This window comes from Aotus nancymaae, unplaced genomic scaffold (genome assembly GCF_030222135.1).
Source record: "Aotus nancymaae isolate 86718 unplaced genomic scaffold, 86718_ANA_hifiasm-v0.15.2.pri h1tg000069l, whole genome shotgun sequence".
Taxonomy (NCBI): domain Eukaryota; kingdom Metazoa; phylum Chordata; class Mammalia; order Primates; family Aotidae; genus Aotus; species Aotus nancymaae.
In genome coordinates this window covers 248,694-481,301 of record NW_026988484.1, presented here as the reverse complement: position 1 = coordinate 481,301, position 232,608 = coordinate 248,694, and the positions used below count along the sequence as shown (strand labels likewise).

Below are 232,608 nucleotides of genomic sequence, written 5' to 3'. Positions count from 1 at the left end.
ATCTCAAAAAAAAAGGAAAAGAAACAGGGTCTCACTCTATTGCTGACACTGGAGTGCAGTGGCACCATCACAGCTCACTGCAGCTTCAACCTCTTGACATCCTGGACTGAAGCTGTCTTGGTGCTTCAACCTCCTGAGTAGCTGGGACTACAGGTAACTACCACCATGTTTGGCTGATTTTTAAAGTATAGATGAGATCTCACTATGTTGCCCAGGCTGGTCTCATCCTGGCCTCCAGTGATCCTCCCACATTGACCTCCCAGAGTGCTGGGATTACAGGCATGAGCCACTGCAGCCAGCCACTTTAATATTCTTGATCTATAAATGTGACTTTTTTAGGGTTGGGGAGGGTTCTCTTATGAGCTAGTTTTAACACGTCACCAATTTTTCGCATTAATGAGTTAAGTAAACTCTTCAAGCTGTGTTTTTTGCCTATTAGAGTGCCTTGCAATTTTTCTGATAGCTGAATGTGTTGTACTTGCTAAAATGAGCTGCATGACAGGTCTTTAGTGACATGGTGTAAGGTATGGTTGCGAGAGGGGAAGCGTTCTATAGTCTGCAAATAATATGTAAACTTAGGCACATTAAAATTTTAAAGAGTTTATTTAAGCAGACAGCAGTTCATTAAAAGGGCATTGCCAGACCACATGCAGCTTAGGCCCTCTCTGAAGAGGCATGAAGGAAAGGCTTTTACGGGCTGAACTCAGAAACAAAGCAAATAAAATACTTGATTTGTTAGAGTAGAGCCTTATTGGAAAGTCAATAGTTAGAGGTTGATTGGTGGTTTCGGATTGGTTAAGACCAGTCACACTGAGTTGGGTTTGGGTTTGCTTAGGTTGAGAATCCAGGGTACTGGAGCCACCTCAGCCTAATGGCTTCCCAATTAATTGTTTCAACAAGTCTTATAGTAAGGTTTCAGTCTCTTAGCCTGTGCCCAGGGACTATGAATTTCACAAGTGCTTCTCAGTAAACCCCTCCCTCCTCTTAAGTAGGACAGGAGGGCAAGATGGGACCAGACTTGTTTATTTTCCTTCCTCCAGGTCATTTGGACTCTAATAAAATCCCAAGAGCTTAGGCTCTGGTAAAATGGTTTCTCTCCAGAGCATTGAACAGAATGCTCTGTTATATTTCAAAATGGCTACTCTTCCTCTTCTTCTGCCAGAACCAGCTGGGGACTTTTCTCAGATCTTCACTGTGGGAACCTGCTAGAGTCCTTGGAGATAAAACTCAGGAAAGTATAAAGAAACCATTATGGCAGGGTCTCCTTGTATTTTTTTTTTTTTTTTTTTTTTTTTTGAGACGGAGTTTCGCTCTTGTTACCCAGGCTGGAGTGCAATGGCGCGATCTCAGCTCACCGCAACCTCCGCCTCCTGAGTTCAGGCAATTCTCCTGCCTCAGTAGCTGGGATTACAGGCACGCGCCACCACGCCCAGCTAATTTTTGTATTTTTTAGTAGAGACGGCGTTTCACCTTGTTGACCAGGATGGTCTCGATCTCTTGACCTCGTGATCCACCCGCCTCAGCCTCCCAAAGTGCTGGGATTACAGGTGTGAGCCACCGCGCCCGGCTTTTTTTTTTTTTTTTTTTTTTTTTAACTCTCAGACTTAACCACATTCAGCCTCCCAATTCATCAATTACAGTTCAGGTTTTCCTAGCCTTGTTCTGGTTCCTGAGAGGCACAAAGATTTCTGCTTTTGAGTTTCTGCTCTGGTAAGTTGTGATTCTCTGTGTCTGCCTGACTGTCTCCAACTTTGGAGGCAGTAGCTTATCTTGTGACCTCACTTATTTGACAGATCTAAAAAGAATTGCCGATTTTTCAGTTTGTTCAGCTTTTTATTTGCTGTTAAGATGGAGTAAGGACTTCCAGCTCCTTGCTGGATCAGAATCGAAATCTCAGTAGTATCTTTAAACATGTTCACTTTTGTATCCATGTGAAATTCATTTTTTAATCTTTCATACAGAAAGTTTTCCAACTACTTGCCTAAAGGGTCAGACAGACATCATATTCTCAAAATAAAAATAGGGTATAAATGGTGCTTTGAAGTATTGTTGGGAAGAGCCTGAAAAACCATTAAAAAATATTTATTCCATCCAGTAGTCCTCCCCAGTGGAATCTAAAGAACTGTTACTGGATTCCAAGCCGAAACTATGCTTTGTTGAAACATTTTGATCATGGAGGAGTTTTCTAGGCAGAGGATGATGAAGCCTGTTCTTTTCAGAAGAACGAATGTATGGAATAGCCTAAGGGAGTGGGAAAATGTAGGGTTCTTAGGGGAATCATAAATGCTTTAATATGGACAGGCAATGAGATGAGAGTGAAGGTGTATGGGTAAGGAGATGTGGTGAAAGGATAGAAAGCAGGAAAATATGGAGCTTGAGAACCCTTAGGTTCCGTGCCAAGGAGCTCAACTCGATCGCATGGTGCAAATAATTCATACCATGTTTTCTGAAACTCTGGGATCTTTTAGGGATTCAACAACAGTTGGCTTTGATGTTCATTTCAAAAAAGAACCTGTTTTTAAAAGCTGTAATTAAATAGAGTGTATACACTACAATTTTTATATTCACTGAGTGCACATACCATCCTTTTGCATGGTTTTCATGCTGAACTTGGAAGAATCTCTACTAACTCTACAATTGGTGGAGATCACAGGCAAGCTGTTAGATAACTGTTATAATTATGATGAATCTCTATGGGTTAAAAATTTTTAGCATATTACATAATCAAAAGGAACTACAGAAAGAAATGGGGTAAAAAAAGCCAGTGTAAGACAGGATTCCATGTAAAATTTCATGATAACTGTTGTGGTTTTATTTTCTTTTAAAGTTTGAAAACCACTGTAATAGTTGTTGAGGTTTCACTGCTGGGTTTTAAGCTAGAGTAGGGCATGGGGCACATGACTAAGTGTACATTTTTTACAAAGAGAACTGGAGTTGTTGGGAATAGGGTGGAAGGCAGGAATCCTATGAGAGGCTAGGGAGAAGGCTCTTTGTAGCCATTAAGGGAAGAGAAATCTCACATCTGTCTTTAGTACTTCCTCTTCATCTCCCAGACTATAGTCTTGTCCAGGCTACAGTCACCTCGTGGAAACTGAGTAGCTTCTTAATTGGCCTCTGCACTTTAGTCTAGATCACTGGGACATGTCCCTCTTCTACTGACAGCCTTTCCGTGACTTCCCATGGCTCTTAGGTTGGGGTCTAAAATGCCTGCTGTGGTTTTCCAGGTTAGTTGGGGTCTAAAATGCCTGCTGTGGTCTGCTTGTGCATATCAGTCACACTCCTCCCACAGAGCTCTCCCACTTCCTCCTTCTTCACCAGCCTCCATCCTTCTTTCTGACTGCAAGCATGTCTAGACCTCCATCCACCACAAGGCCTTTGTACAAACTAGTTCTTTGACCTGGAGTCTCTTCATTTGTTTTCTGTCTGGCTGACTACCTCTCATTCTGCAGGACTTTGATTCAATGTCAGTTTCCCAAAAAGTCTTTTTTCATTGCCCAAGAATCCAGGGTAGAATTTTTCAGTTTTGTTTCTCAGAACATCTGTGTTTTTCTCTGTATCTCTGAGTATCACCTGCAATCATCTATTTCTTTCTCCTCATGATGGTTTCAATTACATGGTAAGTACACTGAATGTTACTAATGGTAAATTTTAGTTTGTGTGTATTTTGCCACAATTTCTAAAAACCCAAAATAAAATCTGTTGAGCAAATTCATAAATAATTTCCTCCTTCTCTGCATGTCTCCATCATGTGCAGTGTGCACCTGTGGCCACATCAGAAACTGGGGACTTTTCATGTAATTCTGCAATTCTGTGATTGCAGCTTCTAAACCCACCTGATTTCCTACTTCAAACACCAAGTAATTGATATAAACATCCTGTGCCTCACCACAGAAGTCTACCAAACCTCTTTTCCCTGCTGAAGTGTACCTGATACCCACGTCTGGGTTACATATGTGGTAGTATTGCTTTGGAGCTTAATGAAGACATGAACCCTTGATCTAAGAAAGAAACAGTAGAGGTGAGGCAAGTGAATCCCTTCTCTTCATTTTTCCCAATTCCTTTCTCCCTTCTTCCCTCCCCTCCGTCTCTACTTCTTCCCTGTTGTTGTGACATCCTGTGGTTCTAGACTTTGCCTCATATTCCAGCCATTTCTCCTCATCCCAACAAGCAGCACAATCCCCTAAGTTGCAGTTTCTCAGCCTCAGACTCCTGACATTTTGACCTGGATTAATTTTTGTCATGGTGAGCTGTCCTGGGCAGTGTAGGATGTTGAGTGGCATTAGTGACCTTATTCCACCAGATACCAATAGTACTACTCCAGTTGTGACAACCATACATGTCTCCAGACACTTGATTGTCCCCTGTCTAGCGAAGTCACCCCCATGTGAGCACCAATAACCAAGGGCTCAAGATGAGGTCTGGAGCTCAACTTCTTGGTCTCTCTGTTTCTTTGAGAGCTTGCCAGGGGCTGTCAAAGGGACAACACCAATGCTGTTGTCCTCATTGCTATCTGGCTGGAAAGTGGCCGCATTCCAGAATCGTATCCTTAGAGTTTGATTAATTCCTAGGATGGCTTATGCCATCCATTATCTTGAGTTGGGTTTCTTAGAAAAAAATTGAAATGGGTATTTTTGTAGAAGTGACTTAGAGAATGAGTGTGTTTTGGAGGAAGGAAGTGAGGACAGCAAGATAGGGCAGAGTGAAAGAAACTACATATGGATGTGACTTGGGCTGAAGAGTTTCATCTTGGTCTCAGTGAGGGTTTGGGAGATAAATGATACCACAAATCTGCCCCATTCATGGGTTGAAGTGTTAATCTCTAGTACTTTTATAAAGTCATTCATTGGCTGCTGGGATGTCTTGAGGTAGACATAGTCTTCCAGGAAGGATGTGTTCTGATTGGTTCACAGCAATTTTGTAGAGAAGAGGAAACACCTGAGCAATTAGCAGCCTCACTCACAGTCATTGGAACATAGGTGCACATGTGTGGTGGTCTTGACAAGAAATCAAGAGCATCTGCTATAGAAATATACACACTGACCTTCGAATAGTTATTAATTATGGGATGCTAAAAACACAGAAATATGATTGGAGATGTTTCAGAGACAGTGATATATGTGTATGTAATGTTTCCGCTCATACTTAAATATGCAAGTCACAAATATGGCAGAGCATTTTTATTTTATACCTGGTTAAAATTCACATGAGTTTTGTTTTGTTTACTAAAGATGGCATCTTTCTGTGTTTCCCAGACTTGTCTTGAACTACTGTGTTCGAGCCATCATTCTGCCCTGGCCTCCCATACTGCTGGGATTACAAGTGTGAGCCACCGTACCCAGCCAATGTAAATGTTAAAATACTGTTTTCTTGTTTATAATTTTATTTTTAATTGACAAGTAATAATTACATACATTTAAGCAGTAGAATGTCATGTTTGATATATATTTACAATGTGAAATGACTAAATTAGACTAATTAAAAAATCCATTGCCTCACAGATCATTTTTTTGGGCGTAAAACATTTAAAATCTACTTTTTTCCACAATTTTGAAGTATATAATGCATTTTTATTCATTATAGTCAACATTGTGCACAATAGATCACTAAAGCTGATCAAACAGTACAAAGTTTCAGTTGGACAGAAAGTATTGTTTTGTTTACTGCTTTGTATCTGTGAAATATTCAATATCTCTTTGAAGCTGCCGTGGTGTAAAGTTCAGAAACTTGGTTATATTCAAGCATTTAGTGTGTAACTGAATGGTAAGATTAAAGTATGCTTCATGTGAGCATGCTTGAATGCAAGAACAACGAGAGAATCAGCATTTGTGTCATATTTTAAGATTCGAGGCCACTATTCCCATGGGAAAAGCTGTTCAGGAAGTCCAGCCATCTTCTCTTGATAGATTTTATCAAATACTTCACTCTGAGCCACTGTGAAGTGATTTTTCCAATCCCCAGTGATTCAGGTTTATAAGCAGAGTCTCAAGATTTCATTTCTTTCTTGTGTGTGTCCCTATGCTGATCTGTCATGAACACTGAACTGGAAATTGCAGGCACCATTGTGACTGGTTAAATGTTTCCCGTCTGGAGTCAGTTGCTTTTAGTTTTTATCCCAGACCACTATAATATTTTAGTCTCAAGTTTGCCATCTCTTAAATGGGACTATCTGTAGTATGTGCCTCTTAATGATACTGTGATGACTAGAAAACAACAGTAATGATACTTACCACGCACTGAGTTTTTCTTATATGCTAGTCATTGTATTAGGATATCATACTTCTTTTAATATTCACATCTTTTGTGGAAAGGAAGTTCTCCCAGATTTTTCCCAGGTTATTTAGGTGAAAGTGAGATTTTTTCCTATTAATTTTTGCTTTTCATGCATGCTTTTGCCATTACTTAACTCTCATCCTTTGACCTAAAACCATGGTCATGACTGCACACACCTGAGTGTTTTACTTTGCTTGCTTTTTTTCCCCAAAAAGCTGAAGGCCGTGGTAGTTGAAGGTTCACAACGAAACCCTGAAACGTAAGCTTCACTGGCTACTGTATAGGTAACATTTGTCAGTCACCGTGGTAATGGTGCTTCTGTTGTCTTTGAACTTGAGCCAGCTCGCATCCTATTGAGACCACCACCGTTCAACTAGGCCTCTGCAAAACACCTGAGAGATGGTGTTTTGATGTCAGAGGGCCAAAATCCCCTATTCAGATCATGCTAGCAATGCCATTTTGCATACATATGTCCTATAAAACGCCATGAACCCCAACTATGCGCAGTATGAACCAGTTACTTCATTTTGGACCACTGTCTATTCCCTTTTCTTGTGCCTTAAATATCTCTAAGCCTGATCTTGAGGGAGGTAGATTTGAGAGCGGTTCTTTCACCTCTTCCCTTGGTGCTCTTGCAAATATTTTCCCTTCTGCAAAACCCATGTCACAGTTATTGAGTTACTGCAGGTGAACCGACTGGACCTGGACCTAACTGGTAACAGACACTTATATGACACAACTAAACTATCCTGTATGTCTTCTTACTGTCACTTTCTACTGACCCTTAGGTTACATCCCCAATCCATGATGCTTATAGTTCATGTGTCACTGGAGCTGTCTCTCAGATACAATTACCAAAGTTAATATAATCTTATAATAATCATATGATAATCTTTCTAATACTCTGCTGGCTTGGTTCTTACCCTTTTTTAAGCACTTGTTTTATTTTATTTATAATTGACATATAATGAATGTATATATTTATGGAGTATAATGTAATGTTTCATTGCATCTATAGATTTTACAATGACCAAATCACTGTAATTAGCATATCCATCACGTTAAGCATTAACCATCTTTTTCTAAAACTTAAAGTCAACTTTCCTGGTTACCTTGACATATGTAAGACATTATTATTAGATATTGTCACCCTACTGTATAACAGACCACTGGAGTTTATTCTCACTTTACATTTGTGTGTGTTAAACAACTTCTTCTCATCTCATCCCTTTACTATTTCTAGTCTCTGGTAATTACCATTCTTCTCTCTACTTCTATGAGATCAGCTTTTTACATTGTACATGTGAGTGACATGTGGTAGTTATCTTTTTGTTCCTGGCTTGTTTCACTTAACATAACGTCCTCTGGGTTCATCCATGCTGCTGCAAATGAAAGGATTTCATTCTGCTTTATGGCTGAATAGTGTTCGTGCGTGCATGTGTGTGTATACATATACATATATTCCACATTTTCTTTATCCATTTATTCATAGTTGGGAACTTAGGTTGATTTAGCATCTTGGCTATTGGAATAGTAGTATGATAGATATGGTAGTGAAGATAGTTCTTTGACATACTGATTCATTTCATTTGGATATATGCCCAGTAATGAGATTGCTAGATCATATGGTCAACTTATTTGTACTATTTTTGAGGAATCTCCATACTATTTTCCATAATGGCTAAACTAATTTACATTTCCACCAATATAGGAGTTTCCCTTTCTCCACATCCTTGCCAACACTTGGTATTTGTTTTGTTTTGTTTTGAGACGGAGTTTCGCTCTTGTTACCCAGGCTGGAGTGCAATGGCGCGATCTCGGCTCACCGCAACCTCCGCCTCCTGGGTTCAGGCAATTCTCCTGCCTCAGCCTCCCGAGTAGCTGGGACTACAGGCGTGCGCCACCATGCCCAGCTAATTTTTGTATTTTTTAGTAGAGACGGCGTTTCACCTTGTTGACCAGGATGGTCTCGATCTCTTGACCTCATGATCCACCCGCCTCGGCCTCCCAAAGTGCTGGGATTACAGGCGTGAGCCACCGCGCCCGGCCCGGTATTTGTTTTTATATAATAGCCCTTCTAACTGGGGTAAGGTAATATCTCACTGTGGCTTTGATATGCAGTTCCCTGATGATTAATGATGTTGAGCATTTTGTTTCCATATAGTTGTTGGCCATTTGTACGTGTTCAATGTCTGTCAGGGCTCTTGCCCATTTTTAATGGATTACTTTTTTGCTATTGAATTCCTTATATATTCTGAAAGTTAACCCCTGGTGAGATGCATAGTTTCCAAATACTTTGTCACATTCTGTTGGTTGTCTCTTCACTCCTCCAAGGCCCGAGACTATAGCCTGCCTGCCATTGAACTTTTTGGGAGTGAAGGTCAATTTAGTCAGGCCGGTGTGAAATGGCCTGAGACTTGCATCCTTCCTAAGAGGGTGACGATTCCCTTCTGGCACAGGGCAGGTCAAGAATCTCTTTCCATGGCCACAAGCCAATAATCAGTGGCCATGGGGTTCTGCCAAGTGCTGTGTTTTACTGTGGTTTGGCCACTACTGGTGTCCGAGTCAAAATCTTATGCAACTTTTTTCTCTGTCTCCGAGGTCTTTCTGCTGTATGGCCTGCGGTCGGAAGACGGGTGGTGGGGGTGGTGGGAGATTGTTCTTCTTACCTACTCCAGTGCATTTTCCTGGTTCTTATGCTAAAACTAGGCACTGGGATCTCTCATCTGGTTTCCTTAGCTCTTGGGAAAGTACTTTCTTGCATAGACAGTTGTTCAAATTCCTGTTCCCATTATGGGGTAGTTACTGTGGTTTTCTACTCTGCCACTTGGCTCCACCTCTCTGTTCCTTGACTCTTTCCAGTGACCATGTCTTCTCCTCCATCACCCTCTGAGCTGGAACACCTCTAGTTTTCCAGTACTTAACTCAATTGAGAATTACAGTTTTTGCATCCTACCATCTCACCATCCATCCCCTCTGATCAACAAATAAACTTTGTAGTCCACATGCAGATGACAGAGTTGATTATTACAGTGACTTCTTTGCAGTTTTAGCTAGAGAAAATTTATTTGATCAACAGTAAGTTAAGATAAAGTCAACTTTGAATATTATATGAGATGAAACAAGAAAAAATTTCAAATTAATCTTTTTTTAACTTTATATCCACTTACAACAAGACCTGTTGGTATAGGAAAAATCATACTTTCTTTTATCGCTTTTCCTTTAATACTTTTTCCCAATCTCTTTGATTTGTGGACCTCAACGGACATTTAATTGGTAAACCAGAATCAGAAAGAAGTTCCTTAATTTTCTAAAGAAAAAGCCACCCACATACATCTAGATATGCCCCTACTTATTACTGTGGATGAGCTGTTTCTGTGCCTCCTGAAAGCCAGTGACTCATCTGAGCCTTGCTTACTTTTCTCAGTGATTTGCTCACTGACTCATGATGTTGCTTCAACAATTATGGGCATTGTTTGTGTAATTTTCTACTCTATTAAAGCATTTTCTACTCCATGTAATTTTCCACTCTATTACACCATTTTAGTGTGGTAAAAATATTCTTGAATTTTCTCAAAGTTTAACTCTGTTACTCTTAAGTAGTTTCTCCATTTCTCTAGTCTTTCTTTCTTTCCTTCCTTCCTTCCTCCCTCTCTTCCCTTCTCTTCTCTTTCTCTTTCTCTTTTCTCTTCTCCATGATACTAAATTAAATGGTCAGTTAGTTCTTTATCCACTTTAATCTTTAGCAAGATGTGACATAATTGATGAGCTTCTCATCTTTGAACGTCTTTTATATTTGACCTTTAGGACACCAATATTTTCCACATGGATTTTTGTAAGACCCGGCTAACTCATTCTGATGCTTTTGTGTAGTCATGCTTACAATGTATTCTCAACACAACAGGTAGATTAATTTCATTATAACATAAGTCAGTTTCCACTTCACACAGAGTAGAATTGAAATTCCTCATAATGGACTAGACAACCCTAATGAAACCCCACACTGTGATCTCTCGGAAACCACCTTAGTGTTCTTCCAGTGTTCTTCCTCAATCGTGGCTGGCATGCCTCCACATTAGGGTTTTGTAAGTTTCTGTTCTCTCTACCTGGAATGCTCTTTGCGCAAATGTCATCTTCTTTTTGAGGTCTTCTCAACCACTTTATTGTAGAGTGCAAGTTGAAAATAAGATTATCCTACCCTATAAAGTCAACAACCCAACCTTATTCTTTCCAGTGCCCACTGTCTGGGGAACATGTCCCGTTTTTATTATAGGGTCTCAGGTGAAGGTCTCACCTGGAGTAAGTCACATGTCTTTATTCTTACTGTTTTCCTCCACGTGGGTTTTATTCACCCTCCTCTTTCGGTGGAATTGACATTCCCTATTGTCAGTATTTGTGAAGAAGGACTCACTCTACAGGGCTAGGGCCTAGACCAGCACTGTGAGCAGAAGAAACTCTCTAGGAAGAAAGGCTGAGAGTGCTCTCCATGATGAACAATATCTGGAAAATGGGGGTGGCCAGATAGTTCCCCAGGAGATACACTGTTCATTAATAATGCTGCATTTTCAGAATTCTTCTCTGTAACCTAAAAATACAGGAAATCATTTCTTAATCTTTCAAAGTCAGGTGCCACTTGCATATTTTATACCATCAAATATTTTTTGTCCCCTTTCTTAGTGTATTATACAAGATGGAGGATTTATTCTTAATTTCTTTTACCTCCTAATATTAGAACTCTTACCTTTTCTCAAGAAGCATCCTTTACTGTGATCTATTACCCTATCAGGTGCTAGGGAATAGTTTCTGACTTTATCTTTCACAGTCTGGAAAGATATGTGCTTGATGACTAACTTCACTTCTTCTGGGCTTAGCTTCTTCCCCAAGAATTGGCTGATCCTCTCTACACTGGCCCATATGTCCTAGAATGAGAACCACAAGAGTGAGTACGTGAGGATAAATACACTTAAGGAAAAGAAGAAAACAGACAGAGGCAGCAGAGAATGAAGATCAGGAGAAGAGAAAAATGAGAAATAGGAAGAGAATGAGTTCATTTTGCTTATCTGGCAAATTTGTAATCTAAGTGATAGAGTATTTCTAAGAGAATGCTCTTTAGAGACAAATACACTGTTTAAAATCCATTAGATCTGTGTGTTCTTGTCACATTCTTCATCTGAAAACTAGAGAAATATGGGCAGATAATCACTGAAATATGTAAACAGCAAGGAACATTAAAAATACAGAGGTACAGGAGGGTGCGGTGGCTCACGCCTGTAATCCCAGCACTTTGAGAGGCTGAGGTGGGCAAATCACAAGGTCAGGAGATCAAGACCATCCTGGCCAACATGGTGAAACCCCGTCTCTGCTAAAAATACAAAAAAATTAGCTGGGTGTGGTGACGCACACCTGTAATCCCAGCTACTCAGGAGGCTGAGGCAGGAGAATTGTTTGAACCCAGGAGGCAGAGATTGCAGTGAGCTGAGATCACACCACTACACTATAGCCTGGGTGACAGTGTGAGACTCCATCTCAAAAAAAAAAAAAAAATACAGAGGTACTGAGAGTTTCAGGAATATATAACTTTCAGACATAAATCATTTTAGAAAATGCTTTTATGAAGTAGTAAATTTTTTCTTTTTTTCTTGAGTAGTTGTATTTTAAAATACATTTGGATACTAAAAATTTGTAAAAATGGTACAAGCAGTTCCCATATACATGTTCTTCAGTGTTGGCTAATGATACCTTTTTAATTTAATTTTATTCTTTTGAGATGGAACCTAACTCTGTCATTTTGTCATGCAATCTCGACTCACTGCAACATCTGCCTTTTGGGTTCAAGTGACTCTGCTGCCTCAGCCTCTCAAGCTGGCATTACCAGCACATGTTACCATGCCCAACCAATTTTTTGCACTTTTATAGAGATGGGGTCTCCCCATGTTGGCCAGACTGGTCTCAAACTCCTGACCTCTGGTAATCTGCCTGCCTCAGCCTCCCAAAGTGCTGGGATTACAGGCACAAGTCACTGTGCTCGGCCTAATGTTACTTTCATACATAACCATGGTACATCTGTGAGCCTTAAAAATTCACATGGGCATAATATTTATTAAAGAAATTAGAGACACTCAGAGTTTCCGTGGGTTTTTAAATTTTTGTTTTTTTAAATCTTTTTTTTTCAAGTCTCTAAATCTCTGAAAATATTTCTTTTCATAAAACTGATGCTCTTGAAATCCTGAAAGAATAAAAAGAAATAACATGCAGTATTCTGCCCTCACTAATCTCCTAATGATTTCTCCCTACTTAACCCCTCAAGCAGTAGTAAGAAAATAGCCTGTCTGCTTCTTGTTGACAGAGAGGCTGGCGTCAGACTAAGCTTCCTGATATAAAAATCAATAAACCCACATGAATCGTATCAGGCAACATTTTCAGCCAGTAAGAAAGGGTCGTGCAAGACTGATACTCACATGAGTAGGGCATGCAGCAAGTAGAGCCCCGTGGTCTCCCTATTCTCTGCCTGGGAATAATTCCTCTAATGCAGTGGACTGAGCTGGAATCAGGGCCGAGCAGAGCGGTCTTGCTGAGCTGAGGAGGCAGAGGTGGGGGATTCTGGTAGCTGAAGTGAATGGAATTAACAGACGGAGTCATCGGGAAGGAAGGCAGTCTTTGGGAAGGATGCCTCAGAAGTCTGTTCTGTAAACACAAATGTGTCTTTGATACACTCGTTTTCTTTCTTTTGGATACATACTCAACAGTGGGATTGCTGGATCATATGCTAATTCTGTTTTTAGTTTTTCAAGGAAGAACCACACTGTTTTCCATAGTGGTTGTACTAATTTATATTACACTAATAGTGTAGGAGAGTTTCTCATTCTCCACATCCTCGCCAGCATTTTAACTGGGATGGGATAATACCTTATTGTGCTTTTAATTTGCATTTCCCTGATGATCAGTGATGTTTAACGGTTTTTGGTGTACCTCTTGGCTATTTGATGAGGACAATGTAGCACATACAATGGAATATTTTCAAAACAGATGACATCATGTCATTTGTCGCAACATGGATGGAACTTTGGGGCATTATATTATGTGAAATAAGCCAGGGACTGAAAGACAAATATTACATGTTCTCATATGTGAGAGCTAAAAATGTGGATGTCACGGAGGTAGAGAATTGACTGGTGGCTTCCAGAGGCTGGGAAGGAATAGGGGGAGAAAAGAAGTTCTCAGGCAGAAAAATACAATTGGACAGAAGGAAGAAGATCTAGTGTTTAATAGTACAGTACAGCGACTGTAGCTAACAGTGTTCGACAGTACAGTAGAGCGACTGTAGCTAACAGCGTTCGACAGTACCGTAGGGCGACTGTAGCTGACAGCGTTCCACAGTACCGTAGGGCGACTGTAGCTGACAACGTTCGACAGTACCGTAGGGCGACTGTAGCTGACAGCGTTCGACAGTACCGTAGGGCGACTGTAGCTGACAGCGTTCGACAGTACCGTAGGGCGACTGTAGCTGACAGCGTTCCACAGTACCGTAGGGCGACTGTAGCTGACAGCGTTCCACAGTACCGTAGGGCGACTGTAGCTGACAGCGTTCCACAGTACCGTAGGGCGACTGTAGCTGACAGCGTTCGACAGTACCGTAGGGCGACTGTAGCTGACAGCGTTCGACAGTACCGTAGGGCGACTGTAGCTGACAGCGTTCCACAGTACCGTAGGGCGACTGTAGCTGACAGCGTTCCACAGTACCGTAGGGCGACTGTAGCTGACAGCGTTCCACAGTACCGTAGGGCGACTGTAGCTGACAGCGTTCCACAGTACCGTAGGGCGACTGTAGCTGACAGCGTTCCACAGTACCGTAGGGCGACTGTAGCTGACAGCGTTCCACAGTACCGTAGGGCGACTGTAGCTGACAGCGTTCCACAGTACCGTAGGGCGACTGTAGCTGACAGCGTTCCACAGTACCGTAGGGCGACTGTAGCTGACAGCGTTCCACAGTACCGTAGGGCGACTGTAGCTGACAGCGTTCCACAGTACCGTAGGGCGACTGTAGCTGACAGCGTTCCACAGTACCGTAGGGCGACTAGCTAACAGCGTTCAACAGTACCGTAGGGCGACTGTAGCTAACAGCGTTCCACAGTACCGTAGGGCGACTGTAGCTAACAGCGTTCCACAGTACCGTAGGGCGACTGTAGCTAACAGCGTTCCACAGTACCGTAGGGCGACTGTAGCTAACAGCGTTCCACAGTACCGTAGGGCGACTGTAGCTAACAGCGCTAACAGCGTTCGATAGTACAGTAGAGCGACTGTAGCTAACAGTGTTTGACAGTACAGTAGAGCGACTATAGCTAACAGTATATTGTGGTATAGTTTTAAATTGCTGGAGGAGAGAAATTGGAACGTTCTCAACATAAAGAAGAGTGAATGTTTGGGGTGACAGAATCCCAATTGTTCAGGTTTATTGTTACACATTTTATGCATGTATCAAAATACTGCATGTACTCCCCAAATGTGTGTAAGTATTATGTAATGATAAAGTGTGTGAGGATTCTCTGTACACTTATGGCTGAGGGCTGGAGGGCTGGGCTATGTATGCATGAGGCAAGATCTTGAGACATTTACCAAATAGCAGTGACTGTGCCTGATTATTCCTCACTCTCCAAACTTGTTAACAAATATACTGTGTGACAGTGAACCATTTCTTAACACGCTTGGCATCTAGCTGCGTCATTGAACGGGACCAGACAAAAACAGACACATTACAGATAGTGGAGATAGAAGAGAAAAAGGAACCCTGACTTCGCCTCAAAAATATGAAAGCCTAACACAGATGGAAAATTGTCTTTAAAGTGTGAAGAAAAAAAAAAAAACTTCATGCTATATCCTATGAAAGTATCCTTCAAATATGAGAATGAAAATCAAGGTAATTTTAGAAACATGCAAAGCTATGAGAATGTATTGCCCACAACCTACATGACAACCAATTCTAAAGGAACCCCTTCAGTCTGGAGAAATCACAGTGCAGGTCCTGGGGTGAACTTGAGAAACCGTAAAGGAGTATATATAAAACACATTTTCTTTCCTGATGTAATTGCTGTAAAACACTACTGACTCTTTAAAGAAAATAACCCCATAGGCAGTTTTTATAATGTAGGCAACAGTAAAAATTATAAGAAGAATTGCACAGAGAAATATGTGGGGTAAACAGATTTTCTTTTAGAGAAAATCTAGAGCGTACAACTGATTCCGTTATCAAATCCTCCATCTGCATAACTCCGTCAGCAAACTCTGCATTTATCTTCTGGGACAATTCAGTACTTTACGTTATTTCTCTGTCTCACCCTTTCATCTATTTGTCACGTATCCTGTAATAGATGTTTTCACTAAGTACTCACTGGCACCTGGTAGTAACGAGACTGTCAGTAAACAATATTGGCACCACAGAAAGTAAGCGTAGGTCTATTCTCTGTCTTTTCCCAAATATAAATCTGTAAACGTCTTTAGGCTGTGGCTTGAGGTCATCTTAATCATCACCATTTTCCCAATCCTGACTCAAACCCTGACACATAATATAATACCTAAACATATGAAGAAATAAAGCATGGATGCATGTCTAAGTTAATAAATAATCAGGAACAAATACATGGAAGGATCAGTACTGCCAGTTTAAACACACAGAAGCTGTGCTTGAAACATCTGGCACTAAGTGCTAATACACACAGTCTGGAGCCAAAGTTCAAGTTGGAATTTGCTCTTTTTTTTTTTTTTTTTTTGAGACAGAGTTTGAAATACAGGTGCTGGAGTGCAGTGGCACGATCTCGGCTCACCGCAACCTCCACCTCCTGGGTTCAAGCAATTCTCCTGCCTCAGCCTCCCGAGCAGCTGGGACTACAGGTGCGCGCCACCATGCCCAGCTAATTTTTGTATTTTTTTTTTTTTAGTAGAGACGGGGTTTCACCATGCTGGTCAGGATGGTCTCGATCTCTTGACCTTATGATCCGCCCGCCTCAGCCTCCCAAAGTGCTGGGATTACAGGCATGAGCCACCATGCCCGGCCCTGGAATTTGCTGTTATACAGTCACAATTGTTTTACAGAGCTTGGTTTTGGGCAGTTTTTGTTACTTTATTTTTTAATTTATTTTTTCCAGTGTTTTCTTGTATCTCTACAATGTTTTAAGCACCAACCAAGTCAGTATAAAACAATAAAAACTGGAAAAAAATTGACATGATCTTCAAAATCATGGAGTATACAGTAAAATAAATGAACCTGACAGTAAATAAGCAGATAGAAATATAGCACAGTATTAATGCAACGTGGCAGTGTAGTATTAGAACATTTTGATAATACTGTGACTACCACATCACCTGAGATATGTGGAAGAAGTTTTATACAGTTTTGATAGTTTTGGTAAGTGTTGATTTAAGCAATAATCTATAATGAGGAAAAAGTTCCCATTTATTGCCCAGGGTTATTCAATCCTAGAAGCTTCATGTAGAGCTTCTGAAATTATGTATGGGAGGCCTGTGGAGCTGTCAATTGGCAAAGAAACGCCCCATCTCATGATTAATATCATAATTAGAAAAACCACGTTGGGTTTCAAATACGAGTGTCACACCCATATTTCCTCTGAAATACAGGTGCTGGTTTACAATAAGGTGCTTTCCACATGAGCATATCAGTGTTGGGGGCCTCAGTTTTGGGGGGAGCCAAGACTTACTTAACTAAAGGCTGAGAATTTTCTGGGGAAATAACAGAAACACTGTCTTGTATATGACACAGTAGACTGGAACAAGGTTTTCTAATATGCATAGTTTAGGGAATCACATTTTAACTCTGTCCCTAAAGCACAGTCATTAGAAAAGTCAATAAGATGACTTACTGACTTTTCCAGGGGCCTCCCGTGCATCATTTACTCCTTATCCACAGGCCTCCCATAATTTCAGAAGCCTCTAGGATTGAGTAACCCTGGGCACTAAATGTGAACTTTTTTCTCATTTATTGAAAAAAATAAGGTGCACCGTCATTCCATTATTAACTCACCTTGACCTTGAGATTGAAGAATAACTTGGGGAAGAGCTGAATGGGAAGGTGCGAGGTGTAGAAGTGTGGGCCTTTCTGACTCTGTAAACGTTCTTTCTTATGTTTGACTTCTATCCCTGTGAACGATACCAGGGAACAACAGATTGAACCCAACTAGGATCTCCCTTGGAGTGAATCAGACTGATGATCTCCAACATCCGAGTGGTTCCTGAATACAAAAGAGGGTGTCACCTTTTTCAATGGGACATTGACCCCACCATTAAATATTAAAGATACTGTGTTATTTCAGCAGTACTCCTCTGTTCTCCAATCCAACTGGTGTTTTCTTTCCTCATCTTATTTTGTTTGTCTTAAGTGCATTCAGCTGATGCTTTGTTCCAGCGATATTCTGTTCCTTTCAGTTATACGAGGCATCTTTACCTTGTTTTGTTCTAGTATTCTTTTAAAAAATGATCTTGTTAAATATTAAATTGCAGCAAAATACACTAAATATAAATTGACTGGCTTAACCATTTTTTAGTGTACAGTTCAGTAGTGTAAATACGCACATTATTGTGCAACCATCACCACCATCCATCTCCAGAACTTTGTTCTCTGCAAAATTGAAACTCTGTAAACATTAAAAAGCAACTCTGGATATTGTCTCTCCACCAGCCCCTTGGAACCACCACACTTCTTTCCCTCTCTCTAAATGTATAAATTTTTCTACGCCAGGTACATCCTATCACTGGATCATACAGTATTTACCATTTTATGCCTGGCTTATTTCACTCAGCATCATGCCCTCAGGGTCCATCCGTGTGGTACCGTGTGTTAGAACATCCTCTCTTTTAAGGCTGACTACTATTCCATTGTACGTATGGAGCAGAGCACATTCTGTTTATCTGCTCCTCCGTCCATGGACACCTGGGCTGCTTCCACCTTTGGGCTGTTGGATGCCCCAATACTCTTGATCCCACTGCTCAAATAATCTTTTATAAAATGAAACTGTCATGTGCAGCCAATGTGAAGGGAACTGGAAGAAATTCAGCAAAATAACCCAGGCCCACTAAAACAAGGGCACCAATTAGTCTTAAGCAGCACACAGAATACACCATTAAACCACTGCACACATGCACTTGCTAAATATTTTTCACTCCCATTTCTCACCTCTCATATTCTTCCTATATTCACGCTGTAGTATCTCTTACACTTGATAACCCCAGCTTCCCTGTCTATGCGTCTCCACCAGCTCTCTCTGCCTCGATGCATGACGCCAACACATGCCTACTTTTCTTTGCCTGAAACCTCAGGAATATGTATGTGCCTTCTTCCTCATCCATGCCTAACACAAGGGTTCTTACCTGGGGTAAACTGCCCACCTCAAGGGGAAATGAGCAGTGACTGCAGACATTTCGAGTTGTCACACTTGAGTATGCTACTGACTCCAGTGGGCAGGGGCCACGGCTGCTGCTAAACACCCTACAATGCACAGGACAGCCGTCTTCCCTCGGAAAATTTAGTATGTGGCCCACAGTGTCTGTAGTGTAATAGATGAAAACACTGCCATCTGGCAAAGACCCTCTCCTTGGCCGGACTTGACTTAGGCTTGGCTGAGCCCTCTTCTTGACCAGGCCTGGACTTTGGACATCTGTGTCTGTCCTTGCTACACCCAGTTTTTACAAGAATCCTAAGTCAGTGGAATGAGAATCTCCCCATCCTTGATACCTGATCAGGTTTCTTAGCTTCCACTCTTAATGTCTAAGTCTTTGGTCTGCCTTTAGAAAGGATTCTACTCTTGATACCGAATCAAGTTGCTCTTTGTAATTTCCCACCCACTGTCCCCCTTTCTCTGATAATTGGCTACAAAAAATCCAACTATCATTGCTATATTCAGAGTTGTGTTTGGTCTCTTCTGTTGAAATTTTCTTGAATAGTCATCATTTACCCGAGCGTCAGAATATTTGTTCTTCTACATCTAACAATCTCACATGCTCAGCATCTAAGGATAAATGTTTATTTTTTCCCAGAAATTCTTCAATAATCAGTCCCCTCTAACCATCCCGCATGATCACTTAAATCTGCCTTAGCTTCTGTCAGATCTCATGTCTCTGTGTCTCTACAGTGCCCCAGTAATCACATTCATTTGCATTATGTTTAATTGTCTGGCTTATTCCATCTATCTGAGTAGAAGTTTCATTAAAACACCACAATATTGTGGCTCATGCCTGTAATCCCAGCACTTTGGGAGGCCGAGGCAGGCGGATCGCCTGAAGTCAGGAGTTTGAGACCAGCCTGACCAACAAGGTGAAACCCAGTCTTAAAAACAAAACAAAAAAACCACCACAATATCTATCAAAACATAGCCAAGCACAGGGCATAAAGAAGGCACTCAGCTGGTATCTTCATTCCATCCCTTCCTCAGTTTCAAGTCTCACTTCCTTACGTGACTTTGGGTGAGAAAGTGTAATGACATCTTCATCCCCTCAACACAAATTCATCTTGGAAGTGTCTCAGGTCTCTAATAGTAATGTTGAGAAAAGGAATCCCTTCAATCCAGATATAGTCACCAGCCATCTAAAAAAACACAGTAGTCTTCCCAGCTTGGTATTCGTTGTACCTGTGCAATCTTAGAGGCACAGCTCTTCCTGTACTGTGACGGGTTAAGATGCAAAGGATAGAGAGATTGGGCCAGAGCAGTCCTACTGCTGTGATTACTAGAGGAACACCAGGCTTCCTGTTCTGCTGTTGATAGGGTTAGTGGCACAGACACACGTGGAGTGGTTTTAAGGAGTGAAAAGTTTAATAGGCAAGAAGGAAGAAGAGAGCAGCTCCCCGGTACTGTAGACCCCGCGTGCACAGAAAGGCAGTCTCTTATACTGGGAGACTGGAGGAGGTGGTGTCTGGTTTGCATAGGGCCCAAAGGATTGGTTTGACTAGGTGTGTAATTCATGTAGCCTGGGAAAAACCAGGCCCTCCCACCTTAGTCCTTTAATATGCAAATGTAGGTCACCGTGATGTTTTGAACACATTGGTTTTTTGGAGGTGGCCAGCACACTTTGCACAGGTGGTGACAAGGAGAAGGCGGTGAGAATCACCATCTTAAGTGCACCCAGTTTCTCGTGGCCAGCATTTGCATATCAAAGCTTGTCAGCCCAGCCTTTGCAGCCACCTTTTCTGTTAGAAAACAGATTAGGGGTTATTTCTTATTACAGGAAAATTTCCGCCAAGAACCTTTACCCTTACTGTATGCCTACAGTGATTTTTAAATAACTCCTGTAATATCCCCCCCGAAAGAGAAGTAAAGCTAACTGCCATTGGGGTGTTGGACGATGCGTGTGTGGGAGAACGGCAGCTGGGCCTTCTCCTGACGTCGATCTAAGGGTCTCAGGAATGGCATGTCTATATGTGGCCCTGCTCGCAGCACCGTGAAAGTTTACTTGCTTCTAGGTGAAAAGAGATACATTTTACAGGAAGGTTTAAAATATAGGGTTACGATCCGAGTATTAAGATTATCACCATTAGTGGCGCCCTATAGACCGTAACTGACAGTGGAGTTCGACACTGGCCTGCAAGGCTGGTTTGCCTCCACGAGATGTTGGTTTATATTACCATAAACGTTAATATAAAAGTAACTTTGTCCTCGAGAAAAGCATACATTGCCCCCTTAACTTGCCGTTAGAGAATAACTTTAAGCTTAGGCCATTTCTACAACTTGCAATACGATTGGGAGAAATACGTCACTGGGTGGCTAAAATAACTTTAGCGTTAATTGTGACAATTCCTTTAATTATTAAATTCTTTTATGACTTTTATACACCTTCTTACAACATATTTAAACTTTTTGACTTGTCCTAAACATTCTTTCTTTAAACGACCAGTTTTGTTTTTTTTTTTAGGGCCAGAAATTTAGCATACAAAATCCTTTCTTTTATGAAGTACCTTCCTTTAAAACTTTCTTTTCTTTGCTTAAGGTGCATCATGTAAACAGTGATATCAAACTTAATTATAGTGTCACTTTCGTGCTTATTTCATATCTATAACTGTTAATCCTGCTATAAGCAAAACAACCTTGACTAAATTTTTCCTGCAGTTATTAATCCTGTTACAAGTTTGATAATCAGGCACAATATTACAGCAATTAGAATTTTACAACTGGAGTTCCACATTGTGGGTACCACAGTGTATAGTTCTATTGCAAATAGTAGCGTGACTATAACAATTTTCACAAGAGTGGCATAGTAAGTAATTTTCTTTTTTTTGACGGAGTTTTGCTCTTGTTACCCAGGCTGGAGTGCAATGGCGTGATCTCGGCTCACCGCAACCTCCGCCTCCTGGGTTCAGGCAATTCTCCTGCCTCAGCCTCCTGAGTAGCTGGGATTACAGGCACGCGCCACCACGCCCAGCTAATTTTTTGTATTTTTAGTAGAGACGGTGTTTCACCATGTTGACCAGGATGGTCTCGATCTCTTGACCTCGTGATCCACCCGCCTCGGCCTCCCAAAGTGCTGGGATTACAGGCGTGAGCCACCGCGCCCGGCCCGATCTTCTAGTTCTTTACACTGATATTGAGGACATTCCTCTGGACTGTCAGGGGTTCCTTCCTCAGCTTGGGGCTTTGACTTGATTGTGATGTATTCCGAAGTTGATTCCTGTAAACTTCCTGCCAAGGAGGATGGAAGAACAATAGTGTAGGGCCCTTCCCAGCTTGGCTTAGGGAAGGAGACAGAAGTGAGAGCTTTACTAATACCAAATTTTCTGGGTTAAATAGACATGGTTCCTATTGGAAGTGAGCTAGAGAGGTTACATGCTTAACCAATTTAGAGGTTTCCTGCCTGAAAACAATTTCTGAGCGTATTGGTAAGCCAGATTTTCCACTGGCTGGAGGCTGGCAAATATTTGCCATCTTGACTGTATGCATCCTGAGGGCTGAAAAGTACGCCTTCGAGAAGTGGCCTATTCTCTTTTTGTAGGGGAATACTGAGGTTTAATTTCTCTTATGGAGCCTTTCTAGATTAAAAGGGTCTTGAAGTGCGTTAATGACTTGAAGCTTTCATGCCTTTGACTTAGCTGCCTGATCAGGTGATTTATTTCCTTTGGCTACCTTTTTTCCTTTTGATGTTCCTTAAAATGCATCCCTGCTATTTTTTTGTGGAAGATCAACTGAGGATAATACCCTGCTAATTTTCTGGGGATATTTTATAGGAGATCCATTAGTGGTAAGAAAATGTCTTTTCTTTCAAATGGCAGCATGAACATGGAAAGCTAAGAAAGCATACTTGGGCTGGGCGCGGTGGCTCACGCCTGTAATCCCAGCACTTTGGGAGGCCGAGGCGGGTGGATCACGAGGTCAAGAGATCGAGACCATCCTGGTCAACATGGTGAAACCCCGTCTCTACTAAAAATACAAAAAATTAGCTGGGCATGGTGGCGCGTGCCTGTAGTCCCAGCTACTCAGGAGGCTGAGGCAGGAGAATTGCCTGAACCCGGGAGGTGGAGGTTGCAGTGAGCCGAGATCATGCCATTGCACTCCAGCCTGGGTAACAAGAGCGAAACTCCGTCTCAAAAAAAAAAAAAGAAAGAAAAAGAAAGCATACTTGGTGTCAGTATAAATGTTAGCTGCCTTTCCCTTGCTTAATTGGGTGTCGTGTAAGAGCCGTTAGCTCAGCTAATTGAGTGTTTGTTCCCAGGGAGAGTGACTGCTGCTTATCCTGCCTTATGTGCTTCTTGCTCTACTGGCTGTCAGCTAAGAGCTCCCCCTAGAGGACAGAGATCCTGCCATGTTATGTGGGCTGTAAACTGTTAAATTATTTCCTCGGTTTAAACTTGGAGGCTTTTCTGACTAATAGAGCTATCATGACAATGGCTTGGAAGCATGTGTCAACTAAGATTGAGAAAAATGTTGGATTAGATTGCTTCAAAGCATGTGGCAATATATAATATATATTTTGGGTTAGACTCTTTCCTGAGATGCCCCTTACAGTCGTGTCTGGGAAGAGGGAGGTCTGGATTAGAGAGGAGAAAAGAGAGAGAGACTGGCTCTATTGTTTAGAAGGTGGTTTACTTTTTTTTTTTTTTTTAATTTTTGGAATCATTTCAGGCTCCTCTGCTATAATGGCAGTTTGAACCATTGGAGCTGAGATTTCAGCCCAGGGAACAATCAGTCCTTCTAGACCGTCTGTGAGACTGGTCCTGAACCCAGTAACCTCCACCTCTGGGGACAATTCCATCTCTGGTGGTTTTTGCCACAGGCTAGAAAGGGTCGAGGCTGCTTAGTCTTGCCGTCAGGCGATCCATAAATGCCCTGGCCAGCCACATCAGTAGCAACTAGCAGACACACCTTGGGGATTCTGGGTGTTGCAAGCCTGCAAAGCTGCTGCTAGAGCCTCTGTCATTCTCCTGAGCTTTCTCTCTTTCTTTTGGGCCTCTCCTCCCCCTGGTTCCTATCATTAAAGACAGAAGTGGCCACTTTCAGGAGGTTCTCTAAGGTGCTCTCTGGTCCTACGCCTTGCTTTTGTAGATTCCTTCTAATAACGGGAGCTTGTCTTTCAGAATGAGCTGTCTTTCTACTGAATTAGGGGATAAGGAGATGGACTCTGTTAGTGTGTCTCTTGGCCTTTCCATAAAGCCTACAGGATTCTTATCTGGCTTTTGGCCCATTATACACAGCTTAGAGTAATTGAGATGTTTGGCCCTGGTTTTCTGTGGGTCTTCTAAAATGCATATTAAAAAGTGCTTTCTTTTCCATTTATCCTCCTGAGTTAATGGGGTTCCAATCAGGGTTGTTTAGGAAAACTGTCTACCTTTCAATTGGGGATGGTCTTTCTTCACTTTTCCTATCTACTTTCCTCCTTTTTGGGTGTATTATAGGAGATATATTATAGCTCATCTCCAAAATTCTCTGCTGCTTGCAGAGCTTCTTGCTTTTTAGCTGCTATTAGGGTCTGGTTTAGGAGCAACATAACATCGCTCCATGTGAGGTCAAACCCCTGAGTTGAATCTTGGAAAGCTCCTATTAGGGTTTTTAGAAAATCAGCCTATGTTTCCCATTATTTGCCTAAGATCCTGTAATGAGAAGGAAACTTGAGGGGACCCCAAGTAAAGGTAATCCTCAGATGCTTCCCCTCAAATTTGCTTTTCTAATTTTGGGAAACTATTTTCCCTGGGCCTGACTGATATCATGGCCAAAAGAGCTGGGTTGATCTTACAGTGTTTGCAAAGCTTTGGTATAAATGTCATGCCTTTGAGCAAAAGAAAATTAGTTGCTTTTCTTTTCAAAGTTCTGAGTTTAAGAAAGTTTCAGAGTTTCAGAGTGCACTCCAAAGGGGTGCAAGTGGAAGATAATTTATTACACATCTAGAAAAAAGAAGCAAGAATAAAAGCATCCTCTTAGTTTCCTTCCTTTCCATATGACCCAGAGTGGAGGAGAAGACACGGAGCATCCTTCGACCGTCTCCCCTCCCTGGTTTCTGAATCCTGACACCATGTTTAATATTGCCCATGGTTGTAGGTGTGGTCCTCCAAGCTGTGCAACCAGATGAACTAAGTGATTAGTTTAACCACGCTTACCCACACAACCTTAGCTTATATGCCTTGTGTGACTTCACTTGGACTTCCTAAACATGTGTGATTTGCCTGGCTTCCTGAAAAACGGATCTCCGTAGACACTGTGTCATCTTTGGGCAAGGCTCCTTTAATGGAGGCAGTGTGCTAGATGACCTGCTATTGTGGCCTGTGCTAAAGCATTTACCCTTAAAAAAATGGTTCCAGTTAACTTCTGAACGTAACACCCCCTTACTAATTAACTACTGTCTTAATCAGAGACCAAATAGGTGCCTTAAGAAAACATAGAAACCACATGGCCATTTTCCTGTGGGACAGTATTGGGACTAAAATCTGGCTGTGGAAGACATGGTACCTCTAACTATTGAAAGCAGAACTCTCCCGTCAACAGAAGTAGCGGTAAAAAAAGCACAAAATATAAAAGTTGTGAGGCTGCAATGTACTGCAGAGAACCAGCAATGTATCTGATGAAGAGGATTCCTATTTCCACTAGGTGGCGATGTTGGCTTAGAAATACCGTGTGCTTGTTAGGCGTTGGCAAGGGGAGGTTACACAAGCTAATCATGGTAAATCCGTAAATACAACTTAGCTGTGACTTATTTTATTGAAGAAACCCAACTCCATAATAAGCAGAAGCCCAGAAACTTAAAAAAACCCTTGGGAGTCTCTCTTCACAATATCTCCACATTCACATATTTCCTCCAAAATATCCCCTAAATCAGTTCCTACTTCATCTTTGTAATGGCTTTCACCTTAGATAATCTATGTGTCTTGCATTTACTGTTTAAAAAGCTTGATTACAAGTCAAGAGAGCTGAGAATAATTCTTTGCTCTGTGTGTTTGTGTGGCGGGGGAGTGTTCTGCACAGGAAAATGTTTAGCAGCATCACTGGCCTCTAGAGGCCAGTCACAAATCCTGCCGTCTGGCAGAGATCCTCTCCTTAACTTGATTTTACTTATGCATCCCTGAGCCTTCTTTTCTTTTTTCTTTTTTTTTCTTTGAGACGGAGTTTCGCTCTTGTTACCCAGGCTGGAGGGCTGGAGTGCAATGGCGCGATCTCGGCTCACCGCAACCTCCGCCTCCTGGGTTCAGGCAATTCTCCTGCCTCGGCCTCCTGAGTAGCTGGAACTACAGGCACGCGCCACCGTGCCCAGCTAATTTTTTGTATTTTTAGTAGAGACGGGGTTTCACCATGTTGACCAGGATGGTCTCGATCTCTTGACCTCATGATCCACCCACCTCGGCCTCCCAAAGTGCTGGGATTACAGGCACTCACCACCACAAAATTGAAAACCTAACTTAGGAGTAGGCACCTGTAACAGCCGAGTCTTGGCCAATCTCAGCAGCCATACTTCAATCATTCATTCAAACTGCTGAGTGTTTGAACTGTGTTTAAATAAGGCAAATGCCAACCCTGGAACTAATCTAGCTGTTCTGTCCTTCACTTCTGATTTCTGTATGTCATTTCCTTTTCTTTTTCTTTTCTTTTTTTTTTTTTTGTCTATAAAGCTCCTTCCACCACGTGGCTGCACAAGAGTCTGAATCTGCTGTGATTCTGTGGGCTGCCCGTGAATCTTTTATTGTTCAATTAAACTCCTTTAAATTTAATTCAGCTGAAAATGTTCTTTTCTCATACCCTTAATGTTTAAGTCCTTGGTCTGCTTTTGTCAGGAGTCTACGCTTGCTACCTAATCGGGTTTCTGTTTGCGGTTTCCCACCCACTGATCCCCTTACTCTGAGAGTTGAATACAGTCCTTGCTATGTTGGGAAGTTAAGGTCAGTCTCTCTCCTCCATTGCAATTGTCTTGAACAGTATTACCATTTGCGGAGTGTCTGAATATTTTTTTCTTTTACACCTAACAATCTCACATTCACTTTTGACATCTTAGAAGAAATTTTCTTTTTTTCCTTCAGAATTTCTTCAGTAATCTGTCCCCTCCAAACATCCTGAATGGTTACATATGTCTTAGATTCTGTCATATGTCCTATCTCTCCACATCTCTGCAATGCTTGAGTAGTCACAACCTTTTAAATTATATATAATTGCTGTCTTAATTCCTCTTTCTGAATAGAAGCTCTAGTAAGACACCACACTGTCCATGAAAGCACAGCCAAGTGCAGGGCGTAGAGAAGACATTCAATTGGTGACCTGTTTCCACTTGCTTCCTAACTTTTAGAACTGGTTTTCCTACCTGACTTTGGGTAAGAAAGTATGACATTTTCATGCTTGACCACAGATTTATCTTGCAAATGTCTCAGGTATGTAATTGTATTGCTGGGAAAAGAAATCTCTTCAAAACATATATTCACCAGCCATCATAAAAACCACCACGGCTTTTCCAGCTTGGTCTTTATTGTTCCTGCTGTGAAAGGAAAATAAATCTTGGGGCCCCTAAACCACTAAGCTAAAAGGAAAAGTCAAGCTGGGAACTGCATACAGTCAACCTGCCTCGCATTCTAATTAAAGTTACCAATCTGCTCACTGAGATAAATGCGTATGTGATTGCCTCTTTTGGAGAGGCTAATCAGAAACTTTAAAGAATGCAACCATTTGTCTCTTAATCTGCCTATGACCGGGAAGCCCCCTGTTTGCTTCGAGTTGTTCCATCTTTCCAAACCAAACTACTAATGTTCATCTTGTATATGCTGACTGATGATGTCTCACGTCTCCCTAGAATGAATAAAACAAAACTGCCCTGACCACCTTAAGCACATGTCATCAGGACCTTCTGAGGTTGTGTCATGGGCATGCCTCCTCAGTTGTGGTAAAAATAAACATTCTAAATTGACTAGACCTGTGTCAGATTTTCAGGGTTCACATTTTGGTAACCACAAAGAGATTCTAAGTATCAGTACCTGACCTTTGCCAAATCTTGTATCAGAGCATGGAATCAGCTAAAGCTATCTTCATGGCTCAAACAAATAGGACAATTTGTGGCCTGGAATACCCCCTCCAGAGAATCACTGATTTTGCAAAATTCAGTTGATACCAAAAGTTTATTTTGCTGTACAACTCTGTCTTTTGTTTGTTTATTTAGAGTTTTACTTGCTTCTAACACACACAAAAAGGCCAGGTTTTCCTTCTTCCATAACAGTAGAAGAAGGCAACTCCTTTCTAGAGTTTGAGCTTGCTTCCAGCAGGAAAGATCAAGTTTTTTTCCTTGCTCCCCTAATGGTGGCGAGCAGTCTTCAACCTGTGACCCATCCCTAGATAATTAACTGAGTTGGGGATTGTCTTGGCTACAGATGAGAGTAACAGCCGGCTGGTCTAGCTTTCTCCTTACCGGTAGAGCACTCTGCCGTCATTTCAGCTGTGTGAGCGTTTGTTGCTTAACTGGTTTTTTTATTGTTGGTTTCTGTTTTTGATGTTGTTTCGCTTTATTTCCCATTGGGTTTTACCAACTCTACCTTGTTTTGTTTTTTATGTTGAGCAAAAGTTTTTTGTTGTCAGCTGACTGGAGTTTTCTTCATTTACTTCTGCCGTCTCTCCTTTCTCTTACACCCTCTGCTGCATGACAGACAAAACATCCTGTGTAATAGTCTGGGGTTCCTTAAAGAAAATGGAGAAGGTGCAACTCCCTTGTGGGAGAAACATGCTTTTCCTTATCAAACCCCAAGTCTGTAAACAGAAAAGTTCATCTCAGCTCTTAAAGTGCTTGCTTTTGTGTTGTGTTACCCGATTTGTTGACTAAAATAGTTATTGCAACAGATGCTACTCTTCGGGTTTTAAAGAACAGTATAGTTTAGGCAGTTAGAAATGTCATTGTTTAAAAAAATTTTTTTTTTTCCTAAGTGCACTGTAAAAACATCACACGGTCTAGCCTCATAATAATTCTCCCTTTTTGAATACCCAGCATTTAATGTGGGTTTCTGCCCAGAGCTCAGAGAGCCACTTAAAGGGTACGTAGTCCCTATCGAAATAAAATTGGTCTCCTTATACAATCCTATGATAGATTTTTAGAATTCTATATTTGAGGCCGGGCGCGGTGGCTCACGCCTGTAATGCCAGCACTTTGGGAGGCTGAGGCGGGCGGATCACGAGGTCAAGAGATCGAGACCATCCTGGTCAACATGGTGAAACCCCGTCTCTACTAAAAATACAAAAAATTAGCTGGGCGCGGTGGTGCGTGCCTGTAATCCCAGCTACTCAGGAGGCTGAGGCAGGAGAATTGCCTGAACCCAGGAGGCGGAGGTTGCGGTGAGCCGAGATCGCGCCATTGCACTCCAGCCTGGGTAACAAGAGCGAAACTCCGTCTTAAAAAAAAAGAATTCTATATTTGATTTGGCATCCCTCTTTAATCTTCTAGCATGCCAGACTTTTTCTCCTCATACTTTTATGATGCAAATTTTTCTATTTGATGTCCATCTGAGTTGTGTTTCCTTTAATATGCAAATTTAAGGCTATTTAGCTGACAACTCCCTAGAGCTGTGAAACAGGTTACCAAGAATCTGAAAGTGTATGATAGGAAAAAAGAATGCTTTTTGTGAATCAGTAAGATGTGCTTCTATTGGCATGTCTAATACATCTGTGTATTTATGTTATGTACACAATGTTTCACTACTGAAAATATATTTTAAAAAGCTCTAATTAATTGGCTTAAAGAAAAATAGCATGTACATCAAATAGTTTATCAGGAAAAAGAAAGACTACTCAAATGCTTTTTCAAGTTTATGTGACTTAAGTAAAATCTTAATAAGCTAGGTTTAAAATTATTAGTAAAGTAATATTAGAAATGTCTTAAGAATTGCCAGCATACGTTTTTATTTGCATTTATTGATCAAACAATTTCATAGTTATCCCTGCCAAATACTATAAGGTGTCAACATTTGACATAGGAGTTGCAAAAATATAAACACAGACAAAACAGAATGACTTTTGCTTGTATAATCTTTGATAAATAAAAAGCTCTATCTTGAATTTAGTCAAATTATCGTAAGTTCTGATCTTGTGGCTTTAGGCAGTCTAGTCCACAGGCTCTAAGGAGGTTTGTTTGGGAAAGTACTCTTATCTTTTTGTTTCAGAGCTGAACTATAAAGTGAGTTCCTCTGACAGGAATGAGCAAGGACAGTTTGGAGATTAGAAGCAACATGGAGTCAGGTTAGATCTTTTTTACTGTCTCAGTTATGGTGGTTTCATAATTTTAAACAATGCCTATCAAAGTTTCGATCTCTTGACCTCGTGATCCGCCTGTCTCAGCCTCCCGAAGTGCTGCGATTACAGGCGTGAGCCACCGCGCGTCTGGCTTTCACAGTTTCATAAACAATGTAGGTAAGTGATTAACACAAGATAATTAGGTGGATGTACTGGGATGAATACATGTAGACAAAGTTGTCATAATTTCAAATCTAAATATTAAATAGTAGATATTTTATTATTTGGGTTTTTTCAACAAAACATATTGTAAAACAATTCTTAAAAAAAGGTGTGTTCTTTTTAAAAAGACATACACTCTTTTGTCTAATTCAAAGCTTATGTAAAGGTTTTATATAAAACAAGATAAAAGAAACCAGGATACTTGAATTGAATCTTAGAAAGACTGGAAAAAAAAAAAAAAGAAACCAGGAAATAAGAGAGATGTAAAGGAAGTTAAATAAAGAGGTTTTCTCCCCAGTGCGGTGAACGTCCAGCCTCTGGAGGTTGGGCAACTTACATTTTGATTTTTTTGTATCGTGGCTTTGGCTCACAAATTGCTGCACGGCACTTACATTCTCGGAAAATGCTCTAAGCCAACTACTGCCTTGCATTCATTTTTGAGTATTCACTTTGCAGAATATCCCAGTAGTCTTCAAAAACCAGTGACTTCTCTTGGCAAAAGCCTCCTCACAGCGGAAGACTGAAGGGGGTTTGCAAGGACATCACCAGAAAGAAGTTGCTTTACATGTAACTTCTTCTGAGGAGAAGCCTGAAGTTGTTAGTTTCGATAAAGCAATTAAAGATAAAATAAAAGACCATTTTAGGCATTTGAAGGATGAAATTGTGAATCATTGGATAGGACCGGAAAGCTGCCCTCTGCATGCAATCTTGCTGGAATAAGCCAAGGTTGTCTGGCAGTTCCAGGGGAAACAAGATTTGGATAAGTGGATTGTGACTTCTGATAAGACGATTGTAGGCAGACGTGAAGTCTTCTTGAAAATGCGCAAGAATACCAAAGTGCACTGCTCTATGGAACTCTGAGCTCTGAGGTGCCTCAAGACGGGGAGACTACCCAAAGTGGGTACTGTGCAATGATACTTAGAATTCAGAGGGGTGCTTTTGAGAGGAAGATGTCTTACAATCGGTCCCAGTTCAGTACTCTGTGTCTCCATGTACATGGGGATGATTGGCCTTGGATGGTGAATATCAGGGAGGACACAGATATAATCCGGAGGAAGAGTCAGATGTATAGTTACTTCATGTTCACCTGTCAGGGGCCCTACTGGCAGGAGGTCAAGATCCTTTTTCCAACCTTTTTTTCTCTAATCAAGGAAGAATCCGGGATGTTCAGAGTCAGCTTCTGCTTGACAAGATCTCTTCTATAGATTTACTTGCTGCTAAAGTAGATGGACCATTCTTCCTGGAGATAGATTTTAGTGGAATGTTTACTGATCCAGCCTACGCAGAAGAATTTGCCTATGAAATTTCTCCAGGGCTTAACCCAAGACTTTTTATTTTTTTTTAATCTTTAAATTCTGGGGTACAAGTGAAGAATGTCTAGGTTTGTTACATAGGTATACACGTGCCATGGTGGTTTGCTGCACCCATCAACCCCTCATCTACATTAGGTGTGTCTCCCAATGCTATCCCTCCCTCAGTCCCCCACCCCCTGACAGGCCTGGATGTGTGATGTTCCTCTCCCTGTGTCCATGTGTTCTCACTGTTCAACTCCCACCAGTGAGTGAAAACATGTGGTGTGTGGTTTTCTGTTCTTGTGTTAGTTTGCTGAGAATTATGGTTTCCAGCTTTATCCATGTCCCTGCAAAGGACATGAGCTCATCCATTTTATGGCTGCATAGTATTCCATGGTGTATGTGCCACATTTTCTTTATCCAGTCTATTATTGATGGGCATTTGGGTTGGTTCCAAGTCTTTGTTATTGTGAACAGTGCCACAGTAAACATACATGTGCATGTGTCTTTATAGTAGAATGATTTACAATCTTTTGAGTATATGCCCAGTAATGGGATAGCTGGGTCAAATGGTATTTCTAGTTCTAGATCCTTGAGGAATTGCCACACTGTCTTACACACAGTAAGGCCACTGCTCTATAGGGTCATGGGTGTCCCCTATCGCTGTGCTAAGGCACAGGATTTGAGAAACAGAGACGGACACAGAAGGACTGGAAAAGAGCAGCTGGGCTCGGGGGGCCACGCCACCTATGAGCAGAGACAGGCAAGGCCTTGAACATCCAGGAGCATCTGTATTTATTGGGTACAAGACAGGGGGAAGGGTAGTGAGTGAGATTATCTTAAGGACAGTGATAGGGTCAAGACAATCACGTGCACAATAAACAAAGGATCCACCCGCGTTAGGTCACCCAGGCTAGGAGGTAGGTCGTGCGCAGTGAAGAGTGCAGTGCACAATATCTCTTGTCTGGGGCAGGCTACTTCTAAGGAATTCTATAGGAGGATGCTATTGAGTCAGCATAGTAGCAGAGCTGACCAGGTCTACGGCCACCTGCTGACAGCTTCCAGTGATTTCTATAGGAGGATGCTCTGAGCAGCATAGTAGCTAGAGAGCTGACAAGTTACACAGTCACGAAGGCGCGATTATACTGGAGGAGTCTTAAGCCCTCAGAGGCTCGTGGGATCGCTGATCTGAGGGCAGCCTTCCACAAGAACTGGATGCAAGGTACTACAACTCCTTTTTCAGGAGGAGAGGCTCTTGCTCCAAGCCTGCCATGCAGTGGGTATCTTTACAATACTGAATGCTGCCACCTGGGCCATATTCTTGTCCTGGTATAACTGTTTTTCCCTTAAATCATGCTCTGTACCGTGTCTGCTCTAGACATTCCTCCAACTATAAGCAAGATATGCTTATATATGTAAAAGCTGTGTATCCCTTAATTTATGCTCCGTACTATGTCTGTTCTAGGCATTCCTCAACTATGAACTAAGATATAATTGTATATATGATGTATATGTGTGTGTGTGTGTATATATATATATGGCAATAACTGAGTAGTAGGATATTCTTTAGGCACTAATTCTATAAACTAATATATGATTATATATAAGGGATTATATAAAGGAAATAACTGAGTAATAACACTATAAACTAAGATATTCTTCAGGCACTAATTGTGCTGGGGATCTGCTTAGCTCTTCTTCCTCGGTGCCCAGATTGGGGGTTACCCACAGTCTTCCACAATGGTTGAACTAATTTACACTCCCACCAACAGTGTAAAGTGTTCCTATTTCTCCACATCCTCTCCAGCATCTGTTGTCTCCTGATTTTTTTAATGATTGCCATTCTAACTGGCGTGAAATGCTATCTCAATGTAGTTTTGATTTGCATTTCTCTAATGACCAGTGATGATGAGCATTTTTTCATATGTTTGTTGGCCACATAAATATCTTCTTTTGAAAAGTGTCTGTTCATATCCTTTGCCCATTTTTGAATGGGTTTGTTTTTTCCTTGTAAATCTGTTTTTTGTAGATTCCGGATATTAGCTGGTTCTTTGTAGATTCTGGATATTAGCCCTTTGTCAGATGGGTAGATTGCAAAAATTTTTTCCCATTCTGTTGGTTGCCAGTTCGCTCTAATGTTTGTTTCTTTTGCTGTACAGAAGCTCTGGAGTTTAATTAAATCCCATTTGTCTATTTTGGCTTGTGTTGCCATTGCTTTTGTTGTTTTAGCCATGAAGTCCTTGCCTATGCCTATGTCCTGAATGGTTTTGCCTAGGTTTTCTTCTAGGGTTTTTATGGTGTTAGGTCTTATGTTTAGATTTTTAATACATTTGGAGTTAAATTTAGTGTAAGGTATCAGGAAGAGATCTAGTTTCTGCTTTCTGCACATTGCTAGCCTGTTTTCCCAACACCACTTATTAAACAGGGAATCCTTTCCCCATTGCTTGTTTTTGTCAGGTTTGTCAAAGATCAGAAGATTGTAGATGTGTGGTGTTGCTTCTGAGGCCACTGTTCTGTTCCTTTGGTCTATGTCTCTGTTTTGGTACCAGTACCATGCTGTTTTGATTACTGTGCTCTTGTAGTATAGTTTGAAGTCAGGCAGCATGATGCCTCCAGCATTTTTTCTATTTGCTTAGGATTGTTTTGGCTATGCGGGCTCTCTTTTGGTTCCACATGAAGTGCGAAGTGGTTTTTTCCAGATCTGTGAAGAAGGTCATTGGTAGCTTGATTGGGATAATGTTGAATCTATAAATTACTTTGGGCAGTATGGCCATTTTCACGATACTGATTCTTCCCAACCATGAGCATGGAATGTTTTTCCATCTGTTTGTGTCCTCTCTTATTTCGTTGAGCAGTGGTTTGTAGTTCTCCTTGAAGAGGTCCTTTACATCCTTTGTTAGTTGTATTCCTAGGTATTTTATTTTCTTTATAGCAATTGTGAATGGGAGTTCACTTTTGATTTGGCTCTCTGTTTGTCTGTTATTTGTGTATAGGAATGCTTGTAAGACAAGATTTTTAAATAAAGATCATGTGGTAGTTTTGTTTTATTAAACTAAGGGTACTAGCATCTACAATAATACAGACAAAATAAAATATTTCTTTAATGGCATCCAAGAAAAAAAAGACAAGAAATAGAGTTTTTTTGTAAGACAGCTTAAAGAGAAATAATATGAGAAAGAATCTTGTATAATAAATTTAGTCCTAGAATAAAATGACTAGTTGTTTAAGAAAGAGTGAAGTTTAGGATAAACTAGGAAGTCAAATCATGTCATAAGTTGTCTGTATAAGTCACTGTAGGAAGATTATTAAACAAATAAAACAATTTTTTATATAATCAAGTTGTCTATAAAGAGAAATGATAATAGTCTTTCTGTAGATTGGGTTTGATGTAAAAAACACTATACCATAAATAATTGGTTAGAAAAACAAATATTTAAGGAATAGATTTATTCAATAAATTATAAGAGATTTTATTTATTAAAGTTTAACCCCAAATTCGATTTTTATTTCATTTCACTAGTTTTGGTTTTCGCTCCCTTTTTGAAAGGCACAAAATAGTAACACCTCCCTTCACTCATTTTCAAGTCATATAAGTTTGTTATCCTTGGGTTCCAGGTTTTTTGTTTGTTTGTTTGTTCTGGTTGTCTGATGCTAGCAATGTTTTCTTAAAGGCCTAAAGGAAATGTTTTCTTTGAACATAATATTCTGTGCACTGCAGAAGGTTTTGTTGTTTGTTTTTTGCCTTTTGGTAACCTGCCTAGAAGATTTTATGTTTCATTGCTTAGAAAAAACTGAGATTAAAAAAATTTTCAATGAAGGTTATTATATTTATCTTCTTGTATGTGCAAAATTAAAGTCCTTGTGACATTGAGTAACAGGGCTTTGACTCCTGGGTCTACAAATAATACTAAGCCCTACAAAATCTTAAATACTGACTGCTTATATTGCATTTATTGCCCATCATATATGCAGTCTTTGAGACACCACATTTCTGATTCTGAGATCTTAGAAATAATAGAGATAGAAACAGAGCAATGTAACTTTCTTGGGGACAACTATAGAAACAGGGTAACAGTTAACTTGATTAATGGTTAGCTAACTCAGAGTACTTCCTGAGGTTGCATGGATGAATTCTATTGAAGGTAGACCCAGATTTGTTTTTAAAGAGAAATTCAGAAGGATTTATTTACTTAAATAGTGAGCCAAAGAAATGTGGATGACCATTGCTGTGAAGGCTATGATATGAGGGCGAGCCTGGTGCTAACCCACGTTGAGGATGGATCTTCCCCATGCAGGCCAGTGACTCACAAGCCAGGCTCCTCTGGGAACACCCTGAAGACACAGCCAGAAGTAATTTTTACCAGTTATGTAGGTGTTCCTTAATTTAGTCAAGTTATTACCTGGAATTAACCATAACCCATGTGCAAAGTTGTATATGCAATATTTCAATTTACACAAGAAAACTGCAGGCTCAGACAGGCTTATCACTTTCCAAATTGACCCAGTAATCGAGTGAAACATGTTGAAGCAAGGACATATTGATGCATGCTATAACTAGATGCGCCTGGAGGACATTATGCTAAGTATAACAGATCAGACACAAGAGCACACATATTGTGATCCTGTTTGTATGAAATTTCCCAAGTAGGCAAATACGTAAAAAAGAGGAATTAAAGCCTCATCTTCAGGCCCATTAGAATATGCCAATCAGAATAAACTGCATTCCTCAGACCCAGAGCCAGAAATTTAAAACTATTCAACTCTTCAATGTCCAGGGACTATTGTGGAAGAGTTGGGTGTGTGAGATTGTAAAGGCCATTTTTGAGAGTTAAAATAACTTCAATTTTTCTATAAATTAACCATTAATGTCAAAGGCACACTGATGCAAGACCAGAATATGGGCCCGTGTCAGATTAACAAAGTTTCTTTTTTTTTTTTTTTTTTTTTTTTTTTGAGACGGAGTTTTCGCTCTTGATACCCAGGCTGGAGTGCAATGGCGCGATCTCGGCTCACCGCAACCTCCGCCTCCTGGGTTCAGGCAATTCTCCTGCCTCAGCCTCCTGAGTAGCTGGGATTACAGGCACGCGCCACCGTGCCCAGCTAATTTTTTTGTATTAGTAGAGACGGGGTTTCACCATGTTGACCAGGATGGTCTCGATCTCTTGACCTCGTGATCCACCCGCCTCGGCCTCCCAAAGTGCTGGGATTACAGGCTTGAGCCACCGCGCCCGGCCAACAAAGTTTCTTAAAGCATTAACTGACTCCTTAATAAAGGTTATAAAGGAAGTTGTATCTTATGAACCAGATTAAAATTTCATAGAATGTTCATAAAATTTTGAAAAACTAATTTTATTAGGCTACTTGTTTGGAAAATTAAGTCACCTCCCTTTATGAAGATTCTTACCTTTATTATAATCCTTTATTATAAAGATTATTACCTTTATTTATAATCCTTGAGTTATCACTTTGGTTAAATGAATGACTTAATTTATGATGGCCTCTGATCTTATTTTGTGATATAAAGTGTTTTAAACTTTGATATTTGACAAACTTTCCAAAATGACATTATAAACTATGTCTTTTTCTGACCTAACTAAACCTTTAAGCTATTAGGTTCCCTAAAGTCCTAAAATGACATGTTTAGTCTACTAAGTATAAAAATTATACAGGAAGCATTGTCAGATATAAAATAGTGTTTTATTTCTTAGGGCTGTATTTGTATAAATATGTTATTGGGATGTGTTCCAAAATTATGGGAAATGCCTGTAATTGTCATATGATTTAATGTACATCATCAATTATGATTATAATTGTTATTTTTAATTACTTTGTGCCACAGAGGTAAGCAAATTTCCTTGTCAATTGTGTCTTTGATTATGGCTGCCCCAAAACATTTTGTCATCCACAAACAATTGTTGTTTTTGTTTTGGTCTTCTTTAGAAGGTGGTTTTCTCATCAGCTGTAAAACTTTTAACATTTGCTCTTGAGTGCAGGTTTCTTTTTTTTTTTGAGACAGGGTCTCATTCCCTTTCCTGGGAAGGAGTGCAGTGGTGTGATTTCAGCTCACTGTAGCGTCTGCCTCCTGAGCTCAAGTGATTCTCGTTCCTCAGCCTTTCAAGTAGCTGGGATAACAAATGCCTGTCACCATGCCCAGCTAATTTTTGCATTTTTAGTACACATACGTGTTTCACCATGTTGTCCAGGACCAGGTGGATTCACAACTGAATTCTACTAAATGTACAAGGGAGAGCTGGTACCAATAGGACCAACTTTACTTTAGTTTTCTCTTAAAACTCTTCAAAAGATAGAGGAGGAGAGATTCCTCCCTAACTCACCCTATGAAGCTAGAATCACCCTGATACCAAAACCTGTTAAAGACACAATGAGAAAATAAAACTATAGGTCAATATTCCTTATGAGCATAGGTGCAAAAAATCCTCAAGAAAATACTAGCAAACTGAATCCAGCAGCACATCAGAAACTCAATTAACCATAACCAAGTTGGCTGCATTCCTGGGATACAAAGTTGGTTTAACATATGCAAATCAGTAAATGTGATTCACATCATCAACAGAATTTAAAGCAAAAGCCATATGATCATCTCAATCAGTGCAGAAAAATCTTTTGATAAAATCCAACATCTCTCTATGATAAAAAAAAAAAAACTTTCTATAAACTAATCATCAAAGGAACACACCTCAAAATAGTAAGAGCCATCTTTGCCAAAACCACAGCCAACATCACATTGAATGGGCAAAACCTGGAAGCATTCCCCTTGAGAAGTGGAACAAGAGAGGGACGCCCACTCTCATCACTCCTATTCAACAACGTACTGGAAGGCCTTGCCAGAGCAATCAGACAAAAGAAAGAAAGAAAGGCATCCAGATAAGAAAAGAAGTCAAATAATTTCTCTTTACTGATGCTATAATTCCATACCTAGAAAACCCTAATGACTACCAAAAAGCTCCTGGAACTGATAAATGAGTCCAGTAAGCTTTCAGGATACAAAATCAATGTATGAAATTCAGTAGGATTTCCATACACCAATAACTAAGCTTTCAGGATACAAAATTAATGTACAAAATTCAATAGGATTTCCATACACCAATAAATTTATAGCGGAGAGCCAAATCAAGAATGCAATTCCATTTACAATAGCTGTAAAAGAAAAGGAAAGAAAAGGAAAGAAAAGAAAAAACCCTGAAATACATATAACCAAGAAGGTGAACTACATCTCTACCAGGGGAACTACAAAACACTGCTGAAAAAATAAACATAGATGACAAAATTAATGGAAAAGTATTCCATGCTCATGAATTGGAAGAATCAATATTGTTTAAATGGCCATACTTCTCAAAGCAATCTATATATTCAAAACTAATCCTATCAAGCTACTAACATCTTTTTTCACAGAACTAGAAAAACAGAACCCAGAATTAAGCCACACACCTATAGCCACCTGACCTTAGCAAGTCAACAACAAGAAAGCAATGATGAAGAACTCTCTATTCCATAAAAGGTGCTGAGATTGCTTATTACACACCATCCAGTTCCTTCAGAAGAAGATATTGACTTCATTTTGAATGAAGCACGTAATTACCTTAGCTGAGATGTTGAAGTGAGAAGAGGGGACATCCTGGCAGCGTGGAATGGTATCTGTCCCCTTGTTACAGATCCCAAATCTGCAGATACTCAGTCTAGCTCCTGAAATCATGTTGTCAATATCAGTGAGAGTGGTCTTATTGCTACAGCAGGTGGAAAGTGGATAACATACTGGTCTATTGCGGAACATACCATAAATGCTACTAGGAACACTCACAATTTGAAAGCAGGACCAAGTAGAACAGCTGGGCTTTTCCTTCAGGGGGATAAAGATTGGAGCCCCACACTCTACATTAGGCTTACCCAGGATTATGGACTTGAAAGCGAGGTGGCACCGCATCTTGCTGCCACCTATGGTGATAAGGCTTTTGAGGTGGCCAAAATGGCAAATGTGAATGGCCAAAGGTGGCCTATTGTTGGAGTACATCTTGTGTCAGAATTTCCATATATTGAGGTGAAACATGGGATTAAGAAGTATGCCCGCACCACTGTGGATGTGACTTCACATCATACTTGCCTGACCTTTCTAAATGTCCAGGCAGCAGAGGAAGCTCTACACAGGATTGTTGAACTGATGGACAGAGAACTGAATTGAGACAATTATAAGAGGAACAACTTGAAACAGCCAGGAAGTTTCTATCTTATGAAATGGACTATAAATCTCGATCAGTAACAGTCAACAGATCACTCTGAAATTAGCCTATTGCCTTCAGACATTGACAGGTATAAGAGATTTTCTAAGTTTGATGCAGACCAGAAAGGCTTTATTACCATTATTTGTGTTCCATGTGTATTAGAGAGTATCAATGCCCAGATGGATGAAAATACACTCCATGAAATTCTAAGTGAAGTCAACTGGAATAAAAATGGACAGGTTGAACTCAATGAATTTTTGCAGTTGACTGCTGTTTAAAAAGGGTGTCTGGAAGCCAGCTTGCTATACTAATGAAAACTGCAGAAGAGAACCTAGACAAAAGAGTTCCAATTCCAGTGGACCACAGTTACAGCAGGGACCAGGCTTAGAATGTGACTGACCTATGCAGATCTGTGTTTGTTAAACAGGCCTTGTTTCTGCATGCTTTGCTATGAATGAAGTTCCTTTAAGGACAAAGAAAAGCACACTTTTCTTCTTTTGAGCATATTTGCTCTTACTTAAAATCTGCTAAATTCTAAAACATACAGTCCTTCACCAATCTCAGAGACTCATTTGGAAATAAACTGATTTCAAGCTGTTATAAAGAACCCCAGCATTTTGTATAAGTTCTTAATTAAACCTATACAGCTTCCTTACCTGACTTAAGAAAGGGGGACAAGAAACAGGGGGGAATGAGCTTCTTTGAAATTCATTCCAAACACAAAAGGAAAGGTTTCCCTTTGCATATAAACTTGACATTAGTTGATTCTGTTGGGGTCCGGGTGGGTATGCAAGGACTGCCTTTTATTATCAAGTGATTTATTTCAAGAGCCTTTAAGGGGATTCAGATGAAGTAACCCCCATCTGTGCTGGAGAGTTGGATACTCCTTTAAATAGCTCTCACCACAGTCATAACGATAATGATAATGCTGGATTATTTGTTACGCCAAGATTGTCTGCCTCATATCCATCATACTGTCTGCAGTATTCTTGCTTTCAGTCAATATAAACTGAGTGTAACTTTAGGATTTCTGCTATTAAACGCATGATCCCTCTTCTGCTTCAGTTTCTGGCTTTGCTTCTTTCTGTTTCAAAATACATAGCTTCCTCTTTCGTATAACAATAAACTCATTCTCACTTTTGCTAAATATACTGTAAGAGTTATCATGGATTTTATTTTTCTTTCTTATGCATCTGCAAAGATTTTTGGCATATGAATGTAATACTGAAGTTAATGATGCTATAACTTGCAATGTTTGCTTCATGTCAGCCTTTTTTAAGGAGAAAGCCCTGCTGTTTTTAAAGAATAGCAAGTGTAAGCTCAGCACTAGGTGAATATACACACTGCACGTGTGCGTATGTGGTACTTTTATGTATTGTGTTGGGTTATTCTAGATTGGACTGTTAAATACTACGTGTGAGGTTGGGTTGCCATTTTTATAACTGTCTTGGTGTTTTATGGCCATTATTTATTACTTTTGATGTTCAGAATGAGCTACATGCATTTATAGACCCAAAAGAGGATGTATTTAATGTGCTTTGTTTTTAACTGAATAAGAACTGGAAGCATGAATCAATAAAACTGATTAAAATGGTCAAAAAAGCAGCTGGCGAAGTGTTAATGTTTTTCCTTAAAACACATGCAGCACACACACACACTCACACACACACCAGCCAAATGGTGTATCTAAATGGAGCTGTGGTGGTGAGAACTCTGGGCAATGGAATCTTACCCCAAATGTGCAGTGCTCTGTTTTGGAGATAGTGATGCCCTTTTTGTTTGTTTCAGATATAAAACAATGCAGGCTTTGTCCTGAAAATCATTAGCCAAACAAGAAAAAGGAACACTGCCTTCCCAAACAGGAGACCTTCCTGGCCTATGATGAACCTTTGGGCCTGTCTCTGGCATGCACAGCTTGTCCTACTCTGCCCTCTGTTCTGATCCTTGTGGTGTTTGTGTGGCACTGAAACACTCCTCGGAGCTGCACCCTCCTTGTCTTCTTCATGTTATGCTTTTTCTCTTCCTTGCTCTTCATTGGCCGCCCCGCCCCTGCCACCTGCCTCCTCCGACAGACCACCTTTGCAGTTATGTTCACAGTGGCTGTGTCTTCTGTTTTGGTGAAAACCATCACTGTGGTCATAGCCTTTCAGGCTAAAAGGCCAGCAAGCAGGATCTGAAAGTGGATGAGTCCCCAGAAATTCTGTTGTCTTCCTTTGCTCCTTTATCCAAGTGACCCCCTGTGGAATCTGGCTGCGGGCATATCCTCCCTTCATAGACAAGGACCCTCAGTCCACGCCTGGCTACATCATCATCCAGTGTAATGAGGTCTCTGTCACTGCCTTCTATTCTATATTGGGCTATTTGGGCTTCTTAATTTTGGGGACCCTTGCTGTAGCCTTTCTGGCAAGGAACTTGGCTAATGCCTTCCATGAAGCCAAGTTCCTCACCTTCAGCATGCTGGTGTCTTGCAGTGTCTGGGAGGCCTTCCTCCCACGTGACCACAGCAACCAGGGCAAGGCCACAGTGGCCGTGAGATCTTCTCCATCATGGACTCCAGCGCTGGGTTACCTGGCTGCATCTCTGCTCCCAAGTGCTATGTGATCCTCCTTCATCCAAAAAGGAACACTCTTCAATGTTTAAATGAGAAGCCTAGGCCAGGCGTGGTGGCTCACGCCTGTAATCCCAGCACTTTGGAGGCTAAAGTGGCTAGATCGCTTGAGCCCAGGAGTTTGAGACCAGCCTGGGCAATGTGGCAAAACCCATCTCTACAAAATATACAGAAATTAGCTGCAGGTGGTGACATGTGCCTGTAGTCCCAGCTACTCAGGAGGCTGAAATGGGAGGTCAAGGCTACAGGGAGCCGAGATCACACCACTGCACTCCAGCCTGGAAGACAGAGTGTGACTTGGTCTCAATAAATAAATAAATAAGAAGTCCAAAAAAACTAGAAACAGACCAAACAATACACAGACTGAGAAGGACTGTAATGGTCGTTAGTGGTAAAGAATTTGAAACCTAACTGAAGAAAGCGTACCTGAAAATTAATAAAGATTGAACAACTTGAAAAAAATGGCAATGAAAGATAGGAAATTTACAGAGGCAAAACCTGAATATCCAGTGAATAATAAAAAGATTCTGTCTGGCTCAAAGGTAGTGAGTTTTACCAACTGATTGTCCACAGTCAGTCACAGACCAAATTCCTTGTTTTACTCTTTCACCCCTCCGCACTAATGCACTTGACTAGTCATTAATGAAGAAAAAAAAGATGCTAAGCCTAATTGCTAGTCAAAAATTCAAATTTTAAAAAACAAAATAGTTAATTACTTCTCACTACAATGACAAAAATTACAAATCTGTAATCACTAAGTGTTGATTGGGATGTGGAGCATGAAGAGAGGTCTGTGAAGGTGCTGGAACTACTGACTGGGATTTTAGCAGCGAAATCAACCTCAAAGTTCAATTGTGCACCCTTTAGTTACGTTACAGATGGTGCCATGCTGGGCCGCAGAGCTTGCCCCAGGTCCCGAAGCAAAGTGGCACTGCCTGGACTAGAAGTTCATCCCCATCAATTTTCACTTACGGAATCTCAGGGCTCAGTAAAGAAGAATGATTGACGGAGTCACACAGCAACTGGTGTGACAGGGACAGGTTTCCAGAATTCCAGTGTCTTAATACCAAGCCCTTGTAGCATTTCTCAGAGAGAACAAAACCACTGGTCTTGTGTGCTCAGAAGAAAGCTTAGTGGTCATAAAATCCGATACATACAACTTGCAGATCAACACACCAAGACCTTGGAGGAAGTGAGGGCAGTAACTTGTCCAAATCTCCAAAGAAAAGGTAAGAATGGTGATCATCAAAGCTGCTGCCAGGCGCGGTGGCTCAAGCCTGTAATCCCAGCACTTTGGGAGGCCGAGGCGGGTGGATCACCAGGTCAAGAGATCGAGAGCATCCTGGTCAACACGGTGAAACCCCGTGTCTACTAATACAAAAAAAAAAAAAAAAATTAGCTGGGCATGGTGGCACGTGCCTGTAATCCCAGCTACTCAGGAGGCTGAGGCAGGAGAATTGCCTGAACCCAGGAGGCGGAGGTTGCGGTGAGCGGAGGTTGCGGTGAGCCGAGATCGCGCCATTGCACTCCAGCCTGGGTAACAAGAGCGAAACTCCGTCTCAAAAAAAAAAAAAAAAAAAAAAAAAAAATGCTGCTGACACTTAAGTGGTCACTGTGTGCCGGCTATTGCTCTGAGGTTCTCTTAATTCTCACAACGACCCCTACATTTTAACATCAAATTCTAACATCATCCTCACTTTACCTATGGGGAAACTGAGGCACAGGGTGTGTCTCTCTCTCTCTCTCTCTCTTGCCTGAGGCCCGAATAGTAAGGGAGCAGAGGAGGGGCTCCAGACACTATTTCACAAAAAGGGAAACCGAGGCCCAGAGAGGGTGAAAAGTCACCGGCTCACCCTCTCCGGAACGAGTGGTACTGGGTAGGTGGCCTCAGACATAGCTTGACTCAGAACCCACAGCCCCTTCAACTCAGCTTTCTCCCCTCCCATGGGCGGCTGTGAAGTCACAGGGGAACTGGGAGGGGCCGTAACCATGGAGACTGGCCCATTCAGAAACAGGGTGGAAACTGGGAGTTGCCCTCATGTCCCGGGCCACCACTTTGGAGCCAGCATTTTTGGTCTCGGAAATGAGACCCAGAGCGCCTCGCGCGAGCACCCCCAACTTCTCCGCAGACGACATGCGGCACCGCCCGGGTGACAGCAGCACCCGGACCCCTAGACTTCACAGACGCAGAATGAGGGCCGAGCCGCCGCAATGCGCGTGTGCAACTCTGTCCCGGCCTTGTGGCATCTCCACCAATCGGAATCCTGCTTTTTGCCTGGCCCCGCCTTATTCTCAGACTTCCGGTGTCTCGCTGGCTCCAAAACCTTAAAACTGGAGGACTCGGCGACTTCCAGAGACTTCTGGGTATTGTAGTCTCAAAGGTGCAGAGCAACAGGAGGAGCACGTTTTAGTAAAAAGAAACTTGGAATACAAATGCCTACACCAGTGATGGTTTGGCGGGTTGGAAACGCTTGTTAGGTTCTTTCACCCGCTGTTATTTGTGGGGAAAGCAGGAAGGGAGGAGAAGGGAGGCGGCCGCAGAGGCTTCTGGGAGTTCAGGTTCAGCCGACGGAGCAAGGGCTGGGAGCTGCGACCCCCGCCCCGGATCCGGAAGTGGTCTCCGAGGCCTCCTAGCAGCCAATGTGAATGCGAGAAGCCCCCGATCCAGGCGTCCCGCTCTCCCCGGCCCCGCTCTCCAGGTCCTACCACGATGACTGACTCGTTTGCGGCTTTAGGACCGGTTGTAGGGGGCTTGACCGTCACTAGTAGACGTTTCTGATTGTGTCGCGGTCACCATGGTAACGACTTTCGCTTCCCTTCCGCCCTCTTTGGTGACGTCATTGGAGGAGGCCGGGCTGGGGTGGGTTGGGGACAGGGAGTGCGCATGCGCCTGGGGCGAGGGGGCGGGAGGAGGCGAGATCCGTGGGAGGACCGAGCTCAGGGGTGGGATTGGAGGAGTTCCCGTGACCTTCCGGGTTGTTTGTGCGGAGGGGCAGCTTTATTTAAATAATAATATACGTGCAGGCGACCTGTATGATTTCTGGCGGCGTGCTTTCTAGTAAGTGCGCAGAGACTTTTCGCAAGAATTGATTCACTCTTTTCCCCTTCCTTCCCGATTTTTGGTTGGAAACCCAGACTTTCTTTCACGCCTGTCGCCAGGTTAACTAGGTCACTGTTTGCTCTCAGGAGCAACCCTTCCTCCTGCAGTTCGCTTGGTCCTTGATTACAGGTTCGTGCTGTGCATTCATTCATTCAGTGAGTGCCGAATAAGTGCTAGTGGCCAAGGATACAGCGGCGAGCTCGACAGCTGAATGGCCTCAGACCTTAGCAGTTTCTCAATACCAGGGTTATTAACACTGGGGGCTGACATTGCTTTGTTGTGGGGGGCTGGCTGCCCGGTGCGTTGTAGGATGTCCAGGATCTTCCCTGACCTCCACCCACTGGATGCCAGGAAAAATCCTCTCCAGCCTCCAGCTCCCTGGTTGTGACAACCGAAAGTGTCTCCAGACATTGCCGAATGTCCTCTGGGGGCTGAAGTCAGCCTACTGAGAACTATTGCCCAAATGGTTTTCCTGAACACTCTTCTATACCTTTCTTATAACTTGGTCACCCAGTAAACTCTCACCAGCTGGTTGAAATTTCATATGGATGTCTGGACATGATCTGACATATTAATTTCATTTTAAATCAAATTTAAAAGCATACCCACCATCAAAGGGAAAGGATGTTTAAATGTACAAAGGCCATTAATGGTATGCGGGAGAAGTTACAAAAAACTAACATCAAGCACCTGGGCATATAATCATCTGGTTAGCATATAAAACCTTCTAATGATAAATGAATTTATAAAGCTAGTTTAAAAATTAGTTACTCCTGGGTTCCACCAAAATAAAATACGTCGTTTTTGCCTAAGTTATCTATGGAGGGATTGGCATTCTCTTCTGATATGGTTTGGCTGTGTCCTCACCCAAATCTTATCTTGAATTCCCACATGTGGGAGGGACCCCTGGGAGGTAATTGAATCATGGGGGCAGGTCTTTCCCATGCTGTTCTTGTGATAGTGAATAAGTCTCACGAGATCTGATGGTTTTTTATAAAGGGGAGGTTCACTGCACAAGCTCTCTTCTCTTGTCTGCCGCCATGTGAGACGTGCCTTTGACCTTCTGCCATGATTGTGAGGCCTCCCCAGCCACGTGAAACTGTAAGTCCGTTAAACCTTTCTTTTGTAAATTGCCCAGTCTTGGGTATGTTTTATCAGCAGTATGAAAACAGACTAATACATCTTACATCTGTCTGTCATCAACTTACTGGGTGGTTTCCGTGGCTTTTAGCAGTTTCTTTATTACATTTTAAAGGATCGTTTGCACATGAATTGCTATAAGAAAAGACAAGAGCTTCCTATGAGCTGTTATGCAAACACAGCCATATCAACTCAGTCAGAATGTTACAAATAAAAGCTCATAATCGTAGCAGCAGTAGTAACAGTAACTGGTGCTAGCAGGCATGGTGTGCTGACAATGCCTGAGCTATGCTTGCAGGATTTCTGTGGAAACACTGTCTTTAACTCCCACAATGACCGTATGAAATAGGTGCAGTGTGCATCCCCATTTAGCAGAGGAGGACATGGAGACACAAGTAAAATAAGTGCAGCTGAAGAGTGGAGTATTTTTTATTTTACATTTTTAATTTTGAGATAATTTTGTATTTACAGAGAAGTTGCAATGATATAGTACAGAGGTTCTCACGTATCCCTTCCGCGCTTCCTCTACTGTTAACGTCTTATGTAATCCTGGTAGATGTGTCAAAACTGTAACATTGCTACAGTGCTGTTAACTCCAGACTTGATTCACATCTCCCCAGTGTTTCCTCTAAAGTCCTCTTCCTGTTCTGGGGTCACGTGTGGGACACCACATGACGTTTAGTTGCCATGTCTTCCTGCCCTCCTCTGATCCGCGGCAGTGTCTCTGGCTCTCCTTGTTTTTGATGACCTTGACAGTTTTGAGGAGTACCGACCGGGTGTTCTGTAAAATGTGTCTCCATTTGGAATTGTCTGAGGCTTGCTCATGACTAGACTTGGGTTATGGGGAAGGACTGACTTTAAAATTTTTTAAAATTTTCATTAAAAATTTTAAATTGATACTCGGTTCAATTATTAGACAATCTTTAACCCATGTTTGGAAAAACCTGGATATGTGAATCTCCTTTTTAACTATAAATGTTAGAAAATGTAATTGCAGATCAATTTTAACATTCAAATTGAGATGTGCCATAAGTGAAAAATACACAATGGATTTCAAAGACTTCATACAAAAAGGAGGATATAAGTGATCTCATTAACAATTGCTTCTATTGATTACTTGTTAGAATGTATCTTGAGTATATTGAATTAAATTGTACATATTGTTCAAATTGATTTTACTGGTTTCTGGGCTAGCAGGAAGTGTGAAATAAATGTGGCTCACAGATTTTTACTGGGTAACACTGCCCTAAATAGTAGCAATACATTAATTGAGAAATATGTGCCAGGCAGTGTGTTTTAGAAATATTATCTCATTTAGAACACATGGACACAGAGAGGGGAGCAACACACACTGGGGCCTGTTGGGGTGTGGGGTTGCGGGGAGGGAGAGCATTGGGAAAAATAGCTAATGCATGCTGGGCTGAATACCTGCGTGATGGATAGATAGGGGCAGCAGACCACCATGGCACGTATTTACCTATGTCACGAAACTGCACAGCCTGCACATGAACCCTGGAACTTAAAAATGTAAAAAAAAAAAAAAAATTATCTCATTTAAACTTTATGAGGCAAGCTCAGTAGACTGTTTCTTAAACTCCACTTTTGAATGTTCTCTGGGGTAAAAGAAGACTCCATCCCTCTATGCAATATACCAACCGATGCTTCAGGCTCACCGAACGCCCCTGGCTAGTACAGTGCCTTCTAATACGCCTTCGTTCTTCTCTGTAGGTTCAGTTGCGTGATTACCAAGAGCTGGTTGTATTTATTCTAAACCTTTTCATACACAATTACATTTAACATAAATGAGGAAAATAAGAGTACGTAGGCAAAGAATATTTTCCATCAGAACAATAATTCAGTGGGAAGGGTGATAAAGGCTGATTGTTAATAAGAGCAACAACAAAAAATATGTGAAGTTGGAATGGGCAGGATGGTACTGGGATAATCTTTTTCTTTTTTTTTAAAGTAGTGAGGATTTTGCTTCAATACCTTTGGAAGCATGCCTGTGTCTCTACTGACCTTTTAAGGTACAAACTGGAAATTGTAGGTCCATAGACAGGTCCAATAATAACAGCAACAAAAAACCCTGGTATTGTATCAAAAGATTGGCAAATGAGTGTACAGTTTTATATTTTAAAACAAAATGCTGAAAGTATTTTTAATTATCTGTTGGAACCAACTTATTTGATGAAGCAACCAGTGATGGTTCTGATCATGATGATAAGAGGACTTCTACCCTGCTGTTACTATCCCCATTGTACAGATGGTAGAATAAGGCATTAAGACACAATAACCTCCTCAAGGCTGCATATCCAGTAAGGGGTGGAGCTGGGATTCGAACCCAAGACACCTGTCTCCAGGGACCAAGCTCTCAACCAGGACATGGAACTTCCTCCAGAATAGGCGAGAAACACGCAGGCTGGAGAGCTGGACACGGCTGTCTCCTGGAGCAGCCACATCCTCACATCTGCATTTCCTCGGTGGGGGAGTCCCAAGTCTTCACACAAAAGAATACGGAATTTGGAATGAGTCAGACTGGCTCAAATCTCAGCTCTGTAGCTTAGTGTGATGTTGGGCGAGCTGTCAGTCCCTCTAAGCTGTAGTTTCTTCACCTGTCAAGTACACAATTAGCTGGTATTGTTTATGATTCTTGGTGAACCACCAGCATACCTGTTAATTCTCAATGTTGGGTGAATGGAATAACCAAACCTTCTCAGCCATTTCAACAAGTATATGTTTTATTATGGAAGTAGTGGGGAAAGTTTGAGAATGATCTGGAGGAGAGATTTTAGGAAAAACCCCTGCAGATGCATCTCAGCCGCTCTGGGTGCATCCTCCCCAGGCACGGCTCCCCAGGTACAGACACCTTCCGGCCATGCCTCTGGGCACCCAGTTGCCATTCCTCAAAGGACCCAATTCATTACCCTCCACACAGAGAGCTTTCTTCAGAGGTGAGAATGCCTGGGAGATGGAGGCCTTGTGAAGGCTGAGCTGAGATGGAGCAGGCTCACTAGAAAGAACAGCAGGGATCATCCCTAAGAAAGGAAAGAAAAGAGAGAGAAATCTGTGCATTGGTTTTCATCATGCATTCTCAAACTCCTTGCCTGGTGCTCTCTCCATCCTCCCCTACAGGAATCTTTGTGACCCGCCTGAAGCCCACCTCCCCCCTCCATCAGCCTAGTCCACTCTCCCCCGTCACTAGGTTCCACCCACTTTGTCCCTACACCCACCAGGCTGTTCCAGCAGCTGGAACACGCTTCCCTCAGATCTCATGAACCCTAGCTTAGCCCAATCACCAGGGCAACTGTCTCCTCCTCAGAGCAGGGCTCTTTTAGAGACCAGCCAGCGGAAGGAACCGCCCCCTCCAGTTCCTCACCGTCCCAGCGCCGGGCTGGAGCGCGTGCTGCTGCCCCACCTCCTGCTAGAGGGCGAGCCCCACGGGAGCAGGGACCGCCCAGGCCTGCCTGCACTGCACCCTCAGCCTGGTGCCCTGGAGTCGCCGCAGGGTTGCAGGAAGAGAACCTTAAAGTTTGCTAATGGGGGCTGGAGTTCCAGGGATGGATCAGGGGTATTTCTTGCTCCCAGAGGGGCTCACACGTCTGTGTGAGCTGGGGCCCTCAAACTGTGTTCCACAGGGCCAACTGCAACTGCATCCCTTTCAATAAAGTTTGTTTTTGTAATTGAGGTAAAATGCCCATAACATAAAATTCACCATTCTAACCATTTTGAAAGTGCACAATTTAGTGGCTTTTGCTAAATCTATGCACAAATAGATGTGCCTTTTTCACCTCTAAGAGGAACATTTTCATCAACCCAAAAAAGAAATCTATTAAGCAGTCACTCCCCTCACCCTTCTTCCCCTCAGCCCCTGGAAACTACTAACTGACCTTCTCCCAATCTGTATATGTAACATACGTGGCATCATATACTGTGCGGGCTTTTGCATCTGCTTCTTTTACTCAGCACAGTGTTTCCAAGGTTCAGCCGTGTTGCTGCACATGCCAGGACCTCATTCCTTTTTTTAGGGCTGAATAATAATCCGTTGTATGATTGTACCATGTTTTGTTTATCCGATCGTAGGTAGTTGGGCACAGTCACAGCCATCAGTGTATTCTCTGTGATCGCTTTGACCTCCAACAGCAGAGGAGAATAGTTGCAACAGACCCCGTATGCCCGAAAAGCCAACACTTGCTATTTGGCCCTTCACAGGGAAAGTTTGCCAACCTCTTGGCTGATGGGTTGGAGGCACACTGTTATACGAAAATAACTATATGGTTTGACTGGTACTTCAATGTTTGGTTAAAGAGAGCCTGAAAAACCAGTCAGCACCATTCATTTCCCTCAGCAGTCCTCCTCAGTGAAATCTGAAGGGTTGCTGAACCAAAGCATTGCTTAGGTGAATCTTGAGGATTTTTCTAGTTAGACACAGATCAAGGGATCAATGTGTGTAGTGGCATATGGAGTGGGGAGAAAATACGATATTTTCAGGGGAATCCGAAGTGCTTTAATAGAAGGCAGATATGGTGGCTTATGTCTATAATCCCAGCACTTTGAGAGGCCGAGGCGGGTGGATCACCTCAGGACGGGCGTTCCAGACCAGCCTGGCCAACATGGTGAAACCATGTCTCCACTAAAAATACAAAAATTAGCTGGGCATGGTGGCATTCGCCTGTAGTCTCAGCTACGTGGGAGGCTGAGGCAGGAGAATCACTTGAACCTGGGAGGCCAAGGTTGCACTGAGCCGAGAGCCTGGGCAACAAGAGCGAAACTCCGTCTCAAAAAAAAAAAAAAAGTTTAATAGGGACAGGACGGAATGTGGGACAAAGAGAAGTGAAGATTGTAGAGAAGCAGGAAAAGTCTGGAGTCTGAGAACCATTGGGTACCATGGCAGGAAGCTGAACTTGATCAATGGGGCAGAGGCTTCCTGCCATGTTCCCTGAAAACTTGGGATGTGTACCTAAAATACAGCACATCGACTAAAATTTTTATTCACTGGAGAGCCACACCCACCTGTTGCAAGCTTTACATATAGACCTTGGAAAAAAAATTTTTATTAACTGAAGGGCATGTAGAATTTACAAGGCAAACTGTTAGATAACTGTTACCATTTGAGTGACTTATCTCTGTGGGTTAAGATTTTTTCTCCACATGAACAATTGAAAGGAAATACTGAAAGATATGGGATAATACAGAGAAGCGTAAGACTGCAAAGGCCTCAGCAGATGAGAATAGTTAGGAGGTAAAAAAGAAAGAAAGAAAGAAAGAAAAAGACTGCAAAGGCCTTCAGAGTAAGACGTGAGACCGCAAAGGCCTTCAGAGTAAGACGTGAGACCGCAAAGGCCTTCTGTACCCGGTGCTTGCAAATCTTATCACCTGACTTCATAATAAGTAAATGCCACATAGTTAACCTGACGAAAAGTATTTCTGATAATGAAAAGCAACTTTGAATTTTTTATAGATTGGGATTCCATGTAAGATTTCAGTAGAAACGTGTTTCTACTTTCTTTTAAAGTGTGAAAGACGCTGGTAGTAGTTGATGAGCTTCCACTGGTGGATTTAAGCTGGAGTGTCGCAGCGGGTGGAGGTATATCGTATCACGCCACTGCCTCACGTGATATAATTTACATTTTTTAATGTAAAGAGAGCACTGGGGATGCCAGGGAGAAGATGAAAGGCGGGCAACGTAAGAGAGGCTCTTTGTAGCTGTCAAGGGAAGAGAAATCTCCCACCTGTCTTTAGTACTTTCTCTCCATGCCTTGGACCGTATCCTTGACCAGGGTACCATCATCACATGGAAACTGAATAGCCTCTCAGCTGGCCTCTGTACTTCATGTCACTGAGACATGTCCCTTTCCCTCCGACAGCCTTTCTGTGGCTTCCCGTGACTCAGGATTGGGTCTAAGTACTTGCTCTAATCTTGTAGGTCTGGGTGGTCTGCTGAGCATGCCACCTACACTCCTCCCACAGCGCTCTCCCACTCCCTCCCCTTCTTCTGCCCCCATTTTTCTTTCTGACTCCAGGCACGTCTAGGCCACTCTCCACCCCAGGGCCTTTTTACAAGCCAGTTCCTTCACCTGGAGTCTCTTTCACGTGTTTTCTCTCTGACTGACAACCCCTCATTCTACAGGCCTTTAATTCAATGTCACTTTCCCAAAGAGCCTTTCCTTCATCACCCAACTATCCAGGGTCAGGTTCTTCAGTTTTTTTTTCATAATATGCTGTGCTTTTTCTCTGTAGCTCTAAGCATCACCTGTAATCATCTAATTGTTTTCTCGTGAGCACAGGAATCTTGTCTGCCCTGTTCACCACTGCATCCAGGACACATCAATGAGTAGATGTAAACGCAGAATTATCATATGACCCAGCAATTCCACTCCTAGGTATACACCCCAGAAGATTTTAAAACAGATATTCCAACAAAACATGTTTATAAATGCTCATAGCACCACTACTTTAAAAGGTAGAAATGACCCAGTGCACTTTGCCTGATGGTGGAGAAACAGAATGTGGTGTCTCCACGCAGTGGAGTACTCAGCGGAAATGAATACAGTACTGATACAGGGTAGAACTTGATGAACCTTGGAAATACTATACTAAACGAATGAGGCCAGACAGAGGGCCACGTAGTGTGTGATTCCACGGGTATGAAGTGTCCAGAACAGGTAAGTTCTCCGAGACAGAGAGCAGACTAGTGGTTGCCAGGAGCTGGGGGAGTGACGATGTCATCGGTACCGAGTTTCCTTTTAGGATGATGGGAGGATTCTGCAAACAGTGGTGATGGTTGCCCAACATTGTGAGTGTACCGAATGTCACTAATGGTTCATTTTATGTTGTGTGTGTTTGGCCACAAGTCCTGAGACTTGCGGAAAAATGATAGAGTTCATAAAGCAGCTCCTCCTGCCTGAGATGTCCCTGTCATTTACACTGTGTTTTCCGGCCCATGTCAGGCAGTGGCTTGCATTTAAGGGTGACAAACTTGGGACTTCTCATGCATTTCTGAGTTTCTATGATCGTGGCTTCCAAATCCACCTGTGTTCCTTACCTCAAATGCCAGGCAGTTGGGATGAACCTCCCCCACCCCTCCTCAGCAGTGGGAAAAGCCCACTTCCGTGCTGTCACATGCCTGATGTCCAGTTCCAAGTTACAGTAGTGGCAGTAACACTTGGGAGGAAAAAGTGAACCGGGAACAGAGAAGGAAACAGTTGGGGCGAGGCGAGTGAATTCCTTCCCTCCCTCCCTTTCTCCCCATCTCCCCTCCCTTCTTTCCTGCCCTCCCCCTCTGCTCTTTCCCTCTGGTTGTGACATCCTGTGGGGTCTTGCTGCTGCATTCAGCCCCGCCTCTCACCACTCCCACCTTTTTCCCCATCTTCCAGCCAGTCCTCCTCCCCAGAAGCAGCACAATCTCCTAAGCTGGGGTTTCTCAGCCTCAGATTCCCGCCATGTTGACCTGGGTTCTGTCGTGGCGAGCTGTCCTGGGCCAGGTAGGATGTTGAGTGGCATCCCTGGCCTCCACCCTCTAGATGCCGCCAGTGCTCCCTCTGCCAGTTGTCACAACCAATCACGTGGTCCAGACACTGCTGAGTGTGCCGTGGGTGGCAACGTCAGCCCAGTTTGAGAACCACTAGCCTGTTGCTGTCTCGGGCTCATCTCCCTGGCTGCTGTGTTCACTCCTCACACTCGGTGCAGCGCAGTTCTCACCTCCACAGGCAGCACCGTATTTCCTGCCCTGGCACGTGGCTCCTCCTCTCCGTCTCTCCGCTTCAACTCTCGCCTGATTCTGATTCCACTCTCCACAGGCAGCACCGAGAGGGACCCTTTCATAACTCAGAAGCGATCTCACTGGTGGCTGTCCACAGGTTTAGAACACACGCTTCCTTCTCATGTGGTCTCTCAGAACCTTGCATGACCGGGACCCCCCTGCCCCTCTCAGGTCACATAGATTTTCCTTTGGTTCCTCGAAGGCACTCAGCGTGTTCTTTTCCCGGGGTCAGCTGCGTGGCCTGCTCTGCTCACGGTGGTTGCCCCCAAGTTACTCTGAAGGCAGGATCCTTCCCGTCTGTCATCTCTATGTCCCGACGCCACCTGCCCGGGGAAGCGGCCCATGGCCCTGCTCACTCTGTGGTCTCACCCCGATTTACTTCATGTTTTCTGGAGCTGGCTGCTTGTTTCTCTGCGGTTCTCCTGCTGTCAGTCACTGTCAATCATGCGAGCTCCGGGGACTCTAGGACCTTATGGGCTCTGTCCTCCTCTGAGTCCCCAGCAGCTAGGATGGGTCCTCTACACACATGAATATCTGAACACTGAATGAATGGATGAATGATGACTTGTCGCTTCTTTCTTTCCTTCCTTCTTTTTTCCTTTCCTTGCCCTTTCCCTTTCTCCCTTTCTTTTCTTTCCTTTAATTTTTTGAGGCAGGATCTCACTCTACCACCCAGGCTGAAGTGCAGTGGTGTGATCTTGGCTCACTGCACCCTCCACCTCCCGGGTTCAAACGATTCTTCTGCCTCAGCCTCTCAAGTAGCTGCAGTTACAGGCGCCTGTCACTACGCCTGGCTACTTTTTGTATTTTTAGTAGAGACAGAGTTTCACCATGCTGGCCAGGCTGGTCTCGAACTCCTGGCCTCAAGTGATCTGCCCGCCTCGGCCTCCCAGAGTGCTGGGATTACAGGCGAGAGCCACCACGCCGGCCTGGCTTGTGGTTTCTTGCACCCTGCCTTATTTTCACATCTCTGAGTCCTGCACATGGTGTTTAATCTTCTGGGAGGCTTCCCCGGCTTCTCTTCAATTGGCTGATTCCGTCCTGTCCTTAACCCACAGCGGAGGGGTCACCTCCCGTGGAAAGCCTTTCATGAGCCCATGCTTCCCCTAGGCCGCAGTAAGTGCCACTGCCTCCTGTGCTGGCACGTGCTCACGAAGTGCTACCACTCAGTGATCTGCTCTCTCTGTGGATGCCTGCCTCCCTTGCAATATTAGGACCTGCTCGAAGGTAGCTCAACCATCAGTCCCCAGCAACCAGTAAAAGGCTTGGTCCTTATGAACGTCCCTTAGAAAGGGCAAGAGACAGTGACAGAGACAGAGGCAGAATGAGTGTATGTATTTCAGAGGAACCCCTGGAGCTGTGTTAGTGCAGAAGGGAGTGGCTTGTATCCTAGTCAAGCGGTGGAAGGGAGGGAGGAAGGAGAGAGAGGGTATTTCAGAGGAACCCCTGGAGCTGTGTTAGTGCAGAGGGGAGTAGCTTTTATCCTCATCTAGCGGTGGAAGGGAGGGAGGAAGGAGAGGAGGGAAGGAGGGAGGGAAGAAGAGGGGGAAGAAGAAAAGGAAGGGAGGAGGAGGAAGGAGGAGGACAGAAGGGCAGGAGGGAAGAAGGATGGGGAAGGAAGAAGGGAAGGAGGAAGAAAGAATGGGAGAAAGGCATGAAGGGAGAAGAAGGAAAGAACAGAGGGGAAGGAGAGGGAGGGAGGTGGGAAGAAGGAAGGGAAGAAAAGAGAGGAAGGAAGAATGAAATGAGAGTGGAGGGAGGGAGGGAGGAAGAGAGGAAGGAGAGGAAGGAGGGTGTTTCACAGAACGGCTCTCCCACCATCTCCTGCTTGGCACCTCTGAGGCTCCCGCTGTCCCTTCCTCTGTGCCCCCACTTCCCCCCTCTTTCCTCCTCCTCTCTCCTCCCTCCTTCCTCTCTTCACCCTCCTCCCCTCCGTGCTGGCTGCTTCTTACCCAGTCCGCTTTGTTGTAGGTCATGAAGAGGTGGGTTATCACCACGTAGGCGCATTTCAGGAAGTTCCATCTGTTCCTCCTCTTGAGGGGTGGTTTCCTGGATGGGGTGGTGGCTGAGAGAGGCTTAACTGAAGAGAACCGTGGAGATGAGTTATGCCGATGGCCTTCACTTCCTGCCACTGCTGTATCTCCATTCTGATCTCCAGACGCACATCTCTGCCTGCCTCCCGAGTTGGAATTTCGGTCCACACGCACACCATTGCCAGCTTGCCCCTTCTTGGTTACCCCCATGCCCCAGACAAACAGTCAGGAATGCCTTTTGGCTGTCTCACACCTCACATCCAAGACATCACAAGTCTGACCCTGTCTTGCCCAGATTTCTCACCAAACTGTCAGAGGGGTTTGAACCAGAGCGGCTCCGTCTTGAATCGGGGCTGGGCTGCGTTCTCAGGAGGTTCAGATAGTCTTAGTCACAGGATGAGAATAGGAGGTCGGCACAAGATACAGGTCACAAGGACCCTGCTGATAGAACAGGTTGCAGTGAAGAAGCTGCCACAACCCACCAAAACCCAGATGGCGATCAAAGCGACCTCTGGCGGTCCCCACGGCTCATTGTGTACCCGTTACAATGCGTTGGCATTGAAGGAGATGCCCACAGCGCCGTGACGGTTCACAAAGCCATGGCAACGTCAGGAAGTTACCCTGCTTGGCCTAAAAAGAGGAGGAAGCCTCAGTTCCAGGAAATCTCCGCTCCTCCACGCCTTGTCTATCACAGACTCAGGAGATAACTGTAACCGCACTCCGTACGGCAGCGTTTGCTGTCGGCCTATGCAGTATAGCCATTCCTTTACTCCTTTTTTTTTTTTTGAGACGGAGTTTCACTCTCGTTACCCAGGCTGGAGTGCAATGGCGCGATCTCGGCTCACCGCAACCTCCGCCTCCTGGGTTCAGGCGATTCTCCTGCCTCAGCTTCCTGAGTAGCTGGGATTACAGGCACACGCCACCATGCCCAGCTAATTTTTTTTGTATTAGTAGAGACGGGGTTTCACAATGTTGACCAGGATGGTCTCGATCTCTTGACCTCGTGATCCACCCGCCTCGGCCTCCCAAAGTGCTGGGATTACAGGCTTGAGCCACCGCGCCCGGCCTCCTTTACTCCTTGACTTAATGAACTTGCTCTCACTTTATGGACTTGCCTCAAGTTCTTTCCTGCATGAGGCTCAGGAACCCTCTCGGCGTCTTGACTGGGGCCCCTTCACCTGTCCCCCGTCCCGGTCTCAGGCTCTGCGCTGGCCGGCCGCCTCTGCCCCGTGTACCATACTTTCTCTTTCTCCTGAGCCCTAGCAGGATCGCTCTAGCACCAGATCAGACCACGTCGCTTTCTCATTCCAGACCTCGTGCTGCACGAGCGTTTCTTTTCCCTGCGTGACATTTCCTCTGTCTTTTTATTCTGAAAGTATTACATTCGAAAATCTGTTTTTTACAGGTAGACCTGTCTGTCTAAAGAGATTTTAAGTAAAAAATAAAACATTATCAGTGTAAAGGCAAATGCAAATCAAAAAAGAAAAAAAGTTATTTCTCCCTGTTGACAGTTCAGGAAGCGATTCCTCCCTTTCCCCTTTGCTTCAAACATTTACTTTAGAAAACATGTCACTGCAAGTCTCTGGCTGTCTCTTCAAAGTGTACACATGTCTTTTTCAAAGCTGAGTAAGCCTGCTGCCAGCACGATGACCCAGGCAGGTGTTTTCAACGACCTCGAAACCATCCCTTGGAAATGTAAACCTCGAGGAAGGTAGTACCCACTTCTCCCCAGCTTCTTGTTGGGAAAGATGGAGCCTAACTTTGGTGGGCACCTCACTGCAAGTAGCAAATTTGTCTCCTGTGAGAAACAGAAGTTTATTTTTGGGCCGGGCGCAGTGGCTCACGCCTGTAATCCCAGCACTTTGGGAGGCTGAGGCGGGCAGATAACAAGGTCAAGAGATCGAGACCAGCCTGGCCAAAATGGTGAAACCCCGTCTCTACTGAAAATACAAAAAATTAGCTGAGCGTGGTGGCACGTGCCTGTAATCCCAGCTACTCAGGAGGCTGAGGCAGGAGAATCGCTTGAACCCGGGAGGTGGAGGTGGCAGTGAACCGAGATCGTGTCATTGCACTCCAGCCTGGGCGACAGAACAAGACTCCCTCTCAAAAAAAAAAAAAAAAGAGATTTATTTTTCCCTTAGGTTAAGCCAATTAACAAACACAGATGGCTGCCTCAATAACCAGGTTAATTTCAGATGAACCATGAACAGCAAGTAGAGATGCCGGGTCCTCTTCCTGGAGGACTAGCTGCTGTTTATCTTGAGAGCAGGTATGTAATAAGTTGTATCTGTTTGGCTGTATCAAAGGGTGAACATCTTTTTTCTGTCTTTGCAATCTCTTCAAATATCATGTTCTGGGTTTAATACTTACCCATTAATAAGACTGTGTTCTTTCTCTTCTACCTGTGTGGAGATCTCTGGGTCTGGAGGATATTTTGTGTTTAATTATATGTCACCAACACCAGCCTATCCCAGGCCTCTCAGATATACCCTCCCAATCAAAGGTACACAATCACATCTATTAAAAAAAAATGAAGCTCTTCTTTCTTTCTTTGCAATCCTTTTGCCTATTCTTCCCTTTCCCTCGCCTGGCTGGGACTTGCACTGGATAGAATGCAAGCGGTGATAGCAAGAACGCCTCATCTGTGACCTCAGAGGGGACGTGCCCTACCCGTCAGCCCTCTGTGTCGCTGGATTCCACGTCTGAGGACTCGGCCAATAACTGGCCAAAAACACTTCTAAAAATCCCAGTGAAAATAATACAAAAATGTAACAGTACAATCACTGTTTAAGGAGCATTTACATTGTATTAAGCCTTACGAGTAATCTAGAGATGATTTCCAGGGTGCAGGCGGCAGGCGGCTGTGCAGAGGTTAAATGCAAGCACTGGGCTATTTTATATCCTGGACTTGAGCATCAGTGAATTTTGTTATCTGCAGAGAGGTCCTGGACCCAGCCCCTGAGGATACTGAGGGTTTTACCTTAAACAGCTTGTTCCTTGTAAGTTTTTGGTAGTTATTACTTATTATATTAAGATGTTCCCTTCTACTCCTAGCTAGCTGAGGTTTTTTGTTTTGTTTTTTTGTTTGTTTGTTTGTTTGCATGCATGTTTTATCACGAGTAAGGCAGGGCATGGTGGCTCACGTCTGTAATTCTACCACTTTGGGAGGCTGAGGCAAGAGGCTCACTTGAGCCCAGGAATTTGAGACCAGCCTGGGCAACACAGGGAGACCCCCAACTCTACCAAAAATTTAATATATTAGCTGGGTGTGGTGTCACATGCCTGTGGTCCCAGCTACTCAGAAGCTGTAGGGGGAAGATCACTTGAGCCCAGGAGTTTGGGGTTGTAGTCAGCTGTGATCATCACAGCACTCCAGCCTGGGCAACGAAGCTAGACCCTGTCTCAAAAAAAAAATAATGAATAACTGTAAAATCGTATCATATTCTTTTTCTGTAGCTACTGAAATAATGTGCTTTTTTATGTTAATGAGGTGGTAATACCATATGTTGGTTTTTATCTATTAAACCATTGTTGCATTATTGGAATAAAGGGAATTTGGTCATGATTATTTAAACTATCTTGCCAAATTGGATTTGATAATATTTAGGATTTTGCATCTATGTTTGTAGGAAAGAATGGCCTGAAATTTTCCTTTTTCATATTTGTCAGATCTTTTATCAAGGTTACTCTGTCCAAAACTGAGTTGGGAAATGACCGTTTTTAATGTTCTAGAAGATTTCATGTAAGATCAGTGTGAGTTCTTCCTTAAGTGTTTGGAAGAATTCACCATTAATGCTGTCTTGAACCTGGAAGACACTTTTGTGTGGGGAAAGGCTATTTAATTACAGATGACATTTCTTTAATAGATAGAGGATTGTTCAGATTTTTTATATCATTTCATTTGTTTTGGTAATTTGTGGTTTTCTAGGATTTTGTCCATTTTATCTAAACTTTCAATTTTATTGGCATAAAGTTTCTGCAGTTAACTCCTTATTATTTTATTTATGATGTTCTCGTCTTCCTTCCGAATATTGACAGTTTGTTTTTTCTTATCAGTAATGCCAAAGGATTAAATTTCTATTGAAAGAACCAACCATTAGTGTTGTTCTGTTTTTTTTTTTTTTATTTGAGGCTTCCTCAGTTACCCAGGCTGGATACAGTGGCACAATCACGGCTCACTGCAGCCTCCACCTCCCCAGCTCAAGTAATCCTCCCGCGTCAGCCTCCCAGGGAGCTGGGACCACAGGCGCTGCCACCATGCCCAGCTCTACCTATTTTAAAGCGCTCATCTCCACCATCTGGGTCACTTGGAGGCTTGCTGCTGTTATCTGGTTTTCCGCCCCACAGTCCTGTCACCCAGGACTTAACCTGGTAATTTCTAGGGGGGAAGAGAGGACTCAACAGTCCCCAGAAGAAGCAGCTGGGATAAAAATGCCTCCCACTCACATCTGAGTATGTTGGGTGGGCAGTGTAAAAGGGGCAGGTGGCTTGCAGACTTTGGATACCCTCAGGGAAGGCAGCCTCTCAGGTACCAAAGCCCCTGGCCTTATTACCTGAAATCTTCTAAGGCTCAATCCTAGCCCAGACTGAAGGGACGCGCTGTCCTGTTGATGAGGAGTGGTGTATCTCCATGCACTCACCTTCCTCCTTGCAGTCACTTGTTTCTTCTGAAAACAAAGAGGAGGAGGAGAAGGAGAAGGAGGAAAAGGAAAGAAAGAAAGGGGACGAGAGAAGGAGGGAGGAAGAGGAGGAGGAGGAGGAGAAAAAGGAAAAGAAAAGAAACCATCAGGTGAATGATGAGGATGGAGCCCAAACTCGAAACGACTCTGGGTGCCTCGAATGAGAGAAGAGAGTGCAGTTAGCTTCCTGCGTGTCCCTGGATCTCAGGAACTCTCCCGCCTCAGGACCTTTGTGCAGGACTGTCGGCCCCACAGGGTCGTGAGGTGTCCCTTGTGCTGTGCTGAGATGCAGGATCCGAGAAGTAAAGAGACAGGACACTGAAGAACTGGAGATGAGCAGCTGGACTCCGGGGGCCACGCCACCTGTGAGCGGAGACAGGCGAGGCTTCGAACACCCAGAAGTGTCCGTATTTATTAGGTACAGGCAGGGGGAAGGGTCGTAACTGAGGTCGTCATCTATAGGCTTAGTGATAGGGCATGCATAATCATGTGAGTGACAAGCGAGGGGGCCACCCCATTATGTCACCTGGGCAGAGAGGTGGGCCGTGCGCAGTAGGGGGCAGTGCCGTGCGCAGTAGTAGAGGGTCGTGTACAGAAAAGGGGTCCACCCCCATTAGGTCACCGTGGCAAGGAGGTGGGCTGTGTGCAGCAGGTGTCAGGTGCAACACTTCTTATCTGGGGGCTGGAGACTTCAAAGGATTTCTAATAGAAGGATACTGTAAGCCAGTGCAGTGGGAGCTGACAGACTTGTGCTCTTCTCTGAGATATTTATGGGAGGATTCTTTGAGCTAGCGCAGAAGCGAGAAACGACTGACAGGGTGTACAGGCGCCGTGACTGGTCACACCAGAGGGGTTCTTCTTCCTCGGTTATTTGCAGGATCTCAGGCCTGAGCCCTACTTTCCACAGGAACTGGATGCAAGGCACTACAACTCCTTTTTCAGGAGGAGTGATAGGGCATACATAATCATGTGAGTCACAAGCAAGGGGGCCACCCCATTATGTCACCTGGGCAGAGAGGTGGGCCGTGTGCAGTAGGGGGCAGTGCCGTGCGCAGTAGTAGAGGCTCTTGTTCCAAGCCTGCCCTGCAGCATGTGCCCTTTCAGGAAGGGATGCCACCGCCTGGGTCTTGGTTCTTGTCCTGGTCTGGCTGTTTTCCCATGTACTGCTTCTGTTCTGCAACTGCTCTAGGCAGTCCTCCTACTACAAACAACTATGTAGTTATATAGAAAGATTATATAAATCAGCACTAAATGTGTTGGTACAGCTCTGACTACAATACCTGTATGATTATATAGAATATATATATGATTATATAGACTACAATATTTATATGACTATATAGAAAGATTATGTGGAACTAAGTATGCTAGATATAAGTACTAAGTATTATTATATAAGCTAGATAGATGTAAGCAGTAAGTTATACTTCAGGCACTAATTCTGTAAACTAATATAAGATTATATATAAAGGATTATATAAAGGAAATAGCTGAGTAATAACACTATAAGATGTTCTTCAGGCTCTAATCATGCCTGGGGTTTGCACAGCTCTCCTTCCTCGGTGCCCATGTGGGGGTTACCCACAGCTTTGCACATGCTGTTCTATCTTCCTGGAATGCCCTTCCCCCAGCTACGTCTGCCTCACCTGCCCATCTTCTTCAAGCCTTTGCTCAAATGTCATGTTCCCCTGACTGCCCTTTAAAAACTTTTTTTTTGAGACAGAGTTTCGCTCTTGTCGCCCAGGCTGGAGTACAATGACGTGATATCTGTCACTGCGATCTCCACCTCCCGGGTTCGAGCGATTCTCCTGCCTCCATCTCCTGAGTAGCTGGAATTACAGGTGTGCACCACCACGCCTGACTAATCTTTTGTATTTTTAGTAGAGACAGAGTTTCACCATGTTGGCCAGGCTGGTCTCGAACTCCTGACCTCAAGTGATCCACCTGCCTGGGCCTCCCAAAGTGCCAGGATTACAGGCATGAGCCAGCGCTCCCGGCCAAAAAATGTAACTTCTCCCACACTGCGTTTCCGTCTCCATTAGTCTGTTGTCTTCATGGGACGCAGCAGCATCCGACAGACCTGTAACCTACGTCTTTATACGTGTCCTCCTCTGGTTGGAACACAGGTTCCACTTGGTCCCAGACTCGTTTTCTGTTCTGTTCTCTGCTGTATCTCCAACACCTAGAATAAGATTTTGTATAGGATAGCTACATCAATTCATATTTGTTGGACAAATAAAAACGTGCTGAACATTTGTGATGCAGATAATGATGTGGATAAAAAGTGTAAGGTCTGATGCTATTTAAGGCTCCTCCACCATAGTAAAAAGCCAGGACCTGTACATTTGTGTGCACAGGAGTGAACGCAAAATCGCACAGTCAGCAGACTTACCACGCAGTACCTGGAGGCTCAGCAAACCTAATAAGGAAGACAGGGGCATACAATGCAAATCAGAGGGAGCAGCATGAGAAATACTTCCAGACCAACAGGCCCAGCAAGCTCGCCCCAAGCACTCCTCCTCCAAGAAGCCCTGCCGGATTCCCTCATCGTCCCCTTTCACACTGTCCCCACTGCCGCCTCCTCCTGGCTGTAATGTAACTGCCTGTGGCTTGTCCATCTTCCCACCTCCAATAGACTGTCAGTTGGTGTGAGGGTGTGAGCATGTCAGATCCGTCTTTCAGCTTTCCATCACCCCATACGGCCCCGCCTAGTATTCATACCTAATACTAGGTATTATAAAACATTCTTCCCAAACCAGCTTCCTACAAAGTCCGGGGGCATGCACGGAGTGAAGCCTAGGATCTCTGACATGGTCCATCTGGAAGGAAATGGGGTGCAGGAAGCAAGACATAGGTCAGGGGAGCAGACAGGGCCCAGAGTGTGGAGTTCCAAGGAGCCACGTAGGAGGCGGCCGCATGTGGGGAAAACCCGCAGCATCAGAAGACGGAGAGGTGGCCGGGCGTGGTGGCTCACGCCTGTAATCCCAGCACTTTGGGAGGCCGAGGCGGGTGGATCACGAGGTCAAGAGATCGAGACCATCCTGGTCAACATGGTGAAACCCCGTCTCTACTAAAAATACAAAAAATTAGCTGGGCACGGTGGTGCGTGCCTGTAATCACAGCTACTCAGGAGGCTGAGGCAGGAGAATTGCCTGAACCCAGGAGCGGAGGTTGCAGTGAGCCGAGATCGCGCCATTGCACTCCAGCCTGGGTAACAAAAGTGAAACTCCGTCTCCAAAAAAAAAAAAAAAAAAAAAAGACGGAGAGGTGAGCCCTGGGTGGGTCGTGGTGGGTGGCCGGGACGTGCAGCAGTTAACGAGGCAGACAGTTGAAGGCCGCGTGGTGGGTCAGAGGCGATGGCAGTGCTCTGCAGGACCCTCGTGGCAGCCAGGTTGGGCTGGGAGGGAAGCTGCCACACCGTTCCCATCTTTTCTGTCTGGAGGCGGAGTCTCGTTCTGTCGCCCAGGCTGGAGTGCGGTGGTGCAGTCTCAGGTCACTGCAACCTCTGCCTCCCAGGTTCAAGCGAACTTCCCGCCTCAGCCTCCCGAGTAGCTGGGGTTCGCCCAGGTAATTGTAGTTTTGTAGAGATGGGGTTTTGCCATATTGGCCAGGCAGGTCTCGAACTCCTGACCTCAGGTGATCCACCTGCCTTAGCCTCCCAAAGTGCTGGGATTACAGGCGAGAGCCACTGCGCCCAGCCTTTCTTCTGTATATTTCGTGTCCCTCTAATGTAGGTACCTACATATGGCACATTCCGTCCCTCCTGCTGCTGTTTTCTGAACTTGTTTTCTTAGTAACAACTTGGTTGGTATATTAATATAATTCACGTAACTTATGAGTCACCCATTAAGGGTACAAGATAGTATTTTTTAGTACATTTACAAAGCTGTGCATCCATCACCACAATCAATTTTAGAACATTTTCATCACTCGAAAAAGAAACCATGTACCCATTGGCCATTGCCCCCAAACCTGGTGCCGCTGCACAGTCACTCCCCGTTCATTTCTCTGGCCTCACACTCCTCTCCCGTGGTCCTGGGCAACCACTAAACTGCTGTTTCTACCTGTGGACTTGCTTCCTGTGGACATTTCGTAGAGCTCGAGTCATATCCTCTGTGCTTTCGTGTCTGGCTTCTTTCACTGGGCACTATGTTTTCAGGGCTCATTCATGTTGTCTCCTGTGTCAGCACTTTCTTTGTGGCTGAATAACATTCCATTGTGTGAATAGACACATTCATCGGTGGGTGGACATCCTGACACCTGCTTTTGGAGATAAAGCTTTATTGGAACACAGCCATGCCCATTCACAGTGTGTTGGCTACTACTTTTGTAAATAAAGTTTTATTGGAACACAGCCATGCCCATTCACAGTGTGTTGGCTACTACTTTTGGAGATAAAGTTTTATTGGAACACAGCCATGCCCATTCACAGTGTGTTGGCTACTACTTTTGTAAATAAAGTTTTATTGGAACACAGCCATGCACATTCTCTATGTGTTGTCTGTGGCTGCTTTCAGGCCACAAAGGCAGCATTGAGTAGCGAGTGCCTGCAGAGACCACCTGGCCCTCAAAGCCTAAGATATTTACGATCTGGCGCTTTACAGTAAAGAAAAAAAATTGCTGATTCATCCCTGCTTTATATCATTGAATTCTCAAACAAAAAATATTATCTCCATTAATCGAGTAGGAAAACAGAACCTAAGGAAGTTTGAGTAAGTTATACCCAAATGACAGATGATGGGATTAGAGTTCCCACCCAGGTCTGTTTGCCCTAAAACTTGGGCTGTCTCGGCTGAACCACACGCATCCTGGGCGAATGTGCGGGTCGGGGAGAAAGCCCCTGTGCACCGCCGAGCACAGAGCTTGGCACCTGGTGGGCCCTTAGGCAGGTATTTGGGATTTTCTTGTTAGGTTTGGGTTTCACTTGTTACTGGAGCAGGGCTGGGTCCGCTTTTCGTTTGCAAGGTGCTGTGGGTGCAGCCTGAGAAAAGGAGCAGAAGGAGCAGGGCAGAGGTGCCTCCCGCAGACGTGGGGCCTTCCGAACAAACGCAAATGAGGCAGTTTGATCAGAGCCCCGGCTGATCTCTTATCCCATGCCAGACACCTTACTCAGCGGGGGGTTCTTGACCTCCAGACGAGTGACATTTGGGGCTGGATAGTTAAGTTGTGGGGGGGCGGGGTGTCTTGTGCATTGTAGGATGTTTAAGAACATCTCGAGACTCCCCCCATTAGGTGCCATTAGCCTCCCCCACCACCTCCGTGAGTCCTGACAACCAAAAATAGCTCTAGGCGTTGCCAGGCGTCCCCTGAGGGGCCACATCTCCCCAGGTGAGAGTCATCCTGCTCACAGCACGATCCTGTTTACTCCTCACAACCTTGTGAGGCTGGAACTATTATGTGTGTTGTATAGACCACGGGGCTGTGCCTTTCAGGAGGTGAGGGTCCGAAGCCCACAGAACTAGAAAGTGGTGCCATCAGGACCTGCACCCACAGCGCACACTCTGCCAGTTCTGCTTCCCTTTCTTAGCTTAATTTTATCATTTTTACAACACACACAACATAAAATAATAATAATACTTCCAGTGTAGGGATGCGGCAGGGACCTGGTTAGTCTGAGCTGCTTTAAACATGTTCTAGTTTGCACTGTTTAATAGTGCCGTTTGGGGATCGGATTGGGCTTAAGTTCTTCTCTGCACCTTACTGGCTGTGAGCATGAGCAAGCTACTCGCCTTCTCTCACCACCATGTTTTCAGTTGTAAAACGAGGATGATGGCTTGGGGACTGTCAACGAGTCAAGCACTTACAACTGTGCCTGGTACCTGGAATGTGCTTTTGAGCTGCAGGAGACCCTTTTTCAGTTTGTTTTTTCATATCAGGATGTCTCGGGTTTCATTGAGGCTCCAGCTGCATAGAAGTCGGGTCTGGAGGTAGGCGTGAGGCATGGACAGGATGATGTCTCAGACTGGGTTTTAGATGGCTTTGAATGTGGACCAAAAGAGAAGAGTGTGTCCTCAGCCAAAAGGCAGAATCAACCCGAAAGTCTATCAGTGGATGATTGAATTAAAAGTGCAATCTGTCCATATAATGGAGTATGACTCAGCCATAAAAAGGAATGCAGCATTGACACAGGCCACAGTCTGGATGAACCCTGAGGACGCTACGCTGAGTGAACGAAGCCGGACACAAAAGACCACACGGTGTGTGATTCCACGTCTGTGAGGTACCCAGAATCCTCAAATTCATAGAAAGGGAAGTGGTGGTTGCCGGGCCTGGCTAAGAGTGGACCTCCCTCGGCAGAGATGAGAACAGGAGCAAAATAGAAGGGGTCAAATGTGAGACAAGACTTACGTTTTAATACTGTTGAGATGCCAGGAGCAGAAGATCCAGTGGGCATCGTTGGGCACCAGTGGAGGCACCGAGAGGAGAGGAAAGGAAAGAAGTTAATAACGCCTCCTTCCAGCTCCTCCTTCCAGCTCCTCCCACCCTGCTGGTTCTCAAAACAGACCTTCCCAAAAATGAGAAATAAAGTATCTTCCAGATTCAAGGGATTAGGCTGGGGCCCATGGTGGATGACTTGAGATGCTTTCTTGAGACTTTACTCCTTTATAGATGCATTAATCCAGGTGGACAGAGCCCCAAGTATCCAGTTTCCATGGGGATTAATCTTCCAGAGATTGAGAAGACACTAGAGCGTCCCTTGGAGTCTCCCGGGTTCTCTCTCGTTTCTCCCCTGAGGGTCAGGACGGGGAGAGCCTGAGGAAGGAGCAGGCACTCCTCTCTTCTCAGTCACCCTCCCAACAAATAGTACAACTCAATACTTTCTTGTCTTCTGGGGCGATGGTCCTGTGAGCTTAGGGACGTGATATGCTCAGGGCTCACACACTCAGTCCTGCATGTAGCCCCAGACCCACCCATACCCCAGACATACCCTCACGGCTCTCCGCACAATCTGGGGCCTGCTGTCCACCCTGAAACTCCGTCAGAGAGGCGGGCAGCTGATGGAGGATCTCTCTCAACTTGTGTTCTACGTTGAGAAGAACTATCCGAAGATTCCCTTCTTTTTCTTGTTGCCTCTTCTTCCCAGCACCTGAAAATAACTTACTTTTTACTGGAGGAAGTAGCAGAACCAGCATTCAGGGAGTCAGTATGGAAAAGAGTGAGCAAGAGAATAGAATCAGCAGAGATGACATTCAATTATTCCTCCATCCAGTATTTTAAACTCTTTATGTGTTAATCTTCAATAGAGAAGGGGTCTCCCTACGTTGCCCAGGCTGGTCTTAAACTCCTGGGCTCAAGCCGTCCTCCCACCTCAGCCTCCCGAAGTGCTGGGATTACAGGCATGAGCCGCCGCGTCTGGCCCAAAGAATCACCATCTGGGAGGCTAACGCAAGAGCTTAGAATTCCATCACAGACATCCTCCTCCTTTGATGTGAAGTAGGGTCCTAGACCTTGATTTTAAACAAAGACCCTGAGAAGCACTGCTCTAGCTCAGACCTCAACAAATGTTTTCTCTAAAGGGTCTGACAGTAAATAGTGTAGGCTTTGCAGGCTACGTGGTCCTAGTCACAGCTAGGCAACTCTCATTAGACCACAAAGACAACTACAAATAATACCTAAATGAATGGGTGTGACTGTGTGTCAATAAAACTTTATTTATAAAAGCAAGCAGTGGGCCTGTCTGGAGTTTGCTAAGTCCTGCTTTATCTCAGTAGTTCTCAAACCATCTGAGCCAAATCATCACCTGGGAAACCTTTTGAAAGAACAGATTCCTGGGTCCCACCCCTTGGTATTCTCATGCAGAAGGCCCAGATGGAACACAGAAATCTGTCTTTTTGAAAAGGTTTCAGATAATCAGTTTGGGGAAACTTCCCTTTATAACTTGTGTTCCATTTGACCAGTGCTCTTACAAGAATTCGGTAATATACTAGAGGCAGGTTCTCCAGTATTAGTTTTCTTCAACTCCTTCTAATGAGCAAAAATAACGTGAATAAGAGGTACAAGAAACGTGTGAGGGCCAGAAGTGGTGGCTCATGCCTGTAATTCCCCTACTTTGGCAGGCCGAGCCAGGAAAATCACTTGAGCCCAAGAGTTCGAGATCAGCCTGGGCAACATGGTGAGACCCCGTCTCTACAAAAAAAGAAAATATCAGCCGGGTATCGTGGTGTGCACCTGTAGTCTCAGCTGTTCAGGAGGCTGAGGCAGGAGGATCGCTTGAGCCTGGCGGGGGGCTAGGCTGCAGTGAGCTATGATTGCAACAGAGTGAGAACCCATCCCAAAAAAGAAACAAAAAACCACCCCACACAAGAGAAACATTTGTGTAGTCCAACTATGTGCCATGCGGTTTTCTAGGACGTGTACTAAAAGATGGACAGATCTTTGATCTTAAGGATCAGTACTCATGAGAAGAGGGACCGCGTTGCATCTTACCCAAACTAGATAGAGTATAAATATGTCTGTCTTCACAAGAGGCTGCTCCACCATCTTTCTCCCTTGAAGTTTCCCCTGATTCCTCTCCCCCAGACTATCACTTTTCCTTTGGAAGACGAATGGGGTAAGCTGCCTCGCATGGGAGCAATTTCTACGCCAAATAAAAAAGACGTAGCTTACACTTAGTGAGGTGCTGGAGATGGTTTACGAGAGACAGTGACTAAAATTCAGGAATTGTACAAGGCAGCTGTTAGACCCTTCGTAGCCTGAAATCAGGCATGGTCAGAGTATTTACACCATGGGAAATGGCAGTCACTACAAATCAGGGCTTCCTTTTCCACTGTCCTTGTGCAGAGGTGTTGTTAGACATTTACCAGCATAGCATAGCTTAGATTCTTCAGCAGAACCTGTACTGATGATGCTCCTGATGCCAGGCCAATGGCTAAACACTGGGGCCTGGACCAACCCTTCCATGACATTTTTTTAAACAGTTTGAAAGCCCAGAGTGGGGTTACAAGAATCTAATTTCAGAGACAAAGACTGTCACAATAGTTACTTTCTTCTTCTGTCCTATCTGCAGGCGACAGGGTGGGCAGCCCAGGTTCCAGTGGAGGTGCAGAGTAGAGAGAGAAATCAACATTAAGACATGGGTCTCAGACACCACCAACTAAGCGTCCCTGACCAGTCAGGACAGCAGAGGCAGAGACGAGGCAACCCAGCTCACTCATTTTCTGGGTAAAGACACAGACTCAACTGCTCAGTCACGCCTTCTAACAAATGCTTATGAGGCACCCCTGTGTGCTGGGCATCACACGAGGTATGGAGGATGCAGTGGAAAGCGAAGCAGGCCTGGCCCAGATGCCCAGGGAGCTCACAGACTAGTCAGAGAAGCAGGCAGCAGAAAGTGGGGCGAGTATTTTGGGTAGACCTGCTGGGTTCCGTGGGAACCTGTAAGGAGTGATGGCTGCTGAGCTTGTGGGGACGCCAGGGAGGCTTCTTGAGGGAAGTTAGGATGTGTCTGAGACCTGGAAGATGAGCAGGGCTTAGCTGGGGGAAGAAATTTGGCAGAGGAGGGAGGAAAGGGTCACAGACAGAGGGGACGATGTGGGCATCTTCCTGGGCAGGTCGGAGCCCGCAGGTGCGGGAGGATTGAAGGAGGCCCACCGTCAGGGGTCTGCTCACCTGCTGGCGTTCCTCACCACGAGGTGCTCTATTGTGAGGAAAGTCGGCAGGTTGACAGACCCCCAACAGTGATACCCAACGTGGGGCGATCCCGACAGCAGCCCACCTCAGGGGCACGATGGTGGAAGGTGACCGTGGCACGAGGCATGGCTGGGGAGTATCTGGAGCTCAGTGATGCTGCGCCCTGGGAGTCAGCTTAAGGGCCTCAGCCTTCACCCTGAGAACAGCAGAGTGCCACCTGTTAGGGCCTGTGCTTCAGTCCTGGCTCTGCCACCCCAGCCTCATGACCACCAGCAACTCACTCCATCTCCCTGTGCCTCAGTCTCCTCATCGGAAAAGTGGAGTCATAATTAACAGACCAACCATCCTGGTTTGCCCAGAATGGAAGGGGTTCCCAGGATGCAAGGGTTTCGGAGCTAGCACTGGAGATGTCCTGGGGCGAGCTGGTCACTCTAGACGTTGTGGCGTTTACACCTCTTAGAGTTAGAAGGACTAAAAGAATCAGTGCATATGAATACTTGGAAATTCACTGGCTCATTTAAGGTGCTGAATGAGTCTACTCTTAGTGGCTACCTTGCCTCTGATGCTCTGCCTCCTTCCAGGCCTCAGTTTCCCCAGCTGTTTAGTGAATCAGATGATTTCCAGCCCTGTGAGTCTGTGACTCCCGCCACATCCGCCTCGACTCCCCGCCGTTGTTATATCTGACAGTGACTACATTAGATTGGTACTTGGTTTCATGGCAGGCACTTCACATGTGGAATAAGAACATTTTGCTTTTTATAAAGTCCAGCTGTTAGCCGGGTGCAGTGGCTCACGCCTGTAATCCCAGCACTTTGAAAGGCTGAGGCGGGCAGATCATGGGGTCAGGAGTTTGAGGCCAGCCTGACCAACATGGTGAAACCCCGTCTCTACTAAAAATAAAAAATTAGCTGGGCGTGGTGGCGCACGCCTGTAATACCAGCTGCTTGGAGGCTGAGGCAGGAGAATCGCTTGAACCCGGGAGGCGAAGGTGGTAGTGAGCCGAGATCCCGCCACTGCACTCCAGCCTGGATGGCAGAGCAAGACTCCATCTCAAGAAAGTAATAATAATAAAATAAAAAAATAAAGTTCAGCTGCACTCCAAGGAGGAAGGTTCTGGCACACGGAGGGCTGGTACGTATGGGTTGGGTGGATTCTGGGGGACAGGAGTGGGGAGAATGGAATTATTGAGCTTGTTTAAAGGAGAAGGCTGCGGCTCCACTGGAAGGTTCTGGCACACAGAGGGCTGGTATTTATGGGTTGGGTGGATTCTGGGGGACAGGAGTGGGGAGAATGGAATTACTGAGCTTGTTTAAAGGAGAAGGCTGTGGCTCCACAGACAGTGTGGGAGGGACAAAAGGCGGGAGGAGAGGTGAGGAGAGGCGAGCAGAGCTGCTAAGGCGAGGGAACCATGTGCTCAAGGCTCGGGTATTCCTGACGCTCTCGCCTTCATCAAAACTCAGTGATTCTAGGTTTCTGTAAGATTTTTCCCACAACACATTTCTGGGGGGAACCCATGGAGGAGAGTCCTACTTCCAGGTTGATGGGCAAACAGAGAAAGCGCATGGTTGTTTAGCCACCTAAGATGGACAGAGCTCAGAAACTGTCATCACAGGAGTAACAGAAGCCACGAGGAGGGCTTTGGAGTCCAGAACCCGTGGAACGGCGGGGGTGGCGGGGAGCCGAGTGCACTTTCACCGGCGCCCTCACATCCGAGTGTTTCCGACGTTGTATCATAATCTCACAACCACAGCGCAGTGTGTGCTGCTAATGCCGGTCTACCGGGAAGCAGACGGACTTGGCCTGGGTGGTGTGTGCGGGCAAATGATGGAGCCAGCTGGCACTCTGGATGCGGATGTTTGGGGAAGTCTGGTAGCATTCCCTCTGCTGGGCATCTCCAGCAGTGAGAGATGAAGGCTTAGTGACGCTGAGGAGAGCTCGGGGGACACAGATTTCGCTCTCACTGCTTGGGTGCCACGTGGTGAGAGTTTTTCTCCTTCCGGTTCTCTTCCAACCAGAGGGAGATTCTCAAAATGGCGCCAACTCATCTTTCGCTCTTAACACTTGATAGTCTTCTTTCTACCAAAGAGTGAGAACAACCTTCACGTAACGGGCCTTGGCAGAAAACAGTGTCGAGTTACAGTTGAATGACGTTGTGTTTTCATATTTATCTTCATAGTTGGCTCCTTACGACAAGCAGTAACGCTGGCTGACCCCTTACTCAAGCAGTGTAGAGTCCTTTTCAAGTTTATTTACTTAAGGAAAAAGCTGTGTGTCCATTTAAAGAATGGTGGACATGGGGGTTCTGGTAGTGCATAGATGCAGCAGGAAATCTTGATCACGTTCTGTCTATCCGTGAGAAAAATACTGGGGGGGCAGCTTTTTTTAGCCATCACATTGTCGAAAGTAAAAAGTGAGATAATATGCCATGTTGCTGAAGGTGTGGGGAAACAGGCATCCCCGCAGGCTGAATGTGAGCGTGCAAATGTGTTCAACACCTGTCCACGTTTAAAAGGCAGATACCCTTTGACCCAGCCATTTCCCTTTTAGGAAATTAACAGGTACAAATTTGCAAAACTAAAAACGCCATGACCGTATAAGGATTTCCATCATACCGCTGTTTGTAATAACAGCAAAACAAAATAAAACTGAAATGAAAACATGTTAGGAATCCTAGTCAACAGCATGGAAGGAAACTAAAACCAAAATCATATATTAGGAAAAAAACTAAATGCACGTGAACCAGAGGTCACTAAATTCTGGGAGTCTACAGGAAGATTTTTCAGGTATCTGAAACAGGTAAAGTCATATTGCTAAAACACATGATACTTTTAGCTTGAAGAGTTAAGGATGTACATATGTGTGTGTGTGACTGTTTCTTGGGAGATGACACGTGAAACTAGAAATGGTGCTTGCTTCTAGAGAGCAGAGCCGGGAGTGTGGTGGGGAGAATGATTCTGACTTCATTTTATATTCCCTCAATATTTTCCCATGTGCATATGCTATTCATAAAACTTTAAAACTCCACAGCATAGTAATTATTAGGCAAAATTTTGGCTGTAACCTTATTTAGTGACAAATATTTTTATTACATCAAAGCTCAAACAAAACATGTGATTGGATAATGCCTGAAATGTTCTATAGACTCTTCATAAAAGCATAAATGACTCAATAAGTCTGCATTATCCCTCTTGCAGACAAGAGAAAAGAAAGATGAGGTCCAAAGGACATGATCCCAACACTTACCACCTGGTGACAGTCTGCTCATCAGACCTGAGGAGGAAGACATAACAAATGATGTGCAAATGCAACAGAAGGAAATATTAATAGATTTCCCCCAGTTCAACAGCGTTAACAGACTGTCTTCTTCAGGAAGTGTGGCTATAATGCCTCAGTCCTGCCTCATCATTCCCACTTCATCCCTGTTCCTGCCACTATCAATCATAGTAAGGCCAGGCGCAGTGGCTCAGGCCTGTTATCCCAACACTTTGCAGGGCTCAGGCAGGTGGATCGCTGAGGTCAGGAGTTCAAGACCAACCTGCCCAACATGACAAAACCCTGTCTCTACTAAAAATACAAAAATTAGCTGGGCATGGTGCTGGTCGCCTGTAATCCCAGCTGCTCGGAAGCTGAGGTGGCAGAATCGCTTGAACCCAGGAAGCAGAGTCTGCAGTGACCCTAGATTGCGCCACTGCACTCCAGCCTGAGCGACAGAGTGAAACACAAGCATCACTTGTCTCTAATGTGATTTCCGTTTACTCGTCTCTGTTTCCCATCAGACTCAGTTTTTACAGAATGAGCATATCAGATCCACCTCTGGGCTTCCATGCCCAAGCGTGAGTCCAGGTACATACTAGATACTCAGAAGTCCTTGCTGAAAATTTCCCACCAAAGTGCACAGTCCAGGGGCGTTGCGAAGTGGCAAGGTATTTACCTACGGTCCCTGATGGCAGCCCATCCAGGAGAGTCGGCATGGTGGCCAGGGTTACATGCGTGGTGCAGAACGTTGTGCCCGAGAGGTCGCAAAGGGGAAGCCATAATCAGAACACAAAAAGAAGGTCAGATGCCGGGGGCTGGGAACAGATTGGGAAGTAGAATCCACGAGGGGTCATGCATGGTGAGCGGTCGGGGACTGGGACTCAGAACGCTGTGAGGTGACGAGGGGTCATGCATGGTGAGCAGTCGGGGACTGGGACTCAGAACGCTGTGAGGTGACGAGGGGTCATGCATGGTGAGCGGTCGGGGACTGGGACTCAGAACGCTGTGAGATGACGAGGGGTCATGCATGGTGAGCGGTCGGGGACTGGGACTCAGAACGCTGTGAGATGACTGAGGACCCCTGTGCATTTGGTGCAGGGAAGAGCTTCCAAAGTAGGAAAACAGACGGGGACAACAATCGTGAACCGTTCTCCGTTCATGCTAGGAACGGAAGAAAAGATGAGCCTCGATTGCCTCTAGAAAGAGGAGCCAAGCTCTGTGCTTGTATTTACCCCACACCAACCCTCTGCGCTCAGATACTGTCCCCATGTTGCCGATGAGGACAGGTGAACCTCCAAAGAATTATGTGATTTGCAAAGACCTGCGCAGCCAGTGAGCGAAAAAGCTGGAACTCAAACTCAGATCTCTCTGACTTCTATGAATCTCCATTTCCTCATCTACAAAACGGGAATGTTAACTGGGGCAAGGCATCTTACGTGTTGAAGAATCCCACGGAGTTTGCTAGCAGAAAGTGCTGTATTTATGTAGCTCACAGCACCATTCTCCGTATCCCTTAAATTCACTGGTAGATAATGCCTAATGTTGGGAATATTGAACGGTTGATATCCAGGTGATACATTTTACTAAGTGGTTGGCCTTGGGATGGTCAGTGAATTCTCTGTACTCCGCCAAATGGAGATGTTATTTCCTGTTTGGAGCTATGTCGATAAAGAAGGAAGATAATGCAGATTGAGTACTTAGTGTAGCTCCTGGCTCAAGGTCACAGTTAGTAAAGTTAGACATAGTACCATGAGGTAGGTAATAATGACGATGGGGATAATATTGCAGTCTTACGTAAGGGTGTGCCCGTGTGTGCGTAGTGGGGCAGTGATGTGGACTTAGAAGGAGGTAGTGATGGGGATAATAATATTGAGTCGTACGTAAGGGTGTGCCCGTGTGTGCATAGTGGGGCAGCGAGATGGACTCAGAAGGAGGTAGTGATGGGGACAATAATATTGCAGTCGTATGTAAGGGTGTGCCCGTGTGTGCGTAGTGGGGCAGTGAGATGGACTCAGAAGGAGGTAGTGATGGGGACAATAATATTGCAGTCATATGTAAGGGTGTGCCCGTGTGTGCGTAGTGGGGCAGTGAGATGGACTCAGAAGGAGGTAGTGATGGGGACGATAATATTGCAGTCGTATGTAAGGGTGTGCCCGTGTGTGCGTAGTGGGGCAGCGAGATGGACTCAGAAGGAGGTAGTGATGGGGATGATAATATTGAGTCGTACGTAAGGGTGTGCCCGTGTGTGCGTAGTGGGGCAGCGAGATGGACTCAGAAGGAGGTAGTGATGGGGACAATAATATTGCAGTCGTATGTAAGGGTGTGCCCGTGTGTGCGTAGTGGGGCAGTGAGATGGACTCAGAAGGAGGTAGTGATGGGGACAATAATATTGCAGTCGTATGTAAGGGTGTGCCCGTGTGTGCGTAGTGGGGCAGTGAGATGGACTCAGAAGGAGGTAGTGATGGGGACAATAATATTGCAGTCGTATGTAAGGGTGTGCCCGTGTGTGCGTAGTGGGGCAGTGAGATGGACTCAGAAGGAGGTAGTGATGGGGACAATAATATTGCAGTCGTATGTAAGGGTGTGCCCGTGTGTGCGTAGTGGGGCAGTGAGATGGACTCAGAAGGAGGTAGTGATGGGGATGATAATATTGCAGTCGTATGTAAGGGTGTGCCCGTGCGTGCGTAGTGGGGCAGCGAGATGGACTCAGAAGGAGGTAGTGATGGGGACAATAATATTGCAGTCGTATGTAAGGGTGTGCCCGTGTGTGCGTAGTGGGGCAGTGAGATGGACTCAGAAGGAGGTAGTGATGGGGACAATAATATTGCAGTCGTACGTAAGGGTGTGCCCATGTGTGCATAGTGGGGCAGCGAGATGGACTCAGAAGGAGGTAGTGATGGGGATAATAATATTGAGTCGTACGTAAGGGTGTGCCTGTGTGTGCGTAGTGGGGCAGCAAGATGGACTCAGAAGGAGGTAGTGATGGGGACAATAATATTGCAGTCATATGTAAGGGTGTGCCCGTGTGTGCGTAGTAGGGCAGCGACGTGGACTCAGAAGGAGGTAGTGATGGGGATGATAATATTGCAGTCGTATGTAAGGGTGTGCCCGTGTGTGCGTAGTGGGGCAGCGAGATGGACTCAGAAGGAGGTAGTGATGGGGATGATAATATTGCAGTCGTATGTAAGGGTGTGCCTGTGTGTGCGTAGTGGGGCAGCGAGATGGACTCAGAAGGAGGTAGTGATGGGGATGATAATATTGCAGTCGTATGTAAGGGTGTGCCCGTGTGTGCGTAGTGGGGCAGCGACGTGGACTCAGAAGGAGGTAGTGATGAGGATAATAATATTGCAATCGTACGTAAGGGTGTGCCTGTGTGTGCGTAGTGGGGCAGCGAGATGGACTCAGAAGGAGGTAGTGATGAGGATGATAATATTGCAGTCGTATGTAAGGGTGTGCCCGTGTGTGCGTAGTGGGGCAGCGAGATGGACTCAGAAGGAGGTAGTGATGAGGATGATAATATTGCAGTCATATGTAAGGGTGTGCCCGTGTGTGCGTAGTGGGGCAGCGAGATGGACTCAGAAGGAGGTAGTGATGAGGATGATAATATTGCAGTCGTACGTAAGGGTGTGCCTGTGTGTGCGTAGTGGGGCAGCGAGATGGACTCAGAAGGAGGTAGTGATGGGGACGATAATATTGCAGTCGTATGTAAGGGTGTGCCCGTGTGTGCGTAGTGGGGCAGCGAGATGGACTCAGAAGGAGGTAGTGATGGGGACGATAATATTGCAGTCGTACGTAAGGGTGTGCCTGTGTGTGCGTAGTGGGGCAGCGAGATGGACTCAGAAGGAGGTAGTGATGAGGATGATAATATTGCAGTCGTATGTAAGGGTGTGCCCGTGTGTGCGTAGTGGGGCAGCGAGATGGACTCAGAAGGAGGTAGTGATGAGGATGATAATATTGCAGTCGTATGTAAGGGTGTGCCCGTGTGTGCGTAGTGGGGCAGCGAGATGGACTCAGAAGGAGGTAGTGATGAGGATGATAATATTGCAGTCGTACGTAAGGGTGTGCCTGTGTGTGCGTAGTGGGGCAGCGAGATGGACTCAGAAGGAGGTAGTGATGAGGATGATAATATTGCAGTCGTACGTAAGGGTGTGCCTGTGTGTGCGTAGTGGGGCAGCGAGATGGACTCAGAAGGAGGTAGTGATGGGGATGATAATATTGCAGTTGTATGTAAGGGTGTGCCTGTGTGTGCGTAGTGGGGCAGCGACGTGGACTCAGAAGGAGGTAGTGATGAGGATGATAATATTGCAGTCGTATGTAAGGGTGTGCCCGTGTGTGCGTAGTGGGGCAGCGAGATGGACTCAGAAGGAGGTAGTGATGAGGATGATAATATTGCAGTTGTACGTAAGGGTGTGCCTGTGTGTGCGTAGTGGGGCAGCGACGTGGACTCAGAAGGAGGTAGTGATGGGGATGATAATATTGCAGTCGTATGTAAGGGTGTGCCTGTGTGTGCGTAGTGGGGCAGCGACGTGGACTCAGAAGGAGGTAGTGATGGGGATGATAATATTGCAGTTGTACGTAAGGGTGTGCCCGTGTGTGCGTAGTGGGGCAGCAAGATGGACTCAGAAGGAGGTAGTGATGGGGACAATAATATTGCAGTCGTACGTAAGGATGTGCCCGTGTGTGCGTAGTGGCGCAGCGAGATGGACTCAGAAGGAGGTAGTGAAGCCTGAGTTGAAAATGTTTTGCAACCGTAACTTCGTTTAGCTTTGCAAAGCAGGCACAGAGAGGTGCAGTGACTTCTCTAAGGTGGCCCCACCTAGGAAGGAGGAGAAGTATGCTCTGAATGCAAAGGTGCATAATGTGGACCCTGCCACCTTAACTGCCAGTCATCACCTCACTTTCTGACCTAGCCTCCTGCCTCCTGATCTTGTAAATGCAATTAAAAGCCATGGTTTCACTCCACCTAGTTTGTTCCAGATGGCTATCTCTAGGAATTATTAAAAAGACAGAGATGATGGTGGCTTTTAGTACCTGACCTCAGAAAGCAAAGATGTAAGTCAGTGTGTCTCACCAAACTTTATTATAGACGTCAGGTAGACCTGAATTTAGCTCGCAGACCCGACAGCTTTCCTTGAGCCACGTGTGGACCTTCCTGAAGTTTGGACCATGAAAGAGTGCTCAATTTCTGGGCAACTGGCTTTTCGGGAGGTGGGGGCAAGTAGTGAAAGGGTTTGTTGTTGCTGTTGTTCATCAAAGGAGAATTCCAGCACTTAGTTTTACTAGTTCCTCTATTAGAAGCTAAGCTGTGAACAGACCAGAGAAGAAACAGAAGTTGAAGTTCAGCAGCAATGATCCCTTTGGGACAAAGGCAAATCGAACCCAAAGGGCAAGAGGTGGAATGAGAGTCTTCCTTTCAGCACTGTTGGCAGGCGAGCAGCAGGAAGGGCAGGTCCTGTGGTAGCCAGTGAGAGCCACATTGCCAGTAAAGCTTCAGAGAGAACATGAAACGAATTAAGTCATCCTTGCTACCTCATTGTACCCCATCGGTCCTGAGATGGGTTAGGGAACCAGAATGGGGAGCTGCAATCCATTCTAAGTGGATTGGACCCCTTTGGAGGCACGTTTGTCCTGAAGTCAGAAATTTCAGGGGTACCAGTAGCCTGGGGAATCCAAACCCTCCTTTCTCCACCTGGATTTCTAGCATAAGGAGGGTCTCCATGGTAACCAAGCGTCATCTCCACTTCTCAGCTGGAGACCTGCATGTTCATCCTGGGAAAGGAAGAAGTCTCACCCACCCTGGACCATAGTTTTCTCATCTAAAACCCACCAGCAAATACACAGTCTAATCCAGGTGTACGTTCTAGAGCAAAGGCTCCTAGATTGTGTTAGGTCACTGGTCCTAGAGCAAAGGTTCCTAGATTGTGTTAGGTCACTGGTCCTAGAGCAAAGGCTCCTAGATTGTGTTAGGTCACTGGTCCTAGAGCAAAGGCTCCTAGATTGTGTTAGGTCATTGGTCCTTCTGAAAATCTGACCAAAGCTCTATTCCGAGAACACCACATGGGCTCTCTTTCTCTCTGACAGCACACCCAGTTTTAGACCTGACGACCAAGGCTTCTTGGCCTCCTGGAAGTCCTTCCAGTTGCACCCTTCCTACCGACTGCAACTTGCAGATTCTGGAGGAAGAGGCCGTGTTTGCATTGAGGGCATCAGAATCTGCCCAGGTTGAATGTGATAATCAGCAGTCGTGCCTCTCGCTTTCATTCCCTTCTTTCCCTAGGTCGAAGGGCTCCCCGTTTGTGTAGGGAGAAGGAGACGGGACTACAGTTGACTGGAAAGGGCTGCAGAGCCAGGAGCCAGTGAATCAGCATGGAAAATGCCAGGAAGAGAGTAGAGTTCATACTAATATCATCCATCCCTGTTAATTTTCACATGCATTTCTTTATTCCTTCACGGAACATTTATTTGCCCGTCGTTATACGAAGGGGAATCTTTATATGGGACACTACTTTTATGTAGTTTGTCATTTAAATTTGACAAAGGTCAATAGAGCAATAGCATTGTAGTGGCATGAGTGTTGGAAACCCTTCTTTAACTTTGCAGTTTCAGAAATTAATCTTACAAATATATTTGTAAGATTAATTTCTGAAACTGCAAAGTTTCATCTCAAATATATATATATTTGAGATGGAGTTTCACTCTTGTTACCCAGGCTGGAGTGCAGTGACGCGATCTCGGCTCACTGCAACCTCCGCCTCCTGGGTTCGGGCAATTCTCCTGCCTCAGCCTCCTGAGTAGCTGATATTACAGGCACGCGCCACCATGCCCAGCTAATTTTTGTATTTTTAGTAGAGACGGGGTTTCACCTTGTTGACCAGGATGGTCTCCATCTCTTGACCTCGTGATCCACCCGCATCGGCCTCCCAAAGTGCTGGGATTACAGGCGTGAGCCACCGCGCCCAGCCCACAAATAGATATTTATATAGACACATACACTTGTATGTGTATACGCGCACACACGCAGTTGACCCTTGAACAACACAGGTTTGAACTGCATGGTTACGCTTAGGCTTATCCACTCATATGTGAATTTTCTTCTGCCTCTGCCACCGCTGAGACAGAAGGACCAGCCCCTGCCCTTCCTTCTCCTGCTCAGCCTACTCAGTGTGAAGATGACAAGGATGAAGACCTTTATGATGGTCCACTTCCACTTAATGAGGAGTAAACATGTTTTCTCTTTCCTTTTTTTTTTTTTTTTTGAGACGGAGTTTCGCTCTTGTTACCCAGGCTGGAGTGCAATGGTGCGATCTCGGCTCACCGCAACCTCCGCCTCCTGGGTTCAGGCAATTCTCCTGCCTCAGCCTCCTGAGTAGCTGGGATTACAGGCACGCACCACCATGCCCAGCTAATTTTTTGTATTTTTAGTAGAGACGGGGTTTCACCATGTTGACCAGGATGGTCTCGATCTCTTGACCTCGTGATCCGCCCGCCTCGGCCTCCCAAAGTGCTGGGATTACAGGTGTGAGCCACCGCGCCCGGCTGTTTTCTCTTTCTTAATAACAGTTTCTTTTCTCTAGCTTACTTTATTATAAGAATTAGCGTGTACTATATGTAACATACAAAATATGTGTTAATCTCCTGTTGATGTCATTGGCAAGTCTTCTGGTCAGCAGTAGGCTGTTCGTAACTAAGTTCTGGGGAAGTCAGAAGTTACACGTGAATTTTCAGCTGTGCTGGAGCTTGGTGCCCCTCACTCTCACACTGATCAAGGGTCAAATGTGTATGAGTTATGGTTTGAGCGCGTCCCCCACGTAGCGTGTGCTGGACACTTCATCCCAAATGCAGCAGTGTTGGGAGGTGGGGCCTAATCACGAGGGCTCGACTTTGAGGGGCAGATTAGTGCTGATTATAAAGAGGCTTGAAGCTTTGAACTCGCCTGTGAGCTCGCTCTGTCTGTGTCCTTCCGTCACAGGATGACACAGAAGGCTCTCACGAGATGCCAACGCCTCAGTCTTGGATTTCCCAGCCTCCAGAACATGAGCCAGTCAATTTCTATTCATTATAAATTATCCAGTCTCAGGTTGTTATGGCAGCCCAAAACGGACTAAGACAGTAGTTATATATAGATGATAAATATGTATCTACGTGGAGATCTAATTCTACGTATATCCATATATAATCCTACAGATACAAGTATATAGATCTACGTTGATATATATCCCATATGTCTAATTTCACGTAAGCTGAATTTTTCTTTGAAGTATTGTTTAAAAGAGCAAACTACCGGAAACAACCTGAGTGGCCATTAGTATGTGACTGGACAAAAAATTACGGACTTCCATACAATAAATATTATGCAGCCAAAAACATATAAATAGGATTTGAGGATGCTCCTTATGAACTGACATAGAGTCATCTTCAGGAAGTATTATTAGGAGGAAAAAGGAAGGTGCATACAGAACAGGGTGTGTAATGCGCTGTCTTTTTTGTAAAAATAGGAACAAGAAGACTTTGAACATGTAAATACATATTTGTTTCTACTTGCATAAAATATCTCTGGAAGGATCTGGAAGAAATAGTTAATATCAGATTTTTTGGGAGAAGGGAAATGAGTGAATAGGTTGGGAAGGAATTTTTTTCCAGTATAACCTTGAGAACTTCTTGAATTCTGAACCCTGGAAATCTTATTTTAAATGAAAATAACATGATGTTTTAAATCAAATATTTAATTAGTAATTTAAATGTAATGTTTATGTAAATACTATTTTAATTGTTAATTTAAATATTAATAAAATAATAATTTAACATAAAACAAAACATTTAAATTAAAACAGCATAATATTTTTAATTGAAACAAAAACAACGTGTGGATCATGAGATGTTTGCATTTGTCTAGGTTTAGAAAGTTCAGCTTTCGAAGACAGGAAGGAACTCACATAGGCTAGCTTTTTAGGTATAAAAAACCCAAAATCTGATCTGCAGGCATTTTAGCTCACCAGGTCTGGTGTGGGGATTACATATTTTTAAACTTTCCAAAGTGATTCTCGTGATGATGGTTCTGTGAGGATTCAGAGCTTTGGAAACCTCGGACCCAATGTGGGACACTTACTATTTGAAAATTAAATTGCATGACATATTTTAAATTCTCAGTGCATGCTAGATGCTTAATTAATTCATGTTGGTTACTTGTATCTCCTTTCGATCTGAAATAATAGCACTAACTTATGTTTTCACAGTGCTTTCCATTTCGCAAACCTCTTTGCATTTATTTATTCCTGCTGAGTGCTAGGAATTTTGCTAGGCTATAGAAATAAACAGAGGAGTAAAGTACGGCCCCTGCCCTTTAGGAACTTAGGGTCCTGCAGTCTCGTCAGGGTGAAAAAAAGAGATCTTTTTCCCTTCCATATGACTTGGAGCAGAAATTCTCAGAGTATCGTCCAAGGACCACTTGGTGGGGGTGCGGGATGGTCCCTGAGACCCTTTCTGGGGATGTGATGGTTGATCTGGGGAGTCAACTTGACTCAGAGGTACTCACAGAGCTGGTAAGACATTTGTTTTTTTCTTGGCTACTATAACAAAATATACATATTTATTCTCAGTGCTTCAGTAGACACAGGGTCCATCCATCTGCTGAAAGGGAAGCCCAAGTGGTCTGGATTTATTCTCAGTGCTTCAGTAGGCACAGGGTCCATCCATCTGCTGAAAGGGAAGCCCGAGTGGTCTGGATTTATTCTCAGTGCTTCAGTAGACACAGGGTCCATCCATCTGCTGAAAGGGAAGCCCGAGTGGTCTGGATTTATTCTCAGTGCTTCAGTAGACACAGGGTCCATCCACCTGCTGAAAGGGAAGCCCGAGTGGTCTGGATTTATTCTCAGTGCTTCAGTAGGCACAGGGTCCATCCATCTGCTGAAAGGGAAGCCCGAGTGGTCTGGCAGTTGATGAGAGTGATTGGGCTGCCCCGGGTGTGTCTGTGAAGGTGTTTCTGGAGGATGTTGGTGTGTGAGTTGGAAGACTGGGTGGGGAAGATCCACCCCCTTGGTGGGTGAGCACCATCCAATTGAATGGAGGCCCAGATGAAGCAAAGGGGTGGAGTAAGGGTTGATTCTTGCTCTCCTTTCTGCAGCTGGGACGCCCTTCTCCTGGCCTTGGACGTCAGAACTCCAGATATTCCAGCTTTTGGGATTCTAGGACTTGAGCGAGCAGCCCCCCTGAGCTCCCAGGCCATTGGCCTCAGAATGAGAGTTAGACCATCCAGCAGCTTCCTTGGTTCTGAGGCCTTCAGACTTGGACCGAGCCACCCAACCGGCTCTTCTGGTTCTCCAGTTTGCAGACCCCACAACTGCATGTGCTAATTCCCCTAAAAAATCCATCCTCAAATATCAACATCTATATCTGTATGTATCTCTACATCTTCATGATTCTGTTTCTGGAGAACTCTGCCTGAAACAGGGGTCTGCATGATCTTCCCTTTTCCAACTCCTTATCTGCGTGAGATTAGATTTTCATTTGCTTCAACCAAAATAGCATGTTGTGGCAGGGCGGGGCACTCCCACCTGTAATCTCAGCACTTTGGGAGGCTGAGGCGGGCAGATCACTTGAGGTCAGGAGTTCAAAACCAGCCTGGCCAACATGGTGAAACCTTGTCTCTCCTAAATATACAAAAATTAGCCAGGCCTGGTGGCATGCACCTGTAATCCAGCTACGTGGGAGGCTGAGGCAAGATAATTGTTTGAACACAGGAGGCAGATGTCGCGGTGAGCCAAGACTGTGCCACTACGCTCCAGCCTTGGTGACAGAGCAAGACTGTGTCTCCAAAATAAACAAATACATAACAATATTTTTAAATATAGCACACTGTGACAGACTGCAGCAGAAATGAGAAGTCAGCTGTTTTCTATGAAGCTAGACATGAAAGAGGTTTGCAAAAATGTAAAATAATACCTTTCTTCTCACTAAACTTTTTCAGTTTGGAAACAAATAGCCATTTCACTAAAACATTTTATTTATGTCAATACGTGTATTTATTATCTTTATTTTTAAAATATTTTTAATTTCCTGGCCGGGTACATTGGTTCACACCTGTAATCCCAGCACTTTAGGAGGCCGAGGCAGGCAGATCATCTGAAGTCAAGAGATCGAGACCATCCTGGCCAACATAGTGAAACCCTGTCTCTACTAAAAATACAAAAATTAGCCGGGTGTGGTGATGCGTGCCTGTAATACCAGCTACTCAGGAGGCTGAGGCAGGAGAATCGCTTGAACCTGGGAGGTGGCGGTTGCTGTGAGCTGAGATTGCACCTCAGCACTTCAGCCTGGGTGAAGTGAGACTTTGTGTCAAAAAGAAATTAATTTCGATAGCTTTAGGGGTACACGTGTTTTTGGTGACGTGGCTGAGCTGTGTAGTGGTGAAGTCTGGGATTTTAGTGCACCATCACCTGCGTTAGGTACATTGTAGCCAATAGGTAGTTTTCATCCCTCACCTCCCTGCCACCCTCCTTCCTTCTGAGTCTCTATTATCCTTATTTTTTAATGAAGTAATAAGTATTTTAATAATAGCTTTACTGATATATAATTCACATACCATGCAGTTCACCCATTTCAGTGGTTTGTAGCATACTGAGACTTGTGCACCCATCACTACACCAAATTTAGAGCTTTTAATCACCCCAAAATAAACCCTGCACCCCTTAGTCTTCATCCGTAAATTCCCCCACCCCTCACCCCCTGGAAATCACTAACAGACATCGTGTCTCTGTGGATTTTTCCTATCTTGAATATTTCATATACGGTAAACGGAATCAGGTAATATGTGATCTTTTATCACTGGCATCTTTCACTTAGAATAATGTTTTCAGGCTCACACATGTTGTTGAATGCATCAGAACCTTGTTTCTTTTTATGGATGAATAACATTCCATGGTATGCACAGACCACGTTTTGTTTATCCATTCATTAATTGACGCACACCGGGGTTATTTCCACGTTCCAGATCTTATGAATAGTGCTGCTACGCGCATTTGCGCACAGGCTTTTGTGCAGACTTACGTTTCATTTATCTTGGGCGCATACCGAGAGTGGAATTGCTGAGTCACTCAGTGTTTAACATTTTCAGGAACCGCCAGACTGTTTTCCAAGCAGCTATATCGTTCCACATTCCCACCAGCAGCATATGAGGTTTCTAATTTCTCCGCCCTAGTAAGTGTGACGTGGTACCTCACTGTGGCTTCGGCTTCCGTTTTCCTGATGGCTAATGATGTGGAGCATCTTTTTATGTACTTATTGGCCATTTGTATGTATAAATATTTTTAAGTTAAAAATCTTGAATTTATAATAAGGTAAATATCAATAAAGGAAACCCTCACTGGAAAAAAAAAAGAGCTCTTTGGATCCTTAATAAGTTTTTAGCCTGTTCAGAGGCCCTAAGACCATAAAGTTTGCAAACCACCAGCTGGTGTTAAATATAAGTCAAGGTGTTATTCTAATGGCGATCTGCCTGACACTTCTCTTCCCTGATGAGTGCTCTGCATTTTCCTAGTGAGCCTCTTCCCCAGACCAAGGAATGAAGGAGGGCTGCCCTTTTAGTTGTAAGACAATAGAAAGGCGGTTTGCTTTCCTGAGTCGTGCCCAGACCCCATGGCACGTCCGTGCCCCAGATCCAAGTCCCCCCCTTCCCCAGAATTGCCAGAGAGATTGCAAGATCCAAAACAGTTTTAGGGGAGATAGCTATGAAAATACAGACTTGGGGGGTTCCACATTTCTTACTTGTTTCTTTCGTTGCAACTGGAGACGAAAGCATCAGCCAGCCGGTTCACAACAGGATCAGGGAGCAGGGAGCAGAGAGAGATGTCAGCGTTAGACTCAGATCACTGCAGGAACCAAGGAGACCAGAGACAGGCGTGTCCCTGGAGACCAGCTGACCCACCCACTGCTATCCATAAGGCTACTCGGGCCCATCTGGCAACCCATGCATCCATCTATACATCCATTCATTCATCCTGCATCCGACCAACATTCACGTGCTACACACTCTCAGCATTGGCCTGTGTTTGTTGCTGGAGACACGGCCCCTGCTGTGTAGGTGTTTGCAAGGCTGACTGGAAAGAGAAGTTCTGGTATAAGAGTACACTAGACATCGCAAACTGTATTCTCATGGAACTTGCTATCTATGGATGTCCCAAACAAGCTTAACCTGTTCAAAACAGAATCTGCGGTCATCACACTCCTGTCTATCAAAAAATCATCTGTTAATACAATACTTTTTATTCTTATTTATTTATTTTTTGCAGAGATGAGTGTCACTGTGTTGCCCAGGCTGGTCCCAACTTCCTGGCCTCAAGTGATCCTCCTGCCTTGGTCTCCCACAGTACTGGAATTAAAGGCTTGAGCCACTGCTCCCAGCCAATAAATATCCCTGAGTTTACACTGATATAAACAAATACAATACTTGAATAAATAAATGGGAAGAAAAGACAGCTTTTCCTTATGGAGAAATTCCACTGAATCTATGTAGAAGGAACAAGGGGTATAGAAAATCACCATTAGAAAAACGCTATAGCAATCATTTCTGCGAGCAGGATCCACAGATGGATGCCAGGGTTAATGGGCAAACATTGGAGGGGAAACAGCGTGTTTGCATGACCTCGAAATTTCTCCCCCAGCACATTTAGTAACTACAAAGGGGGAAATAATAACAGTGGAGAAACCAGGCAGACACCACCTTGGCCGAGTGACTAAAGTTAACACCGTGGGTAATCAGACACATCAGCATCATGCGATGCCTGACAGAATTCCCCGGAAAGGGTGTGAGACCACTTCTGCGGCGTTCCCGCCCCAAATGCATCATGAGAAAGCCTCAGACAAACCCAAACTGACAGACATTCTGCAAAACAACTGATCAGATCTCTTCAAATGTTTCAAGGTCATGAAAGACAAAGAAAGATTGAGGAGGTTCAACCACACATTGTAAGGACACATCCCCAGACCAAAGGAGATGGGATAACAAAATGCCCCATGGTTGAGCAAGAGCTGGATTTCATGCAAAAAAAAAAAAAAAAAAGTAATCGAAAATATGAGCTGGGATTCTGGATTGGATCCTCAAATAGAATGGTGTTTCTATTCGTAGAAAAATTAGTAAAATTTGAATAGGTCTGTAATTTCTTTGTTGTGTTCTGGTGTTAGGTCTCGGTTTTGAGCGTCGTGCTTCGGTTAGGTTAGATGTTAACAGCTGAGATGACTGGGTGAAGAATATTCAGAAAGTCAATTTTTGTGACTTTTCTATAAGTCTAAAGTGATTTCAAAATAAAAATTTTTTTAAATGTGTTGCTCTACAGAGTTTTGTTTTCTTTTGAGTCTCGCTCTGTCGCCCAGGCTGGAGTGCGGTGGTGTGATCTCGGCTCACTGCAACCTCCACCTCCTGAGTTCAAGTGATTCTCCTGCCTCAGCCTCCCTGAGCAGCTGAGACTACAGGCACCCACCACCACACCTGGCTAATTTTTGTATTTTTAGTGGAGACGAGGTTTTGCCATGTTGACCAGGCTGGTCTTGAACTCCTGACCTCAGGTGATCTGCCTGCCTCAGCCTTCCAAAGTGCTGAGATGACAGGCGCGAGCCACTGCGCCTGGCCTCTACAGAGTTTTCTCATCTCAGTTAAGGGCAGCCCCAATTACCCAGCTGCAAATACATTTATGTATAGAGAGAGCCTTTCTGCATACTTCCCTTTCTCTACTGCCAGCATCTGACCCATCACTGAATCCTGTAAGCTCTTTCTTCAATGTCGCATGACCTCCCACTCATCCCCATCTTCACCCTGATGACCGAAACATTTTCTAACTTGTGTGTTTGCCCCACTCTGATTCCTACCAACTCCATCCTTTCCTGACGGGCAAGACAGATTATTTAAACACACACACACATACACACACACACACACACACACACACACGCAGACACTCTTAAATATGACACTCCTTTGCTGAAAACCTTTTAACAGCTTCCTTTTCCCTTCAGATAACACCCAGAATCATTCATGTGACCCACATGCTTCTGTCTATTCTGTTTCCTGCCTCCTCTCTCTTCCCTGTAACAATCCTGCCGCCATGCCCCTCCCTCTGTCTACCATGTTCCTGACACACCATCTTCTCTCTGATGAAAGGACTCGGTGTCTTCTGCCCCAGGACCTTTGCATGTGCAAGTCTCCCTGCCTGGAATAGTCTCTTCTAACTCTTCAGCTAGCCAGCTCCTATTCCTCACCCCAGATGTAACTTTTCTAGAGAGGCCTTCTCTGACTCCCCACCCTAGAATGTGTTTGTTTAGGGTGGGAGTTCCATGAAGACAGAAGTATTTCTGTCTTTCTCATCCCTGTATTCCCAGCATCAAGCTCGTGGAAAGAACCAGGAGTAAACATTTGTGGATCAAATGAGGAACGAGGAACTCAGTGTTGTGACAAGACTCAAGTCCTCTTCCCAGGCCGGGCGTGGTGCTCATGCCTGTAATCCCAGCACTTTGGGAGGCTGAGGTGGGTGGATCACCCGAGGTCAGGAGTTCAAGACCAGCCTGGCCATCATGGTGAAACCCCATCTTCAAAAAAAAAAAAAAAAAAAAGTCCTCTTCCCAGTATACTCATTAACGTTGCAGAGGTCTGGAGTCTCACTAGAACTATCTAACCACAGTGAGGTTAACTTCCAGACACTGCACAACATGAGCTCATCAGTGACGTGCAACAGTCCTGTGGACTGGGGGTTCTTGTGGGCCCCATTGGTCAGATGAGGACAGCGAGGCTTGCAGAAGCAATGTCCCTCCAAAGTCAAAGAATGGGTGAATAAAAACCAGGATGCAGACACAAGTCTATTTCCAAGGACAGGGGCTAGCAACCCAGACTCATTCACCCCGCCATGTCCGTCAGGGGAAATGTGAGTGTCTAAATACAGAAGCAAGAAGAAGTCTGTTAGACTTCAGGAGATTCTGTCTGAATCCAGCCCATGAGAGCCTCCCCAGTTGTAGGAAAATACACAGGGGAGACACAGCGTGGCTGAAAGTATTACCTTCATGAGGATTACAGGCTTCTGCCAATCCCGGGAAAAGCAGAATCAGCAGCGACATTTTTAGAAATGGCTCTGATCTGCGCATAATGGGGCTGGAATTTGGGCTGAATGTTCTCCTCTCAGGATAGACAGGACTCTCTGCTCACCCAGTGTCTTCCCAGACTCCAGGGACAAAATGAACTGCCCACACCTGCCCTCTAGCCTGCCTGGAGGCTGGCAGGTCTCCAGACCTGTGCCCACGCCACCAGCTGCTGACCAAAGAACCATATCTGCTTTTTCATCTTAAAGCAACATTTTAGAACGGTTTCATGCTGAACGTGATGCGTGTCATCCTGTGATCTGCAGGCCAAATCCTGCCCTCCTCCTGTTTTTATAGGGCCTATGAGCTAAAAGCAATTGTTATATTTTTTTTTGCTATTTTCTTTTTTTTTTAAGAGACTTTCAAAGCTACTGCAAATCAATTGTTACATTTTTTAATGGTTGGAGGGGAAAGACAAAAGGAAACATTTCATGACATGAAAATCATAGAGAATGTGAATTTCAGCGTCCATGAATAAAGTGTTATTGGAACACAACCATGCCACTTCCCTGGGTATTGTCTACAGCCGCTTTCAGCCAGGAGGCTGAGCTTCGTAATTGTGACAGGGACCATCTGGCTGAAAAGGCTAAAGTATTTACTGTCTGGCCCTTTATAGAAAAAGTTTGCAGGCCCTTGTCCTAGACATACTATAAATTTCAGAAAAACAACAAAGCAGGCAGACAGCAGCTATCGTATTTCTACCCAGAGCTAAGTAGTATTTGTACATTTTTGTGTATTTCCTTCCCAAAGCTGTCTGTATTTCTGCTTATCTCTAGCACTTACTAGTTGTGCGCCCTGAGCATGTTACTTAACCACTGTGTGCCTCCTTTTCTTCATGTGTGAAACTGGGATAATGGTATTTCCAATTTCATAGGGTTGTTGGAAAATTGATTTCAGATATTTCAGATATTTGTATCTGTAAAGCACGTTGAACAAAATGCATATTATCTCTGTGTGTGTATCTATATTAAGAATACAGGCCAGGTACAGGGGCTCATGCCTATAATCCCAGTGCTTTGGGAGGCTGAGGCAGGAGGATTGCTTAAGCCCAGAAGTTCAAGGCTGCAGTGAGCTATGATTGCAACACTGCACCCCAGCCCAGGTGACAGAGCGAGACCCTGTCTCAAATAAAACCAAACGAACAAAAACAGCCAGGACTGATGTCTTATCCCTGTAATCCCAGCATTTTGGAAGTCCAAAGCAGGAAAATCACCTGAGGCCAGGAGTTTGAGACCAGCCCAGGCAATACAGTGAGACCCTATCTCTACAAGAAATTAAACATTAGCTGGGCATGATGGCATGCACCTGTTGTCACAGCTAATCGGGAGGCTGAGGTGGGAGGATTGCTTGAGACCAGGAATTGGAGGCCACAGTGAGCTATGATCACACCACTGCACTCCAGCTTTGGTGACAGAGTGAGACCCTGTCTCTAAAAGAAATTTAATTTTTAATTTTTAAAAAAGAATACAATGTACAGTATGCACATATCACATATATACCTATGCCTAGTATATGCATATATGTGAGACCTAATAAATGAATGCATATCTTAAGGCATGATTATTTCATGCATAAAGAATTTAGGCTGCTTTATTTTTATTTTTAATTTCTTTATTTTTCAGGAGCAGAAAAAAATAGACAAATAAAAAATAAAGACAAATGCTTTATTATTTATGCATGGTATGTGCTAAACATTTCTCCAAGGCTTCAAATGTTTGTTGACTACAAAGTTAATAAACTGTATGATCAAAGAGATCATACAGTGTGTGGTAATTTTGAAACTGGCTTTTTCCATCAGCATAATGCCATTCAGATCTGTCCAAGCAGTGTGTGTTTAAATGCTTGTTCCTTTTTATTGATGAGTATTCCATGGCGTGGATATATCACAATTAGTTTGATCCTCTGCCTATTGAGGGGCATTCTGATTGTTTCCAGATTTTGGCTGTTGTCAATAAACGAGACCACTAATATAATCACTGATATGCTCAAGTTTGCGGCTACCACTTTGTATTTTATTTTCTGCTTCATTCTTCTGTTTTTCCTGTCTTCTTGTGAGATTTTTAGAATTCTATATTTATCCATAGTGATTTTGAGTTTATTAGAGATTTTTAGTGGTCGCTCTCAGTATTAAGTTATGAATACACAACTTACCATAGTTAAACTGACTCATTTTAAAAACTTAACTAGATCCATGTCATAGGAGGCAGAAGAAAGACCTCCTAAAGATGTCCATATCCCAACACCCAGAACATATGAGTATAGTACCTTACATGGCAAAAAGGACTTTGCTTATGAGTCAATTAGGGATTCTGAGATGGGGATATTATCCTGAATTATCCTGTTGGATCCAATGTAATCATGAGAGTCCTTATAAGAAAAATAGAAACAAACACAGTCGAATCAGAGAACATGTGATGACAAGCAGAATCAGAGAGAGAGACAGAGAGAGAAAAATTAGCCGGGCTTGGTGGCAGGTGCCCATAATGCCAGCTACTCAGGGGGCTGAGGCAGGATAATTGCTCAAACCCAGGAGGCGGAGGTTGCAGTGGCCCGAGATTGCAACACTGCACTCCAGCCTGGGTAACACAGCCAGACTCCAACTCAAGAAAAAAAGAGAGAGAGAGAGATTTGAAAATGCTACATGACTGACTTTGAAGATGGAGGAAGGAGCCATAAGCAGAATGCAGACAGCCTCTAGAAGCTGGAAATGGCAAGGAAATGAATTATCCCCGAAAATGTCCAGAAGGAGCACAGCCCTGCTGATGCCTTGACTAGGAGACTTCCGACCACTACAGCCATATGATAGTAAATTTGTATTGCTGTAAGCCATAAGTTTGTAATAATTTTTCATAGCAGCCACAGGGAATTAATTCTTTCCACTGGTAATTCTTAGAAATTGCTTAGACAGTCAAGAGCTTTGGCTGTCTGGAGATAAGACCCAGTATCCTTCTGGACTTCGGGAATAAAGGCAGAGTGTAGTGACCGCTGGTCTGTCTCAGCTCTGAAGGCTTTTCTTTTTTTCTTTTTTCTTTTTTGAGCCAGAGTCTCGCTCTGTCACCCAGACTGGAGTGCAATGGTGCAATCTTGGCTCATTGCAAACTCTGCCTCCCAGGTTCAAGCAATTCTCCTGCCTCAGCCTCCCTAGTAGCTGGGACCACAGGTATTTTTAGTAGACAGGATTTCACCGTGTTAGCCAGGATGGGCTCCATCTCCTGACTTCATGATTCGCCCACTTCGGCCTCCAAAGTGCTGGGATTATAGGTGTGAACCACCACGCCCAGCCCTGAAGGAGTCTATGTACTTCCTTCAAGCCTGATAGAAACAGAGAATTGTGTGTGGTCTCCTGGAAGGAAAGAGTTCCAGGCGTGGAGGGATGTCCACTCTTGCAGGGGACTCTCCTGCTGCCATCTCTCTGGTGCTGTCTATGTTTCAATCCCGAGTATGAGCTGAACCATCTCATGTACATTGGGGATACCTAAGCCGTCCCTCAGACTAGGCTGGATGGAAGAGTTCTTCCTGGCCATTTGCCGAATTCCAGAGCTCCCCTCCTTTGTGAGCACATCACTAGGAACTCATCATCACTGGGAAAACATGGTACCGCAGGATTCATTGTAACAAGAAGAAACAAGGGCGTGCAACACGTGAAGGGCTTTTCACGTCCTTTGCTCTGCTGAAATCAACAAAGACCACCCGGTGAAAACAAGCAAAGCCTGTTAATTCAGAGCTTGCTCTAACAAGGGAGTCAACCCACACCGTTTGCGTTTGGCACAGACTCAAAAGCAGGCAGGGTAGTGGGAAAGCTTTTAGTGAAAGCAAGGGAAGGCTTCAGGAGTGCCTGATTGGAGGCCGTTGGCGTACGGAGCAGTGGCTGGTCAGAGGCTGTTGTGGTTGGTTGGGGGAACATATTTGGATTTTTCTGCTTAGTCTTACATTTCGATTTTCCATCCTTCCTTAGCAGCCTGGTTACCAGCACGGCTGTTTCTTTGCTTCATCTAATATAATAACAGTCCCTAACTCATAACACTAGGGTTTAAATGCCGCAAATGCCTGGGAGGTGGAACAAAATTAATATTCTTTAGTATTATCCACTCTGTCAGACTGTGATTTGGGGACAGAGATGAATGAATCAGATACTGGCCTTGCTCATGAAGAACTCACGCTTTAGGAAAGATCAGGATTTCTCAACACTGGCACAGCTGACATTTAGGACCAGATCATGTTTGTGGTGGGGGCTGTCGCCATGCTTCGTAGGCTGTTTAGCGATACCTCTGGTCCCTAGCCACCACGCAGTAGCACCCACCCCACACCAACCACCAACTCCACCGTGTTTTGGGAGCCACAACTAAGAAGTGATGAGCTTTTAGTGCTGTTTTTTTTTTTTTTTTTTGTGAGACGGAGTCTCACTTTGTTGCCAGGCTGGAGTGCAGTGGCGCAATCTCAGTTCACTGCAGCCTCCACCTCCTGGGTTCAAGTGATTCTTCTGCCGCAGCCTCAGCCCATGCAACGACGCCTGGCTAATTTTTTTGTATTTTTAGTAGAGATGGGGTTTCCCCATGTTGGCCAGGATGGTCTCGATCTCTTGACTTAGTGATCTACCCGCCTTAGCCTTCCAAAGTGCTGGGATTACACGCGTGAGCCACTGCTCCCGGCCCTACTTTATTTTAATTATACTTACTTAAGTTCAAGCTTATACAATTTAGTTTTGAGTACTGGGCTATGTTTAGCAAACAGCTAAGTTGAGGAAGTTTACCTCAACGTAAGCAGTTTTTAAATGTTGAAAACCAAAAACTTAATGGACCCTTGTGATAAACTGGCCCCAATACACCTGTGTAATATGATTTTGTGTGTTTTTACATTTCTTCTAAATGATATTTTACTGAATCTTTCTTGCATAACTTGCTTTTTTTTTTTTTTAACCCGACGTGATGTTTGTGAGATCCACTCATGTCTATGTGGAGCAGGGAGGTGGTGTTAGACCTGGAGATGGCAGAAAACCTGGTGGTTATAATCACAGACACGGAGGTCGATCAGATGTGGATGCCAGTCCCTGCCCCACAGCACTGCGGCTGGCAGGAGTTTCTTCTTGCTACCATAACGAATTGCCATAAATTGTGTGACTTAAAACAGCATGGATTTGTTACCATCCAGCTCTGGGATTCAGAAGTCTGAAATGGGCTGACTGAGCGAAACGTGTGGGTAAAGCTCTGTTCCTTCTGCAGGCTCTAGGAGGAATGTGTTCCCTTGCCTTCCGCAGCTGCTGCAGGCTGCCTGCATTCCTGACTCCTGGTCGGCTTCTTTCATCTCGCGAGCCCACAGTATAGCATCTTCAAATCTCTCCTCGACCACCTCCCACTTTCAGGCCAGCCTCTCAGTACCTTGCTCTGACTCTCTGCGTTCATCATGACTTCCCTCCCTCTTTCACTTACGAGATCCTTTGTGATGACATTAGACCTACCCCAGTAATCCAAAATAATCTCCCCACAAGGTCAGCGGATTAACATCTGCAAGTGTCCTTTTGCCATGCAAAGTAACATACTCCCAGGTTCCAGGAGTTAGATGTGGATACCTTCAGGGACAATTATTCTGCCTGCCACACAGCTGCATGAACTTGCTCAACTGACTATATTCCTGAGCCTCACTGACTATATCCCTCATATTAATGATAGCAACGATTATTCTCATTAATTATTATATTATTATGCCATATCGTTGTGGATTTTTTAAAGTATATTGAGAGGATGTGGAGAAATTGAAACTCTTACACATTGCTGGTGGAAATGTAAATTGGTATAGCCACTGTGGAAAATAGTTTGGGAGTTTCTCAAAAAGTTAACTCTAGGGCTACCATATAATCCTCAAAGTCCTCTCCTAGGTGTGTACCCAAAAGAATTGAAAACAGGCGACCAGGCGCGGTGGCTCACGCCTGTAATCCCAGCACTTTGGGAGGCTGAGGCGGGTGGATCACAAGGTCAAGAGATCAAGACCATCCTGGCCAACGTGGTGAAACCCCATCTCTTCTAAAAATACAAAAATTAGCTAGGCGTGGTGGTGCGTGCCTGTAGTCCCAGCTACTCAGGAGGCTGAGGCAGGAGAGTTGCTTGAACCTGGGAGGCGGAGGTTGCAGTGAGCTGAGATTTTGCCACTGTACTCCAGCCGGGCAACAGAGCGAGACTGTCTCAAAAAAAAAAGGAAAGAAAAAATTGAAAATAGGTAATTAAATATTTATACATGAATGTTCACAGCAACACTATTCACTGTAGTCAGAATATGGAAATGAATGTCCATCAACAGATTAATGGGTAAAATGTGGTATATCCATATAAAAAGATATGGTTCAAATGTACAAAGAAATGAAGTACTGATGCATGCTAGAACACGGGTGAGCCTTGGAAACATTCTGCTAAGTAAAAGCAGCCAGACTCCAAAGAGCAGAGTGTCTGATTCCGTTCGTATGTGATACCCAGGACAGGTAGATCCTTAGAGACAGAAAGGACATCAGTGGTTGCCAGGACTAGAATCAGGGGGAAGAGGAAGGATAGCTGAGTGAGATGCGGAGACGGGGATGAAAATGTCTTAGAACTAGATACGGGTGATGGCTGAACAGCGTGGAGAATGCACTTAAAATGCTTCATTTTATGTCATACGAATTTTACCGTAATTTAAAATTTTTTAATGTAGAAAATATGTTAAAAGCTCTAAAAATAGCAGTTTAAAAATCTCATATTACCAAAACAAAAGAAAAACCAGTACAGGCATAGGGACTGTGCATATTAGGAGTAACTAAATTTAATAACCAGCAGCAGCATCTGAGCCTTCTACAGGGAAATTAGTGGAAATAGCTCAGTCTGTCTGTGCAGTTCCTGGGGCAGTCCCAGAGCTGGATCAGGTGGGAGGGAGGAGCATTCTGTCCCTGCCACAGGGGCCATTACACCCACGAGGCAGCAGCACCCACGCAAGGGGTCCCGGCTGCAGCTGGTGTGACCTGCCCAGCCACACCAGTGCTTCTCTGTCCTGGACAGTCTGGCTTCCCAACCTCCAAGGAGTCCCAAGGCCCTGGCTAGGTCGTAGAATAGACAACCCGCGTCCCGGGCTCTGGCTGCCTCTCCGGTCCGTTACTTAACATCTGTCCTGGATAGGGGACCCCTTGGAGTCTTCTGGCCCCCACTGAACAGATAAGAGAGCAGTAGGTCAGAAGTTTAAGGGATTTTCTCAGAAGGGACCCGAAAAGTGTAATCAGATTTAGCCAGGCTGAGAGATCATAAAGCTGTGGTATCAAACCTCAGCTCCCTCCACCTCCTGGTTCTGGGAAGTAGGACAAGGATTTCTCCCCTCAGCTCCCTCCACCTCCTGGCTCTGGGAACTAGGACAAGGATTTCTCCTCTTCGAACCTCAGTTTCTCAAGGAGTAAACATGGAGGCGTCATAGCAACAGCGGATACTTTTTCTACCGTTGACTACATCCCAGATGCTCTTCTAAGTGGCTTTGCCTGTAATAACTCCTGTAGCATTATGCGATGGGAACTGTTATTAGCTTCATTTTATAGAGGAAAAAAGTGAGATCTAAAAGCATAAGGTCAACTCAGAATCACACCACCAGTAATTGGCAGGACTGGGATTCGAAGCTGAGCTATGAAGCTGCAGTGCCTGCTCGAAACCAGCCCTGTCCAGTAGAACTTTCTGCAGTGATAGGCGTGTCCTCTATCTGGGCTACCCAGAGTGGTAGCCACTAGCCACATGTGGCTGCGGAGCACTTGAGGTGACAGTAATGCAACCAAGGAAATGAAGTTTGAATTTTATTTAATTATAATGCATGTACATCTACATAGCCGCATGTGCTGGTGGCCACCGTATCGGACAGCACCGCTCTAAATCATGACACTAAGCTACCTCTCAGCCTTATCCGACTCTGTACCTAACAGGGTTGCTATGAGATGTGTTGCAGAACCATATATGTGAAAGCTCCCTCTGTGAACCAGGCAGTCTCGGTGTTGGGGATGCACTTTCTCTAACCCTATGGCGTTTATAGTCTGATGTAGGAAGACAGACAACAATATTGACTACATATATAGTTTCATGCGTTGGTCACTGCTGCAAAGAAACTAAAATAGGGCCCTGTGTGGCCAGATGCGGTGGCTCACTCCTGTGATCTCAGCCTTTGGGAGGGTGAGGTGGGCAGATCATCTGAGGTCGGGAGTTCAAGACCAGCCTGACCAACATGGAGAAACCTCATCTCTACAAAAAATTGGCTGGGTGTGGCGGCACATGCCTGTGATCCCAGCTACTCAGGAGACTGAGGCAGGAGAATCGCTTGAACCCGGGAGGCGGAGGTTGCGGTGAGCTGAGATCGCGCCACTGCACTCCAGCCTGGGGGACAGAGTGAGACTCCATTCCGTCCCCCCCCAAAAAACAGAGCCATGTGTTAGAGAGTGATGGTGTTGAGATGCTGCCGTACGTAGAGTTGTCAGCAGAGACCTCACTGAGATGGTCACATTTGAGTTTAGATATGAATGAAGATCTGGGGCAAGCGTAGCTTAGACAGAGGGAACAGCTTGTGCAGAGACCCTGAGGCAGAAAAAAGCAGAAGGAATTTGACAGGCAGAAAGGTCACTGTGGATGGAGCAGGGTGAGCTCGTGGGAATGTGGGGGGAGGAGAGGTTAGAGTGGTAGGCAGGGGCCAGATCGTCAGCAAACGTGAGTGTGCTCTGCCACGGAATGAGAGTCGGCACAAGCCGCCAGCATTCCTCTTTGCTCTCCCTGGCCCTCTCACACCCACTTGGTTCGCTGTTAAATATGGCATCTCCCAAGCGGAAAGCAAAGCCTACTCACTTCTTTGGGAAGAGAGGAAGGAAGTCCTGGACACTAATTGAGCATCCTCGTTGGGCACCTGCCCCAACAGCTTCACACACGTCATCATCTCATTTGACTGAGGTTGGATCTGCAAAGGCAGCTTGGCTTGGCAGAAGGAGTGGGAGCTTTGGAATGAAGGCCTAGATCTCACCATGGCTCTACCACTTGGGTGTTATTTTTAGCAAGCATGCAGTAATAATCGTAATACTCTTGCCTGGGCGCAGTGGCTCACGCCTGTAATCCTAGCACTTTGGGAGGCCGAGGTGAGCGGATCACAGGTCAGGAGTTCAAGACCAGCCTGACCAATATGGTGAACCCCCCATCTCTACTAAAAATACAAAAAAAAAAAGAAATTAGCTGGACGTGGTGGCACGCACCTGTAGTCCCAGTTACTGAGGAGGCTGAGGCAGGAGAATCGCTTGAACCCAGGAGACAGAGGTTGCAGTGAGCTGAGGTCGTGCCACTGCACTCCAGCCTGGGGGACAGAGCAAGACTCCGTCTCAAAAAAAAAAAAAAGAACTCTTAGCAGGTAAGCTTAATTGGGCGCTTATGATGTGCCAGACATGGTTCTAAGCACTTGACGCCTACTAACTCATAATTTTAAGAGTTGGGAATTACTGTTATTTACTCTTTGCAGTTGAGGTAACTTTGCCCAAAGTCACAAAGCCAATAATTGGAAGAGGTAGGATGTGAATCTATACAGGCATGACTGATGTTTGTGAACTTAGTGAGCCGCTAAGTCTCTATGCCCCGATTTCCTTTTGAAGAATTACCTCTGCTCCATAGTGTGTGGTCCTGGTGGGATAGTTAATGCACGTGCCCGTTTTCTCATAACAAAAAGCAAGCAGGGTCCCTCAAAGCTCCTTGCACCAGATCCTTATTTGTACACTAAAGCCAACCAAACCTGTGTCCTAAGCCAAGCTAATCAGATTGCTTACCTGGCACCTTAAATCTTGAGTAAAGCAAGATTGGAAGAAGCAGATTTAATGCTTTTCAGATGAGAGAGTGTTGAGTGGTTCATGATACAGAAACCTCTTGGTTTCCCAGACTTCACTCTGTCCCAAACCCTCTCCTCAGCCTTCACTTTAATCCTCTGAACTCCACCCCTCTGCCAAATCTAGTGATTTCTCCTTTGAGCTAGCCAAAGTTCATTTCTGCGACTGGAACCCAAAACACCTGGTGGTTGATGCAGGGGGTTCAGCTCTGTTTGAGCTGTAAGGCGACCTCTGGCCGCCGTCCTTCGGGACATGTCTTCCTACCGACGTGTCTCCCGAGAGAAGCTCACTTCCTCAGTTTACTTTCTGCCAGCTTTGAGTTTCAAGACTTACTGCTTGCTTACCGCTTTAACCACTTACATAGAGCGTAAGTGCATACTAGATGCTCAATTAACGTTTGTTGAAATGGTATTCAAGGCGAATGACTGAGAATGGAAGACGGTTTAGGATTTTGTTGTTGTAGATGGCTTTCTGTGCTGGGATGGATCTGAGAATGATTTTTGTAATTCTGAAATAAGCCCATGTGTCTCCCCTACTCCAAATCCTTTTATGGCTCAACATCGCATACAGGATAAGCATTTATTTTATTTATTTATTTATTTTTGAGACAGAGTCTCACTGTCGCCCAAGCTGGAGTACAGTAGTACGATCTTGGCTCACTGCAACCTCCACCTCCCGGGTTCAAGCGATTCTCCTGCCTCAGCCTCCCGAGTACCTGGGATTACAGGTGCATGCCACCACACCTGGCTAATTTTTGTATTTTTAGTAGAGACGGGGTTTCACCATGTTGGCCAGGCTGGACTCAAACTCCTGACCTCAAATGATCCTCTTGCCTTGGCCTCCCAAATGCTGGGATTACAGGCATGAGCCACCGTGCCCAGCCCTAGGATAGATTTATAACTAAAAGCTTTATTGGGACCTTGATCAAGGATAGGAAAACTCTTTCTGTCAAGAGCAAGATAGTAGGTGCTTTTGTCTTTGTTAGCCACATGATCCCTGTTGCAGTTGCTCAACTCTGCCATTGTAATGAGAAAGCCCCCATAGACAATAAATAAACAAGGGAAGCTAGCTATGTCCCAATAAAACTTTATTTATAAAAACAAATGGTGAACTGTAGTTTGCCAGCCTTGGACATAGACTCTTCTTACTTTAGTCCAATCTCCCGACACTTCCTCATCTTACCTTAATTTTCTACCAAATGAAACTTTCACTTCAGGATTCAGTCTGATGTCACTTCCATAACGCATCTTTCTTGGAATGTACCACATCATTCCTGGAACATGGAAGGTCTCAGTTAACAGGAAAACCTGAAGAAATACGTCATTTTCTGCAGTGGAATGAGCATGAGCTTGAGAGTCAGATCCAGGTCCAAATCCCAGCCCTGCTACTCACTTGCCCTGAAATACTGTCCAAAAAGTCTTTCTCGGGCTGGGCGTGGTGGCTCACGCCTGTAAACTCAGCACTTTGGCAGGCCGAGGTGGGCAAATCACTTAAAGTCAGGAGTTCGAGACCATCCTGGCCAACATAGTGAAACCCAGTCTCTACTAAAAATACAAAAAATTTAGCTGGGCAGAGTAGCAGGCACTTGCAATCCCAGCTACTTGGGAGGCAGAGGCAGAAGAATCGCTTGAACCTGGGAAGCAGAGGTTGCAGTGAGCCAAGATCACGCCGTTGCATTCCAGCCTGGGTGACAGAACGAGACTCCATCTCAAAAAAAAAGTTTTTCTTGAAGTTAAATTTTTCTCTTCCATAAAATCAGACTTTTAGGGGAAATAAATGAATGAGGTGAAGGTTGTAAAACACTTAGCAATGTGTGTAGCACATAATATTTATGTGGCTCATAGAAGCATAATACTATTATAATTATTGTTATTCTATGTTATTGTCATGCATTACCATCATCTTAGAGGTTCTTATGAAATGTATACTTTCTTTAAAGTATACCTGTAGCAATTTTTAGGTGATCTTTAGCAATTCCTGGTCTTTGTTTAAATGCGTAATTCTCTTCTCTCATGCCTCCCTTCTTTCAGATGCTTTAGGTAGAAGTAGAAAGAGGAAAATATTAAAGTTTCTTCCAGAGACAGGGGGAGATGTTCTGGTTGCCTCGTTTAGAACATCCAGGGTCTAAAGTTGCCGTTTTTCTGGGTTAAGGCACTGGTGAAGCTCTCAGAACATTTTCTCTATCAAACAAAGCCGCTTGGGACTGGTAGGTCCTGATAGCATAGATGCAGGATTTCTCATCTGAATGCGCTTTGGAACCCCATCCCTGTAAATCCAGTGAGCCTCCTTCTGGCTTGGAGATGAAGATCAATAAGATGAGTCTTATTAGATCTGGGATCCCAAAGCTCTGGCTTTTGGAAAAGTGCCCTCCAGAGGGCACATAACACGTTCCTGGCTCATTGAAGGGCTACTCCTCATAAGCTGGAGCTCAGCGCTAGCCCTTAAAATGCACCTCACCCAACCCTCTCAGGAAGGTCAAAGCTGGAAAAACATTAGATATCACTGCATTCCAGCGGCCCGATGCTAAATGTTGAAAGTGTGGGCATTCTTCTTGGAAGAAAAGTCGAAGCTATTATCAAGTCACTCACCAGTCCCAAGGCATCATTCAGATGTGTGTGTGAGGGTCTCCACCACGTTCTCTATGTTCAGTAATGTAAGGAATTTATAATCTACTGAATTTGTTTTTTAAAAATATTGTTTCTACCAAAAGACATATGCAAAAAGACTTAGAGCATAATTATACATATAGATAAACATTGGAAATAATCCCAGTGTCCGTCAACAATAGAATGGATAAATAAATCAAGGTCTGTTCCTGCAATGGAATATTGCATAGCAATAAAAATGATGAACTATTGATACATACAACAGCATGGATGACCTTCATAAATATAATGTTGAATGAAAATCAGGGCTGGGCACAGTGGCTCCTGCCTGTAATCCCAGCACTTTGGGAGGCCCAGGCGGGTGGATCACTTGAGGCCATGAGTTCTAGACCAACCTGGCCAACGTGGTGAAATCCCCATCTCTACTAAAAATACAAAAACTAACTGATCATGGTGACACGTGCCTGTAACCCCAGCTACTCAAGAGGCTGAGTCGGGAGGAGCACTTGAACCTGGGGGTGGCGGCGGGGACAGGAGGCGGAGGTTGCACTAAGCTGAGATCGCACTACTGCACTCCACCTGGGCAACAGAGTGAGACTTCATCTCAAAAAAAAAACTAAAGTTAGAAAAGTGGTTACCTGTGGGTAGGCACAGATTGGAGGGGCAAGAGGGAGACTTCTGAGGTAATGGCAATATTCTGTCTCCTTATCTGGGTCATAGTTATATGAATCTATCCATCTAGCCATGTGTAAAAGTTTATGAAACTGTAACCTTAAGAATTGTACATTCACTATATGTAAGTTATACCTCAATAAAGAAGACTTGTGTAGCCAAACTTTCAGACTTGCATTGTTATTTAAGCTCTTCATGGTGCATGTGAAGTTTTCAATCATAGCTTTTCATGTTCCTGAACAGGATATTAGTCTGAAAAAGTCTCTTTTTCTCCCCTGCACTTTTCAGTTTTATTTTGATCCTGTCTTTCTCTCTTTCTCTGAATTTGCTCATGGACCTGATCCAGTTCTGAAAGACACTTTCAAGTCAGGCAGCTGTCTGTGCGTTATCCAGCCTCTTCCAGGGAATACTGGACAGGTAACAGGGTTGTCTCTAAAGAAAATTAGGTTTCATTCACCAGTGGGGGCTGTTCTTAGGAGAAAGATAGAGATGTGCCTGAGCTAGGGGAAGGTCTCAGCTCAGATGCCACCTCCTTCAGGAAGTCCTCCATGATTAATGAAGGCACATTACATGCCTGCTCTAGGAATGTCACAGCCCTCAAGCTGCCAGCAGGAGATCAGTACCATATCCTATAGACAGCATCAACTTGGCCATCAGCCAGGCTTTGGACTTAATTCCTGTCTCTGTCACTTAAGCTCCCAACATTTTCTTTTTTTTTTTTCTGAGACAGAGTCTTGCTCTGTCACCCAGGCTGAAGTGCAGTGAAACTATATAGGCTCACTGCAACCTCCGCCTCCCAGGCTCAAGCGATTCTCCCACCTCAGCCTCCCGAGTAGCTGCATAGATTTCAAAAGTGCTTCTCGAAAACAAAGGGGCAGAGAGGACAGAAAGGATAAATGAGAGGCGTGAACAGGAACCAAACCCCAAAGAAAAGGCTGACTGAATTCTAGAGACTGAGATCCCAGGGAAATGGTACGAGGGTCCAGGTGAGGAGAGGTTAAGGTCAGAATTATAGGGTGGAGCCGGGCGCGGTGGCTCGCACCTGTCATCCAGGCGCTTTGGGAGGCCGGGGCTGGTGGACTGCTTGAGCTCAGAAGTTGATGGCTCTGCCATGTTGCTCAGACCAGCCTGGGCAACATGGTGAGACTTCATCTCCATTAAAAACAAATTAATAAAATAATGAAGTACAGGGTGGGAGGACACGGTGCCGTTTCAGTTATCTGCAGCTGTAACATCACCCCAAAACTCATGACTCAGAACGACGGCAGTGGTTTTAGTGTCTCTGTGGGTCAGGAAATGGTGGTGGGCTCAGCGGGGTGGTTATGGTTCAGGGTGTCTTTCGTGCTGAGTAGAGCTGGATCTCCAGGCGACTGGAGCAGCGGGGCCCACTCAGCACCTCTCTCTTTCCATGCTGTCTCAGGCCCTCTCCGTGTGCAGTGGGCTGCTTGGGGCTCCCTCACAACATGGCAGCCTCTGGACAATGGGACAACTGAGGCTGCCCGTGCAAATAGCGGGTAGGTTGTATTGCGTTTTCTGGCCTAGCCTCAGGAGTCATGCAGTGTCCCTTCAGCCACTTTCTATTGGAGACAAGTGAGTCACAGCCCTGCCCAGACGTAAGGGAAGGAAATGCAACTCCGCCTTTAGAGGAGGGCCTGACACATTTGAACAGATCAGGTGGGAGAGTGTTGTGATCATCTTCAAACACCACAGCAAGTGTGTTTGTGTGTCTGTCACCCACACTGGAAGGTGAGACCTTCAGGGGCAAGGTCTCCAATTCCTCTCGGCAACCCTCGTGCCCACATGAGACCTCATCATAGTCAGTGCTCAGTATTTATGGAAGACTCTATAGGTGGCCCGAAAAAGGCTCACAGAAAAGATAAGGTTGATTGTGCTGAAACCACACCCCCTTACTGCCCTGGGATAGCAGAGAGGCAGGTGGGAGCTGAGCCCCGGGAACCTTCGAAAGGCTTGCAGAGCCCCCTGCGCGTGTGTCTAAGAAGATGGTGCAGGGGTGGGAAGAAAGAGCCAGGTGTGAACGGGGGCCAGCTCTTCAGCCAGGTCACAACAGTGGGCACCTAGTCCCCACATACCAGCGATGTTTGGTACTGGAGGGACGCTGCGGCCCGTATCCCTGGACAAGTGTTCTGTATCCTCCCCTGACATCTCTTGAGCACGTGGAGATCAGCCCTTGGGTTCATCTCCGCCTGCCTCCCTGTGTCCTCCCAGCCCTGATCAGTCACCTGGCTCCAGGGATTCCAGCTTCTAACTCTCACTCTAATCTCTCCTTTTGTGTCCATTCACGTTGCCTCTGCCTGAACTCGGGATGCCCCTGGTTCCCCGCTCCCCTGCCATTACTCATTCTGCAGACTCGCCCCTCTCAGACCTAAGACTGACATGCAGCGCTTCTGTCCACTCTCTCTCAGCTTTTGAGGGGCTGTCTAATCCCTCTGGAAGTGATGGCCAAGTCAGGTGTCTATTCCAGAGCCCTTACCCAGGTATTACACTCACTGCAAATACACCGCTGGACATCCCACGTGTTAAATTAAATGAGCATTTAATTTCCCCTCCCCCGCAGCTCTTCATCTGGGGTTTCCCTTTTAGGGGAACCCCAAAGCCACCTGTTTGCTTTTTTCTTTTCACCGCTATCCGCAGCAGACAATCCATCTCAAAACACGTGCTTCCCGATTTTCTCAGTGCCTCTCAAACGTTTCTTCTGCTTCGTCAACAGCACTTGCCTTAACTCAGGACACAACCATCACATGCCTAGGTGTCCGAGATCGAGTCCTGGGTGACCTGCCGACTGGTCCCTGCCACCAGGGGCTGCCCCTATATCTGTCTCCACACTAACTGCCAGAATGATGTGAAATTTAGATCATGCCACGCCCATGTTTAAATCTCTTCAATGTCTACCCCAGTTTTTCTGCATCTTAAAATATACGTATGTGGATATGTGCACGTACACATATATAATGTATATATGTATATATGTATATATGTATACATGCACACACCTGAAAAATATAAGGACATGCACTACGTATTAAAGATCTAGGCTGGGCACAGTGGCTCACTCCTGTAATCAGCACTTTAGGTTGGGAGGCCAAGGTGGGAGGATCGCTTGAGCTCAGGAGTTCAAGACCAGCCTGGGCAACATGACAAAACTCTGTCTCTACAGAAAAACACAAAAATTAGCCAGGTGTGGTGGTGCACACCATAATCCCAGCTACTCAGGAGGCCAAGGCGGGAGGATTGCTTGAACTCAGGAGGTTAAGGCTGCAGTGAGTTGTGATCGCACCACGGCACTCCAGCCTGGGCAACAGAGTAAGACCCTGTCTCAAACAAAAACCAAAACCAAAAAACCAGAAGTTATAAAGTCATCTCTGTGGTGGGATACGGATGCCGTGGATTCTCCGTTATCCTTTTTTCTGTATTTTAGGGCATTGCTTTCTGATCGTTCATTCTTTTAATTGTTTGTTTTTGAGTGTGTGTGCATTTTCTCTTCTGAACTTTCCCAGCTCCTTAACAAGTTCTATTCAAATAGCTCATTAAAAGTTCCACTGGAATACAATTTCCAAATGTATTCGCTACATGCATGCATATTACCTTCAGGATAAGAAACAGGCAATAATTACTGCTTTTTAAATAAGCCCTAAGGTAAATCAAGTCTCCCTCGAGGCCAGCAGTTAACACATCATGTTTTCTGCCTCAGAGTTAACTTTTTGATGCCAGTTTAGCGGCTCAATGGGCAGAAACAGAGCCTCGTGCCTTGGGACTCATTAAAACGCCCTAACAGCCCTGTCAAGGATCCTGAGAGTAGAGGCACCTGTGTTTCTCATCCATCCAAGCAGGCTGCGTAATTATGATCAATTTATTCAACCCGTCTCGGGGCTGGCAGGAAAAACAGCTTCTTTGAGGGAGGAAAAAAAAAAGCCAAAAGGAAAAACCACCTGGGTCACAGGCAAGAGGGGTTTGGGGATTAATCACGTGGACCCGTTCGAGGCAGTGAAAACAGAAATGGCCGGAGGAGAGTGGCACGGGCCTGTCAGCTGCAGAGAGTCGGCCTCTGAGCACTGAGGCAGGCTTTGGTTTCTTGTTTTTCTGTTTGCTCACAGCGGTCGGCAGACTTTCTAATCCTCTGTGGCCGACTGGGCAAAGTCTTCCCCAGCACGGGCACATCCGCAGCTCCCCTCCCCACGCCCACCTCGTGCACTCAGCCGGCTACTGCCCACGCTTTGCTCAGTACTGACGCTCTTGGAACTGTAGATTATCAGATATAACTGTGTATTTTTTGGACTATCTAAATATTATTCAAAAGCTTTGCTAACTAAAGTGGAAGTTCCTTTCCTGTTTCCAATGGGAGCTGCTTTAAACATGCAGAGAAAGCCCACACCTCCCCGAAGATTCCTCTCCCCCAATTTTCTCCTCCTCATTGTAATCTTCTCTACAGCCTAGTGTTGATCTTTACATGCGTGCATGGACATGCATACCGACACTCACACGCCTGCAGTCACGTGTCTGCATGCATGCACCTGCACTCATGCACCTGCACTCACACTCCTGCATGAACGCACCTGCATGAATGCACCTGCATTCACACACCTGCACTCACACGCCTGTACTCACACACCTGCACTCACACGCCTGTACTCACACACCTGCACTCACACACCTGCACTCATGCACCTGCACTCACACGCCTGCACTCACGCACCTGCACTCACACACCTGCACTCACGCACCTGCACTCACACACTTGGACTCACACACCTGCACTCACACGCCTGCACTCACACACCTGCATGAATGCACCTGCACTCACACACCTGCACTCACATGCCTGCACTCACGCACCTGCACTCACACGCCTGCACTCACACCTGCACTCACACGCCTGCACTCACGCACCTGCACTCACACACCTGCATGAATGCACCTGCACTCATACACCTGCACTCACAAACCTGCACTCACGTGCCTGCACTCACACGCCTGCACTCACACCCCTGCTTGAATGCACCTGCACTCACACCTGCACTCACACACCTGCACTCACACGCCTGCACTCACGCATGTGCACTCACACACCTGCACTCACATGCCTGCACTCACACACCTGCATGAACACTTGCACTCACGCACCTGCATGAATGCACCTGCACTCATACACCTGCACTCACACACCTGCACTCACGCACCTGCATGAATACACCTGCACTCACACGCCTGCACTGACATGCCTGCATGAATGCACCTGCACTCACACACCTGCACTCACACACTTGCACTCACACCTGCACTCACGCACCTGCATGAATACACCTGCACTCACACCTGCACTCACACACCTGCACTCACGCACCTGCATGAATACACCGGCACTCACACGCCTGCACTGACATGCCTGCATGAATGCACCTGCACTCACACACCTGCACTCACACACTTGCACTCACATGCCTGCACTCACACACCTACATGAATGCACCTGCACTCACGCGCCCGCACTCACACGTCTGCACTCACATGCACCTGATTTGCAAATGGGACCACATCATGCTTACGGTTAAGTAACCCGGTTTTTCTATTCCTTTATTATCAATTAGTTGTGGACATTTTTCCAGAAAAGTAGATGTCTGTATTCTACCGTATTCTTTCTCCATGGGTATATACTCCTCCCTTCTGTGAATACACCACACAGGTATTCATTCAGTCTTTCAGCAAATACTTTGGGGGCATATGCCATATGCAAAGTACTGTGCAATACAGTGGTGAAGAAAAAGTCAACAATCCATTCCTGGAGATATGGTTGTAAACAGAAAGTGATACAAGATATATTCTGCCTCCTCAAAGTCTGGGTATTTGGTAAAAATGAAAGAAAAAAAGATATATTCCAGTGGAACTTTTAATGGGATATTTTCATAGAATGTGTTAAGTAGCTTCTAAAGTTCAAAAAAGAAAATGCACACACCTCAAAAAATAAAAATAAAAATAAATAAACTAGAAATAAAAAGAAAAACAGGAGAAAAATGCTTTAAGACGGCAGTGATTAAAACGATGTTTTACTTGAGCAAGGACACATAAGTTAGAACAGGGAAAAAAAGTCTGAAAACACACCCACATATACAGGAAGATTTTGCACATAATAAAAAGTTACATTTTACAGCTCGTGTCCGTTAACAGATAAAGAGATAAATGATGTGTCATGTTTATCCAACTGAATAATAACAAGAAAATACACGAATTATTGAAACAGAGGATACTAGGGGTGAATCTCAAAATTGGAATTATCAGTGAAAGAATCCACACCGAGAGAGGACACACTGAGTGTACAATTAGATTTATTTACAATTCTAGCCGGGCACGGTGGCTCACGCCTGTAATCCCAGCACTTTGGGAGGCCAAGGTGGGTGGATCACCTGAGGTCAGGAGTTCGAAAACAGCCTGACCAACATGCGAAATCCCGTCTCTACTAAACCCAAAATTAGCCAGGTGTGGTGGCACATGCCTGTAATCCCAGCTACTTGGGAGGCTGAAGCAGGGGAATCGCTTGAACCCGGGAGGCGGAGGTGGCAGTGAGCCAAGATCGTGTCATTGCATTCCAGCCTGGCAATAAGAGTGAGACTCCGTCTCAAAAAACAAAACAAAGAAAAGTTTTAAACAGTGCAACTAGCCTATAACAGCAGAAAGCTGGTTAGTGACTGCCTGGATGTGAGGAAGGGGTGGGTTGCAGGGACCCACGTGGAAACTTTTGGGATGGATGGGACTCGTTATGTTCACTCTGACAATGGTTTCACAAGTTTACATAGATGTCAAAACACAACGCATCATAAACTGATAACGTGCTGTTTACTGTACCTCAATTATACCTAAATAAAATTGTAGTAAGGATATGTATTTTGAGACAGAGTTTTGCTCTTGTTGCCCAGGCTGGAGTGCAGTGGCGTGATGTCAGCTCACTGCAACATCTGCCTCCTGTGTTCAAGTGAGTCTCCTGCCTCAGTCTCCCAAGTAGCTGGGATTACAGGCGTCCACCAGCACACCCGGTGAATTTTTGTATTTTTAGCAGAGACGGGGTTTCTCCATGCTTGTCAAGCTAGTCTTGAACTCCTGTCCTCAGGTGATCTGCCCGCCTCAGCCTCCCAAAATGCAGGGATTACAGACTTGAGTCACCATGCCCGGCCAAGAAAATATATATTTTAAAACTCACAGTTTTTGCCTCAAAGGTCACAATCAACAGAGTGACAGCCACCTGTGGAATAGGATACCATGTTTGCACATCATATATCTGAAAAGAGGTTCATATCCAGAGTATACAAAGAACTATCGTAACTCAACAACAAACACTAATAACATGATTTTTAAATGGGCAAAGAACTTAAACATTTCTCCAAAGCAGATATACTGATGGCCAACAGACACATGAAAAGGCACTCCACATCACCAATAATTGGGGAAATGTAAATCAAAACCACACCATCGCTATCAAAAAACACAAAGTAACACATTTTCTCAAGGATATGGAGAAATGGGAACCCTTGTGCACTGTTAATACACAAGGAAAACCGCATGGCAGTCCCCCCCAAAAATCAGACATAGAATTACGATACGATCCAGGAATGCCACTTCTGGACGCATTCCTAAAAACATTGGAAGCAGGAACTTATACCCCACGTTCACTGCAGCATTACTCACAATAGCTCAAAAGTAGAAGCTACCCAAGTGTTCATTGAAGAGGGAATGGGTAAACAAAATAGGGTCCATCTGTACAGTGGGATATTATTCACCTTTCCAAAGGAAGGACATTGCGGCACATGCTACAAAGACCTCACTTGACACTAGAAAAAAATAATTTAATCATGTTAGCAGTTTATCCTAGAATCTGTTACAACTCATAGGTAAAATGATGGAAACAGGGATCTCATAAAATTGTATAATAGATAAAATGGGCTATACACTAATCAGAATATAATTATATATAGGGATCACAATTTATGTAATACTTTGGGACTAACAACAGTGATTTGTATAATAATAAAATATTCCATGATAAAATTTGAATATACCGTTCTAGTAGAGTACAAGAAAAAATGTCAGATAGTGCGAACTGTCATATGAACCACCAAATTTATCCTCACACTAACAGGAGAAAGGCTTATTTAAAAAAAAAAAAAAAAAAGATACTCATTTGAAAAAAGATGTATATCAGTTAGATAAACTTCTTTTGTTTGAGGCATCGGTTATGTGTAATGTCAAACAGAAGCAGAGCCATTGAGCTCTACCTGTTAGAACAAGATCTTTTCTGCCATCTGCTGGACGTTTGTCATAACTATACAAATTAGCTATAAAACATTCTAACTTTATTTTTAACGTGTGTATGATGCTAGCGGCACCGGCGTAGACACAGCCACCTTGCCCTGTGAAAACCGGAACTGACAGACACCGCTTTCTCCAGTTCTCATCCACTCTTCAGATCTTAAACTTCTCATTGTAAGAAAAAAAGAATTATTTAGTGTCTATAGCACAGAATAACTTCTCCCCATGAGTCCTCATTCTGCTGACGTTCCAACATTCAAAACTGTTCACCTCAGTCCTTCTTAATATCACAACCCTCACCCCAACCAGTGCGCATCTTCCCGACACGCTAACCTGAAATGGAGATGGAAGGAAAGTCGTTTCACTGGGGTACGCAGACTGCCACCCAGGTGTTCAGCTTTCTGGAATTTTCCTGTTACTTACATGCTTTATTTGGTGCACAGGATTCTTTTACAAGTTCTGTCATCCTGTGGACAAGAAAGTACCAAGCCACCACTTCCATTTCAAGTTTTCCAACCTTTCTAGGTGAGCTATATTCTTGGGGTCCACAAATTTCTCTCTCCGTCTTTTTTTCTCTCCCCCATTCTGCCCCGCCCACCTTCTGTTCTCCCTTCCTCTATCCTCTCCTAACCATCCAGAGGAATTTTTTTTTTTGAGACAGTCTCACTCTGTCACCCAGATTGGAGTGCAGTGGCACAATCACAGCTCACTGCAGCCTCAACTTCCCAGGCTCAGGTGACCCTCCCTCCTCAGCCTCTGGAGTAACTGAAACTATGGGCTCACACCACCATGCCTGGCTAATTTTTCATTTTCTTGTAGAGACAGGGGTCTCTCTGTGTTGCGCAGGCTGGTCTTGAATTCCTGGTCTCAAGTGATCTGCCCACCTCAGCCTCCCAAAGTGCTGGGATTACGGGTATGAGCCACTGTGACTGGTCTGGAGGCATTTTTTTAAAAGTAACTCTTTGGCCAGGCACAGTGGCTCACGCCTGTAAGCCCAGCACTTTGGGAGGCCAATGTGGGTGGATCACGAGGTCAGGACTTAAAGACCAGCCTGACCAATATGGTGAAATCCCATCTCTACTAAAAAAATACAAAAATTAGGCAGGTGTGGTGGCATGCACCTGTAGTCTCAGCTACGCGGGAGGCTGAAGCAGGAGAATCGCTTGAACCCAGGAGGTGGAGGTTGCAGTGAGCCCGATCACACCACTGCACTCCAGCCTGGGTGACAGAGACTCTATCTCCAAAAAAAAAAAAATAAACTTTATTTTTAATTTTTATGGGTACATGGTAGGTGTAAAGTGTATGAGTTACATGAAATATTTTGATATAAACATGCAATGCCTAATAGTCACATCAGGGCAAATATCCATCACCTTAAGCATTTAGCCTTGTGTTACAGAAAATCCAATTTACTGTTTTAGTACCATTGAATTATTTTTGACTGTAGTCACCCTGCTGTGCTAGCAAATACTGCTTTATATATTCTTTCTATTTTTGTACCCATTAATCATTCCCACCTCCGCACAACCACTGCCTATCCCAGCCTCTGGTAACCATCCGTCTAGTCTCTATGTCCGTGAGTTAAATTGATATAATTTTTAGATCCCACAAGTAAGTGAGAACATGTGAAATGTGTCTTCCTGTGCCTGGCTTACATCACTTAACAGCATCACCTGCTGAAAGCATTTTTAATGCTGTTTCCTCATTGCTTGATCAACTATTTCCAGGCATTTAGACATAGATTCAGTCATCCTAAAGCACTTTTGGTGAGGGTCATTATTGAAATCTTTGCTCTTAATAGTTTATTTATTTATTAGGCGGCTATACCACCTAATACTTAAAAATGCATTTTTCTTAACAGTGGGCCCCTGGTTCTCTCTCACCTTCATTATTTAAAGACTAGAGATTAGGGCATTATGGACTTCATACAGAACCCAGGAGTAGAAAGACACCCTGTCACTAGCAGGCCCCAGGCAGTTTTGGGTCAGGCCACCTTGCAAAATGCTTAGTAGAACAGAACTCACTCCCTCTGGGCAGACTCTCTGCAAGGGAAAGGGGCAGGGCTTCTGTGTCAAGTTACCAGTCTATTGCTTCCCAGCTTCTAAGTCCACCAGTTCAGTGCTGGCTCAAAAATAACGGCTGTCCTGGCTCCTTTGCAGCTGGCGCAGTTCTACGCTCAGCCACGAGAGGGGGCACGAGGGCTATCCCAGGAGGAAGAGGCTCCACTGTGCCGCCATCTTGGCTTTCTTCTTGCTCCTGTTATGGCCTGTCAGTCCCGCAAGAATGGGGCCCCCTGGCGTGTTTGCGGCCCCAGCTCCTGCCTGTGACTGCCTCACCACAGCCCTCTCCATACCCCGGCCACCAGCCTTGGCCCCTGCACCCCAGGGGGCTGTCTCCTACTTCCCTGGTGACCGTGATCCAGCCCTGGAACAACCAGAGGCCTCAACCGGACCCCCCAGTGAGGTTCATGCCTCCGCTCTTGACATGCTCCTGCCTTGGCATAATTAAAAGTCTGGCCGCTTTTTGATGTTGGTTTCTTATCACCTCGCAGCTGGACAAACTGATAAGCCTGGGTGCTCCCTCTTCTAGTGCCAGAGTTCAAACTCTGTGCTGTCGCCCTGGCTGTGGAAACCCCCAACCAGCCTCCTTTCTCTGCCCTCTCAAGGTACATTCAGACCATTTTGGGAAAGCCCAGTCTGCTCTCTTTAGAAATCCTGTTATGTAATAAGCTTCATACCCTCTTAGAGAGTGTGTGTGTATATGGGTATGTGTGTGTCATCAGTCTGAACATTTGAACTCAATTTTGGGTGATGTAATCCTTTTTCTCCAGGGCGGTCCCAACGTTTGCATTGTTACAGCCTCGCACCTGCTCAAGCCAGGATTGGGTAGGTGCACCTGAAATCCATCAGTTCTCCTTTTTCTCTCCAGAAAACCGTAAGAGAATCTTGATTTCTCCCATATCCTCCTTTACCCAGCACCCTCCAATCCATTTTCACTTGACAGGCATGCTGAGCTTAAGTTAGGTAAACCTAATTGTACCGTTACAGTCTTTAAAATTTGCCAGCGGATTCCCATTCCTCTGAGAAACTTTCCTCCCTAGGTGTCCTCCTTCAGAGGTCTTTTTTCTTTATATTAGGCCCATGTTGTGGTTAATAATTATTTCGGAGGTCAGAAAGCTTTTCTCCATAAAGGAGCAGAGAATATATATTTTGTGTTTTGCAGGCTGCTTGGTCTCTGTTGGATATTCTTCTCTGGTTTGCTCATATTACAACTCTTAACATAATAAACAATTCTTGTCCAGGTGTGCTGATTCACACCTATAATTGCAGCACTTTGGAAGGCCAAGGGAGGAAGATCACTTGAGCTCAGGACTTTGTGACTAGCCTGGGCAACATAGTGAGACCCTGTTTCTCCAAAAAAACTGAAAAATTAGCCAGGCTGACCGGGCAGGATCGCTTGGACTGGCTTATTTCACTCAACATAATTACCTGCTGGAAGCTCGGCCCAGGAAGTCAAGGCCTCAGTAAGCTATGATCATGCCACTGCACTCTTATCGTGAGAGGCAGAATAAGACCCTGTCAGAGAAAAAAAAATCCTATTTTCTAGCTTGTGGGCTATTGAAAAACTAGGTAGTAGGTCACTGTGTGCCAGTCGCTGCTTCATATTAAGTGCTTCTTGTGCAAATTGCTGTGGGCTTTTTCTCTTGATTGGACCCTGACTGATAAGCTTCTCAGTGCAGCTTCTCCTCCAAAACTCCCCAATCATTTTTCCCCAGAGAAAGAATGCGTTAGAAAGTGGATAAAGGCCGAAAGTCCAAAACTAGCGCCTCTCCAACTACACAGAAAAGCACCAAGAGTGGGCCCTACACACCCCCATTCAACAAAATTAAACATCATGGAGGAAGGCACCCCTCAATCAGTCTCTGAACTCAGAATGGTCTTCCTGAAGTACGGAGAGTAACAGGGACTGACAGTCACAAGGGTCGTCAGTGGTCATTTACTAAAATGAAGTCATTTTGTAACGCACACTCTCAGGTCACACCCCCACTCTACTAAATCAGCAGCTCTGAGTTTGGGGCCCGCCCATCTGTGGATTAACAAAGCCGTCATGGGATGGTAATATCGCTAAGACCAGCTAGTCACCAGAGACTCCGAATGCCTCTGTAGTTTAAGAGTCAAATCAAGAATTTAGAGGTTGCCAAATTTTAGGCCAAAAAATCCACCATTGGGGCAGGGAGGTAAATAGGCAGAGCAGAGAGGATTCGGGGCAGTGAAGATACCCCCATGACACTCCAGGGATGGATACTCATCATTAGGCCTTTGTCCAAACCCACAGGACGTGCGACACCGAGAGCGAGCCCTAATGGACACCACGGAGTCTGGGTGGTGAGGCCGTGTCCAGGCGGGCTCGCTGACGGAACAAGCGCCCCACTCTGCTGGGGATGCCGGTGGGGACAGGCTGTGCTGTGTGGGGAGGGCCTCTAGGGGAACTCTGTGCTGTCCACTGAATTTCCCTGTGAACCTGTAACAGCTCTGAAAAATAAATGTCTAAAGCCAGGCATGGTGGCTCACACGCATTTTCCAGCACTTCTGGAGGCCAAGGTGGAAGGACTGCTGGAGGCCAGGACAGATCCCATCACTACAAAAAATTATTTCAAAAATTTTGAATAAAATAATACCGATAAAGCCTAATACAATCAATACGGGACACAGTGGCTCACACCTGTGATAGCACTCCGGGAGGCCAAGGCAGGCAGATCACTTGAACTCAGGAGTTCAAGACCAGGCTGGGCAAGGTGGCAAAACTCATGTCTACAAAAAATACAAAAGTCAGCTGACGTGGTGTGGTGCGCTCTTCAATCCCAGCTACTCCAGTGGCCAAGACGGCAGAATTGCTTGAGCCTGGGAGGTCAAGGCTGCAGCGAGCTGTGATCATGCCAGTGCACTCCAGCCTGGGTGAAAGAGTGACACCCCATTTAAAAAAAAAAAGAAAAGAAAAACCGATACAGGATGCCCAATAGAAGCTGAGTTTCAGATAAATAAGAAGTAATTTACAACATGCTCATACTTAAAACATGGTTTGTTTGAAACACATGTCCCCAGGCATTGTGTATTTAATCTGGACACCCTACTTTGACAATTTTACTTTACAGCAAGACAGTGGGTAACAGCATGTCAATCAGAAGCCTTAGTTGTTTGTTACAAGATGTTTGATTTTTGAAAGAACACAAACCAAAATAACCCTGTAAGAAAACAGCAGACAAAGTGTAACAGAAAACACAAGTCAGCGTGGAGAGTAAATATTTCCTCAGACATCCTGGTGAATCCTATCTAGGGCCCCCCACTGTGTGTCAGGCCCTTGCATGTGCTCTATGTGTCCTATGTCATTTCATAACAACTGTGAAAAATCATCCTTCACCTAGGATATGAAGACAGAGACCTGATTATGGAATCACCAGGAAGTGATTTTGCAATGTATTTTGCAAATGTATTTTCTGGTGACGTTTTAACGTTTCAGGCCGACCGAAGGCTCTTGGACATTTGGAGCATGTATAGGGTTTCTCTCCAGAGTGGACGTGCTGGTGCTGTTTCAAGTTCTTCCTGTAGGTGAAAACCTTCCTGCAGACTTTACATTCGTAGGGCTTCTCCCCTGTGTGGCTCCTCTTGTGACATTTCAAGGAGAATGTCCTGGTGAACCGCTTCTGGCAGACGTCACACGTGTAGGGCTTCTCGCCAGTGTGGATTCGCTGGTGAACTCGGAGGTCTGAGAGCCGCATGAAGCGCTTCCCACAGAGATGACACTGAAAGCGTCTCTCTCCTGTGTGTGATCTCTTGTGGATGACCAGCTTGCCGTAATACTTAAAGCTCTTACTGCACGCGTCACATGCAAAGGGCGGCAGTGCCATGGCTTCTTGGCCATCGGGGTGACTGCCTGCATCCGCAGGGCCTGGGGAATGAACTGGATTCATCCCAGCTGGTCCCGGGGATGCTCTGTTGCCTACAGGTGTGGCTCCTCCTTGAGGCTCTTCTTGGGAGATGGAGGTGGCATCTGGTTTGCTTCTTTTGGGACCTCTCGGATTCACAGAGTCTCTGTCCTCGCTGTGAGTCGAAGCTTCTGTCTCCACCGCGCAGGCAGAAGCTGTGTCAGCATCCACCTTCTCCACAGACGCTCTTTTCTGGGGATCCTTCCCATCCTTTGCCCTCACCAGATCTGCTGTAAAAAGGGATCCACATAAAACAGTGAATAAGGTGCATTTCAATTCACCAAACTCATTGCAAGCAAACGCTGAAGTTGGCTGAGACCTTCCCCTCCACCTCAAGCCTAAGACATGGGACCGTAGGTCTCTGGAGAGTGGGGGATGGAGAAGCTTTGGCAGCTGAGCCCCAACCCCCGCCAGGAGATGACAATGCTGGCCCAGCCCCCCACCCCAGAAGAGAGGGGCTAATCCCTGTGGATCCAAGTCTCCATACTCACTGGGACCCTGTGGAAGCTGAGGCTCTGGGGATGCGAGTCCTGGGTTCTCTGTGCTGTTTTCCTTCAGCTCCTTCTCCAGGTTCTGCTTGGGTCTCAGAACCTTTGGGTCACCTTTCATGACAACACTCTTTTGTAGCGGGAAGTCCTCTCCCTGACATGAAAAATCAAGAGCAATGACTGCTGGGTCTAAACTGTGGAAGCACAAACATCTCCGGCCCTTTCTGATTGGATGCACCAACTTTCCTAATGACACAGGTGTGGAAACACGTGCAGACTTCCTCTGGGCCACCCCATCACCCCAAGTCACCATCACCACCTCATTTCTGAGTCTGTCCCTAATCCATACCCTCCATATTCTAAATCAGCTCCTGTGCCTGGTGGTTTTCAACTCTTTGGTTCTCTGAGCCTATTTCTCCCAGTCATGCCACCATCTCCCTGCCCCTGACTCTGGAAGGACCTAGGTCAGGGTCCCTCACCCGTGGCACCACTGGCACAGGGGCTGCATCACCCTCCTGGTGGGGACGCTCCTGTGCAGTGCGGAGACCCCACCTCCACCCTTTAGATGCTGTGAACACCCCACCACCCCCTACAATGACACACAAAAACATCTCCACACATGGCAACTGGGTCCTGAAAGCCAAAACCACCCCAGTTGAGAAACACTCCTCAAATTAAAAAATAGACGATTTGTAGAAAATGGGTTCCTGGCTGAATGATTTCATGAAATGTCTTTGAGGAAACTGGCCTTGGGAAGGGACCTTCAGTTGATTCATCTGTGCCAACTGCCTCCCTCACTTCACTGACACCGTTTCTTTTCTTCTCTTTTTTTTTTTTTTTTTTTGAGATGGAGTCTCGCTCTGTCAACCAGGCTACAGTGCAGTGCCATGGTCTCAGCTCACTGCAACCCCTGCCTCCCAGGTTCCAGCAAGTCTCCTGCCTCAGCCTCCCAAGTAGCTGGGATTACAGGCGTGCACCACCACACCCGGCTACTTTTATATTTTTAGTAGAGATGGGGTTTCACCATGTTGGCCAGGCTGGTCTTAAACTCCTGACCTGGTGATCTGCCCGCCTCAGCCTCCCACAGTGCTGGGATAACAGGCGTGAGCCACCACGCCTGGCCCACTGAGACCATTTCTTACCCCCGACCCTAAATGCTAAAAGCTTCCAAAATGTAGATAAAGCTTCACTCTCTGTGATGGCTCAGCAATGTCTGGGGATGTAACACATCCATGAAAAATGAATCTAATTTTGTCCTGTGTCAAACCTCTCAATCAGTCCAGCAGCCACACAATTTCCTCCTGTTCCTTCTCCCACCTCTGCCCAGACACCAGGGCCTCACACACTCACCTGCCCCCTGGACAGTGCGGGGACCCTGGGCAGGGTCTGCAGCTGTCGGCTGGCCTGGCCTTCCCCCAAGTACGTGCTGTTCACAGAGGAGGCCTGCTGGCTGGACACGTCTCTCAGATCATCCCTGACGCTGGCGGGGGCTTCGGCCATCTCAGCATCTGAGTTCAGCATAAGATATTCCTTGCCAAGCAAGTTGACCACAGACTGTAGAGAAAAAAGACAATCAGACTCACTGTGAGAACCTGAAAGTAGCTCTCACATTCCCTGGGTCCTGCCATCAGGCTCACACTTTGCTGTAATTAATGTTCAAATCTGCGTTCCTGATGCAGAATCAGCTCTGTGGACACAGCAGTCCTGTCTGAATTTTTTTTCTCTAGATAAGTATATAAATATGGGTCCTTTAAATGAAAGTGTTTCTAAATCAAAGAGAAGAGAAGGAGAAATATTCTCGGTGAATCCAGCTCAATTTGCCAATGGCAGCTCACCTTGTTTTGGAACTTAGGGGCTCCTGTGGGGACCTGGAGAGAGATGCCTGGATCTCTGATGCCAACCACTTCCCTGCCTCAGGTGGGGACTTCTGGACCCCCTTCAGTTCACTCTAATGCCTCCTTCCCTACGTTCCATCAGGCGTAATATTTTGCCAATGTCTTTCTTTCATGTTGGCCTCACACAGGGGTGGGCGCCTGTATCCCCTCTGCCTGTCCATCTCCTAGACCAGGGATGTGCCATCTCAGCACAGCTGATATTTGAAGCTGGATGAGTATTTGTCATGGTGGGTTGTCCTCAGCATTGGAGAATGTCTAGCTTGTGACAACCAAAAAATGTCCCCAGACACTGCCATGTGTCCCTGCTGGGCAAACTCTCCTCTACTTGGAAGCCCTGACCTAGAGCAGCCCCTCGTGTCCTCTCGAGTCCAGCTGCACCTTGCAGCCCCCAGCCCAGCTCCCCTTCCCTGCAGCAACCACGAGGGTCCTACTCACCCATTTCTTGGGCCTTCTGTTATTCTGTAGCAGGTCCTCCAGCTCTTTGCAGCTCCGCACACCGTTCATCATGACTAAGACCTGGAGCTCCTGGGGCATGGAGATCATGAACTGCTCCATCACCAGCATGTCCAGGATCTGCTCTTTGGTGTGGAGGTCGGGCCTCAGCCACAGATGGCACAGCTCAGTGAGTTTCCTCAGAGCCTGGATGGGGTCCGACTGCTCCGGGCAGCTGAACATCCTGAAGTTCATGTGCCACGTCTCAGGGTCCCGGTCATGATTTCCAAGTGGAGTTTCTGGGGATGCCACAGACCGTGGCGGGTCTGACCCAGGACTGTTGCAGGCTTCTCCCTGTCCCCATGAGGGTGTGCAGTTTGCAGCCATACCTACTGGAGAATATTTCAGCCAGTGTCTTAGCAAGCTGTGCAGTAGGCGGTGTCTAACTGAGACCTGTGTACACAGCTCTTTGGTTTTCCTCAGTTATCGATTCACTGTTCACTCAGAAGTCTGCAAAGAAAAACATGAACGCAATCAGTTTAAGTTTCTACGCCATCCGCCCCTCCCTTCTAAATCCTTCATCCCAATCCTGGATGCGGCTTCTCCACGGCATCAGACTCGGCACCGTGGAAATCAGTCCACTCACATTCTTCCAGTGTCTACACCTGACTGCATGTTCTGGCTTAAAATCTGAATCCTCGCCTGGATTCTGATCTCTAGGAAGTCATTGTGCAAAGGTTGACTCCGTTTTCCTTTCAATTGGAACAACATGGTTTTCAACTGTACATTAAATAGGACAGTTAGGTGCGGCTCCTAAAATCTGATGCAACAATCATGTCAGTTCATGTTTTCCCGTGCACACAAGATTCAAGGCAAAGTCCTTAATCATCATTATGCAGAAAGATAGAGAAAAATACTTATAACCTACCGTTTTCCCCCAACACATTTCCTTGTTAAACTCAGAACATTTATTTGCTCCAGGGAAGGGAGAGCATTAAGTAATCCTATGAGAATTAAGCTCCTACACAGATGTTCTTATTTTGGGTAAAATGGACATTCATAAATTTCATCATTTTTACCCCCTGTAAGTGCACAATTTCATGGCACTAAGACACGCACTGTGTTGTGCAAACATCACCACAAGTCTATTTCCACAATTACCTCGTCACCCCAAAAAACCCCATCCCCATCAGTAGTCACCCCTGCCCACCCACGCCAGCCCCTGGCAATCACTAATCTGCTTTCTGTCTCTAAAGGTCTCTCTATTCCTAATCTCATCTCAGAAAATAGATTTAAAGTCTAGTGCTTAATGAAATTTTCAGGAAGTGGGATCAGACAATAGGACATTTTTAAGGCTAGGCGCCGTGGCTCACGCCTGTAATCCTAACACTTTGGGAGGCTGAAACAGGAGGATCACTTGAGGTCAGGAGTTCAAGACCAGCCTGACCAACATGGTGAAACCTCATCTCTACTAAAAAGACAAAAACTAGCTGGGTATGGTGGCACATGCCTGTAATCGCAGCTACTTGAAAGGCTGAGGCAGGAAACTCACTTGAATCCAGGAGGTGGAGGTTGCAGTGAGCCAAAATCATGGCATTGCGCTCCAGCCTGGCCAACAAGAGTGACACTGTCTCAAAAAAAAAAAAAAAAAAAAAAAAAAGAAAATATTTTTTGAGATGTGGTTCCAACTGTAGTTTCTTTAGACAAGAACCACTATGTGATACTCTCCAGGCATCCATTGTTCTCCAAGTTCAACAGCCATGAGAACACGGCTCTGCCTTCCCAGCCACAAGTGGGGGATGCTTTCTGAAGCTCTTCAGAAAGAAGAAAGAACTGGCAGGAGGGTCTCGGGACAGGTCCCTGGAAGCCTGGAGGATGGAAACCCCGCACCTCCTGGAAGGAATCTGAGCGAGTGCAGAGCAGACGGCCAGCCAGGGGAGCGTCGGCAGAGCGGGGAGACGGCCCAGAGGAGGAGACGGTATTTACACACCACGCCTCTCACACGGGCTCCTGTGCAAAGCACAAGCAACTCAAACTACTCCACAGCGAGAAAACACAGAACCCACTAGAAGGGGGCAAGGCGCCTGTGTGGACATCTCAGATGAGACCTGTGAGTGGCCAGCAGGTCTAGGAAAAGGTGCTCATCATCACTCATCTTCAGGACATGCAAATCCAAACCACGGGACACCCCTCGGGCCGCCTAGAGCGGCTGTTCCCAAAAAGACCCGTGGCGAGGGTGTTGGAGAGGATTCGAAGGACAGGGAGCCTCGGCGCCCCGTGCTGGGAATGGAAATCAGTGCAGCCGATATGGGAGACGGTGTAGAAGCTCCCAGAACATTAAAAGTGGAACAATGGCATGACCCGGCCGTCCCGCTCCTGGGCGTGTACAGAGGAAAGGAAATTGGGACGTGGACTCCAACCAGTGAACGCTGGGAGGCACAGAGGGAGCGAAGGTTGAAAAACCACCTACTGGGTGCTGTCCTCAGGTCCTGGGTGACGGGTTTAGTCACACCCCAAACCTCAGCATCGCTCAGTATATTCATGTGACAATTCTGCACAAGTACATGGCAAATTTAAAATAAAACTTAAAATTATAAAGTAATTTTAAAAATAAAAGAAGTGAATACTGTAAATAATAATTAAAACCCAGTGGACTCACAGTAGCAGTGAGTAGAATGGTGGTTACCGGGGCTGGGGTGGGCGTTGGGGAAATGTAGGTCAAAGGGCACGAGTCTCAGTTGAAGAAATCAACTCAGGAGAGCAATTGTCCAACGTGGTGACGTCAGCTCACAACAATGTATTGTACACCTGGAAATTGCTTAAAGAGTAGATTTCAAATATTCTCATGACCAAAGATGATTAGAACATGAAGTAGGGCATAGGAATATTAGCTCAATTTAGCCCTTTTACAAGTTTTATATCCTGCAAAGCACATTATGCTGTACACCACAGATATGTACAATTTTTAATTTTCAATTGGAAGCAAATTAATTTTTTGTTGAAAAAGCCTAGAGATATGAGAGAGAAAAGGCAGCCTGAAATTCTGCATTAAAAGTGATTTTGCCACAGGGAGCCCGCTGCTGCGCAGGAGGCCGAGGCGGGAGGATCACTCGAGCCCAGAAGTTTGATAACAGCCTGGGCAGCATAGTGAGAGGCTGTCTCTTAAAAAATTGATTTCATGGTCCTAGAAATCACCTTGTATTTGCTCTCACTTCTTTTCACATTAAAGCAAGCAGTGGGACACGGGAGAAAATAAATGTAGGTACAGGGGTCAGTGTTCAGTTCTGGGAGTAGACAGCACGCAGGACACCCAGGTAGGACACTTAGCTCAGATTCTCACTGGCCTAGTAGGTTGATGCTCATTCATTAGTGGCTTGATTTTATACCCTGTGGAAAGAGAAATTCCAGTGACGCTTTTTAACAAGTGTGTGGGCAGCAAGGTGGCTCGTGCCTGTAATTCCAACACTTTGGAAGACCGAGTTGGGAGCATGCTTGAGCCCAGGAGTTCGGGACCAGCCGCGGCAATGTACTGAGAACCCATCTCTACAGCAAAGTAGCTGGGTGTGTTGGCATGTGCCTGTAGTCCTAGCTACTGGGGAAGTGTCCGCCGATGGCTTGAGACCAGAAATTGCAAGCCAGCCTGGGCAATGAGTGAGACCCTGTCCCAAAAATGTAACCTAACCGGGGCCGGTCATGGCCGCTCACGCTTGTAATCCAAGCACTTTGGAGGCCAAGGCAGGGGATCACCTGAGGTCGGGAGTTCAAGACCAGCCTGACCAACATGGTGAAACCCCATCTTTAAAAATAAAAAAAAAAATTAAAAAAAAGAAAAAAAATGTAACCTATCCATGATGAAAAAGTTAATATCATTCCTATGCAGAAGAGGTACATAACAAACCAGAGTTAATAATGGGGTGCAATACAGACCCGCTGCCTTCACAATGTCTGTGAGCAAATGCATGAGAAAATAAACCCAAATCTTTCTGAAACCAACCCTCCCCGGCACGCCGGCTCCTAAACCCCATATGCATCCCCACTGGACACTCACCGCCTTCCCGCCTTCTGCCTCCGACCTCCTCGCGTCTGGGATGCACTCTCCAGCCGGCCGGGAGCTGAACTGCTCTATTTATACAGAAGCCAAGGGACTCCAGGCCCCTTTTCTGGTTCCCTGCGCTGCCCCATGATTGGTTTAGGGCCATAGAATCCATTTTAGGTGATTGACGTTGATTGCGTTTCCCAATGAAACCCCACCCACAGGAAATTAAAGTATTAAACATGCCTACTGTGCAAATAACATTGGTTTTTCCATTCTACTGAATTGTCATATTTCTGAAGTATTTTGAGGCCTTAGAAAATATAGATCCGTAAGTTTTAATCACTTTGGGTTTCTTCATGCCACACAGACAGTAATATCCTAATAAGTAAAGGACGTGTTCACAGTTGGTGGGGGCAGGGCACAGTGGCTCATGCATGTAATCCCAGCACTTTGGGAGGCCGAGGTGGATGGATCATCTGTCAGGAGTTCCAGACCAGCCTGACCACCATGGCGAAACCCTGTCTCTACCGAAAATACAAAAATTAGCCGGGCGTGGTGGTGGGCGCCTGTAATCCCAGCTACTTGGGAGGCTGAGGCGGGAGAATTGCTTGAACCAGGGAGGTGGAGGTTGCAGTGAGCTGAGATTGCACCATTCTGTTCCAGCCTGGGCGACAGAATGAGACTTCATCTCAAAAAAAAAAAAAAAAAGAGGAGTTGGTGGATTAACATCAAACCAGTGATTTAATCCAGTTTAAGCAAAGTCTTCACATGTGAATGTCAAGATATTGAAAAATAAAGGTAGTTAGTACTGATATGTAATGATATTAGTGATAATTCTTCACTTTTTCAAACTGTTGGAATTGACCTCGGAAAGCTTTGCTTGAACTAGACTAAATCATTAGTTTGATATCAGCCAAACTACCCTTATATAAAAACAGTGGGAACCAGAGAAAGGCACATGGTCACCACTCTGCATTCATTCCAGGATGGTGGGGGGGTGGTTTATAGATCCACTGAGGGTCCTAAAGGGTTCCCTAGTTCTCAACCCCCTCAGGGCCCTCGAGCATGAAAAGCCTTAACGATGGGTGTGAATTTTACTGCCTGGATCATGGAGTCATTGTGGAATGACAACTAAGTGCTAGGCATAATTAAATTACAATTTGGAAAGTTCACAGGATCAACTGACTTACTCACAAATCGAATTGTGACTCATTCTTTTTTGTTTTTTTTGAGTCTCGCTCTGTCACCCAGGCTGGAGTGCAATGGCGCCATCTCGGCTCACTGCAACCTCCACCTCCTGGGTTCAAGCAATTCTCCTGCCTCAGCCTCCTGAGTAGCTGGGATTACAGGCGCCCGCCACCACACCCTGCTGATTTTTGTATTTTTAGTAGACACGGGGTTTCATCATGTTGGTCAGGCTGGTCTTGAACTCCTGATCTCATGATCTGCCCACCTTGGCCTCTCAAAGTTCTGGGATTACAGGTGAGAGCCACCGCACCCAGCAAACTCATTCATTTTTAATTCAGAGTAAACTTTCTCATCTAACATTTAAGATAAGTTGGAGGGCTGTTAATTTTATACTGATTCTGGTTGCAATCTTTGGGAAATCTTAAGGAAGCCACTGAATTTTGGGAACTTCAAACTCCCTGTGACTAGAACCAGAGAATTATTATCTTCTTGATGTGTTGTTTTTAAGATAAATAAGATTATGTGAGTAAAGTGCCTGATACAAGGTCATTTTGCCAAAAATTTCTGACACTTACTTTCTGATGCATTTTCTCATATTTTGTGATATTTTTCTTGTTAACAACTGAGGTGTTGATAGTGAGACAGAATGGAGTTATTAACTGGAATGAACTGGAGTCTGCCTAAAACCACCATCTACCTACCCAATTCCCTCAAATCCTCTCCTCTTGAAACATGACATCTGTTTTCATGAAGAATGTACTTGGCATCTTGGTAAAGATTGTGTTGGATCTGAAGATCTCTATTAATAGTATTGGTCGTTTTCACAATATGAATCCTTCCAATCCATGAACATGGAATATCTTTCCATTTTTCTGCCCTCTTCATTTTCTCTCATCAGTATTTTATAATTTTTCTTGTAAAGATCTCCTACCTCTGTTGGTAAATTTATTTATGTATTTATTTTTAGAGCCAAGGTCTTACTCTGTCACCTTGGCTGGGTGCAATGGAGCACTCATAGCTCACTGCAGCCTCGAATTCCTGGGCTCAAGAGATCCTCCAGCTTCAGCCTCCTGAGTAGCTGGAATTACAGGCAAGCACCACCACATTTGGCTAATTTTAAACGAATTTTTTGTAAAGATTGGGTATCATTACGTTGCTCAGGCTGCTCTCCAATTCCTGGGCTCTGTCTGTCCTTGGTGACTAAGGTCACCATGCTGATGTTTACATATCCCTATACAGGGCGCAGTTATCACTGCAGTCAAGCTAATTAATGTGTTCACCAACTCACATAGTTACTATTTTCTTTTCATTAGTTATTTATTTGTGTAATTCTTGGGTCAAGCAATCCTCCTGCCTCAGTTTCCCCAGTAGCAGGGACAAAGAACATGTGCCATGACACCTGGCTTGCTTTTTGTTTTTTTGGTGTGTGTCAGGGGGGCAGGGGGTGAAACAGTTATGATCTATCATTTTTATTTTTTTACTTATTTGAGACAGAACCTCACTCTGTCACCCCAGCTGGAGTACAATGTCACGATCTTGGGTCATTACAACCTCTGCCTCCCGGGCTCAAATGATCCTACTGCCTCATCTTCCCACGTAGCTGGGAATACAGACACCAACATGCCCGGCTAAGTTTTATAATTTTTGTAGAGATGGGGTTTTGCCATGTTACCCAGGCTGATCTCGAACTCCTGGTCTCAAGCAATCCGCTCGTCTCAGCTTCCCAAATTGATGGAATTACAGGCATGAGCCACCAAGCCTGGCCCATAATCTATCTTTTTAGCAAGTTTCAAGTGTACAATACAGTATGGATTGTACACTTACAATAAGGTAATAATATCCTGATAAAGCCAGTGTAAACCGAAAATGTAGAAAATAAAATTGCATTCAATATTAGGTCACCTACGGAACATCCTAGCTTAGCCTAGCCTACCCTAAAATCTGCTCCAAACACTGCATTCCCCTACAGTTGGGTAAAAGTGTCCACCAGGAAGTTTATTTTATAATGAAGTGTTGACTATCTCATGTAGTTTATTGAATACTGAACTGAAAGTGACAATCAGAATGGCGGTGCGGATCCCCCTCAGCAGTGTACACAGCTGAAAGCAGCACCGTAAGGGAAAAAAATTGTAAGTGGAGCTGTCGCCGGATGGAGTCGTCCACGTTCTAGGCGTGTTGAACAAAAAATTGGACGAAACGCACAAAGTCACAAAAGGACAAAGCAACGAAAGACAAAGACACAAAAAATGCAGTAAGGAAAGCATGGATTTATTGACGACGACTCACAAACGGGGAACGAGACTCCAGCAAGAGGCTCAAGAGCCTCCTCAATTGGGTTTTTATTAACCTAAATGAACCCAGTAATACCCGCAGTGCTAGAGGCTTCCCATTGGCTGCACCTAAATGAACCCAGTAATACCCACAGTGCGTGAGGCCTCCCATTGGCTGCACCTAAATGAACCCAGTAATACCCGCGGTGCGTGAGGCCTCCCATTGGCTGCACCTAAATGAACCCAGTAATACCCGCAGTGCTAGAGGCTTCCCATTGGCTGCACCTAAATGAACCCAGTAATACCCACAGTGCGTGAGGCCTCCCATTGGCTGCACCTAAATGAACCCAGTAATACCCGCGGTGCGTGAGGCCTCCCATTGGCTGCACCTAAATGAACCCAGTAATACCCGCAGTGCGTGAGGCCTCCCATTGGCTGCACCTAAATGAACCCAGTAATACCCGCAGTGCGTCAGGCCTCCCATTGGCTGCACCTAAATGAACCCAGTAATACCCGCAGTGCATGAGGCCTCCCATTGGCTGCACCTAAATGAACCCAGTAATACCCGCAAGTGTGAGAGGCCTCCCATTGGCTGCACCCCATGGAGGATTGACCTGCGACCAATCAGAGGCTGAAGGGGAGGCTTGTCTTGTTATCACAGGAGTGAGGATGTAGCCTGTGTGCTGCCTAATTCTACCTAGAACTGGCTGCACCTGCTCTTCTTTTGCTTCTGCCTTAACCCCCGGTTACCGTAATTCCCTATTCTGCCTCGGAGCCATCAGAAGTCGGAGACGGTCTCTAACATTGACTACAGTCCCTAGACCGTATAATGCATCTTCAGACCTTGTTCATCCTGCATGCCGCAAAATTTTCTCTTTTTTTTCTTTTTATGAAACTGAACCTGGGAATGCAGTAATTTTTGTAATCTTCAAGAGAACGCTTTACTCCTCAGTGGCTTCTTCCACCTCCCTTTGTGAACCAGGAAGACATGGAAAGTGGGAACATGGTTCCTATTTTCACTTTGCTTCTTTTTACCAATTTCTCTGCCTCATTCACTGAGGAACTGGCTGCTAGCCCACACACCTCCTCTCCTACCCGTATTCTGAAATCTTTGTGACTTCAGCATCCAGGCACACATCTCTTAAGTTACTTGTAGAGGCAGGTCTCACTGTGTTGCCCTGGCTGGTCTCAAACTCTTTGTCTCAAGAAATCCTCCTGTGTCAGCCTCCCAGAGTGCTGAGAGAGCAGATGTGAGTCACCGTGGATGCTCACAGTGACTTTTCTGCCAGCCTGGAAGGGCAACCCCGTGACTAAACGTGATTCTGAGGATGGCCCGGCAGTGAGATCCTTGTTACAGTGCATCCATCTGAAACACTGCACATCTGAACTGGGACTGTTAACACTCCTGCCAATGCAGTGTGGGATGTCAAGAAGAGTCTGCTGATATTTCTGGGGGAAAAAAATCTGTTTTGTTTACTTACTGTATTAAAAGAAAGTCTGGGGTGAACAGTAGCTTTTTCTATTTAATCAGCTGTGAAAAAAAGTTGCAGATCTGCAAAAAAAAAAAAAAAAAAAGAGATAGGAGGGCTATTTCATAGAAAAGTGGAGGGATTCAGTGTGGGTGAGGTTGCTTCAGATTCCTTATCTGTTTAGCAGTGACCGATTCACCCACCGCCGGGATGCCTCATCAAGCAATGGAACGATTCACCTTTATGGTGCACAGCTGTAGCAGCCAATCATCTCCAGGTGCCACGCATGTCCTCATTTCATTTCAACACAATAACAGGGGGAGAGGGTTTTGAAAGACCATTGAAAGACAGAAAGTGGATGCAGTTTTAACAGACGATGATGTTTGAACTAAATGAACGAATGAATGACATGACTTTCTCAAGAGTCTGAAGCTAAACAGAAACAAGCAGAAGTCTCATCTCCAGCCTGCCAGGCCCCATTCTTTGAGCACAGGTGAAACGTGGAAAGTCGACCTATTGTACTAGGAGGTGGAGCTGCCACTATTTGAGTCATTGAATAGGGTTGAGACAGAATTGGGTTGACACTGCCGACTCCTAAAATTAGATCTAGACATTGTAGGTACATCACTGAATGCTCGGACAAATGCCTCTGCCTTCATAGAGTAGCTTTCTGACTTCTGTTTAGCATTTTTTTTCAGAATAAGGTCTTGAAAATGGCCCATATAGCCGGATGTGATGGCTGATGCCTGTAATCCTAGCACTTTAAGAAGCTGAGGCAGGTGGATTGCTTGGGCTCAGGAGTTAAAGACCAGCCTCGGCAACATGACGAAACTCCATGTCTACAAAAACATACAAAACAATTAGCCAGGCCTGGTGATGCACACCTGTGGTCGCAGCTACTGGATAAGCTGAGGTGGGAGGCTTGCTTGAACCAGAGAGGGTGAGGCTGCAGTGAGTTATGATTGTGCAACTGTACTTCAGCCTGGGCAACAGAGCAAGACCCTATCTGAAAAAAAGGAAAAAAGAAAAAGAAATTAGTCCATATTGGGGAAGAGGAAGGACAAAGAGCTCAGTCACAATAACGCCAGAGTCACCCGGGTTGGTGGCTGCAGCTTGCGCATGTGTACTGGTAGCTGAGATGAGGAGAACTGGTCAAATTCTGAACTCGTTTTCAAGTTTTAAGAGGATCTCCTTTTTTTCCCTTCATAGTCTTATTGAGGTATAGTTGACATACAATAAATCACACGTATCCAAAGCGCCCAATTTAATAAAGTTTGGAATACTACTTAGCAGTAAAACCAAGGACACGGATGAATCTCAAAATAATGCTGAAGATGAAAGGGGACAGACAGAAAAAAAAGTGCATCTGGCATGATTCTATTAATATAAAATTCTGAAAATTTCTATCACTAGGCTGGGCACAGTGGCTGACACACGTAATCTCAGCACTTTGGTAGGCAAAAGCAGGTGGATTGCTTGAGCCAAGGAGTTCAAGATCAGCCTAGGCGATATAGTGAGACCCCATCTCTACAAAAAATAGGAAAAACTAGCGGGACATTGCGGTCCCAGCTACTTGGGAGGCTGAGGTAGGAGGATCACTTAAGCCCGAGAAGTCAAGGGTGCAGTGAGCCGTGATCAAACCACTGCGATCCTACCACTGCAGCCTGGGCAACAGAGCAAGACCCTGTCTCAAAAAAAAAGGAAGGAAAAGAAAATCCTGTCACTGATCTGTGATGACGCAGAGAACATCAGTGGTGGTCCCGAGCTGTGGGAGGGAGAGATGCTGAAGAGCCTGGGAAACGTTGGAGGCTGGTGGGAACGCTCACTTCTTTGATTACAGTAATGACTTCGTGAGTACGTACAAATGTCAGAACTTGTACTCTGGACATGCAGGCACAGGAACTAGCTACAGGAGCCGCTGCACAATGGCATGAATATACCAAATGCCACTAAACCGTACAGATAAAACAGTTAATTTTATTTTTTGTGAAATTTGTGTCAATAAATAAATTAATAAGGTATAGGATTTGTTGAGAGAGTAAATTTGCCATGTGAAGGAAACGTAGGAATCAAGGATAACCCTACAAATCTTCTGGATTGCACACCCAGGGGGCTGGAGCCGCCTTTACCTGAGATGGGGAGAGATGTGGGCGGTTTGAGATGACTGGTGATTGACAGGTCTGATAGGCACCCAAGGCGAGGGAAACTCCACATTCACATGAGGGAAGGATTGTGGTTGGTTGTACATTCTTAGAGAGGCTTTATTTTCTTTTTGTTATTATTATTATTAACTTTATAAATTTACAGATAAAACTGGTACATACTTACGGTGTACAACATGATGTTTTGATATATGTGTACAAACTGCAATGGCTAAGTCAAATAATTTGACATGGGTGACCTTGCATACTTAGCTTTTTTATGTGAGGAGAACATTCATTCATTCATTTATTTTTTGAGACAGGGTCTGGGTCTGTTGCCCAGGCTGGAGTGCAGTGGCGTGATCGCAGCTCATTGCAGCCTTGACCACGAGGCTCAAGCAATTCTTCTGCCTCAGACTCCCAGGTAGCTGGGACTACAGGCTTGCACCATAATGCCCAGCAGACTGCCGTGTTTTCTGTACAGATGGGGTTTTGCCATGTTGCCAGGCTGATGTCAAAATTCTGCTTTCAGCTGTGTCCATTACTGAGGAGCAGCCACACACCATTCTGATTGTCACTTTCAGTACAATATTTAATAAACTACACGAGGTAGTCAACACTTTATTATAAAATAGGTTCCCTGTGGATGATGTTGCCCAGCTGCAGGGGAATGGAAATGTTCTGAGCAGGTTTCAGGTAGACTAGGCTGAGCGATGGTGTTCAGTAAGTGACCTAATATCAAATGCATTTTTATTTTCTATATTTTACATTCACAATGCGTTTATCAGGCTCTAACTTCATTGGAAGTCGAGGAGTATCTGTACTGTATCATACACTTGAAATTTGCTAAGAGGGTTTAGCTTAAATGTTTCCAATACACACATACACACACACATATCAAGAAATAAAAAGAAAGCCAGATGGGACTCGTGCCTGTAGTCCCAGCTGCTAGGGAGGCTGAGGCAGGATTGCTTGAGCCAGAGTTGAGAAATAAATAAACACATAAAAAGGAGGAAAGCACCTGGTAACTGTGTGCAGTGACGGAGACGTTGACTTGCTGGGTCCTGGCGATGGCATCACAGTGTGTACCTGTTTCCAAACTTCAGCCTGGTGACCTTCGTTAATAACAATGTGTTCAGGCCGGGCGCAGTGGCTCACGCCTGTAATCCCAGCACTTTGGGAGGCCGAGGCACGTGGATCACGAGGTCAGGAGTTCAAGACCAGTCTGGCCAAGGTGGCGAAACCTCATCTCTACCAAAAATACAAAAATTAGCCAGGTGTGGTGGCAAGCACCTGTCATTCCAGCTACTCGGGAGGCTGAGGCATAGAACTGCTTGAACCCAGGAGGCAGAGCTTGCAGTGAGCCGAGATCTCGCCACAACACTCTAGCCTGGGCGACAGAGGGAGACTCTGTCTCAAAATAATTATTATGTGTTGGGAAAGTCTGAGGCAGGGCAAGAAATAAAGGACATCCAAATTCAGAAGGAGGCAGTTGAATTGTCTCTCTTTGCAAACGACATGATGTCACCTGTAAAAACTCCTGAAACTTCCATCAGTAAAACTGAGAACTGATAAAGGAGTTCGGTAAAGCTGCAGGATACAAAGTCAGTAGTGTTTTTACACACCAACGACAAACTAGTGGGACAAAAATCAAGAAAGCAATCTCATTTGCAATAGCAAAAGAACCCCCCAAAACCTGGGAATAAATTTAACCAGAGAGGTGAAAGATTTCCACAAGAAAAACTAGTAAGCGCTAATGAAAGAAACTGAAAAAGACCACCAAAAAATGCAAACCTCTGTTCACAGAATGGAAGAACTGATATCGTGACAAAGACCATGCTCTTAATAGACATGGACAGATTCGATGCAATCCATTCCAGAATACCAGCGACATCCACAGAAATAGACTGAGTTTCCAGAGGGGAAGATTTGGGGGAATTGGTTAGGCAGATGGTAGTTTAGACAGCTCCCAGGTAATTCCAGTGAATAATTCTGTTCTTAACTCTAACTCATTGTCAACACCTCAGTGGTAACCAGAAAAAATATGACAAAATATGACAACATGCATCAGAGAATAATTGTTACAACTTCTTGGCAAAATGACCTTGTACAGAGTACTTTACTGGCATAGTCTTATTTCATCTTCAAAACAACACATCAAGAACGTTGTACTCCCCAGAAGTTTGAAGTTTCCAGAGTGAAGGGGCATAAGATTTTCCAAGGATTTAAACCAGAATTAGTGTAAAACCAATAGCCCTCCAATTTATTCAAAAGATTAGATGAGAAGGTTTCCTCTGAAATTTAAATGAGTAAGTCACTATTTGAACGGGTTTGTGAGTCAAAATTATAATCTAATCCTTCATAGCACTTAATTTTCATTCCACGTGGACTCCATGATCCACACAGTAAAATTCCCACCCACCATTAAGGCTTTCCGTGCTTGAGAGCCCCAGCTGAGGGGGTTGAGAACTAGGGAACCCTGTCGGACCCTCAGTGGATCTGTAAACCATCCTCCCACCGTCCTGGAGTGAATGCAGGGTAGGGACCATGTACCTTTCTCTGGTTCCCACTGTTTTTATATAAGGATAGGTTGGCTGATATCAAACCAGTGATTTAATCTAGTTCGAGCAAAGCTTTCTCATGTCAATTCCAAGTTTTTTTTTTACGTAAAAAGTTATCACCAGTATTCATTATGTGTCAACAATGACTGTCCCTGTTTTCAACATCCTGACATTCACATGTGAAAGCTTTCCTTGAAGTAGATCTAATCACTGATTTGATATTAATCCACCAGCTCTTAACATGTCTTTTATTTGTTATGATACTACTGTCTGTGGCATGAGGGGACCCAAAGTGGTTAAAACTTGTGGATCTGTATTTTCCGAGGCCTCCAAATATTCAGAAATACGACAAATAACTCAGTAGAGCGGGACAACAAATGTTATTTGCTCAGTAGGCGTGTTTAATACTTTAATTTCCTGTAGGTGGGGTTCATTGGGAAATGCAATCAATCACCTAAAATGGATTCTAAGGCCCTAAACCAATCGCCAATCACTTGAAATGGATTCTAAGGCCCTAAACCAATCATGGGGCGGGACAGGGAACCAGAAAAGGGATCTGGAGTCCCTTGGCTTCTGTATAAATAGAGCAGTTCGGCTCCCGGCCGGCTGGAGAGCGCGTCCCACACCGAGGAGGTCGGAGGCGGAAGCCAGGAAGGAGGTGAGTGTCCAGTGGGGGTGTCTATGGGGTTTAGGCGTCGGCGTGCGGGGAGGGGTTGGGATCAGAAAGATTTGGGTTTCTTTTCTCATGCATCTGCTCGGAGACCTTGTGAAGGCAGCGGGTCTCCTTTGCATCTCGTTATGAACTCTGACTCGGTATGTAACGCTTCTGTGAAATAGCCATCCGCCCGCCTCTGCCTCCTGAGTAGGTGGGACTGCAGACAAGCCACAACGACCAGATACATTTTTTAATTTGTTCTGTAGAGGTGAAGTCTCTGTGTGTTGCACAGGCTGGTCCTGAACTCCCAGCCTCAAGCGTACCTCCCATATGAGACTTCCAAGGTGTTGGAATTACAGGTGTGAGCCACCTTGCCTGCCACGCACCCTTCTTAAAAAGCATTGCTGGGCTGGGCGCAGTGGCTCACGCCTGTAATCCCAGCACTTTGGGAGGCCGAGGCGGGTAGATCACGAGGTCAAGAGATCGAGACCATCCTGGTCAACATGGTGAAACCCCGTCTCTACTAAAAATACAAAAAATTAGCTGGGCATGGTGGCGCGTGCCTGTAATCCCAGCTACTCAGGAGGCTGAGGCAGGAGAATTGCCTGAACCCAGGAGGCGGAGGTTGCGGTGAGCCGAGATCGTGCCATTGCACTCCAGCCTGGGTAACAAGAGTGAAACTCCGTCTCAAAAAAAAAAAGCATTTCTGGATTTTCCCTTTCCACAGAGTAAAATCAAGCCATTAATGAATGAGCATCAACCTACTAGGCCAGTGAGAATCTGAGCTAAGTGTCCTACCTGGGCGTCCTGTGTGCTGTCTACTCCCAGAACTGAACACTTCCCTGTGTCTTGTTAATAGCTTTAATGGGAAATGTATTGAGATCAAATACAAAGTGGTTCCTAGGAACATGAAGCGACTTTTTTTTTTTAAAGACAGGCTCTCATTATGCTGCCCAGGCTGTTATCAAACACTTGGGCTCGAGTGATCCTCCCGCCTCGGCCTCCTGAGCAGCAGCGGGCTCCCTGTGGCAAAGCCACTTTTAATTCAGAATTTCAGGCTGCCTTTTCGCTCTCGTATCTCTAGGCTTTTTCAACAAAAAATTAATTTGCTTCTAATTGAAAACTAAAAATTGTACATATTTATGTCATACAGCATAATGTGCGTTGTAGGATATGAACATTGTAAAATGGCTAAATTGAGCTAATATTCATTTGCCCTACTTCATGTACTAATCATCTTTGGTCATGAGAATATTTGAAATCTACTCTTTAAGCAATTTCCAGGTGTACAATACATTGTTGTGAGCTGACGTCACCACGTTGGACAATTGCTCTCCTGAGTTGATTTCTTCAACTGAGACTCGTGCCCTTTGACCTACATTTCCCCAACGCCCACCCCAGCCCCGGTAACCACCATTCCACTCACTGCTACTGTGAGTCCACTGGGTTTTAATTATTATTTATGTCATTTACTTCCTTTGTTTAAATTTTTTCATAACTTGAACTTGTATTTTAGATTCGGTGGGTACCTGTGCAGATGTGTTGCAGGAGTGTATTGAGCGATGCTGAGGTTGGGGTGTGACTAAACCCGTCACCCAGGACCTGAGGACAGCACCCAGTAGGTGGTTTTTCAACCTTCCCTCCCTCTGTGCCTCCCAGCGTTCACTGGTTGGAGTCCACGTCCCGATTTCCTTTCCTCTGTACACGCCCAGGAGCGGGACGGCCGGGTCATGCCGTTGTTCCACTTTTAATGTTCTGGGAGCTTCTACACCGTCTCCCATATCGGCTGCACTGATTTCCATTCCCCGCACGGGGCGCCGAGGCTCCCTGTCCTTCGAATCCTCTCCAACACCCTCGCCACGGGTCTTTTTGGGAACAGCCGCTCTAGGCGGCCCGAGGGGTGTCCCGTGGTTTGGATTTGCATGTCCTGAAGATGAGTGATGATGAGCACCTTTTCCTAGACCTGCTGGCCACTCACAGGTCTCATCTGAGATGCCCACACAGGCGCCATGCCCCCTTCTAATGGGTTCTGTGTTTTCTCGCTGTGGACTAGTTTGAGTTGCTTGTGCTTTGCACAGGAGCCCGTGTGAGAGGCGTGGTGTGTAAATACCGTCTCCTCCTCTGGGCCGTCTCCCCGCTCTGCCGACGCTCCCCTGGCTGGCCGTCTGCTCTGCACCCGCTCAGATTCCTTCCAGGAGGTGCGGGGTTTCCATCCTCCAGGCTTCCAGGGACCTGTCCCGAGACCCTCCTGCCAGTTCTTTCTCCTCTCTGCAGACCTTGAGGCGGCTCCCCCGCCTGTGGCTGGGAAGGCAGGGCTGCGTTCCCATAGCTGTTAGCCTTGCGGGGTGACTAGCGCCTGGAGAGTATCACACAGTGGCTCCTGCCTGATGAAGCTACATTTAGAACCAGATTTCACAACATTTTTCTATTGTCGGATCCCACTTCCTGAAAGTTTCATAGAGCACTGGACTTGAAATGCATGTTCTGAGATGAGGCTAAGAGTAGAGAAACCGTTAGAGGCAGAAAGCAGATTAGGGATTGCCAGGGGCCGGCGTGGGCGGGCAGGGGGGATTCCTGATGGGGCGGGACTTTTTGGGGGGTGATGAGGTAATTGTGGAACTAGACAGTGGTGACGTTTGCACAACACGGTGCATGTCTTAGCGCCATGAAATTGTGCTCTTGAGGAGGGTAAAAATGGTGAAATTTCTGAAGGTACATTTTACCAAAATAACAAAAATATCTGTGTGGGAGCTTAATTCTCAGAGGATTCTTTTTTTTTTTTTTTTTTTTTTTTTTAAAGACGGGGTTTCACCATGTTGGTCAAGGTGGTCTTGAACTCCCGACCTCAGGTGATCCTCCCATCTTGGCCTCTAAAGTGCTTGGATTACAGGCGTGAGCCACCGCGCCCGGCCCTCACAGGATTATTTAATGCACTCCCTTCCCTGGAGCAAGCAAATGTTCTGGGATTAACACACATATATGTTGGGGGAAAAATGTTCCATTCTAACTCTTTTTCTCTGTCTTTTTGCATAATTATGATGAAGGGCTTTGCTTTGGATCTTGATGGGAAAGCATAAAGAGTTTATCCTATTGTTACATCAGATTTTAGGAGCTTCACATAACTATCCTATTTAATTTTAGTCGAGAATAATGTTGTGTTGGCCAGGTGCAGTGGCTCATGCCTGTAATCCCAGCACTTTGGGAGGCCGAGGTAGGGGGATCATGAGGTCATGAGTTCGAGACCAGCCTGGCCAACACAGTGAAACCTTGTCTCTAATACAAATGCAAAAATTAGCTGGGCATGGTGGCGCATGCCTGTAGTCCCATCTACTCAGGAGCCTGACACAGGAGAATTGCTTGAACCCAGGAGGTGGAGGTTGTGAATGGAGATCGCGCCACCGGACTCCAGCCTGGGAGACAGAGCAAGACTCCATCTCCAAAAACAACAAAGTGTAATGTTGTTCCAATTGAAAGGAAAATGGATTCCATCTCTGCACAGTGATTTCCTAGACATCGGAATCCAGGGCAGCATTTAGATTTGAAACCGGAGCATGCAGTCTGGTGTAGACACTGGAAGAATAAGAGTGGATTGATTTCCATGGTGCTGAGTCTGATGCTGCTGAAGAGCTAGCGTCCAAGATGAGGGATTTTGAGAGGGGGGCGGATGGTAGAAACTTAAACTGATCAGGCTCATGCTTTTTTCCCCCCAGACTTCTGAACAAACAGTGACTTCATTACTGAGGAAGGCCAGGGGAAGCCTGTGTGGAAGGAGAGAGCCCAGGACTTACATCCACGTATCTGCATACCTATCCTGTATAGACAGGTATCAGTTAGACACCAGCTCCTGGAAGAGCTTTCTCAGAGACGGATCACAAAAGTCTCCATTAGATATGGCTGCAAACTGCACACCCTCATGGGGTCAGGGAGAAGCCTGCAACAGCCGTGGGTCAGAGCTGCCACGGTCTATGGCATCCTCAGAAACTCCACTTGGAAATCATGACCGGGACCCTGAGACGTGGCACATGAACTTCAGGATGTTCAGCTGCCCGGAGCAGTCGGACCCCATCCAGGCTCTGAGGAAACTCACTGAGCTGTGCCATCTGTGGCTGAGGCCCGACCTCCACACCAAAGAGCAGATCCTGGACATGCTGGTGATGGAGCAGTTCATGATCTCCATGCCCCAGGAGCTCCAGGTCTTAGTCATGATGAACGGTGTGCGGAGCTGCAAAGAGCTGGAGGACCTGCTACGGAATAACAGAAGGCCCAAGAAATGGGTGAGTAGGACCCTCGTGGTTGCTGCAGGGAAGGGGAGCTGGGCTGGGGGCTGCAAGGTACAGCTGGACTCGAGAGGACACGAGGGGCTGCTCTAGGTCAGGGCTTCCAAGTAGAGGAGAGTTTGCCCAGCAGGGACACATGGCAGTGTCTGGGGACCTTTTTTGGTTGTCACAAGCTAGACATTCTCCAATGCTGAGGACAACCCACCATGACAAATACTCATCCAGCTTCAAATATCAGCTGTGCTGAGATGGCACATCCCTGGTCTAGGAGATGGACAGGCAGAGGGGATACAGGCGCCCACACCTGTGTGAGGCCAACATGAAAGAAAGACATTGGCAAAATATTACGCCTGATGGAACGTAGGGAAGGAGGCATTAGAGTGAACTGAAGGGGGTCCAGAAGTCCCCACCTGAGGCAGGGAAGTGGTTGGCATCAGAGATCCAGGCATCTCTCTCCAGGTCCCCACAGGAGCCCCTAAGTTCCAACACAAGGTGAGCTGCCATCGGCAAATTGAGCTGGATTCACCCAGAATATTTCTCCTTCTCTTCTTTTTGGCTTACAGTCCCTTTCATCAAAAGGACCCATATTTATGTTCTTATCTAGAATATTCCAGGTGCAGGCAGATGCTGGAGTCTAGAGAGGAAGAAATTCAGACAGGGCTGCTCCGTCCACAGAGCTGACCGTGCATTGGGAAGGCGATTTTGAATATTAATTACAGTGAAGTGTGAGCCTGATGGCAGGACCCAGGGAATGTGAGAGCTACTTTCAGGTTCTCACGGTGAGTCTGATTGTCTTTTTTCTCTACAGTCTGTGGTCACCTTTCAGGGAAAGGAATATATTGTGCAGGACTCAGATGCTGAGATGGCCGAAGCCCCCGCCAGCATCAGGGATGATCTGAGAGACGTGTCCAGCCAGCGGGCCTCCTCTGTGAACATGCACTTGGGGGAAGTCCAGGCCAGCCGAGAGCTGCAGACCCTGCCCAGGGTCCCCACACTGTCCAGGGGGCAGGTGAGTGTGAGGCCCTGGTGTCTGGGCAGAGGTGGGAGAAGGAATAGGAGGAAATTGTGTGGCTGCTGGACTGATTGAGAGGTTTGGCACAGGACAAAATGAGAGCCATTCTCCATGGACATGGTACATCCCCAGACATTCCTGAGCCATCACAGAGAGTGAAGCCTCGTCTACTTTTCCATGAAAACTTTTAGCATTTAGGGTGGGGGTAAGAAACGGTGTCAGTGAAGTGAGGGAGGCAGTTGGCACAGATGAATCAACTGAAGGTCCCTTCCCAAGGCCAGTTTCCTCAAAGACATTTCATGAAACCATTCAGCCAGGAACCCATTTTCTACAAATTGTCTATTTTTTAATTTGAGGAGTGTTTCTCAACTGGGGTGGTTTTGGCTTTCAGGACCCAGTTGCCATGTGTGGAGATGTTTTTGTGTGTCATTGTAGGGGGTGGTGGGGTGTTCACAGCATCTAAAGGGTGGAGGTGGGGTCTCCGCACTGCACAGGAGCGTCCCGACCAGGAGGGTGATGCAGCCCCTGTGCCAGTGGTGCCACGGGTGAGGGACCCTGACCTAGGTCCTTCCAGAGTCAGGGGCAGGGAGATGGTGGCATGACTGGGAGAAATAGGCTCAGAGAACCAAAGAGTTGAAAACCACCAGGCACAGGAGCTGATTTAGAATGTGGAGGGTACGGATTAGGGACAGACTCAGAAATGAGGTGGTGATGGTGACTTGGGGTGATGGGGTGGCCCAGAGGAAGTCTGCACATGTTTCCACACCTGTGTCATTAGGAAAGTTGGTGCATCCAATCAGAAAGGGCCGGAGATGTTTGTGCTTCCACAGTTTAGACCCAGCAGTCATTGCTCTTGATTTTTCATGTCAGGGAGAGGACTTCCCGCTACAAAAGAGTGTTGTCATGAAAGGTGACCCAAAGGTTCTGAGACCCAAGCAGAACCTGGAGAAGGATCTGAAGGAAAACAGCACAGAGAACCCAAGACTCGCATCCCCAGAGCCTCAGCTTCCACAGGGTCCCAGTGAGTATGGAGACTTGGATCCACAGGGATTAGCCCCTCTCTTCTGGGGTGGGGGCCTGGGCCAGCATTGTCATCTCCTGGGGGGGGTTGGGGCTCAGCTGCCAAAGCCTCTCCATCCCCCACTCTCCAGAGACCTACGGTCCCATGTCTTAGGCTTGAGGTGGAGGGGAAGTTCTCAGCCAACTTCAGCGTTTGCTTGCAATGAGTTTGGTGAATTGAAATGCACTTTATTCACTGTTTTATGTGGATCCCTTTTTACAGCAGATCTGGTGAGGGCAAAGGATGGGAAGGATCCCCAGAAAAGAGCCTCTGTGGAGAAGGTGGATGCTGACACAGCTTCTGCCTGCGCGGTGGAGACAGAAGCTTCGACTCACAGCGAGGACAGAGACTCTCTCAATCCGAGAGGTCCCAAAAGAAGCAAACCAGATGCCACCTCCATCTCCCAAGAAGAGCCTCAAGGAGGAGCCACACCTGTGGGCAACAGAGCATCCCCAGGACCAGCTGGGATGAATCCAGGTCATTCCCCAGGCCCTGCGGATGCAGGCAGTCACCCCGATGGCCAAGAAGCCGTGGCATTGCCACCCTTTGCATGTGACGTGTGCAGTAAAAGCTTTACATGCAATTCCAAGCTAGTCATCCACAAGAGATCACACACAGGAGAGAGACTCTTTCAGTGTAATCTCTGTGGCAAGCGCTTCATGCAGCTCATTAGCCTCCAGTTTCACCAGCGAACCCACACTGGTGAGAGGCCCTACACGTGTGACGTCTGCCAGAAGCGGTTCACCCAGAAGTCCTACTTGAAGTGTCACCAGAGAAGCCACACAGGGGAGAAGCCCTACGAATGTAAAGTCTGCAAGAAAGTTTTCACCTACAGAGGGAGCCTGAAGGAGCACCAGCGCGTCCACTCTGGAGAGAAACCCTATACATGCTCCAAGTGTCCGAGAGCCTTCAGCCGGCTGAAATTGTTAAGACGCCACCAGAAGACACATCCAGAAACCACTTCTCAGTGATCCCATAATCAGGTCTATGTCTTCTGCACCAAGAAGAAGTGAATGATGATTTTCTCCAGTGTTGTCAGATGACATGTGACAGGGGCAGGGGTGCCTGACACACGGGGGGTGCCCCAGATATGAATTCCCAGGATGTTTGAGTAAATACGTATCCTCCCCAGCGAGTTTTGTTTTCTGTTTCATTATGTCTGTTGTTTTCTTACAGGGTTGTTTTGGTTTGTATTGCTGGTCTTTCAATAAATGATTGTCTTATTAGTTTTCAGTATTTGTATCACGAAAAACTGAGTCTCCTGATTGACATGCTGTTACCCACTATTTTGCTGTAAAGTACAATGGTCCAAGGAGGGTGGAAAGATTAAATACACGATGCCTGGGGAAATCTGAGTTTAAGATGAACAATTTTTTTTTTTTTTTTTTTTTTGAGACGGAGTTTCGCTCTCGTTACCCAGGCTGGAGTGCAATGGCGCGATCTCGGCTCACCGCAACCTCCGCCTCCTGGGTTCAGGCAATTCTCCTGCCTCAGCCTCCCGAGTAGCTGGGATTACAGGCACGCGCCACCATGCCCAGCTAATTTTTTTTTGTATTAGTAGAGACGGGGTTTCACCATGTTGACCGGGATGGTCTCGATCTCTTGACCTCGTGATCCACCCGCCTCGGCCTCCCAAAGTGCTGGGATTACAGGCTTGAGCCACCGTGCCCGGCCCGAGATGAACAAATTTTTTTAGTATCAGCATGTTCTAAATGATTATTTAACTGAAACTCAGCTTTAATTGGTTATCCTGGAGAGTCTTTCTTTCTCTTTCTTTCTTTCTCTCTTTCCTCTCTCTCTTTCTTTCTTTTCTTTCTTCACTGGCACCATCACCGCTCACTGCAGCCGCCACCTTCCAGGCTCCAGCAATCCTCCCTTCTAGGCCTACTGAGCCGCTGGGACTACAGGACCACGCCACCAAGTTGGCTAATTTTTGTGGATTTTGTAGAGGTGGGGTTTCTTCGTGTTGCCCAGGCTGGTCTTGAGCTCCTAAGCACAAGTGATCCGCCTGCCTCAGCCTCCTTAAGTGCTGGCGTGACAGGCATGAGCCACTCCAGCCTGTATTGTTTGTATTAGATTTTATTATAATTATAATACTAGAAGTTTTTGCAATAATTTTTAGTAGTGATGAGATCTGGCTGCGTTGCCCAGGCTGATACGGTATAAGCCACCGTGCCTGGCTTTAGACATTTATTTTTCAGAGCTGTTGCAGGTTCACAGGGAAATTCAGTGGACAGCACAGAGTTCCCCTAGAGGCCCTCCCCACACAGCACAGCCTGTCCCCACCAGCATCCCCAGCAGAGTGGGGCGCTTGTTCCGTCAGCGAGCCCGCCTGGACACGGCCTCACCACCCAGACTCCGTGGTGTCCATTAGGGCTCGCTCTCGGTGTCGCACGTCCTGTGGGTTTGGACAAAGGCCTAATGATGAGTATCCATCCCTGGAGTGTCATGGGGGTATCTTCACTGCCCCGAATCCTCTCTGCTCTGCCTATTTACCTCCCTGCCCCAATGGTGGATTTTTTGGCCTAAAATTTGGCAACCTCTAAATTCCCGATTTGACTCTTGAACTACAGAGGCATTCGGAGTCTCTGGTGACTAGCTGGTCTTAGCGATATTACCATCCCATGACGGCTTTGTTAATCCATAGATGGGTGGGCCCCAAACTCAGAGCTTCCGATTTAGTAGATCAGGGCTGGGGCCTGAGCATGTGCATTTAAAAATAGAATTCGTTTTAGAATAACTTTCTAAAGTCCGTTGAGCTCCCTAATGTCGCACGCCCTTGGCCCCAGTGTTAACGTGGTTCATTAGTATTGTACATTTGCCGCAAGGGATAAACTGATGAAAATACTGCCGTGAACTGAGGCCCTACCTTACTGAGACCTCCGTGTTTACTCAGTGCCCCCCTCCTCCCCCCTCCCCATCCAGGACGCCACATTGCCTTCAGCTGTCACGGCTCCCTAGGCTCCTCTTGGTGACACTTTCTCAGATTTTACTTGATTGGAATCACCTGAGAATCTGCATGTTGGGCCATGCTGACGCTGCTCTTCTTGGGGGGCATTTTATGGGTGGCTGGTTGAGCTCACAGGCAGAGGCCGGCAATTCGCAGAGGTCTGGAAAGGTCACTCCCCGAATAGGTTGGATTCGTTTATTAAGTTGGCTGTTGTGACGCGTCAGTTCTTGTCTTCTTAATTTAAAGGAATTTAATCGAGACACACAGCAAAAGAGATGCAGCATAGAGTGACTGATGGCACAGAAATCTAATATTTTGGAGGTTAAGTGCAGAATAGACAGGACACCCTGAGAGAGAGGATTCGGGGCGGGCTGCTCCTAAGGATGAGATGGCAGAGACCTGCTCCAGGGAGACGCCGTTTATGGGAGTGTCGGCAGTAGCTGTGCACGTCTCTTCAGCATCTTAAATCTCCACCTACTGGCGTGTTTTTTGCTGTCATAAAAAGCGAAGTGTCAGTGTGTGGATGAGTAAGATCAAAGTGTGCGTGCTCTCCACAGGAGAAGTTCCCTACTGGAGATGGCTTTGCTTGAATGAACTCAGTTGCAGTGTGAATGCTGAGGCTTATCGTGTTGACTGTGCAGTCACCACGCGTGCAAAATCCCAAGCATGTGGTCACTTCCCTGGCTACCTATGCTGCCTCACCCAGGTCCCTTTTGGAGCAGAATTCTTTGAGGCAGGTGCCTGGAATCCACTACAGAACGTACATCGACTTCACTTTCCTTCAAGAAGTGGACGTAGGGGTGGATGGTGGTTCTCTGTTTCGGTGATCGCGTCCAGCCCTCTTCACCAGACCTAGAAAACGTTTCGATGATACCACCTGCCCATTTAATTTCAATCACGGTGCTCTGTGATCCATTAATGACATCCAGTGTTTCTTTAGACCTTCATTTTCTAATTTGGCTACATGTTCCAGTGACTTGAGGAGTTTTTAATACTTTTTTTTTTTAAAAGTAATGCCTGGGCTCCAGCCTAGAGATAATGACATGACTGGTGTAGGATGTGGCCCCTGTGTTGAGCTTATAAAACTCCCCAGGTGATCTAGCATGTGGCTAAATCTGGCAGGTCGGTTTTCTGATTGCCCGGTCACTCCAATTCCTGTCCTCTCGTGGACATCAGTGAGTTCATTTTCATGTCAGAATCATGCACCTCCCTTCCCAGTCTACAGAAGGCAGACTCCACTGCTGGCTCCTGCCCACCCTGGAGAGGGGTCCCTCCTGCTATAGCCGGCTGCACGCACCACTCCAGGGACTGCCCCTCATGGCTCAGGGCGCACCTGGCACTGGGGGGCCTTTGCACCGCTGCTCCTCAGCCGCCTACGTGCTCTGAGCCAAGAGCCTGATTTACCTGATGCCCTGAATGACGATAAAAACAAGACACCCACTGTAACCCCATAAACCCAGTGCTGGAAATGGCTTTGAAGTGAATTTAGAAGGTGCACTTTTTGACAGAGAAGCAACAACCCAGCATTGCTTGACCTACCCAAGCTGGAGCCAAATCTGCACCCACCAACCTGGCCCACATGGTGGCTTTTTAGACACTGACCTTACTCATGGGACATGAGGTGGGCAAGGAGGTGGTAGCACCGACATGGGAAGAAGAGGGAAGAGATCGGCTCCCCTGGCATGACCCCTGGGGTCTTGGAGGCTGGGCGGGTAAACATGTCTGGAATTGTTTCTAGCTTTCTGGCTTCCCAGAAAAAGGAGCTGGGAAGACAGGCTCAAGGGATTCTCCTGCCTCAGCCTCCCGAGTAGCTGGGACTACAGGTGTGCGCCACCACATCCAGCTAATTTTTAAATTATTTATAGAGATGGGGCCTCACTATGTTGCCCAGGCTGGTCTTCAACTCCTGGGCTTAAGCAATCCTCCTGCCTCAGCCTCCCAAAGGGCTGGATTACAAGTGTGAGTCACTGCACCTGCTCATGGAGCTTGGCCCAGGGTCTTTTTCTGCCAGCTTGGAAGGGCAGCCCCATGACTGAATGTGATTATGAGGATGGCTATGCAGTTCCCTCTCACCTTCATTGCTTGGACAGACTAAAGGCTAGAGATGAGGGCACCATGGACTGCTTCATACGGAACCCCAGGAGTAGAAAGACACCCTGTCACTCACAGGCCGCAGACAGTGTTGGGTCAGGCCCCCTCGCAAAAATGCTGAGCAGAACAGGACTCACTTGCCTCGGGCAGACCCTCTACAGGGGGAAGGAACAGGGCTTCTGTGTCGGTTACCAGTCTATTGCCTCCCAGCTTTAAGTCCACCAGTTCAGTGCCCCCGCTCGGCAATGATGGAGCTGTTGCCCTTCCTTTGCAGCAAGCGCGGTTCTACGCTCAGCCACGAGAGGGGGCACGAGGGCCATCCCAGGAGGAAGAGGCTCCACTGTGCCGCCATCTTGGCTTTCTTCTTGCTCCTGTTATGGCCTGTCAGTCCCGCAAGAATGGGGCCCCCTGGCGTGTTTGCGGCCCCAGCTCCTGCCTGTGACTGCCTCACCACAGCCCTCTCCATACCCCGGCCACCAGCCTTGGCCCCTGCACCCCAGGGGGCTGTCTCCTACTTCCCTGGTGACCGTGATCCAGCCCTGGAACAACCAGAGGCCTCAACCGGACCCCCCAGTGAGGTTCATGCCTCCGCTCTTGACATGCTCCTGCCTTGGCATAATTAAAAGTCTGGCCGCTTTTTGATATTTGTTTCTTATCACCTCGCAGCTGGACAAACTGATAAGCCTGGGTGCTCCCTCTTCTAGTGCCAGAGTTCAAACTCTGTGCTGTCGCCCTGGCTGTGGCCCCACCCCCTAAGCACCATAAAACCCTAAATCAACCTCCTTTCTCTGCCCTCTCAAGCCACATTCAGACCGGCTTGGGAAAGCCCAGTCTGCTCAATTCAGAAATCGGATTATGTAATAAACCGCATATGCTCTTGGAGCATGTGTGTGAATGCACGTACATGGAGGCCATCCATCTTAACGTTCAAACCCAGTTTGGGGTGGGTGTAATCCTGTTTCTGCAGGGTGGCCCCCACGTTTGCATTTTTCCAGCCTCTCACCTGCTTAAGCCAGGATGGGGTAGGTGCACCCTACCTCAAGCCAGGTAACAGGCCGTTGTGTGCCAATGGGGTAGGTGCACCCTACCTCAAGCCAGGTAACAGGCTGTTGTGTGCCAATGGGGTAGGTGCACCCTACCTCAAGCCAGGTAACAGGCCGTTGTGTGCCAGCCCCTGCTTTACATTAAATGCTGTTTGTGCTAATCGTTGTGCGTTTCTTTCTCCTAATTGGACCCGGACTGATACAGCTTCTCAATGCAGTTTCTTCTTTGTAACTCTCCAATCATTCTTCCCCAGCAAAAGAATGAGTGAGAAGGTGAATAAAAGCCAGGAGTCCTAAGCTAGTACATTTCCAGCAACACAGAAAAGCATCGACAGTGGCCGTAGACATCCCCTATTCAGCAAAACTAAACATCATGCAGGAAGGCGCCCCAATCGGGCAGTGAACACGGGGGTGTTCCTGAAGTACAGAGAGTAACAGAGACTGACAGTCATGTAGGTCACCAGCGGTCACTTAGTTGAATAGTATAGGCCACATAAAGCACTTGGTCCTCTCACTTATAAGAATGGGAGTCCACTGAAGAAATGTAAAGACTGTAGCAGCAGGATTAGATCTGTGCCCTTTCATGGTCAAAATGGCTGCCACGTGAAAATGGGTTAGGGCGTTGGCTGGGAGTGGATGTGGCAGAAATCAAACCCCTAGTATAGAATTCCACGTGAGAAACAGGAAAACTGATGATTTCACATGCACTTTCGGACGCTGGACTCAAAATGCTGATTTGAACAGTAAGAGACTGTAACGTTGCTCAGTTGGTGAAAACCTGGAACCAAGGGGAGTCCCCCTCCCCACTTGGTGGTCTGTGGCCCAGCAGCATCTGCCTCACTTGGGAGCCTGCCAGGAACTCAGGAGCTTGGTTTCACCTCAGACCTGCTGAATCAGACCCTGCATTTTAACAAGACCTGAGGGGGAATTACATGCCTGTTAAAATTTGAGGGCAATGAGATCATACTAAATGAAGTGGGATGCTAGAATTTCTTTTTGTAACATACACCGGTGGTTCACACACTTCAAGGCACGTTAGAACCAACTGGGAAAAAGTTTTATTTTTATTTATTTTATTTTATTTTTTGAGATGGAGTTTCACTCTTGTTGCCCAGACCGGAGTGCAATGGCACAATCTCAGCTCACTGCAACCTCCGCCTCCCAGGTTCAAACAATTCTCCTGCCTCAGCCTCCCAAGTAGCTGGAACAGGCACCTACCACCACGCCTGGCTAATTTTTGTATTTTTAGTAGAAATGGGGTTTCACCATGCTGACCAGGCTGGTCTTAAACTCTCAGTCTCGGGTGATTTGCCTACCTTGGCCTCCCAAAGTGCTGGGATTACAGGTGTGAGCCACCATACCTGGCAAAAAAAGTTTTAAATCCTGATTTCTGGGCCGGGCGTGGTGGCTCACACCTGTAATCCCAACACTTTGGGAAGCCCAGGTGGGCAGATTATCCAAGGTCAGAAGTTTGAGACCAGCCTGGCCAACATAGTGAAACCCCATCTCAACTAAAAATATGAAAATTAGTTGGGTGTGGTGACATTTGCCTTTAATCCCAGCTACTTAGGAGCCTCAGGCACAAGAATTGCTTGAACCAGGAGGTAGAGGTTGCAGTGACCCGAGATTGTGCCATTGCACTCCAGCCTGGGTGACAGAGTGAGGTTCTGTCTCAAAAGTAGAAAATACCAAAAATGATAGATCCTAAGTATTTCGCCACACACGCATGGATATACACACACACACACAGACACAAACACACGTCAAGAAAACAAAAACCAAGCCAGGTATCATGGCACATTCTCTTAGTCCCTACTACTGGGGAGGCTGAGGCAGGAGGATTGCTTCACCCAGGAATTAACAAATAAATAATGAAAAGACAATAGTAACTATGTGAGTTGGTGAATACATTAATTAGCTTGATTGTAGTGCTAACTACACCCCATATAGGGATGTGTAAACATCAGCATGGTGACCTTAGTCACTAAGGACAGATAGAGGTCCAGCCTGGGCAACACAGCGATACCCCCATCTTTACAAAAAAATCTTTTTTAATTAGCCACGTGTGGTGGTGCTTGCCTGTAACTGCAGCTACTCAGGATGTTGGAGCAGGAGGATTTCTTGAGCCCAGGAGTTAGAGGCTGCAGTGAGCTATGAATGTTCCATTGCACCCAGCCAAGGTGACACAGTGAAACGTTGTCTCTAAAAATAAATAAATAAACAAACAAATTTATCCACAGAGGTAGGAAGTCGCTACAAAAAAACAAAAAACAAATAAACTATATGGCTGGGCTCAGTGGCTCAGGCCTGTAAAGTGGGCAGATCACAAAGTCAGGAGTTCAAGACCAGCCTGGCCAATATGTTGAAACTCCATGTCTACTAAAAATATAAAAATTAGCTGGGTGTGGTGGCAAGTGCCTGAAGTAGCTGCTTGGGAGGCCGAAGCAGGAGAATCACTTGAACCTGGGACACAGAGGTTGTAGTGAGCCGAGATCATGCCATTGCACTCCAACCTGGGAGACAGAGCAAGACTCTGTCTCAAAAAAAAAAAAAAAAACCTATAAAATACTGATGAGAGAAAATGAAGAGGGCAGAAAAATGGAAAGATATTCCATGTTCATGGATTGGAAGGATTCATATTGTGAAAATGACCAATACTATTAATAGAGATCTACAGATCCAGAACAGTCCCTACCAAGATGCCAAGGACATTCTTCATGAAAACAGATGTCATGTTTCAAGAGGAGAGGATTTGAGGGAATTGGGTAGGTAGATGGTGGTTTTAGGCAGAATCCAGTTCATTCCAGTTAATAACTCCATTCTGTCTCACTATCAACACCTCAGTTGTTAACAAGAAAAATATCACAAAGTATGAGAAAATGCATCAGAAAATAAGTGTCAGAAATTTTTGGCAAAATGACCTTGTTTCGAGAACTTTACTGTCGTAATCTTATTTCATCTTCAAAACAACACGTCAGGAAGGTAATAATTCCCTGTTTCTTTTCACAGGGAATTTGAAGTTCTCAAAATTCAGTGGCTTGCTTAAGATTTCCCAAAGATTGAAACCAGAATCAGTATAAAATTAACAGCCCTCCAATTTATCTTAAATGTTAGATGAGAAAGTTTACTCTAAATTTAAAATGAATGAATAACAATTTGAATGGAGTTGTGGGTCATTCGGTCATTCACTGATGCTGTAAGCTTCCAAAATGTTAATGCCTAGCACTTAATTATCATTCCACAGGGGCTCCATGATCCACAGAGCCAAATTCACACCCACCATTAAGGCTTTTTGTGCTTGAGATGCCTGAGGGAGTTGAGAACTAGGGAGTCCTCAGTGGATCTGTAAACCACCTCCCGCCATCCTGGAGTGAATGCAGAGTGGAGACCATGTGCCTTTCTCTGGTTCCCACTGTTTTTATATAAGGGTAGGTTGGCTGATATCAAACCAATGATTTACTTTAGTTCAAGCAAAGCTTTCCCATGTCAATTCCCAGATTTTTTAAAGTAAAAAATTGTCACTAATATCCATTATGTATCAACAATGACTGTCCCTTTTTTTCAATATCTTGACATTCACATGTGAAACTTTCCTCAAACTAGAGCAGATCACTGGTTTAATATTAATCAACCGACTCTTTTTTTTTTTTTTTTTGAGACGGAGTTTCGCTCTTGTTACCCAGGCTGGAGTGCAATGGCGCGATCTCGGCTCACCGCAACCTCCACCTCCTGGGTTCAGGCAATTCTCCTGCCTCAGCCTCCGGAGTAGCTGGGATTACAGGCACTCGCCACCATGCCCAGCTAATTTTTTGTATTTTTAGTAGAGACGGGGTTTCACCATGTTGACCAGGATGGTCTCGATCTCTTGACCTCATGATCCACCCGCCTCAGCCTCCCAAAGTGCTGGGATTACAGGCGTGAGCCACCTCACCCAGCCTCAACCGACTCTTAACATGTCCTTCACTTTACTCATTAGTATATTGCTATCTATGGCATGAAGGGACCCAAAGTGGTTAAAACTTGGAGATCTATATTCCCTGAAGCCTCCAAATGCTTCAGAAATATGAAAAGTAATTTAGTAGAGCTGGACAACCAAATATATTTGCACAGTAGGCATATTTAATGCATGAATATCCTGTGGGTGGGGTTTCACTGGGAAATGTAATCAACACCAATCACCTAAATTGGATTCTATGGCCCTAAACCAATCACGGGGACTCCAGGAGAGGCCTGGAGTCCCTGAGGTTCTCTATAAGTAGACCAAGTTCAGCTCCAGACCAGGTGGAGAGTGCTTCCCAGAGGAGAGAAGGTGGGAGGCAGAAGTCGGGAAGGAGGTAAGTGTCAGTGGGGATGTCTGTAGGGTTTAGGAATTGACCTTCGGGGGTTGGTTTCAGAAAGATTTGGGTTTATTTTCTCAGGCATTTGCCTGGAGGCCTTGTGAAAGCAGCTGGTCTCCTTTGCACCCCATTATTTACTCTGACTTGTTATATAAATCTTTTGTAAAATAGGAATAATATTAACTTTCTCATCATGGTTAGGTTACATTTTATTTTAATTTTTAGAGATGAGCTCTCCCTCACTGCCCAGACTGGCCTGGAGGTCCTGGGCTCGAACGATACGCCTGACTCCGCCTCCTGAGTAGCAGAGACTGCAGGCTTATGCCACTAGGCCTGAATAAATGTTTAATTTTTCTGTAGAGATGGGGTCTCGGTGCATTGCCTAGGCTGGTTCTGAACTCGTGGGCTCAAGCATGCTCCTGTCTCATTCTTCCAAATTGTTGGAATTACCGGAGGGATCCACCTTGCTGGCCACTCACCACTTGTTAAAAAGCATTGCTGTGCAATTTTATCAGAGAACAGGAACCAGAAAAGGGGAAAAAAAAAAAAAGCATTGCTGGATTTTCCCTTTCCACGGGGTGTAAAATCAAGCCATTAATGAATCAGCTTCAATCTACTAGGCCCATGAGAAAGCTAAGTGTCCCTACCTGGGTGACCCGTGTGGCTGCCTCTATTTTCTCCCATGTCCCATTGCTTTCTTTAATGGGAAATGAACTGACACAGAATACAAAGCGGTTTCTGGGAACGTGAAAATGCTTTTTTTAGAGACAGGATCTCACTATGTTGTCCAAGCTGTTATCAAACTCCTGGGCTCGAGTGATCTCCCGTCCCAGCCTCATGAGCCGCAGCGGGCTCCCTGTGGCTAAGCCATTGTAATTCCAGAATTTCAGGCTGCCTTTTCTCTCTCATATCTGTATACTTTTTCAAAAAAAATTAATCTACTTTTAAATTGAAAAATAAAAATGATACATATTTGTGGTGTACAGCACTTGTAAAATGGCTAAATTGAGCTAATATTCATTTGCCCTACTTCATGTACTAATCGTCTTTGGTCATGAGAATATTTGAAATCTACTCTTTAAGCAATTTCCAGGTGTACAATACATTGTTGTGAGCTGACGTCACCACGTTGGACAATTGCTCTCCTGAGTTGATTTCTTCAACTGAGACTCGTGCCCTTTGACCTACATTTCCCCAACCCCCACCCCAGCCCCGGTAACCACCATTCCACTCACTGCTACTGTGAGTCCACTGGGTTTTAATTATTATTTATGTCATTTACTTCCTTTGTTTAAATTTTTTCATAACTTGAACTTGTATTTTAGATTCGGTGGGTACCTGTGCAGATGTGTTGCAGGAGTGTATTGAGCGATGCTGAGGTTGGGGTGTGACTAAACCCGTCACCCAGGACCTGAGGACAGCACCCAGTAGGTGGTTTTTCAACCTTCCCTCCCTCTGTGCCTCCCAGCGTTCACTGGTTGGAGTCCACGTCCCGATTTCCTTTCCTCTGTACGCGCCCAGGAGCGGGACGGCCGGGTCATGCCGTTGTTCCACTTTTAATGTTCTGGGAGCTTCTACACCGTCTCCCATATCGGCTGCACTGATTTCCATTCCCCGCACGGGGCGCCGAGGCTCCCTGTCCTCCGAATCCTCTCCAACACCCTCGCCACGGGTCTTTTTGGGAACAGCCGCTCTAGGCGGCCCGAGGGGTGTCCCGTGGTTTGGATTTGCACGTCCTGAAGATGAGTGATGATGAGCACCTTTTCCTAGACCTGCTGGCCACTCACAGGTCTCATCTAAGATGCCCACACAGGCGCCTTGCCCCCTTCTAGTGGGTTCTGTGTTTTCTCGCTGTGGAGTAGTTTGAGTTGCTTGTGCTTTGCACAGGAGCCCGTGTGAGAGGCGTGGTGTGTAAATACCGTCTCCTCCTCTGGGCCGTCTCCCCGCTCTGCCGACGCTCCCCTGGCTGGCCGTCTGCTCTGCACCCGCTCAGATTCCTTCCAGGAGGTGCGGGGTTTCCATCCTCCAGGCTTCCAGGGACCTGTCCCGAGACCCTCCTGCCAGTTCTTTCTCCTCTCTGCAGACCTTGAGGCGGCTCCCCCGCCTGTGGCTGGGAAGGCAGGGCTGCGTTCCCATAGCTGTTAGCCTTGGGGGGTGACTAGCGCCTGGAGAGTATCACACAGTGGCTCCTGCCTGATGAAGCTAGGTTTAGGACTTAATTTTTAAAATCTTATTATTGTATGAACCCACTTCTTTAAAATTTCATAGACCGCTAGACTTGAAATCCATGTTCTGAGATGAGGCTAAGAGTAGAGAAACCCTTAGACACAGAAAGCAGATTAGGGGTTGCCAGGGGCCGGCGTGGGTGGGCAGGGGGGATTCCTGATGGGGCGGGGCTTTTTGGGGATGATGAGATAATTCTGGATCTAGACAGTGGTGACGTTTGCACATGTCTTAGTGCCTTGAAATTGTGCTCTTGAAGCAGGTAAAAATGATGAAATTTATGAATGTGCATTTCACCAAAATAACAAAGTATCTGTGTAGGAACTTAATCCTCATAGGGTTCTCTAGTGCTCTCCCTTCACTGGGCAAATAGTTCTGGGGTTAACAGGAAAGTTTGTTGGGGACAATCATATGTCGTAACTAATTGCCTTTGTCTTATCGCATAATTATGACGAAGGATTTGCCTTGGATCTTATCTTGATGGGAAAACGTGAAGAACTTACATTATTGTTACATCAGATCTTAGGAACTGCACATACCTATCCCATTTAATTTACAGTCAAACAATGTTCAATGCCCAGGAAAACCGATTTGGCCTCCTCACAATGAACCCCTAGAGATCAGAATTCAGGGGAGGATTCAGATTTTACACCACAACATGCAGTCAGGTATAGACAGTGGATGAATAAGAGAGTGGATTGATTTCCACGGTGCTGAGTCTGATGCTAGAGGGGAAGAGGGATCCAGGACTGGGATGAGGGATTTGGAAGGGCGGGGTGGGTGGAGTCAAAATTAAACTAATTGAGATCCTGCTTTGTTCCCCTGCAGATTCTGAACAGTGAATCAATTACTGAGAAAAACCAGAAGCGGTCTGTGTAGACAGGTCTCAATCAGACACCAGCCACTGGAAGAGCTTTCTCAGAGACTGCTTGAAAATTCTCCAGTAGATATGGCTGCAAATTGCACATCCTCATGGCCTCAGGGAGAAGCCTGCAACAGTCCTGGGTCAGACCCGCCACGGTCCATGGTGACCCCAGGAACTCAACTTGGACATCAAGACTGTGATCCTGAGACGTGGCACATGAACTTCAGGATGTTCAGCTGCCCGGAGCAGTCGGACCCCATCCAGGCTCTGAGGAAACTCACTGAGCTGTGCCATCTGTGGCTGAGGCCCGACCTCCACACCAAAGAGCAGATCCTGGACATGCTGGTGATGGAGCAGTTCATGATCTCCATGCCCCAGGAGCTCCAGGTCTTAGTCATGATGAACGGTGTGCGGAGCTGCAAAGAGCTGGAGGACCTGCTACGGAATAACAGAAGGCCCAAGAAATGGGTGAGTAGGACCCTCGTGGTTGCTGCAGGGAAGGGGAGCTGGGCTGGGGGCTGCAAGGTGCAGCTGGACTCGAGAGGACACGAGGGGCTGCTCTAGGTCAGGGCTTCCAAGTAGAGGAGAGTTTGCCCAGCAGGGACACATGGCAGTGTCTGGGGACATTTTTTGGTTGTCACAAGCTAGACATTCTCCAATGCTGAGGACAACCCACCATGACAAATACTCATCTAGCGTCAAATATCAGCTGTGCTGAGATGGCACATCCCTGGTCTAGGGGATGGACAGGCAGAGGGGATACAGGCGCCCACCCCTGTGTGAGGCCAACACGAAAGAAAGACATTGGCAAAATATTACGCCTGATGGAACGTAGGGAAGGAGGCATTAGAGTGAACTGAAGGGGGTCCAGAAGTCCCCACCTGAGGCAGGGAAGTGGTTGGCATCAGAGATCCAGGCATCTCTCTCCAGGTCCCCACAGGAGCCCCTAAGTTCCAACACAAGGTGAGCTGCCGTCGGCAAATTGAGCTGGATTCACCCAGAATATTTCTCCTTCTCTTCTTTTTGGCTTACAGTCCCTTTCATCAAAAGGACCCATATTTATGTTCTTATCTAGAATATTCCAGGTGCAGGCAGGTGCAGGAGTCTAGAGAGGAAGAAATTCAGACAGGGCTGCTCCGTCCACAGAGCTGACCGTGCATTGGGAAGGCGATTTTGAACATTAATTACAGTGAAGTTGAGCCTGATGGCAGGACCCAGGGAATGTGAGAGCTACTTTCAGGTTCTCACGGTGAGTCTGATTGTCTTTTTTCTCTACAGTCTGTAGTCACCTTTCAGGGAAAACAATATATGGTACAGGACTCAGATGCTGAGATGGCCGAAGCCCCCGCCAGCGTCAGGGATGATCTGAGAGACGTGTCCAGCCAGCGGGCCTCCTCTGTGAACAGCACGCACTTGGGGGAAGTCCAGGCCAGCCGAGAGCTGCAGACCCTGCCCAGGGTCCCCGCACTGTCCAGGGGGCAGGTGAGTGTGTGAGGCCCTGGTGTCTGGGCAGAGGTGGGAGAAGGAACAGGAGGAAATTGTGTGGCTGCTGGACTGATTGAGAGGTTTGGCACAGGACAAAATGAGAGCCATTCCCCATGGACGTGTCGCCTACCCTGACATTCCTGAGCCATCATAGAGAGTGAAGCCTCATCTACTTTTCCATGAAAACTTTTAACATTTAGGGTGGGGGTAAGAAATGGTGTCAGTGAAGTGAGGGAGGCAGTTGGCACAGATGAATCAACTGAAGGTCCCCTCCCAAGGCCAGTTTCCTCAGACATTTCATTCAGCAAGGAACACACTTTCTACAGATTATTGATTTCTTAATTTGTGGCAAGTTTCTCAACTGGGGTGATTCTGGCTTTCAGGACCCATTTGGCCATGTGGGGTGTTCACAGCATCTAGAGGGCGGGGTCTCTGCACTGCACAGGAGCGCCCCCAATGCCAGTGGTGCCATGGATGAGGGACCTCGTCCTAGAGTCCTGCTCCTTCCAGTGTCAGGGGCAGGGAGACGGTGGCATGGCTGGGAGAAGTATGCTCAGAGAACCAGAGTGAAAACCACCACCCCTGTGTCATTAGAAAAGTTTGTGTATCCAATCGTGGAAAAGGCAGAGATGTCCATGCTTCAGCCATTTAGACCCGGCAGTCATTTCTCTTGGTTTTCCGTTGTCAGGGGCAGGAATTTCCTCTGCCAGAGACTACTGACATAAAAGATGACCAAAAGGTTCTGAGACCCAAGCAGAACCTGGAGAAGGATCTGAAGGAAAACAGCAAAGAGAACCCAGGACTCGCATCCCCAGAGCCTCAGCTTCCACAGGGTCCCAGTGAGTATGGAGACTTGGATCCACAGGGATTAGCCCCTCTCTTCTGGGGTGGGGGGCTGGGCCAGCATTGTCATCTCCTGGGGGAGTTGGGGCTCAGCTGCCAAAGCCTCTCCATCCCCCACTCTCCAGAGACCTACGGTCCCATGTCTTGGGCTTGAGGTGGAGGGGAAGGTCTCAGCCAACTTCAGCGTTTGCTTGCAATGAGTTTGGTGAATTGAAATGCACTTTATTCACTGTTTTATGTGGATCCCTTTTTACAGCAGATCTGGTGAGGGCAAAGGATGGGAAGGATCCCCAGAAAAGAGCCTCTGTGGAGAAGGTGGATGCTGACACAGCTTCTGCCTGCGCGGTGGAGACAGAAGCTTCGACTCACAGCGAGGACAGAGACTCTCTGAATCCGAGAGGTCCCAAAAGAAGCAAACCAGACGCCACCTCCATCTCCCAAGAAGAACCTCAAGGAGGAGCCACACCTGTGGGCAACAGAGCATCCCCGGGACCAGCTGGGATGAATCCAGTTCATTCCCCAGGCCCTGCGGATGCAGGCAGTCACCCCGATGGCCAAGAAGCTGTGGCACTGCTGCCCTTTGCATGTGACGTGTGCAGTAAGAGGTTTAAGTATTACGGCAAGCTGGTCATCCACAAGAGATCACACACAGGAGAGAGACGCTTTCAGTGTCATCTCTGTGGCAAGCGCTTCATGCAGCGCATAGGCCTCCAACTTCACCAGCGAACCCACACTGGCGAGAAGCCCTACACGTGTGACATCTGCCAGAAGCGGTTCACCCAGAAGTCCTACTTGAAGTGTCACAAGAGAAGCCACACAGGGGAGAAGCCCTACGAATGTAAAGTCTGCAGGAAGGTTTTCACCTACACGGGGAGCCTGAAGGAGCACCTGCGTGTCCACTCCGGAGAGAAACCCTATACATGCTCCAAGTGTCTGAGAGCCTTCGGTCGGCCTGCAACCTTAAGACGCCACCAGAAAACACATCGCGAAAGCACTTCGCAGTGATCCCATCATCGAGTCTGTGTCTTCTGCACCAAGACAATGTGAATGATGATTTTCACCGATGTTATCAGATGACATTTTACACACGAAAGGAGCCTGGCCGCACACAGTGGGTGCCTCCAATATGAATCCCCTGGATGTTTCTTTAAATCCTTTTCCTCCCCTATGAGTTTCGTGTTTTGTTTCATTATGTCTGTTGTTATCTTATGGGTTTATCTTGGTTCGTGTGGCTGTTCTTTCAATAAACAAACATCTTGTTAGTTTTCAGTATTGTATAACGGAAAACTGAGTCTCCTGATTAACATGCTGTTAACCATTTTTGCTGTAGAGTACAAGTGTCCAAGGAGGATGGCCAGATTAAATACACGATGCCTAGGAGAGTCTGAGTTTCAGATAAACATTTTTATTAGTATCAGCATGTTCTACATTATTCATTATTTATCTGAAACTCAGCTTTTATTGGGTATCCTAAATAGTTTTTTATTTTTTTAATATGGAACGCTAAAATAAAAAATATTTTTTATTTTTGAGATGGAGTCTCTCTCTGTCAACAAGGCTGGATTGCAGTGGCAGGATCATTGCTGACTGCAGCCGCGACCTTCCAGGCTCAAGCAATCCTCCCGTCTAAGCGTCCCGAGTATCTGGGACTACAGGATCATACCACCACTCTGGCTAGTTTTTGTAGAGATGGGATTTCGCCATGTTGCCCAGGCTAGTCTTGAACTCCTGGGTACCAGTGATCCACCTGCCTCAGCCTCCTTAAGTGCTAGCATTACAGGCATGAGCCACTGCACCCTGTATTGTTTTGTTAGACTTATCATAATTATTATATTCAAATGTTTTGAAATAATTTTTGTAGGGATGGGGTCTAGCTCTGTTGCCCGGGCTGGTCTGGAGCTCCTGGCCTCAGGCGATGGTTCCACCTTGGCCTCCAGAAGTGCTGGAAAATGCGTGTGAGCCACCATGCCTGGCTTTAGACATTTATTTTTCAGAGCTGTTGCAGGTTCACAGGGAAATTCAGTGGACAGCACAGAGTTCCCCTAGAGGCCCTCCCCACACAGCACAGCCTGTCCCCACCGGCATCCTCAGCAGAGTGGGGTGCTTGTTCCGTCAGTGAGCCCACCTGGACACAGCCTCACCACCCAGACTCCGTGGTGTCCATTAGGGCTCGCTCTCGGTGTCGCACATCCTGTGGGTTTGGACAAAGGCCTAATGATGAGTATCCATCCCTGGAGTGTCATGGGGGTATCTTCACTGCCCCCCAAATGCTCTCTGCTCTGCCTATTTACCTGCCTGCCCCAATGGTGGATTTTTTGGCCTAAAATTTGGCAACCCCTAAATTCCCGATTTGACTCTTGAACTACAGAGGCATTCGGAGTCTCTGGTGACTAGCTGGTCTTAGTGATATTACCATCTCCTGAAGGCTTTGTTAATCCATAGATGGGTGGGCCCCAAACTCAGAGCTGCTGATTTAGTAGACTGGGGGTGGGGCCTGAGAGTGTGCGTTAAAAAATAGAATTCACTTGAGAAGAGCTTTCCAAAATCCACTGAGCTCCCTATTGTCCCCACACCATTTCCCCTGTTTTTTTTTGTTTTCTCTTTTCTTTTTCTTTTTGAGATGGAGTCTCATTCTGTTACCCAGGCTGGAGTGCAGTGGTTCGATCTCAACTCACTGCAACCTCCACCTCCTGGGTTCAAGCGATTCTCCTGCCTCAGCCTCCCACATACTGGGACTACAGGCATGTACCACCACACCCAGCTAATTTTTGTATTTTTTTGTTGTTGTTGCTCTAGGAAAAGTCTTTTGCTTTTTCACAGTATAGTGAGTCATAAGTGAGTTCTGTTGAAAAATACTTGAAATATTCTCTTAGGGGGAGAAAGCAGTTCTTCAGCAGCTTGGTGGGCCGCTGGGCGGGGAGCTGAGAGCTCTGTGTGTTCTGAGCCAGCATGGACAATTCTTCTTCAGCAGGCAGGGCCAAGTGCCTGCTCCTTACGGCTGGGATGCTGCTCCGCACGCGGACAGCATTCTGTAGGGCTCAGCCGCGGACAGCCGGGATGGTGGCCGGCTCCACGTCCAGGAAGCAACACACCACGTCCTAGTGTTCTCCGTTGAGCACCAGATGGTCCACGGACATCCAGAAGAAGGGCCTGGGGCTGCCCGTGGGCCATGCGTACTGCAGGAGCACGTGGAACTGGAACAGGTGCCAGGCGGGAGGAGGGTCGCAGGCGTGGCCGGGGGTGGGGGGGGTGGCGCCGCACAGGAGACCGAACGGGCCCCGCCCTTCCACGTCCTGCCTATGTCTGTGGCATTATCCAAATGCTTCAGTTGTTCCCGGTCAGAACCGATTTCCAAAAAGCCCAAACGCGTCAGCTCTTTCTTGGTGTCCCCAGAAAGGGACAGCACCCGCACCGGCTGTCCCCTCCACACAGGCACGGTTTGGAACACCTCGAGGGGACTCTTCTACTCTTGGTCGTACAAGGCCTTGAGGCGGCCGCGCCACTTCCTCCGCCGCGGGAGGAAGGCAGGTGCAGGCAGCACGCCCAGTTGCTCGTGGCTGCGGCTGCCCCAGGTCCCCGGGGCCGACCAGGATATCCACACGCTCCAAGCAGTAGCACCAGGTGCAACCGGGCTTTTCGCAGAGGAGCGGCGTCCCTCCCGAGCGGTAGATGGAGCAGTAGCATCGGGTGCAATTGGGGTTTGTTAAATGAGCAGCAGATGGAGCCTCAGGTGGTGCAATAGCATCCGGTGTAATCCGGGTTTTCACAAATGAGCAGCAGATGGACCAGCACGTGGAGCAGTAGCATCCGGTGCAATCAGGGTTTGCGCAGATGAGCAGCAGATGGACCAGCACGTGGAGCTGTAGCATCGGGTGCAGTCGGGGTTTGTGCGGATGAGCAGCAGATGGACCAGCACGTGGAGCAGTAGCATCCGGTGCAATCAGGGTTTGCGCAGATGAGCAGCAGATGGAGCAGCACGTGGAGCAGTAGCATCGGGTGCAGTCGGGGTTTGTGTAGATGAGCAGCGTCCCTCCCGAGCAGTAGATGGAGCAGTAGCATCGGGTGCAATTGGAATTTGTTAAATGAGCAGCAGATGGAGCAGCACGTGGAGCTGTAGCATCGGGTGCAGTCGGGGTTTGTGTAGATGAGCAGCGTCCCTCCCGAGCAGCAGATGGAGCAGTAGCATCGGGTGCAATTGGGATTTGTTAAATGAGCAGCAGATGGAGCAGCACGTGGAGCTGTAGCATCGGGTGCAGTCGGGGTTTTCGCAGAGGAGCGGCGTCCCTCCGGAGCAGCAGGTGGAGCGATAGGATTGGTACCCGTCATCGTCGTAGGAAGAGGGCATCCAGGAACTTGTCCTTACATCGGGCACACATCCCTCCCTCAAACAGAGGGTGCTGCGTGTGTGAACCTGGAAACTTCCGCAGCAGAGGCAAATCTCTTCTGTGTTTCGCTGGTTAACCTTGACTTCATAGGTAATAAGACCTCTGCCTGCCTCCGGGGGAACCGGGCTTGAGAGCTCACTGGATCCCACCAAGATCACATCCATGCTCGCTCGGCCTCCAGGTCCAGGGCTAGGGTGGCGATTTCACAGGGCTGCTGCCATGGCTCCGGGTAGAGGCAGCAGGCAGGTTCAAGGTTACACCGGTCCGGGTCTTCCAGGCTGAGGGTCCCAGGGGAGGACTGGGCCGTGTAACCAGGGACCGTGCAGGGAAACAATCTTTTTTTTTTTTTTTTTTTTTTTTGAGATCTGTCACCCAGGCTGGAGTGCAGTGGTACAGTCTCTGCTCACTGCATCCTCTGCTTCTCAGGTTCAAGGGATTCTCCTGCCTCAGCCTCCCGAGTACCTGGGACTACAGGTACGCACCACCACACCCAGCTAATTTTTGTATGTTTAGTAGAGATGGGGTTTCACCATATTGGCCAGGCTGGTGTTGAACTCCTGACTTCGTGATCCACCTGCCTCGGCCTCCCAAAGTGCTGGGATTTCAGGCATGAGCCACTGTGACTAGCCTCCACCGTTGTTAATATGGTTCGTTAGTGTGGCACATTTGCCACAAGTAATGAACTGACGGGATACATTGCCATGAACTGAGGCCCCTACCTTATTGAGACCTCCTTCGTGTTTATTCAGTGCGCTCCTCCTCCTCCTCCCCGCTCCCCATCCAGGACGCCACATTGCCTTCAGCTGTCACGGCTCCCTAGGCTCCTCTTGGTGACACTTTCTCAGATTTTACTTGATTGGAATCACCTGAGAATCTGCATGTTGGGCCATGCTGACGCTGCTCTTCTTGGGGGGCATTTTATGGGTGGCTGGTTGAGCTCACAGGCAGAGGCCGGCAATTCGCAGAGGTCTGGAAAGGTCATTTCCCGAATAGGTTGGATTCGTTTATTAAGTTGGCTGTTGTGACACTTCAGTTCTTGTCTTCTTAATTTAAAGGAATTTAATCGAGACACACAGCAAAAGAGATGCAGCATAGAGTGACTGATGGCACAGAAATCTAATATTTTGGAGGTTAAGTGCAGAATAGACAGGACACCCTGAGAGAGAGGATTCGGGGCGGGCTGCTCCTAAGGATGAGACGGCAGAGACCCGCTTCAGGGAGACTCACTTTGTGGGAGCGTCGGACGATTGCACGTAAGTGGGTGGGAAGGGAAGTTACTAGTGAGCATGTTCTGGGTGGTTCTCTGGGTGCACACAGGCAGTGGCTGTGCAGACATCTCTTTAGCATCTTGAGTCTTTACCCAGGGGTGTGTTTTTTACTATTATAAAGAGCAAAGGGTCAGTTGTGAACAGGTAAAATCAAAGCGCTCATGCTCTTTACAGGGAAAAGTCCCTTTTGTAGATGGCTTTGCTTGAATGAACTCAATTAGAAGGTGAAGGCTGGGGCTTATTGTTTTGACTGTACGGTCACCACAGCTACTGTGTTTAGAGGACATGGTCACCTTCTTAACTACCTATCCTGCCTCACCTAGGTCCCTTTAGGAGAAAGATTCCTTGAGGTAGAAACCTGAATCCACCATCACATGTACACAGACTCCCGTTTAATTCATTCTCCATTTAGATGACTGGGTTCAGCATCCTTCACCAGACCCAGAAAATGGTTTGCTGATGCAACCTGCCCGCTTAATTTAGATCATGGTGCTCTGTGATCCATGAACGACATCCAGTGTTTCTTTAGACCTTCATTTTCTAATTTGGCTACATGTTCGAGTCACTTGAGGAGTTTTTAGGTTTTTTTTTATTGTTTTTTTGAGATGGAGTCTCACTCTGTAGCCCAGGCTGGAGTGCAGTGGCGCGACCTCTGCTCACTACCACCTCCGCCTCCCGGGTTCAAGTGACCCTCCTGCCTCAGCCTCCCGAGTAGTTGCGACTACAGGCACGCGCCACCACGCCCGGCTAACTTTTTGTATTTCTTGTAGGGACGGGGTTTCACCATGTTAGCCAGGAAGGTCTTGATCTCCTGACCTCGTGATCTGCCTGCTTCAGCCTCCCAAAGTGCTGGGATTACAGGTATGATCCCAGCCTTGAATATTTTTTTAAAAAGCAATGTCAGCAGTCCAACCCTGAGGTAATGATGTGATTGGTATAGGATGTGGCCCCTGTGTTGAGCTTATAAAACTCCCCAGGTGATCTAGCATGTGGCTAAATCTGGCAGGTCGGTTTTCTGATTGCCCGGTCACTCCAATTCCTGTCCCCTCGTGGACATCAGTGAGTTCATTTTCATGTCAGGATCATGCACCTCCCTTCCCAGTCTACGGAAGGCAGACTCCACTGCTGGCTCCCGCCCACCCTGGAAGGGGGTCCCTCCTGCTAGAGCTGGCTGCACGCACCACTCCAGGGACTGCCCCTCATGGCTTGGGGCACACCTGGCACTGGGGGGCCTTCGCACTGCTGCTCCTCAGCCGCCTACGTGCTCTGAGCCAAGAGCCTGATTTACCTGATGCCCTGAATGACAGATAGCCCTGAAAGCAAGATACCCACTGCAACCTCAAAAAAGCCCAGTGGTAGGGACGACTGTGACCTGAATTTAGAAGGTGCCGTCACTTTCAGAGAAGCAGCAACCCAGCATTGCTTGACCTACCCAAGCTGGAGCCAAATCTGCACCAGCCAACCGGGCCCACGTGGTGGCGTTTCAGACTCTGACCTTGCTGATGGGACAGCCATGGGAAGAAGGCGGAAGAGACCAACTTCCCTGGCATGACCCCCGGGGTCTTGGAGGCTGGGCGGGTCAACGTGGCTGGAGTTGTTTCCGGCTTTCTGGCTTCCCAGAAAAAAAAGCCGTGCTTCAAAGAAAATGCAGAGCAACGTGAGGTCGGCGTGGAAAATCATCCCAACACCGAGCAAACTGACCTGGGCTCTGCTGGCTTAGTGCACTCGGGCCAAACGCCCCCATGAAGCATTTACAGTGAGAGGAAGGAAGATATTTATTTGCAGGGCACAAGCAAGGGGGGTCGGGCAGCTATTGTTTAAGATGTGAATACCCCCACAATGGCCTCTGAGTGAGGGTTTGTTGTTGCTGGTTGGTGGATTTGCGTGGGGGAGGTTGTTTTTTTGTTTTGTTTTGTTTTTTTGAGACAGTCTTGCTCTGTCGCCAGGCTGGAGTGCAGTGAAGGGATCTGGACTGACTGCACCCTCCGCCTCCCAGGTTCAAGCAATTCTCTTGCTCAGGCTCCTCAGTATCTGGGATTACAGGCACATGCCACCACACCCAGCTAACTTTTTTTTTTTTTTGAGACGGAGTTTCGCTCTTGTTACCCAGGCTGGAGTGCAATGGGGCGATCTCGGCTCACCACAACCTCCGCCTCCCAGGTTCAAGCGATTGTCCAGACTCAGCCTCCTGAGTAGCTGGGATTACAGGCACGCGCCACCATACCCAGCTAATTTTTTGTATTAGTAGAGACGGGGTTTTACCATGTTGACCAGGATGGTCTCGATCTCTTGACCTCGTGATCCACCCGCCTCGGCCTCCCAAAGTGCTGTGGTTTTGTATTTTTAGTAGAAATGGGGTTTCTCCATGTTGGTCAGGCTGGTCTCGAACTTGAGACCTAAGGTGATCTACCCACCTTGGTCTCCCAAAGTGCTAGGATTACAGGCATGAGCCACGGCACCCAGCCTTAGTTCCACAATTATTTTATCACCAAAAAAGGTAGCCACTCTCTTGCCCCACCCATGCCAGCCCCTGGCATTCACTAATCTACTTTTTGTCTCTAAGGGTTTCTCCACTCCTAATCTCATTCCAGAAAATGGATGTAACGTCTAGTGGTTTATACAAATTTCAGGAAGTGGCTTCATATAATAAAAATATTTTTTTTAATTAAGTCCTAAACCTAGCTTCATCAGGCAGGAGCCACTGTGTGATACTCTCCAGGCGCTAGTCACCCCCCAAGGCTAACAGCTATGGGAACGCAGCCCTGCCTTCCCAGCCACAGGCGGGGGAGCCGCCTCAAGGTCTGCAGAGAGGAGAAAGAACTGGCAGGAGGGTCTCGGGACAGGTCCCTGGAAGCCTGGAGGATGGAAACCCCGCACCTCCTGGAAGGAATCTGAGCGGGTGCAGAGCAGACGGCCAGCCAGGGGAGCGTCGGCAGAGCGGGGAGACGGCCCAGAGGAGGAGACGGTATTTACACACCACGCCTCTCACACGGGCTCCTGTGCAAAGCACAAGCAACTCAAACTACTCCACAGCGAGAAAACACAGAACCCACTAGAAGAGGGCAAGGCGCCTGTGTGGACATCTCAGATGAGACCTGTGAGTGGCCAGCAGGTCTAGGAAAAGGTGCTCATCATCACTCATCTTCAGGACATGCAAATCCAAACCACGGGACACCCCTCGGGCCGCCTAGAGCGGCTGTTCCCAAAAAGACCCGTGGCGAGGGTGTTGGAGAGGATTCGGAGGACAGGGAGCCTCGGCGCCCCGTGCTGGGAATGGAAATCAGTGCAGCCGATATGGGAGACGGTGTAGAAGCTCCCAGAACATTAAAAGTGGAACAACGGCATGACCCGGCCGTCCCGCTCCTGGGCGCGTACAGAGGAAAGGAAATCGGGACGTGGACTCCAACCAGTGAACGCTGGGAGGCACAGAGGGAGGGAAGGTTGAAAAACCACCTACTGGGTGCTGTCCTCAGGTCCTGGGTGACGGGTTTAGTCACACCCCAACCTCAGCATCGCTCAATACACTCCTGCAACACATCTGCACAGGTACCCACCGAATCTAAAATACAAGTTCAAGTTATGAAAAAATTTAAACAAAGGAAGTAAATGACATAAATAATAATTAAAACCCAGTGGACTCACAGTAGCAGTGAGTGGAATGGTGGTTACCGGGGCTGGGGTCGGGGTTGGGGAAATGTAGGTCAAAGGGCACGAGTCTCAGTTGAAGAAATCAACTCAGGAGAGCAATTGTCCAACGTGGTGACGTCAGCTCACAACAATGTATTGTACACCTGGAAATTGCTTAAAGAGTAGATTTCAAATATTCTCATGACCAAAGATGATTAGTACATGAAGTAGGGCATAGGAATATTAGCTCAATTTAGCCCTTTTACAATGTTCATATCCTACAAAGCACATTATGCTGTGCTCAAAATGTTAAAAGTAGAATTATATAAATATATATAATTTTTAATTTTCAATTAGAAACAAATTAATTTTTTTTTTTTTTTTTTTTTTTTTTTTTACAAAGTACACAGATATAAGAGAGAAAAGGCAGCTGGCTCAGTGGCTCATTCCTGTAATCCCACCGAGGCGTGTGGATCACCTGAGGTCGGGAGTTTGAGACCAGCTGGGCCAACATGATGACACCCCACCTCTACTAAAAATACAAAAGAAATTAGCCAGGCATGGTGGTGGGCCCCTGTAATCCCAGCTACTCAGGAGGCTGAGGCAGGAGAATTGCTTAAATCTGGGAGGTGGAGGTTGCAGTGAGTCGAGATTGTGACATTGCACTCCAGCCTTGGCAACAACAGTAAAAACTTCGTCTCAAAAAGAAAAAAGGAAGGAAGGGAGTGAGTGACTGAGGGAGGGAGGGAGGGAGGGAGGAAGGAAGGAAGGAAGGAAAAGAAAGAAAAGAAAGAGAAAAGGCAGCCCGAAATTCTGGAATTAAAAGTGGCTTTGCCACAGGGCACCTGGCTGCTGCTCAGGACGCAGAGGCTGGAGGATCACCTGAGCCCGGGAGTTTGATAACAGCCTGAGCAACAAAGTGAGATCCTGTCTCTAAAAAAGGGGGTTTCGTGTTCTTAGAAACCACCTTGTATTCACTATCAGTTTATTTCCCTTTAAAGCAGGCAACAGGACACAGGACGAAATGAAAGCAGCTACACGGGTCAGTACTGAATTCTGGGAGAAGACAGTACGGGTCACCCAGGTAGGGCACTTAGCTCAGACTCTGACTGGCCTAGCAGGCTGATGCTCATTCATTAATGGCTTGATTTTGCCCTGTGGAAAGGGAAAACCCAGCCACACTTTTAAAGTGGTGTGTGAGAGAACAAGATGGATCGTGCCTGTCATTCCAACAGTTTGGAAGGCCGAGGTGGCAGGATCTCTTGAACCTAGAATTTCAAGACCAGCCTGGGTTGCCCACTGAGACTCCATCTCTACAAAAAAATTAAATATTTAGCCGAGCATGGTGGCTAGTGTTTGTGGTCACAGCTACTTTGGAGGTAAATGTGGGCCCATGGCTTGGACAGCCTGGGCAATGAGTGACAACCAGTATCAAAAAATAAAATAAAATAAGCCAGGTGTGGTGGCTCTTGCCTGTAATCCCAGCACTTTGGGAGGCCGAGGCAGGTGGATCACCTGATGTCAGGAATTGGAGATCAGCCTGGCCAACATGGTAAAACCCCGTCTCTACTAAAAATACAAATAATTAGCCAGGTGTTGTGGCACACACCTGTAATACCAGCTACTCGGGAGGCTAAGGCAGGAGAATTGCTTGAACCCAGGAGTCGGAGGTTGCAGTGAGCCAAGATTGTGCCACTGCACTCCAGCCTGGGCAACAGAGCAAGACTCTGTCTTAAATAAATAAATAAATAAAATAATAATAAAATGTAATCTAACCATGATGAGAAAGGTAGTATTATTCCTGTTTTATGGAAGAGTTATATAATAAGCTAGAGTTAATTTTGTGGGTTTTTTAATTTTATTATCATTTTTTATTATTTTTTTTTTAGAGATAGGGTTTCACCAAGATGGCCAGGCTGGTCTTGAACTCCTGACCTCAGGTGATCCACCCACCTTGGCCTCCCAAAGTGCTAGGATTACAGGCATGAGCCACCACGCCCGGCCATGCTAGAGTTAATTTTGGAGTGCAAAGGAGACCTGCTATTTTCACAAGGTCTCTGAGCAAATACATGAGAAAATAAAGTAAACTGAAATCTTTCTGAAACCAACCCTCCGCACACCAACTCCTAAACTCCATAGACATCCCCAGCGGACACTCACTTTCATCCCAGCTTCTGCTTCTAACCTCCTCGCATCTGGGATGTGCTTTCTAACTGGCCTGGTGCTGAAATGTGTCTATTTATAGAGAACCAGGCCTCTCTTCTGGTTTCCTGGGCCTTCTCGTGATTGGTTTAGGGCCATAGCATCCATTTTAGGTGATTGGTGTTGATTACCTTTCCCAATGAAACCCTGCCCACAGGAAATTAAAGTATTAAACATGCCTACTGTGCAGATAACATTGGTTATCTTGATAGGTACTCTGTTGAATCCGTAGATCTCTATTAATATAGTAGGGTCATTTTCACACTATTTCAATCCATGAACATGGAATATCTTTCCATTTTTTGTGTCCTCTTCATTTTCTGTCAGCAGTATTTTATTGTTTTCCTTGCAGAGCTCATCTTCCTCAATGGATAGTTGGTTTATTTATTTATTTTTAGAGACAAGGTCTCACTGTGTCACCTTAGCCAGGTGCAATGGAGCACTCAGCTCACTGCAGTCCAACCTCCTGGGCTCAAGAGATCCTTCTGCTTCAGCCTCCTGAGTAGCTGGAATTACAGGCAAGCACCACTAAGCTTGGCTAATCTTAAAAGATGTTTTTGTGGCTCACGCCTGTAATCCCAGCACTTTCAAAGGCTGAGGCTGGCAGATCACCTGAGGTCGGGAGTTCAAGACCAGCCTGACCAATATGGAGAAACCCCGTCTCTACTAAAAATACAAAATTAGCCAGACGTGGTGATGCGTGCCTGTAATCCCAGGTACTCAGGAGGCTGAGGCAGAAGAACCCCTTGAACCCGGGAGGCAGAGGTTGCATTAAGCCGGGATTGTGCCATTGCACTCCAGCCTGGGTAACAAGAGTGAAACTTCATCTCAAATAAAAAAAAAAAAGAAGATGTTTTTGTAGAGATGGGGTTGTCACTATGCTGCCCAGGCTGGTCTCCAACTCCTGGCCTCTGCAGATCCATAGTGACTAAGCTCACCATTGTGATGTTTACTTATAGGTATACATGGTGAAATCATCACAACAATTGAGCTAATTAACATATCCATCACCTCACATAGTTACTATTTTCAATTCCTGGGTTCAAGCAGTCCTGCCTCAGCCTCCCCAGTAGTTGGGACTAGGAGCATGTGCCGCCACCCCTGGTTTTCTTTATATTTTTTGATGCGTGTGTATGTGTGTGTGTGTATGTGTGCGTATGTGTGTGTATATGTGTGTATGTGTGCGTATGTGTGTGCATATGTGTGTATGTGTATGTGCGTGCATATGTGTGTATGTGTGTGTCTGTGTATGTGTGTGTATGTGTGTGTCTGTGTATGTGTGTGTATGTGTGTGTCTGTGTATGTGTGTGTGTGTCTGTGTGTGTGTGTCTGTGTGTGTGTGGTGAAACACTATCTACCATTTTTTGGAGTTTTGTTTTGCTTTGTTTCTAAGATGCAGTCTCGCTCTGTTGCCCAGGCTGGAGTGCAGTGGCAGGATCTCCACTCACTGCAACCTCCACCTTCCAGGTTCAAGCAATTCTCTCGCCTCAGCCTCCCCAGAGTAGCTGGGATTACTGGCGCCTACCACCATGCCCAGCTAATTTTAGTATTTCCAGTAGAGACAAGGTTTCACTATGCTGGTCAGATGGGTCTCGAACTCCTGACCTCAAGTGATGTGGCTGCATCGGCCTCACAAAGTGCTGGGATTACAGGTATGAGCCACTTGGCCCGGCCATGTTTGGGTTTTTAAATTTTTTTTTTTGAGACAGAATCTGGTTCTGTCGGTTAGGCTGGAATGCTATGGCACAATCTCAGCTCATTGCAGCCTCCGCCTCCTGGGCTCAAAGGATCCTCCTGCCTCAGCCTCCCAAGTAGCTGGGACACAGGTGCCACCATGCCTGACTAGTTTTTGTATTTTTTTGGACAGATGGGGTTTTGCTGTGTTGCCCAGCTGGTCTCTAACCCCTGGGCCATGAAGTTTTGAAGCAGTGTTTTGTGGTGGGATTTTTTTTTTTTCTTATCCAAAAATTATTTACTGGGTGGGTGCTGGGATCACAGGTGTGAGCCACCTCGCTCAGCCTTAGATTCTGAAATTTTTGTGAGTTCAGCATCCAGGTATACAATCTCTTATCTTCCTGGCCACCGAGATTCTTTCCTTCCACATTCCAGTTAAGGTTTCGACGACTTTCCCTCTGATACGTCCCTCACCATCAGCTTCTGAACCTTTTCTGAAACTTGCAGGACCATCAGAAGCTTACTTACACAAACCTAACTGGTAGAGAACCACGTCTGGATTGAAGATGCCAGGCTGTGCTGATTCCACGGCGGGCCGAGGGCTTTTACAAAGACTCAGTAATAGTTCAAAGCGTTCGAAGTTATGGTTTATTTGTGAGGCTTTCACACACCAACAAGCAAGCAAATATACTTAACACACACACTGATCAGAGAGGGGCGAGTGGCTCTGAGGCGGCACGCTCACTGACCAACTAGGCAGGTCTGGATTTCCCTCAAAACGCTGACCAGCGGAGTGGGGTGGGTGGGGTTGGCTGCCTTTCTTGAAGTTCTGACGTCCAGAAGCTCTGCGCAGGTGTGTGTGGCCCAGGTGCGAGGTCGGCTGCACCCTCTGGGTTTGTGTGAGTGCACTCCGTGATATTCTCACAGCAGCACATCATCAGTGATGCGTGTCTCAGAGCATAGCCCCATTGTTAGGTGACCTGACATTTTATTTCTTCCTGTACTAATCAGTTTGTTGCTGCTGCAGGGGCCAGGGCCTCTGAAGGAGTTAAAAATACGCCCTACTGGCAAATCAGCTGTTTAAGTTAAAGGCACTTAAACAACAGGATCACTCTGAACTTCCTGTGGTATTTTAAAAACAGGAAATAGAGCCGGGTGTGGTGGCTCATGCCTGTAATCCCAGCACTTTGGGAGGCTGAGGCAGGTGGATCACCTGAGGTCAGGAGTTCGAGACCAGCCTGACCAATATGGTGAAACCCCTCTTTAAAAAAAAAAAAAAAAACAGGAAATAAAATTTCCATGTGAAAGACACCCTCCCTATACCAAAGGAACAGGGTGGCTCACACCTGTAATCCTGGCATTTTGGAAGGCCCAGGTAGGAGGATCCAGGAGGCACTCGAATTCAGGACCCGCCTAGGCTACACAGTGAGACCCCATCCCCACACACACACACACAAAAAGCATGCCTGAAGTCTCAACTAGTTGGGAGACTGAAGTCAGAGAATCGCTGGAGCGCAGGAGGTCGGGGCTGCAGTGAGCTGTGACCCTGCATCCCAGCCTGGGTGACGAAGGACACCCTGTCACAAAAAAATGAATAAGTAAACAACACTAATGGTCCACAGGAGCTACCCTGGAATCCACACCTTCGCCCTGCGTGTGTGGAAGCATTGACAGAGGCCCTTCCACATTTCTCAGGGGCCCTGCAGGGGGACGGGTTGCGGCTCCACTCAAACTTCACAGCTGATCCCGCTGAGATCAAAACAGTAGGGCAGACCTGTAATCCCAGCACTTTGGGAAGCGAGGCGGGTGGATCCCCTAAGTCAGGAGTTCGAGACAGCCTGGGTAACATAGGGAGCCGTCCATCTCTATTAGACACACAAACACACACACACCTGGGTAACAGGGAGACGCCCATCTCTATTACACACACACACGGCACGCAATAGGCAGCAGCGGTGGGCTCATGTTCCGTGGGGGCTCCAGCCAAGCGCACCCGCCCGTCCAGCAGTGAGCAGCCACGTCCACAGCCTCCGCTGCTGCCTCCCCACCCCGGCCAGGAGCTCTAGGTCAGCTCGAGCAGGCTCCCCAGATGATCCTCCCGGTTCCCCAGATGGTCCTCCCGGCTCCCCCCGTGGTCCTCCCGGTTCCCCAGATGATCCTCCCGGCTCCCCAGATGATCCTCCCGGTTCCCCAGATGATCCTCTCGGCTCCCCAGATGATCCTCCCGGTTCCCCAGATGGTCCTCCCGGCTCCCCAGATGGTCCTCCCGGCTCCCCGCGTGGTCCTCCCGGCTCCCCGCGTGGTCCTCGAGGCTCCCCAGGTGGTCATCCCGGCTCCCCAGATGGTCCTCCCGGCTCCCCAGATGTTCCTCCGCCTCCCTGCGTGGTCCTCCTGGTTCCCCAGATGATCCTCCCGGCTCCCCGCGTGGTCCTCCCGTTTCCCCCAGATGATCCTCCCGGTTCCCCCGGATGATCCTCCCGGCTCCCCAGATGATCCTCCTGGTTCCCCAGATGGTCCTCCCGGCTCCCCGCGTGGTCCTCCCGGTTCCCCGCGTGGTCCTTCCGGCTCCCCAGATGATCCTCCCGGCTCCCCGCGTGGTCCTCCCGGCTCCCCAGATGGTCCTCCCGGCTCCCCGCGTGGTCCTCCCGGTTCCCCGCGTGGTCCTCCCGGCTCCCCAGATGATCCTCCCGGTTCCCCCAGATGATCCTCCCGGCTGCCCGCGTGGTCCTCCCGGCTCCCCAGATGATCCTCCCGGTTCCCCCAGATGATCCTCCCGGCTCCCCGCGTGGTCCTCCTGGCTCCCCAGATGATCCTCCTGGTTCCCCAGATGGTCCTCCCGGCTCCCCAGATGGTCCTCCCGGCTCTCCAGATGGTCCTCCCGGCTCCCCGCGTGGTCCTCCCGGCTCCCCGCAAGGCTGCGCCCCAGGGACGCGGTCCCGGCGTGGTGGTTTCTGTGCCTGCGTACCCCGAGCTCTTTCCCCCGGGTTCTCCCGCGCAGCTGGGGGAGGAAAAGGAGTCCAGCGAGCCCCGCCTTCCCCGCGCGCAGCCCCCACGCGGCCCGGAGACAGGACCGGGCGGGCGCGCCGGGCTCGGGAGGGCGGGCGAGTCCGTGATCAGCGCGCAGCTGCCACGGGCTCCTTCCCCGAGAGCCGACCCGCCCGCCAAGGACGCCGCCGCAGGGAGACGGACGGAGAGCGGAATCCGCGCGGTCGGTGCCGGGGACCCCGGACACGGCGGGCACCGAGCGGCCCCCGAGCCTGGAGGACGGCCGGCGCTTCACCCTCGTCCAAGCCTCCCCCGCACCCAGCAGAGCTTCCAGGCCCTCGAGCCCAGGCGGGCCAGGTCCTAACGCGGGAGGCAAGGCCGGCGCGCGCCTGGGATCCTAGTGGACCACAAGGCGGACCCGGAGGGCGAGCGCGAGTCCTTGGCTAAGGCGTGAAGCTGCCCCTGCGCGGAGACGTCGGCCAGAAACACAGGCCGGGGAGACGAGGGGTTGCCGCGATCGAGCGGCGGGCGAGCCCCGCTGGGAGGCCCACGGCGACGAGGGCGCGACCTCGGAGGACCCAGGACCGCTCTGCGCACAAAAGCCACACGCACCTGAACCTCTGAATGTGCCTTCTCTTCTTGCTTCGAGATCGGAGGCGACCTGGCCTGGGGGTCGGGGTGTCCCGGGAGCCCCGCCCTGTACCCCGAGTCCGAGCGGAGCCCGGTCCTCCTGACTTCCCGAGACTCCGCTGGGAATGGAGCCCTTTCAGCACCAACATTTCTCCTGATTTTGGTGGGCGCAGATTTCCTGGTGAAAATAGCCGCTAGGGTTAGGGTTAGGACCTAGAAATAGAAATTCCATTTGACCCAGCAGTCCCATTACTGGGTATATATCCAAAGGATTATAAATCGTTCTACTATAAGGACACATGCACACGAATGTTCATTGCAGCACAGTTTACAATAGCAAAGACCTGGAACCAACCCAAATGCCCATCGATGATAGACTGGACAGGGAAAATATGGCACATATACACCATGGAATATTATGCAGCCATCAAAAACGATGAGTTCGTGTCCTTTGTAGGGACATGGATGAACCTGGAAACCATCATTCTCAGCAAACTGACACAAGAACAGAAAATCAAACACCGAATGTTCTCACTCATAGGCGGGTGTTGAACAATGAGAACACATGGACACAGGGAGGGGAGCACTACACACTGGGGTCTGTTGGGGGGAAATAGGGGAGGGACAGCGGGGGGTGGGGAGTTGGGGAGAGAGAGCATGGGGAGAAATGCCAGATATAGGTGATGGGGAGGAAGGCAGCAAATCACACTGCCATGTGTGTACCTATGCAACAATCCTGCATGTTCTTCACATGTACCCCAAAACCTAAAATGCAATTAAGAAAAAAAGTGAAAAAAAAAAGCCGCTAGGGCGCAGTATCCGCAGCTTGACAGCGGGAAAGCAAAAGCCTCAGCCTGGGGACACAAAGGCGGGGGCGAGGAACAGTGGGGGAAAGTGGGGAGGCGGATTTTTGGGATCAACAACCGTTTTCTAGTTTCCAATTTTAATTTTAATTTTTTTTTTTTGAGGCGGAGTCTCGCTCTGTTGCCCAGGCTGGAGGGCAGTGGCGCGATCTGGGCTCACCGCAACCTCCGCCTCTCAGGTTTGAGTGATTCTCCTGCCTCAGCCTCCCAAGTTTCCAATTTTAAATACGTGGAGGGAAGTTCGGGGGAACCATGGAAGGAAGTCGAGGAGGAGGAGAGGAAGAAACTCTTTTTCCTTGTTTTCTAAGAGTAACTGGAAATTAAGAAAGGACCTCGCTCAGTCACCCAGGCTGGAGTGCAGTGGCACAATCTCTCTGCTCACTGCAGCCTCGGCCTCCTTGGCTCAAGGGATCCTCTCACTCCAGCCTCCCGAGTAGCTGGGGCCACAGGTGTGCGCCACCAGGCCTGGCTAACTTTTAAGTGATGTGTACAGATGAGGGTCTCACTACGTTGCCCAGGCTGCTCTCCAATTCCTGGGTTTAAGAAAGCCTCCTGCCTCAGCCTCCCAGAGTTCTGGGATTACAGGTGTGAGTCACTGTGGGTGCTCACGTTGCCTGGCCCTAGTTCCTTTTCTGCCAGTCTAGAAGGGCAACCCCATGACTGAATGTGATTCTGAGGATGGCCCAGCAGTGAGATCCTTGTTACAGTGCATCCATCTGAAGCACTGCACATCTGAACTGGGACTGTTAACACCCCTGCAATGCAGCACGGGGTGCCAGGAAGTGTCTGCTCATATTTGTGGGAAGAAAATCTATTTTGTTCACCTATTATATCAAAGGAAAGTCTGGGGAGAACTGTAGTATTTTTTTTAATTGGACGTGAAAAACAGTTACAGATCTTAAAAAAAAAAAAAAAAGCCAGGGGTGTGGCTCATGCCTGTAATCCCAGCACTTTGGGAGGCCGAGTTAGGTGAATCACCTGAGGTCAGGAGTTTGAGATCAGCCAGAGCAACATGAGGAAACCCTGTGTCTACTAAAATTACAAAAATTAGCCGAGCGTGGTGGTGGGCACCTGTAATCCATCCCAGCAACTTGGGAGGCTGAGAAAGGAGAATTGCTTGAACCCGGGAGGTGGAGGTGGCAGTGAGCCAAGATCATGCCACTGCACTCCAGCCTGTGCGATGGGAATGAGACTCCATCTAAAAAGAAAGAAAGAAAGAAAGAAAAACATAAGGTAGGTGGGCCATTTCACAGAAAAGTGGAGGGATTCAGTGGGGTGGGGCTGATTCCGGCTGGGTTGGCACAAGAGCATTATAGCCTTTTCTGTCAGAATGTGCCATGCTTGGCTTCTAGATTCTGATATTTGTGCAAGTTCCAGAAAAGAGAATGTTAAAGTGATGACGAGAGAGGATACTGCAGGCAAAGCCGTCAGAACCATGACTGGACTGTGGAGAAAATGGATTTCCGTGGCCAGAGTGGTGAGAGGTCGTGTGCCTGGATGCTGAACTTACAAAGAAGACATCAGATGTAGGTAGGAGAGGAGGTGTGTGAGCTAGCAGCCAATTCTTCAGTGAGTGAGGCAGAGAAATTGGTGAAAAGCAGCAAAGTGAAGACAAGAATCCTGTTTCCATTCCCCAGGGTTTCCTGCTCCATGGAATGGGGTGGGAGAAATGAGGAGATGCTGGCTAAAGAGTGCAAAGTCCCAGCCGGGCCCCGTGGCTCACGCCTGTAATCCCAGCACTTTGGGAGGCCAAGGCGGGTGGATCACGAGGTCAGGAGATTGAGACCATCCTGGCCAACATGGTGAAACCCCGTCTCTACTAAAAAGTACAAAAAATTAGCCAGGCACGATGGCATGTGCCTGTAGCCCCAGCTACTGAGGAGGCTGAGGCAGGGGAAATCGCTTGAACCCAGGAGGTGGAGATTGCAGTGAGCCAGGATCGCACCACTGCACTCCAGCCTGGGCGACGGAGGGAGACTCCGTCTCAAAAAAAATAAAAAAGACATCTACAGATTTGATGCAATCCCTACCAAAATACCAAAATGTTCTTCACAGAAATAGACGATGAGTTTCCAGAGGGAAGGATTCAGAGGAATTGGGTAGGCAGATGGTGGTTTAGGCAGCTCCCAGTTAATTCCAGTGAATAACTCTAGTCCATTGTCGACACCTCAGTGGGTGAGAGGGAAAAATATCACAAAGTATGAGAAAATGCACCAAAAAATAATTGTCACGACTGTTTGGCAAAATGACCTTGTATTGAGCATTTTACTGACCCAGTCTTATTTCATCTTCAAAACAACGCATCAGGAAGGTTCTACTTACAAGCAGTTTGAAGTTCCCAGAGTTAAATGGCTTAAGATTTTGCAGCCGGGTGTGGTGGCTCATGCCTGTAATCCCAACACTTTGGGAGGCTGAGGTGGGTGGATCACCTAATGTCAGGAGTTCAAGACCAACCTGGCCAACATGGTGAAACCCCATCTCTACTAAAAATACAAAAATTAGCTGGATGTGGTGGCACGTGCCTGTAATCCCAGCTACTCGGGAGGCTGAGGCAGAAGAATCGCCTGAACCCGGGAGGCAGAGGTTGCGGTGAGCCAAGGTCGTGCCATTGCACTCCAGCCTGGGTTACAGAGTGAGACCACCATCTCAAAAGATTTTTCAAGGGGATTCAAACCAGAATCAGTGTAAAACCAACAGCCCTTCAATTTATTTTAAAGGTTAGATGAAAACGTTTACTCTGAATTTAAAGTGAGTGAGTCACTATTTTAATGGATTAGTGCCATCCAATTGATGGTGTGAACTTCCCAAATTATAATCGAATCCTGCCTAGCACTTGATTATCATTCCACATTAACCCCATGATCCACACAGTAAAATTCACACCCACCATTAAGGCCTTTCATGCTTGAGAGCCCTAACTGAGGGGGTTGAGACCTAGGGAACCCTGTGGGAACCTCAGTGGATGTACAAACCACCTCCCATCATCCTGGAGTGAAGCAGAGTGGGGACCATGTGCCTTTCCCTGGTTCCCACTGTCTTTATGTAAGGGTAGGTTGGCTAATATCAAAACAGTGATTTCGTCTAGTTCAACCAAAGCTTTCACATGTAAATTCCAAGATTTAAAAAAAAAAAGTAAAAAATTCTCATAAATATTCATTACATATCAACAATGAATATGCACTATCTTCAATATCTTGGAATTCACATGTGAAAGCTTTGCTCGGATGAGATTAAATCACTGGTTTGATATTAATCAACCAACTCTATTTTGATTTTTTTCTTTCTTTTTTTTTTTAATCATTTCGTTTTTATCAGCTAAGTCAACCGGCTCTTAACACGTCCTTTACTTGTTAGGATATTACTGTCTGTGGCATGAGGAGACCCAAAGTGGTTAAAACTTGTGGATCTGTATTTTCTGAGGCCTCCAAATATTCAGAAATACGACAAATAACTCAGTAGAGCGAGACAACAAATGTTATTTGCTCAGTAGGCATGTTTAATACTTTAATTTCCTGTAGGTGGGGTTTCATTGGGAAATGCAATCAATCACCTAAAATGGATTCTAAGGCCCTAAACCAATCGCCAATCACCTAAAATAGATTCTAAGGCCCTAAACCAATCATAGGGCGGGACAGGGAACCAGAAAAGGGGCGTGGAGTCCCTCTGGTTCTCTATAAATAGAGCAGTTCGGCTCCCGGCCGGCTGGAGAGCGCGTCCCACACCGAGGAGGTCGGAGGCGGAAGCCGGGAAGGAGGTGAGTGTCCAGTGGGGACGTCTATGGGGCTTAGGCGTTGGCGTGCGGGGTGGGGTTGGGATCGGAAAGATTTGGGCTTATTTTCTCATGCATCTGCTCGGAGACCTTGTGAAGGCAGCGGGTCTCCTTTGCACCGCGTTATGAACTCTGACTCGGTATGTAACGCTTCTGTGAAATAGGAGTAATACTTACTCTCTCGGCCTGCCGGGCGCGGTGGCTCACGCGTGTAATCCCAGCGCTGTTGGAGGCCGAGGCGGGCGGATCACGAGGTCAGGAGTTCGAGACTATCCCGGCTAACATGGCGAAACCGTGTCTCTACTAAAAATACAAAAAAATTAGCCAATCGTGGTGGTGCGCGCCTGTAATCCTAGCACTGCGGGAGGCGGAGGCAGGAGGAGCGCTTGAACCCGGGAAGCGGAGGTTGCAGTGAGCTGAGCTCGCTGCTGCACTCCAGCCTGGACGACAGAGGGAGACTCCCTCTCAAGAAAAAAAAAAAAAAGAAAGTAATATTAACTTTCTCATCATGGTTAGGTTTTTGTTTTGTTTTTTGGAGATGGGCTCTCGCTCATTGCCCAGGCTGGTCTGGAACTCCCAGGCTCAAGCCATGGGCTGGCCTCGGCCTCCCGCTAGCTGGGGCTGCAGGAACTGCGTTTTTTATTTATTGTAGAGACGTGGTCTCACTGCTTTGCCCAGGCTGGTCTCGAACTCCTCGACTCAAGCAATCAGCCCCGCTTCAGTCTCCATCTCCACCTCCTGAACAGGGGCACTTAGGGAACCCGGCAGGAAAACCTCTTCAATTCCCAGAATTTCAGGCTGCCTTTTCTCCCTTATATCTGTATGCTTTTAAAAAATACATTGTTTTACGGCCAGGCACGGTGGCTCACGCCTATAATCCCAGCACTTTGGGAGGCCGAGGTGGGTGGATCACAAGGCACAGGGTGAGGAGTTCGTGACCAGCCTGGCCAACATGGTGAAACCCCATCTCTACTGAAAGTACAAAAATTAGCTGGGTGTAGTGGCAGGCGCCTGTAATCCCAGCTACTCGGGAGGCCGAGGCAGGAGAATCACAAGTATTGATTTACTTAATAAAAAATAAATAAACAAAACGAGAAGGCCTCTGGATGTGTCTCCCAGGCTGGAGCACAGAGGCACAGTCACGGTTCACTGCTGGGCTCACGCAATTCTGCTGCCTTCACCTCCGGGAGTGCTGAGGTGACGGGTGAGCCACCACTCCAGGCCTAATTTACTTTCGAATTGAGAAATACCTGTGTTTAATGGTGTATGTGCATGGTGCACAGCATCATGTGTTATAGGTGTGCCTTGTGCAATGGCTAAATTGAGCAAACTCTCACAGGCTCTACATCACGGTGCATATTTCACGGTATGGTCTTACTAGTTTTTGGTCATGAGAACACTTCCAATTTCCAAGTATACAATACATTGCTGTGAACTACAGCCACCGTGCTGTATAGTAGACCTATGTAATGGTTTTTTTGTTTGTTTTTTGAGACCGAGTCTTGCTCTGTTGCCCAGGCTGGAGTGTAGTGGCACAATCTCGGCTCACTGTAGCGTCTGCCTCCTGGGTTCAAGCCAGCAGCAATTTCCAATACGATACATGCTGTACAGTAGACCTATTTAATGGTCTGAGCTCACTGCAACCTCCGTCTCCCGGGTTCAAGTGATTCTTCTGCCTCAGCCTCCCCAGTAGCTGGGGCTACAGGCATGCACCACCATGCCAGGCTAATTTTTGTATTTTTAGTAGAGACAGGGTTTCACCATGTTGGCCAGGCTGGTCTCAGACTACTAACCTCAAGTAATCCCCATGCCTCAGCCTCCCAAAGTGCTGGGATGACAGTCGTGAGCCACCACACCCAGCCTTAATGTTATTTTTGTTATTTCTTTTATTTAAAAAAAAGTTTTAATGGCCAGGAAGGTGGCTCACACCTGTCATCCCAGCACTTTGGGAGACTGAGGCATGGGGATTACTTGAGGTTAGTAGTCTGAGACCAGCCTGGCCAACATAGTGAAACCCCATCTCTACTAAAAATACCAAAATTAGCTGGGCATAGCAGCGCATGTCTGTAATCCCAGCTACTTGGGAGCTGAAGGAGAGCCGCATGAACCCCAAAACAGGTGAGCCGAGATTGCACCACTGCACTCCAGCCTGGGCAACAGAGCGAAACTCCATCTCAAAAAACATAGATAAATAAAATAATTAAACTCTTGGTGGCTGCAATGCAATCACACCTGTCATCCCAGCACTTTGGGAGGCCAAACAATTGAATCACTTGAGCCCAGAGTTTGAGACCAACCTGAGCAATATAAGGAAATTCCGTCTTTATTACAAAAATAACCTATAAAAATTAGCCAGGCATGGTGATGCATTTGTAGTCCCAGCTACTCGGGAGGCTGAGGTGGGAGAATCCCTCGAGCCCAGGAGGCTGAGGCTGAGGCGACCATGGCTGCGAATTTCCCTCCAGCCTGGGTGACAGAGCAAGACCCTTTCTCAAAAAGAAAAAAGCTTTCTATGGTGTGATCCCACTTCCTGAAAATTACATAAGACTTTAATCCTTTTTATGGAATGAGATATGGAATTGAGAAACTCTCAGAGGCAGAAAGCAGATTGATTGCCAGGGGCTGCGGTGGGTGAGGAGGGAGTGATTACTGATGGGGATAGGATTCCGGTTTGGGGTAAGGAGATAATTCCGGAATTAGAAAGGATGATGGTTGTACAATGTTGTGCATGTTCTTAGTAAAAGTGATGAATGTTATGAATGTGTATTTTACCAAAGTAACAGGATGTCTGTGCAGGAGCTTAATTCTCCTAGGATTTTACAGTGCCGCCACTTCCCTGCAGCAAATACATATCCTGGGGTTAACAAGAAAAATGTGTTGGGGACAATCACAGGTTGTAACTATTCATATTTTTTCTCTACCTTTTTGCATAATTATGAGGAAGGGTTTGCCTTGGATCGTCTCTTAATGGGAAAACATAAAGAGTTTATTTATTTATTGAGACAGAGTCTTGCTCTGTCACCCATGCTGGAGTCCAGTGCATTGCTCAACTCACTGCAACCTCCACCTCCCGGGTTCAAGCAACCTCTCTCCCTCAGTCTCCTGAGCAGCTGGGATTACAGGCACCTGCCACCCACCCAGCTAGTTTTTTGTATTTTTAGTAGAGACTGGGTTTCACTATCTTGAACAGGCTGGTCTTGAACTCCTAACCTCATGATCCACCTGCCTCAGTTTCCCAAAGTGCTGGGATTACAGCCACTGGGCCCAGCCAGAACTGACATTATCATTGCATCAGATTTTAGGAGCTTCACAAGCATATTTGATTTGATTTACAGTCAAGGACAATGTTGTTCCCATTGAAAGGAAACCAGTTCCTGCTCTGCACAATAATCCCCTAGAGGTCAGAATCCAGGGGAGGATTCAGATTTACTGCAGGACATGCAGTCCGGTATAGACACTGGAAGGATAACGGGGTGGATTGATTTCCACGGTGCTGAGTCCGATGCTAGAGGGGAAGAGGGATCCAGGACTGGGATGAGGGATTTGGAAGGGCGGGGTGGGTGGAGTAGAAACTTAAATTAATTGGGTCTATGCTTTCCTTCGGCAGACTTCTGAACAAACAGCGAATCCACTACCGAGAAAAACCAGGGGCGGCCTGTGTAGACAGGTCTCAATTCGATGCTAGTTACTGAAAGAGCGTGCTCAGAGACTGATTGAAAAATTCTCCACTAGATATGGCTGCAAATTGCAGACTCCCGTGGCGTCAGGGAGAACCCCGAAATAGCCCTGGGTTACAGCTGCCACAGTCTGTGCCATCCCCAGGAACTCAACTTAGAAATGACTACGGGAACCCTGAGACGTGGCACATGAACTTCAGGATGTTCAGCTGCCCGGAGCAGTCGGACCCCATCCAGGCTCTGAGGAAACTCACTGAGCTGTGCCATCTGTGGCTGAGGCCCGACCTCCACACCAAAGAGCAGATCCTGGACATGCTGGTGATGGAGCAGTTCATGATCTCCATGCCCCAGGAGCTCCAGGTCTTAGTCATGATGAACGGTGTGCGGAGCTGCAAAGAGCTGGAGGACCTGCTACGGAATAACAGAAGGCCCAAGAAATGGGTGAGTAGGACCCTCGTGGTTGCTGCAGGGAAGGGGAGCTGGGCTGGGGGCTGCAAGGTGCAGCTGGACTCGAGAGGACACGAGGGGCTGCTCTAGGTCAGGGCTTCCAAGTAGAGGAGAGTTTGCCCAGCAGGGACACATGGCAGTGTCTGGGGACCTTTTTTGGTTGTCACAAGCTAGACATTCTCCAATGCTGAGGACAACCCACCATGACAAATACTCATCTAGCGTCAAATATCAGCTGTGCTGAGATGGCACATCCCTGGTCTAGGAGATGGACAGGCAGAGGGGATACAGGCGCCCACACCTGTATGAGGCCAACATGAAAGAAAGACATTGGCAAAATATTACGCCTGATGGAACGTAGGGAAGGAGGCATTAGAGTGAACTGAAGGGGGTCCAGAAGTCCCCACCTGAGGCAGGGAAGTGGTTGGCATCAGAGATCCAGGCATCTCTCTCCAGGTCCCCACAGGAGCCCCTAAGTTCCAACACAAGGTGAGCTGCCGTCGGCAAATTGAGCTGGATTCACCCAGAATATTTCTCCTTCTCTTCTTTTTGGCTTACAGTCCCTTTCATCAAAAGGACCCATATTTATTTACTTATCTAGAATATTCCAGGTGCAGGCAGGTGCTGGAGTCTAGAGAGGAAGAAATTCAGACAGGACTGCTGTGTCCACAGAGCTGACTCTGCATCGGGGATGCAGATTTGAACATTAATTACAGCAAAGTGTGAGCATGATGGTAGGACCCAGGGAATGTGAGAGCTACTTTCAGGTTCTCACAGTGAGTCTGATTGTCTTCTTTCTCTACAGTCTGTGGTCAACTTGTTTGGCAAGGAATATCTTATGCTGAACTCAGATGCTGAGATGGCCGAAGCCCCCGCCAGTGTCAGGGATGATCTGAGAGACGTGTCCAGCCAGCAGGCCTCCTCTGTGAACGACATGCACCCGGCGGAAGGCCAGGCCAGCCGAGAGCTGCAGACCCTGCCCAGGGTCCCCGCACTGTCCAGGGGGCAGGTGAGTGTGAGGCCCTGGTGTCTGGGCAGAGGTGGGAGAAGGAACAGGAGGAAATCATGTGGCCGTTGGACTGATTGAGAGATTTGACACAGGACAAAATGAGAGCCATTCTCCATGGACATGGTACATCCCCAGACATTCCTAAGCCATCACAGAGAGTGAAGCCTCGTCTACTTTTCCATGAAAACTTTTAGCATTTAGGGTGGGGGTAAGAAACGGTGTCAGTGAAGTGAGGGAGGCAGTTGGCACAGATGAATCAACTGAAGGTCCCTTCCCAAGGCCAGTTTCCTCAAAGACATTTCATGAAACCATTCAGCCAGGAACCCATTTTCTACAAATTGTCTATTTTTTAATTTGAGGAGTGTTTCTCAACTGGGGTGGTTTTGGCTTTCAGGACCCAGTTGCCATGTGTGGAGATGTTTTTGTGTGTCATTGTAGGGGGTGGTGGGGTGTTCACAGCATCTAAAGGGTGGAGGTGGGGTCTCCGCACTGCACAGGAGCGTCCCCACCAGGAGGGTGATGCAGCCCCTGTGCCAGTGGTGCCACGGGTGAGGGACCCTGACCTAGGTCCTTCCAGAGTCAGGGGCAGGGAGATGGTGGCATGACTGGGAGAAATAGGCTCAGAGAACCAAAGAGTTGAAAACCACCAGGCACAGGAGCTGATTTAGAATGTGGAGGGTACGGATTAGGGACAGACTCAGAAATGAGGTGGTGATGGTGACTTGGGGTGATGGGGTGGCCCAGAGGAAGTCTGCACGTGTTTCCACACCTGTGTCATTAGGAAAGTTGGTGCATCCAATCAGAAAGGGACGGAGATGTTTGTGCTTCCACAGTTTAGACCCAGCAGTTATTGCTCTTGATTTTTCATGTCAGGGAGAGGACTTCCCACTACAAAAGAGTGTTGTCATGAAAGGTGACCCAAAGGTTCTGAGACCCAAGCAGAACCTGGAGAAGGATCTGAAGGAAAACAGCACAGAGAACCCAGGACTCGCATCCCCAGAGCCTCAGCTTCCACAGGGTCCCAGTGAGTATGGAGACTTGGATCCACAGGGATTAGCCCCTCTCTTCTGGGGTGGGGGGCTGGGCCAGCATTGTCATCTCCTGGGGGGGTTGGGGCTCAGCTGCCAAAGCTTCTCCATCCCCCACTCTCCAGAGACCTACGGTCCCATGTCTTAGGCTTGAGGTGGAGGGGAAGTTCTCAGCCAGCTTCAGCGTTTGCTTGCAATGAGTTTGGTGAATTGGAATGCACTTTATTCACTGTTTTATGTGGATCCCTTTTTACAGCAGATCTGGTGAGGGCAAAGGATGGGAAGGATCCCCAGAAAAGAGCCTCTGTGGAGAAGGTGGATGCTGACACAGCTTCTGCCTGTGGGGTGGAGACAGAAGCTTCGACTCACAGCGAGGACAGAGACTCTCTGAATCCGAGAGGTCCCAAAAGAAGCAAACCAGATGCCACCTCTATCTCCCAAGAAGAACCTCAAGGAGGAGCCACACCTGTAGGCAACAGAGCATCCCCGGGACCAGCTGGGATGAATCCAGTTCATTCCCCAGGCCCTGCGGATGCAGGCAGTCACCCCGATGGCCAAGAAGCCGTGGCACTGCCGCCCTTTGCATGTGACGTGTGCAGTAAAAGCTTTACATGCAATTCCAAGCTAGTCATCCACAAGAGATCACACACAGGAGAGAGACTCTTTCAGTGTAATCTCTGTGGCAAGCGCTTCATGCAGCTCATTAGCCTCCAGTTTCACCAGCGAACCCACACTGGTGAGAGGCCCTACACGTGTGACGTCTGCCAGAAGCGGTTCACCCAGAAGTCCTACTTGAAGTGTCACCAGAGAAGCCACACAGGGGAGAAGCCCTACGAATGTAAAGTCTGCAAGAAAGTTTTCACCTACAGAGGGAGCCTGAAGGAGCACCAGCGCGTCCACTCTGGAGAGAAACCCTATACATGCTCCAAGTGTCCGAGAGCCTTCAGCCGGCTGAAATTGTTAAGACGCCACCAGAAGACACATCCAGAAACCACTTCTCAGTGATCCCATAATCAGGTCTATGTCTTCTGCACCAAGAAGAAGTGAATGATGATTTTCTCCAGTGTTGTCAGATGACATGTGACAGGGGCAGGGGTGCCTGACACACGGGGGGTGCCCCAGATATGAATTCCCAGGATGTTTGAGTAAATACGTATCCTCCCCAGCGAGTTTTGTTTTCTGTTTCATTATGTCTGTTGTTTTCTTACAGGGTTGTTTTGGTTTGTATTGCTGGTCTTTCAATAAATGATTGTCTTATTAGTTTTCAGTATTTGTATCACGAAAAACTGAGTCTCCTGATTGACATGCTGTTACCCACTATTTTGCTGTAAAGTACAATGGTCCAAGGAGGGTGGAAAGATTAAATACACGATGCCTGGGGAAATCTGAGTTTGAGATGAACAATTTTTTTTTTTTGAGATGGAGTTTCGCTGTTGTTACCCAGGCTGGAGTGCAATGGCGCGGTCTCGGCTCACCGCAACCTCCGCCTCCTGGGTTCAGGCAATTCTCCTGCCTCAGCCTCCCGAGTAGCTGGGATTACAGGCACGCGCCACCATGCCCAGCTAATTTTTTTTTGTATTAGTAGAGACGGGGTTTCACCATGCTGACCGGGATGGTCTCGATCTCTTGACCTCGTGATCCACCCGCCTCGGCCTCCCAAAGTGCTGGGATTACAGGCTTGAGCCACCGTGCCCGGCCCGAGATGAACAAATTTTTTTAGTATCAGCATGTTCTAAATTATTATTTAACTGAAACTCAGCTTTAATTGGTTATCCTGGAGAGTCTTTCTTTCTCTTTCTTTCGTTCTCTTTCTTTCTTCTCTCTCTTTCTTTCTTTTCTTTCTTCACTGGCACCATCACCGCTCACTGCAGCCGCCACCTTCCAGGCTCCAGCAATCCTCCCTTCTAGGCCTACTGAGCTGCTGGGACTACAGGACCACGCCACCAAGTTGGCTAATTTTTGTGGATTTTGTAGAGGTTGGGTTTCTTCGTGTTGCCCAGGCTGGTCTTGAGCTCCTAAGCACAAGTGATCCGCTTGCCTCAGCCTCCTTAAGTGCTGGCGTGACAGGCATGAGCCACTCCAGCCTGTATTGTTTGTATTAGATTTTATTATAATTATAATACTAGAAGTTTTTGCAATAATTTTTAGTAGTGATGAGATCTGGCTGCGTTGCCCAGGCTGATACGGTATAAGCCACCGTGCCTGGCTTTAGACATTTATTTTTCAGAGCTGTTGCAGGTTCACAGGGAAATTCAGTGGACAGCACAGAGTTCCCCTAGAGGCCCTCCCCACCAGCATCCCCAGCAGAGTGGGGCGCTTGTTCCGTCAGCGAGCCCGCCTGGACACAGCCTCACCACCCAGACTCCGTGGTGTCCATTAGGGTTCGCTCTCGGTGTCGCACATCCTGTGGGTTTGGACAAAGGCCTAATGATGAGTATCCATCCCTGGAGTGTCATGGGGGTATCTTCACTGCCCCGAATCCTCTCTGCTCTGCCTATTTACCTCCCTGCCCCAATGGTGGATTTTTTGGCCTAAAATTTGGCAACCCCTAAATTCCCGATTTGACTCTTGAACTACAGAGGCATTCGGAGTCTCTGGTGACTAGCTGGTCTTAGTGCTATTACCATCTCCTGAAGGCTTTGTTAATCCATAGATGGGCGGGCCCCGAACTCAGAGCTTCCGATTTAGTAGATCGGGGCTGGGGCCTGAGCATGTGCATTTAAAAATAGAATTCGTTTTAGAATAACTTTCTAAAGTCCGTTGAGCTCCCTAATGTCGCACGCCCTTGGCCCCAGTGTTAACGTGGTTCATTAGTATTGTACATTTGCCGCAAGGGATAAACTGATGAAAATACTGCCGTGAACTGAGGCCCTACCTTACTGAGACCTCCGTGTTTACTCAGTGCCCCCCTCCTCCCCCCTCCCCATCCAGGACGCCACATTGCCTTCAGCTGTCACGGCTCCCTAGGCTCCTCTTGGTGACACTTTCTCAGATTTTACTTGCTTGGAATCACCTGAGAATCTGCATGTTGGGCCATGCTGACGCTGCTCTTCTTGGGGGGCATTTTATGGGTGGCTGGTTGAGCTCACAGGCAGAGGCCGGCAATTCGCAGAGGTCTGGAAAGGTCACTCCCCGAATAGGTTGGATTCGTTTATTAAGTTGGCTGTTGTGACGCGTCAGTTCTTGTCTTCTTCATTTAAAGGAATTTAATCGAGACACACAGCAAAAGAGATGCAGCATAGAGTGATTGATGGCACAGAAATCTAATATTTTGGAGGTTAAGTGCAGAATAGACAGGACACCCTGAGAGAGAGGATTCGGGGCGGGCTGCTCCTAAGGATGAGACGGCAGAGACCCGCTCCAGGGAGACGCCGTTTATGGGAGTGTCGGCAGTAGCTGTGCACGTCTCTTCAGCATCTTAAATCTCCACCTACTGGCGTGTCTTTTGCTGTCATAAAAAGCGAAGTGTCAGTGTGTGGATGAGTAAGATCAAAGTGTGCGTGCTCTCCACAGGAGAAGTTCCCTACTGGAGATGGCTTTGCTTGAATGAACTCAGTTGCAGTGTGAATGCTGAGGCTTATCGTGTTGACTGTGCAGTCACCACGCGTGCAAAATCCCAAGCATGTGGTCACTTCCCTGGCTACCTATGCTGCCTCACCCAGGTCCCTTTTGAAGCAGAATTCTTTGAGGCAGGTGCCTGGAATCCACTACAGAACGTACATCGACTTCACTTTCCTTCAAGAAGTGGACGTAGGGGTGGATGGTGGTTCTCTGTTTCGGTGATCACGTCCAGCCCTCTTCACCAGACCTAGAAAACGTTTCGATGATACCACCTGCCCATTTAATTTCAATCACGGTGCTCTGTGATCCATTAATGACATCCAGTGTTTCTTTAGACCTTCATTTTCTAATTTGGCTACATGTTCCAGTGACTTGAGGAGTTTTTAATACTTTTTTTTTTTAAAGTAATGCCTGGGCTCCAGCCTAGAGATAATGACATGACTGGTGTAGGATGTGGCCCCTGTGTTGAGCTTATAAAACTCCCCAGGTGATCTAGCATGTGGCTAAATCTGGCAGGTCGGTTTTCTGATTGCCCGGTCACTCCAATTCCTGTCCTCTCGTGGACATCAGTGAGTTCATTTTCATGTCAGGATCATGCACCTCCCTTCCCAGTCTACAGAAGGCAGACTCCACTGCTGGCTCCTGCCCACCCTGGAGGGGGGTCCCTCCTGCTATAGCCGGCTGCACGCACCACTCCAGGGACTGCCCCTCATGGCTCAGGGCGCACCTGGCACTGGGGGGCCTTCGCACCGCTGCTCCTCAGCTGCCTACGTGCTCTGAGCCAAGAGCCTGATTTACCTGATGCCCTGAATGACGATAAAAACAAGACACCCACTGTAACCCCATAAACCCAGTGCTGGAAATGACTTTGAAGTGAATTTAGAAGGTGCACTTTTTGACAGAGAAGCAACAACCCAGCATTGCTTGACCTACCCAAGCTGGAGCCAAATCTGCACCCACCAACCTGGCCCACATGGTGGCTTTTTAGACACTGACCTTACTCATGGGACATGAGGTGGGCAAGGAGGTGGTAGCACCGACATGGGAAGAAGAGGGAAGAGATCGGCTCCCCTGGCATGACCCCTGGGGTCTTGGAGGCTGGGCGGGTAAACATGTCTGGAATTGTTTCTAGCTTTCTGGCTTCCCAGAAAAAGGAGCTGGGAAGACAGGCTCAAGGGATTCTCCTGCCTCAGCCTCCCGAGTAGCTGGGACTACAGGTGTGCGCCACCACATCCAGCTAATTTTTAAATTATTTATAGAGATGGGGACTCACTATGTTGCCCAGGCTGGTCTTCAACTCCTGGGCTTAAGCAATCCTCCTGCCTCAGCCTCCCAAAGGGCTGGATTACAAGTGTGAGTCACTGCACCTGCTCATGGAGCTTGGCCCAGGGTCTTTTTCTGCCAGCTTGGAAGGGCAGCCCCATGACTGAATGTGATTATGAGGATGGCTATGCAGTTCCCTCTCACCTTCATTGCTTGGACAGACTAAAGGCTAGAGATGAAGGCACCATGGACTGCTTCATACGGAACCCCAGGAGTAGAAAGACACCCTGTCACTCACAGGCCGCAGACAGTGTTGGGTCAGGCCCCCTCGCAAAAATGCTGAGCAGAACAGGACTCACTTGCCTCGGGCAGACCCTCTACAGGGGGAAGGAACAGGGCTTCTGTGTCGGTTACCAGTCTATTGCCTCCCAGCTTTAAGTCCACCAGTTCAGTGCCCCCGCTCGGCAATGATGGAGCTGTTGCCCTTCCTTTGCAGCAAGCGCAGTTCTACGCTCAGCCACGAGAGGGGGCACGAGGGCTATCCCAGGAGGAAGAGGCTCCACTGTGCCGCCATCTTGGCTTTCTTCTTGCTCCTATTATGGCCTGTCAGTCCCGCAAGAATGGGGCCCCCTGGCGTGTTTGCGGCCCCAGCTCCTGCCTGTGACTGCCTCACCACAGCCCTCTCCATACCCCGGCCACCAGCCTTGGCCCCTGCACCCCAGGGGGCTGTCTCCTACTTCCCTGGTGACCGTGATCCAGCCCTGGAACAACCAGAGGCCTCAACCGGACCCCCCAGTGAGGTTCATGCCTCCGCTCTTGACATGCTCCTGCCTTGGCATAATTAAAAGTCTGGCCGCTTTTTGATATTTGTTTCTTATCACCTCGCAGCTGGACAAACTGATAAGCCTGGGTGCTCCCTCTTCTAGTGCCAGAGTTCAAACTCTGTGCTGTCGCCCTGGCTGTGGCCCCACCCCCTAAGCACCATAAAACCCTAAATCAACCTCCTTTCTCTACCCTCTCAAGCCACATTCAGACCGGCTTGGGAAAGCCCAGTCTGCTCAATTCAGAAATCGGATTATGTAATAAACCGCATACGCTCTTGGAGCATGTGTGTGAATGCACGTACATGGAGGCCATCCGTCTTAACGTTCAAACCCAGTTTGGGGTGGGTGTAATCCTGTTTCTGCAGGGTGGCCCCCACGTTTGCATTTTTCCAGCCTCTCACCTGCTTAAGCCAGGATGGGGTAGGTGCACCCTACCTCAAGCCAGGTAACAGGCTGTTGTGTGCCAATGGGGTAGGTGCACCTTTCCTCAAGCCAGGTAACAGGCCGTTGTGTGCCAATGGGGTAGGTGCACCCTACCTCAAGCCAGGTAACAGGCCGTTGTGTGCCAATGGGGTAGGTGCACCCTACCTCAAGCCAGGTAACAGGCTGTTGTGTGCCAATGGGGTAGGTGCACCCTACCTCAAGCCAGGTAACAGGCCGTTGTGTGCCAGCCCCTGCTTTACATTAAATGCTGTTTGTGCTAATCGTTGTGCGTTTCTTTCTCCTAATTGGACCCGGACTGATACAGCTTCTCAATGAGTTTCTTCTTTGTAACTCTCCAATCATTCTTCCCCAGCAAAAGAATGAGTGAGAAGGTGAATAAAAGCCAGGAGTCCTAAGCTAGTACATTTCCAGCAACACAGAAAAGCATCGACAGTGGCCGTAGACATCCCCTATTCAGCAAAACTAAACATCATGCAGGAAGGCGCCCCAATCGGGCAGTGAACACGGGGGTGTTCCTGAAGTACAGAGAGTAACAGAGACTGACAGTCACGTAGGTCACCAGCGGTCACTTAGTTGAATAGTATAGGCCACATAAAGCAGTTGGTCCTCTCACTTAAAGAATGGGAGTCCACTGAAGAAATGTAAAGACTGTAGCAGCAGGATTAGATCTGTGCCCTTTCATGGTCAAAATGGCTGCCACGTGAAAATGGGTTAGGGCGTTGGCTGGGAGTGGATGTGGCAGAAATCAAACCCCTAGTATAGAATTCCACGTGAGAAACAGGAAAACTGATGATTTCACATGCACTTTCGGACGCTGGACTCAAGATGCTGATTTGAACAGTAAGAGACTGTAACGTTGCTCAGTTGGTGAAAACCTGGAACCAAGGGGAGTCCCCCTCCCCACTTGGTGGTCTGTGGCCCAGCAGCATCTGCCTCACTTGGGAGCCTGCCAGGAACTCAGGAGCTTGGTTTCACCTCAGACCTGCTGAATCAGACCCTGCATTTTAACAAGACCTGAGGGGGAATTACATGCCTGTTAAAATTTGAGGGCAATGAGATCATACTAAATGAAGTGGGATGCTAGAATTTCTTTTTGTAACATACACCGGTGGTTCTCACACTTCAAGGCACGTTAGAACCAACTGGGAGAAAGTTTTATTTTTATTTATTTTATTTTATTTTTTGAGATGGAGTTTCACTCTTGTTGCCCAGACCGGAGTGCAATGGCACAATCTCAGCTCACTGCAACCTCCGCCTCCCAGGTTCAAGCAATTCTCCTGCCTCAGCCTCCCAAGTAGCTGGAACAGGCACCTACCACCACGCCTGGCTAATTTTTGTATTTTTAGTAGAAACGGGGTTTCACCATGCTGACCAGGCTGGTCTTAAACTCTCAGTCTCGGGTGATTTGCCTACCTTGGCCTCCCAAAGTGCCGGGATTACAGGTGTGAGCCACCATACCTGGCAAAAAAAGTTTTAAATCCTGATTTCCGGGCCGGGCGTGGTGGCTCACACCTGTAATCCCAACACTTTGGGAAGCCCAGGTGGGCAGATTATCCAAGGTCAGAAGTTTGAGACCAGCCTGGCCAACATAGTGAAACCCCATCTCAACTAAAAATATGAAAATTAGTTGGGTGTGGTGACATTTGCCTTTAATCCCAGCTACTTAGGAGCCTCAGGCACAAGAATTGCTTGAACCAGGAGGTAGAGGTTGCAGTGACCCGAGATTGTGCCATTGCACTCCAGCCTGGGTGACAGAGTGAGGTTCTGTCTCAAAAGTAGAAAATACCAAAAATGATAGATCCTAAGTATTTCGCCACACACGCATGAATACACACACACACACACACAGACACAAACACACGTCAAAAAAACAAAAACCAAGCCAGGTATCATGGCACATTCTCTTAGTCCCTACTACTGGGGAGGCTGAGGCAGGAGGATTGCTTCACCCAGGAATTAACAAATAAATAATGAAAAGACAATAGTAACTATGTGAGTTGGTGAATACATTAATTAGCTTGATTGTAGTGCTAACTACACCCCATATAGGGATGTGTAAACATCAGCATGGTGACCTTAGTCACTAAGGACAGATAGAGGTCCAGCCTGGGCAACACAGCGATACCCCCATCTTTACAAAAAAATCTTTTTTAATTAGCCACGTGTGGTGGTGCTTGCCTGTAACTGCAGCTACTCAGGATGTTGGAGCAGGAGGATTTCTTGAGCCCAGGAGTTAGAGGCTGCAGTGAGCTATGAATGTTCCATTGCACCCAGCCAAGGTGACACAGTGAAACGTTGTCTCTAAAAATAAATAAATAAACAAACAAATTTATCCACAGAGGTAGGAAGTCGCTACAAAAAAACAAAAAACAAATAAACTATATGGCTGGGCTCAGTGGCTCAGGCCTGTAAAGTGGGCAGATCACAAAGTCAGGAGTTCAAGACCAGCCTGGCCAATATGTTGAAACCCCATGTCTACTAAAAATATAAAAATTAGCTGGGTGTGGTGGCAAGTGCCTGAAGTAGCTGCTTGGGAGGCCGAAGCAGGAGAATCACTTGAACCTGGGACACAGAGGTTGTAGTGAGCCGAGATCATGCCATTGCACTCCAACCTGGGAGACAGAGCAAGACTCTGTCTCAAAAAAAAAAAAAAAAAAAACCTATAAAATACTGATGAGAGAAAATGAAGAGGGCAGAAAAATGGAAAGATATTCCATGTTCATGGATTGGAAGGATTCATATTGTGAAAATGACCAATACTATTAATAGAGATCTACAGATCCAGAACAGTCCCTACCAAGATGCCAAGGACATTCTTCATGAAAACAGATGTCATGTTTCAAGAGGAGAGGATTTGAGGGAATTGGGTAGGTAGATGGTGGTTTTAGGCAGAATCCAGTTCATTCCAGTTAATAACTCCATTCTGACTCACTATCAACACCTCAGTTGTTAACAAGAAAAATATCACAAAGTATGAGAAAATGCATCAGAAAATAAGTGTCAGAAATTTTTGGCAAAATGACCTTGTTTCGAGAACTTTACTGTCGTAATCTTATTTCATCTTCAAAACAACACGTCAGGAAGGTAATAATTCCCTGTTTCTTTTCACAGGGAATTTGAAGTTCCCAAAATTCAGCGGCTTGCTTAAGATTTCCCAAAGATTGAAACCAGAATCAGTATAAAATTAACAGCCCTCCAATTTATCTTAAATGTTAGATGAGAAAGTTTACTCTAAATTTAAAAAGAATGAATAACAATTTGAATGGAGTTGTGGGTCATTCGGTCATTCACTGATGCTGTAAGCTTTCAAAATGTTAATGCCTAGCACTTAATTATCATTCCACAGGGGCTCCGTGATCCACAGAGCCAAATTCACACCCACCATTAAGGCTTTTTGTGCTTGAGATGCCTGAGGGAGTTGAGAACTAGGGAGTCCTCAGTGGATCTGTAAACCACCTCCCGCCATCCTGGAGTGAATGCAGAGTGGAGACCATGTGCCTTTCTCTGGTTCCCACTGTTTTTATATAAGGGTAGGTTGGCTGATATCAAACCAATGATTTACTTTAGTTCAAGCAAAGCTTTCCCATGTCAATTCCCAGATTTTTTAAAGTAAAAAATTGTCACTAATATCCATTATGTATCAACAATGACTGTCCCTTTTTTTCAATATCTTGACATTCACATGTGAAACTTTCCTCAAACTAGAGCAGATCACTGGTTTAATATTAATCAACCGACTCTTTTTTTTTTTTTTTTGAGACGGAGTTTCGCTCTTGTTACCCAGGCTGGAGTGCAATGGCGCGATCTCGGCTCACCGCAACCTCCACCTCCTGGGTTCAGGCAATTCTCCTGCCTCAGCCTCCCGAGTAGCTGGGATTACAGGCACTCGCCACCATGCCCAGCTAATTTTTTGTATTTTTAGTAGAGACGGGGTTTCACCATGTTGACCAGGATGGTCTTGATCTCTTGACCTCATGATCCACCCGCCTCAGCCTCCCAAAGTGCTGGGATTACAGGCGTGAGCCACCTCACCCAGCCTCAACCGACTCTTAACATGTCCTTCACTTCACTCATTAGTATATTGCTATCTATGGCATGAAGGGACCCAAAGTGGTTAAAACTTGGAGATCTATATTCCCTGAAGCCTCCAAATGCTTCGGAAATATGAAAAGTAATTTAGTAGAGCTGGACAACCAAATATATTTGCACAGTAGGCATATTTAATGCATGAATATCCTGTGGGTGGGGTTTCACTGGGAAATGTAATCAACACCAATCACCTAAATTGGATTCTATGGCCCTAAACCAATCACCGGGGACTCCAGGAGAGGCCTGGAGTCCCTGAGGTTCTCTATAAGTAGACCAAGTTCAGCTCCAGACCAGGTGGAGAGTGCTTCCCAGAGGAGAGAAGGTGGGAGGCAGAAGTCGGGAAGGAGGTAAGTGTCAGTGGGGATGTCTGTAGGGTTTAGGAATTGACCTTCAGGGGTTGGTTTCAGAAAGATTTGGGTTTATTTTCTCAGGCATTTGCCTGGAGGCCTTGTGAAAGCAGCTGGTCTCCTTTGCACCCCATTATTTACTCTGACTTGTTATATAAATCTTTTGTAAAATAGGAATAATATTAACTTTCTCATCATGGTTAGGTTACATTTTATTTTAATTTTTAGAGATGAGCTCTCCCTCACTGCCCAGACTGGCCTGGAGGTCCTGGGCTCGAACGATACGCCTGACTCCACCTCCTGAGTAGCAGAGACTGCAGGCTTATGCCACTAGGCCTGAATAAATGTTTAATTTTTCTGTAGAGATGGGGTCTCGGTGCATTGCCCGGGCTGGTTCTGAACTCCTGGGCTCAAGCGTGCTCCTGTCTCAGTCTTCCAAATTGTTGGAATTACAGGAGGGATCCACCTTGCTGGCCACTCACCACTTGTTAAAAAGCATTGCTGTGCAATTTTATCAGAGAACAGGAACCAGAAAAGGAAAAAAAAAAAAAAAAAGCATTGCTGGATTTTCCCTTTCCACGGTGTGTAAAATCAAGCCATTAATGAATCAGCTTCAATCTACTAGGCCCATGAGAAAGCTAAGTGTCCCTACCTGGGTGACCCGTGTGGCTGCCTCTATTTTCTCCCATGTCCCATTGCTTTCTTTAATGGGAAATGAACTGACACAGAATACAAAGTGGTTTCCGGGAACACGAAAATGCTTTTTTTAGAGACAGGATCTCACTATGTTGTCCAAGCTGTTATCAAACTCCTGGGCTCGAGTGATCTCCCGTCCCAGCCTCATGAGCCGCAGTGGGCTCCCTGTGGCTAAGCCATTGTAATTCCAGAATTTCAGGCTGCCTTTTCTCTCTCATATCTGTATACTTTTTCAAAAAAAATTAATCTACCTTTAAATTGAAAAATAAAAATGATACATATTTGTGGTGTACAGCACTTGTAAAATGGCTAAATTGAGCTAACATTCATTTGCCCTACTTCATGTACTAATCGTCTTTGGTCATGAGAATATTTGAAATCTACTCTTTAAGCAATTTCCAGGTGTACAATACATTGTTGTGAGCTGACGTCACCACGTTGGACAATTGCTCTCCTGAGTTGATTTCTTCAACTGAGACTCGTGCCCTTTGACCTACATTTCCCCAACGCCCACCCCAGCCCCGGTAACCACCATTCCACTCACTGCTACTGTGAGTCCAATGGGTTTTAATTATTATTTATGTCATTTACTTCCTTTGTTTAAATTTTTTCATAACTTGAACTTGTATTTTAGATTCGGTGGGTACCTGTGCAGATGTGTTGCAGGAGTGTATTGAGCGATGCTGAGGTTGGGGTGTGACTAAACCCGTCACCCAGGACCTGAGGACAGCACCCAGTAGGTGGTTTTTCAACCTTCCCTCCCTCTGTGCCTCCCAGCGTTCACTGGTTGGAGTCCACGTCCCGATTTCCTTTCCTCTGTACACGCCCAGGAGCGGGACGGCCGGGTCATGCCGTTGTTCCACTTTTAATGTTCTGGGAGCTTCTACACCGTCTCCCATATCGGCTGCACTGATTTCCATTCCCAGCACGGGGCGCCGAGGCTCCCTGTCCTCCGAATCCTCTCCAACACCCTCGCCACGGGTCTTTTTGGGAACAGCCGCTCTAGGCGGCCCGAGGGGTGTCCCGTGGTTTGGATTTGCACCTCCTGAAGATGAGTGATGATGAGCACCTTTTCCTAGACCTGCTGGCCACTCACAGGTCTCATCTGAGATGTCCACACAGGCGCCTTGCCCCCTTCTAGTGGGTTCTGTGTTTTCTCGCTGTGGAGTAGTTTGAGTTGCTTGTGCTTTGCACAGGAGCCCGTGTGAGAGGCGTGGTGTGTAAATACCGTCTCCTCCTCTGGGCCGTCTCCCCGCTCTGCCGACGCTCCCCTGGCTGGCCGTCTGCTCTGCACCCGCTCAGATTCCTTCCAGGAGGTGCGGGGTTTCCATCCTCCAGGCTTCCAGGGACCTGTCCCGAGACCCTCCTGCCAGTTCTTTCTCCTCTCTGCAGACCTTGAGGCGGCTCCCCGGCCTGTGGCTGGGAAGGCAGGGCTGTGTTCCCATAGCTGTTAGCCTTGGGGGGTGACTAGCGCCTGGAGAGTATCACACAGTGGCTCCTGCCTGATGAAGCTAGGTTTAGGACTTAATTTTTAAAATCTTATTATTGTATGAACCCACTTCTTTAAAATTTCATAGACCGCTAGACTTGAAATCCATGTTCTGGGATGAGGCTAAGAGTAGAGAAACCCTTAGACACAGAAAGCAGATTAGGGGTTGCCAGGGGCCGGCGTGGGTGGGCAGGGGGGATTCCTGATGGGGCGGGGCTTTTTGGGGATGATGAGATAATTCTGGATCTAGACAGTGGTGACGTTTGCACATGTCTTAGTGCCTTGAAATTGTGCTCTTGAAGCAGGTAAAAATGATGAAATGTATGAATGTGCATTTCACCAAAATAACAAAATATCTGTGTAGGAACTTAATCCTCATAGGGTTCTCTAGTGCTCTCCCTTCACTGGGCAAATAGTTCTGGGGTTAACAGGAAAGTTTGTTGGGGACAATCATATGTCGTAACTAATTGCCTTTGTCTTATCGCATAATTATGACGAAGGATTTGCCTTGGATCTTATCTTGATGGGAAAACGTGAAGAACTTACATTACTGTTACATCAGATCTTAGGAACTGCACATACCTATCCCATTTAATTTACAGTCAAACAATGTTCAATGCCCAGGAAAACCGATTTGGCCTCCTCACAATGAACCCCTAGAGATCAGAATTCAGGGGAGGATTCAGATTTTACACCACAACATGCAGTCAGGTATAGACAGTGGAAGAATAAGAGAGTGGATTGATTTCCACGGTGCTGAGTCTGATGCTAGAGGGGAAGAGGGATCCAGGACTGGGATGAGGGATTTGAAAGAGAAGAGTGGGTGGAGTCAAAATTAAACTAATTGAGATCCTGCTTTTTTCCCCTGCAGATTCTGAACAGTGAATCAATTACTGAGAAAAACCAGAAGCGGTCTGTGTAGACAGGTCTCAATCAGACACCAGCCACTGGAAGAGCTTTCTCAGAGACTGCTTGAAAATTCTCCAGTAGATATGGCTGCAAATTGCACATCCTCATGGCCTCAGGGAGAAGCCTGCAACAGTCCTGGGTCAGACCCGCCATGGTCCATGGTGACCCCAGGAACTCAACTTGGACATCAAGACTGTGATCCTGAGACGTGGCACATGAACTTCAGGATGTTCAGCTGCCCGGAGCAGTCGGACCCCATCCAGGCTCTGAGGAAACTCACTGAGCTGTGCCATCTGTGGCTGAGGCCCGACCTCCACACCAAAGAGCAGATCCTGGACATGCTGGTGATGGAGCAGTTCATGATCTCCATGCCCCAGGAGCTCCAGGTCTTAGTCATGATGAACGGTGTGCGGAGCTGCAAAGAGCTGGAGGACCTGCTACGGAATAACAGAAGGCCCAAGAAATGGGTGAGTAGGACCCTCGTGGTTGCTGCAGGGAAGGGGAGCTGGGCTGGGGGCTGCAAGGTGCAGCTGGACTCGAGAGGACACGAGGGGCTGCTCTAGGTCAGGGCTTCCAAGTAGAGGAGAGTTTGCCCAGCAGGGACACATGGCAGTGTCTGGGGACCTTTTTTGGTTGTCGCAGCTAGACATTCTCCAATGCTGAGGACAACCCACCATGACAAATACTCATCCAGCTTCAAATATCAGCTGTGCTGAGATGGCACATCCCTGGTCTAGGAGATGGACAGGCAGAGGGAATACAGGCGCCCACACCTGTGTGAGGCCAACATGAAAGAAAGACATTGGCAAAATATTACGCCTGATGGAACGTAGGGAAGGAGGCATTAGAGTGAACTGAAGGGGGTCCAGAAGTCCCCACCTGAGGCAGGGAAGTGGTTGGCATCAGAGATCCAGGCATCTCTCTCCAGGTCCCCACAGGAGCCCCTAAGTTCCAACACAAGGTGAGCTGCCGTCGGCAAATTGAGCTGGATTCACCCAGAATATCTCTCCTCTTCTTTTTGGCTTACAGTCCCTTTCATCAAAAGGACCCATATTTATGTTCTTATCTAGAATATTCCAGGTGCAGGCAGGTGCTGGAGTCTAGAGAGGAAGAAATTTAGACAGGGCTGCTCCGTCCACAGAGCTGATTTGGCATTGGGAAGGCGATTTTGAACATTAATTACAGTGAAGTGTGAGCCTGATGGCAGGACCCAGGGAATGTGAGAGCTACTTTCAGGTTCTCACGGTGAGTCTGATTGTCTTTTTTCTCTACAGTCTGTAGTCACCTTTCAGGGAAAACAATATATGGTACAGGACTCAGATGCTGAGATGGCTGAAGCCCCCGCCAGTGTCAGGGATGATCTGAGAGACGTGTCCAGCCAGCGGGCCTCCTCTGTGAACAGCACGCACTTGGGGGAAGGCCAGGCCAGCCGAGAGCTGCAGACCCTGCCCAGGGTCCCCGCACTGTCCAGGGGGCAGGTGAGTGTGTGAGGCCCTGGTGTCTGAGCAGAGGTGGGAGAAGGAACAGGAGGAAATTGTGTGGCTGCTGGACTGATTGAGAGGTTTGGCACAGGACAAAATGAGAGCCATTCCCCATGGACGTGTCGCCTACCCTGACATTCCTGAGCCATCATAGAGAGTGAAGTCTCATCTACTTTTCCATGAAAACTTTTAACATTTAGGGTGGGGGTAAGAAATGGTGTCAGTGAAGTGAGGGAGGCAGTTGGCACAGATGAATCAACTGAAGGTCCCCTCCCAAGGCCAGTTTCCTCAGACATTTCATTCAGCAAGGAACACACTTTCTACAGATTATTGATTTCTTAATTTGTGGCAAGTTTCTCAACTGGGGTGATTCTGGCTTTCAGGACCCATTTGGCCATGTGGGGTGTTCACAGCATCTAGAGGGCGGGGTCTCTGCACTGCACAGGAGCGCCCCCAATGCCAGTGGTGCCATGGATGAGGGACCTCGTCCTAGAGTCCTGCTCCTTCCAGTGTCAGGGGCAGGGAGACGGTGGCATGGCTGGGAGAAGTATGCTCAGAGAACCAGAGTGAAAACCACCACCCCTGTGTCATTAGAAAAGTTTGTGTATCCAATCGTGGAAAAGGCAGAGATGTCCATGCTTCAGCCATTTAGACCCGGCAGTCATTTCTCTTGGTTTTCCGTTGTCAGGGGCAGGAATTTCCTCTGCCAGAGACTACTGACATAAAAGATGACCAAAAGGTTCTGAGACCCAAGCAGAACCTGGAGAAGGATCTGAAGGAAAACAGCACAGAGAACCCAGGACTCGCATCCCCAGAGCCTCAGCTTCCACAGGGTCCCAGTGAGTATGGAGACTTGGATCCACAGGGATTAGCCCCTCTCTTCTGGGGTGGGGGGCTGGGCCAGCATTGTCATCTCCTGGGGGGGTTGGGGCTCAGCTGCCAAAGCCTCTCCATCCCCCACTCTCCAGAGACCTACGGTCCCATGTCTTGGGCTTGAGGTGGAGGGGAAGTTCTCAGCCAACTTCAGCGTTTGCTTGCAATGAGTTTGGCATATTGAAAATGAGTTTTATTAACCATTGTGTGTGGAATCTCTTCTTCCAGCAGATCTGGTGAGGGCAAAGGATGGGAAGGATCCCCAGAAAAGAGCCTCTGTGGAGAAGGTGGATGCTGACACAGCTTCTGCCTGCGCGGTGGAGACAGAAGCTTCGACTCACAGCGAGGACAGAGACTCTCTGAATCCGAGAGGTCCCAAAAGAAGCAAACCAGACGCCACCTCCATCTCCCAAGAAGAACCTCAAGGAGGAGCCACACCTGTGGGCAACAGAGCATCCCCGGGACCAGCTGGGATGAATCCAGTTCATTCCCCAGGCCCTGCGGATGCAGGCAGTCACCCCGATGGCCAAGAAGCTGTGGCACTGCTGCCCTTTGCATGTGACGTGTGCAGTAAGAGGTTTAAGTATTACGGCAAGCTGGTCATCCACAAGAGATCACACACAGGAGAGAGACGCTTTCAGTGTCATCTCTGTGGGAAGCGCTTCATGCAGCGCATAGGCCTCCAACTTCACCAGCGAACCCACACTGGTGAGAAGCCCTACACGTGTGACATCTGCCAGAAGCGGTTCACCCAGAAGTCCTACTTGAAGTGTCACAAGAGAAGCCACACAGGGGAGAAGCCCTACGAATGTAAAGTCTGCAGGAAGGTTTTCACCTACACGGGGAGCCTGAAGGAGCACCTGCGTGTCCACTCCGGAGAGAAACCCTATACATGCTCCAAGTGTCTGAGAGCCTTCGGTCGGCCTGCAACCTTAAGACGCCACCAGAAAACACATCGCGAAAGCACTTCGCAGTGATCCCATCATCGAGTCTGTGTCTTCTGCACCAAGACAATGTGAATGATGATTTTCACCGATGTTATCAGATGACATTTTACACACGAAAGGAGCCTGGCCGCACACAGTGGGTGCCTCCAATATGAATCCCCTGGATGTTTCTTTAAATCCTTTTCCTCCCCTATGAGTTTCGTGTTTTGTTTCATTATGTCTATTGTTATCTTATGGGTTTATCTTGGTTCGTGTGGCTGTTCTTTCAATAAACAAACATCTTGTTAGTTTTCAGTATTGTATAACGGAAAACTGAGTCTCCTGATTAACATGCTGTTAACCATTTTTGCTGTAGAGTACAAGTGTCCAAGGAGGATGGCCAGATTAAATACACGATGCCTAGGAGAGTCTGAGTTTCAGATAAACATTTTTATTAGTATCAGCATGTTCTACATTATTCATTATTTATCTGAAACTCAGCTTTTATTGGGTATCCTAAATAGTTTTTTATTTTTTTAATATGGAACGCTAAAATAAAAAATATTTTTTATTTTTGAGATGGAGTCTCTCTCTGTCAACAAGGCTGGATTGCAGTGGCAGGATCATTGCTGACTGCAGCCGCGACCTTCCAGGCTCAAGCAATCCTCCCGTCTAAGCGTCCCGAGTATCTGGGACTACAGGATCATACCACCACTCTGGCTAGTTTTTGTAGAGATGGGATTTCGCCATGTTGCCCAGGCTAGTCTTGAACTCCTGGGTACCAGTGATCCACCTGCCTCAGCCTCCTTAAGTGCTAGCATTACAGGCATGAGCCATTGCACCCTGTATTGTTTTGTTAGACTTATCATAATTATTATATTCAAATGTTTTGAAATAATTTTTGTAGGGATGGGGTCTAGCTCTGTTGCCCGGGCTGGTCTGGAGCTCCTGGCCTCAGGCGATGGTTCCACCTTGGCCTCCAGAAGTGCTGGAAAATGCGTGTGAGCCACCATGCCTGGCTTTAGACATTTATTTTTCAGAGTTGTTGCAGGTTCACAGGGAAATTCAGTGGACAGCACAGAGTTCCCCTAGAGGCCCTCCCCACACAGCACAGCCTGTCCCCACCGGCATCCTCAGCAGAGTGGGGCGCTTGTTCCGTCAGCGAGCCCGCCTGGACACGGCCTCACCACCCAGACTCCGTGGTGTCCATTAGGGCTCGCTCTCGGTGTCGCACATCCTGTGGGTTTGGACAAAGGCCTAATGATGAGTATCCATCCCTGGAGTGTCATGGGGGTATCTTCACTGCCCCCCAAATGCTCTCTGCTCTGCCTATTTACCTCCCTGCCCCAGTGGTGGATTTTTTGGCCTAAAATTTGGCAACCCCTAAATTCCCGATTTGACTCTTGAACTACAGAGGCATTCGGAGTCTCTGGTGACTAGCTGGTCTTAGTGATATTACCATCTCCTGAAGGCTTTGTTAATCCACAGATGGGCGGGCCCCAAACTCAGAGCTGCTGATTTAGTAGACTGGGGGTGGGGCCTGAGAGTGTGCGTTAAAAAATAGAATTCACTTGAGAAGAGCTTTCCAAAATCCACTGAGCTCCCTATTGTCCCCACACCATTTCCCCTGTTTTTTTTTTTTTTTTTTCTCTTTTCTTTTTCTTTTTGAGATGGAGTCTCATTCTGTTACCCAGGCTGGAGTGCAGTGGTTCGATCTCAACTCACTGCAACCTCCACCTCCTGGGTTCAAGCGATTCTCCTGCCTCAGCCTCCCACATACTGGGACTACAGGCATGTACCACCACACCCAGCTAATTTTTGTATTTTTTTGTTGTTGTTGCTCTAGGAAAAGTCTTTTGCTTTTTCACAGTATAGTGAGTCATAAGTGAGTTCTGTTGAAAAATACTTGAAATATTCTCTTAGGGGGAGAAAGCAGTTCTTCAGCAGCTTGGCGGGCCGCTGGGCGGGGAGCTGAGAGCTCTGTGTGTTCTGAGCCAGCATGGACAATTCGTCTTCAGCAGGCAGGGCCAAGTGCCTGCTCCTTACGGCTGGGATGCTGCCCCGCACGCGGACAGCATTCTGTAGGGCTCAGCCGCGGACAGCCGGGATGGTGGCCGGCTCCACGTCCAGGAAGCAACACACCACGTCCTAGTGTTCTCCGTTGAGCACCAGATGGTCCACGGACATCCAGAAGAAGGGCCTGGGGCTGCCCGTGGGCCATGCGTACTGCAGGAGCACGTGGAACTGGAACAGGTGCCAGGCGGGAGGAGGGTCGCAGGCGTGGCCGGGGGTGGGGGGGTGGCGCCGCACAGGAGACCGAACGGGCCCCGCCCTTCCACGTCCTGCCTATGTCTGTGGCATTATCCAAATGCTTCAGTTGTTCCCGGTCAGAACCGATTTCCAAAAAGCCCAAACGCGTCAGCTCTTTCTTGGTGTCCCCAGAAAGGGACAGCACCCGCACCGGCTGTCCCCTCCACACAGGCACGGTTTGGAACACCTCGAGGGGACTCTTCGACTCTTGGTCGTACAAGGCCTTGAGGCGGCCGCGCCACTTCCTCCGCCGCGGGAGGAAGGCAGGTGCAGGCAGCACGCCCAGTTGCTCGTGGCTGCGGCTGCCCCAGGTCCCCGGGGCCGACCAGGGTATCCACACGCTCCAAGCAGTAGCACCAGGTGCAACCGGGCTTTTCGCAGAGGAGTGGCGTCCCTCCCGAGCGGTAGATGGAGCAGTAGCATCGGGTGCAGTCCGGGTTTCCGCAGAGGAGCAGCGTCCCTCCCGAGCGGTAGATGGAGCAGTGGCATCGGGTGCAATTGGGATTTGTTAAATGAGCAGCAGATGGACCAGCACGTGGAGCAGTAGCATCGGGTGCAATCGGGGTTTGTGTAGATGAGCAGCGTCCCTCCCGAGCAGCAGATGGACCAGCACGTGGAGCAGTAGCATCGGGTGCAGTCGGGGTTTCCGCAGAGGAGCAGCGTCCCTCCCGAGCAGTAGATGGAGCAGTAGCATCGGGTGCAATTGGGGTTTGTTAAATGAGCAGCAGATGGAGCCTCAGGTGGAGCAATAGCATCGGGTGCAGTCGGGGTTTGTGCGGATGAGCAGCAGATGGACCAGCACGTGGAGCCGTAGCATCCGGTGTAATCCGGGTTTGCGCAGATGAGCAGCAGATGGACCAGCACGTGGAGCAGTAGCATCCGGTGTAATCAGGGTTTGCGCAGATGAGCAGCAGATGGAGCAGCACGTGGAGCTGTAGCATCGGGTGCAGTCGGGGTTTGTGTAGATGAGCAGCGTCCCTCCCGAGCAGTAGATGGAGCAGTAGCATCGGGTGCAATTGGAATTTGTTAAATGAGCAGCAGATGGAGCAGCACGTGGAGCTGTAGCATCGGGTGCAGTCGGGGTTTTCGCAGAGGAGCGGCGTCCCTCCGGAGCAGCAGGTGGAGCGATAGGATTGGTACCCGTCATCGTCGTAGGAAGAGGGCATCCAGGAACTTGTCCTTACATCGGGCACACATCCCTCCCTCAAACAGAGGGTGCTGCGTGTGTGAACCTGGAAACTTCCGCAGCAGAGGCAAATCTCTTCTGTGTTTCGCTGGTTAACCTTGACTTCATAGGTAATAAGACCTCTGCCTGCCTCCGGGGGAACCGGGCTTGAGAGCACACTGGATCCCACCAAGATCACATCCATGCTCGCTCGGCCTCCAGGTCCAGGGCTAGGGTGGCGATTTCACAGGGCTGCTGCCATGGCTCCGGGTAGAGGCAGCAGGCAGGTTCAAGGTTACACCGGTCCGGGTCTTCCAGGCTGAGGGTCCCAGGGGAGGACTGGGCCGTGTAACCAGGGACCGTGCAGGGAAAGAATCTTTTTTTTTTTTTTTTTTTTTTTTGAGATCTGTCACCCAGGCTGGAGTGCAGTGGTACAGTCTCTGCTCACTGCATCCTCTGCTTCTCAGGTTCAAGGGATTCTCCTGCCTCAGCCTCCCGAGTACCTGGGACTACAGGTACGCACCACCACACCCAGCTAATTTTTGTATGTTTAGTAGAGATGGGGTTTCACCATATTGGCCAGGCTGGTGTTGAACTCCTGACTTCGTGATCCACCTGCCTCGGCCTCCCAAAGTGCTGGGATTTCAGGCATGAGCCACCGTGACTAGCCTCCACCGTTGTTAATATGGTTCGTTAGTGTGGCACATTTGCCACAAGCAATGAACTGACGGGATACATTGCCATGAACTGAGGCCCCTACCTTATTGAGACCTCCTTCGTGTTTATTCAGTGCGCTCCTCCTCCTCCTCCCCGCTCCCCATCCAGGACGCCACATTGCCTTCAGCTGTCACGGCTCCCTAGGCTCCTCTTGGTGACACTTTCTCAGATTTTACTTGATTGGAATCACCTGAGAATCTGCATGTTGGGCCATGCTGACGCTGCTCTTCTTGGGGGGCATTTTATGGGTGGCTGGTTGAGCTCACAGGCAGAGGCCGGCAATTCGCAGAGGTCTGGAAAGGTCATTTCCCGAATAGGTTGGATTCATTTATTAAGTTGGCCGTTGTGACGCGTCAGTTCTTGTCTTCTTAATTTAAAGGAATTTAATCGAGACACACAGCAAAAGAGATGCAGCATAGAGTGATTGATGGCACAGAAATCTAATATTTTGGAGGTTAAGTGCAGAATAGACAGGACACCCTGAGAGAGAGGATTCGGGGCGGGCTGCTCCTAAGGATGAGACGGCAGAGACCTGCTCCAGGGAGACTCACTTTATGGGAGCGTCGGACGATTGCACGTAAGTGGGTGGGAAGGGAAGTTACTAGTGAGCATGTTCTGGGTGGTTCTCTGGGTGCACACAGGCAGTAGCTGTGCAGACATCTCCTTAGCATCTTGAGTCTTTACCCAGGGGTGTGCTTTTTACTATTATAAAGAGCAAAGGGTCAGTTGTGAACAGGTAAAATTAAAGCGCTCATGCTCTTTACAGGGAAAAGTCCCTTTTGTAGATGGCTTTGCTTGAATGAACTCAATTAGAAGGTGAAGGCTGGGGCTTATTGTTTTGACTGTACGGTCACCACAGCTGCTGTGTTTAGAGGACGTGGTCACCTTCTTAACTACCTATCCTGCCTCACCTAGGTTCCTTTAGGAGAAAGATTCCTTGAGGTAGAAACCTGAATCCACCATCACATGTACACAGACTCCCGTTTAATTCATTCTCCATTTAGATGACTGGGTTCAGCATCCTTCACCAGACCCAGAAAATGGTTTGCTGATGCAACCTGCCCGCTTAATTTAGATCATGGTGCTCTGTGATCCATGAACGACATCCAGTGTTTCTTTAGACCTTCATTTTCTAATTTGGCTACATGTTCGAGTCACTTGAGGAGTTTTTAGTTTTTTTTTTATTGTTTTTTTGAGATGGAGTCTCACTCTGTAGCCCAGGCTGGAGTGCAGTGGCGCGACCTCTGCTCACTACCACCTCCGCCTCCCGGGTTCAAGTGACCCTCCTGCCTCAGCCTCCCGAGTAGTTGCGACTACAGGCACGCGCCACCACGCCCGGCTAACTTTTTGTATTTCTTGTAGGGACGGGGTTTTACCATGTTAGCCAGGAAGGTCTTGATCTCCTGACCTCGTGATCTGCCTGCTTCAGCCTCCCAAAGTGCTGGGATTACAGGTATGATCCCAGCCTTGAATATTTTTTTAAAAAGCAATGTCAGCGATCCAACCCTGAGGTAATGATGTGATTGGTATAGGATGTGGCCCCTGTGTTGAGCTTATAAAACTCCCCAGATGATCTAGCATGTGGCTAAATCTGGCAGGTCGGTTTTCTGATTGCCTGGTCACTCCAATTCCTGTCCCCTCGTGGACATCAGTGAGTTCATTTTCATGTCAGGATCATGCACCTCCCTTCCCAGTCTACGGAAGGCAGACTCCACTGCTGGCTCCCGCCCACCCTGGAGGGGGGTCCCTCCTGCTAGAGCTGGCTGCACGCACCACTCCAGGGACTGCCCCTCATGGCTCGGGGCACACCTGGCACTGGGGGGCCTTCGCACCGCTGCTCCTCAGCCGCCTATGTGCTCTGAGCCAAGAGCCTGATTTACCTGATGCCCTGAATGACAGATAGCCCTGAAAGCAAGATACCCACTGCAACCTCAAAAAAGCCCAGTGGTAGGGACGACTGTGACCTGAATTTAGAAGGTGCCGTCACTTTCAGAGAAGCAGCAACCCAGCATTGCTTGACCTACCCAAGCTGGAGCCAAATCTGCACCAGCCAACCGGGCCCACGTGGTGGCGTTTCAGACTCTGACCTTGCTGATGGGACAGCCATGGGAAGAAGGCGGAAGAGACCAACTTCCCTGGCATGACCCCCGGGGTCTTGGAGGCTGGGCGGGTCAACGTGGCTGGAGTTGTTTCCAGCTTTCTGGCTTCCCAGAAAAAAAAGCCGTGCTTCAAAGAAAATGCAGAGCAACGTGAGGTCGGCGTGGAAAATCATCCCAACACCGAGCAAACTGACCTGGGCTCTGCTGGCTTAGTGCACTCGGGCCAAACGCCCCCATGAAGCATTTACAGTGAGAGGAAGGAAGATATTTATTTGCAGGGCACAAGCAAGGGGGGTCGGGCAGCTAATGTTTAAGATGTGAATACCCCCACAATGGCCTCTGAGTGAGGGTTTGTTGTTGCTGGTTGGTGAATTTGCGTGGGGGAGGTTGTTTTTCTGTTTTGTTTTGTTTTTTTGAGACAGTCTTGCTCTGTCGCCAGGCTGGAGTGCAGTGAAGGGATCTGGACTGACTGCACCCTCCGCCTCCCAGGTTCAAGCAATTCTCTTGCTCAGGCTCCTCAGTATCTGGGATTACAGGCACACGCCACCACACCCAGCTAACTTTTTTTTTTTTTTGAGACGGAGTTTCGCTCTTGTTACCCAGGCTGGAGTGCAATGGGGCGATCTCGGCTCACTGCAACCTCCGCCTTCCAGGTTCAAGCAATTGTCCAGACTCAGCCTCCTGAGTAGCTGGGATTACAGGCACGCGCCACCATACCCAGCTAATTTTTTGTATTAGTAGAGACGGGGTTTTACCATGTTGACCAGGATGGTCTCGATCTCTTGACCTCGTGATCCACCCGCCTCGGCCTCCCAAAGTGCTGTGGTTTTGTATTTTTAGTAGAAATGGGGTTTCTCCATGTTGGTCAGGCTGGTCTCGAACTTGAGACCTAAGGTGATCTACCCACCTTGGTCTCCCAAAGTGCTAGGATTACAGGCATGAGCCACGGCACCCAGCCTTAGTTCCACAATTATTTTATCACCAAAAAAGGTAGCCACTCTCTTGCCCCACCCATGCCAGCCCCTGGCATTCACTAATCTACTTTTTGTCTCTAAGGGTTTCTCCACTCCTAATCTCATTCCAGAAAATGGATGTAACGTCTAGTGGTTTATACAAATTTCAGGAAGTGGCTTCATATAATAAAAATGTATTTTTTAATTAAGTCCTAAACCTAGCTTCATCAGGCAGGAGCCACTGTGTGATACTCTCCAGGCGCTAGTCACCCCCCAAGGCTAACAGCTATGGGAACGCAGCCCTGCCTTCCCAGCCACAGGCCGGGGAGCCGCCTCAAGGTCTGCAGAGAGGAGAAAGAACTGGCAGGAGGGTCTCGGGACAGGTCCCTGGAAGCCTGGAGGATGGAAACCCCGCACCTCCTGGAAGGAATCTGAGCGGGTGCAGAGCAGACGGCCAGCCAGGGGAGCGTCGGCAGAGCGGGGAGACGGCCCAGAGGAGGAGACGGTATTTACACACCACGCCTCTCACACGGGCTCCTGTGCAAAGCACAAGCAACTCAAACTACTCCACAGCGAGAAAACACAGAACCCACTAGAAGGGGGCATGGCGCCTGTGTGGACATCTCAGATGAGACCTGTGAGTGGCCAGCAGGTCTAGGAAAAGGTGCTCATCATCACTCATCTTCAGGACGTGCAAATCCAAACCACGGGACACCCCTCGGGCCGCCTAGAGCGGCTGTTCCCAAAAAGACCCGTGGCGAGGGTGTTGGAGAGGATTCGGAGGACAGGGAGCCTCGGCGCCCCGTGCGGGGAATGGAAATCAGTGCAGCCGATATGGGAGACGGTGTAGAAGCTCCCAGAACATTAAAAGTGGAACAACGGCATGACCCGGCCGTCCCGCTCCTGGGCGTGTACAGAGGAAAGGAAATCGGGACGTGGACTCCAACCAGTGAACGCTGGGAGGCACAGAGGGAGGGAAGGTTGAAAAACCACCTACTGGGTGCTGTCCTCAGGTCCTGGGTGACGGGTTTAGTCACACCCCAACCTCAGCATTGCTCAATACACTCCTGCAACACATCTGCACAGGTACCCACCGAATCTAAAATACAAGTTCAAGTTATGAAAAAATTTAAACAAAGGAAGTAAATGACATAAATAATAATTAAAACCCAGTGGACTCACAGTAGCAGTGAGTAGAATGGTGGTTACCGGGGCTGGGGTGGGGGTTGGGGAAATGTAGGTCAAAGGGCACGAGTCTCAGTTGAAGAAATCAACTCAGGAGAGCAATTGTCCAACGTGGTGACGTCAGCTCACAACAATGTATTGTACACCTGGAAATTGCTTAAAGAGTAGATTTCAAATATTCTCATGACCAAAGATGATTAGTACATGAAGTAGGGCATAGGAATATTAGCTCAATTTAGCCCTTTGACAATGTTCATATCCTACAACGCACATTATGCTGTGCTCAAAATGTTAAAAGTAGAATTATATAAATATATGTAATTTTTAATTTTCAATTAGAAACAAATTAATTTTTTTTTTTTTTTTTTTTTTTTTTTTTTTTTTACAAAGTACACAGATATAAGAGAGAAAAGGCAGCTGGCTCAGTGGCTCATTCCTGTAATCCCACCGAGGCGTGTGGATCACCTGAGGTCGGGAGTTTGAGACCAGCTGGGCCAACATGATAACACCCCACCTCTACTAAAAATACAAAAAAAATTAGCCAGGCATGGTGGTGGGCCCCTGTAATCCCAGCTACTCAGGAGGCTGAGGCAGGAGAATTGCTTAAATCTGGGAGGTGGAGGTTGCAGTGAGTCGAGATTGTGACATTGCACTCCAGCCTTGGCAACAACAGTAAAAACTTCGTCTCAAAAAGAAAAAAGGAAGGAAGGGAGTGAGTGACTGAGGGAGGGAGGGAGGGAGGGAGGGAGGAAGGAAGGAAAAGAAAGAAAAGAAAGAGAAAAGGCAGCCCGAAATTCTGGAATTAAAAGTGGCTTTGCCACAGGGCACCTGGCTGCTGCTCAGGACGCAGAGGCTGGAGGATCACCTGAGCCCGGGAGTTTGATAACAGCCTGAGCAACAAAGTGAGATCCTGTCTCTAAAAAAGGGGGTTTCGTGTTCTTAGAAACCACCTTGTATTCACTATCAGTTTATTTCCCTTTAAAGCAGGCAACAGGACACAGGAGGAAATGAAAGCAGCTACACGGGTCAGTACTGAATTCTGGGAGAAGACAGTACGGGTCACCCAGGTAGGGCACTTAGCTCAGACTCTGACTGGCCTAGCAGGCTGATGCTCATTCATTAATGGCTTGATTTTGCCCTGTGGAAAGGGAAAACCCAGCCACACTTTTAAAGTGGTGTGTGAGAGAACAAGATGGATCGTGCCTGTCATTCCAACAGTTTGGAAGGCCGAGGTGGCAGGATCTCTTGAACCTAGAATTTCAAGACCAGCCTGGGTTGCCCACTGAGACCCCATCTCTACAAAAAAATTAAATATTTAGCCGAGCATGGTGGCTAGTGTTTGTGGTCACAGCTACTTTGGAGGTAAATGTGGGCCCATGGCTTGGACAGCCTGGGCAATGAGCGACAACCAGTATCAAAAAATAAAATAAAATAAGCCAGGTGTGGTGGCTCTTGCCTGTAATCCCAGCACTTTGGGAGGCCGAGGCAGGTGGATCACCTGATGTCAGGAATTGGAGATCAGCCTGGCCAACATGGTAAAACCCCGTCTCTACTAAAAATACAAATAATTAGCCAGGTGTTGTGGCACACACCTGTAATACCAGCTACTCGGGAGGTTAAGGCAGGAGAATTGCTTGAACCCAGGAGTCGGAGGTTGCAGTGAGCCAAGATTGTGCCACTGCACTCCAGCCTGGGCAACAGAGCAAGACTCTGTCTTAAATAAATAAATAAATAAAATAATAATAAAATGTAATCTAACCATGATGAGAAAGGTAGTATTATTCCTGTTTTATGGAAGAGTTATATAATAAGCTAGAGTTAATTTTGTGGGTTTTTTAATTTTATTATCATTTTTTATTTTTTTTTTTTAGAGATAGGGTTTCACCAAGATGGCCAGGCTGGTCTTGAACTCCTGACCTCAGGTGATCCACCCACCTTGGCCTCCCAAAGTGCTAGGATTACAGGCATGAGCCACCACGCCCGGCCATGCTAGAGTTAATTTTGGAGTGCAAAGGAGACCTGCTATTTTCACAAGGTCTCTGAGCAAATACATGAGAAAATAAAGTAAACTGAAATCTTTCTGAAACCAGCCCTCCGCACACCAACTCCTAAACTCCATAGACATCCCCAGTGGACACTCGCTTCCATCCCAGCTTCTGCTTCTAACCTCCTCGCATCTGGGATGTGCTCTCTAACTGGCCTGGTGCTGAAATGTGTCTATTTATAGAGAACCAGGCCTCTCTTCTGGTTTCCTGGGCCTTCTCGTGATTGGTTTAGGGCCATAGCATCCATTTTAGGTGATTGGTGTTGATTACCTTTCCCAATGAAACCCTGCCCACAGGAAATTAAAGTATTAAACATGCCTACTGTGCAGATAACATTGGTTATCTTGATAGGTACTCTGTTGAATCCGTAGATCTCTATTAATATAGTAGGGTCATTTTCACACTATTTCAATCCATGAACATGGAATATCTTTCCATTTTTTGTGTCCTCTTCATTTTCTGTCAGCAGTATTTTATTGTTTTCCTTGCAGAGCTCATCTTCCTCAATGGATAGTTGGTTTATTTATTTATTTTTAGAGACAAGGTCTCACTGTGTCACCTTAGCCAGGTGCAATGGAGCACTCAGCTCACTGCAGTCCAACCTCCTGGGCTCAAGAGATCCTTCTGCTTCAGCCTCCTGAGTAGCTGGAATTACAGGCAAGCACCACTAAGCTTGGCTAATCTTAAAAGATGTTTTTGTGGCTCACGCCTGTAATCCCAGCACTTTCGAAGGCTGAGGCTGGCAGATCACCTGAGGTCGGGAGTTCAAGACCAGCCTGACCAATATGGAGAAACCCCGTCTCTACTAAAAATACAAAATTAGCCAGACGTGGTGATGCGTGCCTGTAATCCCAGGTACTCAGGAGGCTGAGGCAGAAGAATCCCTTGAACCCGGGAGGCAGAGGTTGCATTAAGCCGGGATTGTGCCATTGCACTCCAGCCTGGGTAACAAGAGTGAAACTTCATCTCAAATAAAAAAAAAAAAAAGAAGATGTTTTTGTAGAGATGGGGTTATCACTATGCTGCCCAGGCTGGTCTCCAACTCCTGGCCTCTGCAGATCCATAGTGACTAAGCTCACCATTGTGATGTTTACTTATAGGTATACATGGTGAAATCATCACAACAATTGAGCTAATTAACATATCCATCACCTCACATAGTTACTATTTTCAATTCCTGGGTTCAAGCAGTCCTGCCTCAGCCTCCCCAGTAGTTGGGACTAGGAGCATGTGCCGCCACCCCTGGTTTTCTTTATATTTTTTGATGCGTGTGTATGTGTGTGTGTGTATGTGTGCGTATGTGTGTGTATATGTGTGTATGTGTGCGTATGTGTGTGCATATGTGTGTATGTGTATGTGCGTGCATATGTGTGTATGTGTGTGTCTGTGTATGTGTGTGTATGTGTGTGTCTGTGTATGTGTGTGTATGTGTGTGTCTGTGTATGTGTGTATGTGTGTGTGTGTCTGTGTGTGTGTGTCTGTGTGTGTGTGGTGAAACACTATCTACCATTTTTGGAGTTTTGTTTTGCTTTGTTTCTAAGATGCAGTCTCGCTCTGTTGCCCAGGCTGGAGTGCAGTGGCAGGATCTCCACTCACTGCAACCTCCACCTTCCAGGTTCAAGCAATTCTCTCGCCTCAGCCTCCCCAGAGTAGCTGGGATTACTGGCGCCTACCACCATGCCCAGCTAATTTTAGTATTTCCAGTAGAGACAAGGTTTCACTATGCTGGTCAGATGGGTCTCGAACTCCTGACCTCAAGTGATGTGGCTGCATCAGCCTCACAAAGTGCTGGGATTACAGGTATGAGCCACTTGGCCCGGCCATGTTTGGGTTTTTAAATTTTTTTTTTTGAGACAGAATCTGGTTCTGTCAGTTAGGCTGGAATGTTATGGCACAATCTCAGCTCATTGCAGCCTCCGCCTCCTGGGCTCAAAGGATCCTCCTGCCTCAGCCTCCCAAGTAGCTGGGACACAGGTGCCACCATGCCTGACTAGTTTTTATATTTTTTTGGACAGATGGGGTTTTGCTGTGTTGCCCAGCTGGTCTCTAACCCCTGGGCCATGAAGTTTTGAAGCAGTGTTTTGTGGTGGGATTTTTTTTTTCTTATCCAAAAATTATTTACTGGGTGGGTGCTGGGATCACAGGTGTGAGCCACCTCGCCCAGCCTTAGATTCTGAAATTTTTGTGAGTTCAGCATCCAGGTATACAATCTCTTATCTTCCTGGCCACCGAGATTCTTTCCTTCCACATTCCAGTTAAGGTTTCGACGACTTTCCCTCTGATACGTCCCTCACCATCAGCTTCTGAACCTTTTCTGAAACTTGCAGGACCATCAGAAGCTTACTTACACAAACCTAACTGGTAGAGAACCACGTCTGGATTGAAGATGCCAGGCTGTGCTGATTCCACGGCGGGCCGAGGGCTTTTACAAAGACTCAGTAATAGTTCAAAGCGTTCGAAGTTATGGTTTATTTGTGAGGCTTTCACACACCAACAAGCAAGCAAATATACTTAACACACACACTGATCAGAGAGGGGCGAGTGGCTCTGAGGCGGCACGCTCACTGACCAACTAGGCAGGTCTGGATTTCCCTCAAAACGCTGACCAGCGGAGTGGGGTGGGTGGGGTTGGCTGCCTTTCTTGAAGTTCTGACGTCCAGAAGCTCTGCGCAGGTGTGTGTGGCCCAGGTGCGAGGTCGGCTGCACCCTCTGGGTTTGTGTGAGTGCACTCCGTGATATTCTCACAGCAGCACATCATCAGTGATGCGTGTCTCAGAGCATAGCCCCATCGTTAGGTGACCTGACATTTTATTTCTTCCTGTACTAATCAGTTTGTTGCTGCTGCAGGGGCCAGGGCCTCTGAAGGAGTTAAAAATACGCCCTACTGGCAAATCAGCTGTTTAAGTTAAAGGCACTTAAACAACAGGATCACTCTGAACTTCCTGTGGTATTTTAAAAACAGGAAATAGAGCCGGGTGTGGTGGCTCATGCCTGTAATCCCAGCACTTTGGGAGGCTGAGGCAGGTGGATCACCTGAGGTCAGGAGTTCGAGACCAGCCTGACCAATATGGTGAAACCCCATCTTAAAAAAAAAAAAAAAAAAACAGGAAATAAAATTTCCATGTGAAAGACACCCTCCCTATACCAAAGGAACAGGGTGGCTCACACCTGTAATCCTGGCATTTTGGAAGGCCCAGGTAGGAGGATCCAGGAGGCACTCGAATTCAGGACCCGCCTAGGCTACACAGTGAGACCCCATCCCCACACACACACACACAAAAAGCATGCCTGAAGTCTCAACTAGTTGGGAGACTGAAGTCAGAGAATCGCTGGAGCGCAGGAGGTCGGGGCTGCAGTGAGCTGTGACCCTGCATCCCAGCCTGGGTGACGAAGGACACCCTGTCACAAAAAAATGAATAAGTAAACAACACTAATGGTCCACAGGAGCTACCCTGGAATCCACACCTTCGCCCTGCGTGTGTGGAAGCACTGACAGAGGCCCTTCCACATTTCTCAGGGGCCCTGCAGGGGGACGGGTTGCGGCTCCACTCAAACTTCACAGCTGATCCCGCTGAGATCAAAACAGTAGGGCAGACCTGTAATCCCAGCACTTTGGGAAGCGAGGCGGGTGGATCCCCTAAGTCAGGAGTTCGAGACAGCCTGGGTAACATAGGGAGCCGTCCATCTCTATTAGACACACAAACACACACACACCTGGGTAACAGGGAGACGCCCATCTCTATTACACACACACACACACACACACACACACACACACACACACACACACACACACGGCACGCAATAGGCAGCAGCGGTGGGCTCATGTTCCGTGGGGGCGCCAGCCAAGCGCACCCGCCCGTCCAGCAGTGAGCAGCCACGTCCACAGCCTCCGCTGCTGCCTCCCCACCCCGGCCAGGAGCTCTAGGTCAGCTCGAGCAGGCTCCCCAGATGATCCTCCCGGTTCCCCAGATGGTCCTCCCGGCTCCCCGCGTGGTCCTCCCGGTTCCCCAGATGATCCTCCCGGCTCCCCAGATGATCCTCCCGGTTCCCCAGATGATCCTCCCGGCTCCCCAGATGATCCTCCCGGTTCCCCAGATGGTCCTCCCGGCTCCCCAGATGGTCCTCCCGGCTCCCCGCGTGGTCCTCGAGGCTCCCCAGGTGGTCATCCCGGCTCCCCAGATGGTCCTCCCGGCTCCCCAGATGTTCCTCCGCCTCCCTGCGTGGTCCTCCCGGTTCCCCAGATGATCCTCCCGGCTCCCCGTGTGGTCCTCCCGTTTCCCCCAGATGATCCTCCCGGTTCCCCCGGATGATCCTCCCGGTTCCCCCGGATGATCCTCCCGGCTCCCCAGATGGTCCTCCCGGCTCCCCAGATAGTCCTCCCGGCTCCCCGCGTGGTCCTCCCGGTTCCCCGCGTGGTCCTCCCGGCTCCCCAGATGATCCTCCCGGTTCCCCCAGATGATCCTCCCGGCTGCCCGCGTGATCCTCCCGGCTCCCCGCGTGGTCCTCCCGGCTCCCCGCGTGGTCCTCCCGGCTCCCCGCAAGGCTGCGCCCCAGGGACGCGGTCCCGGCGTGGTGGTTTCTGCGCCTGCGTACCCCGAGCTCTTTCCCCCGGGTTCTCCCGCGCAGCTGGGGGAGGAAAAGGAGTCCAGCGAGCACCGCCTTCCCCGCGCGCAGCCCCCACGCGGCCCGGAGACAGGACCGGGCGGGCGCGCCGGGCTCAGGAGGGCGGGCGAGTCCGTGATCAGCGCGCAGCTGCCACGGGCTCCTTCCCCGAGAGCCGACCCGCCCGCCAAGGACGCCGCCGCAGGGAGACGGACGGAGAGCGGAATCCGCGCGGTCGGTGCCGGGGACCCCGGACACGGCGGGCACCGAGCGGCCCCCGAGCCTGGAGGACGGCCGGCGCTTCACCCTCGTCCAAGCCTCCCCCGCACCCAGCAGAGCTTCCAGGCCCTCGAGCCCAGGCGGGCCAGGTCCTAACGCGGGAGGCAAGGCCGGCGCGCGCCTGGGATCCTAGTGGACCACAAGGCGGACCCGGAGGGCGAGCGCGAGTCCTTGGCTAAGGCGTGAAGCTGCCCCTGCGCGGAGACGTCGGCCAGAAACACAGGCCGGGGAGACGAGGGGTTGCCGCGATCGAGCGGCGGGCGAGCCCCGCTGGGAGGCCCACGGCGACGAGGGCGCGACCTCGGAGGACCCAGGACCGCTCTGCGCACAAAAGCCACACGCACCTGAACCTCTGAATGTGCCTTCTCTTCTTGCTTCGAGATCGGAGGCGACCTGGCCTGGGGGTCGGGGTGTCCCGGGAGCCCCGCCCTGTACCCCGAGTCCGAGCGGAGCCCGGTCCTCCTGACTTCCCGAGACTCCGCTGGGAATGGAGCCCTTTCAGCACCAACATTTCTCCTGATTTTGGTGGGCGCAGATTTCCTGGTGAAAATAGCCGCTAGGGTTAGGGTTAGGACCTAGAAATAGAAATTCCATTTGACCCAGCAGTCCCATTACTGGGTATATATCCAAAGGATTATAAATCGTTCTACTATAAGGACACATGCACACGAATGTTCATTGCAGCACAGTTTACAATAGCAAAGACCTGGAACCAACCCAAATGCCCATCGATGATAGACTGGATAGGGAAAATATGGCACATATACACCATGGAATATTATGCAGCCATCAAAAACGATGAGTTCGTGTCCTTTGTAGGGACACGGATGAACCTGGAAACCATCATTCTCAGCAAACTGACACAAGAACAGAAAATCAAACACCGAATGTTCTCACTCATAGGCGGGTGTTGAACAATGAGAACACATGGACACAGGGAGGGGAGCACTACACACTGGGGTCTGTTGGGGGGAAATAGGGGAGGGACAGCGGGGGGTGGGGAGTTGGGGAGAGATAGCATGGGGAGAAATGCCAGATATAGGTGATGGGGAGGAAGGCAGCAAATTACGCTGCCATGTGTGTACCTATGCAACAATCCTGCATGTTCTTCACATGTACCCCAAAACCTAAAATGCAATTAAGAAAAAAAGTGAAAAAAAAAAAAGCCGCTAGGGCGCAGTATCCGCAGCTTGACAGCGGGAAAGCAAAAGCCTCAGCCTGGGGACACAAAGGCAGGGGCGAGGAACAGTGGGGGAAAGTGGGGAGGCGGATTTTTGGGATCAACAACCGTTTTCTAGTTTCCAATTTTAATTTTAATTTTTTTTTTTGAGGCGGAGTCTCGCTCTGTTGCCCAGGCTGGAGGGCAGTGGCGCGATCTTGGCTCACCGCAACCTCCGCCTCTCAGGTTTGAGTGATTCTCCTGCCTCAGCCTCCCAAGTTTCCAATTTTAAATACGTGGAGGGAAGTTCGGGGGAACCATGGAAGGAAGTCGAGGAGGAGGAGAGGAAGAAACTCTTTTTCCTTGTTTTCTAAGAGTAACTGGAAATTAAGAAAGGACCTCGCTCAGTCACCCAGGCTGGAGTGCAGTGGCACAATCTCTCTGCTCACTGCAGCCTCGGCCTCCTTGGCTCAAGGGATCCTCTCACTCCAGCCTCCCGAGTAGCTGGGACCACAGGTGTGCGCCACCAGGCCTGGCTAACTTTTAAGTGATGTGTACAGATGAGGGTCTCACTACGTTGCCCAGGCTGCTCTCCAATTCCTGGGTTTAAGAAAGCCTCCTGCCTCAGCCTCCCAGAGTTCTGGGATTACAGGTGTGAGTCACTGTGGGTGCTCACGTTGCCTGGCCCTAGTTCCTTTTCTGCCAGTCTAGAAGGGCAACCCCATGACTGAATGTGATTCTGAGGATGGCCCAGCAGTGAGATCCTTGTTACAGTGCATCCATCTGAAGCACTGCACATCTGAACTGGGACTGTTAACACCCCTGCAATGCAGCACGGGGTGCCAGGAAGTGTCTGCTCATATTTGTGGGAAGAAAATCTATTTTGTTCACCTATTATATCAAAGGAAAGTCTGGGGAGAACTGTAGTATTTTTTTTTATTGGACGTGAAAAACAGTTACAGATCTTAAAAAAAAAAAAAAAAGCCAGGGGTGTGGCTCATGCCTGTAATCCCAGCACTTTGGGAGGCCGAGTTAGGTGAATCACCTGAGGTCAGGAGTTTGAGATCAGCCAGAGCAACATGAGGAAACCCTGTGTCTACTAAAATTACAAAAATTAGCCGAGCGTGGTGGTGGGCACCTGTAATCCATCCCAGCAACTTGGGAGGCTGAGAAAGGAGAATTGCTTGAACCCGGGAGGTGGAGGTGGCAGTGAGCCAAGATCATGCCACTGCACTCCAGCCTGTGCGATGGGAATGAGACTCCATCTAAAAAGAAAGAAAGAAAGAAAGAAAAACATAAGGTAGGTGGGCCATTTCACAGAAAAGTGGAGGGATTCAGTGGGGTGGGGCTGATTCCGGCTGGGTTGGCACAAGAGCATTATAGCCTTTTCTGTCAGAATGTGCCATGCTTGGCTTCCAGATTCTGATATTTGTGCAAGTTCCAGAAAAGAGAATGTTAAAGTGATGACGAGAGAGGATACTGCAGGCAAAGCCGTCAGAACCATGACTGGACTGTGGAGAAAATGGATTTCCGTGGCCAGAGTGGTGAGAGGTCGTGTGCCTGGATGCTGAACTTACAAAGAAGACATCAGATGTAGGTAGGAGAGGAGGTGTGTGAGCTAGCAGCCAATTCTTCAGTGAGTGAGGCAGAGAAATTGGTGAAAAGCAGCAAAGTGAAGACAAGAATCCTGTTTCCATTCCCCAGGGTTTCCTGCTCCATGGAATGGGGTGGGAGAAATGAGGAGATGCTGGCTAAAGAGTGCAAAGTCCCGGCCGGGCACGGTGGCTCATGCCTGTAATCCCAGCACTTTGGGAGGCCAAGGCGGGTGGATCACGAGGTCAGGAGATTGAGACCATCCTGGCCAACATGGTGAAACCCCGTCTCTACTAAAAAGTACAAAAGATTAGCCAGGCACGATGGCATGTGCCTGTAGCCCCAGCTACTGAGGAGGCTGAGGCAGGGGAAATCGCTTGAACCCAGGAGGTGGAGATTGCAGTGAGCCAAGATCGCACCACTGCACTCCAGCCTGGGCGACGGAGGGAGACTCCGTCTCAAAAAAAATAAAAAAGACATCTACAGATTTGATGCAATCCCTACCAAAATACCAAAATGTTCTTCACAGAAATAGACAATGAGTTTCCAGAGGGAAGGATTCAGAGGAATTGGGTAGGCAGATGGTGGTTTAGGCAGCTCCCAGTTAATTCCAGTGAATAACTCTAGTCCATTGTCGACACCTCAGTGGGTAAGAGGGAAAAATATCACAAAGTATGAGAAAATGCACCAAAAAATAATTGTCACGACTGTTTGGCAAAATGACCTTGTATCGAGCATTTTACTGACCCAGTCTTATTTCAGCTTCAAAACAACGCATCAGGAAGGTTCTACTTACAAGCAGTTTGAAGTTCCCAGAGTTAAATGGCTTAAGATTTTGCAGCCGGGCGTGGTGGCGCATGCCTGTAATCCCAACACTTTGGGAGGCTGAGGTGGGTGGATCACCTAATGTCAGGAGTTCAAGACCAACCTGGCCAACATGGTGAAACCCCATCTCTACTAAAAATACAAAAATTAGCTGGATGTGGTGGCACGTGCCTGTAATCCCAGCTACTCAGGAGGCTGAGGCAGAAGAATTGCCTGAACCCGGGAGGCAGAGGTTGTGGTGAGCCAAGGTCGTGCCATTGCACTCCAGCCTGGGTTACAGAGTGAGACCACCATCTCAAAAGATTTTTCAAGGGGATTCAAACCAGAATCAGTGTAAAACCAACAGCCCTTCAATTTATTTTAAAGGTTAGATGAAAACGTTTACTCTGAATTTAAAGTGAGTGAGTCACTATTTTAATGGATTAGTGCCATCCAATTGATGGTGTGAACTTCCCAAATTATAATCGAATCCTGCCTAGCACTTGATTATCATTCCACATTAACCCCATGATCCACACAGTAAAATTCACACCCACCATTAAGGCCTTTCATGCTTGAGAGCCCTAACTGAGGGGGTTGAGACCTAGGGAACCCTGTGGGAACCTCAGTGGATGTACAAACCACCTCCCATCATCCTGGAGTGAAGCAGAGTGGGGACCATGTGCCTTTCCCTGGTTCCCACTGTCTTTATGTAAGGGTAGGTTGGCTAATATCAAAACAGTGATTTTGTCTAGTTCAACCAAAGCTTTCACATGTAAATTCCAAGATTTAAAAAAAAAAAGTAAAAAATTCTCATAAATATTCATTACATATCAACAATGAATATGCACTATCTTCAATATCTTGGAATTCACATGTGAAAGCTTTGCTCGGATGAGATTAAATCACTGGTTTGATATTAATCAACCAACTCTATTTTGATTTTTTTCTTTCTTTTTTTTTTTAATCATTTCGTTTTTATCAGCTAAGTCAACCGGCTCTTAACACGTCCTTTACTTGTTAGGATATTACTGTCTGTGGCATGAGGAGACCCAAAGTGGTTAAAACTTGTGGATCTGTATTTTCTGAGGCCTCCAAATATTCAGAAATACGACACATAACTCAGTAGAGCGAGACAACAAATGTTATTTGCTCAGTAGGCATGTTTAATACTTTAATTTCCTGTAGGTGGGGTTTCATTGGGAAATGCAATCAATCACCTAAAATGGATTCTAAGGCCCTAAACCAATCGCCAGTCACCTAAAATAGATTCTAAGGCCCTAAACCAATCATGGGGCGGGACAGGGAACCAGAAAAGGGGCGTGGAGTCCCTCTGGTTCTCTATAAATAGAGCAGTTCGGCTCCCGGCCGGCTGGAGAGCGCGTCCCACACCGAGGAGGTCGGAGGCGGAAGCCAGGAAGGAGGTGAGTGTCCAGTGGGGGTGTCTATGGGGCTTAGGCGTTGGCGTGCGGGGTGGGGTTGGTATCGGAAAGATTTGGGCTTATTTTCTCATGCATCTGCTCGGAGACCTTGTGAAGGCAGCGGGTCTCCTTTGCACCGCGTTATGAACTCTGACTCGGTATGTAACGCTTCTGTGAAATAGGAGTAATACTTACTCTCTCGGCCTGCCGGGCGCGGTGGCTCACGCGTGTAATCCCAGCGCTGTTGGAGGCCGAGGCGGGCGGATCACGAGGTCAGGAGTTCGAGACTATCCCGGCTAACATGGCGAAACCGTGTCTCTACTAAAAATACAAAAAAATTAGCCAATCGTGGTGGTGCGCGCCTGTAATCCTAGCACTGCGGGAGGCGGAGGCAGGAGGAGCGCTTGAACCCGGGAAGCGGAGGTTGCAGTGAGCTGAGCTCGCTGCTGCACTCCAGCCTGGACGACAGAGGGAGACTCCCTCTCAAGAAAAAAAAAAAAAGAAAGTAATATTAACTTTCTCATCATGGTTAGGTTTTTGTTTTGTTTTTTGGAGATGGGCTCTCGCTCATTGCCCAGGCTGGTCTGGAACTCCCAGGCTCAAGCCATGGGCTGGCCTCGGCCTCCCGCTAGCTGGGGCTGCAGGAACTGCGTTTTTTATTTATTGTAGAGACGTGGTCTCACTGCTTTGCCCAGGCTGGTCTCGAACTCCTCGACTCAAGCAATCAGCCCCGCTTCAGTCTCCATCTCCACCTCCTGAACAGGGGCACTTAGGGAACCCGGCAGGAAAACCTCTTCAATTCCCAGAATTTCAGGCTGCCTTTTCTCCCTTATATCTGTATGCTTTTAAAAAATACATTGTTTTACGGCCAGGCACGGTGGCTCACGCCTATAATCCCAGCACTTTGGGAGGCCGAGGTGGGTGGATCACAAGGCACAGGGTCAGGAGTTCGTGACCAGCCTGGCCAACATGGTGAAACCCCATCTCTACTGAAAGTACAAAAATTAGCTGGGTGTGGTGGCAGGCGCCTGTAATCCCAGCTACTCGGGAGGCTGAGGCAGGAGAATCACAAGTATTGATTTACTTAATAAAAAATAAATAAACAAAACGAGAAGGCCTCTGGATGTGTCTCCCAGGCTGGAGCACAGAGGCACAGTCACGGTTCACTGCTGGGCTCACGCAATTCTGCTGCCTTCACCTCCGGGAGTGCTGAGGTGACGGGTGAGCCACCACTCCAGGCCTAATTTACTTTGGAATTGAGAAATACCTGTGTTTAATGGTGTATGTGCATGGTGCACAGCATCATGTGTTATAGGTGTGCCTTGTGCAATGGCTAAATTGAGCAAACTCTCACAGGCTCTACATCACGGTGCATATTTCACGGTATGGTCTTACTAGTTTTTGGTCATGAGAACACTTCCAATTTCCAAGTAAACAATGCATTGCTGTGAACTACAGCCACCGTGCTGTATAGTAGACCTATGTAATGGTTTTTTTGTTTGTTTTTTGAGACCGAGTCTTGCTCTGTTGCCCAGGCTGGAGTGTAGTGGCACAATCTCGGCTCACTGTAGCGTCTGCCTCCTGGGTTCAAGCCAGCAGCAATTTCCAATACAATACATGCTGTACAGTAGACCTATTTAATGGTCTGAGCTCACTGCAACCTCCGTCTCCCGGGTTCAAGTGATTCTTCTGCCTCAGCCTCCCCAGTAGCTGGGGCTACAGGCATGCACCACCATGCCAGGCTAATTTTTGTATTTTTAGTAGAGACAGGGTTTCACCATGTTGGCCAGGCTGGTCTCAGACTACTAACCTCAAGTAATCCCCATGCCTCAGCCTCCCAAAGTGCTGGGATGACAGTCGTGAGCCACCACGCCCAGCCTTAATGTTATTTTTGTTATTTCTTTTATTTAAAAAAAAGTTTTAATGGCCAGGAGGGTGGCTCACACCTGTCATCCCAGCACTTTGGGAGGCTGAGGCATGGGGATTACTTGAGGTTAGTAGTCTGAGACCAGCCTGGCCAACATAGTGAAACCCCATCTCTACTAAAAATACCAAAATTAGCTGGGCATAGCAGCGCATGTCTGTAATCCCAGCTACTTGGGAGCTGAAGGAGAGCCGCATGAACCCCAAAACAGGTGAGCCGAGATTGCACCACTGCACTCCAGCCTGGGCAACAGAGCGAAACTCCATCTCAAAAAACATAGATAAATAAAATAATTAAACTCTTGGTGGCTGCAATGCAATCACACCTGTCATCCCAGCACTTTGGGAGGCCAAACAATTGAATCACTTGAGCCCAGAGTTTGAGACCAACCTGAGCAATATAAGGAAATTCCGTCTTTATTACAAAAATAACCTATAAAAATTAGCCAGGCATGGTGATGCATTTGTAGTCCCAGCTGCTCGGGAGGCTGAGGTGGGAGAATCCCTCGAGTCCAGGAGGCTGAGGCTGAGGCGACCATGGCTGCGAATTTCCCTCCAGCCTGGGTGACAGAGCAAGACCCTTTCTCAAAAAGAAAAAAGCTTTCTATGGTGTGATCCCACTTCCTGAAAATTACATAAGACTTTAATCCTTTTTATGGAATGAGATATGGAATTGAGAAACTCTCAGAGGCAGAAAGCAGATTGATTGCCAGGGGCTGCGGTGGGTGAGGAGGGAGTGATTACTGATGGGGATAGGATTCCGGTTTGGGGTAAGGAGATAATTCCGGAATTAGAAAGGATGATGGTTGTACAATGTTGTGCATGTTCTTAGTAAAAGTGATGAATGTTATGAATGTGTATTTTACCAAAGTAACAGGATATCTGTGCAGGAGCTTAATTCTCCTAGGATTTTACAGTGCCGCCACTTCCCTGCAGCAAATACATATCCTGGGGTTAACAAGAAAAATGTGTTGGGGACAATCACAGGTTGTAACTATTCATATTTTTTCTCTACCTTTTTGCATAATTATGAGGAAGGGTTTGCCTTGGATCGTCTCTTAATGGGAAAACATAAAGAGTTTATTTATTTATTGAGACAGAGTCTTGCTCTGTCACCCATGCTGGAGTCCAGTGCATTGCTCAACTCACTGCAACCTCCACCTCCCGGGTTCAAGCAACCTCTCTCCCTCAGTCTCCTGAGCAGCTGGGATTACAGGCACCTGCCACCCACCCAGCTAGTTTTTTGTATTTTTAGTAGAGACTGGGTTTCACTATCTTGAACAGGCTGGTCTTGAACTCCTAACCTCATGATCCACCTGCCTCAGTTTCCCAAAGTGCTGGGATTACAGCCACTGGGCCCAGCCAGAACTGACATTATCATTGCATCAGATTTTAGGAGCTTCACAAGCATATTTGATTTGATTTACAGTCAAGGACAATGTTGTTCCCATTGAAAGGAAACCAGTTCCTGCTCTGCACAATAATCCCCTAGAGGTCAGAATCCAGGGGAGGATTCAGATTTACTGCAGGACATGCAGTCCGGTATAGACACTGGAAGGATAACGGGGTGGATTGATTTCCACGGTGCTGAGTCCGATGCTAGAGGGGAAGGGGGATCCAGGACTGGGATGAGGGATTTGGAAGGGCGGGGTGGGAGGAGTAGAAACTTAAATTAATTGGGTCTATGCTTTCCTTCGGCAGACTTCTGAACAAACAGTGAATCCACTACCGAGAAAAACCAGGGGCGGCCTGTGTAGACAGGTCTCAATTCGATGCTAGTTACTGAAAGAGCGTGCTCAGAGACTGATTGAAAAATTCTCCACTAGATATGGCTGCAAATTGCAGACTCCCGTGGCGTCAGGGAGAACCCCGAAATAGCCCTGGGTTACAGCTGCCACAGTCTGTGCCATCCCCAGGAACTCAACTTAGAAATGACTACGGGAACCCTGAGACGTGGCACATGAACTTCAGGATGTTCAGCTGCCCGGAGCAGTCGGACCCCATCCAGGCTCTGAGGAAACTCACTGAGCTGTGCCATCTGTGGCTGAGGCCCGACCTCCACACCAAAGAGCAGATCCTGGACATGCTGGTGATGGAGCAGTTCATGATCTCCATGCCCCAGGAGCTCCAGGTCTTAGTCATGATGAACGGTGTGCGGAGCTGCAAAGAGCTGGAGGACCTGCTACGGAATAACAGAAGGCCCAAGAAATGGGTGAGTAGGACCCTCGTGGTTGCTGCAGGGAAGGGGAGCTGGGCTGGGGGCTGCAAGGTGCAGCTGGACTCGAGAGGACACGAGGGGCTGCTCTAGGTCAGGGCTTCCAAGTAGAGGAGAGTTTGCCCAGCAGGGACACATGGCAGTGTCTGGGGACCTTTTTTGGTTGTCACAAGCTAGACATTCTCCAATGCTGAGGACAACCCACCATGACAAATACTCATCTAGCGTCAAATATCAGCTGTGCTGAGATGGCACATCCCTGGTCTAGGAGATGGACAGGCAGAGGAAATACAGGCGTCCACACCTGTATGAGGCCAACATGAAAGAAAGACATTGGCAAAATATTACGCCTGATGGAACGTAGGGAAGGAGGCATTAGAGTGAACTGAAGGGGGTCCAGAAGTCCCCACCTGAGGCAGGGAAGTGGTTGGCATCAGAGATCCAGGCATCTCTCTCCAGGTCCCCACAGGAGCCCCTAAGTTCCAACACAAGGTGAGCTGCCATTGGCAAATTGAGCTGGATTCACCCAGAATATTTCTCCTTCTCTTCTTTTTGGCTTACAGTCCCTTTCATCAAAAGGACCCATATTTATCTACTTATCTAGAATATTCCAGGTGCAGGCAGGTGCTGGAGTCTAGAGAGGAAGAAATTCAGACAGGACTGCTGTGTCCACAGAGCTGACTCTGCATCGGGGACGCAGATTTGAACATTAATTACAGCGAAGTGTGAGCATGATGGCAGGACCCAGGGAATGTGAGAGCTACTTTCAGGTTCTCACAGTGAGTCTGATTGTCTTCTTTCTCTACAGTCTGTGGTCAACTTGTTTGGCAAGGAATATCTTATGCTGAACTCAGATGCTGAGATGGCCGAAGCCCCCGCCAGTGTCAGGGATGATCTGAGAGACGTGTCCAGCCAGCAGGCCTCCTCTGTGAACGACATGCACCCGGCGGAAGGCCAGGCCAGCCGAGAGCTGCAGACCCTGCCCAGGGTCCCCGCACTGTCCAGGGGGCAGGTGAGTGTGAGGCCCTGGTGTCTGGGCAGAGGTGGGAGAAGGAACAGGAGGAAATCATGTGGCCGTTGGACTGATTGAGAGATTTGACACAGGACAAAATGAGAGCCATTCTCCATGGACATGGTACATCCCCAGACATTCCTAAGCCATCACAGAGAGTGAAGCCTCATCTACTTTTCCATGAAAACTTTTAGCATTTAGGGTGGGGGTAAGAAACGGTGTCAGTGAAGTGAGGGAGGCAGTTGGCACAGATGAATCAACTGAAGGTCCCTTCCCAAGGCCAGTTTCCTCAAAGACATTTCATGAAATCATTCAGCCAGGAACCCATTTTCTACAAATCGTCTATTTTTTAATTTGAGGAGTGTTTCTCAACTGGGGTGGTTTTGGCTTTCAGGACCCAGTTGCCAGGTGTGGAGATGTTTTTGTGTGTCATTGTAGGGGGTGGTGGGGTGTTCACAGCATCTAAAGGGTGAAGGTGGGGTCTCCGCACTGCACAGGAGCGTCCCCACCAGGAGGGTGATGCAGCCCCTGTGCCAGTGGTGCCACGGGTGAGGGACCCTGACCTAGGTCCTTCCAGAGTCAGGGGCAGGGAGATGGTGGCATGACTGGGAGAAATAGGCTCAGAGAACCAAAGAGTTGAAAACCACCAGGCACAGGAGCTGATTTAGAATGTGGAGGGTACGGATTAGGGACAGACTCAGAAATGAGGTGGTGATGGTGACTTGGGGTGATGGGGTGGCCCAGAGGAAGTCTGCACGTGTTTCCACACCTGTGTCATTAGGAAAGTTGGTGCATCCAATCAGAAAGGGCCGGAGATGTTTGTGCTTCCACAGTTTAGACCCAGCAGTCATTGCTCTTGATTTTTCATGTCAGGGAGAGGACTTCCCGCTACAAAAGAGTGTTGTCATGAAAGGTGACCCAAAGGTTCTGAGACCCAAGCAGAACCTGGAGAAGGATCTGAAGGAAAACAGCAAAGAGAACCCAGGACTCGCATCCCCAGAGCCTCAGCTTCCACAGGGTCCCAGTGAGTATGGAGACTTGGATCCACAGGGATTAGCCCCTCTCTTCTGGGGTGGAGGGCTGGGCCAGCATTGTCATCTCCTGGGGGGGGTTGGGGCTCAGCTGCCAAAGCCTCTCCATCCCCCACTCTCCAGAGACCTACGGTCCCATGTCTTAGGCTTGAGGTGGAAGGGAAGTTCTCAGCCATCTTCAGCGTTTGCTTGCAATGAATTTGGCATATTGAAAATGAGTTTTATTAAACATTGTGTGTGGAATCTCTTCTTCCAGCAGATCTGGTGAGGGCAAAGGATGGGAAGGATCCCCAGAAAAGAGCCTCTGTGGAGAATGTGGATGCTGACACAGCTTCTGCCTGCGCGGTGGAGACAGAAGCTTCGACTCACAGCGAGGACAGAGACTCTCTGAATCCGAGAGGTCCCAAAAGAAGCAAACCAGACGCCACCTCCATCTCCCAAGAAGAGCCTCAAGGAGGAGCCACACCTGTGGGCAACAGAGCATCCCCGGGACCAGCTGGGATGAATCCAGTTCATTCCCCAGCCCCTGCGGATGCAGGCAGTCACCCTGATGGCCAAGAAGCCGTGGCATTGCCACCCTTTGCATGTGACATGTGCAGTAAAGCATTTAAGTATTTCTCCCAGCTAAAGCTCCACAAGAGATCACACACAGGAGAGAGACCCTTTGAATGCAACGAGTGTGGGAAGCGCTTCTTGCAGGCCTCAGACCTCCGGGTTCACTGGCGAATCCATACTGGCGAGAAGCCCTACGTGTGTGACATCTGCAACAAGCGGTTCGCCCACGAGTCCACCTTGCAAGGTCACAGGAGGATGCACACGGGGGAACGGCCGTACAAATGCATATACTGTGGCAGGGTCTTCAGCCACAAGGGGAATCTGAATGTCCACCTGCGCACCCACTCTGGGGAGAAACCCTACAAGTGTCCCACGTGTGGAAACGTCTTCCGTCAGGTGGGAACTTTCAAACGTCACCTGAAAACACATAAGAAACCACTTCCCAGTGATTCCAGAGAGGGGTCCTCATCCTCCACCCCAGGAGAGAGTGAATGATGACTTTTCTGCTTGTTATCAGATGGCACAGGATGGGTAAAGCACTTGATAGGTGTTCCCAGGATGTTTGAGTAACTATGTGTGTATCCTTCCCTGTGAGTTTTGTTTTCTGTTTGATGATGCCTGTTGCTTTCTCGTAGATTTATTTTAGTGTCTGTTGCTGTTTCTTTTCCAATGAGTGCAGTGCTCATCATTTTCCAATATCTTACAATAAGAAGCTGAGCACAGTGACGTGCAACTGTAATCCCAGCTACTAGGGAGGCTGAGAGGTGCGAGGATTGCTTGAGTCCAGGAGTTGAAGTCCATCCTGGGCAACATAGTGAGACCCCATCTCAAAAAAAAAGCAAAGAAACATGTTTGTATTTTTAGTAGAGACGGGGTTTCGCCATGTTGGCCAGGCTGGTCTTGAACTCCTGACCTCAGGTGATCCACTTGCCTTGGCCTCACAAAGTGCTGGGATCACAGGTGTGAGTCACCATGCCTGGCCAGTGCGTCATTGTATTCTGTTATTCCTTCCTTATCTGAAACACTTCGGTGGAAGTTGCAGTGAGCCGAGATTGCGCCTGGGCGACAGAGTGAGACTGTCTTAGAAAAAAAAAAAAAAAAGGAAATTCGTGGCTGGCCTCCCAATAAACAAGAACTCGCCCTTTGTAACTTCAGGTCTACAAGCTTAAGTCTAGCTCCTAAAACTCAAGTCTGTTTTATTCCACACTGATAATGTCAATTACAAGCTTATCTTCCCAGGCTCAGATCAAAGACAAAAGATGAGTCATTCCTCCACCTACCCAGAGACCTCTGCGTCCGTGTAATTGATGCTTTCTTTACTCCCTTTTTTGCCTGCAAACATGCACCTCATCTTGTGTAAAATGTTAGCCAGCATGGTGGTTCACGCCTGTAATCCCGGCACTTTGGGAGGCCAAGGTGGGGGAGGGGGCATGACCTGAGGTCAGGAGTTCGAGACCAGCCTGGCCAACATGGTGAAACACCATCTCTACTAAAAAATACAAAAATTATCTGGGCGTGGTGGCAGGCACCTGTGTGGGGATCACTCCAGCGTTGAGACCCCTAAGTGTCTCCGCCATAATGGAGTTTGAGCTCAGACACGTTTCTCCCCCCTGGAAGCAGTCGAACTGAGGGAAAGAAGGAACTGGAGGGAGTTTGATGTTGCAGAAATTTATCTCTGGCTCACTGACCTAATATTATGGCTGGGTGAAGGCTGTGTGGTTTTATTAGACATTGTGTTTCTTAAAGTTTTTGTACTGGGCTAGTTTTATCACTTTGTTTACCAAGTATTCACTGAAGCTTGTGACTATTCGCATGTCATTTGAAACTGTTGTCCTCAAGATTTATTGCTTGCTTTGACAGTTGTAAAATGTTATCTTATTCCTGTAAGTGGAAAAGGTCATCTGTTTGTTTTATGATTTTTTTGGATCAATCTCTATATACTAGTTTTATCTTGATCCCCAGGCTTGCAATGTTCTGTTCCCCTTTGCTGTAATGATTTGACGTCAGCCATTGTGGGCTGAAAAGTATATAATGAGATCCTGTGCACAAAATAAACTGCTGACTGAGGTATCCCCTCGTCAGTCCTCCAGACCCATCTTTCTATCATTCTTTTCTTCCGTGCACTCTCTCTTCCAGGTATTGGGACCCTCTTGCAGGTCAAGAGACCCCAGCAGACGTGCCGTTCTCACAGACCCCAACACACCTGTAATCCCAGCTACTCAGGAGGCTGAGGCAGGAGAATCCCTTGAACCCGGGAGGCAGAGGCTGCAGTGAGCTGAGATTATGCCACTGTACTCCAGACTGGGCGACAGAGTCTGTCTCCAAAAAAATAAAAATAAAAACTTATATATTTTTTGTAAATGTAGATTTACTGTGCACTAACTAAAGACTGATAGGAATTTAACCATTCACCTCGCCATCTACCCACCCCTGTGCATCCATGCCTGCCCCCATGTAAGAAAATGCATAAACAGTAACTACCCTGAAAACCTCAGAAAAACAGCCGCAGAACTGTCTGTGGCTCACATTTTCCTGGACATGCCTACAGCCGACTGCATAATGAGACTCTTGTTTCAGTCACTCATTTTGATCATGAATTAGTTTGGAAATTTTCCTGAACAAATGAATGAGTGATTTCTCCAAGAGCAATGTGTTGGCCTCATTTTCCTTTTTTCTTTTTTTTCCTGAGGTGGAATCTTGCTCTGTCACCCAGGCTGGAATGCTGGAGTGCAGTGGCACAATCTCAGCTCACTGCAAACTCCGCCTCCCGGGTTCAAGCGATTCTCCTGCCTCAGCGTCCCAAGTAGCTGGGACTACAGGCATGTGCCACCGCGCCCGGCGAATTTTTTTGTATTTTTAGTAGAGACAAGGTTTCACCATATTGGCCTGGCTGGTCTCAAACTCCTGACCTTGTGATCCGCCCACCTCGGCCTCCTCAAGTGCTGGGATTACAGGCATGAGCCATGGCGCCCAGCCCTCTAGTCCTCATTTTCATCCTATTTGCTTTTGTCTTGTGAAGAGAATTCCAGAATGGAAATGGTGGTGTCAAGTCAGCCAGGAGGGCAGGAGCTGGCATCGTCACTCACACCCAGATGGAACTCGACCTCTTTAACTCGGCTAAATCACAGCTTCCCTGAGAAACAGCTGCATTTGATTTCATGTGTTTTCACCTGGCCCGAGGGGATAGCTGTGCCGAATCAAGCGGATCAGGTTCTAGAGACATTCTCAGCTGTCAATCAGCCGCTGTCAGTCCTGAACTAAGCTAAAATCTCTGCACTAGGCTGTGTGCGGTGGCCCACGCCTGTCATCCCAGCACTTTGGGAGGCCAAGGCTGGTGGATTATTGGAAGTCAGGAGTTTAAGACCAACCTTGCCAACATGGTGAAACCCCCGTCTCTACTAAAAATACAAAATTAGCTGGGCGTGGTGGTGGGCGCCTATCATTCCAGCTACTCGGGAGCCTGAGGCTGGAGAATCACTTGAACTCCAGAGGCGGAGGTTACAGTGAGCCAAGATTGTGCCGTTGCACTCCAGGCTGGGCAAAAAAGAACAAAACTCCATCTCAAGAAACAAAGAAGGTAAATCCAAACCTCTCCTTGTCTCTCCCGAATTGCAATTCATTGAAAAATGCCTCCTGTCCCTGCTTGCTGCTAAGCCGTGTTGGCGTTCCTTCTTACTGGCTGACATCTGGCTTTTCTTTTCAAAGGGTGGATATTATACGTGTCTGGTCTTGGCCTTCACCCCTGTTTCCTGGCGTACAACGTCTAAAATGCTTAGAATCTTCAGTGATGTCTTTTGTTTGCTAGTGAGATGGCTGGTGGCTGGTAGTCCCCAGGTAGATTCAGGATGGGGGTCCTGTTGCTGGAAAGACCAAGTAAGGATTAGAGGATGGAAATTTCAGCCCCACCCCCCGGCCCTCACCCCCGGCCCCTCACCCCCCGGCCCTCACCCCCCACCCCTCACCCCCGGCCCCTCACCCCCCGGCCCTCACCCCCCGGCCCTCACCCCCGACCCCTCACCCCGGGCCCCTCACCCCCGGCCCTCACCCCCCGGCCCTCACCCCCCGGCCCTCACCCCCCGGCCCTCACCCCGGACCCCTCACCCCGGGCCCCTCACCCCCCGGCCCTCACCCCCGACCCCTCACCCCCGGCCCCTCACCCCCCGGCCCTCGCCCTCACCCCCGACCCCTCACCCCCGACCCCTCACCCCCCGGCCCTCACCCCCGGCCCCTCACCCCCGGCCCCTCACCCCCCGGCCCTCACCCCCGGCCCCTCACCCCCGACCCCTCACCCCCAGCCCCTCACCCTCCGCCCCTCACCCCCGACCCCT

At 47.2% G+C, this 232,608-nt stretch overlaps 6 protein-coding genes and 5 pseudogenes across 10 annotated transcripts; 8 read left to right on the top strand and 3 right to left on the bottom strand.

Moving 5' to 3' along the window:
• Positions 1-30,502: 30,502 nt before the first annotated feature.
• LOC105725996 (complex I intermediate-associated protein 30, mitochondrial-like) lies at positions 30,503-31,636 on the top strand (annotated as a pseudogene).
• A 4,056-nt stretch (positions 31,637-35,692) lies between these two features.
• On the top strand, positions 35,693-41,694 carry LOC105725995 (glycerol-3-phosphate dehydrogenase, mitochondrial-like; annotated as a pseudogene).
• LOC135270926 (vomeronasal type-2 receptor 26-like) lies at positions 41,594-44,490 on the top strand (annotated as a pseudogene).
• A 383-nt stretch (positions 44,491-44,873) lies between these two features.
• Positions 44,874-142,144, top strand: LOC105725992 (zinc finger and SCAN domain-containing protein 5A-like). The gene is made up of 6 exons (XM_021673464.2): positions 44,874-45,093; positions 46,395-46,496; positions 138,268-138,831; positions 139,643-139,843; positions 140,717-140,867; positions 141,129-142,144. Exons 2-6 carry the CDS (start codon positions 46,464-46,466, stop codon positions 141,875-141,877), a joined length of 1,698 nt encoding a protein of 565 aa, XP_021529139.2. The 5' UTR covers positions 44,874-45,093; positions 46,395-46,463; the 3' UTR covers positions 141,878-142,144.
• LOC110568823 (zinc finger and SCAN domain-containing protein 5C-like) lies at positions 46,432-158,275 on the top strand. 3 transcript variants are annotated; one of them, XM_064367351.1, is made up of 5 exons: positions 46,432-46,496; positions 154,379-154,883; positions 155,694-155,897; positions 156,589-156,739; positions 157,003-158,275. In XM_064367351.1, exons 2-5 carry the CDS (start codon positions 154,500-154,502, stop codon positions 157,746-157,748), a joined length of 1,485 nt encoding a protein of 494 aa, XP_064223421.1. In that variant the 5' UTR covers positions 46,432-46,496; positions 154,379-154,499; the 3' UTR covers positions 157,749-158,275. The 3 variants fall into 3 exon arrangements, with proteins under 3 accessions (XP_064223421.1, XP_064223419.1, XP_064223420.1); XM_064367349.1 differs by having other exon boundaries at positions 157,000-158,275; XM_064367350.1 differs by lacking the exon at positions 46,432-46,496 and adding an exon at positions 152,668-152,754 and having other exon boundaries at positions 157,000-158,275.
• LOC105725993 (putative zinc finger and SCAN domain-containing protein 5D) lies at positions 116,883-124,445 on the bottom strand. The gene is given in 6 exon segments (XM_064367328.1): positions 116,883-117,649; positions 117,914-118,064; positions 119,261-119,464; positions 120,241-120,481; positions 124,286-124,358; positions 124,361-124,445. Coding segments are annotated over 6 exon segments (1,521 nt in total).
• A 1,260-nt stretch (positions 158,276-159,535) lies between the features above and the next one.
• Positions 159,536-161,292, bottom strand: LOC135270925 (DNA (cytosine-5)-methyltransferase 3-like; annotated as a pseudogene).
• Positions 161,293-180,248: 18,956 nt separating this feature from the next.
• Positions 180,249-185,569, top strand: LOC135270924 (zinc finger and SCAN domain-containing protein 5A-like). The gene is made up of 5 exons (XM_064367337.1): positions 180,249-180,264; positions 181,969-182,264; positions 183,076-183,279; positions 184,153-184,303; positions 184,564-185,569. Exons 1-5 carry the CDS (start codon positions 180,249-180,251, stop codon positions 185,310-185,312), a joined length of 1,416 nt encoding a protein of 471 aa, XP_064223407.1. The 3' UTR covers positions 185,313-185,569.
• Positions 185,570-196,153: 10,584 nt separating this feature from the next.
• LOC135270922 (zinc finger and SCAN domain-containing protein 5C-like) lies at positions 196,154-201,593 on the top strand. Of its 2 annotated transcripts, XM_064367332.1 has the most exons (5): positions 196,154-196,267; positions 197,892-198,396; positions 199,204-199,407; positions 200,099-200,249; positions 200,512-201,593. In XM_064367332.1, the coding sequence occupies exons 2-5, from the start codon at positions 198,013-198,015 to the stop codon at positions 201,258-201,260; spliced, it is 1,488 nt and encodes a 495-aa protein (XP_064223402.1). In that variant the 5' UTR covers positions 196,154-196,267; positions 197,892-198,012; the 3' UTR covers positions 201,261-201,593. The 2 variants fall into 2 exon arrangements, with proteins under 2 accessions (XP_064223402.1, XP_064223403.1); XM_064367333.1 differs by lacking the exon at positions 196,154-196,267 and having other exon boundaries at positions 197,833-198,396.
• A 1,458-nt stretch (positions 201,594-203,051) lies between these two features.
• Positions 203,052-204,889, bottom strand: LOC105727281 (DNA (cytosine-5)-methyltransferase 3-like; annotated as a pseudogene).
• Positions 204,890-221,388: 16,499 nt separating this feature from the next.
• LOC105726040 (zinc finger and SCAN domain-containing protein 5B-like) lies at positions 221,389-228,874 on the top strand. 2 transcript variants are annotated; one of them, XM_021673463.2, is made up of 5 exons: positions 221,389-221,547; positions 225,294-225,679; positions 226,491-226,694; positions 227,568-227,718; positions 227,985-228,874. In XM_021673463.2, exons 2-5 carry the CDS (start codon positions 225,296-225,298, stop codon positions 228,773-228,775), a joined length of 1,530 nt encoding a protein of 509 aa, XP_021529138.2. In that variant the 5' UTR covers positions 221,389-221,547; positions 225,294-225,295; the 3' UTR covers positions 228,776-228,874. The 2 variants fall into 2 exon arrangements, with proteins under 2 accessions (XP_021529138.2, XP_064223401.1); XM_064367331.1 differs by having other exon boundaries at positions 221,498-221,547; positions 225,169-225,679.
• The last annotated feature ends 3,734 nt before the right edge of the window (positions 228,875-232,608 follow it).

What these genes read in the sequence shown, in the direction of transcription:
- LOC105725992 (XM_021673464.2), top strand. Translation starts at nt 46,464, where the DNA reads ATGATTGTGAGGCCTCCCCAGCCACGTGAAACT. An exon ending in CCACACTGTCCAGGGGGCAG is followed by an intron (nt 139,844 to 140,716) that starts GTGAGTGTGAGG and finishes TTTTCATGTCAG; the next exon opens with GGAGAGGACTTCCCGCTACA. An exon ending in TCAGCTTCCACAGGGTCCCA is followed by an intron (nt 140,868 to 141,128) that starts GTGAGTATGGAG and finishes CCCTTTTTACAG; the next exon opens with CAGATCTGGTGAGGGCAAAG.
- LOC110568823 (XM_064367349.1), top strand. Translation starts at nt 154,500, where the DNA reads ATGGCTGCAAATTGCACATCCTCATGGCCTCAGGGAGAAGCCTGCAAC. An exon ending in ACAGAAGGCCCAAGAAATGG is followed by an intron (nt 154,884 to 155,693) that starts GTGAGTAGGACC and finishes TTTTCTCTACAG; the next exon opens with TCTGTAGTCACCTTTCAGGG. An exon ending in TCAGCTTCCACAGGGTCCCA is followed by an intron (nt 156,740 to 156,999) that starts GTGAGTATGGAG and finishes CCCTTTTTACAG; the next exon opens with CAGATCTGGTGAGGGCAAAG.
- LOC135270924 (XM_064367337.1), top strand. An exon ending in CCGCACTGTCCAGGGGGCAG is followed by an intron (nt 183,280 to 184,152) that starts GTGAGTGTGAGG and finishes TTTTCATGTCAG; the next exon opens with GGAGAGGACTTCCCACTACA. An exon ending in TCAGCTTCCACAGGGTCCCA is followed by an intron (nt 184,304 to 184,563) that starts GTGAGTATGGAG and finishes CCCTTTTTACAG; the next exon opens with CAGATCTGGTGAGGGCAAAG.
- LOC135270922 (XM_064367332.1), top strand. Translation starts at nt 198,013, where the DNA reads ATGGCTGCAAATTGCACATCCTCATGGCCTCAGGGAGAAGCCTGCAAC. An exon ending in CCGCACTGTCCAGGGGGCAG is followed by an intron (nt 199,408 to 200,098) that starts GTGAGTGTGTGA and finishes TTCCGTTGTCAG; the next exon opens with GGGCAGGAATTTCCTCTGCC. An exon ending in TCAGCTTCCACAGGGTCCCA is followed by an intron (nt 200,250 to 200,511) that starts GTGAGTATGGAG and finishes CTCTTCTTCCAG; the next exon opens with CAGATCTGGTGAGGGCAAAG.
- LOC105726040 (XM_021673463.2), top strand. Translation starts at nt 225,296, where the DNA reads ATGGCTGCAAATTGCAGACTCCCGTGGCGTCAGGGAGAACCCCGAAAT. An exon ending in CCGCACTGTCCAGGGGGCAG is followed by an intron (nt 226,695 to 227,567) that starts GTGAGTGTGAGG and finishes TTTTCATGTCAG; the next exon opens with GGAGAGGACTTCCCGCTACA. An exon ending in TCAGCTTCCACAGGGTCCCA is followed by an intron (nt 227,719 to 227,984) that starts GTGAGTATGGAG and finishes TTCTTCCAGCAG; the next exon opens with ATCTGGTGAGGGCAAAGGAT.